This window comes from Jaculus jaculus, chromosome 12, assembly GCF_020740685.1.
Source record: "Jaculus jaculus isolate mJacJac1 chromosome 12, mJacJac1.mat.Y.cur, whole genome shotgun sequence".
Lineage (NCBI taxonomy): Eukaryota > Metazoa > Chordata > Mammalia > Rodentia > Dipodidae > Jaculus > Jaculus jaculus.
The window spans coordinates 93,461,211-93,749,568 of NC_059113.1; the positions used below are offsets into that span (position 1 = coordinate 93,461,211).

At 45.5% G+C, this 288,358-nt stretch overlaps 2 protein-coding genes across 8 annotated transcripts; one reads left to right on the plus strand and one right to left on the minus strand.

Annotated features, from left to right (window-relative positions):
• Positions 1-5,549: 5,549 nt before the first annotated feature.
• On the plus strand, positions 5,550-239,212 carry Znf827 (zinc finger protein 827). Of its 7 annotated transcripts, none has more exons than XM_045130860.1 (15): positions 5,552-6,227; positions 49,643-50,836; positions 65,594-65,766; positions 74,859-75,342; positions 97,582-97,815; positions 130,277-130,516; positions 134,363-134,420; positions 159,552-159,655; positions 215,056-215,193; positions 220,097-220,268; positions 221,744-221,910; positions 234,901-235,092; positions 235,433-235,610; positions 237,441-237,468; positions 238,966-239,100. In XM_045130860.1, exons 1-14 carry the CDS (start codon positions 6,185-6,187, stop codon positions 237,466-237,468), a joined length of 3,405 nt encoding a protein of 1,134 aa, XP_044986795.1. In that variant the 5' UTR covers positions 5,552-6,184; the 3' UTR covers positions 238,966-239,100. The 7 variants fall into 7 exon arrangements, with proteins under 7 accessions (XP_044986801.1, XP_044986795.1, XP_044986799.1 ...); XM_045130864.1 differs by having other exon boundaries at positions 235,433-235,623; positions 237,436-237,468; positions 238,966-239,074; XM_045130863.1 differs by having other exon boundaries at positions 235,433-235,619; positions 237,436-237,468; positions 238,966-239,058.
• Positions 239,213-266,294: 27,082 nt separating this feature from the next.
• C12H4orf51 (chromosome 12 C4orf51 homolog) lies at positions 266,295-271,593 on the minus strand. Its single transcript, XM_045130851.1, has 4 exons — positions 271,539-271,593; positions 268,308-268,368; positions 267,797-267,870; positions 266,295-266,418 (listed from the first exon to the last, which is right to left on the minus strand). The coding sequence occupies exons 1-4, from the start codon at positions 271,557-271,559 to the stop codon at positions 266,317-266,319; spliced, it is 258 nt and encodes an 85-aa protein (XP_044986786.1). The 5' UTR covers positions 271,560-271,593; the 3' UTR covers positions 266,295-266,316.
• Between the last annotated feature and the right edge of the window lie 16,765 nt (positions 271,594-288,358).

Below are 288,358 nucleotides of genomic sequence, written 5' to 3' on the forward strand. Positions count from 1 at the left end.
CTGTTGATAGTTACTGTCTTGCTCATTAAAACTATACCATTTTAATAAAATATTTAACTCATTTGTAAGTAATAAAATTAAGATATTATATTTTTATTTAAAATAGCAATAGTTTGCAAAACAAAACACTGTGGCAAGAGGGACAATGCTTTACATTTCAGTAAATCTCTGTGTTATCTGCCTTAATAGAACACAGCTGGAGTCACATATCTGCTTCTGCATTCCATCTGTTATAATGTGTTGTTTTGGTTAAGGGTGTACATGGAGAAAGGCTAAGGGTGTTAGCTAGTGGTAGAGTATTTGTATAGTTGCTGAAGGGCCTAGGTTTTACCTCCAGTACTGTTAAAAAAAAGAGAGAGAAGGTGGGGGCTGGAGAGATGGCTTAGCACTTAAGAGCTTGCCTGTGAAGCCTAAGGACCCCGGTTCAAAGCTCGATTACCCAATATCCATGTAAGCCAGATGTACAAGGCAGCTCATGCATCTGGAGTTCGTTTGCAGTGGCTGGAGGCCCTGATGTGCCCATTCTCTCTCTCTCTCTCTCTCTGCCTTTTTCTTTCTCTGTCTGTTGCTCTCAAATAAATAAATAAAAATAAACAACAACAACAACAAAAAAACCTTAAAGAAAGGAGAGAAGGAAGGAAGGAGGGAAAGAAAGGAAGAAAGAATGAGCACATGAAGAAAATGCAGCCTCACCTCACACAGATATTCAGTGAGAAGAGAGATGGGTTTACTAGTAACCTTTGCTGCTATTTCTGAATATCCTTCTTTAATACTATGCTAAAACTTGAGGAGTAGCAGATCGTCTAAGAGTTACTTACATAGGCTGGGGAAATGGCTCAGTTGGTAAAGAGTTTGTTGCCCAATTATGAGGACCTGGATTTAGATTACCAGCATCCACATTAAAGGCAAGTGTGGGAGTGTAATGGCATGCCTAGAAGCCTAGTGCTGGGGAGGTGAAGGCAGGAGAATCTCTAAGGTCTGCTGACCAGTGATCTAGTCAAATTCATGAGCACCAGCTTCAGGGAGAGACCGTGTTGCAAAAAATAATAAAGAAAGAAAAGATGGAAGCTGGGCGTGGTGGCACACGCTTTTAATCCCAGTACTCAGGAGGCAGAGGTAAAAGGATCGCTGTGAGTTCAAAACCAGCCTGAGACTATATAGTGAATTCCAGGTCAGCCTGGGCTAGAGTGAGACCCTACCTCAAAACAGAAAAAAAAAAAAAAAACAAGCATAAAAAGATGGAATAGGAATATGAGGGTAGCTCTCAACATGAACCTCTGGCTTCCATGCACATGGGCAGCCTTACATATATGCACACCACATACACATAAGTGCATCAATAGTAAAGTCACTTACAGTGTGGAATCTGAAACCATGCCAATGAATTTTCCCCATTTTGCACCAATACCCATTGGTTTTGCCCTTTGAGTGAGTGAGTCTTCTATGACAGGACAACATGACTCAATAACGCCACGCAGTGAGCTTTTGGAACATGCTGGCTAAACAAACTTTTGCAAATCTTTTGAAATGTTGACCCTATGTCAAAAACTCACATTTACTGATGTCACCATGGAGCTCATAAAACAAGCCATGTAAGTGTTGGGACACTGCTAAATTCATGGCAATGAATATGAGCCATGTAAAAAAACTTAATTTTCACTTCTAAGTGCAAATTTTGCCATTGCCAAAAATGCCTTGCATTGTATTCCTTGAAATTAAAGGCTTGCTTGGTCGATTATTCATTTATTTATAGAAATAGTCAAGTCTGAGTTTGTCTGCCAGCCATTCTTTCAAGTAAAGATAATGTCCTGTGAAAAAGCAACTTTCTTTCTTTCCTTCTTCTTCTTCTTTTTCTTTTTTTCTCTAGCCCAGTCAAATGTGGAATTCACTATGTCGTCTCAGAGTGGCTTTGAACTATAGCGATCTTCCTACTTCTTCCTCAAGTTCTGGGATTAAAGTTGTGCACCACCATGTCCAGCAAATACAACTATGTCAAACACCTTCACAAAGGGATATTCCCCCTACTCCAGACAACTGATGTACTTCAAGAAGCAAAAGTGCTTTATGCACCTATCACTTTGTCACAGAGAATACTTAAAAAGTCATGCACTCAAGGATTTAGATTTAATAAAATTAATAATTTTTACTGCTCTGTCAAGGACAACCTTAAAAGAGCCTTCCTTTTCCCCCCTCTCTGAGTACAAGTGGTGATGAAGAGAATAAATGACTAATCACAAATATGGAGCCCCTGTCTTGACTGGAGCTAAGGTGACCAGCATTTTACCCACCACTGCCCTAGCATCATTAATCCAAATGTCAACCCGGAGAGAAGAGCAGATCTTAATATTATTATGAATATAGTTTTGACCTATAGATAGACCCTTTGCAGGCCATGCACTATTCTAAGGGAATGTGCTTCCTCTGTCTATACACCTTTTGCAATATTTGCTCTTAAATGAGTTTATTTCTGTGAGCCAGGAGTTAGAATGCACAATTTGGACAGGAACTTAAAAAAAGACCAATCTATTGAAATGAAGCAGTATGATTATTAAGAAAAACTATGGTCTTAGAACACCTGGTCAGTCAGATCCAAGATTTCAAACTGATTCTATGGTCCATACTGATCCCAGCTAAATAGGTGTGCCCAAACTCGTTTAGTAAATTTTGGTTTTGTGGGCTGGGGGGGGGATGGCTCAGTGGTTAAGGGATTTGGCTGTAAAATTTACTAACTTAGGTTCGATTCCTCAGGACCTACATAAAACCAGATGCTCACAGAGGAACATGCATCTGGAGTTCATTTGCAGTGGCTGGAGGCCCTGGTTCACTCATTCTTTCTCTGTCTTTCTTCTCTCTCTCTCTGCTTGCAAATAAGTGAATAATTTTTTTTTCAATTTCAGTTTTGAAATCCATTGTAGTAATCTCCAGTATTTATCTTCTTAAGAGCTTAAGTTAGTCTAACAGTACATTACTCCACGCTCCTTGAGCGTACAGCACGAAGGGTGTGATATAAGTGACCTTGAAGAGTGTTGTGTGGCGCTGAGATAGCAACCTGAGATTTCAACAGAACGTGGTCTGTGTTCAATTCCATTTCCTATTGTCATACGCTACTTCAAATAATTTTGGGGGGAGGAAAGAGGTGGAGCTATGAATACATTCAATTCACAACTGCTTTTGGCTGTTGACAAAACACCTATATAATTAAAAGTTGACAGCTCTTGCCTGGTGCCTTTAAAAGGTCGAAGGAAATGGACGCTGCTTTGAGCAAAGGCCTAAAGTGTGTTTTCAATTATAGTGTACCAAACATTGTGACGTCATTGCGATTCAGGAAAAGGTGGTGCTGTGCAGTGTAATTAACAACCTAGTCGAAGGTTCTGAGGGGACAGTGGTCAGGTACCCTAATGCATCCGTTCACCCCATGCTAGGTGTAAATAATCTACGGACTCAGGGCAGAGAGCTCTGATTTCTCATTCATGGATGAATCTTGAGCCTACTGCCTAGCCCAAGTCACAACAAGCTGAATTTGATCTGAAATGAAAGATAGTCTATTTCAAATTATAATGCAGAGACACTTAACTACCAGCTTCTATTTATTTATTTATTTTTAAGCCAGCATCTTGAGAAATGGTTGGTGCTCCATGTTAACTTGACTATTGTAGATTGAATTCAAGCAGGTGTTTCAACCTTTACTGAACACAGGGATATTGGCAGGGAAGGGTTCAATCTTGAGATTCCATGATCTTTGAAAGCCATCTTTTGGGAGACACAGGACTCTAAATGCTTCCTTAATAGTGGTGGATAAAGCATTATGATTTTGATTACTTTTTGAGGCAAGCCCAGTGGCCTCTCCTTATGCAAGGCACTGACAGTGAGAGAGAGAGAGAGAGAGAGAGAGAGAGAGAGAGAGAGAGAGAGAGAGAGAGAGAAAATTGGCATGCAGGGCCCCGAGCCACTGTAATTGAACTCCAAATGCCTGTGCCACCTGGGCGCATGTGCAACCTTGCAGGCTTTGTAACCTTGTGCGTCTGGCTTACGTGGGACCTGGAGAGTTGAACACCGGTCCCTAGGCTTCACAGGCAAGCGCTTTAACCACTAAGCCCTATCTCCAGCCCCATTATGATTATTTTTAAAGTGGCGGGATATCTGAACTTAACCCTTGTGGCTCTCTTCACTACCACTGGAGACTTGTAAGTCACAACCTCTGAGATGCATGCGTTATTCATGTCAACTTACACCATGTTATTTTGATACTCTATATCTTCCCTGTGCCTCCACCTTCTGCGATGAACAAGTCTATTTAAAAATTAGTAGGAAAATATTTAACATAAGATGATGAGTCAGACTTTTAAAAAGCTCAAAAGGGAAGATGTAGTTAAATAATGCACCTTTTTATTTTTTAGCTACATCTGACTCATGACATATAATGTATTCCACTAAGTTCAAAGTTTCCTCTTACAAAGAGTTTTATGAAACAACCCTTCTTCAGACCATTTTTTTAAAAAAAGCTTCAATTATAGTAGCAGATTTTGGAGTTTAAATCATTAGCAAGCTCTGAGTGAACTTCTATCCAAATGACTTGCCTTCACAAAGAGAGCAGCTCTCTTTTACCAAGTACCTTTTGTGCTGAGACCCGTCCTTTTCTGTATTTTTTTTCTCTTCTCTGTGTCTCTTTGAAGTAAGATGTGCGATTTGTAAAGTGATGAAAGTCTATCAGTTAATGAAAACGGGTATAGTGAGCTCAAACTGCACACTAGAATTACTGCAGGGTAAATTTCATTTACCTGCATTCTAAGAGGGGGAAAAAGTAAATTTCAAAGTCGATTGCTGTATGCACAGTCGGAGTATCATGTAGCAGTTGAGTCGACCATCAGGGGTGACCTAATCTTATTTTCCCCACTTTCTCAAGGACCTATAATTTTCATTTAGGCAGCATTTTTCAAGTCTTAACGCCACCGGACCCTCCAAGACTGGGCATTGCATTCCACCCACCTAGTGATTTCACCATATGTTATCTTTTAATTTTTTTTTTAAAAGATTTATTTCCATTGGGATTTTTTTTTTTTTCTTTAGAGGGGAGGAGTGTGTAGGCGTCTGTAACCTCCAGCCTTAAGTTGATGGGGGTGAGAGAGAGAGAGTCATTCGGTGACAAAAAGCCTGAAGAATTTTATAACAGATCCCAGTGTAGTTTAATAAACAAAAGAAAGCGAAGGGGAGAACAACCTATTTCCTTTTTTTTTTTTTTTTTTTTTGAATCTGTAAAATAATGGAAGGAATCGTTGTTTCAAGAGTGGGCAAAACTTTTTATTTTTTTCCCTCTCCACGTTCCAACCCCCCCCCCCGCCCTCCCTCCACCCTCTTTACATTGGGCGACTTAAGCGGGGATCAATTCGAAGAACTCCATCCCACCCCCCCCACCCCCCAGCACGCGCGCCCCCCCCATTCTTTCCAGACGAGAGCGGTGGTGGCCAACGCGAGGCTGAGTCCGCCCTGCGAGCCTTGGGGCACCTTCCTCTTTGCTGTGCGTGTGTGTGTGTGTGTGTGTGTGTGTGCAGCTCTCGCGCTTCCCCTCGGTCTGTGCCTCTGTGTGTGTGTGTGTGAGTGAGTGTGTGTGTGTGTGACAGGGAGAGACAGAGAGAGAGAGAGAGAGAGCGCGAGAGGAGAGCGAGCGAGCGAGAGAGCGAGCTGTGCGGCCGCCGCCCGCCACTGCCCTTTGATCCCGACATTAGTGTTAGGGGCTCGCAGACACACAGCGCGGCCATAGACACCGCCGCACCGGCTCTCATTTATTTATACCTCCCAACACACACACACACGCGCGCGAGAGCACAGGACACACACACACACACACTCACACTCACACCTATTAGATCCGTTTCCATTGAAGAATATTACGCTCGGGGGACAAGCCAGGTGCACGACCAAAAAAAAAAAAAAATTTTTTTTTTTTAAAAAAGGGGGGGGGTGGAAGAAAGGAAAGAAAAGAAGAAAACCCCCCTGTTCTGGCTCCAGGAAACAAGCTTCAACCCATTGCACACACCGGAGAGAAGGGGTTCCCCCCCCTCTCTGCTCGCCCCCCCCCCCTCCTCAACTACCTCCCGGGCTCCTGCCAGTGTCTGCCTCTCTGCCCCCACGGGGGTTTATTTGATCTCACATTAACCAAGGAGGAGAATGTGAGAAAAAGAGGAAAATGCCCAGGAGGAAGCAGGAGCAGCCCAAGCGCCTTCCCTCACGTAAGTCATCCCCTTCTCCACCTCCTCTCGTGCCATTTTCTCGCCCTCCCTCTCCTCTTTCCCCTCCGCAGCCTCCGCCGTTGTTTTCTGCATTAGTTTAGGGTTACAGAGGTGAAACTGACAAAGACACAGCCCGGGTTACTCCTCGCTTAGGTCTATGCCGAGGCAGCCATGTTGGTGATGATCAGCCCCGTGCCCTTTCTATTCTCTCTCTCTCTTTTTCTTTTCTTTCTTTCTCTCGGCACCCCCTTTCTCTCTCTCTCTCTCTCTTTTTCTTTGAGATCGGGCTTCCCCCCTTTCCCTCCCCCTCCTCACTCCGGGTTGCAGGGGGAGGGGGCGCTACAAGGGAGGAGGGGAGTAGTGTGGATGCCGGCTATTTTTTTTTTTTTTTTGTCGCGGGTGTGTGTGTGTGTGTGTGTGTTTGGGTGTGTGTGGGGGGGGTGGTGGAGAGAGGTTGGAATCTTAGGAAAAAAAAAAAATTCCTTGTGGATCCCCGGTGCCCGAGGGTACGGGGTCGGGGCGCGCGGAGGGCCGGGGCCGTGACATGGCGTTTGGAGGGAGGGGTGGTGGTGGTGGTGATGTCGGGGGCTCCGGGGATCCGGAGAGAGGTCCGTCTCCGGCTAAAGGTTGCGCCGGGGTTGGTCGGCCCGGGGCTGGCTAGGAGGAGGAGGAGGAGGAGGAGGAGGAGGAGGAGGCGGAGGTGGAGGTGGAGGCGACGGCGGCGGAGCCGGAGGGAGTCGGGGGCGGCGAGGCGGGAGCGGCTCTCGGGGTGTGGGGGGCACCGCACACAAACACACTGGCACACACACACACACACACACACACACACACATACACGCGCGCGCCGCCGGGCGGCTGCTGCTGCTGCCCACGGCGCCGGGCCGAGGGGGGCGCGCCGATCCGGGCCGGAGATGGGGCGAGAGAGAGAGAGGAGAGAGACAGAGAGAGAGAGAGAAAGAGAGAGAGAGAGAGAGAGGGGCAGGCCGGGCAGCCGCGGGCGGATGTGGGGTGCGGGAGCTGCGCCGAGGCGGAGGCAGGAGGCAGGGCGGCTCGCGGCGCGCGAGGTCCCTGCAGAGCCGAGGGGAGGGCGGAGCAGGGCTCCTGGCCGCAATCAAATGCGGGGTCAGTGGGAGCAGACGGGAGCCCGGGCGAGACTGGGGCTCCCAGACCCTCCCCCCTTCTTCTTCCTCCCCGAGACACACACACACACACACACACACACACTACACACTCTCCCAGGCGAGCCTGAGCAGAGTCCAGGACTAAAGTGCATCCCAGTCGTCCCCCGGCCCGCGGCAGCCACACACACACCCGCCGGGTCCCTCGCCCCTCCTCCACCCGCGCCCCGGGTCCCTCTCCACCCGCCCTCCGGCTTGGCTTTGCAAGACTCTTAACTTTTCCCCCCACTCCCTCTCCAGCTCCCCTCGCATCTCCCGCCACCACCCCTCCCCACCACCACCACCACCACCACCACCCGCCTGGTCTCCCCACCTCCGACCGCCCCCCCCCAACACACCCAACTCCACCACCACAAGCTCTCTCCGTTCGCTCGGAGTGTTTCCGAGATGCTGTTAAGCTAAAAGTGAATGAGGGAAAAAAAGAAGCAACTAAAAATATCCCCCCGGGGCCGCCCGGGCTCCTTGAATGCAGGGGAGGGGGGGGGGAGCAGGGGCGAAGGCGTGGGGCGGGGTGACGGGGAGGAGGGGACGCTGGAGGCGCCCGAGGGAGGCAGGGAGGGGTCGGGGTGAAGTGTGTGTGTTTGGGGGGGGGACACGGAGGGTCAATTTCTCTTCCCTCCCTCTCTCCCCTCCACCTCGCCCCGCGCGGCTTGCTTGCTCCAACCCGTCTCCTGGAGGGTTGGCGCTGCTCGGAGCCCGATCTTGCAAAAGAAAAAAGAAAGAAAGAAAGAAAAAAAAGAAGGGAAAAAAAAAAAAAAACCCAAACGGGTCTGGAGGGGGGGTGTTGGTGGTGGTGTGCGGGCGGGAGCGGAGCCGGAGTGCGCGCGCCCGCCCGCCCCCGGTGTCAGGCCGCCGACGTGGTCGGTCACCTGAAGTTCACGGAGGGTGGGGGAAGGGTTAAGGTTATGGTGTCTCGGCCCCGGTTCGTGTGCGTTTCCGCTGCAGACAGACAGCAGCGCGATCGATGGTCTCTCGCCGCCCCCCTACCCCGCTCCCCGCGGCCCCATCTCGGCGGGGCCCTCCCCTCCGCACCCCCACCCCCGTCCACCCCTGAAGTGGAGGTGGAGGTGCAGGGACGTGGGCTGCGGTGACCTCGGCGCGTCCCACCCCCTCTTCCTCCTCCTCCTCCTCCTCCTCCTACTTCCCCAGCCGCTCCGGGTCACCCGAAGTGGCGGAGCAAGGGCACTAGCCAGCAAGTCCGCTCCGCAAACATTCCTTTTTTTTTCCCCCCCCCCCTTTTCCCCTTCCCGGTAGACGCACAGGGTTTGGGATGTGTGTTGGGGGGTGGGGTGGGGGATTGTGCTTTTTTTTTTTTTTTTTCCCCCATTCCTTAAAAAAAAATCATGCCCGGGTGAAGTCCTTTCTTCGCCTGCCCGCTAGAGGTTCCGAGGATAATATCACATATGTAATATATATGCAACATAAAAAATCACTCGCAGGCGGCTGCGTGTGTAAGGAAATTTTGTGCCAGGAGGAGGAGGAGGAGGAGGAGGCGGCGAAGTTGGGAGGCTCCGGCGCTGCGATTCGCAGCACAACTCGCCGCGCTTTGGTTGGAAGTGTGTGTGTGTGTGTGTGTGTGTGTGTGTGTGCACATGGCCGGGCCGGCCGCGGTGCCCAGCTCTGCCCGGTGGCATGGGATGGGTGTGTGTGTTTGGCGGTGGGGGAAGGCGGGGAGTTCAGGAAGGCTGGCATCCCCGGGGCGGTGGGCCAGCGCGGGAGACTTGCCCTGCTCGGACAAAATGGGCTTCAGTGTTCTCCGCGAACTTGCCCTTAGATGGCAACTTTGCGAGCTGATGAGCTTGTGTGCGCAAAAAAAAAAAAAAGAAAAGAAAAGAAAAGAAAAAGGGCGGTGAGGTTATTTGTTCGTTTTCCTTTCTTCTCCCTCCACCTCCTTCTTTTCAAAATAAATAAATAAAAAATTTTTAAAAAAAAAACATTGCTGGCGGGGTTAGAGGGAGGGTGGTAGAGGAGAAGGGATTTATCTAGAGGTTGGGGCGGCGAAGGAGCAGGAGCCACCCCTCCCCGTGGTGCCGCTGCAGCGCAGCCGGGCAGCTGCAGCCTGCCCTGCCGGTGACCTTGACCCTGACCTCGTGCGACCAACCTCTCTGTCTAAGAGGAAATTCAGGCTCCATTTTAGCTCGTGTGCCTGGTGGGCCTCTTCGGGTTGGTGGTGCCTGTTCCCCAAGTTATATTTTGAGAGTGGGCACTCCCCCTCCCTCCCCCTCCCCCCCCCACCCCTGTTCTCTAATTGAATACTGTTATCTACTCACTTAAAAAAAAAAATCGCCTCCCTCTTGCATTCACATTAAGCCACTTTTATACCAAAGGAAGAAGCAATTTACCTTTGGAAGCGTAAAGGGTTCCTGCCGTCTTTTAAAGGCAAGCCTTAATTTGCGAAGCTTTTCCACTTCTCTTTGCGTTGAATGGATTTTTGTGGATGTGTGCTGCCTGTTCTAAGCGGGGTTTACTCATGTTTTATAAGCAATTTGCATTTGGGCTAAGAGCAATTTCTGGGCAAATGGTGTATTTTGCAATTCAGTCACAGTAACCCAGGGCTTGCTAAGTGCCGAGCGAGGATCACAGAAACTAGTAAGTGGTATCTAGATGCGATAAATACTGACTTGGGTAAAAATTATTCTAATTTCTGTTTAATACAGAAATACAATTTTTAGATTTAGGGCTAGTTTAAATGTCCGACTGTTTATATGTAAGGAAAGAGTGTTTCCTCCCTTGGAGAACTGTGAGGTATGAATGTTAAGATAAAGTTGTCTGGGGATCAAAGCTGTGTGATAGAGGTCATCCCAGAGTTTTAAGAAGTTATATAGGGGCAGTTTACTGTAAAAAAAAAATTTTTTTTTTAAAAAGTGTGTCATGTGGATGAGGAAAGGGGGCCTTCAGGGGAGTGAACTGAGGTTGAACTGCTGTTAAACAGCGATTAAGGCCACTGCTGATATTTTGATATAATTGGTACAACCTGTAAACACATTTAAAGAACAGCAAACTTTATGAAGAGAAGTTTGTGCTGTCTGAAGTTGGGGATGCATCTCCCAACAATATGACTGGAGGTTTCTGAAGCATAAACCACCGCGACTTACATACTATGTGTCGAGTTTATTTCTCTTGTAATTACCGCGAGTGAGACACAGTTGTCTCTGCAAAGACCACCGGCCTCCCGCTGGCCAGCAGCAAGTCCAGGGAACCTGGAAGTGCCACCCTCGAGTGGATTAGTCCTGGAAATCCAGACGAGCACTTGGTATTATCTGATACCAAGTCTGGGGTGAGCCTCAGTCCCTGGCACTAACTCCCAGCAATTCCCCAGGCTGGGCTCTGGCCTGCTAAGGTTTCCTAGCTCTTTCTGTTCAGCTAGACACCCCTGGGACTGTTCAGAACCGAATTAGCTTTGGAGATGGGTGAGCCTTTAACCTGACACTACTAACCTAAGCCTTGGGTCTCTGATTTAAAATTCTACACAGTCATTTCCTTCTGGGCCACTGAAGAGTGTGTATGTGTTTGTTTTTGTTACACGGGCCTCATACATATGCAGAAGGAAAAAAAAAAACCAACATTATGTCCTATAGAGATGAATAGGGAAGTCTACCATCTACAGATCCTAGGGATATTCTATAGTAACTTGGGGGTGCTGCCCAGCAAGGGATGTTCAGCCTACTTTAAGGGATGGGTTTACAAATTATTATTCAAAATAAAGGCTGTTTTGTAACTTACAGCAGTAACTAACATCTTGGGATTTAAAGTATGACTCCGCTGTTGTTGATGCCTTTCACAAAAGTTCCTTAATTAATAAAGTCCAATGCCACGTTCAAAAGAACAGCTTAGAGTTCCTTTGAGCTATACTGGGTGCTTATCTTCCAGCAGAATCCTGAGTAGTGTAACTTAAGAATATCTTGTCAGCCCAAGAAAGGAAGAGAGAGAATCTGATGCAAGACTGTTTGCCAGGCATGGGGTTCAGCACTTGATGGGCATAGGTACACTTGGTACCACAAGCTGAAGCTGGGAGGGGGCTAGGATGAGCTCCTGCATTGATTCCATCTGCAAGCCTTTTTACCCATGGGTGATCAGCACTTTGAAGATTTTCCCCATTAGCATCATCAATTTCCAAATAAGCACGTGTTAAGTTTAGACCCTATTATTATATTCATCATTGGAAATTTGCCCGATACCTATTCCCTAGGGGGAGCAGGAAGGAAAAGTTAATAAAACATTTGTTTTATTATCCCAGTATTTTCACTGTTTATTCAGTTGCAGGTCAAGACCGGACCCAGTTACTGTGCTTTTCATTGACGAGACTTTAACAGATTCGCTCTGGCTCTCTAGTAAAATTGGGAAGTGAAACGACTGGAAGGCAACAGGATTCCTCATTTCTGTACTTTTATGAGTCTTTTCATGTCTGGTGAAAGAGAAAGAACTTAGCTCTTTCCCACAATTTACTCGTATTCTTCCGTTTCACAGTGACTGGGCAGGACTAACCGTGGCTGGAGCCATGTTGGGAAAATTTCAGTCTGAAATCGTGGAATATTTCACAGCCCCTTTCAGCCAGGCCTCATGATCCCAAGGTACCAAGAAGCAGTCTAGGGGGATGTTTGGGAATGATGCTGTCTGCTCTCCAAAAAGAGCATCTGTGTATTCCTAATACAGAAAGAAAGGTATCACTGAAGGTTCCTGTTAAAATAAGGAAGATAGCTCAAAAATCACATTCCTTCTAATGCTTCAGAATAGATTCTAATAAAAGAATTGATTTTTAATTTTATCTTCGTGCTGCCATTGCGCTCTGGAGATGACACAGCCAGTGTGAGTTGAAAAGTCTCTCGTGCAAAGTGTTAATAAATTGTGCTGGAGGAGTATAAATTGGAAAGCCTTCGGCTGGCTAGCTTGGTGCTTGCTGTGCGTTTGGTACTTAAGCCTTTGAATGGTTTCTGCCTGGAGTCTTGCAGTGGGGGTGCAGAAAACCTCTGCTGTGACAGGCTTTAAAATCCGATGGACACAGGTTGTGGACACAACTCAAGGGAGAGTGTTTTGGAATAACCAAGTAGGTTTCTCCTAGGGTCAAAAGTTGGTTTAGAACAGAAGGAGTCTTATTAATTACTATCAACATGTGCTTGTAAGATAAAACCAGATTTAAAACAAAACATGGTGCTGGGTTGAATTGGAATATTAGTTGAGTTCCGATTGTGTCCGCGTACATTGAGTTTCACAAAAAGAAAACAGAAGACTTTTCATCTCATATCCCTCACATTGCATGCACATTGGTACTTTTAGATTCAAAGATGGGCAGGAATTCTAGTTCACTGGGGCGGCTGTGACAAAATACTTTTGTTCAGGTACGTTATACAATATAGACGTTGCTTACAGGGAATTTCAAGATCAAGGAGACCACAGATTCTGTGTTATTTGGAGTTGACACCCATCGCTTCTGCTACAGCGCTGTGTCCTCACATGGTGAAAGAAGGGATGGTTAAGTTTCCTGGGACAGTTCTGTCCTTATGACCTAATCACACCCCTGCCCCCGAGAGGATCCCCTCTGATGTGATCACACTGGAGATTGTTTCAACAGAGGAGCTGGGTAGTGGTAGTGGGTGCGGGCATGAACACCCACAAAACAGCCCAAGGCCTGAGGAGGGAGGATCACCTTGCTACTGTGTAGTTGTCTGGGTGTCTCTGTTATTCTTCAACACCATCAGCAAAAGCCAAAAGGCATCCTATTCCCATGATCAGCTTTATATGTCCTTTAGCTCTCATTCGAAGTTGCCTTGTCCTCCTCCGTTTTCCATTCTTCAAACATCTGCCGAAGCATTAGAATGTGAGAGGAGAAAACAAACAGCCGGCTGGCGCTTGTCCTCCATTCTGAATGATGTATTAGTAATTTTCTATAATTTAATCAGACCGGTCGCAGAACAAGATAATGAGAGTATGACCTACAAAATGGGACTTTTGGGTACGTTAAAGGATTTCTAGCATGAGGGTTTACAAGGCTGTGGGCTTTGTGGTGAAGGAATAGATTTTGGGATTTCACTTACTGTAAAGGCCTAGTTATGGTAAGAAGTGTGGGTTGTTTTTTTTTTTTTTTTTTGAAAAAAAATATTTTATTTATTTATTTGAGAGAGAGAGGGAATGGGCATGCCAGGGCCTCCAGCCATTGCAAACAAACTCCAGACACATGCACTACCTTTTTTTGCATCTGGCTTACACGGGTACTGGGGAATCAAACCTGGGTCCATAGACTTCACAGGCAAGCACTTTCACCGCTGTACTATCTCTCTGGCCCTAAGAAGTATGAGTTTTTGTTCATCTGGTTTCCTTACTGTTTTGGCCTAGTTCATGTACTCTTAGGGTCTCATCTTGGGGTACAGATTGTGAGTGATGCTCCTGTCCTCTTTTTATGCGCTATTTTCTGTCCCCTCCTCTTATAGGTGCAGCTCAGTAACTCATACCATCTAGGGCTAAGTGTACAAAACATTTTATGGCTCATGGTAGCAGAGATGTCTTCTGTCATATTTTATAAGATAATAATGTGCAAAGCACAGACCTTCAAAATAGCCGAGGGTACATAACGGGCTGCAGCTCTTAGCTGCTTCCTCCCTGCTGTTTGGGAACAAGTTTTGTATTTCTATCTCCTGTCTGTAAATTATATTTTTTTATGATATTGGAGAATAGTGTATGACTAGGTGCTGAAGTGGGGGACCTGTCAGATGGCTTTTATCACTCCCTAGGGGCACACCTTGAGTAGAATTGACGGCGACACAAGGTAGTTTCATAAATTAACTTCAGACTTTGGTTCATTACTCATCTTGGGCCTCGTGGTTGCATATTGCTGTTTATTTTCTAAAAAAACTCTCACACACACACTCAAATGCTGTACTGTGACTAATTTTATGAAATGCACTGATACACACCCACAGTCTTAGGTCAGAATGTGACCTTTAGTCGTTCGGCTAGGAGTTTCAGTGTGCCTAAGAGGCTATATTGTTTCCAACTGCCCAGACCTTTAGATTTTTTTTTTTTTAAATAAAAGTAGCTTTCTACCACCAAAGTTCTGTCTCTATTATTCTTAAATGGCCAGGTACTTTTTGATTCTACTTTTTTAGAAAATCCAGGGCCTGGAGATATGGCTTAGAGGTAGAGAGAGCACATTCCTAGTGTGCGGAAGGCTCTGAGTTCGAGCCTCAATGCAGGAGAAGGAAATCTCAACTCTGTCAAGTTTTATGGATCAGTGAGGAATACATGCATAGACCTTCTCAGTGTCTGGAAAAGCAAACCCTAAAATAAACTCTCTCTTTCTCTGCTAATTTCTACATGGGTCAGAAAAGTGGTTAGACCCCATTAGAAGCAAGGTGTGAAGGACTAAAGTGAAGGGCACAGGAGAGATGTGGATCTCAGGGTGAATTGTTTTGAGTGTTCTGAAGAAGTTGGCCTTCAAAGGGGACTGAGGAAGGCCAGGCGAAAATGATCTTTTCCACGATTGATCCATAGCACTCGACTTTCCCATTGCCTTTGAAATGAGCTGCTGTACTTGTGGAGGGTGATAGATTTTTCTCAAGTTATATAGTCTGGTGGTGTATTTTAAAAAGCTCCCATTGTTTTGTAATGAGAGGGAGAAAAGATCCTCTTTCCACTTTGCTGTATACAGTATAAGGAAAGCAAAAACAAAGAGCTCATGTGCTTTTGAAGTTCGTGGGGTCATGGTCAAGTGCACAAACTCCTGTGCTGAGCTGGTCAGATCCCAGCTCTGCCTCTGGCTAGCCGTGTGACCTTGGGCAAATGATGTGACGTCTCTGTTATCCAGTCACCTCATCTTTAAATAGTGATAATCGTTCCTGTATCATAGCATTACAAGAACTGCTTGACTACATATAAATATAAATGCATATAAATGTTGTACATATACGCAGAATCCTGCCTATAACATATTATTAGGTATATGAAGTCTGTTTGCTTAGCTTGTGATTAGAGTAGCATTTCATATAGCACTTGATGGGTGTTGCTGGGTTTTTTCATTAATATTTTCTTTTCCATAGATCTCATTAGTGGGTGAGCAAGAACAATAAAATATGGTAAAATCCACTTATGAGGCTATTATTATTATAGGGCTTGACTAACACTTGTTCCATAGGCCAGGTCTAATAGACTCTTGCAAGAGGAATGAGTTCCTCTTTGTATATGATTTGGCCGTAATTATATCTAGCTTGCGTAATAACTATATGAGTGATGATGAGGTTCATGCTAAAGTAAGGTCGTAAGTCCTCCGACAGTGACTGATAGTGAGGCTGAAATGAGAAGATAGGTGTGCAATAAAGGCTTGTTTAGTTATTTATTCAACAGGCAGGCCACTGATTAAAATGACCGAGAGGAAATTGACATTGGGTTTTCCATATGTTGCATAGGTCATAGTTCAAAGAGGGCACAAAGGAGAGACAAGAGTCTGTTATTTCTAATCACAGGGAACCAGTCCAAGAAAGCATTTCTAGTGTGTGTTCAATGAAGGTTGGAGGGGTGTGTGTGTGTGTGTGTGTGTGTGTGTTATATTATATCAGAGGTCATAAACTGATGTGTTTTGTTCTGACAGTATGTTTAAAAACTCAAGACAACATTTTGGAAATTGGACATTTCACACAAGCACACAAAAAAATTGTAAAAAAAAAAGAAATCTATATTTCCAGTTTCTTTTGAACACTTGGAAAAGCCAGCAGCACTGGGTCCACCTCCCCACATGGCTGCAATCTGCTATAGTTGGTGGCGGCTGTCTCCCGTCCCTGGGCATGTGCTTGCCAGTCTGCCACAGTTCCTGCTACCCGGCTACTGCGTTCACATATGCATATACACCTGCCCACTTCCCCCAGGTCTGCTGCGTAGTGGTCCCTGAAGGCACTTGGATTAGAAACCGTTCTACTTTCTGTAGCATTTTTTTCTGATCTTTTAATTCATCACCATGTCGAAGATATTGTGAACCATATTGCGGGGTGGTGTCGAAGAACATTGTACGGTAAGGATGCGTTTCCTGGCTCCACATTTGAGCTGCAACATACAGTAGCGAGAGACTGTCACTCTCTCTGCCTTGTTTTTCTCATTTGTAAGATACAGAAATGTAGTTTCTGCAGGAACTGTGTGAGTTCCTCCATGTGGATTTTCAGATGCATGTCTGGGCATATGGTATGCATCCAATAAAGGCTGCCCACACTAATCTATCTGGGGTGTGGATTCATTTCCACTGAAAGGAACCGAGGATTCCTGTTGCCCTTCAGTCTCTGGTCACTGTTAAGCAATCCAACAGTTGTCATCTCTAGCTGTGTGTTAAACTCATCTGGGAGACTTGAAAAGTACAGACACCCCCAGATTGAATTCAATTATCCCAGGGACTAGCCATTTTTTATAGAGCTCCCCGGTAATCTGAATGAGCAGCCAGAGTTGAGAATCCCTTCAACTTGCTAGGACTTCCACTCTGGGATGATGTCATGTTATGTCAGCCAGGAATAAAGGCATGGGTAGTTGGGCCAGGACAGGTTACTGACCATACGTTGTTAGATCTTAAAGCCGAAAATTGGATCATGGACTTGAGTAATTGGCTCTAACTTGCCCAGGCTGGAAATGAGAGGTTCAGGGAAGAAGCCGTGCTAGACAGAAGGCATGGACTCCAGCCTAGCCTTCAGGTCCCCTGCCACGGGGAGAGCCGTCTTTTCATGTTCTCCCTTCACCAAGAGTTCTCAGGGTCTCTCTGACCCCGGAAAAGTCACTTCACTCCTCTTGTGTTTAGGTAATGTCATCTTATAAAGCATTTTTTTTTTAAACGTCTTACTTTGTGGTTCCAGAAAAACTTTTACTCATATCTACTTAGGAGGCAGGTGGAGGAGGCCAGCTTCCTTCACTTAGGGATGGAGAAACCCAATTACCTGCCTGCATGGGACCATTGGATGGGCCCTGGGGCCCAGAGCAGCTTCGGGATGTGAGATCTCCCTGGGTCTAACTACCTGAAGGTGTTGCCTTGGCCAGGTCAGTCCAGCTCAGACACCATGTCTCACCATGTCCTCAGGTGCTGGTGGTGAAACACATGGATTCTTCAATTCATAAAAATCACTACCAGTCATGTTTAGTTTATTTGGCTTTATTTTTTACAAACAGAGTTTTGTTGCAGTTACCTTCTCCTTGCTGGGACAAAGTGCTCGATCACAAGCAGCTGATGGGAGAAACGTCTTATTTCTGGCTTACAGTCACAGGGGAGCTTCGTGGAGCCCGGGGAAAGCATGGCATGAGCAGAGGCTGTCACCTCTGCCGCAGCAGGTGGACGACAGCAGCAGGAGCGTGAGCAAGGGGAAGCTGGCTCTAACACCCCTAACTCCGCGTGCAACAACACACTTCCTCTAGCAAGGCTCCCACTCCCAAACTGTCATCAGCTGGGAACCAAACACTCAGAACACACGAGTTTATGGGGAACATTTGATTCAAACCGCCATACCTTTGTTTTCTCAAAGATTCAAGATCTAGGCTTTTGACCTTACATGAAACAGGATCAGAGAGCAGAATCACTCTGTGTACCAAATACTGCCGCTGGATGGCCCAGAATTAGGTCTCTCCTCTGGCCTTGTTTGGCTTTCCTTGTCAGCCCCGTCGGCTTCTTCAGAACAGGAAACACAGCTGTATTTGGGAGGAAACAGTGCAGAAGATTCTATGGTTCAGGGCTGTCCAGTACATGCCTGCCCTCTGATTTTCCCATCTAGGGGAGAGCAGACCTCAAATAAGAATTTACTGAGTCTTAGTCTGAACTTAAGGAAGGAAGAAATAAAAATTATAGTGGCTGCATTCTCACATTTGTGGGAAAAGAAGTTACACACACGCGTGCGCGCGCGCGCACACACACACACACACACACACACACACACACACCCTACAGGTTTTTGCTTATGTAGTCCAAGCTGGCCTTGAGCTCATTGTGTGGTCCACATTGATCTTGAACTCATGATCTTTCTGCCTCAGCTCCCCAAGGGCTGGGAATTTAAGAGTGCCCCATCACACACAGTTTACAAGAAGTTTAAATAGAAATTAGATGGGCTTCATAAGACAGAATTATAGAGAGTTTTGGTGAGGACTTGTTGAGTAAAAGAAAACCAATCAGCGAACCAAATAAAGCCTAATCCAATTATGTAACTGAGAAATCTTGGGTGTAAGAGGGGCTGTTTCAGCCATCTCTCAAAAGCGATTTTCTGAGGACTTCCAGGCATTTGGAGTAGGATGGGGAGAAGTGTTTCTTTACTTATTATTTATTTATTTTGGGTTTTTGAGGTAGGGTCTCACCAGCTCCAGCTGACCTGGAATTCACTATGTGGTCTCAGGGTCGCCTCGAAACTCATAGCGATCCTAATCCTCCCACCTCTGCCTCTCCAGTGCTGGGATTAAAGGTGGGCGTCACCATGCCAGGCTCTATTCTTGCTGCTGTAAATGAACTCCAGGTGCATGCGTTACATTTTGCTTCTGGCTTTACATAGGTACTAGTGAATTGAATTTGGGCTGGCAGGCTTTTAAAGCAGGTATCTTTAACTTCTGAGCCATCTCTCCAGCACCCTAACTTATCTTAAATAATCTATATTGGCCTTTTGTGTGTGTGTGTGTGTGTGTGTGTGTGTGTGTGTGTGTGTGTGTATGGTGCTGTGGAGTGGAGCCCAGGACCTTGTTCATGCTACGTACACACTGAGTTCCATCCCTTCTCAGCTCTTATCTTGACTTTTAAGGACAAAAGTAGTACATGCTTAGTTTAAAGAATTAAAGTTACATAAAATTTTTAAAAAAGGGCTGGAGAGATGGCGTAGCGGTTAAGCGCTTGCCTGTGAAGCCTAAGGACCCCGATTTGAGGCTCGGTTCCCCAGGTCCCACGTTAGCCAGATGCACAAGGGGGCGCACGCGTCTGGAGTTTGTTTGCAGAGGCTGGAAGCCCTGGCGTGCCCATTCTCTCTTTCTCCCTCTATCTTTCTCTCTGTGTCTGTTGCTCTCAAATAAATAAACAAAAAAATTTAAAAAAATTTTTTTTGTTTATTTTTATTTATTTATTTGAGAGCGACAAACAGAGAGAAATAGAGAGAGAGAGAAAATGGGCACACCAGGGCCTCCAGCCACTACAAACTCCAGATGCATGTGCCACCTTGTACATCTGGCTTAAGTGGGTCCTGGGGAATCGAGCCTCAAACCAGGGTCCTTAGGCTTTACAAGCAAGTGCTTAACTGTTAAGCCATCTCTCCAGCCCCGCGTAAATGTTTAAACCATGAAAGTCCCTTTATCCTAACTTCCACCCCCAGAAATAACCACTGAAATCAACAAGTAATATTAGAATTCAGCCTGTCTTTGAAGTGTGGATGCTCTCGCCCTGTTGGTTCACGTGATTTGAGCACTGCGTTCAGAACAGTGGTAGCAACATCACTCTTGTAAAGGGATGAGATTACATCTGTGATGCTGAGTCCACATTGGATGCTCTTATTTGAAGGGGGACAAGATAAACTACTCACCAGAAGGGAGGCAGCTCAATTTGTGGGTTCTGGGAATCATCAGGAGCTAATCACTGAGGTTATTGGGACTGCTGCATCCAGAGTGGGGCTGGGTAAAGATTGTGCATGATCTCCATCCAAATGTCTGAAGTTCTGTCAAGTACCGAGGGAGTAACTTACTCAGAGTTCTCATCCGTGTTAAACTGACTGCTTAGACCATCACTGATACTGCATTACATTCAGTCAGGGAGTGTGGGTATCAGGAATTCAAAGTTTGTAGAACTAAGCAGAGTATGAGCCATAGTCTTGGAGCTAAGTAGACATAGCATGAGACAGAAACAAATCATTTAAATTCAACCTAAAAAAAATTTGGGGGCTGGAGAGATGGCTTAGCGGTTAAGTCGGTTGCCTGTGAAGCCTAAGGACCCAGGTTTGACTCCCTAGAACCCCCATAAACCAGATGCACAAGGTGGTGCACATGTCTGGAGTTCGTTTGCACTAACTAAGGCCCTGGTGTGCCAATGCTCTCTTTCTCAACAAAAATAAAAATAAACTAAAACTTTTGAAAATTGTTTTGATGAACAATGGAGATACTGTGCAGAAAATAGACTAGAATCAATAGGGTAGAATTACAAGGGAAGATGATTTTTATTTGATTAGCCAAATAATTAAAACCAAACTAAACAATAAGACTCCTGTCGTATTAGATATGGCGGAACAAGCCCATAATCCCAGCACTTGAGAAGCTGAGGCAGGAGAATCACAAGTTCGAGGCCAGCCTGATCTACGTAGAGAGACCTTGTCTTTGAAATGAATAAACAAATAAATAATAAAAGCAAACAACATCTCTCCAATTAAAAAATACAACAACCATCAAACAGCAAAATAAATCTTGTGTGTATGGAGAAGCTGGCTTAGCCTGCCTGTCAGGGGTGGTTTTCCACAGACTTCTAGCAACTTGGAGTACAGTGGAGGGAAGTGTTGAAGTCTAGAATAATTTAATTTTATGAGAAAAGGATGTTACAGTAGAAATGCTGCTTTGCTTAATTTCTATTATAAAATCAGAAACCCGTTCCTACCTCAGGGGAAACAACTTTTTCCATATATGGAACAGTCAGCCTTTTGGGAGTTGGGGTCTGTGGTAAGTGACACAGGGCGCCACAGTGGAGCTGTGACCTGGGGTCAAGTGGGTGCTGTAGCTCCCTTGTGCAGAGTTTGGGGCACAGCGGTTCTAAGAAATGAAGGCTGCCCACAGTTCCTTCATGTGTTAACACAATACAATCTCAGTCGATAGGTACCAACGGATATGGAAGTAGTGTGGGACAGTATGCCATGAATTTGTTGTGTAAACATCTGTGGGCATGCAGACTAAGTGTGATGGGCAAAAGATTCCTGCTGAGGGTCTGGAAAGATGGCTCAGTGGTTAAGGCATTTTTGCCTACAAGGCCTAAGGACCCTAGATTCAATTCCCCAGTACCCACATAAAGCCAGATGCACAATTTAAATAAATAAATAAAATAAGATTTAAGCCGGGTGTGTGGATGCATGACTTTATTCCCAGCACTCAGGAGGCAGAGGTAGGAGGATCACCATGAGTTCAAACCCACCCTGAGATTACATAGTGAATTCCAGGTTAGCCTGGACTAGAGTGAAACCCTACCTCAAAAAAATCGAAAAACCAAAACAAATTTTTTAATTTAAATAATAAAATATTTTTAAAATTAAAAAAAATAAATGAAACATTTTTTTTTAATTTTTTTTTAAATTTTTATTTATTTATTTGAGAGCGACAGACACAGAGAGAAAGACAGAGGGAGAGAGAGAGAGAGAATGGGCGCGCCAGGGCTTCCAGCCTCTGCAAACGAACTCCAGACGCGTGCGCCCCCTTGTGCATCTGGCTAACCTGGGACCTGGGGAACCGAGCCTCGAACCGGGGTCCTTAGGCTTCACAGGCAAGCGCTTAACCGCTACGCCATCTCTCCAGCCCAAATAAATGAAACATTTTTTAAAAAAGATTCCTGTTCAGTTGCTGAGGAATGACATCCCTAGCATTCTCAAGGGAGAGGTCATCTGAGATGCTAGAAAAGAGCATTTCAAGAAGAAAGGATGCTAGCCAAGAGACATTGAAGTAAACTCAAACTAGGAAGAAGCCATTAAGAAAGGGGGCTTGCTTAATTTGCCGAACTGTCCTTGTGGTATAAGGGCTAAGGGGCAGGACAAAGGTGGCAGGTGCTGGCTAGAAAAGACTGAACATGGTAGGTATGGAGGTGTTTCGTGCAGCTCAGAAACCAGCCATCCAGGGGGCTAATTCTTTGCCTGTGATAGAGGGAGAGAGGATCCTGTCCTGGTGAAAGAGGTAGCCTTTCTTTCTTTCTTTCTTTCTTTCTTTCTTTCTTTCTTTCTTTCTTTCTTTCTTTTTTTCTTTCTTTCTTTCTTTCTTTCTTTTTTTTGATAAAATAAGTTTTTATTTATATTCTTTTTTTAAAAAATTATTTATTTATTTATTTGAGAGCGACAGACACAGAGAGAAAGACAGATAGAGAGAGAGAGAGAATGGGCACGCCAGGGCTTCCAGCCTCTGCAAACAAACTCCAGATGCGTGCGCCCCCTTGTGCATCTGGCTAACGTGGGTCCTGGGGAATCGAGCCTTGAACTAGGGTCCTTTGGCTTCACAGGCAAGCGCTTAACCGCTAAGCCATCTCTCCAGCCCTTATTTATATTCTTACAGTAAGGGGGAAGCCTTAACTTGCAAGACTAACTCTTCGGCAGTATGTACAATATACTTTTACCTCCATGGAATGGAATCAAACACAGACCGAGACTACAGAGTATACACTAGAAACCAGCAAATGCAAGGAACAGAGTAGGAAAAAAGACAAAAAATGAGGCCTAAAAACACAAAACCCTTCGCTAGGATCTGTTGATCGCAGCCAGAACCAGGCCTGGATCACGCGGCAGACAGGTCCGGGACAGGAGGAATGTGGTGGGTGGGAAAAGACTGCACCAGGGTTTAGTACCAGGTAAATGCTCTTGGTATTTACATACAAAATCAGTCGGCTCTATTTCTTAGAAATACACACAGAAAGAAAGGAAGATTTAATCATTACTTTATGTATCTGTCGCTTTACAATATCGACGTCATCAGAAATAGGGGCAATTCACACAGATTCAAATTTCAGGAGCAGGAAATAAATATCAAAACATCATCACTGGCCCTCAATACAAAACCTCTATCCCCCCAAGGCTCCCTCCCTGCCCCACCCCCCGAACAACCACCTCTATCACTCCACGTGGCTGTGGCTGTCTCACTGCTGCCGTCTCCTATACATACCACTGGTGATACATGGCCTCCGGGGGTAGCCTTTCAATTCAAGTGAAGTGGTGTCTGTTGGGGGTCTGGAGAGATGGTTCAGTGGTCAAAGGCACTTGTATGCAAAGCTTGATGGCCTGGGTTTGAGTTCCCAGTGCCATGCATATGGTCTCCCAATAGCTTCAGGAGACTTGTTGTTGTTGTTGTTTTGAGGTAGGGTTTCACATAGTCCGGGCTGACCCGGATTTCACTATGTAGTCTCAGGGTGGCCTCCCATCTACCTCTGCCTCCCCAGTACTGGGATTAAAGGTTTAAAAGCTAGATTCAGGAGTTTTATTCAAGCTTGCAACTTGGTGTCACTTTGGTGGGTCCTAGGGTTCCAGCCCTAAAGTGTGAGGGCGGACCTGGAATTCCAGACTAAAGATATGCAGAGTGCTTGAACTCTGCCCCGGGTTTCTGGAGTGTTCTTGCTTATGCTGCTGGTGGTATTTCTCTCCCGGTGGACCTGTGAGAGGGGGCCAACTTCTTGTGCCATTATGGAACTTCCCCTGAATCTACAAGCTTCAATAACTCTCGTTCCTCCCATAAACTGTGTCTGGATTGGAGGTTCATCCCAGCAATGTGAAGCTGACCATGACACCATATAAAGCCAGATGCAAAAAGTGTCACATATGTCTGGAATGCATTTGAAGTGGCAGGAGGCCCTGGTGTGCCCATATTCACTCTCTGACTGCCTCCCTTGTGCTAAATCTCTTTCTCAAATAAATAAATAAATATTTTTAAGAAGAGGCTTCTGGGTTGGAGAGATGGCTTAGTGGTTAAGGCGTTTGCCTGCAAAGCCAGAGAACCTTGGTTCAATTCCCCAGGACCCATGTAAGCCAGATGCACAAGGTGGCTCATGCATCTGGAGTTTGTTTGCAGTGGTTGGAGGCCCTGACATACCCATTCTCTGTGTGTGTGTCTGGCTCTTTCCCTCTCTTGCTCTCTCAAATAAATAAATATTAAAAAACAAAAACAAGAAGAGGCTTCTATTGAAAAAGCAACTAGGTTAGCTGGCAGTGTATATGCCTGCTGATGGGACCTAGGAGAGACCCGTCCCAGGATGGTTTTCTGGGGATCTTTGTTAACAGAGGTTCTGCCAGGGTTCACCTCCTTTCTGGTCCATCTGTACTTCTCTGCCCTCTGCACAATCAATAGGCTCCCACAATGGACTCCTGCATAATCAATGGGCTCTCACATATTCAATGAGCTCCCACATAATCAAGAGATGGGCTCTCGCATAATCAATGAGTAGGAAAGCTCTATTAGGGCAGTATCTCCTTGGAAAGGTCGTAAAATATGTACTCTTCAGAAAAAAAAAAAAAAAGAAAAAAATCTAACTCGCACATTCATAAAGAGAAGCATGATAGTCCAGCTCAAAACCTACCACCCACTAATAATTATCGATACTGTTGAACTTGTCTGGGTGTATCCTTGCCTGCTCTCTGCCCCCCAACGGTTCCTATTATCACAAATCCTGTTTATTGTTTCCTTTGCCCTTTCTGGGTGTCTTTGAAATTTGTCAGTGTGGCTGCACCCAGCCAGTCTTCTGTACCTTGATGTTTCTCACTCACCGCTGCCTTGAGAACATTCCGCGCGTTTGGAGGCCGCTGGGCTGGGCTCATTCTCTCTGCCCTCTAACGCTACACCATAGAAACATGCGGCCAGGGAGACTTGCTTTGTCTCCAATTCTTTTTTGTTGCCATCAATGGTGCTTCTATAAACACGCATGCACATATCATTGAGGCTCCAGTGTTAATGTCTCTGAGACACCGGTTCTCGAACATTTTGCCCTCAGGATCTCTTTTCCAAGAGCCTTCCAGAAGTTATCGAGGGCTCAAAACAGTTTGGCTTATTTACATCATTATGGTAGAGAATTAAAACTGAGGGATTAAATTTTTTTTTTTGGGGGGGGAGTTTTGAAGTAGGGTTTCACTGTGGCCCAGGGTGACCTGAAATTCACTATGTAGTCACAGAGTGGCCTCAAACTCATGGCGACCCTCCTACCTCTGCCTCCTGAGTGCTGGAATTAAAGGTGTGTGCCACCATGCCCCGCTTTAAATCCTTTTAAAATTTTTATATTTATTTATTTGAGAGCAGTGGACAGAGAGAGAAAGAGGCAGATAAAGAGTGAGAATGGGCACTCCAGGGCCTCTAGCCACTGCAAACGAACTCCAGATGCGTGCGCCCACTTGTGCATCTGGCTAACGTGGGTCCGGGGGAATCAAGCCTTGAACTGGGGTCCTTTGGCTTCACAGGCAAGTGCTTAACTGCTAAGCCATCTCTCCAGCCCGAAATCTTTTTATTACTAAAAAGGCTGAGTCAAACCCAGCACATGTTTAGCTAAAAAACAACATAATTTTAATAAAAAAGAAATGTTTCTTTTTCCCCTAAATAATTTAGTGAAATGAGTGGCATCTTGGTATGTTGCTCACAATCTCTAGTATGTGATTTGAGAGGAAACAACTGGGTTCTTTCATATCTCCTGCTGCCTTCAATCTGTTGCAACAGGTTAGTGAAGAAAATCTGGCTCCACGAAGACAGGGCATCACCTTTTCAGATAATTGTGGATATTTGAACTGCACCAAGTTTCTTAAAGGTTAGCTGCATTGCTGACCTAAAATATTACAACGAGCTTTTCTTGTCTGCTACCTTCCTATCTACTGGGAGGTTTTGTGTTGTGAGTGGATCTTCGTACATGAATACCAGACCTGGGCATTTGGAAAATATTGGCTCCCTGAGTTATGTAGATCTACGAGATGTTGGTATGTCTCATTGTACAGTAGAAAAATTATTTTTATCAACAGGAATGTTATCTGGAAAACCACTGACTATGGTATTGGGCATCTGTCAAGTTCCCAGGGACACATACAAGTTTTCCAAACTTTTCATGGGTGCTTGAAAGCATGAATCTTATCATTGGCTGAAAATACTGTCAGCGTTTCCTTGAAAGATCAGCTTTAGTTCATTTATTTCTAAGAAACAGTCTGTCAAAGATCCACATTTGACTGACCATAGTTTGTCAGTTATTCTTTCCATTAAAAGTAATGCACCATGAAAAGGTGGCTTGTTCGGCTCCTAACCAATCATACGTGTCCTTTTCCTTCCCATCGCCACGTGTTGTAGTAATGGCAGAAGGACTCGATGCATATATCTTATTACATACTGCATCAAAGAGATGTTTACCCAAAGAAAATACTCAGTAAAATGAATAATGTTACATGGCTTTGTCAGGATTCTTAAGTGAAACCAGCAAGTTTTTTCTGTTCATTTACGTTTCCTCTATCTTTTGTTTTTTCTTCCCTCTCCCCCTTCCTCCCTCCCTTCCTCCCTCCCTCCCTTCCTCCCTCCCTCCCTTCCTCCCTCCCTTCCTTCCTCCCTTCTTTCCTTCCTTCCCCCATCTCTCTTTCTTTTCTTCCTTCCTCTCTCCCTCTCTCCCTCTCTCCCTCTCTCCCTCTTTTCTTTCCTTTCCTTTCCTTTTCTTCTCTTCTCTCCTCTCCTCTCCTCTTCTCTCCTCTCCTCTCCTCTCCTCTCCTCCCCTCCCTTCCCCCCCTCCCCTCCCCTCCCCCCTCCCCTCCCCTCCTCTCCCCTTCCCTCCCCTCCCTTCCTCCCTTCCTCCCTTCCTTCCTTCCTTTCTTCTTTCCTTCCTTCCTTCCTCCCTCCCTTCTTTCCTTTCTTCTTTCCTCCCTCCCTCCCTCCCTTCCTCCCTTCCTTCCTTCCTTCCTTCTTTCATTCCTTCCTTCCTTCCTTCGTGTGTTCTATGTATGTACATGTATGTAGAGTCTCTTGGTACTGCAAATGAAAGCCTGTCTGGCTTTGTGTGGTAGATTTGAACTCTGAGCTGGAAAGCTTTGCAAGTAAACACTTTTAACCACTGAGCCTTCTCCCCCAAATAATACTGCAATTAAACTTATCAGTTAAATCATCTTTCTTCTATGAATATGGAGGCAAACACTACTGGCCTGGGAAGGCACATGTCTATCCAATGACTTCCAGGTTTCCCTGTTGGAGAACTCCATTGGTTGCCTCTGGTGCAGCTTGGAGATTCTCAGTGCTGCACAGGCAATGGCCAAGGTGCTTCAGCCTGGAATCTGGAAGCGTGGCTGGCCTTTCTTTGTTTCCTCCTTTCCTCAGTTCTCTCTTGGTCAGGAGCCTGGGTGTGTCACATATGGACTTTCCCACCCTTTGGAACTAATTATAGTCTTGTTAATTCCACCTCCGTGGTACCTTTAGAAGCTAATGTATTTCCCATTCCCTACCACCGTTATAGTTTATATTACTTTTTTCTCCCCTAGAGAATTGAAATAGGCATCAACCTCCATTTCACTTTCTCCTTTCTCCACCTCAGCCTCTACAATTCCATGTTCACACTGCTACCATATCAGCCTTTCTAAAAAAAAGAAAAGAAAAAGCCGGGCGTGGTGGCACACGCCTTTAATCCCAGCACTCGGGAGGTAGAGGTAGGAGGATCGCCATGACTTCGAGGCCACCCTGACACTCCATAGTGAATTCCACATCAGCCTGGGCTAGAGTGAGACCCTACCTCGAAAAAAAAAAAAATACAAAAAAAACAAAAACCAAAAAACCTCATACAATCAAAATAGACTTTCTTTGAGCTCTCTTCAGAATTTCCTAAACTGGATAAAGTTCGGACTGCTAGACTTTGAAGATGTATCATCGTGTGAGCCTTTGTAGCACCTCCTGGGCACCCCTTGTTTCATGCATGTTGAATGATTGTTCTGCAAACAAGTCTTATATTTATTCAAGGGGGCCAGATAGAGAGAAAATGGGTGTGCCAAGGCTTCTAGCCATTGCAAACGAACTCTAGGCACACGCGTCACCTTGTGCATCGGCTTACATGTGTACTGGGGAACCAAACCTGGGTTCTTAGGCTTCATAGACAAGTGCCTTAACCTTTAAGCCATCTCTCCAGCCCCTGACTGAGATTTTTAAGGACATAGATTACTTACTTAGTTTTATACATTTGGATATGTAATAGTACCAGATAGGTGGTCAATAAATATTGATTAATCAATAGGCGAAGGGAGGAATTAAGAACCAGCCATAGATTCAAAGAGATGGAAGAAATTTTGCCGGGGAGATGGCTTAATGGTTAAAGGGCTTGCTTGCAAGTCGGCTGGCCTGATTTCAATCCCCCAGTACCCACACCAGCCAGATGCACAAAGTGGATCATGTATCTGGAGTTTGTGCGCAATAGCATGCCCATACGTTCTCTCTCAATCTCTCCTTTTCTTCCTCCTCACAAATATATTAATAAAAATATGTCATAAAACTATTCCATGTTATTTTATAAAATTGGTGGATGAATTAATGAGTTAAGATCGTGACACAGGGGGCCAGAGGGATTGCTCAGTGGTTAAGGCATTTGCCTATAAAGCCTAAGGACCTGGGTTCCATTCCCCAGTACCCCCGTAAAGCCAGATGCACAAAGTGTCTGAAGTGTCTGAGGTTTGTTCTCAGTGGCTGGAGGCTCTGATTTGCCCATTCTCTTTCTCTCTATCTGCCTCTCTATGTCTTAAATAAATAAATAAATAAAATATGAAATACTAAATCAAATATTTTTTTTTTTAAATGCATCATGAAATGAAAGTTAGGAGATGTCCCATAAAGGTTGCCCAGGGAGTTGTTGCATTAAGAAGTTAAACTGGTCAGAAAAACCAAAGGGGTTTGGTAAAATGGGCTATAGAGACCATCTGCTGCTGTCTTCCTCTTCCGGAAAGGAGAGAAGGAATTGCCTCCATTGTACATCTGGGCTGGGTAGGAGGTGGCGCACAGTGTCATGTACATCCCTGTGACTGTGGCCTTGAGATGCCTGAAGATGTCTGCTTCAGGAGGGAACCGGGCCAGGGGAGCAGGGACCTACCACAGTCTCAGTGCACTAGGGCCCTTGTGGTTGTTCTGGTACATTCCAGTCTGTGGAGTCTCCCTCCACTATTGGTTGTTGCTCCCTTTCTGTCCTCACACCATGCCAGGACTGTAAGATTTTCCTGATGACTGGGCACATTCTACATCTGGAACCCATGGTCATTAACAACCAACAGTTTCCTGTCCGCTTGGGCTGAGGTGGCTGTGATACAGGGCCGGGAGTCAGGTCAGTGCCCTGAGGTAAGCCTTACTTGTCAACGTCATCTACCCTCAGACAAGATTTCAGGGTGCCTGGGAGGAAAAGGAAAGGGAAACTACTATTCGTAAGTGCCAAGGCCCTTACTTAACCCTGGTCTTCCTTGACAACAACCTCTACAATTACAGGTATTTGTAAACTGGCCTCTGAATGGGAAGGGTTCGTCTGGATCAGGCAAGCCTGGGACATAGCAAGGTTGGATTCAACAGTCTCTCTGGGCCTAAAACCTATGCCTTTTCTGGTCTCCATTCTTTTTCATGTTCTATGACTTTTTTTTTTTTTTGCCTTGTTTAACCAATTTGGTAATTTAAAAAAAAAAAAAAAATTTCTGGGCTGGAGAGATGGCTTAGTGGTTAAGCACTTGCCTGTAAAGCCTATGTACCCTGGTTCGGGGCTCGATTCCCCAGGACCCACGTCAGCCAGATGCACAAGGGGGCGCACGTGTCTGGAGTTCAGTTTGTAGTGGCAGGAGGCCCTGGCGTGCCCTTCACTCTCTGTCTCTATCTGCCTCTTTCTCTCTCTGTTGCTCTCAAATAAATAAATTTTTAAAAATTTTAAAAAATAATATTTCTTTTTAGACTTTATTCTATTTATTTGCTAGTAGAGAGAGAGAGATAGAGAGGGAGGAGACAGACAGAGAATGTGCATGCCAGGGCCTCCAGCCACTGCAAATGAACTCCAGATGCATGCGCCCCTTGTGCATCTGGCTTACACTGGTACTGAGGAATCGAACCTGAGTCCTTTGGCTTCTCAGACAAGTGCCTTAACTGCTAAGCCATCTCTCCAGTACGAATTTGGTAAATTTTTAATTGTTATATATCTACGTGTGTATATATACATACATACACACACACACACACATATATATGTATATATATTTTTTAAAGGAGTAAAACAAGTCAGGTATGGTGGCATACACATTTAATCCCAACCCTTGGTAGGCAGAGGTAGGAGGGCAACCTGAAACTACATAGTGAATTCCATGTCAGCCTGGGCTAGAGCGAGACCCTACATTAAACTCCAAGATTAATTAAATTAATAAATAATGAAATGGAGTAAAATTATAGCTGTCTAGCTGAGTGTGGTCTCTGCTTTGCAGTTTACTTGATCTATGACTTCAGGACCACGATGGATGGGGAAGAAACGAGTGCTTTTATCCTTCAGTATGAATGAAGGGTCCAAGTATTGGAGACATAGTGTTTCACATCTATCAGGATCACGATTGTGTTTCGAACACTCTGTTTATTGGATGAGTATGTAGTAGATGCTCCAATTTTTTTGTTGAATAAACACCATGAGGTATATAACTGGTAAGTTCCAAATTCAGAGTGCAGCCTGGTCTCTGAGCTGCAGCCTGGTGCTCTTTCCACAGCTGAAATGTTTAGCCTCCTTCTCCCAGATTCCTAGTCAGAGAGATGTGGGGATGAGACCTTTTGTTACCAGCCTGTGTGGGGCCAGGACCCTCTCTTCTGGCTGCCTGGCCAGTTTCCATAAATCCAAACACATTCCTGTCATTTCTTAGTTTAAGATTTTGCTCATTTCGCCTTTTTAACTTTTTATTTATTTATTTATTTTTCTCAATTTTATTAAACATTTTCCATGATTATAAAAATTATTCCATGGTAATACCCACCCCCTTTCCCCTTTGAAATTCCCTTCTCCATCACATCCACTCCCCATCTCAATAAATCTCTCCTCTATTTGGATGCCATGATCCTTCCCTCCTCTTATGATGGTCTTATGTAGGTAGTGTCAGGCATTATGAGGTCATGGATATCGAGGCCAATTTTTTTGTCTGGAGGGAGCACGTTATAAGGAATCCAACCCTTCCTTTGGCTCTTACATTCTTTCCACCATCTCTTCCGCATTAGACCCTGAGCTTTGGAAGGTGTGATTGAGATGTTACTCGGTACTCTAGTCACTTCTTTCCAGCACCATGATACCTTCTGAGTTGTCCCAAGGTCACTGCCATCTGAAAAGAGAAGATTCTCTATCCAAAGTGAGAGTAGCATTAATAAAAGGGTATGAATATTAAGAGAAGTGCTTACTGGGTAATTTGATAAGCATAGTATATACACTAATCCAGACACCAGCAGATGTTACAACCCTAGGGCTCATGACTACCCCTGTTTTAAGTTTTCAGTATCAGGGATGTATTCCCTACCTTGGAGTGGGAGCCTTTTGTTTTGTTTTGGTTTGTTTTGTTTTGCAAGGTAGGGTGTGTGATCCCAGGGCCTCTTGCCACTGCCAGTGAATGCCAGGCACATATGCCACTTTGGGCATCTGGCTTTATGTGGGTGCTGGGGAATTGAACCCAGGCCACCAATCAAGCTTCCCAAGCAAATGTCTTTAACCATTGAGCCATCTCTCTAGCCCCAGCTTTTATTCTGGGACATAAAATCATTTCCTATCAAGCCAAGTATTGTGGCACACACCTTGAATCCCAGCACTCCAGAGGCAGAGGTAGGAAGATCACTGTGAGTTTGAGACCACCCTAAGATTATATGATTACATAGTGAATTCCAGGTCAGCCTGCGCTAGAATGAGACCGTACCTGGAAAAACTAAAAACAAAATAAAACAAAAAAAAACCCAAAACATTTCCTATATACAACCAGAAGGCTGGTGATTACATAACCAATAGAGGCGTCAGACCAGGAGAATCCCTGGGCTCATCTGATAGCATTTTACAAAATCAAACAAAAAGATCAAAGCAATGCTATACTGGTTAGATGTGTGGCAGGGTGAAAAGTGGGGTGAAACCCAGGGAGCCCTGCCCTGTTCTGTAGGCCTGGGGTTCCCCGAGTTACAGTCTGTAAACCACTGATTTATTCTAACCCTTTATCTTACATGTGAAAAGCTGAGGCACAGTCATGTTGAATGTCTCTCACAAGAGGATGGATTAATAGACAATGCTGGCATTTACAGGGTCTGGATTTTTTTTTTTCACTCTAGCCTAGGCTCACCTGGAACTCACTTTGTAGTTACTGGCTGGTCTCAAACTCACAGCAATCCTCCTGCCTCTGCATCCCGAGTGCTGGGATTAAAGACATGCACCACTATGCCGGGCGTCAGAATCTGGATTTTCAACAGTGTTTTAGAGCCCCTTACTGCATAGATTATGAAGAAAAATCACCTGATCTCTAGCGCAGAGGCTGGCAAACAGTGGTGTGTTTTCATGCAGTCCCTTGAGCTAAACATGATGTTCACTTTTTTTTTTAAAGAGTGTTTTTTAAAAAAAAAGCAGCAACAACAATACAAAACAGAGTATGACAGACTTTTGTGTGGACTTCCAGCTCTATAGTCAGACTTAATTACCACAGATCTTAATATGTAAACATGAAAAGAAAAATATAACCACACACATTAAATAGGATTCCCTTAAGAAACTCCAGAATGTAGACTTAAACACATCCTGATCACTTGTGCATATTTCTATCAAAAAGCCTTCCTAAGTAGTATTCCTAAAGCAACCCATTGTCCAATGCATTTCTAATCTTCCTTGTCAAATGTCAGTTATCTGTGGAGGATAAGCTGGTTAGCCAATTTCTTAAATACCTGGCAGGTGTAGCTAGAGAAACGCAGACGGTTCTAAGGGTTCTATAAGATGAAAAGTCACAGCATGCCTATTCATGCACAAAATTGAGTCCTTCGTGGACTCCCAAAAAGTGACAGACAGAAGGAAGTGATGTGTACAGATACCAGAAGAGTGTTTGGTTTTGTTTCTGGAACATCGACCTTGGGGTTGAGGCTCCTCTTTTCTTATTAATTTTCATTTATTTATTTGAGAGACAGAGAGAGAGAAGGGATGCTCCAGGGCCATTAGCCACTGCAAATGAACCCTAGATGGATGCTCCACCCTGTGCATCTGGCTTTATGTGGGTACTGGAGAGTTGAACCCAAGTCTTTAGGGCCTTAACTGCTGAGCCATCTCTCCAGCCCAGGTTGATGCTTTTCTTAAGCAGCAGTGGAAGGTAGGCCATGACCCCCACCTTGCTACTTGGTGCATTTCCAGGAGCTTTGAGGAAATGGAATGACTGTTCCCTCCAGAGCATCACTGCTAGTGACAGTGAGCTTGAGAACAGTACCAGGTTGCCTTCAGGTAGAAGATCTAGCCAAGCTGTCTCAGTGAAAAATCCCAAGCTGCAATCCTGAAAAAATTCCAGGGAGACAGGGAATCAACCACTTCCAGGATTCTTCAAACAGAACCAAGTGGGTACACCATCTGACTTGGAGTTGTTAAGGGAATGTGTGTGTATAGTTGCAGAATATCCTGGCCCTTAGCTTGTGGTCTGCTTATAATTTCAGCTGATTTTATGTGTGTGTGTGCGTGTGTGTGTGATTCTGGCCTTCTGTCTTTGACTTATCATGTGCGTCTTTGACTTCTCGTGTGCATACCAGAGGGGTGGGTGGGGAAAATAAAGGGAGAGAATGAGTAAGAATACATTTGATCGCTTGATAGATGTGCTGGCTCGGAGCCTGGCTGGAGTAAAGGTTAAAACTGTTGGCCTAAATCAGAGCTTAAGTTTGCATTAGGCTTCTCCTTGTGATCTGTTGCCCGTTGTCGAGGATTTTTGTGAACTAGTGAAAGTCAATGACACTATGTGAGTGTGTGGGCTTGGGTGGGGAGAAAGTTACCTTCTCCAGATTTTGCCTTATATGTATGTAAGCAGTAAACTCAAAGCCATTTGGTCCCTCTTGCTAAATTGCTTATTTCTCATGGTCCTTTCCTTTCTGGGCATATGCTTATTTGCAGTAAACAAGGAAGTACTTTGTGATTTTTTTTTTTTTTTTTTTTTTTTTTTGACAGACTGGAGGATTGTGAGCGTGTGTTTTCTCACAAGGCACACCAGGCTGGTGCTCTTGGTATATGTCTCACAGAGCGCTTGATTATTTTATATGTAAGCTAAGATTCCAGAACACAGCCATCTATCTATCTGTAGAGTGCTGTTCCTTAGACTTATCAAGTACATTATTATGTTATTAGGGCTTTTTTTTTTTTTCCTGGTTAAGTTCTTTTTTGATCTATTAAGGATTTCCTGGCAATTTCAGTAGTTTTATAATTTATTGCTCATCTTAGAACAGGTATCGGTAATGTTAGGATGAAAACATTTATACAAGAGGAAATAAAAGTCAAGGAAGCAGATAATCGACCGATTTATCAGCCTTAGCAGACAATTTTTCTGATAACGACATGGTAGCCATGGTAAATTTACTTCTGATTGCTTGAGGGGGCCGATTCTGTAGGCTTCTTGTAGCATGGAGGGCCATGAAAGGGGGAAGGAGCAAGTAATCAATCCGTGAACTAACCAGCACCGTTGTAGTCTAAAATCCTTTTGGCAAGTGGATTCAAGCAATGTTTGAAGTGTTCCTCCAGTATTCACTTGCTACAACATACGTAAGGATGTGTGTGTGTGTATATACATATTTATATCTATCTATACTCATCTTTGCATGTTTATATGTGTATATCTATCTATCTATATAAATTTGTTTGGATATTACTAGCTATATATATATATATTTATATATATGCACTCATCCTCATATATGCTTACACTTATGTTGTATATGCATATTTATAGTATGTAGTTGCTATATTTTTTAAGCAAGCAATATATATATTTATATATATATATATTTGCTTGGAGATTACTAGTTAATAAAAGGCTTCTCTTGGAAATGCCTTTTTGTAAATCCTTTCTTTGAAAGAACTTTGGCTGAAATTTAAAGATAGGCAAAAAATTACCTGTTGTGAGCTTACTCACACTCAAGATTTAACACTGACCAGCCGCGGGTCAGTTCCTTGAATTTCAAAGCTTATTCAAAGCCAACACTACTCTCTGAGTTTAAGTGTAGAATCCACAGATGAGCAAATCCACAGGAACACCTTAAGTGTATTAAGTTTCCTGGGACTGCCATAACAAGGCATCACAAACTAGTGGCTTAAACCACAGTGATATATTGTCTTTCAGTACTGGAAGCTGGACTTCATGATCAAGGTTTCAGCTGGGCTGTGCTCACAGAAGAGAAGGGCCAGCTTCATGCTTCTGCCCTAGCTTCTGGAAACATCTTAGCCTGTAACAGCATATCTCTAGTCTTCCTCTGTTGTCCTGGGTACATGTCTATGTCACTGTTTAAATTTCCTGTATTTATAAGGACACCAGTCATGTTGGATTTGGGGGCCACCCAAATGACTTCATCTTAACTTGATAATTTGGAAAGCCATATTTCCATATAAGGACACATTAATTTCTGCTGGGGATTAGAACTTCAGCATCTTTTGGACAGATGAAATTTAACCTATGACAGTCAGGGCTCTGGCGATTGTTACCTCAGTTTATCAAAGGCAATAACTACAAGTTTGGGGGGAGGTGACAAAGAGCATGTGGGGTGATTAGGAAGATGGTTCAGCCAGTAAAGTACTTGCCATGTGAACATGAGGACCTGAGTTTGGATCCCTAGAATGTGCACAAAATGTGTGGACAGATGGTATGTGCCTATGCGCACCCACTTCCAGCTCCAGGGAGGTGGAGACCGGGGACCCCGGGCACGGTGGGTGGCTAGTGTAGCCAAATTCGTCAGCTCCAGCTTCAACATACTTCAACTTCAATGAGCGATCCCGTCCCCCCCAAAATGAGGTGATGGGGCTGGAGAGATTACTTAGTTGTTAAAGGCACCTGCTTGCAAAGCCTGGGGGGGGTCCCAGTTTCAATTCTCCAGTACCACGTTAAGCCACAGTGGCACATGTGTCTGGAGTTCATTTGCAGCAGCAGAAGGGCCTGGCATGACCCTCCCCCCCAGCCACACATGCTGTCTCTCTCTCTCTGACAAACAGATAATTTTTATTTATTTTTATTTTTTTCTGAGATAGGGTCTTGCTCTAGCCCAGGCTGACCTAGAATTCATTATGGAGTCTCAGGGTGGCCTCAAACGCATGGTGATCCTCCTACCTCCCAAGTGCTGTGATTAAAGGCAAGCACCACCACACCCAGCTTAGATAATATATATTTTATTTATTTATTAATTTTTAAATGGGCACACCAGGGCCTTTAGTCACTGCAAACAAACTCCAGACGCATGCACCACCTTGTGAATCTGGTTTACCTGGGTTCTGGGCAATCAAACTTGGGTCCGTAAGCTTTGCAGGCAAGCGCCTTAACCACTAAGCCATCTCTCCAGCCCTAAATTAAATATGTTTTAAAAAATAATGTGCAAGGGCTAGAGAGATGGCCTACTGCTTAAGGCACTTGTCTGCAAAGCCTACGGACCCAGGTTTGATTCCCCAGGATGCACATAAGCCAGATGCACAAGGTGGTGCATGTATCTGGACTTTGTTCACAGTAGCTGAAGGCCCTGGAACAACCATTCCCCACTCCCCTCTGCCTGTTTCTCTCTCTGTCAAATAAATAAAATACAATAAAATTTAAAAAAAATAATGTGAAAGAACCATTGAGGAAGACCCTTCCTGGGACACGCCTGTGTATTACAAACACAGCCATAATGTCAGCCCACGTTTATGTGCATATATATCCTAAAATATCATCAAAGTGAAATGTAAAATATATATTACTTGATGATCCCCTGGTGGTTTTTGGAAACTTGAAAAACAATGATCATTTTTTGTCAAGCTGCTCAATCGGTTAAATGTTCTGAAGATTTTTCGGCCCAGTTTCGCCAATCCCTAAGTGTGCATACTGTGTGCGCAGTAGCTTTCAGAAACTTGATTGCCCATAAAATTTGCTGAGAAACATAAAAATGTCTAGTGCTGGGCTGAGGCGATGGCTCAGATGCACTTTCTCTTAAAGCCTGCTGACCTAGGTTCGATTCCCCAGTACCCACATAAAACCAGATGCCCAAAGTGGCACATGCTTCTAGAGTTTCGTTTGAAGTAGCAAGAGGCCCTGGTGTGCCCTGTCTACCCCTCCCTATTCCCCTTCCCTCCCTGCTTCTTGGCTTGCAAATAAATAAAAAATATTTTTGGGTTGGAGAGATGGCTTAGTGGTTAAGTGCTTGTCTGTGAAGCTGAAGGACCCATTTGAGGCTTGATTCCCCAGTACTCACAAAAGCCAGATGCACAAGGTGGCACATGCATTTGGAGTTCGTTTGCAGTGGCTGGAAGCCCTGCTGCACCCATTCTCTTGCTTTCTCTCTCTCTCTCTCCCTCTTTCTGTCTGTCTCTCAAATAAATAAAAATAAAAATAAATGAAAAAACATTAAAATATATTTTAAAAATGTTACCATTCTAGTAGGTATATTTTTCATGCAATACTTAGGGATATTCATTCTTTTAACAGAGGTTCAGTGAGAGCCTGCGTTATGCCAGGACTTGTAGAATTCACTCCTTCACTTCAAGGTGATTGAAAGGCACGGTGTTGTAGTGATGCAAGCCCGGACCTTCGGGTTGGGACATTAGAGATCTGGTCTTGCTGTCACTTGTCAGTCAGGCATAGGATCTTGGACACATCAACATTCTGTAGGTCTCTACCACTTAGACTAGTTCTTCAAGACATTGTATGCAACAAAATGGTTTCTGATACTCTGCAGATCCACTGAACAAATTTCTTTCCTCCCCCATGCGTTAGCATTTTTTGGCTCTGAAAAGTAGAGGTCATACTCTCTGCTTTCCGATTGGTGATTATGTTGGCAGTGAGGCCACCATCACGGAGCTCAGGGCACTGTGCTGGGTATCTTACGCGCCCTGTGTGTGTCTCTCTGGTGCCACATATGCTTACCTATGGTGGCCAGAGTGGAATGTCCCAGCCTGATCCAGTATTCTTCTGCCTGGACTTGTTTTGAGCCGGAATCTCTTTTGTTTTTGCTAATTCCAGAGCGTGCGATGGGGTGGGTGGTGGTTCCAATGATTCTCAGATCTGTACTTCCCTGCCACACTGGGATTGCAAATGCATGTGGCCACTACCAGCTGTTTACATGCGATCTGGAGATTTGAACTTGGGCAGACTCAGGCCCCTCAGGTACTCATGCTTGCTCATCTCTTAACTGATGAGCTGTCTCTCCAGACCTGTTGTGCAGTGCACAAGTGTGTATGTGTGTTTTTTTAGGGGGGAGAGGGCAGGATTATTTTTCACAGTTACCTTCTCATTGCTGGACATACAATGACCAGAAGCAGCAGATGGGAGGAAAGAGTTTATACCAGGCTTATAGATTCCAAGGGAAGCTTCATTATAGTGGAGGAAGCTGGCTTACTTCATCACACATCCATCACAGAGACACAGCAGCCAGTACCAGTGAACATGAGCTGACTCAACATATCTTAGGGCTGGGCTCAAGATCCGCCCCCAAGGACACGCCTCCTCCAGCAGGGCTCCGCCCAATGCAGGCTTAAGTAGGAAGTTTAATTATAATCAAAAATCCCTCAGGCTGCGGGGGATATTTTCATTCAAACCACTATAGCACTTTATTGCCTGGAGGTCAAAGGACAACCTTGGGTTTTCATCCATGACTTCCAGCTTGTTTGAGACTGGGTCTCTCTTGTTTTGCCAGTGTGGGAATGCTGGCCGTAGAGCTTTGGGGTGCTGCTGACTCTGATACCCACATTTTAGGTGCATTCAAATTATGGATGTGTAACGCTCCTTTTGTCTGGCTTTCTTTATGTGGTTCTGGGGATCCAGTCACCATGCTTGCATAGCAAGCACTTTTAAGCACTGCAGCCCTTTTTATTTTGTTGAGACAAGGTTTCATGTAGCCCAGGCTGTCCCTCAACTCCTGATCCTCCTACCTCCACCTCCCAAGATTGCGATTACTGCTGTGCACCACCACGCTCAGCCTTTTCCTGTGTACTTGCTTCTCCAAGCAAGTGGGTGTCCACAGACTCACATGGCGTCATTCTAGAAAATTGTGCTGTCCTTCCTGGCGTGTGGGAAGCACCCCAGTGTTATTAAGACAAGATAGGTACAGCTGTGTACAGAGGAGTGCACAGAGTGTGTGGAAATGTTAAGCTAAAACTCAAAGAAATTTGGAGTTTCCTGGATGAGCTTCAACTCCAGTTCCAACATCTTTCAGGGTATATTGTTTTTCCTTCTTGACCATTAAGGAAACTGTGGTAGAAAAGTTTGCAAAAGTCGATTCTTTTCTCTGCTCCGTGTCTGACTTACTTGAGAAAAACATTATTATAGAGGATAATCATTATTTATTATTTGAGAGAGAGGAAGAGAGAGAGAATTAGAGCTCCGGCGTCTCAAGCAAATGGACTCCAAATGCATGTGCCACCTTGTGCATCGGCTTTGCGTGGGTCCTGGGGAATCGAACCTGGGTCCATTAACCGTTAAGCCATCTCCCCAGCCCTACAGGTGATACTTTTTAGAATAGGTTTCATTTGGATTACTCAACAGTACACCTTTTCCAATCATAAAGGTTGTTCTTCCTTTTCTCTCATGCATGTGACAAATAATAATTCAGTGGTCGCTTAATCCTTGGAACCATTGTAAGTGATAAGGATGCAGCAGCTAGCAAGCAAACAGCTCCTGAACAGCGATGTTTGAGGGCCACCGGGGAAGCACAGGAGTCAGCTGCAGGCTATTTGCGGGGAAGAAGATTTCAGGCAAAGGGGCAAGTTATTGCAAAGGCCCCGGGGCAGGAGATTATTTCTGTGGTAGTGGTAGGAGGCGATTTGACAGGCATGCGGATTATATTGGGTCTTGAGGTCCTGGAAAACAGTTTTGCATTTTGTTCTGACAAACAAGAGAAGACACCGTGGAGGCTTGCAGGATGCTGGGGTTGGGGTTCATGTTTCAGAAAGTTTTACTCCGACTGTTGCTTGAGCATAAAAGGGCAAGAGAGGAAGATAAGGACAACAGTTGGAAGAGCTGACTGCTATGGCCCAGGTGTACACCAAAGGCAGTAGTGGCAGAAATTGGAGAAGAGGGGCAAGCTTTGGGATGTATGCAGGAGCCACAATGAACAGAATCTGCAAACGAATTAAGATGTGGGGTATGAGTGAAAGAAAGGAATGGGGGGGGGCTGTGGTATTTGGAATTGGAGTCACGGGAGAATTGGAAGAGTTGCCATTTATGTTGTGATGGGCAGCTTGATCGACGAACTGGCTGGGTCCTTGGCCATGAGAAGATCTGTCCAGACACTTTAAGAATATTGAACCTGGGCTACAGAGATGGCTCAGCGGTCGAGGGACTTTCCTCCAAAGCCCAATGAGCTGGGTTCCATTCCCCAGTACCCACATAAAACCAGATGTACAAAGTGTGGCACGTACCTGTAGTTTGCAGCCACCAGAAGCCCTGATGTGCCCATTCTCTCTCTCCTTCCTTGGAAGGAAAGAAAGAAAGAAAGGAAGGAAGGAAGGAAGGGAGGGAGGGAGGGAGGGAGGGAGGGAGGGAGGAAGGAAGGAAGGAAGGAAGGAAGGAAGGAAGGAAGGAAGGAAGGGAGGAGACAGAAAGAAAGAAAGAAAGAAAGAAAGAAAGAAAGAAAGAAAGAAAGAAAGAAAGAAAGAAAGAAAGAAAGAAAGAGGGAGGGAGGGAGGGAAGGAAGGAAGGAAGAAGGAAGGAAAGGTTCACTAGTTAAGGTGCTTGCCTGCAAAGCCCAAAGCCCTGGGTTCAATTCCCCAGCACCCATGTAAAGCGAGATGCACAAGGTGGTGCCCGTGTCTCAAATTCGTTTGCAGTGGCTGGAGGCCCTGGTGGCCCATTCTCTCTCTCTCTCTCTCTCTCTCTCTCTCTCCCTCCCTCCCTCCCTCCCTCCCTCCCTTCCTCTCTCTCTCTCTCTCTTTCTCTCTCTGTCCCCAGCTGGACAGGTGGACAAGAATCTAGTTTGCACCCACTGTGACAGTTTTAAGGAACTTCACAGTTTTTAAATTCCTCTCTCGTCCACATTGACAACAGTTAGATACCACGGGCACCTGTAATCTTAGCTTTTGTCTGGGGAGCTGCCTGCTGTCCCAACATTTACCTGGGACGGTGGCCTCCAGGAAAACACCCAGACCCGGAAGACCTTCCCACGCCCTGTGGCCTCCCATTTACACCGCGGCCCGCCCGGTATGGGGGATGTGCAAAGGCCATAATGGGGCAGTTTAAGCATTGGCAGGTAAAGCCAGTCCAAATGCGGGTGTGTTTTATGCTCACAACATAATAGTGCTGCAGAACAGCCCTGAATGCAGCCGAAGAAACTTTTTATTAACCACAATGGAGGGGGCTGGCTTTTGTCTTCCCGAGGCCTCTTCTCTTTCCTTTCTTCTGTGACCCACATTGAGCCAATGGTAGATCCCTCCCTCTGGCTTCAATGATAGGCCCGGGGAAGGTAACATGACCTCAGGCAGGCCAATCGGAAGGGGAAAGACCTTTCTCCAGTAGCCAGCCCTGGGGAGTGAAAACTTTAGAACTGGATGCAGCCAGGTTTTTGGCCTCCTGGGACAAATGGCCCGGGGAGGAAGCAGCTAGAAGTAAATGAGAGATGCCCTGATGGTGCTTGTACCAGACTATCTGATCGTAGCCCCATTGTGCCCGTTGCATTGTTCAGTACAATATGGTAACTGAGAAAATTTCCCTTCTCGCTTCGTGTTGTCCTGCTGGTTGGCTGTCATTGAACACCACAGAAGTCCAGGCATGCCTACTATGAGCAGAGACCTGAAAAATGACTCACAGTGGCTTGCCTTCAAAATAATTGGCAAGCATCTATCTTTTTAATGGATCGATAGGTAATGTAGTTTTAGTATGGGAAGAATTCAGAAGCTAAAAATTTTCTGTTGAGTTAAGTTATCCAGTATATTCCAGCTGAATATTAGCTTTCTCCACAACCAGGCTCTTTCATTCTTTGATAGTCTGTAGAGGAATAAGCCCGCGTATGAATGGTTTTCTAACATCTGTTAAAATGTCCAAAGCTGCTTGCACCATTGAAATTAACCATCCCCTCTTTATATGCCCATGCCTACACCTATGCTCTGTTCCTTTGTGGTGGCACTGGCCATTGTGACTTGAATGCTTTGTGCCATCCTCGCTCAATGGTGTGCAGTAAACCATTAGGCTCAACGTCTGGGTGCTTGAGAGCTGAGATCTTCCCTCGGCTCCATCAGTGCTCAGTGCATGTGTTAAATTAGAATCAGTGGCGCTGGGGCTCAGCTGGTAGAGGTCTTGCCTAGTACAAAGCCCCGGGTTCCATCCCCAGCACACTATAACCCGAGCATATATGTAATCCCAGCATTTAGGGGGAGATGGAGATGGGGAGAATCTGAAGTTCAAGGTCATCATTGGCTCTCTAAAGAGTTTGAGGTCAGTCTGAAATACATGAGGGGTGAAAATAATTAAGCATTAGCGTTATTTTTTTGCTGATAATTTCTGTACATTGTATACATTGCAGCAAGCATTAATGGTCTGGTTGATAGTAATGATAGAGATATGTGACCTTGAAAGACGGGTCTAGATATTTACCTTTTGATGTGAGTTAGGTGGAAAGGGGAAACTTAGAAGATATGTACGTGAAAATGAAAATGGAAGGTTAGTTGGTGGGATGCAGGCACACAGAGGAGTGGGTGTTATAGATATTGGCAGTTATCTCTGAGGCCCAGAAGAATTCCAAGAGATTGAGCCCTGTTTTCTTTGGCTCACATTGCCTAGACTCATGTGGACCACTCGTGCAAATAGTGTGTGGGTAGATTGTGAAACGGGACTCGTGGGTTGCCACCTACATTTGCTTCAACCTAAGCCAAAAGGCATGGAATTAATAGGCACCATAGCATACGTGAGGCCTCTGCCTCTTCTTCCTGAATGAAGATGCTTTGAGTTGAATGCCGGCCCCATTAGATGCATCTGATGAAAACTGTCCGACCGAGAGGGAAGGGAGGTGAAGTAGAGGCATTCTCTTCTGAGAACACAGCAAGAGTTGTGGCTATCAGCTTACCCAGTTGTCACTTGAGAACTGAATTATAAATAAATGTGTTAGGTAGTGGAATTTTGTTTTTCTTTACCCAAAGGAGAACTATTTGCATCATGGAGACAAAAGTTGAGTCAGCATATTTTCATTCTGTACTTGGACCATTTTTATTCTTAATTTTTTGACTCTCTGATTTTCAGAGAGGAAACACACACACACACACACACACACACACACACACACACACCTTGTGAAAAACTGACCAGAAGCAGGGGGAATCTGATACAGACAGAGGTTGTTAGAAGACGCGCAATAGAGATAGCTTCTTTTCGTGTATTTACTAGAAGTTATTTGCATTGGCCATTTAGACACATCCCCGGAATGCCTTAGTTAAGAAAGCTGTGAAATCCACAGGAAATATGGCCAGGACCTTGAGCTGCTCTGTGATTTCCTCGGACGAACTCCATGCTGGTTAACAGACTGGAAAACTTCTGTGTCTTGCTGTTGGGAACTGGATTCGGAGAGGCAGAAGTCAGGGCTCGTGTGTCCTGAAGTTTGTTGTGTCCGGCAGATCTGTCGTGTGGATTGCATTACTGGGGTGTGACATACTCTTGCTCAGTGGGGGAATCTTTGCCTCATAACATGTTGCAAAGGGTGCTGGCTCCCCTCACAGCTGCTGTAGGGGAGGGAGCCATCAAGATCCTCTCCTTCATGACACTGGATGTGAAAATAGAGGGGATGGCGACAGACAAAATAAATAACAACAATAATAATAAATTGATATTTGTGGGGGGAAAAAAACCCTTGTAGCTTTGTATACTAAAAGCCTGTTTGCTCGAGTCTTTTCTGATTTTTCCCTCACCTCTGCACATCCTCACTTATCTTGCATTCATTTCTCTGAAAGCTTCCCACACCTTTCATTTGACCTCAGGACGATGCCAGAATCATTCTAAATATGTTTCCAATTTCTTCTTGTTCTCTTTTGAGGCCATGTATTGAAATTCTTTGGTGGTTTGTATGAATAGCTTCATTTTCAGAAGCCGCATCACTCAGAAAAGTGATTAATAGCGCATTATGAATTTTACAATTTCTGATCATCCAGAGGAACCTGGACCTCAGTGACTCTGTCTGCAAAGAATGCAGGAATAGACGGTTGAGAAATACACAAGGCAACACAGGTGACATATGCCAGCCTGTTTATGAAATCCTTGGTTCACTCCTAACAGTTTTCAGGGGTTCATGTGTTAGTAAGATTGGGAAAATGGCCTTACATGTAGGTAGGTATTAGCAAATTGCTTCATTGAAGAATGTTTGCTGACCCATCAGTACTTGATAAGCTAGTGTCTGACTGGGCAGCTTGCTTAGCTTTTGGCATGGTCATCTCCTTCTGTATGCTGAGGGGAGGGGGAGGAGAGAGGGGTGTGGTATTCTTGCTCCCCTGAGGGTGTGAAGATTAGGAAATGAAGCTTTACTTTGGACACTTTGACAGGGGATGTGCTAAATTCTTTAGGCAGTTAAGTCCGATTTTGACCACTGCAGCCTCTAAAAGGCATAAAGGGATTGGAGAGAGTCTAGTATAGAAATAATGGGTCCTCACCTCCTGATGATTTATCTCTAGATAAAGAGTGAATCCTGTCTTTATCTGGGAGAATCCTTTGCTGATTTCTACCCAAGGAGGATGGAAGGATGGTGGAGGCCGCCTCTCTACCCAGACTTGAATAGTTTGCACAGAAGCCCTGGCCCAGGTGGTCAGAGATGTGGGGTTCTTGGTTTGGGTATATAGGTGGTGGCATGTGTTTCATGAAACCCCATAATGTTTAGCAGATTTCATTGTTTCAGTAAAGAGACAGGAGTGCACATGCTCTGTAACTTTGTAGGAACTCCAAACCCTGATTTATCATATACGTTGCTATTTTCCCTTCCTGCATTGGCTCAGGACCAGGCTTGACCAATCCGGAGCTCCTTTAGTACCCAAATCAAATCCAAAAGTATTTAATTTTGAGTCCTGTGTTTTTCTGTTCATTCATGTGAGGTGTGTTAAGAAAGAGTGAGCAAGAGATAGGCAACTAATTCTTAGTGCAGTGGCTCTTACAATCTTTACTTCCTATCCATAGTAGAGGGACCATATGTTTTCCTGGAAAGATGAGATACTTAATATGAAATCAAGAAAGGTAGTTTGTGAAGGGGACTTAAAATGAGCCCCATGGGGGACACCAATGTTGACTGCTTGTGGTTTGATAAAAAGCATTCCTCCCAGAAACCACTGGGGGAGGTGAGGGGTTCAGGGTCACCAGCCATTTCAGGACAGATGAAAAAAATGTTGAAATCAACTGGGAAAAGGGAAATGTGACAAAATCACGAGAGGAACTAGACTGGTTTTAACAAAGAAAATTCGATTTTATCTGCTTTTTTTTTTGTTGTTGTTTTCAAAAAAGTGAATTCCATTTGATGCTTTACGTTTTCTAGATAACTTAGCAATGAATCTCAGGGAGGAGTTGTACAAAGTTAGGTTACTGTAGAGGACTGGTTGTTTGTGACATTTCCTTTCTAAATAGCCTGGGAGGACCAATGTATTCTGAAGAGATACAGCTTTTTATATGAGAGAACTTAGCATAGTGTGGGACATGGTTCAGTCCCTGAGTTCTGCTGAAACTCTGCTGGGAACCAGGCATTGTGCTAGGCTCAAGGTAGATTATAAAGATAAATAAGCATAATCCTACCCACAATTATATTAGAAGAGAAGCCAGTACCAGGTGACTTAGGATGATATAAAATCAATATCAGCAAAACACAGAATACTGGCTCTGTGTTCAAAATATGCTTACGAGGGCTGGAGAGATGGCTTAGTGGTTAAGTGTTTGCCTGTGAAGCCTAAGGACCCCAGTTCGAGGTTTGATTCCCCAGGACCCATGTTAGCCAGATGCACAAGGGGGCACACGCGTCTGGAGTTCGTTTGCAGTGGCTGGAGGCCCTGGCGCGCCCATTCTCTCTCTATATCTGCTTCTTTCTCTCTCTCTCTGTCACTCTCAAATTAATAAAAAAAAAATAGAACAAAAAATTAAAAAACTATATGCTGACGAGCTGGTTACCTCCTGCCACATGCTGTCACCTGAGCAAAGCCACCTGCATCCCTCACCTGGATTTACAGAGTCCTGCATCATCTTTATACCTGCAGCCTGTTTCCCACAGAGCGGCCAGAGCACTACTTCAGCAACATGTCACGTGACATTACAGTACCCACTGCCCTCCAGCGGTCCCCAGTTTGGCCCGATACAGCCAGATGCAAAAGACCTGTCAGCAGTTGACAGTGTACTGCTGATCTGCCCAGCAACTTCCTCACACACATATTACCTCTTTGACCTCCTGTCCGTGAGCTGGCCCTCCCTCCTTGCACTGCGCCTCGCTGGCCGTTTGGAAGCGTCCCTGGGACGCCTTAGTTAAGAAAGCTGTGCTCCGTGGACACAGCGGGCTTCTTGCCACACCAGGATCATCACAGTGGCTCTTCCTCTGGACTCCTCACTGCTATCTCTGTCTTTACTCAAATGTCACCACCTCATCGAGGCCCACCCTGTCCACCCTACCTAATGTTACAGCTTGCCTCCAACCCTCCTTGCCTTGTCCTACATTTTCCCCCACAGCACTTAACACCCTCGGGCCCACTGTGCGATTTATTAATGTACTGATTTTTAAAAGTATTTTATTTATTTATTTATTGGGGGGGGTGTGGAGAGAAAGGCAGATAGAGAAAGAGATTGGGCATACTAGGGCCTCTAACCACTGCAAACAAACTCCAGACACATAGGCCACTTTGTGCATCTGACTTACGTGGGTACTGGGGAATCAAACCTGGGTCCTTAGGCTTTGCAAACAAGCACCTTAACCACTAAGCCATCCCTTGATCCCTAATGTACTGATTTTATTTCACACCAGTCTCCATTTGCTGCAGTGAACTTTCTAAGAAGGCAGGATCTTTCTTGGGTGTTCCAGTGTTCTTGGATGGCTGGGTTCCACCTGACTGGGGGTGAGGGGACAAGGTAGTGATAGATCAATAAATGAATAGGTATTTACTCAAGAGGTCTGGAGAGCTGGCTTAGCATTTACACCAAGTTATTCCCCAGGACCCTTGTAAGCCAGATGCACAAGGTGGTACATGTGTCTGGAGTTCATTTGTAGCCGCTGGAGGCGCTCTCTCTCTCTCTCTCTCTCGCAAATAAAATTTTAAAAAAATTTTAAAAAGAAATGAACTCAAGAGGACTTTTTGAGATTTGTTTGAGAGCGACAGAGAGAAAGAGGCAGATAAAGAGAATGGGCGCGTCAGGGCCTCCAGTCACTGCAAATGAACTCCAGATGTGTGCGCCCCCTTGTGTATCTGGCTAATGTGGGTCCTGGGGAATCAAACCTCAAACTTTTAGGCTTCACAGGCAAGCCTTAACCGCTAAGCCATCTCTCCAGCCTTTTCTTTTCGTTTTTTTGAGGTAGGGTCTCACTCTAGCCCAGGCTGACCTGGAATTCACTATGTAGTCTCAGGGTGGCCTCAAACTCATGGCAATTCTACCTCTGCTTCCCAAGTGCTGGGATTAAAGGCATGTGCCACCACACCCGGCTTTCAAGAGGACTTTTAATGGAGTGGAAGAACAGATTACTGGCCACTGCCTGTGAGTACCTGGCAAGCTTGTTGGTGATTGAAATCAAAGACACACACACACAGGCAGCGTGCATAACACGGGACATACCATCTCATGTGAAATCAGTGATGCCGATGGTGTTTGCTAATAAGAGCTGATGTTTTAAAATTTTTTAAATATATTTTATTGGAGAGGGGGGGTAGGGAGGGAGGGAGAATATGGGCATGTGCCAGGCTACTCACTTGAAGCAAACTCCAGATGCATGCACCCCCTTGTGCATCTGGCTTACATGGGTCTTGGAGAATTGAACTGGGATCCCTTGGCTTTGCAGGCAAATGCCTTAACCGCTAAGCCATCCCTCTAGCCCGAGAGCTGATTTTTATGGAGTACTTGATTGTTTTCAAAAACATGCTCACGTGCTTATTGGGTTTTAAGCAACACAGTAACTGGTGAAGTGAGTAGGTACATATTCAAAGAAATCCTTTAAAAACCCGAGTTATATTTGAGGAAATGGAGCCTCAAACCAGCTAAGTGACCTGCCTGAGGTCATGGGCTTAGGAAATAGGAACACAGCTTCTGTCTTGGTGTCTCTTGGTCAGTGCTTCCCCACTCTGCCAGGATCCTCTCTGATTTTAACACTATGCTAACAATAATTGTGCTTGGTTTTGTTAAGGTTCAAGCTTCATTCTGGTGTCCCATTCATGGGAAATAGCAGCTCTTTTCACCCTACCACTCCTTGGTCTGCTGTTTCCCCCTTCTCTTTCTCTAGTTCCACATATCCCAAAGCACCACTGGAAACATTGCACTCTGTAGCATGTATGGTTCTGACTTTGTTTTTTTTTCAAACTTTCTTTTTATTGACAACTTCCAAAATTGCAGACTATGTCATGATAATTCCCTCCCTCCCTCCCCTGCTCCACTCTCCAACTCTCCATCATATCCCCTCCACCTCTCCACTAGTTTTTGTTTTTTTTTTCTAGGTAGGGTCTCACTGTCGCTCAGGCTGACCTGGAATTCACTATGTAGTCTCAGGCTGGCCTCAAACTCACGGCGATCCTCCTACCTCTGCCTCCCAAGTGCTGAGATTAAAGGCGTGCGCCACCATGCCCGGCTTCCACTAGTGTTTTATTGCTTTTTAAAAATATTTTATTTTTATTTACTTAACACACACATACACACACACACACACACACAGGGAGACAGAGGAAGGGAGGGAGGGGAGAGGGAGAGAAAGAGAGAGAATGAATGGCCATACCAGGTCCTCCAGCCACTGCAAACGAAGGACAGATGAGCGAGCCTCCTTGTGCATCTGGCTTACTTGCGTGCAGGGGAGTCGAGCCTAGGTCCTTTGGCTCTGCAGGCAAGTGCCTTAACCGCTAAGCCATCTCTCCAGGCTTCTCTTGCTTGTTTTGATGCCATCATTTTTCCCCCCTCCTATTAACGAGGGTTGGTTTTCACTTTTATTTATTTATTTATTTTGTTTTTCGAGGTAGGGTCTCACTCTAGCCCAGGCTGACCTGGAATTCACTATGGAGTCTCAGGGTGGCCTCGAACTCACGGCAATCAGCCTACCTCTGCCTCCCGAGTGCTGGGATTAAAGGCGTGCGCCACCACGCCCGGCTTGGTTTTCACTTTTAATCCACACCTGGCACTCTCTTCAGGCTGGCGCTGTCCTTCCTGTGGCTCTTGGGTGGAAGGGACGAGAACACAAGACACCCCAGGTCCTCCCCACCCCCCAAACCCTTGGTGTGTTTTCTGTTGACTTCGCCAGTGTGACCTGTTCTTTCTTTGACCCTCCTCCCCGTAGATGTTAGCAGGCAGGACGAGGCGGAGGCCGAGCTCAGCGAGGGAGAGCACTGGTATGGGAACTCGTCGGAGACCCCTTCGGAAGCATCTTATGGAGAGGTGCCGGAGAACTGCAAGCTGTCCCTGGAGGAGCGCATCCGGGAACCGTCCACGTCCCCGGACACGTCGCTGGGCAGCGCCACGCCCAGCAGCCACACGCTGGAGCTGGTGGCGCTCGACGGCGACGTCCTGCTGCGCGCAGACTCCCTGCCGGGCCCCGAGCACCTGTCCCCGGGCGTGTCGTCGCTGGGGGACGAGGAGCCGCCGGGCTCCGCCAAGCCGCTGAGCAGCAACCTGCGGCGCCTGCTGGAGGCCGGCTCCCTGCAGCTGGACGCGGCGGCGGCGGCCAACGGCAGGGTGGAGTCGCCGGCCGCGGCGGGCCTGGCCTTCGCTCCGCCCGCCGCGCACCACGCGCAGCAGCTCAGCGTGCTGGCCCGCAAGCTGGCCGAGAAGAAGGAGCCGCACGGCGGCGGCGGCGACCCGCAGTACCCCGCGGCGGCGGGCGGCCGGTTCCTGTGGCATCAAGGTAAGTGGCTGCCGGCCTCGGCCTCGGCGGCCGCCTGCGGCCTGTCGCCGGACTCGGCCATCCTGAAGCTGAAGGCCGCGGCCAACGCCGTGCTGCACGACCAGTCGCTGGCCAGGACCGAGGACGCCCTGCGCTTCGACGCGCCCTTCTCGCCGGCGGCGGCGGCGGCGTCCGCGTCGGCCTCGCCGTTCAGCTCGCAGTCGGCCAGCTCCACGCTGGCCGCGCTGTCCAAGAAGGTGAGCGAGAGGAGCCTGGCCGCCGCCCCCGAGCACCCTCACCCGCCGCCCGCGCCGGCCGCCGCCTTCCTCTCGCTGGCCTCCATGACCTCGTCGGCCGCGCTCCTCAAAGAGGTGGCCGCCAGGGCCGCGGGCAGCCTGCTGGCCGAGAAGTCGTCGTCGTCGTCCTCGTCGTCGTCGTCGTCCTCGTCGTCCTCGTCGTCGTCGTCCTCGTCGTCCTCGTCGTCGTCCTCGTCGTCGCTGCTGCCCGAGGACACGCTGCCCACGACGCCTTCCGAGAAGAAGCCCGAGAAAGTGACGCCGCCGCCGCCTCCACCGCCACCGCCGCCGCCGTCCTTGGAATTACTGCTACTTCCGGTCCCCAAGGGAAGAGTCTCCAAACCCGCCAGCGCAGGTATGGAAGCTTCTCGAACATCCTCTCACCCACCCCCCGCCCCCCGACCCCCGCCCCCGCCCCCCATCGCCGAGCGTCTCCGGAATGCATTGCGTTGTAAGGCACGCAGGTCACACACAAGGGCTTCGCCAGCTACGATGGAAAAAGTCATGAATAGGCTTACAGACCCAGGCAGCACTAACTCCTTTTCCCTTCTTTTTATTTTATTTATTTATTTATTAATTTGAGAGCGACAGACGCAGAGAGAAAGACAGATAGAGGGAGAGAGAGAGAATGGGCGCGCTAGGGCTTCCAGCCTCTGCAAACGAACTCCAGATGCGTGCGTCCCCTTGTGCATCTGGCTAACGTGGGACCTGGGGAACCGAGCCTCGAACCGGGGTCCTTAGGCTTCACAGGCAAGCGCTCTTAACCGCTAAGCCATCTCTCCAGCCCCTCCTTTTCTTTTTTGGAAATATTTTGTTATTTATTTGTCTGCCAGAGAAAGGGGGAAGAGACAGAGGGAGAATGGGCGTGCCAGGGTCTCCAGCCACTGCAGGTGAACTCCAGATGTGTGCGCCCCCTTGCGCATCTGGCTAACCTGGGTCCCGGGGAACCGAACCTGCGTCCTTTGGCTTTGCAGGCAAAGGACTTAACTGCTAAGCCATCCCTCCAGCCCACTTCCACCTTTTCATACAGATGGCATGTGTGTGTGTGTGTGTGTGTGTGTGTGTGTGTGTGTGTGTGTTTCCCTTAGCAAGTCCAGGCTAGGTCCATTCCAGATCTATTTAATGGGGGAAGATCAAACCGTCGCGGTCATAGAGTGCAAAGGTGTCACCGAACATAGAGGAAAATAAAACGCGGCCTTTGAAATAGTGGACAAGGGGGAGTCCTGCCGCCTCTCTCACCAATGGGCTTTTGTACAATCAGTAACTACTGTCCTAATTTATCGTTTTAAGGCCCCCCCCCCCTTTTTTTTTACTTATCCTGTTCGTCTGTCATTTCTGGTCAAAAAAGAACTAAAAAAAAAAAAAAGTCAAACGTAATGCAAGTATGTCTGTCAAATGCTTCATTTTGTTCAAATTCAGTCTTATCTTGAAGGACTTGGCATATGAAAACGTGAACTGTGAGGTTTTATAGTGGACATGGTCTTCCCGAAGAAGTCACTGTGCCACAGTTAAGTCATCTGGGAGAATGTGTCACGTGCATTCTCGCAATGAGAATGCTATTTCCTGTCCTGGTTTGCTTTAAGGCTGTACTTGGGGTAAATACCTGTTCCTGGGATGGAGGTACAGGGTCTCAGATGTCTCTCAAGGATTTCCTGCCAGACCGGAACAGGAAGTAGACCATGTCCCTTCGTCAGTATAAACACTGCCATTGTGTGTGTCTTGCCAAACTGTTAGTTATTTGCCGCCACACTGGTGAAAACTGCTTGGGATGGCAGATATTTAACGATCACAGTTAACATCAATTTGATACATGTGGAAAATTTCTAATTAAAGTGCTGAATGGTCTATCTTCTGCAAGTATGATTACTGTGAAACTTGTGTCCATAAACTGAGTATGGTAGGTACATCCCTGTAATCCCAGCACTCCAGAGGCTAAGGCAGAAGGATTTCGAATTTGAGGACAGCCTGGCCTATAAAGGGAGACCCTGTGCTTATAAATAAATAAATAAAGTGTAATCAGCAGAACAAAATAAGGAAAATAGATATTTGGGATTTGGACTACTCAGAGTGATGGAAGCTATTCAATCTCAAGTTTTGGAAGCGTTCTTTAAAATCCAGAAATGTGGATCAGTTCTGAGTTTCATTTCTCCTAACTTCTCACCCACCATATGGGGAAAGGATAGAAACTAGGAAACAAAAAGATCCAAAGGATGGCTTTGCAACAAAATAAATCACTCCTTATAGACATTTCAGTTAGGAGTAGCTGCAAAGAAAAGTAGTACTGTCTATAACATGTAATTTTATAAATAGAAACAAATTTATGAATGATATTTACTTTACACAGTAACCTGACGTTAATTACTTGGGAAAATTTATACAAATTTAAGAATTGAACTAGGTGGGGTGGTACTCGCCTGTAATCCCAGCACTTGAGAGGCAGAGGCAGGAGGATCGCTGTGAGTTTGAGGCCAGCTTGAGACACATAGTGAATTTCAGGTCAGCCTGGGCTAGAGTGAGACCCTACCTTGAAAAATCAACAATAATAATAATAAAAAGAATAAGCTATAGCTGACCGAATGTTTGAAAGAAATGATTGGTAATACCTTACCTCCTGAAGGCACATTACACACCCTTTGTCATTTTAAAATTGGTCTTGGCTCTACCAGGCAAGAGGCGTGAAATATAATTGTTTTCACCCAAGTGATTAGATGCATTTAGAGATGAAGGGTTTTTGCCTTTCCAGGGATGGGGCAATTTTTTTTTTTTTTTCTGTAGAATATGCACCCAGGGGAAAAAGATGTCTTCTCTTTTTGGCTTAAAGGCATTTAATGCATAATCAACATGTCTATGGTCATCTTAGAATTTAATGTGGGAGATCTATAAGAAGTTCTCGTTTCATTTTTATTGTTTCACTGAAACACTTAATATTGTAGTCGATGAATGTTCAAATGGCAAGTAGGGAGAAGAGAACGTCTCAGATTTGTGCACCTAACTCCCAGTGCTGAACTGTCTTCCCTGTTTTCCACAGTTCTCTTCACAGTCCAGGGTTTGTTCACGAAGTAATTATATTTAAAAATCATTATTTGATTAATTAATTTATTTGTTTTCAAGCATAGATAGAGGAGAGACAGAGGAGAGAATGGGTGCTCTAGGGTCTCCAGCCACTGCAAACCCAACTCCAGATGCATATGCCACCATGCAGCTAGCTTTACATGGGTTCTGGGGAATCAAACTCTGGTTGTTAGGTTTTGCAGGCAAAAGCTTTAGCCACTGAGCCATCTCTTCAGCCTCATTATTTTATTTGTGCAAATGAACACCAGCTTTATGTGGTGGCTGGGGAATTGAACGTGGATGAGCATCTGACTTTATGTGGGTACTGGGAATCAAACCTAGGCCGTCAGGCTTTGCAAGCAAGCACCTGTAACCTCTGACCATTGCCCCAGCCTTGCAAGCAAGCACTTTAACTGCTGAGCCATCTCCAACCCCACATGAGAGAAGAGGTCTCAAAACATGAGGCCTTTGGGACTGTTACAAAAACTCCGTAGGCATACCTATTCAAGCTGCTTATTTTTTTAAAAAGATTTATTTTATTTATTTATTAGAGACAGAGGGGGAGAGAGAGAGAGAGAGAGAGAGAGAGAGAGAGAGAGAGAGAGAATGAGAGAATGGGCTCGCCAGGCCTCTAGCCACTACAAATGAACTCCAGACACATGCACCACCTTGTGCACTGGCTTACATGGGTCCTGGAGCATCGAACCTGGGTCCTTAGGCTTCATAGGCATGCGCCTTTACCACTAAGCCATCTCTCCAGCTCAAGCTGTTTATTTATTGCATAGAGTATAAATAAGGGACAGATGGTTTCACTCATTTCAGTTAAAGTGGATGTTATCATTTCCTTAATTAGATTATGGATTAAGGAGTCCATAGACTATCCGATGTTATTTTCTTTCATGGAGAGACAATTTCTTGTTACTCAGGATGACTAACTTTGCTACAGAAAGAGTGGAAGAAAGGTTGACTTTCTCCTTTTCCCCTCCTTTCCCACTCACACTTGGTATGTATATCAAGTCTCAATTCAGGTATGATATGAGTTTTCCCTGAAAATCTTTATGGGAATGTCATGAGAGCCTGCACTCGTATTTCTAAACATTTCTCCTTATTATTACTTTTTGCCCTTTTGAACCTTAAAAAGAAATCTTTTAAAATAGGTGGACCAGCTTCTCACAGCAGGCAAAGAATTTTTGTTCCCTAATGACTTAAATCAACAAATCATATGTTCTTCATGCACCCACCCCCACCCACAAAAATAAGCCACATAGCATCCTGGTTTCAAGCAGGTTGACTTTTTTTTTTTTTTTAAAGCCTTTTCTCCAAATGTTGTGAAAAGGACATATAAAGTTGATTCTAGAGCCCCAAGGAGGAGCTGTGTGCTGGGGAAACCAATCCTGTCTTGAGTAATTTAGATACAACATTGCTTTGACCTTCTTTAGGTCATGGGTCTAGATGAGAAAATAGTGTCTTTTAGGTCTGGCTTTCTTCTTTTTCTTCTTTTCTGAGCAGGATTCTGTTGTTGCCAGGTCGTGATGTATTTAGTTCCATCAGAGTCCAGCTCTCAGTAGCCTTTCCGCCCTGCCAGAGAGATGTGACCCTGGAAGGGAGGTTTCATTCATGTGACCTGCGTCCCCCAGCACATGCTACACTGCTCTTCTGAAAGGGGACACGACAGAGGGAAGATGATGTCCACTTGCTATAAAGATAAATGTCACACATTGACTCAATTCTCTTTGAAGCTACTATTCTATGGTGGCTAAGAATAAAATAAATGGTTTTGCTTTTTCAAGACAGTTTCTTGTTGAAGGCCAGTAAAAGTCCCAGGATGCCAGACTCCTCGTTGAGGGAGAGCGTCAGAGAGAGCAACTCCAAAACATCACCTTGCTCTGCGTGCCCTTAGAAGCAACCTGGTGTTCGGCAGCCAAGAGCTGAGACGATGCAAGAGGGTTTTCTGGTTGCTGTTTCCTTTCATATTTATGGGATGTTATTAAAATTATTGCTCCAGAGAAGGAGCTGGAGGAGGCCCTGCTATTCCTGTTAGATCCACAGTTGTTACAGTCTTAATTAGAACCATCACAAACACAAACTTGTTGGGGAAATTCACCTTTTTTTTTTTTTGCTGTGCGTGGTGCTACATGCTTTTCTGAGAGAGAGGAGAGAGAACTGGCACACCAAGGCTTCCAGCCACTGCAGCCAAACTCCAGACATGTGTGCCGTCTTGCGCACATGTATGACCTTCTGAGCTTGTGTCACCTTGTGTGTCTGGCTTACATGGGACTTGGTACGTTGAACGTGGGTCCTTAGGCCTCGCAAGCAAGCACCTTAACGGCTAAGCCATCTCTCTAGCCCGGGAAATTCACTTTTTACCAAGAATCAGACCTACCCATTGCTCAAGTCTTTTCTTAGGGACTAAAGCTTGGATTGGCTGTACATACCAGACTTTTCTCTTACTGTATTGAAAACTTGTTAAACTACGTCTGCATCAATGACAGATAAAAACCTGTCAACATCCACCGCTAACAGTTTTATTTTTATTTTCTTGCCCTGCAATGACATTTTAGAATGATGCCCAAAAAATTCCATGAAAAGACTTTAAATGGACATATATATATTTTTAGAAGGGAAGATGGGCCATCCTACACAGTGAGGGTAGCAGGGCTGAGGTGGAAGTGGTAATGGTGCATGCGTTATGAACATCGGGGCACCTGGCCTTTGAACCCCTTCTATGCATGTGATAAAATCTACATACACATGCACTCACAAGTTATCTTGACTTTCTGTACATTGCCATTAAAGAATCTTAACAAGAAACATGACTCCAAAGCCTGTAAAAAATGCACTTGCTTTAAAAACACCAGCATGATTAAAAACCTTCATCATCTGGGGACTGGAGAGATGGCCTCGTGGTTAAGGAGCTTACTAGCAAAGCCAAAGGACCCAGGTTCAACTCACCAGTACCCCTATAAAGCCAGATGCACAATGCAGTGCACGCATCTGGAGTTTGTTTGCAGTGGCTAGAGGACCTGGTGTGCCCATTCTCTTTCTCAGAAATAACTAAATAAAATTAAAAAAAAAATTTAAAGCCACCATCATATAATTTTTCTTTTTTTTGCAGCCTGATAAAGTTTTGTTTTTGTTGTTTTGTCGATTTGTGTGTTGACAGTTGAAAAGAACACCAAATTGAAAATAAAGAGATGAGGGGCTGAGGAGATGGCTCAGCAGTTAAAGGCACTTGCTTACAAAATTTGCTGGCCCAGGTTCAGTTCCCTAGCCACCCATGTAAAGCCACATGGGCAAGAAGTAACAAGAGACCTTAATGTGTATGTATACGCACATACAAATATAGATTTTTTTTAAGTTTAAAGCATACCACAAGATGTAGTCATCTTCAGTTCAGTTTCATCCTCCTCTGTGAACTGAACTGGTGTAGAAGTTTCTTTATGATTCTTTTCTTTTGTAGCATCCCCTTGTGTTTATTTATTGTTTGTTTTCCAACTGTCCATTCACTTCAAACAAATATAGTTTGTCTTTTTTTTCTATTTCTCAGTTAAGTACACAGCTTCTTTGTTTGTTGTTTATTTTTATTTATTTATTTGAGAGTGACAGACAGAGAGAGAGAAAGGCAGATAGAGAGAAGATGCACCAGGGCTTCCAGCCACTGTAAACAATCTCCAGATGGTGCGTCCTCTTGTGCATCTGGCTAACGTGGGTTCTGGGGAATCGAGCCTTGAACTGGGGTCTTTAGGCTTCACAGGCAAGCGCTTAACTGCTAAGCCATCTCTCCAGCCCTACAGCTTCTTTTTTCCTTCCTTCCTTCCTTTCTTTTTGAGGTAGGGTCTTACGTAGCCCCGGCTGACTGGAATTCACTGCAGAGTCTCAGGCTGGCCTCGATCTCAGCGATCCTCCTACCTCTGTCTCCCAAGTGCTGGGATTAATGGCATGCACCACCACACCCAGCTAATACACAGCTTCTTAATCTCCCACAAGATTTTTATTTGTATTTATTTGTTCAGGGTTCCTTTGCACAAGATTTTCTCTGCTTTCTGCACGTGTCATTTGAAGTTGTTCAACATATAGCATTATATTGGCGATGCATATTTCATGTAACCTGCTCTGAGTTCATTCTTGGGGAGAGCTGAGGTGTCATTGCATGATCCTCTGTCTGTTTACCCATCATTCATTCAGGGCATGTCTTGACATACAGTGTGAGGCGTTTGCTCATGGGCTGACATCGACTCCATTGGGTACTATTGTCTCTTTCCTTCCGTTTCTGGCATTCATTCCTTTTCCTTTTCTCTACTCTGTCGGCCCTGCCCTTTTCAGTCAGTCTCTCTACTGACCAGCACACAGTTGCTGAATTGTGTGCTGAAACTGGTGTGCCAGAGACCCACACAGGTACAGGCGCTGCAGAGCTTGCCCTAGGTGCACCCTCTCCTCTGCCCTTTGGTCTTTGTTTCTTCAGAGCCGGACTGGTCATCCGAAGTCTAGGCTGAGCACCAGAGTGGCTCCTGGTACTTTATCTCCTCAGAGCTCCAGTGACAAATCCCCGTCATGGCCAGACCTTAGCTGTTGTCATTTACTTTGACAACGGTTGTATTCCAATAATATTATTGTCTGTAAAGAGAATGTGTTTCCCCCTCCCCCAACAGTTTATATTAGCAGCTCTCTGTCCCACTGGGTCCATTAGCATCTGGTGGAGTTTCGTTTTGTTTGCAGTGATATATTTGGGCGGAAGTTGCTTACCCAACAGTTGTAAACTGGGTAGAATTATGAACATTTCTGTCCTGCTGCCTCAGGAACGTGTGGTTCACTCCGAGGAAGTGGGTCCTGTTTCCCTCAGCGGGTTTTATATCCAAGTAAAATTTATAGCTGTCAGGTCTCTGGAAATAGTATGGCCTGTGAAGTGGAGGCATTCTTCCTCCCCAGTTCACATCGTTAACATCATGTACACTTGGAATGTGCCTTACAAACAAGTGAAATTTCTTCCATGAATAAATAAAAATGCAAATGTTACCAGGGGAGATTGCTGGCTCAGTATGGAAACCAGTCAGTACATTCTGGTGACTTTTATCATTTGGCTTCTATCTTTTCTTGTTACGATTGGTTTAAAATCCCCAGTAGTTAGAAGAGTGTAACTATTTCACTATATTTCTTTTTAAAAATTCATTTACTTACTTATTTATTTATTATAAGAGAAAGAGGGAACTAAAGAGAGGAGGGGAGAGAGAGAGAGAGAGAGAATGGGTGTGCCTGGGCCTGTAGCTGCTGCCAATTAACTCCAGATGCATGCACCACCATTTGCATCTGGCTTACTTGGTTTCTAGGAAATAGAACCCGGGTCCTTACGTTTTGCAAGCTCCTTAAGCACTCAACCCTCTCTCCAGCTCACCATATTTCTTACGTGATAGTTTCTTCTCAATGAGCACTCTATGTTTTCCCCAGTCTATCCAAGGACCCTCTAATTTGTACACGATTCATATGTAGTTTGGTATTAATTAAAACTAAGGAAGCATAGCTCCAAGCTGACATGAGTGAGTTTCTATGGAGTTCTAATATGCTAGTTTATTGAATTGATGCATTATTTATTTATTGAGTCAGCTGAATTTCCACATGCCAGGGACCGGTTAATGGAAGAAGCCAGGAAGGTTCTGGTATAAAGTAATACCTACAATACACTCGAAATACTGAATCATCAATAGAGTGGGGACCTAGGGGAGGTGTCAGAGGGGAGGAAATGTGTTGTTCACACTGGGCAAGCCTAGGTGCTGGGGAAGTCTGCAGTCTAGACAAGTCCATTGTTCTACTTAATGCCTTCTTACTGCGTTCCTCTGCTATGGCATGGAGTCACCGACCCACGGAGGACATTTCGTTTCTCTTGCTTCTCCCATAGTTCTGGAGATTAGGCTGTTTCCAGTATCAGTCGTGGGAAGCACTTTCCTAAGGCAAGGAAGGTTCCATGACAGCCTGTTTCTGTATGTTTTTATTACTTTGATGTTCTTGCAAACCCAAACAGCTATCATTACCATTTTCTCTCTCTGTGTGTCTCTCCCTCTAGTCTATGATAGTAATCTCATCTAGAGACCTGGTTCAGGCCTTTATCTCTAGACTGTTACAGGTTTGGAGACTAAAATACCAGGGTGAAAGAAATGATGAAGGGAGAAGCCAAATTGAGGGTAGGATCACATCAGCAGAGGCAGTCAACAAAAATAGGGTAGTGAAACCTGGGTGTTAATCTAAGTGAAAGATAGGCGCCTCTCCAGGGTCTTTTTCTTCTTTCTTTCTTTTCTTTTTTTTTTTTTTCCTGGAGTGGAAGGAAGCCCTTATTCCCCACCTTTGCCAATTAGCACAGGCTTTCAGAGTTCAAGGACATTATTTTCATTTAGATGATGCCTTTTCAAGTCCCTTGGTTGAGACAGCCTATATTCCTCATACCTGAAGTAAAACTGCATTTTTGGAATCCCCTCAACCTGATTTTGGAGACTTTCTGCTTCTATTCCTTTTAAGTGGCCCTTGGCCTATAGAAACTGAGTTGACCCAATAAATAAATAATGAGATTATTTTAAAGTATGCACTTGGGAATATTTCCTTTAAAATCATAGAGTTAGAGCTGGAGAGATGGCTTAGCAGTTAAGCGCTTGCCTGTGAAGCCTGAGGACCCAGGTTTGAGGCTCGATTCCCCAGGACCCACGTTAGCCAGATACACAAGGGGGCGCACGCATCTGGAGTTTGTTCGCAGTGGCCGGGGGCCCTGGCGTACCCATTCTCTCTCTCTATGTGCCTCTTTCTCTCTCTCTGTCTGTCGCTTTCAAATAAATAAATGAAAATAAACAAAAAAATTTTAAATCATAGAGTTAATATGTATCCTTAAAAGTCTGAACAGTACCAAAGGATGGGAAAGCAGACACAGCCTGACGGTTTCCTTTTTGTTTATAAGTAGTTGCTGCCTAGTGATTTTTTGGGGACTGCTTCTAGAAAAATTTTGTTATAATCACCAGGTGTGGTGGCATACGCCTTTAATCTCAGCACTTCAGGAGGCCAAGGTCTGTGAGTTTGAGGCCAGCCTGAGACTGTAGTGAATTCCAGGTCAGCCTGGGCTAGAGAGAAGCCCTATGTAGGAAAAAAAAAAAATTGCTTGTTTGCTTTAATATTCTTACCTTTCTTCCTACTTCTTCCTTCCTTTTGTTTCAAAGCAAATCCCAGACTTCATATCTGCTTGCTTGTAAAGCCTTCCATATTTGTATATCTTCAGCACAGAAAGACTTTGAAAAAAAGATAGCCATGATTCCAATATGCTATCTCTCACGATCAATCATTGTTAGATGATATTGTGGAATAGCTAACTAAAGTTGCTTTTTTTTTTCTTCTGTAATTTCAGAAGAGTATTTTATCATTGTTTGGCTTAAACAGTTAAGCTTCACACCTGTATTTGTTTTGTTGATCTCTTAAGTCTTTTTTTTATTTAAACCATAACTTCTTCCTTTTTAAAAATGCCATTTCTATGTTGAAGACACTGGGTCATTTGTCCCGAGGAATTCTCCCCACTCTGGTTTGGGTTGATTGCTTCCTCTCGTGTGTTTAGCATATTTTATTTCACTACCTGCATTTCTGATACAGTGCTAGTTAGTGGAGGCTTGATTAAATTTTTACAGCAGTAACTCACAGGCCCCACATCTGAAGGCACACAGCGTTCCATTTTAGGGATGCTGAAATTCATCAGTGGCTTAGGGGCTGGTCAGCTTCCTCTAGGGATTGTAACATTCCCCCTCGGTCTTTCGCCTAATGGTTTTAGCAACAATTGATTTTCTTTTTTAAAAAGAAAATCGGGGGCTGGAGAGATGGCTCAGCGGTTAAGGCGCTTGCCTGCAAAGCCAAAGGACCCAGTTTCGATCTCCCAGTACCCACATAAAACTAGATGCACAAGGTGGTACTTGTGTCTGGAGTTAGTCCCATTCTTTCTCTCTCAAATCAATAAAAAAATATTTAAAAGATCAACATAGGCGCTCTGCCCCCACCCCAGGCATGTGGTTTTATATTTTGCTTTTTCCCCAAACTCTAATATCATTGACATATGTCCATATCAGTATGTATATAATTAGCTTGGTTTTTTTTTGTTGTTGTTGTTTTGTTTTTGTTTTGCTGAGGTAGGATCTCATTCTAGCCCAGGCTGATCTGGAATTCACTATGTAGTCTCAGGCTGGCCTTGAACTCACGGCGATCCTCCTACCTCTGCCTCCCGAGCGCTGGGATTAAAGGCGTGCGCCACCACGCCCAGATACCTAGCTTGTTTTCAGTAGCTTCACAGGGCTGGCTCAGTGGATGAGGTGTTTGCCACATAAGTATGAATACCTGAATTTGGATCCCCAGAACCTATGGGAAGCTGGAAGCAGTAGCCTATGGTGAGAAGGCAGGTGGAGACTGGGGAATCCTCCCAGGAGTGCAACGGGCCAGCTAGCCTGCTGAGTGCAGTGACCAGTGAGACCCTGCCTCAAACGTGGTGAAAGGTGAGGACCGCCACTGCAGCTTGGTCTCTGACCGGCCCCCACACATGTACACACACACACACACCCTAAAAAGAAGCAAAAATGAAGAGCGCCATTGAAGATAACACATGAAGCCAACCTCCATATGCTTGTGCTCACGTGCAAACACACGTGCAACACACCGCACGCACAGCATGCTCGTGCATATTTTATTTACTTTTTGCATTTAAAAATTTTTATCTGCTTTTTAAAATTACTTATTTGAGAGAGAGATACAGAAATAGGCAGGAAGAGAGAGAGAGAGAGAGAGAGAGAAAGAGAGAGAGAGGAAAAGAATGGGCACCCCAGGGCCTTCAGCCACTGCAAGCGAACTCTAGATGCATGCGCCCCCTTATGCATCTGGCTGACATGGGTCCTTGGGAGTTGAACCTCGGCCCTTTGGCTTTGTAGGCAAATGCCTGAACCGCTGAGCCATCTCTCCAGCCCTTATCTATTTTTTTATATTCACATACATGTGTGAGTGTGTTTGGGGGTACAGGTATGTGTGTGAGCATGCATGTGGAGGCCATGTGTGGACAACCTCAGGTAACAGGAATGTCATTCATGTTTTTTTGGAAGTAGGGTCTCACTCTATCCCAGGCTGACCTGGAATTTACTGTGTAGTCCCAGGCTGGCCTCGAACTCACTGTGATCCTCCTACCACTGCTTCCTGAGTGCTGAAATTAAAGGTGTGTACCACCACACTTAGCCAAATTTATTTTTAATTTTTAAAACATTTTACTTATATTTATTTACTTGAGAGAGAAAGAGGGAGAGACAGAGAGAGAGAACAAAGAATGGGCATGCCAGGGCCTCCCAGCCATTGCAAACGAACTCCAGATGCGTGCTCCACCTTGAGTATCTGGCTTGCATGGGTTCTGGGGAATCGAACCTGGGTCCTTTGGCTTTGCAGGCAAGTGCCTTAACCACTGAACCATTTCTGCAGCTCCATTTTTTTTTTTTTTTTTTTAAAGAGAGTGTCTCTCATTGAGCTGAAGCTTCCCTTTAGGCTAGACTGGCTGGCCATCCAGCCCCAGGGATCTGTCTCCACCTCCCCAGTGCTGGGGTCACAAGCACAGGCCACCTTACCTGACGTTTTTACATGTGTTTTGGGATCATACTCAGGTCCTCATGCTTGTGAGTCAAGTACTTAACCAACTGATCCACCTCCTCAGCCTTGTTTTATTTTGTTTACCGGGTGCTGAAATATTTGATTCCTCGCTATTAAGAATGGACCTTGTCTCAATCAGCTCCATGTGTCTGGGGGACACAACCAGCCAGACACAACTTATGGGAGGAAAGGGATTTATTTCAGGCTCACAGAGTCCAGGGGACACCATGCATGGTCGGAGAAGCTGGTTCCCTTTCGTAGAGCTAAGCAGAGAGAAACAATTGCAGCAAGTAAACACCAACACCTGCAAGTGTGAACAGCCGAAACTCCAAGTGCTTTGAACACACCTAGTGGATCTGGACTTGGACCCACCCCCAAACACACTTTAGGGCTGATCTCTAAGATCCCCCCCAAACACACCTAAGGGCTGGTCTCTAAGATCTTTCCCCGCCCCAGTGACACATCTTTCCAAGCTGGGCTCCACCCACTGGGAGACTCAAAATTCAAGCCCGAGTGTATGGAGCCATATGTCCAGATTCCCACAGACCTGCTAGTTAGTGGCTCAGGTCTCTAATCCCAGCTACCTTAGGTGGGGGAGGGGGCGCTGAATCAGGAAGGTCAAAAGCCAAGGGCCTGGGCTGCAGAGATTGCTCAGTGGTTAGAGCCACTTGCTCACAAAACCTGCTGGCTTGGGCTTGATACTCCAGTACCCACGTACATCTACACAAAGTGGTTCCTGCATGTGGAGTTTATCTGCAGTGGCAAGAGACCTTGGCACACCCATTCTCTTTCTTTCTCTGTGCTTGAAAATAAATAGAAATATTTTCTTTAAAAGTTCAGGGCCTGGATGGGTGTGGTTGTGCATGCTTTTAATCCCAGCACTCAGGAAGCAGAGGCAGGAGGATTGCTATGAGTTCGAGGCCACCCTGAGACTCCATAGTGAATTCCAGGTCAGCCTGGGCTAGAGTGAGACCCTCCCTCGAAAAACCAAAAAAAAAAAAAAAAAAAAAAAAAAAGTTCAGGGCCCGGTTGAAGAGATGGCTTAGCAGTTAAGGCATTTGCCTGCAAAGTCAGAGGACTCAGGTTGGACTCCCTGGGACCCACGTAAGCCAGATGCATTAAGTGGCACACGTGTCTGGACTTCATTTGCAGTGGCTGGAGGCCTTGGCGTGCCCATTCTCTCCTACTTCCCACTCTCTCCTTGCCTTTTTCTCTCACTAATAAATACATAAATAAATTAATATATACTTCAGGGCTTACCTGGGCTACAGAGTGAACTCAAGGCCAGCTTAGACAACTTAGTAAGATCTTGCTTCAAAAATGAAAAAGCAAATCCTGGTTTGGTGGCCCACACCTTTAATCTCAGCACTTGGGAGGCAGAGGTAGGAGAATGACCATGAGTTCTAGGCCACTCTGAGACTACATAGTGGATTCCAGGCCCGTCTGGGCTAGAGGGAGACCCTGTCTCCAAAAACCAATAAACAAAATAAAATAAAATAAAATAAAATAAAATAAAAAAGCAGGAAGAATTGCTAGAAGAGGCCCTAGATCCAATCGTGAGGACCACATAAAAACAACTGAGCCTTTAACTGCACTTGTTTTTATTCATTCCTCCCCAAATTAGGCCTTGGATGATAGACCAGAAATTCTGCAGTGTACTGTCTCTCATCGGAGGTCCCTTTGTGGACACTGTAGGAGACAGTGACCTGAGCGTTACTTGCTGAGGAACTGATTTCTGTATAATGACACTATGGTTGTGTCTCTTCCCACAGTAGGCAGTGAGGTCCGGTCCCGATCAGAGCAACATTGTTAGAGGGAAGCTGAGGCACACACAATAAGAGGATAGAAACCCCCTGGCCTTAAAGACCCTCCGATGGCCTAGTTGGCAGCAGCCTTTGTCTGCAAGAGCCACGGTGAACAAGCCAACAGTAGGGATCCCGAATTTGTCTCCACTGGAGTCTAGTGTGCGAGCTTGCTGATAGCTCTTTGGATTTTCTGCAAGAAACGGTGTGTTATTTATTCTCTGTCCCATTGGATTGTTTTTCGTTCTCTATCCTTTCCAAGTGGGGATTCAGATACAAACTTAAGCCTAGCTCCCACGTTTAGACTTCTCTAGCTATGGGCACCTTTGGAGGCCAGGCTCAGCAGTACAATGGCCTTTGGAAGTAAGACCGTCACAGATAGGAGGATCAGAGGTGGCCAGATGGAAGGAACCCCAATGGAAGTGACCCAAGGAATGTGGGTTCCCACCTAAACAGAAGCAGTCAGACAACTTCCCCACGGTTACAATCTTGGACTCGCCAAAGGAAAAAAAAAAAACAACCCTCAAATCATGAGTAGTGCTTCTTATGCAGCAATGCATGACCTGACTGCCAGATGCGATGTGCCTTTTTGTTTTTCTTAATCTTCCCTTTTGTCTCCTTCTTCCAAGCCTCAGAAGAAGAAAGTGGAAAGCCTTTCCAATGCCCAATATGTGGTTTGGTTATAAAAAGGAAGAGTTACTGGAAGCGGCACATGGTGATCCACACAGGTTTAAAAAGTCATCAGTGTCCGCTCTGTCCATTCCGCTGTGCTCGCAAGGACAATCTCAAATCTCACATGAAGGTAAGCCACCTGCCCATGGACCCCAGGGAGAGGCAGGTTTGGCCAGAGCCCGCTGTGCATAGTCCAGTGCAGTCGGCTTCTCAGCCGAGAGGGGGCGCTGTGGTGGAGGCCGCCTTTCAGGGGCAGTGTTGTAAGTTGACTGCAATACTCCCTTGTTCAGGAGGACCTTCTGTAGGGGGCGCTGTGGTGGAGCCTGCCTTTCAGGGGCAGTGTTGTAAGTTTACTGCAAGAGCCCTTGTTCAGGAGGACCCTCTGTTTTTGGATTGGGCCTCCTTGAAACCTTCAGTGCCTGAGCCAGCCTTTCCTGGGTTTACACTTATAAAACTTCCAAGAACATCATTTTGAACGTCCTGTTCAGAACACTTGGAATGCTCATGCCTGTAAGAGGCATGTAGAGAATTGATTAGAACCCGTCCATCGCTCTTTGATGAACTGAAGGATAAATTAGTAATATTGAAATGTTCTCAGCAGACCTCATTCATACTAAGGGTTTGTCCCAGCTTCAAAGAGGAAACTCATGAGGTCACAAGAGCATGAACTTTTGAATTTGACAGAGCTAAATGCAAATTTTATTACACAACTTGCTAGCCAAACAGCCTTAAGCAAGTTGACCTCCAGTGAACTCTCAACTTTCTCATCTGCTGAATGGAGGCAGCAGTGTTTGTCTGGAAGAGCTATCATTAGTGTTAAAAGCAGATAATAGTAACAAAATGTCCAACATGTTCAGTGGTGGTTGTTTAATTTTAATAACTGTCATTGAACATCTTAGTAGTGACGATATTTCACTGATAACTTTCAGTATTGGTTGGCAGTTGACATTATTTGTAAAACATCTCTTCTCCTGACATAAGTAGAGTGTATATTTACTTATGTAGAAATCTCTCATTCTAATCTTTGTGAATAGAGTAGTAATCACTGTTAAGAACTGTCTGTAAAAAGCGTGATCACATGAAATTTCTATTGACTTTAGGAAATAGCTTAGAAGATTAAAAAAAAAGTAGTAAACCTGTGGTGTAAGTTGTTTTCTGTCATTTGCCTTTTTCTCCTGAAGCAGAAGGCCATCATCTTCAGAAATCTTTCAACCAGGAGTTCTGGTTGGCTGAATTTTATGGAGTCTGTCTGATTTACTGCCAGGACCCTCCTCATCCTCCACCACCTTGTCCCTAAGTAAAACCTCACATTTTATTTTATTTATTTATTTGCAAGCAGAGAGAGAGGGAGAAATAAAGATGAGAGAGACAAAAGATGGGCACTCCAGGACCTCCAGTTGCTGCTGATGAACTCCAGATGCATGCACCACTTTGTGCATCTGGCTTTACCTGGGTACTGAGGCACTTAATCAGAGTTGTTAGACTTTGCAGGGAAGTGTCTTAACCATTGAGCCATCTCTCTAGCCCCAATCTCTTATTTTTAAGCCTTGGATTTTATTAGCAGGATAAGACTTCAAAAGAAATGCCTTTAAAACCAGAACTTGTTTCTGCAAGTGGGTCTTCTGCTGTGTTTAGAAACCAGGTCTGATGCATTTAAAGCTTCAGCAAGCAGAAAACTTGCATCTCTCCTGACACCTTGTAAGCTTGGTTTCAGCTCAGGGTCACTTAAAACAACCTATTTATAAACCCATAGGAAAAAAAAAAAAGGCTGGGTTTTCAATAGCGAGAACTGGTGACCCTGACACTCTGGGGAGGTGACTTGGTGCCTTGATGTCACCGGCAGATGGCCACGACAGTGTTGCAGATGAGAGCTGCCAGGGCTCAGAGGGTCGTGGGGTCCTAGAATGCTTTCAGAACAAATCAATAACTACTACAATAAGGCAGTTGTGTGGAATCACTACTGTATTCAAAGTCATGGTGTCCTAACCTGTTGAGCTATGACTTGAGTTTTTGATGAAACAGGTGTGAACGGGGCCATGCAAGTTTAATTTTATCAAAGGTGTGTCTTTTTTTCTGCACGTCTCCCTGTTGGGCCTTTAAAAAATATTAGATATAATTTAATTTTGCAAGACTTGGTAAATATAGTCTACACAGAAATGCAATGGCTGTGGTTTGCTCTGTTATATTCACCAGAGACTATGAATGTGGATGGATTTTGTCGAAGTGGAGGCAGGTTAGCCAGACGTTAAGATCTAACCCTATGGGCTGAGGAGATGGCTCGGGGGATGAAACACTCGCTATACTAGTATGAATAGCCAAGTTTGGATCCCCAGACCCCCACTTAAAAAGTCGGAAGCAGTGGCAAGCTTCTGTGATCTCTTCTCTGAAGCTCGGACAGTGTCCTGGGAGCTCACCAGCCAGCTGACCTGCTGAATGGAGAGGCGAACAATGCAAGACCCTGCCCCACACACGGAGGAAGGCAAGGACGGAAGTGGTCCTCTGTCCCTCACATGCACGCCTCTGCATGGGCATGTTCTGACACGTGCATGACTGTGCGTGCACACACACACACACACACACACACACACACACACTTACTTTCCCTTAAAAAAAATGCAAGCTTTTAATCCCAGCACTCGAGAGGCAGAGTTAGGAGGATCACCATGAGTTCGAGGCTACCCTGAGACTACATAGTGAATTCCAGGTCAGCATGAGCTACAGTGAGACAATACCTCGAAAAAAAAAAAAAAAAAAAAAGCAAGATCTCAACTTGTATGAGAATCTCAGCTCCAAGACTTAGGACCTGTGTGAGCTTTGAGACCTCTGAGCTCTCTCTCAACCTCTGTCACCACTGATGGACATAATAACCCTGCAGTCTTTCTCAAGGGGTTGTAACTAGAGTTCAATGAGACCTACACATAGAAGCTTAATACAGTTGCTAGTATGGAGAAAGAGCCTTTGGAAAATGCAGCTAATGCAGTAATCATCATCCAAAATGGCATAAGAAAAAACATTCATGGGCTGGGAAAATGGTTTAACCGTTAAGGCGTTTGCCTGCAAAGCCTAAGGACCCTGGTTTGATTCCCCAGGACCCACGTAAGCCAGATGCACAAGGGGGCGCATGCATCTGGAGTTCGTTTGCAGTGGCTGGAGGCCCTCGCATGCCCATTCTCTCTCTCTCTCTGTCTCCCTCTCTCTCTCAAATAAATAAATAAAATATTAAAAAAATAAAATACATTCATGCTTTCATTAGAAAAGGTGAATGAAATTCTATAAGAAATTACTCTAAAATAACTTTGGTTACTTTTCTCTTTGCGATATATTTTTTGGTGTTGAAAAATTTTTTTAAATGTTTTTTGGTTCATTTTTATTTATTTCTTTATCTGAGAGTGACAGAGAGAGAGAAAGAGGCAGATAGATAGAGAGAGAATGGGCACGCCAGGGCTTCCAGCCTCTGCAAACGAACTCCAGACGCGTGCGCCCCCTTGTGCATCTGGCTAACGTGGGTCCTGGGGAACCGAGCCTCGAACCGGGGTCCTTAGGCTTCACAGGCAAGCGCTTAAGTGCTAAGCAATCTCTCCAGCCCCTGGTGTTGAAAATTTAGAAAAACTGATAAGAAGCACATGAAATGGTCCATTATTTATCCCCCCCATAGAAATTGCCATGAATCTTCTGATATATAATCTTTATTGATTTATGTAAGAAAAATGAAATTCCACTGAGTTTGTACAACAGTTACAGAACCTAGCATGCCCCTGTGCAGTGCTAGGTAGGCAACGTACGTTCTCCGGAAGCCGGACTTTTCTCCATGAAATATTGTGCGAATGTTTTTATGACCAGCTTGCAGGAGCTTGTAAATGCCTCCAGCTTCCTCAGGGTTATCTTAGATTTCCATTAAGTCTTTTACAACTTTCCTGGATGAGTGAGCATACAGGAATTATGTGTGAGATTCATGAGCTAAAACCGAACAGAAAAAGATGAGGAAGGCCACAAAGATAAAGAAAGAATGCCAGTGAAGTTGTGGAAAGAAACGAGGCAAGGGGTCCTGAGCTGACTCTGCCCCCACTAGGTCTGCCCTTAGAGCAGAGACACTCTCACTGGCCTGACCTGGTCCCCTAAGGGGGTTCAGTACATAGTTCCTATAGTGACTCTTGAAATACCTCAACCCAAGCAACCCATGGCTCACCCAGCAATGAGATTCAGCGAGACTGGGAAACATGCCACACTTTTCTTCCCATTAGCAGGGCAAGAGGGACTTTCAGAAACAAATGTTGGGTTAGTGGGAATAAAAATTACAGCATCTGGGCTGGAGAGATGGCTTAGCGGCTAAGCGCATGCCTGTAAAGCCTAAGGACCCTGGTTTGAGGCTTGACTCCCCAGGACCCACGTTAGCCAGATGCACAAGGGGGCGCACGCATCTGGAGCTCGTTTGCAGTGGTTGGAGGCCCTGGCGCACCCATTCTGTCTGTCTGTCTCTCTCTCTGCCTCTTTCTCTCTATGTCTGTCGCTTTCAAATAAATAAGTTAAATAAACAAAAAAAATTACAACATCTGAGCTGGGCGTGGTGGCTCACGCCTTTAATCCCAGCACTCGGCAGACAGAGGTAGGAGGATCACTGTGAGTTCGAGGCCACCCTGAGACTACATAGTGAATTCCAGGTCAGCATGAGCTAAAGTGAGACTCTACCTTGAAAAAACAAACAAGCAAACAAAAAATTACAGTATCTGGGCTGGAGAGATGGCTTAGCGGTTAAGGCACCTGCCTGAAAGTCTAAGGACTCATGTTCAACTCTCCAGGTCCCATGTAAGCCAGATGCACAGTGATGCAAGTGTGCATGGTCGCACAATCACACAAGGGGACACATGTGTCTGGAGTTCAGTTGCAGTGGCTAGAGGCCCTGGTGTACCATTTCTGTCTCTCTCGCTCTTAAATTAAAAAAAAAAAAAAAGCAGTCTGGTGCTGGAGAGATGGCTTAGTGGTTAAGGCATTTGTCTGGAGAGCCAAAGGATCTTGGTTCGATTCCCCAGAACCCACATAAACTAGATGCACAAGGGGGTGCATGTGTCTGGAGTTTGTTTGCAGTGGCTGGGGGCCCTAGCATACCTATTCCCTCCCTCTCTCGCTCTCTCAACTAAATAAATAAAATAATAATAATAATAAATAGCAGTCTGTTGGGCTTGCCTTAAAAAAAAAATCACAGCAAAAGAGCCTGGTATGGTGGCACATGCCTTTAATCCCAGCACTTGGGAGGGAGAGGTAGGAGGTTCACCATGAGTTTGAGGCCACCTTGAGACGACATAGTGAATTCCAGGTTAGCCTGGGCTAAAGTTAGACCATACCTCAAAAAAAAAAAAATAGCAGATGAGTACCCCTTTGCTAGGACAAAAGGGGAAAAAGCTGCTACCAGAGTATAGGGCTACATGTGAGGTTACAGCCCCAGTGGGAAAGTGGAGGTAAATAACAAAAGTCAATTCAATGATGGTTTTCTATCTATCTGTCTATCATCTTTTTAAATGAAATTTATTTATTTATTTATTTGACAGAGAAAGAGGGGGAGATAGAGGGAGAGAGAGAGAGAGAGAGGGAGGGAGAGAATGTGCACGCCAGGGCATCCAGCACCTGCAAATGAACTCCAGATGCATGAGCCCCCTTGTGCATCTGGCTAATGTGGGTCCTGGGGAATCATACCTAGGTCCTTTGGCTTTGCAGGCAAACGCCTTAACTGCTAAGCCATCCCTTCAACCCTCTATCTATCATCTTTATCCATCCATCTATCTAATTATCTATCTATATATCATCTATTCATCTATCATTTATCAAGAAAGAGAGACAGAGTATGGGCGTACCAGTGCCTCCTGCCTCTGCGAATGAACTCCAAACGCATGTACTACTTTGTGCATCTGGCTTTCCATGGGTATTGGGGAATCAAACCCCAGCTGGTAGGCTTGCAAGCAAACGCCTTTAACCACTGAACTATTTTCCAAACCTAGTGTCCCCCCCCCCCCCCCCCCCCCCCGCTTCACCCTGTCTGAGGTTCGCCAGCAAGGCTGGGATCTGGAGGGAAAGAGACCCGTCCTTGTCCTTCCAAAGTTACCACGGGACTTTCTGTTCTTGGATTAGCTTTTCTGGGGATGCTTCTGAAATGGAATCTACCCATGCTCAGGGGCCCAGAAGCTTCCTGCCCTGTGACTTTTACCACCTGGTTCCGGGCATGGCTTTTGGCAGCATCTGTCAGGAGCCGGCAAGGCTTGTGACCTTAGGCTCCAAGGTGTCTCCTCCTCTGCCAATTAGGGCTCCTGCCTTTGGTGAGAAAGCAAATGATAGGACGGTGTCTAGAGAAATCCCACTGTGGGAAGAGCAGAAAGGGGCCTCGTGGATGGCCAGATACTGCTTGGTCCCACCCCCTCCTGGCCTTCTGCTGGGGCACAGGGGAAATCTTTTAATATGCAAGGCTCTGTTAAAACTGAGTTTAACTTTTTTTTTTTTTTCTGTAGAGAAACTCAGGCTTTGTGTGTGTGTGGTGGGGGGAGCTCAGAATCTCTTCTGTTGTTTTTTTCAGGAAGCCACAGTGGGGTGCTGTGGCAACAGGATCTCACGATTAACTTTTAATTTCTTTGCTTTTGTTGGTCACTTAACATTATTTAAAAGTATGTTTTGGCTGGTGAGGAATGCTTTTGGATCACATTCAGGAGGCATAAACAGCTGTCGTAAAACTTGCTCTCTTGGAAAGGAGACCCAAGCAGAGGGCCAGGTGGTACCAAGGATGCACAGACGAGGCTTTAACCTTGATGAGACCACAGTTCAAATCCCATTCAGGTCATTCCCTGACCAATGAAGGGTCAGTTTTATTTTGAATGCCAATCACTTCCATTCTTGTTTGTCCAGATCATATGATTCCCCCAAATCATTTGGCGCAAATCTACAAAATTGGCAGTTTCTCCTCCAGGGAGGGCCAGGCCTGAAATAGCAGGGTGTAGCAGGTCAGTCCTGGAGCACGTTGGCAGAGATGAATGGGAAAGTTTCGAGTTTGTGCACACCTGCCAGCTTGAAGCCGGGCTCTCGCCAGAGCCACGATATCCTCACTTTTTTCAAGCACTAAATTTGGTGGTGACAGGAAAGAAAAAAAAAAAGTTTCTCACCATTTTTACAGCTATTGGATGTGGGCAGGACTGGAATGGGATTTAAAAGTCTGAATTCTTAGGCTGGAGAAATGGCTTAGCCGTTAAGGTGCTTGCCTACAGAGCCTAAGGAGCCAGGTTCGATTCTCCAGTAGCCACATAAGCTAGATGCACAAGAGGTGTGACATGCATCGGAAGTTCCTTTGCAGTGGCTGGAGGCCCTCTCTCTCAAATATAAGAAATAGTCTACATTCTTCACTGCAGATGTCAATAAATAGAAGTTGTCAACACATATGTATATACACACACATAAACGGGTGAGAAAACTTGGTCTCTTGCTCTTGCTCGGAATGCTTGGTGAGAATCCGACATTGGTTTTCCTTCTTTTTTCCCCCTGCTTTTCTTTTTTCATATGGTACTGGGTTTACTCCACTTTGCCCTGAGCCTCAGTTTCCCTGTCTATGAAACAGGGATACGCTGGAGACAGTATTTTCTACGCTCTTAATTACCAAAGAGCAGCATTTTGTGAAGGTGAAACTATGTTGACAAGATAGCTCCTTCTGTGGGTGATTATCAGTGGGTATATGCAAAGGAGTCTTGTTAGGGGAACGAGTTGCAAGGTTTGTCTTTTGCTCCCTAACCAGTAATTACAGACTAGGTTCACACTGTGTTGAGTTTACAGTATTTTCTCTGGTGTTAACAAGTGAGGTCAGATGACTACAATAATAGCACGTGTCAGTCCAAGACAGTGTCGATCAGCAGACAACATCCTCCATTGTGGGCCTGTCTGTCATGATGGATTCTTTCTTTCTTTCTTTATTTGACAGAGAAAGAGGAGGTTAAGAGAGAAAGAGAGAGAGAGAGAGAAAGAGAGAGAGAGAGGGAGGGAGGGAGGAAGAGAATGGGCATGCCAGGGCCTCTAGCCACTGCCAATGAACTCTAGACATGTGAGCCCCCTTGTGCATCTGGCTGACATGGGTCCCGCAGAATCGAATCAGGGTCCTTTAGTTTGTCAGGCAAACACCTTGACTGCTAAGCTAAGCCATCCCTCCAGCCCATGATGGATTCTTTTTATTTATTTATTTATTTATTTGTTTATTTATTTATTTGTTTGTTTTATTGGTTTTTCATAGTGGGGTCTCACTCAAGCTCAGGCTGACCTGGAATTCACTATGGAGTCTCAGGGTGGCCTCGAACGCATGGTGATCCTCCTACCTCTGCCTCCCGACTGCTGGGGTTAAAGGTGTGCGCCACTACGCCCAGCTGGATTCTTTTATGTCTTTCTGTCTGTCTGTCTGTCTGTCTGTCTGTCTGTCTATCTATCTATCTATCTATCTATCTATCTATCTATCTGTAGATAGATAGATAGATAGATAGATAGATACACATATATAGAGACAGATAACTTCTATACTTATAGACAACAAATCATGGTATTTCCTCCCCTTCCCCACTTTCTTGTTCATAACTTTGCTCTCCATCATATTTCCTCCCTGTCTTCGTTAGCCTCTCTTTTAATTTGATGTCATCATCTTTTTTTCCTATTATGAAGGTCTTGTGTGGGTATTGCTAGGCACTGCAAGGTCTTGGATATCGAGGCCAAATTCTGTCCGGATGGTTGTATGTAAGGAGTGGTACCTTTCCTTTGGCTCTTACATTCTTTCCACCACCTCTTCCGCAGTGTACCCTGAGCCTTGGAAGGTGTGAGATGTTTCAGTGCTGGACACTCCTCCATCCCTTCTTCTCAGCACTATGTTGCCTTTTGGGTCATCCAGGTGGTCATCACCATCAGAAAAGAGAAGCTTCTCTAACCAGAAGTGAAAGTAGCATTAACATATGAGTATGAACATTAAGTGTAGTGCTTTCAGGGCAAATTTGATGAGAGTCACTTACGCATTCACCATGATGGATGCTTAACCTACATCGACCCACTGTGTGTTTAGGGGTTAACCTGAGTATGCTAATGAAGGGCTCTTCTGGTGGTTTTTCTTCCCAGGCCGTATGTATGTGTGTACAAGGGAGAAACATTGATGAGTAGCGGGGCGTGCAAGACACTTTCCATACGTGCACGGTGGCTAGCTCACTCTTCCTGCTTCTCCATCAGGTTCATCAGCATCAGGACCGGGGAGAGACCTTTCAGTGCCAGCTGTGCCCTTTCACGTCCTCACGCCACTTCAGCCTGAAACTGCACATGCGTTGCCATCAGCACTTCCTGAGGACAGAGGCCAAGGTGAAGGAGGAGATCCTAGACCCAGATGTCAAGGGATCTCCCCACCTCAGTGACAGTGGCTGCCTGGGGCAACAAAGGGAAGGAGGAGGAGGGACGGAGCTAGTGGGGACCGTGATGACGTCTAACACTCCAGAAAGGACTAGCCTGGGTGGGGCTGGCGTCGCACCTTTGCTGGTGAAGGAGGAACCCAAGGAAGATAACGGCTTGCCTACCTCCTTTACCCTGAATGCTGTCGACAGGCCCGCCAACCACACAAAGCTGAAAGAGCCCTCCGAGTACGTGCCCAACAGTGCGGCCGTGTTGTTCAGCCAGGACATCTCGGTTAAGATGGCATCCGATTTTCTCATGAAGCTGTCAGGTATTTGCATTAGGGTTGTGTTTCTCTCGCCTCTTCTCTCCTTCCTTCCTCCTCTCTTTCTCTTTCGCCCTCCCTCCTTCCTTCTCTCCCTCCCTTCGTCCCTTGCTCTCACTTCCCCTTTCTTTCTCTCTTTCATCTGTACAGTAAGCTTTTAGGGCTAGTCTCAAGGTCTTCTCAATTCTAGTATTTTGCACTTTGATGAACTTTCTCCTTGACTTTCTTTGAGTTATTTTTTGTTGTTGTTTCTTTGGGGATGCCTTTGGAAACAGGCATCGCTTCTGCTTGGGTCCCAAAACAATCTGCATTGTTTTGCCCCCCCCCCCATTTTTGGGTTCTTGTGGTGAGGGAAAGGTCAGATGGTAAAGATAAGCTTATGCCTTTTGTTTCCTGTGACGCTGGGCCTTAGTTAACTTGTCTCTTACATTGGTTTCTCTGAAGTACTTACACATATGGAATTCCTCACTTTCATTACTTAAGGTCTTTACTGTTTTAGTTTCAATGCATTTTGAAGGACATACACAAAACCTGCAATGAAGAATTACTTGTAATTTGAGTAAATGTTAAAGACTATCATTATGAATTTTGGGGGTGATTTATGAGTAGGATTAAAACATACCTAACACATATAATTCTAACCCTTTCACTGGCCTTATATACTTATATTGCTATGTAACTGTCACTACCATCCATCCATCTCTAGAATTTTCCATGTTCCAAGTGTGTCCCCATTAAACAATTAGATTTCCACTCCCTTTCCTCTCAGCCCTGCTAACCAGTACCTTTACTCTCTGTTTCTACGAATTTGATTATTCTAGGCATCTCTTCTAAAGTAGAATTTTTTTAAAAAAGTTTTTATATGTTTCATTTCCAACTGCCTAATACACTTTGCAGAGATGATACATAAATTATGAAACTGTGTTCTTACTAATTCACTTTGGTTTCTGCCATATTAGAGTATACACGATTTGTTTTCGTGTGTGTGTGTGTGTGTGTGTGTGTGTGTGTGTGTGAAAGAGAGAGAGAGATTTCTTTTCGATGTCTTTGGTGAGGTACTGATGATTGAGTGGGGTGGAAAGATAGTAAGATTGTTTTTTTTTTGACTCTTGGAGCAAGAAGACATGTTGTGGGACTGGGCTGTTATTCATTACATTTACAAAAAAATTTGTTTTATGTTTATTTACTCATTTGAAAATGACAGACAGAGAAAGAGGTAGAGAGAGAGAGAGGGAGGGAGGGAGGGAATGGGCATGCCAGGGCCTCCAGCCACTGCAAATGAACTCCAGACTCATATGCCCCCTTGTGCATCTGGCTAACATGGATCCTGGGGAATCAAGCCTCAAACCAAGGTCCTTAGGCTTCACAGGCAAGCGCTTAACCGCTAAGCCATCTCTCCAGCCCATCGTTACATTTTTTTTTAAATCCAGTTTTAAAATTTAAAGGCATCGTAGAAAGTGGGGAAAGGTCGGTGGAGAATCAGTTCTGTCTGCTGGTGAAGGTGGCGGTCCCCCGATGCTTCCCAAATGCCACTTCAGCTCTCTGGAGATTGACAATACCCTTTAAATGGAGAATAATTGGCCACCGCCTTCCTTCAAATGGACTGTGGGTCGCATTTCACTAAATGTCATTGCCAGGTGACTGAGAGGCCCAGCTCCTCTCTGAAGCCCCTTTGCTTGCTGACACCCCAGTCGGGTCTTTCCTTCGCAGAGTCCTCCCTCGCCCCCCCATCTTTGCCCCTCAGCAGTGGGAAAAATAACTGGAAGCACAGAGGAAGGCAGACTCAGGGGTATAGCGACAGGGAGGCCCGGCAGCCTACCAGGCAGTGAGCAAACCTCCCCACATCGCGTCTGCGGGGGCACCCAGGGGCTGCATGGTCCCTGCTGCGCGTCCTCTTGTCCTCTCCTCCTTCTCCCCAGCCCCAGAGCCATGGACAGACTGAGCATTTTTCTTTAAATATGTTTGAAATGATAGGGGAAATACTTGTAGCCGCTGGCCACCTTTAAGAGGTCCTCTAAGATGGAGAGTGGGTCTTTTCCCACCGTCTCCACCTACCTAGGATATAATAGCCGAAGGGACTCCTTTTCTGGCTCTTCAAGGTACAGTCCCAAAGGCAGGATGTGAATGGATGTGTTCATTTAGCGGAGGTTAGCCTAGTGGATGTTTCCATGCTTAACAGAATTGGGCAAACTGAGTGGACTTAAGGTGTTATTCCCCTCTTTCTATGACTCCAGGGATTTCTGTTTTCAGGCCTGAAGCATAGGGGGTGGCGGGGGGGGAGGGCGGCTGGCAGGCTCGATCTTTAGATAAAAACCTTGGCACCTGACACTGGGTTCCTGCTGGGCGGAGCTCTGAGCGCCCCTCCCCCAACATGCTTCAGGCTGTGATTAACTGTAACCCTTGTCAGAGAGCTTAAGAAGAGAAGGGAGAATTGCTTAGAGCCAGTGCTGTGAATAGCAGACGTGGAGGGAGAAGAAGCGCTTCATAGGTTGGGGCAAAGCACCTTACAACAAAGCCTTACATGTTGTGATCTGTTCTTTTGAGTCAGGTATTGATGAGGAGTTGTTTACGGCTTGGCAATGGGAGTATTTACTGACTGATCAATGGCATAAGAAAACAGATCGCAAAGGCACACTATTTATGCAAAAGGCCCATGCAGCTATTTTCTGGTGGCTTACTACAGGTCCTGAAACCTGACTTGTATGCACTGTTACCTAGCAACCTGTTATAAAGTCACCAGGGAGTGAGATGCATCGGTAATTTTTTTTTTGTGTGTGTGCATATTTGGATATAAATGTAAACTTGGTGACTGTGGCCATGCAAGCCCATGGGAGGAGACGATATACTAAAACAAAAAGAACATATTTTTTGCAAGGATTTGTTTGTTTGTTTGTTCCCTCACTAACCGCAGTTGGTTCGGGCCCTACCACAGATAACCGAGGTCGCTGTGTGCTCTACCTGGCTCGGTCTGCGAATATTATTCTGAGGCAGAAAGGCCAAATTCCAGGGAACTTTGAGTTTCTAGCTCCTCCTGTCTTCAAATGGAGCGTACTAGTAAGTTAGCTGCAGACGCTGCCCCTTGGAGTCATAACAGAGACATTGTTCTTGCATGGAATTCTTTCTCAGGGCTCTGTCCATGCACCTGCTGGTACGATAGGGTGCAGCTGTTTGTGGGCACCGAGTCTGGGAGTCTCCGTGCCAACTACATCACTGTCTACAAAAACTGCAGCACAGTGACAAATTCAAGCGTGTAGACACCTACTTGTTTCCAAGACAGGGAGAGAGAGGGGGGCCAAATAAATAAATAAATAAAAATAACAGTTGATGCTTTCTTGCCTGGTTATTAAGGGGAGTCATTCTTGCTCTGTTGATTAAAACTCAGCACAACCATGACTGAATGGAGCCCACTGACGTTCGAAATCACTGGGTGGGGTGCTGTTTTCAATGCTCTCAGAATCTTCCTCCCTTTCTCCCCACCGTTCAGAGGTTTCCCTGTTACGTGCCCGTGAAATACAACTCTATATCTGAGCCATTGAAACCACACTTAACATTTCTTTACCCTGTGAGTTGAGTATTGCTCCTCAGAACCAGGTTTTCCAGGCTGGTTCAGGGAAGTGTTTGGTGCAGCCCCACCTGTGGGCATTCTGGATTGACATTGTGGGGGTGTGGGTGGGGGAAAGAATTGTGTAGACTGTTTGGAGCTAGGAGGCAGGCCTGCCAGGACAAATCCTGCTGTTTACACAGTTCTTTCCTGGAAGACTTATGCAAATCGGTCGCCTGACAGGGTGACCCATCCAAGGTCACATGACTGGGGGTGTTCAGGGAGACAAGCTCACCCAGCCAAGGGAAGCTTCTATTCCAGCTGATTCTTCTGGGTTTGTCTTACATAGCCAGCAGTCCTTGTTAATTTCCACTGCACGTTGGACTTACCTGGGGACGTTTCGTAAAATGCCAGGGCCCAGAAATTATCATTTAATTAATTGATGTGGGATAGGCCCCAGACTTTGGTATTTTCTTTGCAATCCTCAAGTGATTCTACCAGGCAGTCAGGACTGAGGATGGCTGATGTGGAACATAAACTCAGTACCTGGAGACTGGATGCAGTGCAGTTGGTCAGTGCGTGAGGCTGGATCCCCGGCGAATGCACAAGCTGGTCTGGTAATGCCTGACTGTTGTCATCCCAGCAATGGGAAGGTGGAGGCCGGAACAGTAGAAGGTCAAGGTCACCCTTGGCTACACAGCAAGGTAAAGACCAACCTGGGATACATGAACTTCTGTCTCAAACAGACAAACAACAAAAACTTAGGATTTGAGGGCTGGAGAAATGGCTTGGCAGTTAAGGTGCTTACCTGCAAAGCCAAACTACTGGGGTTCGATTCCCCAGTACCCACATAGAGTCAGCTGCACAAAGTGGTGCATACACCTGGAGTTCATTTTAAGTGGCTAGAGGCACTAGAGCGTACCCATTCTCTCTTGCTCCTTATAAAGAAATAATGTTTTTCAAGAAACTTAGTATCTGGTACAGTGTTTGGGGGTACAGTTTCAGTTCAGCTATTGAGGTTTTGAGTACGTCTCTCTCCTCCCTTAGGTTCCACCCCTAGTCCATGAAAAAGGCGTAGTGCTGCGAGTTGGATCTGAGACATGGTCATTGTAGGTCAGGGCTGATGTGGAGGGGAGGCTGGGGTGAGTCATGGTCATTGACCGCATGCTTTGCCTTGTGAGGCCTCATGACAGGATACATCCCGTTCAGAAATCCCGAGACTCGAGTGCAAACATCCCAGAGCCGGGAGCCCCAGCACACGCCCGATGCACGTCGCTTGCGCTGGTTTCCCATCACTCACCTCTTTGTACAGACGACGCTTTTCACGTTACAAAATGTAATTCTAGCTCTCCAGATGATAACCGGGCAGTTGACGGAAACTTGGCATTTCACTTTCTTGGCAGGCAGATATCTTTTTGTCTCTGGGTTTTCCAAAATAAAAGATATAAGTCATTTCAACTATTTTTAATTGGAAAACCAGCAAAAAAAAATTTTTGTGCGGTCTCCCACCTCATATTAATTTCAGAAAATTGATACTAAAATGATTTTAACTAGGGGAAGATGGACTTTTTAAAGGAGCTACTCACTCTCACTGTCACAGAGATAGTTTGTGGACAAGCAGGTACGTGCTCAATGGCTTCTGGTTTATCAGCGGCACTGCCATGAACTCACGCAGGTCTTTGTGCATAAGGGAAGGGCTTGGGCTCAAGTGCCGTGTCATACCCTTGCTCTGCGGTCTCTCCATGGTGTGCGCGATCTAACGCATCCGGGGCTACAGGCGGGCGGATGTGTACTCTGCAGATCCCCTGCTGGAGGAGGGTGGCTGGGAGATGCCCAGTGAAGCCAGTCAGTCATCCCCTCTGCCTGGTGGCTCTGAAAGGCCTTCTCATGTGCATCTGAACAACTGGGCCTTCTTCTGCGTAAATGCCAGCCTCGTACCAGTCACAGCCCAATGATGGTAGCCAGGGGCCCGCTCACCCGCCCCTCTGCGGGGGCTGCATCGGCTCTGTGCTGGCCTGCTGGATAGCTTCCTTGGCATCTGGAGTTTGGCTGTTCTGTGAGCTGTGCGCTCGTTGTCTCGAGATGGGAACACTCCCAGCCATGTGACTCCGTTTCACATGTGAGGAACCACACGAGGGGTTCTTGTCTGTGTAGAGAGGCCGAATGCCTTTTCTAGTTTTTAAACTATTTCCAAGCAGAGAGAGGTGAGGGGCGGGGGGCGTGACAGGGCCTCTAGCCACTGCCAACAAAATCCAGATGCATGTGCCACTTTGTGCATTGGGCTTCATGTGAGAACTGGGGAATTGAACCTGTGTCCTTAGGCTTTTCAGGCAAGCGCCTAAACTGCCGAGTCATCTCTCCAGCCCTGAGCGCCCTTTTTGAAACTCCAGATTTTACTGTACTTGGTGAGACACGTGCGAGAGCCTGGATGGTTAGTTCTCGTTTTTCCTGACTTGCTGCTCTGTGAGACTGGCCTTAACTGCAGGCGGTCTTTCTTCTAGAAGTAAGTGGGGCCAGGAGTTATATACACAGATGTTGAAACTTGAATAGATGACGATGTAGTGATATTTCCTCATTGCTCTTACCTGGACTTTCCATCGTGTGTATCATAACACAGGCTACTCTATCCGCTGAGTTACTATAGCCATTTCTGTTTTATAGATAAGAAACAGGACAGGTTCAAGATCAAGCCCATGTTCACACAGCTAATAAGTGGCCCCTTAGCATTCTAATCTGGGCGGTGTGTGCCTCCAGCCTTGCCTGTCCCAGGCTGTCTGCACCCCGAATGACAGGGTAAAGGGTCAGCTAAGCAAAGAGAAGGGGTCTGTCCTCTACCCTTCTCATGTGTTGTACAGTTAGTCAGCATGGAGCCTTCCTCTCACCACTGTATGTGGCGGGTGTGGTATTGGAGTGGATGTCCCCCAATAGATTCCGTTTTAATTACAGCTTCTTGCATTTCCAGCTGTCTGGATGGAGGAGGTGTCACTGTGGGCGGAAGTTAGGGTCCAGCCCTAATGGTGTGTGTGTGGGTGGGGTGAGGGGGGTTCAGATCTGGAATTCCAAGAGCCTAAAGGTATGCAAAGTGTCTGAGCCCTGGCTAGGGTTACCGAAGTGTGCTTGCTTGTGTTGGCGGAGGTTGCTATTTCTCTCTCTGCGTGGACCTGTGTAAAGGGGGCCAGCTTATTCGGCCATTATGGAACTTCCCCTGGATCTGTAAACTCCAAATAAATGCTGCTCCTCCCATAAACCATGCCTAGTCTGGAAGTTCATCTCAGCAACATGAGGCTGACTGCAATAGTAGGTCGAAAGTTGCACTTTTTTTTTTGTTTTGTTTTTGAGGTAGGGTCTTGGTCTAGCCCAGGCTGACCTGGATATCACTCTGTAGTCTCAGGGTGGCCTTGAACTCTTGGCGCTCCTCCTACCTCTGCCTCCTGAGTACTAGGATTAAAGGCGTGTGCCACCACGCCTGGCATGCACTTTTTTTTTTATGGTATCAAGGGAGGATAGAGCTGAGGGCTAGCACATACTTAGCAAGCTCCTGAGCCCCAAGCCACATACTCAGCCCTAGCAACTGTATTACTATTTCAGGTTTCTGCAAACAGAATGGCAACATATGGGCAACTTGCATTTTGTAGGCTTCACAGTGTTCTAAGGATTTCCAAATACATTACGTCATAACAGCAGGCAGATGAGGAATCTAAGACTTGTGACAAAAAAATACTGGAATATAGATCTTTCTTTTTTTAAAAAAATTAATTTATTTGCAAGCAGAGAGAAAGGCAGACAGAGAGAGAGAGAGACAACGGATGTGCCAGGGTCTCCAGGAGCTGCAAACAAACCGTGCATCTGGCTTTACATGGGCACTGGGGAATCAAACCCAGGTGGTTAGGCTTTGCAGGCAAGTGCCTTAACCGCTGAGCCATCTCTCCAGCTCAGAATATAGATCTTTCCTACCTCACTGTGCTGCACCTGTGTAGAGTAATTTCCCTTTTTCTTTTTACATGTCATTGTATGTGTGTGTGTGCATGTATGTATGTGTGCAAATGCATGTGGAAGCCAGAGGTCGGTGTCAGGTGTCTTCCTGGATTGCTCTCCACTTTCTTCTTGAGATAGAGTGCCATGCTGAACGTAGAGCTCACTCATTCAGCTAAAGAAGCTGGCCAGGGAGTTATCTTTCTCTGCCTCCCAGACACGTGCCTTACCGACACGTGCTACCACACCCGGCACTTTTACAGGGGTTGTGGGAATTTCAATTCAGGTCCTTTTGTTTGGTTTTGTTTTTCTGATGTAGGGTCACTCTAGCTCAGGCTGACCTGGAATTCACTATGTCTTCTCAGGTTGGCCCGAAACTCATGGAAATCCCCCTGCCCCTGCCTCCCAAGTGCTGGGATTAAAGGCATGGACCACTATGGCCAGCTTAATCAGGTCTTTTTTTTTTTTTTTTTTTTTGGTTTATTGAGGTAGGGTCCTACTGTAGCCCAGGCTGTCCTGGAATTCACTACGTAGTCTCAGGCTGGCCTTGAATTCACAGTGGGCCTCCTACCACTGCCTCCCAAGTGCTGGGATGAAAGGTGTGTGCCACTACGCCCGGCCTGAATTCAGGCCCTCATGCTTGCCTGGCAAAGCACTTTACCCACTGAGGCATCTCTACAGCTTCTCATTATTTTTTTAATTATCTTCATAGACTCTGGGGCATTTTTTATCAAAGTCCAGCGTGTCTGTAAAACTGAAGCTTAAACCCTCCTCCTCCTCGTAGAAGTGCGCTTTCTTTGTTTACCCTGTTGTTATTGTCACCTTCTACCATGGTGATAAGAGTGATCACTCATCAGAGTGTTTGTAGAGCGGGCAACTGTGCCAACGGCATTGTGCCATCTCTCCTTAAACCTTCACCGCAGCAGGAGAGGGTCAGCGATGTTAAGCCTATTCTATAGATGAGGAAGCTGAGACTTGGGGTCTTCAGCTGCAAGAAACGGACCAAAGATTCAGCACTGTCTAATTGCAAAGGCTTGGCTCGTGACCACTTAATTAGCTATTACCTAATTTCTATTTCTCAGTTGAGCGAACTGTCTTTTGACCTCCGTCTGCTCCACTGTTTATTTTCCTTGGCTCCAAATCAGGGCATCGTTTCTAATGCATGTGCTTTTGTCACTGATCTGGTTACAGAGTGCATGCATGTGTGTGTGTGTGTGTGTGTGTGTGTGTGCGTGCGCGCGCGCTGTGTGTGTGTGTGTGTGTGTGTGTGTGTGTGCATGCGCTGTGTTTTCAAAATGTATCTACAGAGCTGGGGAGATGGCTCAGTGGATAAAGTGCTGGCTGCTCAAGCTGGAGTCCCTGAGCTCGATCCCCAGACACCATTTAAAATGCCTGAAGTCGGGCTGGAGGGATGGCTTAGCAGTTAAGGCGTTTGCCTGTAAAGCCAAAGGACCCAAGTTTGATTCCCCAGAACCCATGTTAGCCAGATGCACAAGGGGGTGCACGCGTCTGGAGTTCGTTTGCAGTGGCAAGAGGCCCTGGCGCGCCCATTCTCTCTCTCTCTGTCTCTTTCTCTCCCTCTTTCTCTATTAAATAAAATCAATCGATCAATAAATAAAATGCTGGGCATGGTGACGCATGCCTTTAATCCAGCACTCAGGAGGCAGAAGTAAGAGGATCGCCATGAGTTTGAGGCCACCCGGAGATTACATAGTGAATTCCAGGTCCGCCTGAACTAGACTGATATCCTACCTCGAAAAACCAAAAAAAAAGATGCCAGAAGTCTTGGTGGGCTTCTGCAGACCCCGCATCCTGACAGTGACAGCAAGATGAGAGGCGGAGACGCAGACATGCAATGCACACGCAAAGGCGTGTACACACCTATGAACAGTAAAAATACCAATTAAAAAGCAATTAAGAATGTGTCTACAGACCCTCCTTTTTCTTTCTTTTTTTGGTTTTTGAGGTAGGGTCTCCTTCCAGCCCAGGCTGACCTGGAATTCACTATGCTGTCTCAAGCTGGCCTCGAACTCATGGCGATCCTCCTACCTCTGCCTTCCTAGTGCTGGGATTAAAGGTGTGAGCCTCCACACCTGGCTTCCTCTTCTTTTTTATTTATTTAGAAAGAAGGAGAGAGAGAGAGAGAGAATGGGTTTGCCAGGGCCTCTAGCCACTGCAGACAACTCCAGACGCATGCGCAACCTCGTGTATTTTGTAATCCAGCCAGAGTCCTTAGGCTTTGCAGGCAAGCGCCCTAACCACTGAACTGTCCCTGCACCCTCTTCACACCTAGATCGCTCTCCCCTCCAGCTCCTTTTGTGCAGGATTCCCCCCTCCCCCCAATTCCCAGTCCCTAAAGCAAGACTCATGATACTCTGTACCTCCTGCCTAGCTGGCTCCCTTCTCCTGAGAAGGCAGCTCCCCACTACTCTGGGGGATGTAAAAAGGTATCAACAGCATGAAGACATCCGCGCCACCCCCCCCCCCCCGCGTCCTCCCTTGCCTTCTGCCTCGAGGTTCCCAGCATCTGATCACTTGAACCATGGAGCTCTCTTCCCACTTCCTTCTTTTGGGAGGAGCTGAGCGTTTGGGGAGGGAGTCTGATCATAGCACCATCCACCCCAACCCCCAACCCTTCTCCTGATGAACCTCATGACCTAAACCATTTACCCACTGACCTAGGAAGTGTGCTCTCAGCATCTCGGTGTAAAATGGGCAAGTGAGGCAGGAAGCAGGAGATGTCTTTTGGAGTAGGCAGTCAGTGACTTCCCTGAGAAATGGTGGAAGGATATTGTCTTCTGTCTCCATGCGGATGAGTTCCGTGCGCTGCGGCCCAATTCTGTCATAGAATGTGCGAAGAGCATGGATTTAAAGTACAGCTTTCTTTCGCATTTACTCCAGGCCTGAGTGATTTTCCAGAATCTGTCTTTCCTGCTGTTGACAGGGGAGATATCCTGTCTGTTAAGTGGATTATTGCAGATGGCCATTTTTTTGGTTGGGTTTTTTTTTTTTTTTTTTTTTTTTTTTTTGTTGTTTTGTTTTTGTTTAAGACAGGATCTCTAAGGGTCAGGCTGGTCCCAAACTACTATGTAGCTGAGGATGACTTTGAACTCCTAACTAACCCTCCTGCCTCTGCTTTCTGACTGTTTATATGGCAGACATCTGTGATCATGCCTGACTTCATGTGTGGGTTTTAGTAGTTTGGTTTGTGAAGAAAAAGTTCATGAATTCATTTGAAAGTTCTTGTGGTGCCTCAGTTCCTCTCTCCACCCTATGTCTCTGCGTCCAGGATCATAGCTGTCACTAGGGACCTTTGAAGACAGGGTTTGGGCATGGAAGTTCAAGGGTGGTCAAGGATAGATCCAGGCAAGTATTCATGGGAAATATGAGACATTACAGTTCCACTAAACACTCATTATATGATATTATAAGAAGCCTGGAGAGATGGCTCAGTGGTTAAGGTGTTTACCCACAAAACCAAAGGACCCAGGTTCAATTCCCCAGGACCCATGTAAGCCAGATGCCCAAGGTGGTGCATGCATCTGGAGTTTGTTTGCAGCAGCTGGAGACCCTGGCATGCCCATTCTCTACCTGCCTCTCTCTCTCTCACTCACTCTGTCTCTCTCTTTCTCTCAAATAAATGAATAAATAAAAGCATCATAAGACAAATTAAAGAGTAAGCTTTAAAAATGTTTAGCTGATGTTTTGAGTCTTCCATTTGCATTCAGTTTGCTTAAGATTTAAAGGTAGTTAATATTCAACTGTTACTCATTATTACTTAATTTAATCATGATCTTTTTATGATTTATTTACTCACTTAAAGCTCATCAAATCATTGTGAAATCTCATATCCCCAGCTTGTTCATAGATACTTACGTAACATTCCAGTTCAACTAGGATAGAGATGGTGGTAATAGTCTTGTCTACAGAACTGAGCCATGATTCTGACTGTGTTATTAATCACTGGAGTGGTTTTTTTTTAAAGTACCATTTTCTAAGCCTGTGTTTTCTTATTGTAAAATAAGGGGGTGGAAACTATAATAGGTTTCATTTTGTTTTTTAAACACTGAATCTATTTTTTTTCCAACAAAGTCATAATTAGATGCAGTCTCAATATGTAAAATAGAAGTGGTAGATTTAAGTGTAACTATTTTTCAAGGTTTCATTTATTTATTCAAAAATCCTAACAGATAAAACATTACCCTTGTGTTGTGAGACATGTACTTTACAACAATGTTTGTTGTATTTCTAAATTTATTTTAATAATTACAGCTTCAAAAAATACTGCTTCTTGCTGTGTGTGACAGCTTATGTCTGTAATCCCTCCACTTGGGAGGCTGAGACAGGAGGATCTAGTTCAAAGCCAACTTGGGCTGAATAGCGAGGCCTCATATCAAAAACAAACAAACAAAAAAGAGTAAAAAGAAATACTGCTTCATGCAGGGAAGTTATAGAAAATTGGAACAGATGTTTTTTAAACAACTTTTCTTGTAACCACAGGATCCCTCTAATTAGATTTATTCCAATGCTTGAAAGACAAATAGAACAATATAAGGTGCCTGCTCCTAAGCCGACAACTTCTAGGAGCTTCCATCATTCCTTATGATCCGTGTCACACAAGTACTATCCAAAGGTGACTTGAGCTGAAGCCACCCATGATTCTGCACTCACTACTTGGTTATTGCATGATGTTGCTTGGAAAATATTTCAAATCCCTTTAGTTATTGGATTCTTCATTTGTGAAATGGGTTTAGCATTAGGATCCATCTCAAAGGGGCTGGTTAGGGGCTCAGCTAATCCAGGTAAACACTGAGGATAAAGTATTCTTGGCCGGGATTACATGTTCCATAGGTGTCACATCTGTACCTTGTGGTCTGTCTGTCTTATTTTATCTGTTAGCTGTAGTCAGAAGCTGCGCAGAACGCATATTCTCGAACCCACCCTGGCAGTTAATTGAAGGCAGGTATGCTTAGGGGACAGCTGGGAATGTCTGGAGAACTTTTTTGTTGCCACAGCTGGTAGAAGCTGCTGGCACCTCATGGGTGACGGCTGGGGGTGGTGGTTAATATCCTTGCAGTTTGCAAGGACCGCTCCTTCTCCTCTCATCCGTTCCAGTCGCAGGGGTGCTGAGATTCAAAAGCTGCGTTAAGGCGTGCATACAGACTTCAATAGTTCTGCAGTTGTACAGTCGTCCATGAACGTGCACACGCAAGCCTACACGTTGACAACGATGGTACAGTGAGCCACTTTCTCATTAATGACTAGTCCTTGGAAGCAGAACACTGCTGTGATAGCAGGGAAACTGTAATACAAGGGCTAGTGAATTAGCTCATCAACATAAGTTCACACGTTCATGGTCTCCAGTGACTTGACATTTTATGTACAATCCTGCTGAGGATGCACACTACAAAATGTTAGATTAATCAAAAATAATTTTAAATAAACTGAAAGCAGATCTTTGTTGGAACCCCTGTAACATATCCTAGGGTTCCTTGGAACCCTGAAAATCATTGATCGGAAATTCCCTTTCCAGGTCTGGCTGTTTTCTTTTTGTTGTTGTTGTTTTTCCCTGTGAGCTAGATATAATTCCCAGTGGCTTTTACTGTTTCACAGAGCGACTCAGCATTCACTAAATTGCCAGGCTGTCATCTGCATGGGCCACATCTTAGAGATGTCATTTGCCTTTAGCAGAGGAGACCCACATCCTAAGTCAAAAGCATCAGTGTTTGGTCACTTCCTTCTCTTTCATGTCCTCACAAGGCAAAGCTCCACGGGATGACAACCACCTTGTCCCCTGTCATTAGCTATCCTTAATTCACTCCATCCACCTAGATTCTCAGAGGCCCATGGGGCTGTGCTTAGGTTGGTGTCCTTAAAGGTATCCAGGTATCTTGGGGAGGAAGGTAAGGATGACATTTTCAGCCAGCTCTAGCACATCTGTGTTTTAGCTCTGTGATGTAGGAGAGGGGAGGGCAGCACATTAGTTTCCATACCTGTGAAATATTCATACACCCCCCCCCCCTTTCTGTGGTTGATGGAGGCTCAGTTCCCGTATAACTATTCACATGCTGGTTGTGAGCATCATTAAGCTAAAGGGTGGTCTCTAAGGAAGTTGTGTGGAACTTTTCACTTGGCAAGAGGGGGCTGAGGAGACATCTCCGCATGGACCAACTGTGATTTGCTGTATGGAGGCAGTTCTTCACAGAATCATTTTTTCTCTGTGGCTTTCCCGTTTCTTCCCAACATTTGTCTTTATCTTGACGTGGTGAGGCAGCTTCATAGAGGCCAATCCGATTCCTTTAAATGACAGCCCACTCCATCAATTACATGACCTTGCAAATGTACATGATTTATAATCACAACGGCTCAGCTCCCAAAATGTTTGGAACACATAGTAAGAGATGGGCCTCCTTGATTAGCAAGGAATCACCACGGCATTAAGAGTGGAGTGTGTGGCAGCTTTGCGATACGCACACAGAAGTCAAGGCAGGTGCAGTTGAAAGCCCTGTAAGAGCTGAGCTTAGTATGCACTCATATATTTCTGTGTGAGTAATAAGCATGTACAAGTAAAGACCTTGCAGTTAATCATAAATGTTCTCCTAGTGATTGTTCCCTCTCCCATAGGGAAACATCTTTAATTCTACTTTTCTCTGCAATGTAGGTTTTTTAAAAGTAGGGTCATTTAAAAGATGGGCAACCACTCAATTATGCTAATTATAAAATATGCACCTCCTGTTCTATTCTCAATGAAAATACCTCAATAATTGAAAGAAAGCAGGCTAGCCTTCATTCCTTGATGTTTGTATCTTGTAATTAGACTTGAATGTTTGGGAAATTCAAACTTGAGCATATGAGTGTTTCCTGTGAATTTTTTTCTACACTTACACTTCCTCGGCATGTTACAATGCTATGTCATTCTTGATACAGTCAGAACAAAAACCAAGGAAGGCAGTGGCTCACCCGTTTATAATGCAGTAACACACAGCTTCCCTATTGTTTTCTGAGGGAAGACCTCTAAGTCCAGGTGATGCTGGAAATGCTAAATGTCTCTTTTCTTCTTGAATCTTACATAGCCTGTGTCTGACTAATGCTTCTGAAAGGCACTCATATGTTCTTTGGGTATTCGCTTGATGTGGTTGCCCTGTCTGGACGTTTGGATTTGCCTCAATATTTTAGCTTCCCTAGGCTCATCTTTGAATGCTAAAAATGCTTCTGGAGGGAAGATATGCGTGGAGGCAATTTCCAGATGCGCAACCATTCCCTTTGAATTCCTGCTTCCCAAAGTATCAAGAGGCACACCCAGAATAAACACGTGCTGATTACTGTGTCGTGACTGAGTTGGATGCTCATGGGAAAGGCTTTTACAGAAGTTCTGGAAGGAAGACCTAGAGAGAAAGCAAGCTTGAGGAAGCTTCCAGTGAGCCCTTAGGAAGAGGAAAGTGTCAGGCTAAGAGAACAAAGTTGTTTTAGGAGCATTCTTCCCAGATATAGTAGAAAACATATTTAGGATTGTTCCAGAGACTGCCATAGTTCCCTTTCATTTTGACTTTAATAGCATTGTCCCCAAAGGGCTAGGATTTGTGTATTTTCCTTGCATTTTTCTGGACTACCCTTTAGTGATGCTAGAGGCATCCCAGCAAGCACTGTGGCCCAGGTCTGCAGCAGAGCATTGAACTTTACCTGAGAGGTCTGTCCTCATTGTCATGGTAAACCCAAAGAGAGCGTTTCTGACTGCTTCTAGTGGGGCAATTTGGAGATCTCGGTTTTCGTTAACCATGGGTACTATTGGAATGTCATCAGCTATGAACTTTGAAACCAGCATATTTTATCAGTCAATAATTTCATGCTGCACCCATGCCATGTATCCAACGCTGTACTGTGCACTTGACCCACATCAGCCTTAAAGCAAAGGTCAGAGCCTTCATGCAGTGAAATTGGAGTTGAGGGAACAGAACACAGAGACCTATCATAATAAACTGAAATGCTTTATATGGTAAGTGACAGTCACAGCAAAGTACAATACCCTGGGCACCTTCAGTAGCAGAGGTGTCTTTCTTATAGTTTTGGAGGCTGGACGCTTTCAGCAGGTTTGGTTTCTCTTCTCTTCGTGGATTGTAGATGACCTTCATATTGCAACCTCACGTGGCCTTTCCTCTGGGGCAGGAACCTCATGCCTGGTGTCCCCGTGAGAAGAAAAGGAAAATAAAATGCTTCTTACAAAAAGCCGTCACGGGGCTAGAGAGATGGCTTAGCAGTTGAGGCACTTGCCTGCAAAGCCAAAGGACCAGGTTCACTTCTCCAGCTTCCATGTAAGCCAGATGCACAAGGTAGTGCATGTGTCTGGAGTTCGTTTCCAGTGGCTGGAGGCCCTGGCAAACCTATTCTCTATCTCCTCTCTCTCTCTCTCCCCCCTTGCAAATAAATAAATAAAATAAAAAATTTAATAATTTTTTCTAAAAGCCATAGCATTGGATTGGGGCCTTACCCTGATACCTCAGTAAGCCTAAATTACCTCCTTTTTTTTTTTTTTATTAGTTTTCTATTCTGCAAGTACAGTCAGTTTGGTACCATTATTAGGCTCATCCATGACCTACCCCCTCCCCATCGGCCCCTCCTTGTTGAGGTCGTGCATTGTGGAGTTAGTCTACAGTTATGGGTAGGATAAATGTCTCTGCATATCATGACCCAACATGTGACTCTGACATTCTTTCCGCCCCCTCTTCTGCAAAATTTCCCTGAGCCATTTTGGGTTCATTTTTGGTCTGCTTCAGTGATGAGGTGTTGGGGGCCTCTGGGGCTCTGGCTCTCTGATTTGGTAGGAGTTGGTTTTTCTCTGTGTTGGTCTCCTTCCCCCTTATGCTGGCATCCGGTTCATCAGGAAAACAGCACCCTTGCTTGTTTCACCAATTTTCCTAGTTTCAGCTGGGGCCCTTTTGAGGTATGATGGGTGACTCTCTCCTTAGGATCTGCATCTATCTGAAAAAGAGAAGCAGATTCTCCAACGGAGAGTAAGTTAGCACCAGGACAAATGAGATAGCCCTTACTTTTTAAAAAAATTTTTTTTTGTTTATTTTTATTTATTTCTTTGAGAGCGACAGACAGAGAAAGAGGCAGATATAGAGAAAGAGAGAGAATGGGCGCGCCAGGGCTTCTAGCCACTGCAAACAAACTCCAGATGCGTGTGCCCCGTTGTGCATCTGGCTAACATGGGTCCTGGGGAATCGAGCCTCAAACCGGGGTCCTTAGGCTTCACAGGCAAGCACTTAACCACTAAGCCATCTCTCCAGCCCCCTTACTTTTTTTATAGAGAGTTTATTAGGTGTAGGCCCTCTTGTAGCCCATGATTGATGGTAGCTTGATATTGGAGAGTGGGCTTATGTTTGGATATGGTTCTGACTTGTTTCCCAGCTCCAGCTAAGGGTCTTGTACCACTGAGGGGATCAGTTAGCTGAATCACCAGCAGTTGGTTCCCCACCATGGCTGTGTGCCACTATTGCACTTGTGTGGGCATCACACCAGGTTATTTACTGTTACGTAGGTTGGACCATGAGTTGCTTGGACAGATCTTGGTTGTTTCCCCCAGTCGCCCATGTAGCACCTTCCAACACTAGACATGCTGACTGTCTGGGGACTAACTCTCTCCTGGCTTCCAGCCATGCCGTTCCATTTTACGCGTCAGCTGCATATGGTGTATTCAGCAATAGGGTCTTACCACTAACCTTTGGTGGGTCATCAATTACTGTGACAGAAATCTGTCATTCTTTTAGAAAATCTTGTAGGTTTCTCTGATCAAAAGCTCATTGTGGGTGATAGCCCCATGCTGGTACTGGGAGTTACAGGTCAGTGCCCCCTAAGAAAATGAGGAAAAAAGGTAACTAATATATAGGAGTTAGAAAGGAGAGAGAGAGAGAGGGAGAGGGAGAGGGAAGATGTAGAGGATTTAGGTTAGACTTGATCCTACCCTCTCCAGTGTCTGTGGTTCAGGTGTTTCCTGTAAGGGCCTGGTGAAGGTTCAGCCATTTGGTCTGCCTTTTAGGAAGTAGAATTTTACGGTACCATTGCCGTTTGGGTCTAGATTAGTGTTTCCCACCCCTTTGATGCCCTTCTCTCCCTCCCCATCCCTCCTAGTGTCTAGTCCATGAGATACTCGCTGGGTGTGTAAGATATCTTGGGTAGATTCAGGTTAGGTGCTGCAGATGTGTGAGACTATGTGGCGATTTTTTTTTTTTTTTCTGTGATTGGGTAAGTTCACTGAGAATGATCTATTCTAGGTTCACCCATTTTCCCTCAAATTTCTTTGTGTCATTTTTTCTTACTGCTGTATAGAATTCCATTGTGCAAATATACCACATCCTAGTTATCCATTCTTCTAGTGATGGACATCTGGGTTGATTCCAGCTCTTAGCTATGACAAATTGAGCCGCTACAAACATGGTTGAACAAATCTCTCTGGCCTGTGGTTTGAAGGTTTTAGGGTAGATGCCCAGTAAGGGAATAACTGGGTCTGTTGGTATCTCTATAGTCAGCTATTTCAGGAGTCTCCATATTGCTTTCCAAAGTGGTCATACCATCCTACATTCCCACCAACAGTGGATGAGTGTTCCTGCTTCTCCACATCCTCGCCAGCATTTATTTTCATTTGATTTTTTGATGTTTGCTATCCTTTTTTTGGGTAAGGTGGAATCTCATAGTTGTTTTAATTTGCATTTCTCTGATGATAGGGATGATGAACATTTTCTTAAGCATGTTTGCCATTTGTATTTCTTTCTCTGTGAACTGCCTGTTCATCTCTTTGCCCCATTTTGTGAGTGGGGTGTTTGACTTCTTACTGTTTAGATTTTTGAGTTCTTTGTAGATTTTAGAGATTAGGCCTCTATCAGTTGGATAACCCGCAAATATTTTCTCCCATTCTGTGGGTAATCTATTGGCTTTGCTTATTGTATGCTTGTCTGTAAAGAAACTCTTCAGCTTCATATGATCCCATTGGTTGAGTGACTGTTTAAGATCGTGAGCTACTGGGGTTTTGTTCAGGAAGTCTTTTTCCATTCCTATATCATGGAAAGTACTTCCTAAATTTTCTTCCAGTAGTATTCGAGTTTCTGGTCTTATATTGAGGTCTTTGATCCATTTGGATTTGAGTGTAGTGCATGGTGAAATGTGTGGATCAAGTTTCAGTTTCCTGCATGTGGTTATCCAGTTTGTCCAGCACCATTTGTTGAAGATGCTGTCTTTTTTTCCAGCCTATATTGTTTGGGCCTTTGTCGAATATCAAGTAGCTATAGTTGCTTGACCCAAAGTCCGGGTCCTCAAGTCTATTCCATTGGTCTATACTTCTGTTTTTATGCCAGCACCATGCTGTTTTTATTACTATGGCTTTGTAATATAGCTTTATATCAGGTATGGTGATGCCACCAGAGGTATTTCTTTTGCTGAGGATATGTTTGGATATGCAAGGCCTTCTGCCTTTCCATATGAAATTTGAGATCATTTTTACTATCTCTGTGAAGAACACTGTAGGGATTTTAATTGGAATTGCATTAAATCTATATATTGCCTTTGGTAGGACTGTCATCTTCACAATGTTAATTCTGCCTATCCAGGAGCATGAGAGGTCTTTCCACTTTCTCAAGTCCTCCTCAATTTCTTTTTTGAGTGTTTTTATGTTGTGTTGTATAGATCTTTCACTTCCTTGGTTAACGTTATTCCAAGATATTTTATTTTATTTTATTTTTGTTGCTATTGAAAATGGGACTATGTCTCTTATTTCTTTCTCTGTATCTTTGTTATTTGCATATAGAAATGCTACTGATTTTTGTGCATTGATTTTGTATCCTGCTACTTTGCTATAGGAGCTAATCACCTTCAGGACTTTTGGGATGGAGTCTCTCGGGTCTCTTACGTATACAATCATGTCATCAGCGAATAGAGCTAACTTAACTTCTTTCTTTCCAAATTGTATCCCTTTTATTTCCTTCTCCTGTCTTATTGCTTGAGCTAGGCCTTCCACTACTATATTGAAAAGCAGAGGTGAGAGAAGACAACCCTGTCTTGTTCTTGATCTTAATGGGAATTCCTCCAGTCTCTCTCCATTAAGTATTATTTGGGCCTTTGGAGCTTTGTATATTGCCTTTATTATGTTAAGATATGTACCAACTATGTCAATTCTTTCCAATGTTTTGACCATGAAGTGATATTGTATCTTGTCAAAGGCCTTTTCTGCATCTATTGAAATGATCATGTGGTTTTTATGTTTCACCTTGTTTATGTGGTATATTACATTGACAGATTTCTGTATGTTGAACCACCCTTGTGTTCCTGGGATGAATCCCACTTGGTCAAGATGGATAAATTACCTCCTTTTTATATTGGATTGATTTTTGGAGAAAGAGAGAGAGAGAATTATGGGTGTGTCAGGGCCTCCAGCCACTGTAAACGAACTCCAGATGCCTGCACCACCTTGTGCATCTGAGTTACATGGGTCCTGGGGAATTGAACCTGGGTTCTTAAGCTTTGCAGGCTGGAGGTTCAATATATGAATCTGGAGGAATACTACAATTGTGTTACCAGGTGACAAGTATTTCAGAGGATTAAAAAAATCAGAGTATGGTAAGGTGTATTGGGTGTCCAGTGGAGTGGGGAGCCACAGTTTTGAACAGCCTGGTTAGGGAAGATTTCACTGAGTGGGTGGTGAAGGCCAAATTTGTCATCATTGCTCTACTGGGATTTGCAGATACCCTAATCCTTGTGAGCCAGCAACTCTAGAATATGCATGCTTAGAGGAATATGAGAGAAAAATAGAGTTGCTGCTTGTATATTGGGCCGGGAAGAGAATGGTCACATCAGGGGCTCATGCTCCTCCTCTTGTCTGTTCAGATGGACTAGACGGGGCTCACTCGAAGAAAGGTACTAGGAATCCTACGTTGGTATAAGATCCCTTTTCTCAGGAGCAGACATCAGAGGATCACTGGGGTTCCCAGGTCAGCGAAGTCTAACTGAAAAATGGGGGACTCTAGGTTCAGTGACAGACTCTGTCTCACAGGGGGAAAAAGGTGTCAGAGCTGTAGGACGGGTCACCTAACATCTTCCTCTGGCCTTTACACACATGAGCGTGGACACAAATGTCCATATATCTACATACCACATACATGCATGTGGGTTGACACATGCACGTGTGTGTACACACACACACACACACACACACATTTTCTTTCTCAAAAGACAAACACACCCAGTCCAGCCACACCACAGTTCCTGCTACATAGCCTTTGAGGGGGAGCAGGGGGACGCCATGATGGTGGTGGTTGAGTGAGGGAGCTCCTCTTTGGTGTGGCTTCCCCCCTGAGGTGTGCACAGCGGGACGACCTGGCGCAGAATCCATCCCCCAACAGGCCCGTTAACTCTACCCTGACCACACTGTCTGCACCAACTGACTGTGCTAAAAATGGAAAAAAGACATTTGTGGGGAACCGATGAAATGTGAAGCCAGTATGGGATTGAGGTCATAGCCACGTGACTTGCTTACTGGTGGCAAATGTATGTGGTTAGGTAAGATACAAACCATGGGGCATGCTCGATGAATGCTGCGTGGAAACTCTTAGAACGATCTTTGCAACTTTTCTGTAAAGCCAAAATGGTTCCAGAATTTCCTTTCTTTCTTTCTTTCTTTTTTTTTTCTTTTTTCCTGACAATCAACCTTAAGAGGCTGGGAAGATGCCTCGCTGGGGAAGAGCACTTGCTGCACAAGCATGAAGGCCTGAGTTGGACCTCCAGCGTCCGTATAAAACGCCAGGTGTGGCTGCACACGCCTGTAACCAGCGCGGCGGGAGCGCGGACACAGGAGGACCTCCGGGCTTCATTGGATCTAGCTGAAAAACAGCTCTAGATTTAGGGAGAGACCCCTGTCAGGCAAAAAAGTATAAGAGTGACAGAGGAAGACATCTGATGTACCTCCTATGGCCTCTGCACATGCGCTGACGAGGCGTGTGCATCTGTACAAACATGTGCCCACACATGCATGCATGTACCACACACACACACACGTCACGTCACACATACTACACACACACAAATTAAAGAAAAAGTTCATAAAAGCCCATTTTGGAAGTGGAGACGACTTGGGCTGTAGGCATAGATTTATTCATGGTAGCCAGGAGCATAGTGTCCACTGCGTGACCCACTATGTGGCAGTCAGGAGTGTCCATCAGTAATTAGGGGAGATGGCGAATCTCTGGTCTGTGTTTCTCTCACTGGTAGCCCTTCCCACTTATCCCAGGGTTTGGCTCTGGATACTGCCTGTGATTCATGATTTTAATCAATATTTGATGGCGGACTCGTTGCCTGAAGCATTGTTTTCTAAGAGCATTAGTCTAGGAGAATGCTGATAGGGTCAGGTAGGTGACAGTGTACCCAGGGAGGACATTTAGGGAAACCAAAGGAAAAAAAAAACCACCCAATTTGTAGAGACAGCCCTTCTTAAAATACCCTAGGCTCAAAATATTCCAAAGCCCACACCCAACTGAGCCCAAGGCTCATGGAGGACAGTGTGTAAAAATAAAGCAGTGTGCTTAGGGCTCAGCCTATTTTGGTCCTACCATGGTCCCTTGGACTGTTGGCACAAGTTGATTGCATTTTCTATTCTTCGTTGAGTATGGGGCAGCTCTGAGGGGAGTAGCCTTTTATACATATATATAATCCCTTTCTCCTATGGTTTTTTTTTTTTTTTTTTTTGACAGCTGCAAACCAGAAGGAGCCCATGAATCTTAATTTTAAAGTGAAAGACGAGCCCAAGGAAGAAGGAACTCTGAGCACGCCCTTGCCTCGGCCCAGCTACGTGTTCAGCCCGGAGCCCGAAGTAGGGACCCCTGGCATCTCTGAGGACACTCTTAAACCTCAAGAAGGGAAAGGGAATGTGCTAAGGCGAGACATGTCAGTCAAAGCCGCCTCTGAACTTCTCATGAAACTCTCAGGTACCCGATTTATTCTAGAATATTCCCATTTCCAGTGGTTGCACTTGTAAGCCAACTGGACTGCTTCCTGCCTAGCTTATCATTAACCTAATGATAATGGTGGTAGTGCCTAATGCGGCGAATTCAAGGAATGGCAAGATTGCTCGGCTTCCGTGCCTGGGTTGGGTTTATGAGTTTGTTTTTATCTCTTGGGTCCCCTGTCTTAAATACTGCCATCTTTCCTTGAACATTGCTGTACAAATGGTTTAGAAATCACAGCCAGCATCTGAGACGATGTAGGTCATGATTTCAAATGGATTCTAGTAGCATTCACAGCACTTCTGCTAATTGACCAAAATATCTATTCGTTCCTAAGAGAGGACCTTCGCGTCTTTTGTGTATTTATACTATATTCTTTAAGGACCATTAAAATATTTCTTTTTAACTTTATAAGTGGTTGAGTTGGCACTTGAAGTAATTACTAACAGAGTAGCAATAAGCGATTTTAAAACCAGAGAATTTCCTAATGGAATATTATAATAATTAACCTGTTCTTAAAATGAATGGATTATTCTTTATTAGTGTGTGAACATAATCCTAGCCTGTTAGATATAGGGAAAAATGGTTTATAATTTGAAACTCATGAAGTTTGGATGTGTGTGTGTGTGTGTGTGTGTGTGTGTGTGTGTGTAAATTGTGTGTGAGTGCAGACACATGCATGTAATGGCTCTCTTGTAAAAGTCAGAGGACACTCTTTGATCGCCCTGGCCTCTCACCTTGTTGGAGAGACATGGTCTCTTGTTGTTCACAGCTGGGTTCATCTGGCTGACTAGCCCTTGAACTTCTGGGAGATTCTCTTGTCTCTGCCTCCCTTCCTGCTGTAGGCATGCTGGGTGGGGTTACAGATGCTTGGCTGTAGCATCTGGCTTTAGGAAGGCTGTGGGCATCTGAACTCAGGAGCTTAAGTTTGTTTGGCAAGCACTTTATCCAGTGAGCCACCCCCCAGTCCCATTTTGGATTTTTGATGGCAACATCTGTCTCATTGCCTCTGCAAAAGGTAAAAGATACAGAGTCTTTTCAATGGCAGGATATGACTTTCAGAACATGGGGGGACAGGCCGTATCAGCCAGAGTACTTGTCAAGTCTTATCCCCATCCTTACTTCACTGCCTCTTAAAGGTAATTTTTAGAAATGATATTTGAAATGCTAATATGAATCAAAAGCTGTTTTTAGTTTGGAACTTGCTGTGCTTGGAGGATGAAAGCAAGAAAGGCATTAGCGGGACTCCTGTGATCTATAATTTCATCAGCAGTTCTGACTGCATTTCTGGTTGACCAGTAGGTTGGAAAGTAAGAAATTAATAGTGATTTACTTAGAGTCGTCCTATCAGAACAGTTGAAATTCCTGTGTCTGCCAGTTGGTGGGGTTAAGAATTCTTGTCTTTGATGTTAATTCAAAGCGCACTGGTGAGCTGGGGAGATGGCTCAGCAGTTAAAAGCCCTTGCTTGCAAAGCATGCGTAATTGTTAAAAGTTTTATAATTTATTTATTTGTTTGAGAGAGAGGGAGAGAAGCAGATAGAAAATGAACACGCCAGGGCCTTCAGATGCTGCAAACTCCAGACACATGCGCCCCCTTGCGCATCTGGTTTACATGGGTCCTGGGGAATCAAACCTGTGTCCTTTGGTTTTGCTGGCAAGCGCCTTAACTGCTAAACCAGCTCTCTAGCCCATGTATTAGAATTTGCAGGAAGCAGAATGACCAGCAATAAAGTGTGGTAATGATTGCAGCTTGGTTGTCCCATTTTCCCATGCTTTCGAAAGATGATATATCACATCAGTGGAGGTCTAGCAACACCCTACTGATTGCCTAAAGCTGAACAGTTTGAAAAGCTGTGCTAAGCTGTCCTCCCCTTCCCCCCGGTTTAGTGTATCTGTGTCCCCCTCCTGCGTCAAAATACCCTAGTGACATAGAGCCACCTGTTTTATTCATCAGTCCGGAGAGGTCGCACAGTTCCTACTTCTCCCTTAGCACAGACTGCACCTCCTACCCAGTGACTCCTGGCCTCCTGCAGACGGTAGATTGTACCACGTGCCGTGTCCCCTTCAGAGTTTGCCATGCAGCTGGTGACTGGGGGGACAACTACAGATACTAGGCAAAACTGAAATTTCAAGACATGTTCTTTAAGGAAAAATGTTTTCATCTTAATCCTTTCGGATGTGATTTGATGTGGTTTGAGATACGGAGAAATTATTTCTGAGATAATAAAGAAATCCCTCAAGGAGAAATGTAGTTAAGGGTAGCCGTGGGCAGCAGCAGTGAGTCTTTGTAAATGCATGTGTAGACTTTTATTGAGTGCATGTGCTGTGGGGGTCAATAGTAACTGAATAGATGGCACAGTCCCATTTCCAAAGGGCTTCCACTCCTGCTCCGTGACGTGGAACCAGACATTTGTTTGAAGACTGACAACTATTTTTTTGGCCCTGAACAAATTTCCCTGCGTGCTGTGCACAGGAGACTTTGGTCAAGGAGATGTGTTCCACGGCCCCTGCCCTGCGTGTATTGTGGTCTCATCAGTAGTATATTTATACTATGTTCTTTGAAAGCTTCAAATATTTTTCCTAATTTCATAAGCAAACGAGATGGCACTTGACGTGATTACTAACAGAGTAGTAATAGAGATTTCTAAGGCTAGAGAATTTCCCAGTGGAGTATTACAGTAAGCAATCTACTCATAAAACAAGCAAATGGTTCTTTGCTGGTATCTGGATGCAATCCAGTCCTGTTACACGCAGGAAAAGTAGGCATTGGGGTCCATTCCGGTTATTTTCATGAATAACTCGTACAACCACACTCTAGCCCACTGTGGTCGGGTGAACGGTAAAGATTTTTCTAAGTCCTACATGAGGTGGAAACATTAAAAACAACGATCTTCATTGCAAAGCCATGAGGTAACAAGGACTCATGTTTTATTAGGATAATAGTAGATATTAAGCTGTGTGTGATGGCATTAATTTTAACACTAAGGAGACTGAGGCAAAAAGACCACGAGTTCAAGGCCAGCCTGGGCTACGGATGGATACCTTGTCACAAAACAAAAGAATTGGATGTTAAGGTTTCTAATCACTGATAGGTCAGTGCTCTTGTGAGGTTAAAACTCCCATGTGCTCTGTCTTCATTATAACTTTATGTTTCAAAGTTCATGTCTAGGGACTCTCTAGGGACATGATTTCTCAAAGCCTCCATGCACTAAGTCAAGGAGGTGGATCATGAGACAGAGAGCATGACAGAGAGAGAGTGTGTGTCAGGGCCTCCAACCACTGCAAACAAGCTCCAGATGCATGTGCCACAAATTGTATCTGCAAAGTGGGATCTAAAAAAATAGGTATATTTTTTCTTAATAATTTCCTCAAGATTAGAAGTTATGACCTATAATTTAAACTCTTTCAGTATTAACATTTAAAATTTTTATTTATTTATTTGAGGTGGGGGGGGAGAGGAAGAGAAAGAATGGGCACACCCGGGCCTCTAGCCATTGCAAACAAACTCCAGACACATGTGCCACCTTGTCCATCTGGCTTTACATGGATATATTTTGCAATGTCAAACCCGGGTCCCTTGGCTTTTCCAGCAAGCACCTTAAATCATTAAACAATCTCCCCAGCCCCAGTATTCACATTTAATTAATGAGGGGAAACTAGGGCTAGGGAGATGGCTCACTTGGTAAAGTACTTGCCTTGCAGCCATGAGGACCTGAGTTCAATTCCCCAGGACCCATATAAAATTGATAGGCCTGGTAACAATCATCTCCCTTCCCCCAACTACACACACATACACACATGCAGAAAAGAAAGAAAGAAAAAACTAGTCAACAATTTTGGCTGCTTCCTTTCCAGGTTTTAATTAATTCATGTTAATTCTATGAGGATGGATGCTTGACACGTGAACCAGCCATATTCTGTGAAACCTTCCAACGTGAAGAAAGTTCTGTGTGCATGCTCATATTCTCTGGGGAAAAGCACAGATGAGTTCAGAGACTAGTCTAAACTTTTCATTAACTGTGTTTGGGAAAATGTGACTTTCCTTCCTTCCTGTGGTTCAAGTTCTAGTTCCCATTGTTAACTGGGAAGCTGAGAGCCTGACAGGTGGGCCCAGTAAATTGATGGCTATAAAGAAAGCAAGCCTTTCTGAGGAAACCTCTGGAAGTCTGTGACTATGTGACACACAGCAGCCAAGATCATCAGACTTCTCTGCTAAGCGTGTGGTTGCCAAACGTAATTCCCAGAGGTCCTCATTCAAGGAAGCCAAAAATCTCAAAGTTCAGCACCGAGGGTCTGTAATGTTAGACAGTGTGAGCCATTCAAGGTCGCTTTAAGCTCTGATTTTGCAATGTCTGGTCACCTTGCAAGTATATGTCATAAATGTGTTATCACAGATGTGATGGAATGCCAAAAGTAATAGAACATTTTATCCACTTGTCTCTGTTGTGCTTTAAGAGAAATAGGTAGATGGAAACAGATTAAGAAACTCTCTCCACTCTCTTTGGGGAAATCACATGTTGACATGGGAATGTATGTGTGTAATATATCCTGAACAGTTGGGTAAGCCTGGAAAAATCAAATAAAATGCAATTTAACTATTATTTATTTGTGAGTCTGGGAGAGAAGGGAGAGAGAAAATAAGCACACCAGGCCCTGTTGCCACTGCAGATGAACTCCAGACACATATGCCACTTTGTGCATCTGGCTTTAGGTGAGTATTGGGGAAGCAAACCTGAGCTAGTGGCCTTTTCAAACAAGTGCTTTTAACCACTGAGCAATCTCCCCAGCCAAAGAATGCCACTTAAAGATAACAGCTGGGCTGGAGAGATGGCTTAGCAGTTAAGGCGCTTGCCTGCAACACCTAATGACTCGGGTTCCATTCCTCAGTTCCCACATAAAGCCAAATGCACAAAGTGGCGCATGCATCTGGAGTGTGTTTGCAGCAGCTCGAGGCCCTGGTGTGCCCATTCTGTCTCTTTCTCTTACTCTCACTCTTCTCTGTCTCTCTCTCTCTGCTTGCATATAAAGAAAGGAAGAAAGATAGACAAAACAATTCCAATCTCATAGAAATTGAGAGTAGAAGGTGGTCACCAGAGGTTAAGGAAAGTAAGAGAGGCAAGGAGATAGATCAATGAGTGACTTGCATAGGCACAAGAAGTTCTGCGGTGCTACTGAGCAAATGGCTACAACCCAAAGACTGACTTTATGAACAGTAGCGTTTGGTGTGTGTAGGCAACGTGTTGGAAGGTGTGTGCCTGTGTGTGTGGAGGCCAGAGTTCCACAGTGTAGAGAACACAGTACATTTCAAAAAGCTAGAGGAGCCAGGTGTGGTGGTGCACTCCGTTAACCCTAGCACTTGAGAAGCCAAGGTAGGAGGGTTGCCGTGAGTTCGAGGCCACCCTGAGACTACATAGTGAATTCCAGGTCTGCCTGGAATAAAAATAAAATAAAAACTAGAGGAAAGGATTTAGAATACTTTTACCATAAAGAAATGGTAGATGTTTGAAGAAATAAATATTTAACCTGACTTAAACATGATATGTTGTATGCATATATCAAAACATCATGTGAACCCCTTTAATATGTACAATTAAAATGAAAGTTAAATGAAAATTTTTAAAAAGAGTAAGAATTTTAGAAAAATGTGTGACTAGAAATCTGGGATTTTGCAGAAACATTTGTGAAAAATTAAGCTTGTAAATTTTTCTGACATGGAAAATAAAACTTTACATTAGACCACAATTTGAAATAAGTTCATTAGTTTCCTTGTTCTGTGCTTGCCAAGGGGATTCATATTTATTTCTGGTTTGTGTTCATTTCTCTCAGCCTGGTCCTGGCAAGGAGTGTAAATTATAACTGTCTCTTGTCTGGGAACCCACGAAGTTCCTGAACTTGAAATTCACAGTGATGTGGGGTTCAGGGTCTAACCTTTAGGAGATGGAGCTTCACACTGAGATGCTCAGAGCAAGTTCAAGTGTGTCCTCCAGAGACTCCCATGTTGGAGTGCGGTCCTCAATTTATTTGGGTCCTTGAAGAGGCAAGGCCTAGTGGGAATTATCCAAGTAACTGGGGAAGTTTCTGTGAAGGGAACTATGAAGTTCTTGTGGGACAGTTATTAACTGTCAGGGAGATTGTATAGGGCTGGAGAGATGGCTTAGTGTTTAAGGCGCTTGCCTGCAAAGCCTAAGGGCCTATGTTCAACTCTCCAGATCCCACATAAGCCAGACGCAGAAAGGTGAGGCGAGTGCAAGGTCTCACATGCCCACTAGGTGGCGCAAGCATCTGGAGTGCGATTGCAGTGGCTGAGGGCCTGGCACACCAATATCTCTGTCTCTCTAAAATAAATAAAAAATTTATTATAAAAGAAAAGAAAGGTGTTATGAAGGAGCATGCCTGGCCCCCGCATCCCTCTCGGGCTTCCTGTATCACCATGTGAGCTCGCCCGCACACTCATGCTGTGACGCCGGTCGCCTTGAGTCCCCACCAGAGCTGAGCCACTGCCAGCTCTGCTCTGGAGCATCCAGAACTGGGAACTGAAATAACCCCTTCCCCATTTTTGCTTTTTCAAGGTGACGTCTTGCGCTAGCCCAGGCTGACCTGGAATTCACTCTGTGGTCTCAGGGTGGCCTCAAACTCACAGTGATCCTCCCACCTCTGCCTCCCGAGTGCTGGGATTAAAGGCGTGCGCCACCACGCCTGCCACCCCCACCCCTTTAAAAATATATAAACTAGGCGCTCGCTTGCCTACAAAGCCAAAGGACCCAGGTTCAATTCCCCAGGATGCACATAAGCCAGATACACACAGTGGCACATGTGATTGGCGTTTGTTTCCAGTGGCCGAAGTGACCCTATATGTAAACTACTTGGCCAATATTTTTTTGAAACAATGAAAACTCGACAGATACCCAAGTTAACGTGAGACAGATGAAGTTTTAAAATGCATTTAACCTCTGAGACACTGAGGTGGGCTCAAGTGGAGTGGAAAGGGACCCAAAGATTGACTTTATGAGCAGTTGTACGTGTGTGTGTGTGTGTGTGTGTGTGTGTGTGTGTGTGTGTGTGTGTGTAGGCAACACGTTGGGAGGTGTGTGCATTTGTGTGTGGATGCCAGAGAACAACCCTGGGTATTGTCCTCAGGAACACGGTCTGCTTCTTCTTTTGAGACAAGGTCTCTCATTGGACTGCGGGTCACCAGTTATCCTGGACTGGCTGGCCATCAAGCCATGATTCATTTTCTCAATTCTTCTCTGTCTGGGCAAACAGGTGGACCTTGTTACCCAGTCTACTCAGTGGGAAGTAGACATCGTCCCCAGCTTCTGACATTATCTCTTTTCTTTTCTTCTTCTTTTTTTTTTTTTTTTTTTTTTTTTTTGGTTTTTCAGGGTAGGGTCTCACTCTGGTCCAGGCTGACCTGGAATTCACTATGTAGTCTCAGGGTGGCCTCGAACTCTCAGTGATCCTCCTACCTCTGCCTCCCTGGGTGCTGGGATTAAAGGTGTGCGCCACCACGCCTGGCTTCTAACATTATCTCTTGTTCAAAAGAGCAGCCGAACAGAACTGTCCTGGATCCCCACCCCCAAAGTCCAGCCTCAGCTCTGGGTGGGACCCCAAGGTGAGCACAGCTCCTGTGTTAGGGATGAAGACTTGTCAGCAGATACGGCTGCAGACCCATGGCCTCACAGGACTGCTGGGAGGGAAAAGGATGTCCAGAAGTGAGTTTGCAAGTAGACAGGACTGAGAGTGACAGGAAACAGAGAGATGTGACACATATACACCACGAGACTTCGAGGAACAGACTTGGCTAAATGCGGTTATGTCCATACCGAATGTCAAGATCCTTGGGCCTTTGGGAACAATTTTCTTTGCTGGGAGGGTCTCAGTAGAAACTTGTCCTGCGGGGTGGGGTCACCCCCTGCTACCTCAGTGCTGCTAAGATATTGCCATCTCGGTGTTTGTCCTTACACCAGAGGGATCAGGCCAGGAGTGGGGGGTCGAGGACAGCACTGGAGGTACGCATTTGCTGACCCCCCCACTCTGGGCTTAGCTAGGACTCTGAAGATCACGACCCCACAGCCTGTATTTTGACAAGCCTTCCAAGTGATTTGAGCAGCCCAAGCTTTCGAAGCACTGTGCTGAGGAAATCACTAGAGAAATAATGTTTCGTCCATCTGAAAAGAATGCTTTGGGTTGAAGCTGACAGAACAAAGCTCCTATTAAATGTCTCTCTGCCTTTAGAAAAAGACCCATCTCTCTTCTTAGCAAGTCCTTTTAATTTATTGTGGAATGATCGTATCTGGGAGCCTTTTTTTTTTTTTTTTTTTGAAGGAGGGCACATATACCTAATAAATCAAGATAGAGGAGCCTGTGAACCTCAAAGAATACTACTCTCTTCACGTTCCTGGCTGTTAAGTTTCTGCCTTATTTGTGGTCAATGCTGGCATTCTTCTATCAGAATGCCCCCTCGGCTTCATTAAAGCACTAACGCCTTGTAGCCTTTTTCTGTTATAAAGCATTTCTTGAGAGAAAAGCGAGACTTCGGTTAAATTATCTTTCAGGGCGAAAACTGTTCACTGTTCTCTTTGGTATTTCTCCCTTGGAAAATTGTAACACTTTTCTTTCTTTTTTTTTTCTTAAGCAGCATGTCTGTAGTCAGCTGCCCGTCACTGTAACAAATGCACAACATGTTCAGTTTGTAAAGGCAAGAAGTTTCCTCGGGCTGTTTTGGAGGGTCTAGTAGGTGACTGATTGGTCCCATGACTTTGGGGCCTGTGACAAGCCACTACTTCATGGCAGGGGAGCCTAACAGAGCAAAACCACTTACGACCTGGCTAGGAAGCAAATGAGAGGAAGAGGAAGGGCCAGGGGTCCCATAATCATCTACGAGGCATTCTCCCGCTAGACCCCACTGCCTAAAGATTCCACCTGCTCCCTACAATACCACTCTGAGGTACTTCAATCCTTTAACACTCCCTTTAATACTTTAACCATTAATGATCCCCCCTGTTTTGTTGGGGAGGGGTAGTTGAGATGCAAGCTATAGCATCCTGTGATTTCTGTAAGGATGAAAATTATGTTCGGTTTCGTTTTAGAGTCATTATAGAATTAGCCTTCATCAGAGTTACAAGTTGCCTAATTGAGTAGTGGAGAAGATGTACGCCCTCACTTTTAGCTAATTTTATGTAGTCCCTATGATTATATTTGCTTACAAAATGCTATAAGTAGAGCTTACTCCTAAAATGACCAAAGAGACCTGCTAGGGAATCTAAGGAAAAATGTTAAGGAGTAATTTAGAAATATCAGCAGAAAAGCATTTTATTTGTTCAATTAGTACCCTCTATTTATCACATTCTCACATGCAGGCTCCTGAGAATTTGATAGCATTAAAAATGACAGTGGCAGAGTCTAGTCCATCTGAGGTTGAAACATACTTTCTTATTTTGTAAAGCCTGCCAGGCAAGATTCAATTCCCCAGTGTCCACGTAAAGCCAGACACAAAAAGGGATGCATACGTCTGGCAACAAGAATCTCCCCCGACCCCCACACATGAGAAATAAATCTTTTTTTAATTTTTAAAAATATTCTTTATTTATTTGCAAGCAGCGATAGACACAGAGGCAGGGAGGAAGGGAAAGAGCATGAGAATGAGAATGGGCACACCAGGTCCTCCAGCCACTGCAAATGAACTCCAGATGTATGAGCCACATTGTATATCTGGCTTATGCGGGTCCTGGGGAATCAAACCTGGGTCCTTTGGCTTTGCCAGTTAAGTGCCTTAACTGCCAAGCCATCTCTCCAGCCTGAGTAAATCTTTTAAAAAATATTTTATTTATTTATATGAAAGAGAGAGGCAGAGAGAGAGAGAGAGAGAGAGAGAGAGAGAGAGAGAGAGAGAATGGGCACACCAGGGCCTCCAACCACGCAGATGAACTCCAGAAGCATGTGCCACCTTGTTCATCTGGCTTTACAAGGGTACTGGGGAATCTAACCTAGTTCCTTTGGGTTTTCTGGCAGATGTCTTAACTGCTAAACCATCTATCCACCACCCCTTTTAAAATTTGCTTTATTTAAAATAGCGCAATGATTTTGTATGTTTCTATTGCACAACCATTACCACATGAAACCCCAGAATACTTTGTTCCCCCAAAAGACTATAGACATTAGCAATCAATTTCTCTCTCTTTCTCTGTCTTCACCTACTCCTCATCTCAACCTAGGTAACCACTAATCTGTTTATGTCAGTAGATTTGCTTAGTCTGGGCATTTCCTATGAATAGAGTCATATGGTATGTGGTCTTTTATGTCTGACGTCTTTCAGCATGTGTCCAGGGTTTATCAGTGGTGTAGCACATATGAATTCTTTATTCCTTGTGGCTGGATATATTCCATCATACCATATTTTCTTTGCCCTTTGATGAAAACATGTGGTTTGTTTCTCTACCTTTACTGTGAACACCATTCTTGTACATAGTTTTTTGTGTGTGTGTGCATGTCTGTGGACTTAAGTTTTTAATTCTGTTGGATATATACCTAGGAATATAGTATGTCTAGGTCCAATGGTAACTGTGTGTTTAACATTTTGAAGAGTTGCTAAGTGATTTTCCAAGGCAGCTGTGCCATGTTATAGCCCCTCTAGTAATGAATGAAGGTTTCAGTTTGTTCAGGGTTACCCAAACTGCCTTCTTAAAAATTCTAACCAGCCCGGTGTGGTGGAGCACGCCTTTAATCCCAGCACTCGGGAGGCAGAGGTAGGACGATCGCCGTGAGTTTGAGGCCACCCTGAGAATGCAGAGTGAATTCCAGGTCAGCCTGAGCTAGAGTGAGATCCTACCTCAAAAAAATAAATAAACAAACAAAATTCTAGCCATCATAACTGTATGGCCTAATCATTCCACTGTGGTTCTCATTTGAATTTTCCTGATGATTAATGATATTTTAATGTATTTTCATGTGCTTACTGTTCATTTGCATATCTTCTTTGAAGAAGATTTAAATTCTTGTCCCACTTTTTTAGTTGGGTCACTTAAGCATTTTTGCTCTTGGGTTGTAAAAGTTTCTTACATTATGGACATAATTCTCTTACCAGATATATGACTTGCAAGTAATTTTGTCTCATTCTGTGTCTTTTCACTTTCTTTCTTTTTTATTTATTTATTTGAGAGAGAGAGAGAGAGGTAGGGAGAAAGAGAGCGAGTGCGAGAGAGAGAGCGTGTGAGAGAGAATGGGTGTACCAGGACCTCCAGACACATATGCCATTTTGTGCAGCTGGCTTACATGTGTCCTGGGGAATCGAACCTGGATAGATCGTTAGGCTTTGCAGGCAAGAACCTTAACCGCTAAGCCATCTTTCCAGCTCTTCTTTTCACTTCCTAGATGGCATCATTTATAAGATGTTTTTTGTTTGTTTTCTTGGAGGGGGTGGGGGTAGTTTCTAGGTAGGGTCTCATTCTGGCCCAGGGTGTCTTGGAATTCACTATGTAGTCTCATGCTGGACTCAAGCTCACAGCGATCCTCCTACCCCTGCCTCCTAAGTTCTGGGATTAAAGGTATACGCTGCCACGTCCAGCCACATGATAATTTTTTAAGTGATTTATAATGAATGTGACCAGCAGTAGACTTGTAGTTAATGCCTTAATCACTTTTTTTTTTCATTTCTACCTGTATTTCCTAAGCAGCTCTCCTTCTAGCTCTCTTTTTTTCCCTCTCTCTATTTCTGTATACATGTGTGTTCAAACACACACACACACACACACGTATACCCTTTAAAAAAGTAGGGAAAACAGGCTGAAGAGATGGCTTTGTGGTTAAGCGCTTGCCCATGAGGACTAAGGACCACGGTTCGAGGCTCAATTCCCCAGTATCCATGTAAGCCAGATGCACAAGGTGGTGCATGCATCTGGAGTTTGTTTGCAGTGGCTGGAGTTCCTGGCGCAGCTATTCTCTCTCTCTGCCTCTTTCTCTTCTGTCTGTCACTCTCAAATAAATAAATAGAAATAAACAAAAAAAAAATTTTAACTGGGAAAAATAAATCTAAATAAATTACACTTTTTAAAGTATGTATCAACTCAGATGTGGAGATTATTAAAATATCAAAATTATATTTTGCACTAATAAGGAGTAGGTCCCTTTAATAAGGCAATAAGGTAAAACTTGATTTGTTTGTGTATCAAAAAGAGATTTTTTTCTTGAAGGTCTAGATCTTAGTTAGTTTAAGGAGGCCAGAGTGCCAAGTAGCTATCTACACCACTGAAATAAGGGCTTTCCTCCAAGGACACCCTGCTTCGAACACCCCGCCACTCAGTCTCTGGTCAGAATGATCTTTTCATGATTTTGAAATCCCACACACCCCTTCTATATTCTTGGGCCCCCATACCTGAGTAGCTGTTGCAGCCTGCTCCCTTCCCTCCATAGGCGAGCTATTCAAGCTCACACCACCGTGGCCAGAGCCTTCAGAGCCTCCTTTTTCCCCTTTTAGCCTTTAGCCCTCAGGCCACCCTTTATGCTTTCTTAACCAGCTTCCTCCTGCCTCCCACACTAAGGCCTGAATTCAGAAAGTCCACACTCAAAAGGGCTCTTGTTTTATTATCATTTCCCCGTTGCATAGCTGCATATGTTAATAGAGCCACGGAAATTTGTATTGGCTGGTGTTCCCAGAAACTGGGCAAGAACTCTGCAAGGAATTTCGTAGGCTACGCCTTCATTCTACATGCCTTTTCTGTTTGGCTGCCTAGGGACTGGGGCAGGCTGGGGCCTGGATATTTCAGGGATGGGATAAAGCTGGAGGGTACAGGGTATGGAGCGATGTAGGGCACTTCTGTAAAACCTCAGCAAAAGAGCGAGGAGTAGTGTTTGCAGGTCTGGCTGATGGACTCTTTGCCCATGCTGTCTTGTTTCAGTTGACTACAGACATCTTATCATCAACAAACCATAGCACAGTTTATCAATAAGCCATTGGCAAATACTTCACAATAATGCTAACAGAGGGGGCTGGAGAGATGACTTAGTAGCTTAGGTGCTTGCCTGCAAAGCCTAAGAACTCATGTCCGAATCTCCAGGTCCCACATAAGCCAGGCGCACAGGGGCACAAGCGCACAATGTCGCACATGCGCACGAGGGGTGCGAGTGTCTGGGGCTCGTTTGTAGTGGCTGAAGGCCCTGGTATGCCCATTCTTTCTCTCTCTCTCTCCAATAAATAAAAAATAATCATAATGCTAACAGAGCTTAATTATCTGAGAGATTCAGTCACAGTATAGGAACACATATTGAAGTAACCAGACACTGTTCAGGTTTTCATTCAAAGGACACTTTTTTTTTTCTGGGCCAAGTGGAAGCCAGGGACTTTATGCTATTTTAACAGTTAGTTCCCAGACTCCTCACCCCACATCAAACCCTAGGCCTTTTTGGCTGCATCAGTGATGGTGGTGAGGAAGAGCAGAACCAGTATTTTCTTCAGTGAGCCTAGAACATTCTCACTCTCTAGCCTGTTTTTCTTCCCATTGCCTTATTAACCTTTGACCTTTAACGTATTCCTGTAGGGGGGGATTTGCATGCATAATTAAGCCCTGGGGATTCCATGCTGCTATCCCCGACCTGCCTCAGAAGGGAATCCTCATTGCTAAGTACCCAGCCCTCTGCCAAGGAACTGAGTCACACCCCCCAGGTTGGCAGGGTGTTTTGGGCACTGTTCTGGGCCTGCTCCATGGATATGTGCTTTGGAAGACACTCTCAGACTACTGGGCAGGGAAGAGTCCCTATTAGTCCAAGACTGGGAAAACCTTCACAAAGAGAATTGTTTCTGCCTTGCGGTTTCTGGTACTCTGCTCTGACGACACATGATTTAATAGTGTTTTCTCTTGGTCAAAGTGCGAGGACGATGGTGTGCTCTCTGAAGGGACCTTTGTCCCCTTTCCTAATAATTCTCTTATTAACTCCACTCATGTGGGTGCGTTCCCCACATTTAAATCATCCTGAGTTTGTGTTGTGGGTTGATTTACTTCCTTGTTTCCAAATATGGAATAGCAGCTGGATTCAAGCACTGTTTCCTGTGGCTCACAATCTGCTTGTTGGGCTGATCTGCACAGCTGGAGAGGTGGGTGGGGTAGGGGACGAGATATATACTTGGCCCATCGCGGTTCACCCCAGGTATGTAGTCAAATGGGGAGGGTCACTGTTTACAGCCTGAGTTACGAGCGGATTTCCTTAGTCGCTACCACTGCCGTCCGTATCCCTAGATACTTAACCCTGGCCGTGCACATATACACACACACTTCCCCTGGCTTGCCTTCCAGAAAGAAGGTCTTCCTGCTATTTTGGGGGTAGAGGGCATTCATAGGCCAGCTTTACAGGGGCTTCCTGTAGACCACATATAGGAGGCCAATGGTAACTAACCAACTGCCCTTTTGTCAAGAGGGAGACTGGCCCACAGCGCAGCTCGGGGACTAATGAGTGAGCAGTGCAAAATTGCACGTGTATGTGGGGCCCGTTTGGAGAATGAGAGTATCTGGTCTCCCTGGGCCATTCAGGCACTGGTCAGAGCCTGCACTTGGCCTTCAAAGTTGATTGAACCAACATATTGGACCACAGGAGACATTATTTTATTTATTTTTAAATATTTTCCTTAATTTATTCATTTGAGAGAGAAAGGGGCAGAGAATGAGAGAAACAGAGAAAGAGAGAGAAAGAGAGAGAGAGAATGTGCGTGCCAGGGCCTCCAGCCACTGCAAACAAACTCCAGATGCATGCGTCCCTTGTACATCGGGCTTACGTGAGTCTGGGGGAATCAAACCAGTGTCCTTTGGCTTTGCAGGCAAACACCTGAACTAGGGGAGCCATTTCATCAGGCAAATGGTGCTAACCACACTGCCCTCCTTTTGTTAAAATAGTTTATTTATTTGAGAGAGAGAAAGAGGTAGGGAGATATACAGAGAGAGAGAGAGAGAATGGGTGTGCCAGGGCCTCTAGCCACTGCAAAAGAACTCCAGATGCATGTGCCACCTTGTGCACCTGACTTTACACAGGTACTAGGGAATTGAACCCGGGTCCTTAGGCTTTCCAGGCAAGTGCCTTAACCACTGAGCTCTCTCTCCAGCCCCACACTGCTTTTTGCACTGTTTTGTTTCTACAGGAGTTATTTGCCCAGTGCTGGGGATGGAAGCCAGGGCCCCCCCCCACACTAGCCAGAGCTGGGCCCTGAGCTGTGCCCCAGCACCTGCAGCCACCCACCCCGTCTTCCCTGGGCTCAAGCTGGCTCCTCCCGCTCGCATTGCTCCTACTAGAAAGCTTTCCGCTCTCCTGGGGACTCCCAGAGCTGGAGCGTTGATCCTGGGTGTGACAGTGAGTGTTTGACTGTACGGGCTAGTTATGTGACCGGAGGGTCTGGTTAGCTGCTCCCTGCACTTCTGCACCTGCGCTAGAGAGGACATGTCATCGGAACCAGAGAGAAAGGAAATGAAAATGAGTCACTTACACTACTTGTAACGAGCCTTGATTTAAAAACCATTTGGAAAAGATCGCTGAAACAGAGCCAAAATTGTGAGGCTTTCCAGACACCCATGGGAAATCGAGATCCTGACGGGACATCCAGGACTCTCCCATGGGCACCACACCAGAGACCCTTATCATAAGCAAGGACTTACTTGCTTTTAGTCATATGCACAAGTATATTAATATTTAACACCACCTAAGGAAATAATTTTAAAAGGATTTCCACAACGTTAAAGTGGGTTTAGAAAATACTTAGAAGTTTTGTCACAAACGTTTTAAAAAAGAGTTCACTAAAGGGGCTGAGGATGTAGCTTAGTTGTAAAGTGCTTCCCTGACAAGCATAAGAACTTAAGTGGAATACTAGAACCCATGTGAAAATGTCGGGCATGGTGGGGCACACCCAGAACCCCAGTGCTGGGGAGGCAGAGACAGGAGGATCCCTGGGGCTCACTAACAAGCCAATCTAGATTGCTTGGCAAATTCCACGCCAATGAGAGATCCTGTCTTAAAAGATGGATAGCATCCCTAATGATGATGCCCAAACTGCACATGCGTGCACCCCCCCCCCCACATATACACCTGGGTTTAACAATGTCAGTGATTGGGCCGGGCATGGTGTTGCACATCTTTAGTCCCAGCACTAGGGAGGCAGAGGTAGGAGGATCCATATGAGTTCAAGGCCAGCCTGAAACTCCATAGTGAATTCCAGGTCAGCCTGGACTAGACTGAGACCCCACCTCGAAAAACAAAAATCAAAAAACAAAAACAAAAAAATGTCAGTGATTGATTGTAGGAGCCAAAAGTAGGACTCCTTACAACGCATTCCTCCAGACACAAAATGTCCTGGATATCCATGACCGCACAGAGAATGGAAAATATGATGACATCAAAATAAAAGAGAGACTGATTGAGAGGGGGAGGGGTTATGATGAAGAGAGGAGTTTCAAAGGGTTGGGGGTGGGGTAGGGAGGGAATTTCCATGGGATATTGTTTACAATTATGGAAGTTGTCAGTAAAAAAATAAAAGTTTGGTTTAAAAAATATCAGTGATGCGGTTATTGAAATAAAACTTTATTGGCTTCTCCCTCTCTTTGGGCATTAGGATTTCCTTCTGTCCTTCTTTTAATTCTTTGTGCATAAGCCAGTGACCAGCTCATCACAGAGGTGGCTCTTGCCTTTGATAAGCTTTTAGGGCAGCTGAAATTCTTCTGAATTTTCAGGAATTCTTTTTAAAACTTATATTCCCTGCTCACATGCACCACCTTCCCCCAGCATTGTAGATATAAAAAGGCTTATTAATCTCAGCAGAGGAGGTGGACAGAGATTAGATTTATTAAATGGGGCCTGGAGATTTGGCTTAATGGTTAAGACATTAACCTAAGGTGAAGCCTAAGGATCCAGGTTCAATTCCCTACTACCCATGTAAGCCAAATGCACAAGGTGGCACTTGCATCAGGAGTTTATTTCCAGTGGCTGGAGGTCCTGGTATACCTGTTCCTTCTTCCGTGCCTCTTTCTCTCTCTAAAATAAATAAATTGTGGGGCCGGGGAGGTGGCTTAGGGGTTAAGGTACTTGCCTGCGAAGCCTAAGGACCCAGGTTCGATTTCCCAGGTCCCACGTAAGCCAGATGCCCAAGGTGACGCACATGTCTGGAGTTCATTTGCGGTGCTTGCAGGCCCTGGTATGCCCATTCTTTTTCTCTCCTTCTCTCTCTGTCTTAAACTGAAAAGTCTCTGTGTGAATGTGGGCACATGAGGCCGGAGCACACGTGTGAAAGTCGGTGAACAGCCGTCAGATGTCAGAGCTTGCCTTTTCCCCCCACTTACTCTAGTCCCCGCTGCTCCGTGCTGATGGGCACCCCAGGCTTTCTGGTCCGTGAGCTGGCTTCCCGGAAAGTCTCCTGTCTCTGCCTGCCTCTTCTCCATCAGTGTGCTGGGATCTAAACTTGGGGTCCTTGGGCTTGAGCTGCAAGCCCCTTATGCACCGAGCCTTCTCCTCAGGAACCCCAAGGATTGTCGTTGATGACTTTTTATCGGGACAAAAGTGAAACCCAGGGCAGAACTGGATGGGTTTGACAGGCATATTCTGTTGCGTGCTTACCGAAATCAAGTGAAAATCTTGAGTTGTAGCTGTGGATGTGGTTTTACAGCAAGGCTAAAACCATAAGTGCCCAATTGCACCCTGTTGGGCACTGGTGGCTGTGGGGTAGACCACCTCAGAAATCGACATGAGAGTGAAGCCACAGTATGTTTCTTGGACCCCCTGACTCAGAATTTCCAGCGCTCACTAGCTCTTTATTACCTTTAAAGTTTGGACTCAACTTTCATAGGGTATGGCTATTTTTTTTTTTTTTTTTCAAATTAAGAAGTCTTAGCAAAATAGAATACCTGGGGTCCTTGGTGTAGTTCTAGAGGAGGGATTCCAAGTTTACGCACAGCTCTCCACTGCGTGTTTAGCTGTGGACGCTTATATGCATAGCTGACTCTTCCGACGCTTGCTAACTCTCCTTATGAAGTCGCCAGCAAGCAAACCAGTGTGTGGGGGCCACTTGATGATTTTGATGATTAAATTCAGAAGTCAGTTTGGTAAGATATCTGTGAAATGATTTTGGAAGTCCAAAATACAAGGGGAAGAGGGAAAGAAGAAGGAAAGGAGGGAAAGAGGAAGAAAAGAAAAGAGGAAAGGAGAGGAAGAAGATGGAACAGGAGGAGGAGGAATATGAGAAGTCTTAGTTCTGTCATTGTAAACAAAATTCTTATGCTTGATTACCTGTGAAGATTGTTGTCACAACCTGGAAAAGAATGATTTGATTAATGGATTATTTAGTTTGATACCAATCTTTTTTGTTTGTTTTGTTTTCAAAGTAGGGTCTCATTCTAGCTCAGGCTGACCTGGAATTCACTATGTAGTATCAGGGTGGCCTCGAACTCACAACAATCTTCCTACCTCGGCCTCCTGAGTGCTAGGATTGAAGTTATGCGCCACCATGCTAGGCAGATACCAGTATTTGTAAGGACACAGAGAGAAAGAGGGAGTGAATGGACATGCTAGGGCCTGCAGCCACTGCAGACAAACTGCTTGTCCCACTTTTTATATCTGGCTTTATGTGGGTACTGGGGAATCAAGCCCAGGTCATTAGGCCTTACAGGCAAGTGCCTTAACCACTCAACAATCTTTCCAGCCTGATACCAATTTTCGATCACGTTTCTTAAGAACATTGGCTTGGCCTCACGGTTTGTTTAAGTTATACCAGTGCTACTATGTGTGTGTGTGTGTGTGTGTGTGTGTGTGTGTGTGTACACACTACAGGTCAATGTGTGGTTCTCCTATTGGAAATGAATGTTCTTTTTTAAAAAAATTATTTATTTATTTTCAAGGAAAGAGGGAGAATAGAGGGTGGATGTGCCAGGGCTTTTTCCCACTGAACACAGACTCTTAAGTGCACGCTCCACTCTGTGCATGTGGCCTTCTGTGGGTACCGGGGAATTGAACCCAGACCATCAGGCTTTGCTGGCAAGCCCCTATAACCACGGAGCCCATCTCTTCAGCCCAGAAGTGACCGTCCCTTTATTTAGAGAAACTGGAGTGAAATCTGGCCATCACTACTTCGTTGTGCCTTCCCTTTTCCTTAGAGTCGAGGTGGCCAGCATGCCCAGCAAAAGAGAGAGGGCTCTGGTCAGAGCTGGATGGCCTCTGGGTGAGGGTGCTGGCAGCTGGCGGCAGCTAATGTCATTCTTCAGAGCACGCTGGAGAGCTTGTCCTCTCTGAGAGCCCCCCTGTAGCCTGGCCATTGTGGGAATGAACAACAACCAAAAAAAAAAAAAAAACCCAAGGAAAATGAAACAATGTATAACAATGTATAATTCCTGCCCAGGCCTTTAAAGAACATAAGGTTTGCCTCTCTGCAGCTCCTTGCGAGGGAGCGACTGGGTCAGCTGGAAAAGCGGAGGAGCTGACCATTGACCAGCCAGGCCTCAGCATCACTGGGAGAATCTTGCACACCCCAGGCCCGGGCTTGCAGCTTCAGGACTGCGGACCCCGGGCCCCACTTCACTTCTGCATTGCTTCCCTCTAGGCCAGAAAAGCCAGACACACTGTATCAGATGTCCGTGGAGTGACGGTTCCGCTTCTGCCTCCTGCCCTGGGCTCCGCTCCAGTAGATCTGGGCTTTAATTGTTCTCTGCACAGCCAAGAAAAGCCAGCCCGACTCCTCGTTCCATTTTGATTTTGGCAAGGACAGGAAGGCAAAGCCGGGGTGGGGGCGGGCGGCTGTCGTGAGCAGACAGTAGCGTGTGCTGTCCCCTCCGTGGGGACTTTGCCGTGTATATCATGTTCGGTCCCTCATCATGTGTCCCACTCACGTGGCGCTTTCGGCTGCCTGGGAGTGTACAAAGCATTAATTAATTAATAATCAACACAACACCTGCAGGAGTCATATTTCCTGTGTGGAACATACGCAACCAAGACCTTTGTATCTTTGAGACTGGCGAGTAAAGATTTTTTTAACTTTAATTTTTTTTATTAACAACTTCCATAATTATAAACAATATCCCATGGTAATTCCCTCCCTCCTCCCACTTTCCACTTTCTTTGAAACTCCACTCTCCATCATATCCCCTCATCTCAAAATCAGTCTTTTATTTTGATGTATGATCTTTTCCTCCTATTATGACGGTCTTGTGTAGGTAGTGTCAGGCACTGTGAGGTCATGGATATCCAGGCCATTTTGTGTCTGGAGGAGCACATCGTAAGGAGTCCTACCCTTCCTTTGGCTCATACAGTCTTTTTGCCACCTCTTCTGCATTAGACCCTGAGCCTTGGAAGGTGAGATAGAGATATTTCAGTACTGAGCACTCCTGTCACTTCTTCCCAGCACCATGATGCCTTCTGAGTCATCCCAAGGTCACTGCCATCTGAAAAGAGTAGGTTCTGTAACCAAAAGTGAGAGTAGCATTAATATATGGGCATGAACATTAAGAGAAATGCTTACTGGGCAGTTTGGTGAGCATAGTATATACATTTGGCCAGACAGCAGCAGACGTTATACCCCTAGGGCTCATGACTACCTCTGTTGTAAGATTTATTTATTTGCAAGCACAGAGAAACAGACACAAAGGAAGAGACAGAGAGATTGAGCACACCAGGGCCTCTAGCCACTGCAAATGAACTCCAGGCACATGCACCACTTTATGCATCTGCTTTTATGGGCTGGGGAATTGAACCTGGATCATTAGGCTTTGCAGGCAAGCACCTTAACTACTGAGCCATTTCTTCAGCCTGGTAGTAAAGATTTTAACTAATATGATTGGAAGTGTACCAGTTTAGAAAGCAAATAACTCCAGGGCTGGTGAGATGGCTTAGCACCTAAGGTGCTTGTCTGCGAAGCCTAAGGACCCATGTTCAACTCTCCAGATCCCATGTTAGCCAGATGATAGAAAGTAAGGCACACACAAGGTCGCACATGCCCACTAGGTGGCGCAAGCGTCTGGAGTTTAATTGCAGTGGATGAGGCCCAGGTGCGCCAATTCTCTATCTCCTCCCCCCCCCATCTCTTTTTGATCTCTCTAAAAAAAAAAAGAAAGAAAGAAAGTGAATGGCTTCAGCACAGCATAGCTATCACAACCTCCACTTCCTGGAATAATCATTGAGATTTGGGCAAAACAGGACTGGAAACCTTCCTCTCTAGTTTTCCCTAGCCGGGCGCACTGTCTCTGTTCTCCTTACTCCTGTTATTCTGCCATCTTTGAGCTTCTTGCTCTAGTACACTCATTCTGCGTCACGGTCGTGCGCAGTGTGGGAAGGGAATGGTCACGGAAGAGCATTCACTTCAGGGCCCTTGACAGTGGTCCGCGCTTTGAAGGTTTAAGTTGGCAGCAATGTATGAGCGTCTGCTCAACACTAGTGCCAGGGGAGAGAGCACACTAGTACATGTCTAATCTGTGTCTGGCCTCAGGAGATCATATGCAGCAAACGTACATCAAACATGTCAGTTGCGTGTGCATAGGTCATGCATGCCAGCTATGCAGGCTTACATCACATGTGTCAACCACTCAGGTCCTTATGCTGACTTAAGAGTCTGGATGGCAGGAGAGATGGCTCAGCAGTTAAGGCACTTACCTGCAAAGCCTAAGAACCCACGTTCCATTCCCCAGGACCCACGTAAAGCCAGATGCACAAGGTGGTGCATGTGTCTGGAGTTTGTTTGCAGTGGCTAAGGCCCTGGCACACCCATTCTCTCTCTTGTCTGCTTGTCTCTCTCAAAATAAGTAAATCAATAAAATATCTTTTTTTTTTTTAAAAAAAGAACTTTATTGGCCTGGAGAAATGCCTTAGCAGTTAAGGCACTGGCCTGTGAACCCTAAGGACCCAGATTCAATTCCTCAGTACCCACATAAGCCAGATGCACAAGGTGGTGCATGCATCTAGAGTTTGTTTGCAGTACCTAGAGGTCCTGGTGTTCTCTCTCTCTCTCTGTGTGTGTCTCTCAAATAAATAAATAAAATATATTTTAAAAGGATTGGATGGGGATGGAGGATGGCTTAGCAATTAAGGCACTTGCCTACAAAGCTAAAGGACTCAGGTTCAATTCCCTAGGACCCATGTAAGCCAGTTGCACAGGTGATGCATGTGTCTTGAGTTCATTTGCAGTGGCTGGAAGCCCTGGCATGCCCATTCTCTATGTCTCTGTCTCTGTCTTTCTCTCTCCCAAATAAATAAGTTAAAATAAAATATATATACATATATATTTTATTTATTTATTTATTTATTTGAGAGTGACAGACACAGAGAGAAAGACAGATAGAGGGAGAGAGAGAGAATGGGCGCGCCAGGGCTTCCAGCCTCTGCAAACGAACTCCAGATGTGTGCGCCCCCTTGTGCATCTGGCTAACATGGGACCTGTGGAACCGAGCCTCGAACCAGGGTCCTTAGGCTTCAGAGGCAAGCGCTTAACCGCTACGCCATCTCTCCAGCCCAAAATATATATTTTTTAAAAAAGGCTGGGTGGTGCAGAAAAAAACTATGCTCAGTCCAGAGGGAAAACAATCCCATGAAAGTCAATTCACAATGCAAAGTATCTGCACAGTGTAGAGTAAGAGAGGAGAGACTGCTTCTTAAGGAAGATATGGCCAGTGCTCAGAGCAGGGGCATCCAAACAGAGGTTTGCAATCAGGTAGGGGTTTTGGGGTACTTAAGTAAGGAAGAACACAGCAAAGGGACAGGCAGGAGTGGCATGGCCTGTTCAGGCACCAGAATATCTCTATGTTGCTGGGGCTAGACCAGCCATTGTTATTTACCAGAGAGAGAGATTGGGCTCTCCAGGACCTTCAGCCACTGTAAGTGAACACCAGACATATGTGCCACTTTGTGCGTCTGGCTTACGTGGGTCCTAGGGAATGGAACCTGGGTCCTTTGGCTTTGCAGGCAAACACCTTAACCATTAAGCCCTCCCTCCAGCCCAACTGTGACTCTTCATGGCACATAAATGGAATGGCTGTCAGGGTGCATGAGCTGAGGGCAAGAATGCAGTAGCCACACCCCCCCCTTGTCAGGTCTGGAAGCAGGGAGCAGTTGCCCAGCTCCCACAGTACCTTGCGTCTCTTTGGGCTACTTCACCGCAGTGGACGGGCCATTCCCTGTCTTCTTGCTTCTTTTCTGACTCCTCCTCTGTCAGAGTAGGTAGTAACACGCCCACCCACCCTCTGCCCTTTTTTTTCTCTTCCTTGATGATCTCACCCAGTCCTGTGGACCCAGATGACTTCCGATCTCTGTGTTACAAATGTTAATACTCTCTTCCTGCCTGTAAGCTATCAGAAACTCCACTTCCTGCAAGAATCATTGAGATTCCGGCCAAACAGGACTGGAGACCTTCCTCTGTAGTTTTCCCTAGCCCGGCCCATTGTCTATGTTCTCCTTACTCCCATTTACACTGCCATACAAAACTTCAAGGCTTAAGCATTCTGCTTAAGATCACCTGCCCCTATCCAAGATTCATTCTTACTTCCTCAAACATTCATCTCTTCATTCTAATTCAAACTCTAGTTCATCAGGGAGCCGCCACCAGTTCTTTTCTATTTGAAAATACCACTGGGAAGTACTCACGAATCTCTTTATTCATTCGCTTGGTTGATTGCTGATGGGGCATGGGTCTCAATGTGTAGCCAAGGCTGGCTTGCAACTCGGCTCCTCCTGTCTCGGGTTCCTGAGTGCTGGGATTACACAGGTACAACCCCATGCCTGGCTCTGTCTCTGGCCTTGGCGCTCATCATTTCCTGCTTAGATCTTTGCAATGAACTCCAGGGGCTGCCACCACTTCCATTCCCTCCAGACCTCTGTCAGGTGGCCTCAGTTATTCCACAGCCTGCACAAAACGCCCCATTCTGTACAGCTTCCCAAGCCAAAACGGTCTCACCAGCTTTATTCTTCTGGAACCTAACCAGACACTCGGTTTAAACTGTATGTTAGATGGAAGATTTGACTTCAAACACCAAGGGTTCTGGGGTGGTGTGAATACAGAATAAATACCCCCATAGACTGGTGTGTTTGCATACTCCATCCTCAGTTGGTGGTGCTATTTAGAAAGGTTGTGGAACCTTTGGCAGGTAGAGCCTTGCTAGAGGGCGCGAGTCACTGTGTGTGGGCCCAGGAGCTCTCTACCTCCCTGTGCAGAAGGGATGATAAGACTTTGGCCTCCAGCTTCTGCCACGCCTCACCATCCGTGGTAGATTTCTCCTCAAAAGTGTGAGCTGAAAACGAACTCTCCATCCTTAAGCTGCTTCTGTCCAGGTATTTTTGTCCCAGTGAGAAATAATGATACAGGTATAGCTGGAAGAATCATTATTATTATTATTATTATTTTTGTTCATTATTTATTTATTTATTTGAGAGCGACAGACAGAGAGAGAAAGAGGCAGATAGAGAGAAGGAGAGAGAATGGACATACCAGGGCCTCCAGACACTGCAAACGAACTCCAGATGCTTGCAGCCCCTTGTGCATCTGGCTAACGTGGGTCCTGGGGGATTGAGCCTCGAACCAGGGTCCTTAGGCTTCACAGACAAGCGCTTAACCACTAGGCCATCTCTCCAGCCCTGGAAGAACCTTTTTTTAAAAATCTGATTATTAAAGTCTTGGCATAGAGACAAATGATGAAATGGAGTAAGTAGTAAGGTGCTGGGGAACAGGGCTAGGGATTTATGTCCAACGGGTGCAGTTTCCATGGGGGAAAAGTTTTGGAGATGGATGGTGGTGAGGCTGCCCAACTGTGTGATCAGACTCAATGTCACTACAGTACACAGTTGTATGTTATTAAAATGGTAAGGGGGCAGAATGGACACAGACGAGTTCTGTCCCCCCTCCCAAGATTAAAGAGCAGGGCTTGATGGGCGCCACCTGGGAAGCGTGTCACGCGTTTCCCGCAGCCGGGATGAACATCTTCCTGGTGTGTGACATCTTGCCAGGAAGGCTGGAGAGGGGAAATGGACGGCACGCTTTAAGGGCCTGTGCGAGTTCATCAGTGGTGCATTCAGCCTAGACGTGGCCCCTTTGATAAAATGAAGAAGTGGCTGTTTCCCCCCTGGGCCAGACCCAGACAAGAGAGCTGGGTGGGGTTTGTCCTAAATGCTGAGCCGTGGGGACCACCTGCAGAATGTGTGAGACCCCAACACAAAGGAGGGTGGCCGCTCACGAGGTAGGGAGAGGGACACCAGCTGGGGGACTTTCACCCTAGTGAAAGGACCCCTGGGGAAGAGAAACAGAGCCCTTTAAGTTAGAGGCTGTTTGTCAGAGGACGACTCCATGGGAAAGAAACGGCTGCTGGCCCAGAGAGCATCACGCCATTCTGCAGCAAGACAGCAAAGGACCTTTTCCATGGCCTCCCACGCCCCTTCTCTGCCCTTCTGTCGGGTCTGAGGGCGGCCAGGGTTAGAGGACTGTGAGTAAGGGAAGGGCTGTCCTCACTTTGCCTCGTTTTCTCCTCTGAAGTGGGGAGTTGCTGGCAGCCCATCAGGTTCCAAGGAAGGTCACTCTATGGCACGTCTCGTGGGGTCTGAGGCAAGTCTTAAGTAAATAAAATAAATATTTTAAGAAAGGGTTGTAAATCTTGTATTAGCTAAGAGTTATCAATGCATGGGCCCTGCCTGGGTTTTCATCCAATCAACAGGGAAGAGCAGTCCCTGGATCAGTTCAAAGGGACAATGGGAGAGGAAAATAGACTTGCTTTTGTTCCCCTCTAGGAGTGCCTTATTCAGGGTACCAGCTGTCACTCTTCACGTTACCCTCTAGGAAGCCGGACCATAGGAGACTCCCCAGACTCCAGGGAGAGGCCTGACCCACCTTGGACTTGGGGTCCTGGTTTTGTTCCTCCTTCCACGCTGTATTTGAGCTTTACTTTTTGGAGTAAAGGGACATTTCTGCTTGTCTCATCATTCGTCTAGGTTTAAACTGCTTGAGGGCAAGAACCTCAGTCCGATTTATCTCTGTGTGTCGCCCGTCACAGTAGGTAGTACAACTCGCAGATTAAGCAGATTGTAGAGTGGCCGGTGACGGATGGCAAGAAATGCACAGGTGGGTCACTACTGTGCATTGTTTTTGAGGGCAGAAAGGACAGTGGAACTGCTCTTTTCCTTCCTGTTGTCAAACCGAGTTTGAGGAGGGTTTTTTCAATTCACAAATTCACCCTTCCAGTGCTACTGGACATCAGAGGTCATATCGGTCTACAGTTCTCTGTCACAAAGTGAACATGCATATGGGTGGATATCTTTATTTTTTTAGTGTGTGTAGGAAGGGAAGGACCTAGGGAGGCGGCTCAGTGGTTAAAGGCACTTGCTCACAAAGCTGGCCTGAGTTTGATTCCCCAGTACCCATGTAAATCTAGAGGCACAAAGTGGTGTGTGTGTGTATATACAGTGTATGCATGTGTGTGCAGAAGTGTGTGCCCAATGCACTCATGTACAGAGGCCAGAGAAAGACAGTGAGTGTCTTCTACTAATCTTCCTCCATATTTCCCTGAGATAGAGTCTCTTACTGAACCTGGAGCTCCCTGGTTTTTTTGGGGGGTGGGGTTATTAGAGTAACTAACCAGGGAGCTTCAGTGATCATCTTGTTTCCGACCCCACCCCTGCGCCCCTGCCCAAGGTGCTAAGATTACAGGCATGTGTGGCCGTGCCCAGCTTCTTCTTCTTCTTCTTTTTTTTTTTGATTTACTTTTATTAACAAATTCAATGATTATAAAAAATACCCCATGGTAATACCCTCTCCCCGCCTTACCCCTTTGAAACTCCACTCCATCATACCCCCTCCCCATCTCAAGCAGTCTCTCTTTTACTTTTGATGTCTTGATCTTTTCCTCCTATTATGATGGTCTTGTGTAGGTAGTGTCAGGCACTGTGAGGTCATGAATATCCAGGCCATTTTGTGTCTGGAGGGATGATGTTGTGTGGAGTCCTGCCCTTCCTTTTGCTCTTACATTCTTTCCACCACCTCTTCCACATTAGACCCTGAGTCTTGGAAGGTGTGATACAGATATTGCAGTACTGAGCACTGCAGTCATTTTTTTCCATCACCATGATACCTTCTGAGTTGTCCCAAGGTCACTGCCATCTGAAAAGAGAAAATTCTCAACCAAAAGCGAGAGTAGCATTAATATAAGGGTGTGAACATTAACAGAAGTCCAGCTTCTTTTCTTAAAAAAAATTTTTTTATTTATTTATTTACAAGGAAAGAGATAAGAGTATAAAAGATGCAGATAGAAAATGGGACTGCCAGGGCTTCTAGCCACTGCAAATAAACTCCAGATGCATTTGCTACCTTCTGCATCTGCCTTTACGTGGGTACTGTGGAATCAAACCTGGGTCCTTAGGCTTTGCAGGCAAGCACCTTAACTGCTAAGCCTCATGCCCAGCTTTTTTATGTGTGTGCCAGGGTTCAAATTCATGTCCTCAGCAAGCGTTCTTAACCACTGAGCCATCTCCCTAGCCTCTTGTTTTTAATTTAAAAAAAAAGTAGGCAAAGGACATTGTTTCCATATTTATTCTAGGGAAATTATCAGATATATAAGATTTTGTCCCTCAACTGCTTTTGTGGGTTTATTTCTTTTTGAAATAGCTATATAGGTCACTAGTGAAGCCTTGTACCCAGGTGAGAGTTCAAGCTGAAATTGAATGAAAATTATTAATTCAACCCTTATTCTGTGAGAACACCCAGGCAAGCTGGAGAGAGCTGGGTTGATGAGACCTGGGTTTGGAGTAGACACCTCGTTCCCAGGTCAGCTTGACTTCTGATTCTAGCCCGGCCTGTCTAGGAACTTGGCTGAGATGGTAATTAATGTGGGGCGGGCCCAGACTGGGACATAAGAGGAACTTGTCCTTTCTTTTTGGCTTTGGAAGCAGCTGTAACTTTGGGGAGGGGGATGAAATTTGGAATGTGGCAGAAGCTTCGGAGCACAGTGGCTTTGAATCCGGGTAATTTTTGTCCCTTATCTAGAAGAGTGCACCATTTCTTCAGTCATCTGTGGAGTTAAAAGTCGAGTACAGGGTTGGAGAGATGGCTCAGCAATTAAATGTGCTTGTTTGCCAGGCCTAGTGGCCCAGGTTCAGTTTCCCAGGACCCACGTAAAGCCAGATGCACAAAGTGGTGCATGCATCTGGAGTTTGTTTGCAGCAGCGAGAGGCCCTGGAGTGCCCATTCTCTGTCTTTCAAACAAACAAATAGATTTTTTTTAAGTAGAGCACAGTTGGGCTCTAAGAGTAGAAGAGGTTGCTTAACATCCTAGAATGCACAGCTCAGCCCAGCACCACAAAGATCATCCTGCCCCCAGTGTCGAGAAATCCTACTTTAAACAGAAAAGACTGGCTGGGAGATGGTTGACTGGTTAAAAGCACTTGCTGCTCAGTCTTGACAACCACAGGTTGGATCCCCTCCACCCCGAACCCACATAAAGCTGAATGCAAGTAGTTCACGTATCTGTAATCCAGTGCCATTGGCAGTGGGAGCCAGAGTCCAGAGAATCCCAGATCACCAGGCCTACGAGTCTGGTGTCTGCAGCAGCAAGCATGAGAGACCCTGTCTCAAAGAAAGTGAAAGGATGCAACCGACACACGTGCTCCGTGTCACGTGCATGCCCCTTGCGTACACATGCCCACCCCCGTCACACCCACACCGATAACGCACAGCACACACACAGGCCAGAAAGCACTTGGCAATGTCATGCGGAAGAGACAGGACTGTAACAATATTAGTTGCAGACTGTCTCACTTGCACACTGACATGTCAATTTGGAAACCTGTCTAAGTGAGTCTGGAATCCATCAGGAGAGTAAGGACGCTAAAGTTGTTTTTTTGGTTTTTTTTTTTAATTTTAAATCAGCGATTGGTGTTTTGTGCATTTTCAAAAGGTCGAGAGTTGTCACCAAAAAATGACCAGAGCGCACTTCCATGCAAATTGTACTGGAAATGATTCCAAATAGGTGAGGCAGTGGTTGAAATAGCAGGTGTCTTCCCCCCGGGGTCAACCCCGGGGGCGGGGGGCGCAGGTTGTAGATTACTGTGGAGTTTCTCTCCAGCTTTGCCGGCCTGTTGTTGGCGTTTGTTTAAGTTCACCAGCTCCCTCTGTCTTTGTTCTAGCATTCCTCTTGTTTGTCCTCGGGCTTTGCCGTGACTTCGCAGTGCAAGGGTTAGGGGAGTCACGGTGGCCCTGTGCCATTGACCCCCTTACTGTTTGGTTTCCAAATATTAATGACTTTGGGGCAACATGGAGAGGAAAAGGTGAACTGTGACTGGTCCTGAGGGTGGGCCGGGGCTGCCGGTGACAAGGAGTCAGCGCTGAGAAAGACGTGCCGGCCTGTGTGTGTGGGCAGAGGAGCGATCTATAACCTAGCCAAGCCTTTTCTTCTGACCTGCCCTTCTTTTCCTCCTCCGCTTCCTCGAATCGCTTCTCTACTGCCTCCTCTTTCACCCTTCCTGTTTCCTGTGCTTCCTCCTCTTCCTCTTCTCATCTTCCTCTCCCCTTCACTTCCTCCATTGTCTCTTTAAAAAAATTGTTTTTTTGTTATTTTTATTTACTTGAGAGTGAAAGAGAGAGAGAGAGAATGGACGCGCCAGGGCCTCCAGCCTCTGCAAAGGAACTCCAGACGCGTGCATCCCCTTGTGCATCTGGCTAACGTGGGACCTTGAGAACCGAGCCTCGAACCGGGGTCCTTAGGCTTCACAGGCAAGCGCTTAACCGCTAAGCCATCTCTCCAGTCCCATTGTCTCTTCTTTCTGATCCTCCTCCTCTTGCTTTTGTTTGTTTGTTTTGTCTTGTTTTTTGAGGTACAGTCTCACTCTCGCCCAGGCTGACCTGGAATTCACTATGGAGTCTCAGGGCGGCCTCGAACTCACGGCGATCCTCCTACCTCTGCCTCCTGAGTGCTGGAATTAAAGGTGTGCGCCACCACGCCCACCCAGCTTTCTCTTTTTCTTTCTCCTTATTCTTTTCTTCCTCTTCTCCCTCCTCCTCTATCTCCTCCTCATCTTCTTCCTCACCCTCTTCCTCCTCTCCCCTGTCCTCTTCTTTCCCCTCCTCCTCTTCTGACTGACGAAATCAGTGAACTTGATTTTTATAAGCTACTTCATAGACAGAGAGAGAGGGAGAGAAACAGCTTGGCAGAAGTAGGGAAAGGAGCAGCAATCTTAATTAAATATCACAGTTGCCTGAAGTTCGGTTACTGACAAAAATACAAGCGGTTTTTCCTGAGAAGCATGTGTGATATGTCAGGAAGGAAACAGAACAAATTAGCACTCTTGTTACATAAGATCATATTGATAGCAGCATATTAATTTTAATCATTTAATTTGAAATGCTCTTGGACTTGTTTTTTTTTTTCTTTAATTACAAGTCAGTAAGCTATACATGTATTTGACTTTTCATCCATGTCATGCTTTGCAAGGAAAGGATTCTTTTTTTCTGACCAGACAGAATTTTGCCTTTATTGTTGCTTATTTGGACTATTTCTCTCCCTCTCCCTCCCTCTCCCTCTCTCTCTCTTTCTCTCTCTCTCTCTCTCCCTGTGTGTGTGTGTGTGTGTGTGTGTTCCTGTGTGTGTTTGTATGTAAACATACATGTAGAGGGCAGGCAAGCTTCACCATTGTTCCTCAGGTTCTGCCCACCTTTTGGAGGCAAGGTCTCTTATTGGCCTGGAACGTGACATTTAGGCAAGACTGGCTGGCCAGGGGACCCCCAGGATCCCCATGTCTTCCCCTCCCCTTCGTGCCACTGCGTCCTGCGTGTTTTCTGCGGGTGTGGGGAAACGTACTCAGTTCCTCATCTGACTGAGCTGTCTCCTTAGCAGTTTAGACTGTTTCCTATCATCCTGTGTCTGTCTGTCTGTCTGCTGCTCCTCTCCTTTATTAGTTTCCCAGCTTTGCTATATGAACTCTTCACAGACCCAATGACTAATTTATTTCGTGCCTCTGGGGGTTAAGTCTTGAGCCACAAAACTTTTAATGGAGAGTCCTTCGTCCCTCCTCCAGCTCTGCATGACTTTTTGAACTGTTGCAGAGTCACTCCCGTTGTCTGTCTTCACTCAGCCTTTTCCACAGACCTCTTCTGTCATTCAGTTTATTTAGGGTCTACCTGGATAATCCAGCATTTTCTCTTGAGATCCCTACCTTAGCAACATCTGCAAAATGCTTTTTTTTTTTTTTTCAGTTCGGCATAGTGATGCATGCCTCTAATCTGGGCAGAGGTAGGAGGATCACTGTAAGTTCGAAGACAGTCTAATACTACATAGTGAACTCCAGGGCAGCCTGGGCTAGAGTGAGACCCTACCTCCAAAATAAAAAATCTTTTTAAAAAGAGGTTTTTTCTTTCCCCAGGAAAGATCACATTCCCCAGATTCTTAGGGTTAGCTTCATGGATATATCTGGTTGAGGGGTACTTTTCAACATCATTCTCTGTGTCTGTCTTCTACCTCTTATCAAACTGCCCAAGGGCTCTTTGTTTTCCGAATAGTGTGTACACATTAGTCACTACCAAATATTGACCGTTTTGAATGTGTTGAGCTTATTTTTAAAATGATCTAAATTGATGTCTGGGCAATTTGTCCCACCTTGTTTGAACTGCATCCTGTCCTTAGCTCCAAGGAGAGCATGGGCAGAAAGACTTCAGCTTGCAAAGCCAATGCAAGTGTCAGCTTAAAGCCAGAACATCTTGTAACCCTAAAGGAAGAGCAGACATAGGTTAGGCTGTTATTATAACCCATAAGACCGCTGTTGGCTGAGGCGCTCATCCCTGGGCTGTAATTAACTTCCGAGGTGGTCTCGAGGATCACTAGCTTCCAGCAAGGTGGAAATGTCTCTGTTGAATTGACCCCATTTAGCCTTTGTTAATTTAGGTGCCTTTGAAGACAGGGGAAAAAAAAAATTGATCTGGGCTTTAAAAATAGAGGGTGGAAGAGAAATTATTAATACACTTGCACTTATTTGTTCACCGAAATTGAGCAAATTTTAAGCAATGATAGATATGGTCCACGATCTCTGTTTATTAGAAGCTGAATGGTAGAGAGAGGAAGAGACATATGACCAGGAAATCCTAACTAAGAAACTCCAGTTCTAGGTCTGGAGGTCAAGGTCTGACCCACCTGTCACCTGTGTGACCTTAGACAAGCCACTTAACTTCTCAGGCTGAAACATGTCTACTGCCTTTCCAGGAATCCCAGGTTGGCTGAGCCAATGCTTTCAATGTCCAGGTGGATCATGGTACCTGTGACTAACAACTCTTCCCAACCCAGGCCTCATAGTTTCCTTTGTAACTAACAGCTGGGTTTCCTGGGGCTGTAGTCAGTGGTAGAGAGCGGGCTTTACATGCCCCAGAGTCCGGGTTCGATTCCCAGTGCTACAGAAAGGGAGGTTAAAAAATGCAGAAAATGAATTTTTGTTCTGAATGCAGAATGGCCACGTGTTGGTTTTCTCTCGCCCACCTGTTCGCAGCGGAAAGCTACAAGGACATGCAGCTGGTGAAGGTCAAAGAGGAGCCCATGGAAGTGGACCTCCAGGACTCGCAGGTCTCCGTCTCCCCCAACCGGAACAGTGGCTACAGCACTTTAATGGGGAGAGAGAAAACCGAACCCTTGCAGAAGCTGCCGGAAGGACGGGTCCCCCCAGAGAGAAACCTCTTCAGTCAGGACATCTCTGTGAAGATGGCTTCTGAGCTGCTCTTTCAGCTTTCGGGTATGTGTAGACGCAGAAAAAATGTTGGTAAATGGGCATTATTGGTAACAAAGCCTTCTAACCAGGGACAAAGCCAACCCACATGATCTGGGTATGTTTTTGTTTTTTTTTTCAAGAGGAAGTCTGTTTTTAGCATGCACACTGCCATCCAAATTAATGGTTGATAAAGTGTTGACAAGTAGAATTCCTGCCATGCTTTCTTTAACATGTAGTTAGGAATCACTCCACACTAGAACTCTGTACCATTTGGCATGCCGACCCCTCTGGCCAGGCTAAACACTCACCTCTGAGTTTGGACTGTTGATCTTATTGAAAACCTTTCTTTTCTATTATGGGAAAGATAAATTTCAGCATACTACTGTAGCAACTGAATTATCGCAAACTCCAAGTTAGTGTCATGTGAATTAATGAGATCTTATCATATCTTGCCAAAACGAAACAATGAAGGGGAAAGCAAAAAGCAAGACCGAGGACCATTTCCAGCGATAGCCAAAGAGACTACATTCTGTACATCAGTGTTTTCTGTTTCAAATACAACTCAAATGTACAGTAGCTCAGCCAAGGGAAGTGTCTGGAGGAACTGGTCGAGGATGCTAGAACCTAAGTGGTACCTTTTATCAGCTCTTTCACACCCTGCTCCATTCATCCCTGGCAAGTTTAATATGGGGCCCTTCTTTAAACACTAACAAGATTGATCATTTGTATACCTAAAAGACGAATATTCTTAGAAACACACGTCTTTGTTCCTAGCCAAGCATTGGCCCAAAGTTCTGCCAAAATAGTTTGTTGGCTTCAAGGGATGGCTCAGCTGTTAAGGCACTTGCCTACAAAGCCTAGAGACCTGGGTTCAATTCCCCAGCACCCACGTAAGCCAGATGCACAGAGTGGCACATGCATATGGAGTTTGTTCACAGTGGCTGGAGGCCCTGGTGCGCCCATACACATTCTTTCTCTATATATCTCTGTGCTTGCCAATAATTTGATACTTGAAATAGTTTGTTACTCATGTTTGATAACTCTGTTTAGTTATGAATGGCCGAGCACCCCTTACGTGCCTTATTATTCAAGGGTTCATTTGTTTCCCACCTTTAAGAAGAATAGCAGGAAAGAAGAAGCTAAAATCTGTGTGCCACCCTGACAGTTTCACCTCATTGGCCTCCATCGTCATGTAGCTATTAGATGGTTCTGAGACTGATCCAGAGCTTCTCAGATGAGAGTATTATCCACACAGATCTGTACAGTAGTGGAAATCATTGATTCAGTAATAAAGGTTTTGTTTTGTTTTATTTTTGAGGTAGGGTCTCACTCTAGCCCAGACTGACCTGGAATTCACTCTGTAATCTCAGGGTGGCCTCGAACTCACAGCGATCCTCCTACCTCTGACTCCTGAGTGCTGGTATTAAAGGTGTGTGCCACCATGCCCAGCAAGCTAAAGGTTTTTTTTTTTTTTTCTTAATTATTTATTTATTTACAAGCAGAGAAAGAGAGAGAGAATGGGCGCACCAGGGCCTCTAGACACTGCAAACGACCTCCAGATGCATGAGCCAGTTTGTGCATCTGGCTTTTCCTGGGAACTGGGGAATTAAACCAGAGTCGTTAGGCTTTGCAGGCCAGTGCCTTAACCTCTGCAATATCTATCTAGCCTGGCCTAAGAGTTTTGATGTGTAGATTTTTGTCAGCTTTACAACCTCATGAGATGATTTTTTTTTTCCTCTAAAGGCAGGCATATCTACAAAGTAATACACTTCTATAATGATTTAAGAGTTAAAATTAGCCAAACTCTGGCATATGTGCTTCTTTTCAGAAAGTCTCTCTGTAACGACACATTATCACAGTCTCTTGTCAGCTAACAACTTTGTCTCTAGGCTAGAGAGATGGCTTAGTGGTTAAAGGCGCTGGCTTGTGAAGCCTGGTGGCTTTGGGTTCAAGTTCCCCAGGACCCATGTAAAGGCAGATGCACAGAGTGGAACATGTGCCCAGAGCTCATTTGCAGTGGCAAGAGGCCCTGGCAGGCCCTTTCTCGTTCTTTCTCTCCTCTCTCTCCCTTTGCTTGCAAATAAATAAGTAATAAAAAAGAAAACAGCTTTGTGTCTAAGAGTTCTCCCCTCGCACTGTCACTGCCTGGGTGACCTCCACAGGTCTGTTAGCTCACATTGTAAGCTGTCTGCATGGACACTGGGTGACAATGCAGACTCACCCTCAATGTCGCTGGTGAATGGACAGAAAGGCCAAGTAAACACCCAACCTATGGCTTCAGGCCACTATAACCCAGGTAGGTAGGGCCAATGTTATAAACCTTTTTTACAACTTTCTAAAAATCTGCAAGATGAGTTTTGTGTTTTGTTTTGTTTTTTAATTTGTCTTGCCAGTGAAATCTGAAACCTTTGTACAGTCGGCCAGGTTTTCTATAAGTGTCTCAAAGAAGCCATTGAGAGCTGTGATGGTCAAGATAGAATCCACACATTTGAACTGGATTGGCAAGGCGACAGTCCAATTCCATGTTCTTGAAAGCTAATTAAATAATCTCTGACAGCTGGTAGCTACAGACCTTGGGACACACGAGGGAAGGGCTTACCTCTTCTTGTTTAATGACACGATTCTGTCCCTGGTGACATTTATTAGAATAAGCAGTCGATGGCTGCAGCACCAAGAGATCCTCTGGCCATTCTTTTTTTTTTTTTTAATTTTTTATTTATTTGTTTGAGAACGACAGACACAGAGAGAAAGACAGATAGAGGGAGAGAGAGAGAATGGGCGCGCCAGGGCTTCCAGCCTCTGCAAACGAACTCCAAACGTGTGCACCCCCTTGTGCATCTGGCTAACGTGGGACCTGGGGAACCGAGCCTCGAACTGGGGTCCTTAGGCTTCACAGGCAAGCGCTTAACCGCTAAGCCATCTCTCCAACCCCCTCTGGGCATTCTTACAGCCCCTCTCAAAAGGGGTTTAACAATGCAGAGTCATAGAGGTTGTTGTCCAAGGCAGCGGTGGGACAGTTGACACAACTCCATTGTTGTGTAGATTTAGCGGACAGCAGACATTTTCAGGCAGGGAAAGACGGGGGAAACAGCTGTCTCTGGGCTTGCTGTCGTGTGTGTGTGTGTGTGTGTGTGTGTGTGTGTGTGTGTGTGTGTGTGTGTGAGAGAGAGAGAGAGAGAGAGAGAGAGTTTTTAACTGGCTACCTTTGATTAGTGTTCAGTAACTAATCTCGTAGAGATTACCTACAGGCTTTCTTAAAATTTTTTAAATTAATTTATTAATTAGAGAAGAAGAGAGAAACAGAGAGAGAGAAATTGTGCACACCAGGGCCTCCAGCCACGGCAAACGAACTCCAAACTCATGTGCCACTAGGTGCATCTGGCTAACATGGGACTTGGAGAATCGAACCTGGGTCCTTAGGCTTCACAGGCATGCACCTTAACTGCTAAGCCATCCCTTTAGCCCCCACCGGCTTTAAAAAAATGTTTTATTTATTTGAGAGAGAGAAATAGAGATTGAGACAGAGAGACAGAATGGGCACACCAGGGTCTGTAGCCACTGCAAATGAACTCCAGACACATGTGCAACCTTGTGCATCTGGCTTCTGTAGGTACTGGGGAATTGAACCTGGGTCCTTAGGCTTAGCAGGCAAGTGCCTTAACTGCTAAAGCATCTCTTCAGCCCTGCCTACAGGCTTTTTGACTCATCTTTTCCAATAAGTTAGGGAGGAGTTGGGCGTTTTAAAAAGAATCCAAAAGAATTTAACCGAAAGGAAAAGAAAAATGTTGCAGTGTTTCTGTTTAAGCCTGGACGATGGAAGGGCAGTGCGCTCAATCTCAGAGGTACGTGTTTCCTTCTGTCTCCTTACAGAAAAAGTGAGCAAGGAGCACAATCATACGAAAGAAAACGCCATCCGGACGACCACCAGGTAGGCCGCCTTGGACAGGGTCCCCTCCTTGGACGCCGTCACACCTGTGCCATGTATGCGTTGGATGTTGTTTCCGGAAATCGCTTCCCCCCCATCATTTCCAACTGGAACCCCTCATCCAGGCAAAACAACACGCAACCTGAGGATGATAATGGGGAAAATCATTGGTGTTTATTAACCATCTATTAGAAGTCTTATTTGCTAGGAGTTGTCCTTATGTAATTTTTTTTAAAGTTCTTATAATAATTTCGAGAAATAATTATCTTTGCAAAACCTTAGTTTTATTTCTATGTATTTTATTTTTACTCATTGGTACCCAGGGCCTGGTGCATGTTAAGCATGAATGACTACTGAGATGTGCTGCTAGTCCCCAGAAGTCTCTTTCTTTTCTTACTCTGTATGTGATGTGCGCATGGTATGCGTGTGTTTGTGTGTGGACATGTGTTTGTGTGTGTGTGTGTGTGTGTGTGTGTAGGCCAGAGGTCAAGGTAGAGTTGTCTTTTCTCCATGTGATAACACACCTGAGAGTTATTAACTGGCCACCTGAATGCAAAGTCCTCAAGGGCCTGTGGCTTCTTTTGAAGGAGTCCATGGAAAGGAAGGGGTAGGTTGCCTGGGTGTCACTTGGGTGGTCTTCTGGTTTGATTGAAGCACTTGGGCTATCCTTGACTGGGCATATTCCTTCCCATGATGCATCTGACTTGAATCATGTATGCTCAGTTTTGCAAAGGCATAAGATGGTCCACAGTGGTCTCTCCCTAACCGTTCACTTCAAGGGTCATTTTTTACTGGGCATGCGCCCCCAAAGCAGTCCAGGCTGAATGGTCCCCCTATTGTTCTGATCCTGTGTCTGTTTGAATAGGAACTGATAATAATGGTCCCTGAGGGGAGGAGAAACCTGGCTCATTGTTTGGAGTGGATTGCACAAGGCAGCTCCACAAAGGTGGGAGCCCCAGGAGTTCCTCACAGTAATACCTGAGTCCCCGAAAGTTGCCCGTGTATATGAGGACAAGGATGTGTGTGCACTGCCCAAGCCAAGCACTGTCCCCGGGACAGAGGCTCTTTCCCTCTGCTTGCCTGCCTCGGCTTGGGCAGCAAGGAGAGAGAGTGAGAGAGAGAGAGAGAGAAAGAGGGAGAGAGAGAGAGAGACAGTGAGGGAGGGGGGAGGGAGGAAGGGAGGGCAGAAAAATGGCGTGAATCATATTGTGGGCAAAGCAGCTTTCCACTTGGCAAAGGCAGTTTGAGGCAGTCAGCCAGGGTGAGTTACCCATCACTCTACGTTAGAAAAAAGAGGAGGAGGCAGGGGCGGGGCTCAGTGGCTGCCGGGTGGGCACGGCTGCCAGGCTGCAGGCCCAGCTTCCAGGAGGCACAGACAGGGGCTGGCTTGGACAAGCTGGCTGGCTAGACTAACCTAGTCAGTAAGTAAACTCTGGGTTCAAGTGAGAGGCCCCCACTCGGTACATGGAGTGAAGGGTGTAATTTGGTCTGGAACCTCACTCCAGCTCAACCCCTCGTTCTGGAGGAAGAACTCAAAAAAAAAAAAAAAAAAAAACAACTCAAGACTGACTTCAGAAGCCCCAAATCCTTCATTAGCTTCAGGTCCCCCCAGCAGAGTTGGTGTGTCCTCCCAGAGAAAGCTCTCAAGGGGATGGACCCTCGTAGTGCGCAGAGAAGGGGCCAGGCGGGCACCCAGCTGCATTCCCACTCTGTCTCCTAGAGATGACATGGTACTGTGCACTGGGGTTACCAGAAGGTGTGCTGTGAGACCAAGTACATCCTTTTCAGGTGTCCTGGAAAGAGGTAACAGGAAGTAAAGCTAGTCAACAACAACTAAAATGCACCTCCAGCCTAAATTGCCTTGGCTGGAACTGAAGCATAATTATAGGACAGAAGAAAAAAATTTAAAAAAAAAAAAAAGACATTCGGCAAGGGCTGAAGAGATGGCTTAGTGGTTAAGTGCTTGCTTGTGAAGCCTAAGGACCCTGGTTCGAGGCTCGATTCCCCAGGACCCATGTTAGCCAGATGCACAAGGGGACGCACACATCTGGAGTTATTTGCAGTGGCTGGAGGCCCTGGCGCGCTCATTCTCTCTCTATCTGCCTCCTTCCCTCTTTGTCTGTCACTCTGAAATAAATAAATAAAAATTAAAAGAAAAACATTCGGCAAAAATGAAGCCACCATCAGTTCTCTTGCTGCAAGATTATGAGTAAGAAAACATCCAGATCAGATCTTTGGCCTGAAATAAAGGCAGAATTGCTTTCTGGAAGCCTCTGGCAGGAGGCAGTGTTAGAGACCAGCGTTTCTTGGTTTGTAATTCGACAGAATCCTCATTGTGTTGGTATTTTTCCTTCTAGTAGGTACCTCACTCAAATCCACAAATAGATTTCTTTTACTTCTACTTCTCACCTCATTACTTCAGGTGGAATGTAGAATCAAGCTGAGCCAAGAAATTGTCTTTCCCTTAGCTGATCTAGGGACAGAATAAGATACCAGCTTAGTTTCTCCTTTGCCCATTCTTGCTTTCCAAGGAACTTATTGTTTTGTACCCACAGGTCAGTAGATGGGTTACCTGTGAGGACGTGACTTGTGGTACATGTCGAACAGATGTACGTCAGCCTTCTGCATTTTCTATCTCCAAGTTTTTTGTTCGTGTCTACGTCATGTGCTGTCTGTGTCTGTGTGCTGTATGCACATGTATGTGCCCTTGTGTTGGCCTGTGTGCTCGCCTGGGGCAGCGGACACTTGCCTCTGGTGGCTGGGCGCTGCATTTTTCTTCCACCCATTCTTTTAGCTGGAGTCACTAACTGAGCCTGGAGCGAGCTCTGATGATTCCCAGGTCTCTTGTCTCCCTACAGAACTGGGGTTACAGGCATATGTGGTGACACTCAGCTTTTTTATGTGGGTTCTGGAGATTCAAACTCAGGGGTGGGGCCTCAGGCCTCCTCAGGCCCTCCTGCTTGTGCAACAAACACACTTAATCAGCAGTCATCTTTATCTTAGGGTACTTAGTGGAATGATTGTGTGTGTGTGTGTGTGTGTGTGTGTGTGTGTGTGTGTGTGTGTGTAAATGCAAGCATGGTCCTATCACACCGTGAGTGCAGAGGTCAGAGGATAATTCAGGCCAAGCCTTTCATTAGTCAGTGTTGGATTCGCCAGGCTAGCCTGCCCCGGGAGCTTCCAGGCAATTCTCTCGTCTTTGCATCCCTTTCTCGCCATAGGTGGCCTGGCATTACAGGTACTATGGGTATAGTGCCCAGCTTTACACAGGTTCTGTAGATCCAAAGTCAGGTACCCACACTTGTGTGGCAAGCAATTTGTCCCCTGAGCCATCTCTCCAGCCCTGCTGTGGTTTGGGGGTGATGGTGATGGGAAACAAAGTCTCACATGTGGCCCAGACTAGCCTGGTTCTCCAAAGCCAAAGCCTCAGCTTCCCAAGTGCTGCTGGTCTTACAGGTGTGTCCCCCCGCCCCATGCCTGGCTTCATTATCTATCACATTTCTTACATTTGGTTTTCTAGAAGACCCTAACTGTTCAGATATTGGCTCTCAGCTGGATTCAAGTTCAGAATTTTCTGTGTTGGGGAGTTACTGGGTACCCTGAAGATGGTTTCATACAGCAGGAAGCCTCGAGCCGCTGGCCTGGCTGCACTGACGGAGAGCCTTGCCCTGCCTTTCTGCAGGTGGCTGATGGGCCTCCGCGCGGAGCACCTCCTTCCCTGTCCCCTCCGGGTCCTCACCTTTGTACATCCACAGCCTTCCCCCACTGTTGCTCATCGTCGTGGAGTTTGGCTTGTTTGCCCCAACCACACAAGGAAAAGTGTAGCAGCCCCAGGTGGAACTCACTATGACATTAGTCCTGTAGGTGCCAGCGGGGAGGACAGGGCCGCTGGGTTCCCACGGCCAGCACCACATACGCAGGGCTGCTGTGCGCTGCTCACTCTCCCATGAGCTCTGCCCCCTTCCCAAGCGGCTGCTATAAACTGGGAAGACATGGAGAGCGGAAAGTAACGGGAGTCACCGCTCCTTGTTAGCCATTGTGACAACTCTTTAGTGACACTAAAGGCTGAAAGCTAACAGCTAGCAGGTTTCTGGATCACTGCCTCCCTGCCTCACATGTTTAAGCTCTTAGAATGGAATTTTTTTTAACATATGCACAAGTCAGGAGCACACACTAGTCACCCAGTTTAGACCACTATCAGTTCAGGGCCAGTGTGATTTCATCCGCCTTCCTCCCTTTGTTAGTCTCCCCGTGGATTTTTAAAAATATTTTATTTTATTTATTTATTTGAGAGAGAAACAGGCAGATAGAGAGAGAGAGAATGGGCAAGCCAGGGCCTCCAGACATTGCAAATGAACTCCAGACACACGTGCCCCCTTGTACATCTGGCTTACACGGGCTCTGGGGACTCAAACCTGGGTCCTTAGGCTTTGGCTGCAAGTGCCTTAACTGCTAAGCCATCCCTTCAGCCCTCCCCCCCACAGATTATTTTGAAGCAAATTCTAGACATCACATTAAGAATTTGATATATTATTATTATTGTTGTTATTATTATTATTATTTTAGTTTGTTTTGTTGTGGGGCTGGGATTGGGAAGGAGCTCTATTACTCAGCCACATTCTCGCAAGTACTGCTTCAGGAATGCCAGGTTTTTGATGTTTGTTTGTTTGTTTCTTTGTTTGTGTCCTGCAAAGTACTTAGAATCAGCTGTGTAAATTAGAATCATCTTCCCACAAGTACAGGAGAAAAAAATAATCCACCAAAGAGCACCATGGAGCCAGGCAGAAAAATCAATTTACTTAGCAGTTAGAATGATTGGATCATGTGGTCCCGCCTTGACCTTGTCCCTCTGCCTTCCTCTGTGCGCCCTCCTAAGGGCACCTCCACTGAAGCTATTCTTCAGTAAGAACTTCACTGTAAAGGGCAGAAGAGCAGTGCTTTTGCCTGTTTAACCCTCCCATCTAGAAAATTCAAGTGTAAAGAAGGCTGTGGGTCTCCTTCGAGAGTGTGCGTGGAATGAGTGATCTCCAGGCCAGTCTAGATAACAAATGGGATGAGGCCAGAGGCCCCAGTGTACCCGTGAGAACAGAAAGAGAGACAGAGCGTTAACGCTTCCAACAAAATCCCGATGCTTCCATTTCCTTTCACCAACACCAGCCAAGAACGTGCAGGGACCGGATGGCCAGCCGTGTTGGTCACTTAGTAGATGCAAACACACAAAGCCTGGTTATCATAACCAGATCCCCATGTTTAATGGAAGATCACGAAGATCCCCGTCTCTCGCCGTGGGCTGTCACCTGGCCAGATGTTGGACAAGATGGAGCAGAACAGTGGAACCATAGGATAAGAATCAGATAGCTCCCAGCAAATGAGTTGCACATGCTCAGCGCTGCAGGGCACCGTGAGCTTCAAACAGTGGTTGCCAAGAACCCTCTCTCAGTCATTTGTTCCCTCTCCCCTCCCACCCCCACTAATAAATCAGTGTCTGGGGCTGGAAAGATGGCTTAGCAGTCATGTCACTTGCTTGCCTATTAAGCCTAAGGAACCAGGTTCAATTCCCCAGAACCCATGTAAGCCAGATGCATAGGGTGGTGCATGCATCTGGAGTTCCTTTGCACTGGCTGGGGCCCTTGGTGTGCCTATTCTCCCTCCCTCCCTCCCTCTCCTTCTCTCTCTCTCTCTCTCTCTCTCTCTCTCTCTCTCTCTCTCTCATACATACATAAATACATATTTTTTAAGTTAGTGTCTCAGCTGGTCATGGTGGTGCATGCCTTTAATCCCAGCACTCGGGAGGCAGAGGTAGGAGGATCACTGTGAGTTCGAGACCACCCTGAGACTACATAGTGAATTCCAGGTCAGCCTGGGTTAGAGTGAGACCCTACCTCAAAAAAAAAAAAAAAAAAAAAGTTAGTGTCTGTTGGGGTATCAGATTGCAGGCCTTGAAGACAAAGCCTCTTACATGGGGCTTGCTTTATTCCGAAAGCAAAGATGGGCTTGCCTGAAGTGTCTTTTTTTCCATTACTAGGCAAAACACAAAAGTGGAAGAATCAGAGGAAGGCAGACTCATATCATGCCATGCAGACCAACATCTAATTTGCCCCATTTTCAGAATCTGAAATGCGGGCTGTTTTTCTGTAATTTAGATAATGGCGCAAACAGTGTTTACTAAAAGATGTATTTACCTGGAAGTGTCCGATATAGGATTTTCCTGTGTGATGGCTTGGATGCCTGCCCTTAAATATTTATGATTCAGTAATAGAAATTGCACAAAATTATTTTAAAAAATGTAATGTGCTGCCTCAATTCTTGCGATTTCCCCTTTTCATTTCTTTGGAGAACCTGAGAGAATAATGCTCTATTACTTTAAAAAGTGAGAAATTACTCTGAGAACACCAAGTTAGACAATAGTGATTAGGAAAAGAAATAGGAAAAACAGCCAACAAAATGGGTGATTTTTTTTTTTTTGAGTCATTCTCCATATATCCTCTTTGCCATCCATATTTTGTGACGCTAAAATTAAATACACTGAGGACACTAACACATTTAATTTTAAGTTACTAATACATTAATGGAGTCCCATTCAGTTTAGAGACTTTAAAAAATTGTTTTTGTTTGTTTATTTGCTTGTTTGTTTGTTTTTCCTTTTTGGAAGGAAGTCAAGATTGTTTATGGGCCATACGCGATCCGTGTAAATTTTAGAAAGGCGCCTTTTCTCAACACACTGCCATCTACTGGAACACTGTCCCAAGAAATGCTTAAATCTTTGACGTCTGTGATGTCCCTCATCAACCCCTAAGTAAGGTGTCTTTGTGGGGCTGGAGAGATGGCTTAGTGATTAAGCACTTGCCTGTGAAGCCTAAGGACCCTGGATCGAGGCTCGGTTCCCCAGGACCTTCGGTTAGCCAGATGCATAAGGGGTCACACGCATCTGGAGTTCATTTTCAGTGGCTGGAGGCCCTGGCATGCCATTCTCTCTCGCTTTCTTTCTTTCTCTCTCTCTCTCTCTCTTTCTCTCAAATAAATAAGTAACAATAAAAATTTTTTTTAATGTCTTTGTGCAGTGGACAGCCCACAACACTGTCTGCTGCCAACCGGACCCAAATGCTGTCTTGAGAGTCTTTTCACTGGCAATCCTCTCGTTTCAAGTTATCTTTCAGTTTCACTTTTCAAATAAATGAAAAATCATTCTTAAAAATAGACTATTATGGGCTGAAGAGATGGCTTAGCGGTTAAGTGCTTGCCTGTGAAGCCTAAGGACCCCGGTTCGAGGCTCGGTTCCCCAGGTCCCACGTTAGCCAGATGCACAAGGGGGCGCACGCGTCTGGAGTTCGTTTGCAGAGGCTGGAAGCCCTGGTGCGCCCATTCTCTCTCTCTCCCTCTATCTGTCTTTCTCTCTGTGTCTGTCACTCTCAAATAAATAAATAAATATTAGATTTTTTAAAAAATAGATTATTATGCTTTTCCACATACACACAAACCACTTGAAGTTTGTGAAATGTTGCCCTTTGTTTTGGGTTTTGTTTTTGTCCGCCCTCCCCTCTCCCCCACCGCATGTTCATTTCACCAAGCCTTTCTGAGCATTTATTTATCATCTCCGGTCCTGCATCATCCTATGGGCGCCGTCCTCTGGTCCTGTTCTCTCCCCTCTGTGGCAAGGGTCCTGGGTCACTAGGTTGAAGTGATGCGCTCTCAGAACTGCTGGGGGCCATGTCACTCGGAGGGGACAGGCAGAGAGCTCCCTGTCAGGGTCTGCAGAGGTCGTGACTCTCTCTGCTGCATTTTCCGTGGACTACTGGCGTGCCCTTGTCATCTCGAGCATCTAGGATAAAGTGTAAATGTGTAAGTCTCTACAAGGTGACAGCCAGAGCCTGTGACAGACGCAGCTGGGGCAGAGCCGAAGGTTGGTGCAGCTCATGGGCTGGCCTCAGCCCCTGTCCTGATCTGGGATTTTCTCTCAAGTGTCTCCAGGGCTGTGACTGGAAATCCGACAGATGTCCAAGGGTTGACCTTTAGCAGGGGAGCACGCCTGTCACATGACAGAGCAGGGTGGGTCGGTGTCCCTGTGCATGGAACTAACGCAGGTATGCACAGGACCCCCTCAGACCATGACAGGGAGTGTGGAGGCTCCCTACACAGACAGCTCCTGATCTGGGTTTCTTTGTGAGGCCACATTCCCACAGGAGACCCAGGTCCCTCCTTAGTTGCCATTTCTATATCCAGATGTACTGGTTTCCCTCCTTGGTCTGCCAGTATCTCAGACTATCCCAGTCTGGCCTCTCCACCACAGCAGCCCTGACAGGGCCTGCATTGTGCTTGCTGTCCTTACAGAGAAGTTTCTGGTCCCCTAGTAGATGGAGGTTACAGCTCAGCAACCAGAACCAGATCTCTGAACTCTGTGTTAGGTTTTCCATACTGGTCCACCTTTAAGATATCCACACATAGAAGGCATAATATTATTCAAAAAACAGCAACAACAAAAAATCCTACCAAGGGGGCTGGAGAGATTGCTCAGTGGTTGAGGCACTTACCAGCAAATGCTAAGGACCTGGTTTTGAATCCCCAGAACCCATATAAAGCCAGATGTACAAGGTGGCACATGTGTCTGGCGTTTGTTTGCAGTGGCTAGAGGCCCTGGTGCACCCATTCTCTCTCTCTCTCTCCTCTCTGTGTATCTGCCTCTTTTTCTCTCTCAAATAAATAAGCTAAATAGGAAAAGTATTCTTTTATTTTCTTTTAATATTTTTGTTCATTTTTATTTATTTATTTGAGAGTGACAGAGAGAGAGAGAGAGTGAAAGAGGCACATAGAGAGAGAAATACAGAGAGAATGGGCGCGCCAGGGCCTCCAGCCACTGCAAACGAACTCCAGATGTGTGCACCCCCTTGTGCATCTGGTTAACGTGGGACCTGGGGAACCGAGCCTCGAACCGGGGTCCTTAGGCTTCACAGGCAAGCGCTTAACCGCTAAGCCATCTCTCCAGCCCAGGAGAAGTATTAATAAAAAAGTCTTACCAAGACATTACTGATATGTTTTTCTTTCTAACATGCTTTTCCCCCTGCCATGTTTCATACAGCCCCTTCCTTCCACAGCTCTGGACTTCCGGAGCCTGCTGATGTCCAGGGCCATCATTTACGTACATTTGTTCCTGATGGTTCTTTTACACCTGTGCCTCCAAGCTCACTCTCTGAATACCAAGTGTCTCCCAAAGGAAAGGATCCTGGGTTAGGGCAATAGCTCGGTCGTTACAGTGCCTCCCTCACAGGCATGAGGACCTGAGATTCCCAGAACCCCTATAAATGCCAGGCATGGAGGTGCCTAGTAGCCTAGTGCTAGGGCCATGGGGCCACTGGCTAGCTCGTCCAGCCTGATTGGTGAGCTCCAGGCTAGTAAGAAACCTGTCTCCAAGGAGGTGGGTGTCGCCTGGAGATAGCACCCAAGGTTGTCCACTGTTCTCCCCATGCTTGCATCTGCAGTTGCACACTCCTACACACAAAAAACCCCCCAAAAGTAAAGGGGGTCTGGAGAGATAGCTCAGCAGATAAAGTGTTTGCTTGCAAAGCCTGACCGCCCAGCTTTGATTCCTCAGTACTCACATAAAGCCAGATGCACAAAGTTGTGCATGTGTCTAGAGTTTGTTTGCAGTGACAGAAGGTCCTGGAGCACCCATATTCATTCTCACTATCAGTATCTGTCTGTCTCAAATAAGTAAGTATAAATATTTGTTTAAAATAGGGCTGGAGGGATGGCTTAGCGGTTAAGATGCTTGCCTGCAAAGCCAAAGGACCCGGGTTCGATTCTCCAGGACCCACATAAGCCAGATGCACAAGGGGACGCAAGCATCTGGAGTTTGTTTTCAAGGCTAGAAGCCCTGGTGTGCCCATTCTCTGTCTCTCCCTCTTTCTTTATCAAGTAAATAAATAAATAAAATATTAAAAATGGGGACTACAAAGATGGCTTGGTGGTTATGTTCTTGCCTATGAAGCCCAAGAACCCCAGTTCAAGGCTTGATTCCCCAGGACCCACATAAGCCAGATGCACAAGGTGGCACATGCATGTGGAGTTCGTCTGCAGTGGCTGGAGGCCCTGGCCCTCTCTCTATCTGTCTGTCACTCTCAAATAAGTTAAAAAAAAATAGAGCTGGAGAGATGGCTTCGAAATGAAGGTGCTTGCCTGCTAAGCCTAAGGACCCAGGTTGGATTTCCCAGTAATCACGTGAGGTGCCCAAGGTGGTACATGCATCTGGAATTTGTTTGCAGTGGCTGGTGGCCCTGGTGCACCCATTCTATCTGCCTCTTTCCCTGCCCTCTTTCAAATAAATAAATAATATAATTTAAAAGAGTAAGGGGAAGCTGGGCATGGTGGTGCACACTTTTAATCCCAGGTCCTGGGAGGCTTACAAGAAGGATCATCAGGAGTTCGATGCCAGCCAAGGTTACAAAGTGAGTTCCAGGTCATCCTGGGCTAAAGTGAGACTTTGCCTGGAAAGCACCAAAAAATAAATTTAAAAGATAAAGAGCAAGAGTACAAAGGGTGAGGGAAAAGGTAAGCAAAAATATTGCTTACAAACATCATAGTGAAACCTGATTCTTTGTATGCTAATGAAAAGGTTTAAACAGAAAAGAAAAAAGCAAGGACCCTAGAGAGTAAAACATCATAGTTCTTTCTTTTTCAAAATTAAAAAAAAATTATTCACTTATTTGAGATATATATATAGAGAGAATGAGAGGGAGAAAATGGGCAAACCAGGGCTTCCAGCCCCTGAAAACAAACTCCAGATGCATGTGCCACCTTGTACATCTGTCTTATGTGAGTCCTGGAGAATCGAACTAGGATCCTTTGGCTTTGCAGGCAAGGACCTTAACCTCTAAGCCATCCCTCCAGACTGTTTAAAAATTTTTTATTTTATTGTTTTATTTTTAATTTTTGGGTTTTTAAAAAAATTTATTTGAGACAGAGAGTGGGAGAGAAAAAGCAAACATGTATGCATGTGAAAGGGACAGAGAGAGAGAGAGAATTTGCTTGTCAGGGCCTCTAGCCTCTGCAAACAAACTTCAGACACAAGCTCCAGTTTGTGCATCTGGTTTACGTGGCTACTGGAGAATCAAACCCAGGTCCTTAGACTTTGCAGGCAAATGCCTTAAGTGTGCTAAGCCATCTCTCCAGCCCTAAATTTTTATTTTGAATTTCATAGTTTTTTTCTTTTTTAAAGTTTGAAGGTAACTGTGACTTCCAGAGAATGTAGGAAAATTTATACAAGTAAAAATTCAGGGGCTGGGTGTGGTGGCGCACGCCTTTAATCCCAGCACTTGGGAGGCAGAGGTAGGAGGATTGCTGTGAGTTCGAGGCCACTCTGAGACTACAGAGTGAATTCCAGGTCAGCCTGGGATACAGTGAGACCTTACCTCGGAAAACCAAAAAAAAAAAAAAAAAAAGTTCAGGGCTGGAGAGATAGTTTAGCAGTTAAGGCACTTGCCTGCAAAGCCTAATACCCCAGGTTCGACTCCCCATTACCCACATAAAGCCAGATGCACAAAGTGTTGCATATATCTGGAGTTCATTTTCAGTGGCTGGAGGCCCTGGCATTCTCTGTCTCTCCTATGTGTGTCTCTCTCCCTTCTTTGCTCTCTCTCTCTTTGCTTGCAAATAAGTAAATAAATAAAAATATTTTTTAAATCCTCATTTGTAATCCTGCTACCCTGAAAGAGCCACTGCCTGATTGGTGATAGGTATATTTGCTTAGTTTTCTCTCTTTATGTATGTATATTTTCTCATAGAAACTGGATCCTACAAATATACAATTTTACAAGCTTCTGCACTCACCCAGGCATCTAGTAAGCATCTTTCTGAGTCAGTCACATAATTCAATATTTTCCTTTTAACATTTGCCTAGTATTCAACATTTGTGTGCGGGTCATTACTTAATCAGTCCCCTGTGGTTGAATATCATCAGATTATCCCCCAACCCCAAACCTAGTTATTACCAGCAGAAACACTGCTGGGGTAAAAGGACTCCCAAAAGCATTCACATTTTTTCAGGTTTTTGTTGTGAATTGCCAAATTGGCATCCAAAAAAAAATTTTTTTTAAATGCAGTCTAAAATTCTCCCAGGAACTGATGAATGAGAGAGACAGTCCAAGATCATTCAAGGCCTCTGACAAACTCCTTACTTTATCATCTGAAAGAGTAGTTAGGGGTTGTGGGAGTGATGGCTCAGTGGATAACATTCTCGCTGTGCAAACACGAGGAGCTGAGTTCAGAGCCCCAGCAACCACGGAAAGACCAAGGAGGTGATGTGTGGCAGACCAGCCATGACCCCAGTGTTCTGGAGGCAGAGATGGGGTTCTCCAGGGCCGGTCAGCTAGCCGGATTAGCTGAATCAGTGAGCTCTGAATTTGAGGTAGAGACACCTGCCTCAGCAAATAAAAGTGGAGAGGAAGACACCCGGCCACAACTCTGACCTATACACACACACACACACGTGCATACACACCTGCACACGTCTCATACACACATGTAAACATTTTATCAATGATTGGATTTAATATATCGTAAAGATTTTATTGAAATCTGTTGATCTCAGTGGTTTATGTATGATGAGGTGTATCTATTTGTTCCTTCATGTGCTTCCTTTACTGCCATTTTTTTTATTCTGCTAGCTGTCTTATTTGGGTTGCATTTTTTAGTTGTTGCTACTGACTATGACAATAATAAGTTTCAAAACAAAATATAAAGCATAACATAATGTGTCACCATCTCCCCACCATGAGATAGTAGTTTTCAACATTTGGTCCCATTTGCCTCACAAGTCTGTTTTCTCCGTGTATATTAATTTTTGTTTGCAGCCCTGGGGAAACCCAGGTGTCACATATGCTGAGCGAGTGCTGTGTCACCAAGCCACATCTCAGCCCCCTCCTCTGTATTTTAAATATTTTGTTTAGTTAGTTAGTTGTTTATTAGAGAGAGAGAGAAAGGCAGATAGAGAGAAAATGGGAGCTTCAGGGCCTGTAGCCTCTGCAAACAAACTCCAGATGCATCTATCACCTACCTCATGCATCTGGCTCACATGGGTACTGGAGATCTGAACCTGGGTCCTTAGCCTTCACAAGCAAGCACCTTAACCACTAAGCTATCTCTCCAGCCCTCCCCTGTATTTTAAATCACATCCCAGATACATATGTTCACTCTCAGATGGCATGTGATATGTCTTTTTAGATCTCGGACTGGAGAGGTGGCTCAGCTGTTAAGGGTACTTGCTTGCAAAGCCTGACAGCCCGGGCTTAATTCCCCAGTGCCCACGAAAAGCCAGATGCACAAAATGGTGCACGCATTTGCAGTGGCTAGAGGACGTGGCATGTCTGTCCTCTCTATCTTATCTTTCTTTCTCTCTCTCTGTTTGCAAATAAAAGTATCAAAAAGGATATTTTCCACAATACTATTTTTCAGACTTCATAAAATAAACATCACCTTCACCACCTTATTTTTTTGAGACACTCTATGTAGCCCAGGCTGGCCTCAAACTCACTGTGTAGCTGAGGATGACCCTGACACCTGATCATTCCTTTCCCACTTCCCGTAGTGCCTGAATTGCAGGCATGACCTCCAAGCCTAGTTTATGCAGTGCTGGAACTCGAACACAGGGCATCTGAGATCTGAACCCAGGGCTTCCTGAACACATGGTGAGCCCTGTACCAACTGAGCTACGTCTCCACTCTCGTCCTGAGCTTTGAATTATTGAGAAGTTGCTGTTGGACTTGTCTCAGTCCGTGCCCAGCCATGTCTGTGGGATGCAGAAAAGAAATACACTGTAACTTCCTTGTCACCTCAAGAAATGAAAGCAGAAACTCTGGTGTGTGTCACCTCTGGGAATGGGGTGACTGTGACCTTGGCTCCCCTCTGCCTCAGCCCTGCTGAGTCACGGAAGCCACAGTACCAGCCTGGGCTTTTTGGGAAATGTCCCAGCTGGCCTCCTCTGCTGATGTATAGAGATTAATTTCTATTTTGTTCACTACAATCCTTTTTTTTTTTTTTTTTTGTCTTAATGTGTGAGCCTAACATGATGGATGACCTCAGACTCCCAGTTCCAACCCTGAGGTCAGAGGAGGTTTGTAATGTCTCTTTTAAGTGTGAACAAGGAATTTTCTGTCACAGATGGCCAGGGTGGAAATCACAGCCTTTAATCTTATGTGCTCTTCTCCCCAGCTTCTGCTTATTTTTAGTTGCTTGTTTTCTTTTATTTGTTTGTTTTTTCAAGGCAGAGTCTCACTCTAGCCCAGGGTGACCTGAAACGCACTCTTGTAGCCCTAGGCTGGCCTCGAACTCACAGCCATCCTCCTACCTTTCCTGAGTGCTGCTGGGATTAAAGTCATGCTCCATCACATCCTGTTCCAGTGTTCTTTTTTTTTTTTTTTTTAAGATTTGTTTATTTATTTATTTAAGACAGAGAGAGAGAGAGAGAGAAAGACTGGGCACGCCAGGGCCTCTAGCCACTGCAAACTCTAGACACATGCGCCACCATGTGTATCTGGCTTATGTGGGCCCTGGAGAATGGAACAGGGGTCCTTATACTTTGCAGGCATGTGCTTTAACTGCTAAGCCATCTCTCCAGCCCCAGTGTTCTTTTTATTACAGTCAGGACATACATGAAACCACACAGGAAGATGAGTCCTCGTGTCTGGCATTGAGAAGGACAGGGTTCTTGATTTCCACTGAAAGTGTTGACTTTTGTTTGTTTGGTTTTTGGTTTTTCGAGGTAGGGTCTCACTCTAGATCAGGCTAACCTGGAATTCACTGTGTAGTCTCAGGGTAGCCTCAAACTCACAGTGATCCTCCTACCTCTGCCTCCTGAGTGCTGGGATTAAAGGAATGTGCCACCACACCCAGCTTGAAACAGTATTGTCTTTTTTAAAAATATATTTTATTTATTTATTTATTTATTTGAGAGAGAGAAAGAATGGGCGTGCCAGGGCCTCTAGCCACTGCAAATGAACTCCAGATTCATGTGCCCCTTGTGCATCTGGCTTACGTGGGTCCTGGAGAGTCGAACCAGGATCCTTTGGCTTTGCAGGCAAATGCCTTAATCGCTAAGCCATCTCTCCAGCCTGAAACAGTGTTGTCTTTTATTATAGTTACCTTCTTAAAATTACATACCATCACTTAGAAATATGTTACCAAACATATAAATATAGAAAAATACGGAAATAAATATTAAGAGCCTGCTAAATTATCAGCAAATAAAAAGTAATGTCTAAAAGAACAACAAAATAAATGCTACCGCAGAGGTTATGAAAATTAATTTACAAATAAAATACAAGTTGAATATCAGTAATACAGAATTCTGAGATGTTCCAAACCTCAAAACTCTTTTGAGCCCTGACCATAGCACCTCATGTGAAAATTTCCACATCTGGCTTCATGTGATAGATCTCTATCAAAACGCAGGTACCCTAAAAATATGTTAGACAATTACCTTCCAGTACAGAATGTGTAGGAAACAAGTGAATTTCCTGTTTAGACTGGGATTCCATTCCCAAGATGCCTCTTTAATATACACAGATGTTCTAAACCAAGTTTAAACCTTTCAAATAAGAGATCCCAACCTGTAAGGTTATTTGACTGAAAATGTTATATCTAACAAATATGACAATGCTCTTGTTTTCGAAGTTCAAGCATATTTTCACAACACTAGTCTAACATCTTTAAAAGTTTCTTTCTCTCTTTTTTGTGGGAGGGGTACGGATTTTCGAGATAGGGTCTCACTCTAGCCCAGGCTGACCTGGAATTCAATATGTAGGTAGTTGCAGAGTGGTCTTGATCTCCCAGTGATCTGCCTATCTCTCAGCCTCCTGAGTGCTGGGATTAAAGGTGTGCACCACCACGCCCACTAATAGTTTCTGTTTTTATTCATATTTATTTATTTCCCAGGGAGAGGGGAGAGAGAAAGAGAATATGGGAGTGCCAGGGCTTCTAGCCTCTGCAATGGAAATCCAGACAGATGCACCACTTTGCATCTGGCTTGATGCGGGTGCTGGGGACTCGAACCCCAGTTGTTACGCTTTGCAGACAAGCACCTTAACTGCTGAGCCATTTCTCCAGCCAATTAAAAAGTTTCTTTTGCCCTCAACTGCCTCAAGGATGTATGGAGAGCAGAGTTATATCTAATCGAAGCATTTCCCCTACGCCCTATATTTGAATGATCCCATATTTGATATGTTGAAGACAAAACTGGAATCTGTGATGGTCAGCCAGCGGTACCTTTATTCGGAGAGCATTTCCAGCCTGTTCTTCCTTTAGTTGCGTTCCCCATATATGGAAATTCCATCTGGGAGGTACTTTCGTTAATCACACCCATTCATAGTCCACACGTCAGAAAGGCTTTGAACTAGTATAAAATACAGCCCTGGGATAACATTGGTCCATCCTCTGTCTCTTCTGGTGACTATTGGAAACCTGAAAGATTGTTTTCTCAACTACAGCTTCCTGTTCACTTTACAATGTCGGGGTAGCATGGGAGAGTAACTTCTGGGGTGTATGTCACGATCTAAGGGATCCCGAACTTGGAATTCAAAATTCTAATTCAATGAATTTAAGCTATTGTATGGTGTTTCGTTTTTTAAAATATTTTATTTTTACTTATTTATTTATTTGACTGAGAAAAAGGGAGAGAGAGAAAAAATGGGTGTGCCAGGGCCTCCAGCCACTGCAAATGAACTCCAGACGCATGTGCCCCCTTGTGCTTCTGGCTACCATGGGTCCTGGGGAAACAAACCTGGGTCCTTTGGCTTTGCAGGCAAACACCTTAACCACTAAACCATCCCTCTACACAGTGTTTCAGTTTTTGAAAAAATGACATGGCAGGGCCGGAGAGACGGTAGAGCAACAGTTATGGCACTTGCCTGCAAAGCCTAACAACCCAGGTTCAATTCCCCAGTGCCCGAGTAAGGCTGGTTGTACAAAGTGGCACATTTGTCTGGAGTTCATTTGCAGTGGCTAGAGGCCTTGGCATGCCCATTCCCCTCCCCCATCTCGCTGTCTCACTTCTTTCTGTTTGCAAATAAAAACATAAATAGGTAATAAAATTCAATAAAATAGCTGGCCTACAAGTATCGCTCAGTGGCAGCGTCTGCAAGGCCCCAGCTCTAGACCCCTGGCACTGAAAATAGAAAGGGGCTAAGGAGATGGCGCAGCGGTTAAACTGCTTGGTTGAGAGATTGAGCATGATATACGAATGCATGGGCTTAGTAGTGAGGAAGACCTTCACAGGAGGCACAGGAAAGCCATCTGGCAAGGTGGCCCAGGGGCTGAGGTCATCTGGGGAGACAGTCACTGGCTCACACAGAGCTTTTCCATCACCCCAGACTGAGCCTGCCAGCTCTCCTTCGCAATATATAGCTTCTCAGACATAGCCAAGTCAGGTCATTTGTTCTGAAAATCTCCTTAAAATAAAACAAAAAGAAAATTAACCCAAATCCTTTTGGCCATATTTTCACCCCAGACCTTGGAAAAAAATGTCTGGAAACCCTGTTATGCAATATGATGCATGGCTGAATAGATAATCAAGAAATTTCAATTGAAAATCCCCCTTTTTTAATTCACTAAAGACAGCTTATGTGCAGATAGGAATCAGAATATGATTATAGGTTAATTTACCTTTTATAGTGAGTAAGATTTCATCCCATCCTGCTCGATGAAGATACTTGGGAATTTTGAGTAAAAACTCATTACAGAGCACTCTTTCTTCCTTGCTCAATCCTGTTTTCTTTTCCCCTTGGTCATTCCCAAGTTCAGTGCTGCAAGTAACTATGACTATTACTTCTTAAGATATAAACGTTCTTTTACATTATTCCTTCAAAACTATTGCATGTCTTGAGGTGAAGTCGTTTGCTGAGCTTTCTGTACAATGCTGTGGCTGTGTGTGTGTGTGCATGTTACCGTCATCAGAATGGGAATTCCTGTAATGTTGGTTTGGGGACAGTGGTTATAAGTTGATGGGCTTTCTGCTCTGCATGAAGCCGAGCTCCCCTGCTGGCCCTCAGATGTTAAAGGTGGAAATATTTGTGCCACAACCCAGCACTTAGCAAAATGTATCACTATTTAGAGCCATAATCTTTTATGGACTGCTTTATTATTTATTGTAAATCGTTCTTTCTGCAGCCCTGTGCCATTGACCCCGTAACCTATACTATCTGAGGCCTGGAATTGTCCACTCTTGATGACAGTGTTGCCTCTTCCTATCTTAGTTTGTAGATTTGCTACAGGAAAGAGAAAAAAATGACCAGACACACTGGGCAACTGTTTCACTTTTATCAGGAACTGAATAAACGTGAGCTGTCTCTTCTAAGTAACAAAACGCAGGGGAAAAAGGATAACACCTGCGGGTTTGGACTGCTTGAAGTTCATACCACCAGCTCAACTCTTTGTGGACTACTTATATGAATTACCTGTGCTTTCCAAGTAGGCTGTCTGTGTCCGGGGCCAAAGGGAGCATATTGTGGGAGATGGTGGCGTTGCTTAATGAAAGTGAGTGGTCACACCTCCCCTTTACGTTTTAGTTTCAACCTCCAACCACGCAGCATCAGAACAATCTAGTACGTTCTTTGCTCGTTTGTTTATTCATTTGTTTTTTGTTGTTGCTGGTTTGGTTGTTGTTGCAGTGTTTCTCATGTGGATGCATGTGGTGTGGGTGCATGTGTATGTGCATGGTCATATGTATACAGACACACATGGGTGTGGGTTCTTGTGTGTGTGAGTGAGTGTGTGTGTATGTATGTGTGCATGCATGTGTTTGTGTATATGTAGAAGCTAGAGGTCAATGTCAGGTGCCTCCTTCAATCCTTCTTCAACTTATATTTTTTAATATTTTATTTTTATTTATTTCTTTGAGAGAGGGAGAGAGAGAGAGAAAGAGGCAGATAAAGAGAGAGAGAATGGGTACACCAGGGTTCCAGCTGCAAAGTCCTGGCGCATGTGCATCTGGCTTACGTGGGTCCTGGGGAATCGAACCTGAGTCCTGTGGCTTTGCAGGCAAGCGCCTTAACCACTAAGCCATCTCTTCAGCCCCACTTTATCTTTTGAGACCTGGTCTCTCACTGAACCTAGTGGTTTAACCATTCAACTGAACAAGTTACCCCAGGGACGTGCCTGTCTCTGCCTCCCCAGTGCTGGGATGACAGACAGATACCACCACACCCAGCTTTTACCTGGTTACTGGGGGACCTCAAAACAAGTACTTTACCAACTGAGCCATGTCATCAGCCCTGCTTTTAGATTTTTGAGGCAGGTTCTCTTTCTCTAGCACAGGCTGGCTTGGAATTCACTATGTGGCCCAAGCCATCCTCAAATTCAAGGTATTCCTCCGGCCTCAGCCTTCCAAGTGCTGAGAATATAACAAGAAACAACAGGCTTGGTTTGCCTTTCTGCCGTCAGTGGGGCCTGGCAGAGACCAGTTTGCCCCCAGAGCAGTGGATGGGGACAGTAGGCACCACTCAGAATTGCAAATTGACCAGGGCTGAGGATTGCAGACAGTTTGGAAAACTAGGGCATATTTTAGCTTTTAGAGAGAAGTAATGAGGGTAGATTGTTTCTCTTTTTTCCAACTGAAAAAGAATTGCGGCCTGATAGGGTGGCTCACGCCCTTAATGCCAGCACTTACAAGGCTGAGGCCAGAGAATCACAATGAGGCTGGGGCCAGCCAGGGCTGCAGAGTGAGTGCCAGGTCAGCCTGGGCTAGAGAGAGACCCTGCCTTAAAAAAATGAATAAATAAAATTAAAAATAGCAAAACAAAATGGACTGGCTCTTGTTTCTAGGCTGTCTAGGATTCCACAAACTGAGGGGGCAGCTCCTCTGACCTCCTACACCCCTCCTATTTCCTTTGCTACGTGCATTCCCAGAAGAATTCCGGGATGTGCATCATCAGGATCTCCTAAGTACTAAGAGACCACGTGAAAGGCAGCGGAATGTGGAAGGCTTGTGTGCACGGTGAAGTCGGCCTTCCTGAATTCAAACCCTGCCACCGCTCGGGCGCAGGGCAGCTCCTCAACTGTGCTGTGTCTGCGTCATCCTGTGCGGGATAGGGTTGATGATGCCAGCCATCCCCATAGGTTCCTCTGAGGATTATCTGAAGTTGCCACACAAAGTGCCATGGACTCAAAACTCTGACGTGAAATGTCCCATCGAAGCCTAAAGAACCTCCAGAAAGATGGCACTTTTGAACCTCTGTCCCCATTACGCAGCTGAGGCCAACTCGGTAGAGTCTCCTTAGCCAAGTGACGCCGACAGCCGGATCCATCCGCTTCCAGACCGTTGACCCACTGCGCTCTGCGCCTCCTGAAAGCCCTTGACTGCAGCCGGGGCCGGCCCAGGCCTGGGTGCTCAGCTCACCAAGAGTCTTCTCTTCATAGACGAGACCTGTACTGCCTTAACTTCTGGAAGCTTCTGCATTGACCTTCAGCCCCAATAAAATGCTGATGCTTCTTTCCACGTCATCATCATTATGATGATTATCATTTGGTATTCAGCAGGTCTCCCTGTGCGATGGACTAGTTTGGGGGTGAGGGTTGGAAGCCATTCCTCTCCTAAGCGAGGTAAAGCTTGCATGCAGGACAGAAAAGGACTTGGGAAGTGGCTTCTGTCATGGCTGTCTCCTTTCACCCCACTGAGCCTCCGGGTGGTCATGGGGTTACACTCCCACTGTGGTGGGGATTGGAACTGTGAAAGAGCATAGAAGAGGCGGCTCTTGGGCCCTGCATCTACTTAAAAAAATCTAGGAGGGTCTACCCCCGCCACATAGGACATGGCAAGATTGATTTAAATGGACCTGTGAGCTTCATCTTCCTTTAAAACTTCTTCCACCTGGGCTGGAGAGATGGCTTGGTGGTTGAGGCGCCTGCCTGCAAGGCCAAAGGACCCAGGTTAGATTCCCCAAGACCCACATAAAGCCAGATGCACAAGGTGGTGCATGTGTCTAGAGTTCCTTCACTGGTTAGAGGCCTTGGTGCACCCATTCTGTATCTGCTTCCTTCTTTCTTTTTTCTTTCTTTCTTCCTTCCTTCTTCCTTAATTCCTCCCTTTCTTCCTTCCTTCCTTCCTTCCTCCCTCCCTTCCTTCCTTCCTTCCTTCCTTCCTTCCTTCCTTCCTTCCTTCCTTCCTTCCTTCCTTCATTGGCATACCCATTTTCTACCTGCTTCTTTCTCTCTCTCTCTCTCTCTCAAATATATAAATAAAATTAAAAAAGAAAAACTTCTTCCCTCTGCAAGGACTCTAGTCTGCAGCAGTGGCCACAGCATCTTCCCGTTCCATGTGAAGCCTGCTGTGACTGCCTGCCTGGTCATCTCAGTGTCCCCAGGCCTCACTGTCCACAGCATCCAGTTTCTTGAAACCAAAATCCTATCCTGTCTTGCCCTTACTGAAGACTCTGCAGTGCTGCCATTTGGGGGCCAAAGCCCTGGTCCCCGCATTGGGGCCCAACCCATTTCCCATCACATGGGTCTGCTTGAAGCTCCACAGACTGTACTGGGGCCATGTTCCTCAGCTCCTTGGAACCCAATGACTTTACCCTCCATGCAGCTCAGTGGGGACTGCTCCGAGAAAGCCCTGGGTGAGCCTCCCTGGTCAGGCCAGTTCTTCTAGTCACATGGCACCCATCTCCCATACAGCCTCAGCCATCTCTCTCTCCTTGTTACTGCCTGGTGGTCAGTTAACGTGCATCAGGACTGCCAGTGACTGAAGATCCTTGACAGTGGAACGTGGTGTCAGCAGCATGTTTCTAGTGTCTGTTCATCATAGGCACTCACTGAATAATCTCTGTTGGGCTGGAGAGATGGTTAACTACTAAGGTGGTTAGCTTTCATGTGAAGCCTGAAGACCCAAGTTCGATTCCCCAGGATCCATGTTAGCCAGATGTATAAGGTGGCACATGCACCTGGAGTTCATTTGCAGTGGCTGGAGACCCTGATGCGCTCTCTCTCTCTCTCTCTCTCTCTCTCTCTCTCTCTCTCCCTCCCTCCCTCCCTCCCTCCCTCCCTCCCTCCCTTCTTCCCTTATAAATAAATAAAAATGAAACTTAAAATTAAAAATAAATTAAGACAGGGTCACATGGTTCTCCGTGACAAGGGTATTTCTAGACACTCTTTGAAGGGCTGCTCATGAAGTTTGGGGATCTGAAAACTTCAGTCCATACAGTATCACCAGGTCCCCTGAACCCTCACCTATTGAAGTACTTTCTAAAGCCTGAGTCATGGTCCCATGAGAGGCCATCCCTGACCTTCACCCCGTGGTCACCTGCAGTGTTTCCCATGTGAACTGTTCACTGGGACAGGAGAGGTCACTGTCACTTTGTGCATAGGCTGTGAACTAATGGTGTGAGATCAAGTTGCGTGTGTGTGTGTGTGTGTGTGTGTGTGTGTGTGTGTGCGCGCGCGCGCGCGCACTGCATGCCTGCTTGGCAAGTGCTGTACTACTGAGTGACACCCCTAGCTCTGAAAGCAAGCACGCTCAGTATGTGACCAGCCAACCTCCAGCCTCCTTAAGTCTTTGATCCTTAGCAGTTTTCTTTCTGCTAGAGTTAAACTTTAGCTTAATCCTAGTAGTTAACCAAGGCTTCAGCCTCAGAGTCACCTTCCCTTCATTCATGCCATAGTGGCTTTCACACAAATGAAAGTGGCACTTGGGGGCCTGATGAAATGGCTTAGCGGTTAAGGCGTTTGCCTGTGAAGCCTAAGGACCCTGGTTCGATTCCCCAGGACCCACATAAGCCAGATGCACAAGGGGGCGCATGCATCTGGAGTTCGTTTGCAGTGCCAATTCTCTCCTTGTGTTGCATTCATGACCTCACAGCTGTCATTACTTGCACAAGACCCACACAGTATTGGGCACGTCTACATTTGGCTTGGGTGGTTGAAGGGAGGGGGAGGAGGAGAAGGCGTCAAAATAGAAGAGGGAGTAGTTAGGGAAAAGGGAGGTTCAGCAAGGATGGAAAAGGAAGGGTAAATGAAGGTAATGGGAGGGGATTAGGATCCAAATAAATTGTGTACACGTGTGAAAGAGGTCAATAAAAAGTCTTAAGAAGAGAATGGAAGGTGCAAAAGATTGACAGATAAATGAAAAAAAATAATGAAACAAAAACTATATAAGGCAAGCTAGGCATGGTGGAGCCCACCTTTAATCCCAGCACTCAGGGAGGACAAGGCAGGAGGATCACTGTGAATTGGAGGCCGCCCTGAGAGTACATAGTGAATTCCAGGTCAGCCTGGGCTAGGGCGAGACTCTACCTCAAGAAACAAAACAGCAACAACCAAAAATATACATAAGGCAAAACTGCATTCAATGTAGCCCAAAAGCCAAGACAAAACGGTGTTATCCACTGATGGAGGTTTTACATTAGCAATGTCACCTTCCACTTTCATCTTAACACTCAGTTTCCCACATCTAGTCATAGTCAACATGTGCCATGTTTAGAAAGGCACCAAGGGCATGGATTCGCAGCTCCTGGGTGCTGTCTGGGCTTGGTCCACATGGGGGTTTGCAGGGGCTGACCTCTTCAGGACGCCTTATCCCGCCTCCTGGGAAGGGCCGGCCACTGCGAGGCCCGGGTGGGGGGAGGGTGGGACTTAGGAGAGTCTGAGTGAGTGCCCCTCCTCTGCCTTCTGCTGGCTGCTCCCCGAGGCTGGTTCCGCTGTGCAGCAGGTGGTCCCCACCCTGGAGCACCCTCCTCCTCTTCCCCTTGTCTCTCTCCAACCTCTCAGCATGGCAGTGGCTTCCTGCACAAGCTGTGTCAGGGCTGTTACCATGCATGACCTTGTCGCCTGGGTACCGGACTCTCTGGGTTGGACTTTCTCTGATGAACACAAAAGGGTCTTTGCGTTTTCCAGGCTGCAGCGTGCTGACTGGTACGCATTCTCTCACATGGGATTGGGATGCCTGTAGGGTTAGAGTCGTACATGGTGGGCACTGTGACTGCGTTAGAACCATCTAGTTAAAAGCCCCCAAGCCCTGGGTGGGGCTCATCATGATAGTGATGTACCCTGGCAAGAGAGCTGGTGTCCCTATTCTACTTCCAGTTAGGACACGAGGAGAGCTTAGCTTCTCTAATTCAGGACCACCATTTTCTGTCAGTTCGCAGCCTCGGGTCACTCCCAACTTTTCATCCTCCAGACCAAGCAAATTCCAGATTGAGTTGCAGTACCAAGGCAAGGATTATGGGCAGGGTAACTGCCCCAGGTACCACCCTGTGCGTTGTTGGTGCCTGGGGGCCAGGTGACAGACTGTGGGAGAGCCAGGGGTTTACCTTGTCCACTGTGGGAAAGAGCACAGAGATGTCCTTTCAGATGCCGACCCAGTGGTTGGTCTTCATTTGGGTCCAACATGCCCAGACTGCATGGGGCAGGGATAAAACCCCAGCCTGCATTGAGCAGGGTAGAACCCCAGAGTGCATTGAGCAGGGTAAAACCCCAGACTGCATTGAGCAGGGTAGAACCCCAGACTGCGTTGAGCAGGGTAGAACCCCAGCCTGCGTTGAGCAGGGTAGAACCCCAGCCTGCGTTGAGCAAGGTAGAACCCCAGACTGCATTGAGCAGGGTCGAACCCCAGACTGCGTTGAGCAAGGGTAAAAGTGACCACTGCACTTTCCCCTGGACGGATTTCTCCATGTTTCAAGGTGAAGTTTTATGTGGACACCCTGAAGACAAAACAATGGTGTTGAGATGAGATTTGTGTAACATAAATGTCCTCTTCTTCTGTTTAAAAGCAGGTTTTACAATTGCAACCACAGTTACTATTATTTATTTATTTGATGCAGGGTCTCATGCAGCCTACGCTGTTCTCAGACTCCCTAGATAGCCAGGAATAATCTTGAATTCCTGATCCACCTGCCTGCACTTCCCAAGTGCTAGGATTACAGGCAATACCATCATGCCCAATTTTGTTTGCTGGGAATAGAGCTCAGGGCATTGTTCATGGGCACAAGTGCTCTACCAACTAGGCTATATCCCCAGCCCTAAAAACATTTATATTTTTAAACACTGAAAACAACACTATCCTATTCAGTAGCATGAGTGTGTGTGTGTGTTTGGGAGCAGATGCTCTGGGTGTCTTAAATAACTTTAATTTACTAAACCTCGCTTCTCCTCCCCTACCCCCAGCCCTTTCTTTTCAGAAGACACATTTAGACAATCACCATTCACCTCCAATTCAAAAGATCTGCTGCCCAGCGAATCTTTGCTGCACGGAAGACTATCGGCTCCAGGTTTGGATGCATTGTTGTTCCGTTTGCTTCTGTGATTGGCTGGTTTGAGAATGGCGTTTCTGGAATTGTGACTTTTCTGATACTTCCAGCTCAGGCATTGTAGCTATTCCTGCAAGGGCAGGTTTTAGAGAGGAAGGAGATGTGTCATTGAAACCTCAAATGTTTATTAAAAAAATAAAATGCAGATGGTGAGAACCTCTTTCTTTTGTTTTTAAGGGCCAATTGTTCGTTCCTTGCTGATAGCTTGTTCAGAAAGTGAATTTGTTTTTCTTTAAAATAACAAGGTGCAGCCTGAGAGTCATTTGTCTTATATGTTGTCAGTACTTCAGGCCACCAGAGAGGAAGTTAGGGAAGGATGAGGGTGAGAACTAGTTCCGGGTCAGCAGGTCATGACCTTGGTGTGGTATGGGCCATCACTGTGGCTTCCACAGAAGCACCACAGCTCCTCAAGCAGATATTGCCTGCCTGACATCTCTCTTCTCAGTTGTAGAACCTACTATCCATCTGTCCCTCTATCTATCCATCTAGCCCTCCTTACCTTGATCTCAGACATCAATCTGTAATTTCCTGTTCATTCTTCCCTTTTTATTTCTCCTTTCCAGGGTGGGGGGAGAAACGTGCTTATGGTCTTGTTGTTGTTGTTGTTTGAGGTAGGGTCTCACTGTAGCCCAGCTGACCTGGAACTCATTCTGTCATCTCAGGGTGGCCTCGAACTCACGGCGATCCTCCTACCTCTGCCTCCCGAGTGCTGGAATTAAAGGCGTGCGCCACCACGCCCGGCAGTCTTTTTCTTTTTAAATGAATGGGAAGACAGTTCCTTGGAGCTTGTATGTGTTTTCATAGTTGTTATTGGAACCCAAGAGCTACTTTCTTGAGACAGCCTACCTACTCCTTCCCCCAGCGCACCACCAACCCTGTCTCTAATCATTACCCTGCTCTGTAGTGTCGACAACCTCAGAAGCACTCAGTGGCCCCCATTCTCATTCATTTGCCAGGGAGAACAGAGTGGGGGACAGACGGTGGGCATGCAGGAGAGGTTGTTGTCCCTGTGGCCCCTTCAAGGGTCAAATCCAAGTGTCCTCCACATCCCCCGGAGCCCCGTGTCAGAACCCTGGAGAACTGTCCCATTTGCAAAGCAAAAAAAAAAAAAAAGTGAAGTGACATTTGAAGTGTTGGTGTGGGTCACCAGGTCGCTGGAAGTGACAGGTGGCACATGGGGGGAGTCATCAATGCCATCATTTATTTAATCTCACAGGATCAGGTCCATCTTTTCCACACATGCAAACCAGAACCCAAGTTCATGAATGTTCTTTAACATGGCAAGCAAGACATTTCTATTCAACCTTGCTCACACAAGAACGCATGACATAATGGCTGGATCTAGGAGTGGAAGGAAATTCTGTCCCATCGTATGGCTTCATTCTCAAACAGAGCCTCTTGTAAGGCCCGTTGACTTCCCATGGTGTCATTTTGAGTAACTGTTTCTCTAGTCCCAAAATTAATGCCCTGCTGTTAACTTGATGGATTGTGACTTTCTAATGTCAAAATAACTGCCTAGGAACGGCCTGTCAGTGTGCCGTGACCCATGCGGCCAGCGCCCCGTGATGTATATATAAACCCCATATTGCTCGGGTCACGTTTGGCTTGGCTGTTGAAAGAAAGGTTTATTGGTAGAGTTTAGAAAGGCTGTATTAGTGTATGTTTAACTGTGTGTAGGGGACTTTCTGTGGCTTGCTTGACAGACTTATGTTACACATTGCAATCTTAAAAGTTAACTCTTATTTTGGGGGCTGAGTGGTCAGTGTAAGTGGGATTTTAAAAGCCAAGCCAAGCCCGAGAGATGGCTCAGCAGTTAAAGGCACTTGCATGCAAAACATGCTGGCCCCCGTTTGATCCCCCAGTACTCATGTAAAGCCAGATGCACAGTGTGGTGCATACAGCGGGAATTCATTGGCAGTGGCAGGAGGTCCTGGTGCACCCACACCATCCCGCTCCCCACCCCTGCTCTCAAATAAATGAGTAAAAATGTTTTTAAAACAATTTTTAAAAATGCAAGGCCACCCTACTAAAGAATAATCTATTATACTTCAACTGAGCCTTTTGGGAAACCAAAAATGATTCCTATATATTTTCCTAAAGGAAACCACTAAAAGAGGGATTTAATTTTTGATATGCAAGGTGAAGAGACTTTGGAGATAGAGCTTAAAATATTAGAGACAAGCTTGTGATCATGAAGTTCTCATCTGAAGACCCTTTTTCAAAAGAATTCGCCCAGGATCTGGACAAATGGGAGATCAACCACAGTGAACCAAAGTTTGCAACATAGAGACTCTGAAAAAAAAAATAATAACTTGTGGTTGGAGAGATGGCTTAGCAGTTAAGGCACTTGCTTGTGAAGCCTCAGGACCCAGGTTCGATGTCCCAATACCACATAAGCCAGATGCACTAGGTGGGGCATGCATCTGAAGTTTGTTTGCAATGGCTAGAGGCCCTGGCATGCCCATTTATTCTCTCTCTCTCTTTCTTTCTCAAATAAATAAATAAACTTAAGAAATAAAATATTTCAAAAGAAGAGAGAAACCTTGCGTACTTCAAGTCAAAACAGTGTAAATGGCCAGATCCCTTCAGCACAATTCTGAAAAGCAAAGACGTCTTACTATGTTACTTTTCTGACAAGAAGCAATGTAAGGCTGATCTGGGTTCTCGGGACAGGAGACTGTAGCGTGTTCTGGGAGGGAAAGTGCGGCGGGGCAGTGTGACCTGTGCTGTGCAGCAGGCTCCACGGGAGGGGCTGTCCGCGCTGGCTCAGCGCTCCGCCTCCGCCCGTACCACGGCTTACTAGATGGCGCCGTCTACGTTCAGGGCAGCTCTTACCCACTCACTTGATCCTCTCTGGAACCACCCTCATAGACACACCCAAAAGTGTGCCTTGCCAATACCCAGAGTGGTTTTTAATCCACTATAGCTGACAACTGAAATTAGCTATCATACCTACTGTGGTGGTTTGATTCAGGTGTCCCCCATAAACTTAGGTGTTCTGAACGCTGGGTCCGCACCCCATAGCAATTTGTAAATTAAAGCTTCCTGGAGGCAGTGTATTGTTGGGGGCGGGCTTAGGGGTGCTATAGCAAGCTTCCTCTTGCCAGTGTTTGGTACACTCTCCTGTTGCTATTGTCCATCTGATGCTGGCCAGGAGGTGATGTCCACCCTCTGCTCATGCCATCATTTCCCCCTGCCATCGTGGAGCTTCCCCTCGAGTCTGTAAGCCAAAATAAACCTTTTTTTTTCCCCACAAGCTGCTCTTGGTCGGGTGTTTTCTGCCAGCAATGCAAACAGGACTGCAACACCTACCAACCGAGATTTTTTGAGGAAACTGTTTTTAAATAGCCTTCCATTAGGTTTAGTGAGAGACTTTTTACATATTATAAAAGGGGGTGTTCACTCATTTGTTGCAGAAATATCATTGTGCTCCAGGATGAAGTGCTGCTCTGGTGTTTTTATTGATATTACATCAAGCAGTGTTATGTAGTGTTTTTCAGCCCGAAGTCAGAAAGGGTGCATCTCAAAGTGCACCTGGCCCGCGAGGGTCGGGTATGTTGTGGCCCCACACCTGTGCTAGCACTCGGCTCCATCTCATCCTGGGAACAGGAAGACTGAGGGCCACACGGAAGATCTCGAAATTCTACATTAAAAGAACCTTGGGGGTCTTGGAGAGATGGCTTAGTGGTTAAAGTGCTTGCCTTTGAAGCCTGAGGCCTAGGTTCGACTCCCCAGAATGCACATAAGCCAGATGCACAAGTGGCACACATGTCTGGAGTTCATTTTCAGTGGCTAAGGCCCTGATACACCAATTCTCTCTCTTGCCCTCTCTCTCATGAAAGAAAGGAAGGGAGGGAGGGAGGGAGGGAGGGAGGGAGGGAGGGGACAAAAACAAGAATCTTGGGTCCTTATGGAAGACCATTTGGGCAGCTGGTTGCTGAATCACTGGGACTTGGAGGTGGAGTGGATAAAAAAAAAAAAACAGGCTGTTGTGATTGTTTAAATATAAAATATAAAGAATGTAAGAGCCAAAGGAAGAGTAGGACTCCTTACAATGTGCTCCTCCAATCACAAAATGGCCTGGATATCCATGACCTCACAGTGCCTGACACTACCTACACAAGCTATCATAATCGGTGGAAAAGATGATGACATCACAATAAAAGAGAGATTGATTGAGAGGGGCAGGGGATATGATGGAGAGTGGAGTTTCAAAGGGAAAAGTGTGTGGAGGGAGGGAATTACCATGGGATATTGTTTACAATCATGAAAGTTGCTAATTATAATAAATAAATAAATTTTAAAGACAAGAAATACAAAAATAAATAAAAAATAAATAAAATATCCCCCATAGCCTCAAGTGTTAGTAAGTAAGCTTCCTACTTAGTATCTGGCTGGGAGAGCCTTTGGGAGGTGGAGCCATGCAAGAGAAAGTAAATCACTAGGGGCAGGCTTTCAAGTCTATTAGTCCAGCCCACTGGCTGTTCAGAGCCAGCTCACTCAGGCTGCCCTCACCTGGCTGCTGATTTAAGAAGGTATGGAGCTGCTACCTGCCCTGTTTTTGCTTTCCTGGGCATGATGAAACTTCCCTTTGAAACTGTAAGCCTGAAAAATAACCTTTCCTCTCATAAGCTACTTCTATTGGGGTGTTTTGTCCCACAACAAGAAGGTAACTGCCACACAGACATAGGTCTTTTGACCTTAGATGACATTTTCAGTGAAGGCTGGTTGAGACACAGACAGGTGGGAACCAGAAGTTTAACTGGTTCAGAAGATGGGTCAACTTTTCCACAAGCCAGGTGAATTAGGGTGTGAAAGTAACTGTGCAGAAATGGGGAAGCCAGGTGGGAGATAGATGCCTTTTTAGTGACTGGGTAGAAAATAGCTTGTTAGTACATGAATGAAAGCGTGAAAGTCCTTAGGAACCTTCTCCTAGATAGTTTAAATGCTACCATTAAAATATTATTTCTACTCTTTATTTGCTTAACAAACTTCTTCTTCCCACAGACAATGCAAGATAAATGTCAGCCCAGAGAATTACCTTGGGTTCCCATTTGGTGGTGACTATCATTAATGAGGTTCAGTGTGCCTAGTGACAGTCTAGGAAATCCCTCAACTTCTGCAAACAAGCAGATTTATTTCAACAATAATCTTCACAAATCCTTAGAAACTGACCTGAAATGTCCCGACAATGGACTGTGTGTGAAACGCTTGGTTTCCAGTGTGGTGGTATTGGGAGGTGGTGGAACCTTCAGGTGGCAAGACATAGTGAGAGGAGTTAGGTTATTGGAGGTGTGCCCTTCAATGCGAGCCTTTGGACTCTCTTCCCTTCCCTTTCTTTGCTTCCTAGTTGCCTTGAGATAAACAGTTTTGCCATACCCTATGCTCCTACCGTGATGTATGAAGCTGCTACAGGCCCAGAGCAGGATGGTCGAGGCACCATAGGCTGAAACATATGAAACTATGGGCTAGAAATAAACCTTGTCCTCTACTAAGTTGATTTTCTTAGGTATTTTGGGTAAAGCAAACACATGTGCGTTCTACTGATGGGATGAAATTCTCTTGCACGTGCTTTCCGAGGAAGGCCACGGACAAGGGAAATGCCAGGTGAGAGGGTTCTGGAAGGTGCAAGAGCTGTCGGGCAACGGGACCCATGATTGAGTCCATATGTGAAACTGTGTTTGGGGTCTGATGAGCAAGAGCAACACTGCAGACTGTGAGCACATCAAGAATAGCAGGTAAGGGCTAGAGAGACAACTTAGCAGTTAAGGTGCTTGCCTGTGAAGCCTAAGGACCCAGGTTCCACTCTCCAGATCCCGTGTAAGCCAGATGCATAAAGGTGAGGGAAGCACAAGGTCGCACATGCCCACTAGGTGGCGCAAGCATCTGGAGTTTCATTTTAGCGGCTGAGGCCCAGGCTCACCAATTCTCTCTCTCCCTAAAAATTAAAAAAATAAAATAAAAATGAATAGCAGTTAACTAGACATTTTCCTTCAGCAGATGATATCTAAATCTCACAGCTGCCACCACCACAGAGACAAAGTCAGCCCAGAGCCTGCCCATGTCCTGGCCTCAGAGGTTGCCAATATTTCTAGACTGGCTTTCCTGAGAACAGGAGATATTCAGGAGCCAAGACCTAACATTCTCACTCGCTGTGAATGTCCCAGGCAGAGGTAACATCAGGGACCCTTAATAGAATGAGGAGGCAGAACACACTGTCACTTTCTGCTCAGACTGGTTTGGAGACAGTAGCCTGAGAGCCATGAATGGCTTCCTGGATATCCACTGGGTGCTAATGCTATCTGGTGGTTACTTTACAAAAGGAATAAAAGCTCTTTCCTCTTACGTGTGAGATGGAAACCACAGCCTATGTATAACTCAGTGCACCGTGTTTAATTTATAGTAGCCTCACTTGTGCCGGATTTATATTAATAGACGAGAGATTCTGAAGAGAGGCATTTTTCAGAGCATGTGGGGAGACTCTGTAATAAGAGACCCAATATGGCCGTACCTGCCGCCGTGTGTGTTTTTCCATCTTCTTTGGTGAGCGAGGGCTGTTAAGGCAATGCCTTGCTACTGCTTCAAAGCAATGTGGGCCTTCAATTCTGTGTTATTATGATTTTGAAATCACAGCAGGTTTGCTCTGCATTAAGTCAAAAGACAAAAGCACAACCAGAGTGGGCGTGAAGGAAAATGCAGGTCTCTGTGGGACTCTTTCACAGTGTTTGGAGTTTCCATTGCTTCTGTTTGTTTGTTTGTTTTCCGATGGAGTCTGGAGTTAGATGTTGTCAAATCCATCAGCAATTATATATGTAAATTCTTACCCTATTCTTCTAAAAATTGCCTAAAATTGCCCTAAAAATGCTTTTAGGTCTTTTTCAATAAGGGGGGAAAATAGCATCTTCCTAAAAATATATATCTCTGGGTAAACAGTGGGAAAATTTAATTCCTCTCAAGACTTGGTATGACAGTCAGGACTATCTAATGAAATGATTGGTTTAGAAATTGTCTGTCTGTCCCCAGGCCACTTCTAGATCATGTTCCCCTCTGTTCTGCCCATCAACCTCATCCTGGTCTGGCCTTCAAATGTCCCCAAAGGGTCCTGTATTGAATGAAGAGTCAGTCCTCAGTTGATGGCCCTATTGAGAGACTGAATAGAAACTTTAAGGTAGATTTAAGAAGGAAGTTATGTCACTGTGGGCATGCCCTTGAAGGACGTATTGATACCCATCCTCCTCCTCTTCCTCCTCCTCCTCCTCTTCCTCCTCCTCCTCCTTCTTCTTCTCCCTCTCTCCTGGTTTCCATGAGCTGAGCAACTTTACTTGCACCAGGTACCCTCTCCCTCCCTCCATGTATTCTGCGTTGCACAGCACCAAAATGACAACACGATCCAGCCTTGGACTGAAACGCTAAACCATAAGATAAAATAGATCTTTCCTCCTTATAAAGCATTTATCGCAGATATTTTGCCACCGTCTTGGGAAACTGGCTGACACATGCACTTCCCTGGATTCTGGATAAATGCTCCCTCGTCTTAGAGCGCCGCCTGCAAGTTCCCCTCCGCCGGCCACGCCACTGGCTAGATTGGAATGGTCTCGTTGAGAAAGGGTACATGTGCCTGTTGTGACCCCACCTCATAACCAAAGAGACAGCTACAGACAGACAGAAATACAAATCTGTCCTAGGCCACAGCAAAGTGGGTTTTTTCACCCACAATCCTTTCTCAAACACAACAGATTGTTTCCTAATGTTTCTAAAAAGAATCTTAATTTTTGAGAGAAAGAGGATGGGTGTGCCAGGACTTCTAGCTGCTGCAAACGAACTCCAGGTACATATGCCACTTTTTGCGTCTGGTTTTACATGGGAACTAGGGAGTCAAACCTGGATCAACAGGCTTTATAAGCAAGCACCTTGAACTAATGAGCTTTTTCCGCCAGCCCCAACCCCAATTCTTTTTAAATGCAACTAAGTCATAGCCAGCAGAATATTGGGAGTTGGTATACATTCTTTTTTTAAATTTATTTTATTTATTTAAGAGAGAGGGGAGAGAAAGAGGCAGAGAGAGAGAGAGAGAATGGGTGCACTAGGGCCTCTAGCCACTGCACATGAACTCCAGACGCATGTACTACCTTGTGCAACTGGCTTATGTGGATCCCAGGGATTCGAACCAGGGTCCTTAGGCTTCACAGGCAAATGCCTTAACCACTAAGCCATCTCTCCAGCCCTTAAACTGCTTTTGGATGAAACAGGTTCATTTTTATAGAGAAGGAAATGAACAGATACCAGGGTTCTACTAACGGGAACGGGACATCTGCCATCTCACCTAATTGTAGAAACAGCTCATTGAGACATGGGAATTATCTAGTTTACAGAGGACTGGGTGGCAGAGGTTCAAGAGTGGCATCAAGGAATTCCCATCTGCCCATGTACATCCCAAACATTAACATTGTACTCATGAGTATACTTGATCATGAGTCAAAAGTACTCCTTCACCTATGATATTTGAGGAACTGACATCAGTAACCACTGTGTGCTAATCTAATTCGAGTTTTCTTTCACTCTTCCATCTTTCTCGTCTCTCTAGTGCCTGGGAATCATTTGAGGTGTGCTTGCACTTGACACTTCTTTCCCCCAATATCAGGGTTGACCCTGGAGCCTCTACGCAGCAGCTGTATTCCCATTCCAGCTTCAGCCAGTGTTCGTGCCCTTCCTGTTACACTTGTCTGATTAAATGAAACTCCTCCTGCTGACCTCTGGTGACCTGGCAGGCTGGGATTCGGGGACCTTTGGTTCCCCTGGGTCCCTTTCTGTTCTTAGCAGGGCCAAAACTGTGGACAGTACAGGATAAAATTTCAATTTAGTCTACAGTCCGTCCCCTAACCTTCTGCCACTTCCTTGACTCGTGGGGTGGAGGACAAGTCTCCATAGTAATCGTGGAAAGCAGTAGTGACGGGTGCTGGTGGTAACCGGGAATGGCACGTGGGGACCTCTGGGAGGTTGAATGTCCAGGTTTTTCTTGGCACTGCGGGTCCCATGTAGGTAATTCTGCAGGAATTCATCATGCTGAGTACTTAGGACATTATTTCTTCATTCATCAAGGCCCCTGGGCTTATCTCCACATAGAAGGGTCTAGGTACCAAGCACACACCTATAGTTGTCAATAGGAGTGCACGTTTGATTCAGACTCACAGGGACATTGAAGACAGGGGATCTGAACTTGACAGCTTAACAGCAGGAGCGTTTCTGTGTGCAGCAAGTCTGAAAACTTCCACACCATGAGGCATTTCTTTGATGTGCTTGGTGGACAAGCTACAGTTTGGGCAGCTGTTGGCTAGAGGCAGAAAGTTGCATAGCTATGGAATGCCCAATCCAGATAATGTTAAGGCTAAAAATTGTGTACTCCTGACTAACCCCATCTGTCCTTCACCAGCTGGCTTGGTTTTAGTGTGGGTGTTTTCCAGAGAGGAGCTGTCAACTCCATTAAATACTGTCCAAGAGAAAGGTCTTCCATTAGTCATTGTCCAATTTGTGTCTGAGTTAGCCTTCTCCCAAATGTAAGTCACTTAGTTAAATTGTTGGTCTCTGCAGAAAAAAAAAAATTATGGGTTCATGTACTGAAGGAGAGTTTTGGTTTGTTTTAAATGAGGTGGTAACCTTTCCAAAGAAGAGATTTATGTTCCCATTCGATGCCTCACCTGTGGCCTCTTTAATAGCCACAAAAGATAGAGGGGAAAAAAAGAGGGGCCAATCCCCATAACCTCCATGCACCTGACACGGAGGTTGAGTCATGTGGTGTCAGAGTTAGTCATCAGCAGTTTCACGTACATACCTAACATCCAGAAGTCCTGTGTGAGAATTTGACTTCTCGGATGTAGGCGGCCCTGGAGGGCCGAGTGGCCACTTTGGCCTTGGTCTGATACCATCCTCTGCTCCAGGCAAGGCAGACGTACATGTGCCCACATAAAGCAATCCCAGCACTACGTACAAGGCCTCCGTGATTATGTTTTCACTTCACAACGACTATTTAGATGCCTTGAGAATGACTCAGGTATAAACAGCCAAAGCCTGCAGTAGGCATGATGGGTAACGGAGAGGACTGGTCTGAAAATTGCAATGTAGTGACCCTGGCTTCTGTTTGGGATTGGCTAATTCAATCTACAAGGCCTTTGTGTGTGTGTGTGTGTGTGTGTGTGTGTGTGTGTGTGTGTGTGTATTGTTCTTCCATTCCTTTGCTATTAAAATACACACTCTAATTTCGTCCAAGTTTTCCTTTGTGTTTATTCCTTTTCAGGGCAGCAACTGCCCTCCAGTAACCAGGGTAGGAAAAAAAAAAAAAAAAAAAGAAAAGTCATTCTACTCGCAAACTAGACCATCTATTTTCATTTAAACAAATCCATTCTGTAGCCCCATAAGTAGGACAAATGCATGCCTCTCTGTCAGAGTAACTATGCACATCACACTATAGACCTTTTGGATATAGTTTTATTGGGATGATGTTAAAGGATTTCATACCCCCATCCAGTCTTCTCTCTCATTCACTGTTTCGTTTTTCAAGATAGTTAATGTTTCTGTTCTTTTATGATTGTTATTTTTTAAGCCAGATGTATTTTAAAAGGTCATGCTTACAATAAGGAAATTATGTAGTTGGACACATCAAAGTAAAGTTGACAAGTGAAAAGGCACATTGATAAGGGCAGAAAGCGTTCTTTCTGTGTTTGTGGTTTTTGCTTCTAACACGGTGCTGGTGATATGGGAATTTTGGGTTTCCTCACCAGTACACCAACCCAGTACACCAATGCACCAATAATGTGGGGCTGTCCCCAATTTCGTGTCTTATAAATTCAACAAATGAAATCTATAAACCAGAGGATAACGTTCAGGAAGATTTTATTATAGCCTTAAGAGAAGGGGGACTTAATAGAAAGAAGGAAGGAAGGAAGGAGAGGAAGGAAGGAAGGAGAGGAAGGGAGACATAGAGAAGTCCAGACCTTAAGAGAAGAGAGCGAGACAGAGCTCTTGCAAGGGAGGAGGGAGGAGGTTTGAGGAACTCACCTTGAGACTCAGGTTGGGATTTTTCTGAGCTCCATGGATGGGCGGCTGGTTTATCCAGTCTAGTCCTGATGTAAGGTGTTTGGGGCCAGGATTTCTGGAAAAGGGCAACCTTCCCAGAAATCTTAAATCTCTGGGAAAGGCCTTCTTAGAAGAAAATAGAAGGACTCCCTAAGGAGGTAGAGATAAGGAAAGGCCAGACCCTCTTGATGTGTCTGAAACTGTAGTAAATTGTAATGACCTAGGTTTTTTCTTATAGGCCCAAGGACAGTTTTCCCACATTTAGTCTAGAAGAAAGCTGTTCACTTTGGGGTCCTGCCAGCTCTAAAGTGCCTAGTCAGTTTCTCTCCTACAATGAGCCTGTGGTTCAGTTAGGAGGTGTGGCTAGTGAGAAGAGGTTAGGTCACTGGGGACATGATTTTCTGGATATTGTTTCTCTCTTGGCTTCTGGCCTTCCTCAGCCAGACACTCCTGTTGCAGTCAGGTTCGCATTGCTGGCAGAAATCACCCAAGTAGGAGCAGCTAGTGGGAAAAGAGGTTGATTTTGGCTTACAGACTTGAGGGGAAGCCCCATGATGGCAGAGGAAACGAGGGCATGAGCAGAGGGTGGACATCACTCCCGTGGCCAACATAAGGTCAACAACAGGAACAGGAGAGTGTGCCAAACACTGGCATGGGGACACTGGCTGTAACACCCATAGGCCCGCCCCCCACGGTACACTCCCTCCAGGCGGCGTTAATTCCCAAATCTCCATCAGCTGGGCACCAGCGTTCAGAACACCTAAGTTTATGGGGGACACTTGAATCAAACCACCACAGCTCCCCATTGTGATGACTCGTCTCCACACAAGTCCAAAGGCAAGAGGCCGGTGGACCACGACCTGAAACCTTTGAAGTCAAAATAACCCTTTCCTTGTCATTACTTATCTCGGGTGTTTTGTCACAGCTGATAGAAAGCCGTCCGGGAAACTGGGCAGCTCAGCAGGACGAAGTCCTTAGAGCTGGCATCTTTAGGTCAGCTGTGCAGCTTTCAGTGGCCTCCGAAAGGCCTTGGGAAACATCGCTGGGTGTGGCGAGTCAGGAAGTAAAGTATAAACAGAAGGTGACGTGGAGTAGGGCGTCAGGGTCCCAGAGCCTGTCCCCGTGTCTTTGATTGTCACCTCCTTCCCCCTCCACTTCTGCTCCCCTTTGATTGGCCCCTCAGGCCTCTCTCAGATGTGTTCTCCTGCAACCTGCCAACGCCTTCGTTCAAGTCGTCTTCTTCACGGACTCCCCATCCCCACCCTGTCCCCCGGCTGCTCTCCCTGCCTCCAGCGCCACCGCATCTGGTCCCCGCGCTCCGGCCTGCAGCCCGCCTTATCTTCCTGGAGGGCGGAGGTCACTCGTCTTGTCGCCCCCAGCCCCGAGACCTGCCCACCGCCCTCACAGGGAAGGGTGCCTGGTGACTGGGTGTCCTCCGCTCTGTTCCCATTTGGCATCTGTCTTTCTAGTGCGCTTGACTTTGTTTGAAAGTCCTGTCCTAGGATTCCAGGACTAGATTAAGTACCACTTCCTTTGATATTCTTAGGTAGTTGCAATTGCTTATTTTAGCCTCAACCTTCAGGCTTCATGAGAAATTCCTTGTGAGGCATGGACTTGCCTTATTGGTTGTTGTTTTACTAGATGCTAGCAGCCATGGTTAAAACAAAAAACGTGTTGTTGCCAGATACGGTAATTTCACTACTCAGAAAGCTGAGGCAGGAAGATGGCTCGAGTTCAAGGCCAACCTGAGCTAATATAACAGGACCCTGTCTCCAAAAACCAAGGACTAGGGATGTAGCTCGGGGGTGTCCCCAGCATTGTCATCCTCCCAAAAGAAAAGAAAAAAATAGTAAAGGAATAGTGAAACTGCTGTTTTTAGAACTATAGTAGTTTTAAATATTCTAGGCAAATCTTGGGGAGGGGGGTCGCTGGACAGATAGCTCATTGGCTAAGAATGGTAACCTGACAAGCATGAAGACCAGTTTGATCCCCAGAACCTGCATAAAAAGCCAGGCATGGGGCTGGAGAGATGGCTTAGTGGTTAAGTGCTTGCCTCTGAAGCCTAAGGACCCCGGTTCAAGGCTCGATTCTCCAGGACCCAAGTTAGCCAGATGCACAAGGGGCGCACGTGTCTGGAGTTTGTTTGTGGTGGCTGGAGGCCCTGGTGTGTTCATTCTCTCTCCCTCTCTCTCTCTCTCTCTCTCTCTCTGCCACTTTCAAATAAATAAATAAAAATTAAAAAAACAAAAACACCAGGCATGGAGGAGGGGGCTGGGCTCAGTTGTTAAGGAGGCTTGCTTGTGAAGCCTGCTGACCCTGGGTAAATTCATCTTTCAGAAGTGACCCATGCAAGGTGGTCACAAAGCATGGTGCAAACGTGTGGGGTTAGCTGGCCGTAGCGGGGTCCCTGGTGCATCCATACCCCCCCCCCACATCCACACACACAAAGGTGTAAATAGAACTTTTTAAAGTAATGCATGGTGCTGATGGAGACAGGAGGGGAGTGGGGTCTTCCTGGTCAGTCTAACTGAAAAATGGGGAGTTCTAGGTTCAGTGAGTCTCTGTTTCAGAGGAATAAGATATAAAAGCGAAAGAAGCAGACACCTGATGTCTTCCTTTGCCCTGCACGCTCATGCACACGGGGTCTGCACATCAACACGCCCATGTATGTGCCACACACACTACACACGTACACTGGAGAGTGGGCGTGGGGAAGACCTTCAAACGTGGATCACAGTGCACCTCTGCCTTACCACAGGCTAACATGGTCCCATTCTAGCTCTTAAGTGTGCAGGTAAAGCTCTTTATAAATAGAGCTAGTCTCTATCTAAGGGGAACACGCACACTATCATGGAAGAGTGCCTCCAGGAATTAAATGGCCCACCTGGCTGGAGGATTGCAGGGCTACCGTGTTCATTTCTCCGCCTTAGCTGATTGCAGACCATCAGGGAAGCTACAGGGTGTTGCTGAGACCCGGAGTGGGAGACTGAAGGCTCCCAAAAGCTCCCAGGGCTTGGTTTGAAAGTCCAATGCTTGGGTTAATGAAGCCAGGCATGGTGGCAAGCACCGGTAGTCCAGCTACTCCAGAGGTTGAGGCAGGAGGATTGCTTAAGCCCAGGAGTTCAAGGCCAGCCTGGGAAACAGTGAGAATTTGTCCCACAGAACAAACAAACAAACAAACAAAAAACCCACAATGAATGTCAACACTTCATACTAATTTTTGGCTGCTATAACAGTCATAAAATTTCATGTCATTAAGTCTCTATTAAGAAGCTTGGAGTTGGGCTGGAGAGATGGCTTAATGGTTAAGGTACTTGCCTGTGAAGCCTAACGACCCATGTTCGATTCCCCAGTACTCACGTAAGCCAGATGCACAAGGTGGCACATGTATCTGGAGTTTGTTTGCAGTGGCTAGAGGCCCTAGAGTGCCCATTCTCACTTTCTTTCTGTCTGCCACTCTCTCTCAAATAAATAAAATAAATATTTAAAGCAAAAGAAGTGTGAAGTTACTTCAAGTAGAATTTTTTTTCTTATCGTTGAGCTAATGGCTATTTTCAGGAACACTTTCACATGAGCTTCTTTTAATATAATTTTCTTAAAGGACGGCTTTAACACTTGGTCTATATAGGGTAGCAGTTCATCATATAGGAGTCTCTCAGAGATACTTACAAGAAAGTGTGAGACATTTGAATTCAGAGTGAAATCCTGTGGAATTTGAACAACTCATGAAATGGGAGTTTCTTTTTTTTTCTTTAAAGTTATTAAAAATTTGTGCATGACATTTTCCTCTTGCTTTGGAAATATGTCCCACTGCATGGTGACACTTTCCCAGTTGTCTCTCACATGTGAAGAGAGTTTCTTGCAGCTGCCAGGCTACATGCTTCCCCGGGCACAGCTTTCACCTCACCTAGACAGGAAGTGAGTCCACAGACAGGTCCTGCTGGAGGCAGACATGATCGCATGGACTTGGCCACTTCTACCCTTTCAAATGCTTTTGTATTCTGTCTTCTCCGGGTTTTTTTTTTTTTTTTCCTTTCATTTTCTTGTTCTTAACTATGGTGGGGCTTACATAATCAAAGACTTGGCATGAAAAATACACTAGTTTAAAAATGCAGGGCTGGAGAGATGGCTTAGTGGTTAAGGCACTTGACTGCAAAGCCAAAGGACCCAGGTTTGATTCCCCAATGCCCACTTAAAGCCAGAGGCACAATGTGGCGCGGGTGTCTGGAGTTTTCTTGCAGTGGCTAGAGGCCCTGGAGCACCCATATCCCCCCCCTTTCTCTCTCTCTTTCCCTCACAAATAATTTTTTTTAAATGCAGGTAATGGTCACCAGAAATCTGGTGTTCTGTGTAGTGTTGTGGAGTTGCACGCAGACACCCCACCCTAGGACTTCGGCCACACACGGGCTCAAAAGGCACGGCTGCGGTCCGGGTCTCACTGCTGGTAGAAGTCACCCAGCCAAGAGCAGCTTCTGGGAAAAAGAGATTTATTTTGGCTTACAGGCTCGAGGGGAAGCTCCACGATGGCAGGGGAAAACGATGGCATGAGCAGAGGGTGGATCACCCCCTGGCCAACATCAGGTGGACCACAGCAACAGGAGGGTGTGCCAAACACTGGCATGGGGAAACTGGCTATAAAGCCCATAAGACCACCCCCAACATTACACTCCCTCCAGGAGGCGTTAATTCCCAAATATCTATCAGCTGGGGAGCTGGCATTCACAACACCTAAGTTTATGGGGGACACCTGAATCAAACCACCACAGGCACTCTAAAGTATGGGGACAAGAAGACTGCCAAGCAACCTAAGTGTCCATCAGTGTTGCAGTCAGGTTCGCATTGCTGGCAGAAATCACCCGACCAAGAGCAGTTTGTAGGATAAAAAAAGAGGGAGGGTTATTTTGGCTTACAGCCTCAAAGGGGAAGCTCCATGGTGACAGTGGAAAACAATGGCAAGAGCAGAAGGTGGACATCACCTCCTGGCCAACATAAGGTGGGCAATAGCAACAGGAGAATGTGCCAAACACTGCCCAGGGGAAACTGGCTGTAACACCCATAAGCTCGCCCCCAACAATACACTGCCTTCAAGAGGTGTTGATTCCCAAATGTCCATCAGCTGGGAACCCAGCATTCGGAACACCTGAGTTTATGGGGGACCCCTAAATCAAACCACCACAGTTAGGAACTGGTGAACTGAAGCAGGAACATTTTATGGAAAACTCCACAGCTATTTTTTTTTTAATGAAGAACACATACAATTCTTATAATCAGAAAATGTTAGTAAGTCCTTTGAATTTTAAACAAAGGGGTAATTGCTTGATATGTTCTCATCCTAAATGGTTGACACCAGATTCATGGAAGTTTCTGCCATGGGATTGATGCCTGTAGTTTTAGACAAGATCTCCTTTGTCAGAACCACATCTACATATGACCCCAGAAAAGTGATCGAACTGGAAGTGTTGGAAAAGATGAAAATGGAGCACGAGGCCTGATTTCCTTGGGTTCAGTCCCAGGCACCCGATAACCAGTTGATCATGCACATCTGTAACCTCAGTCTTGTGGGGAGCAAAGACCAGAGAGAGGCTGAGGCGGCTTCCCTGGTCAGCCAGTCTGATGGAAAGCGGAGCTCCGGGTTTAGTAAAAGACTCCATCTTAAGAAAACAATCAGGGGCTGGAGAGATGGCTTAGCGGTTAAACGCTTGCCTGTGAAGCCTAAGGACCCCGGTTCGAGGCTCGATTCCCCAGGTCCCACGTTAGCCAGATGCACAAGGGGGCGCACGCGTCTGGAGTTCGTTTGCAGAGGCTGGAAGCCCTGGTGCACCCATTCTCTCTCTCTCCCTCTATCTGTCTTTCTCTCTGTGTCTGTCGCTCTCAAATAAATAAATAATAATAAAAATTAAAAAAAAAAGAAAACAATCAGGGGCTGGAGAGATGGCTCAGCAGTTAAAGACACCTGCTTGCAAAGCTTACCAGCCCAGGTTCGATTCTCCTGTACTCACGTAAAGCCAGATGCACAAAGTGACACATGCATCTGCAGTTCGTTTACAGTAGCAGGAGGCCCCAGTGCTACCATAGTCATTCTCTCTCTGTCTGCCTCTTTCCCCCCATCTCTCAAATAAATGTAATTATCAAAGAAAAAAAAATGATCGGAAGAGCCAGAGAACACCTGACATTCTTCACTTACCTCCACATACATGTGCACACATCTGTGTGGTACACACACACACACACACACACAGACAAACACACCCAAAACAAACAAACGGGACACAGAATCCGTCTTGAGATACCCAAGTACTTCCAACTAAGAAGTAACTGTTCTCAGGCCCAGTGTTTCCTGGTCCACCCTCTGCTGTTCATTCGCGCGCACCTTTTCCCATCCTTCCCATCCGGGACTCGGGGTTTTCCAGTCACAGTGACTCACCCTGCCAGAGTCTAGTTTCCCACCGTAAGTGTCCGGGAATGAGTCATTCTCTGTCAACCTCAGTGGAATTAGGTTCAGGGAGAAGTCATGGAGGGATTCCTGAATGGACGGGTCCAGGGAAAGAGGCTCAAGAGGTTATGGGGGGAGGGAGGAATCAACTGAATTATAGGAATGGGAAGGAAGCCAGGAAACAGGATTATTAGGGAATGGGATCAACCTTTGGAAAAACGGTTTACAAAAAAGATTAAATACAGCTCCTGGCTGCCCGTCTTGGACAGCGTATGGCGGCAGCAGTTCATCAGTGAGGTGGAGCTTAAGTGACCATTTTGCAGCAAGTTGACTTAAAAGGCAACATGACTCACAGCAGTTATTTTTTTTTCCACATTGATTTTGTATATACTATATGGGCAGTTGCCCAGAGAAAAGTAGAGGAAAAGTTTGTTCAGAAAAGAAGAGAACTGTGTACTCTTACAAATGCTTTTAACATGTAGGCGTATTTTCACTATTTGAAAGTTATTTTTGGTACTATTTTTGGTCAAATTGTTTTTCATTTTTCATAAAAATGTTAATTTCTAAAGCACTGCAGTCTATCTCCCAACTGTTACTTTTATCACTCGAAAATGTGGTATTTTAAAAATACCACATTTTTTAGTATGGTGTCATACTAAGATTGTCTTGGATTCCATGCCTTCCATAGTAATTAATGTTTGGACTTTTTTTTTTTCTTCTTTTTAAAGAAACAGCGTTTGGACATGAAAAGGGAAAATTAAAGTTCACCAAAATGTTCATTGCAGTTATCTTTGGGTGACAGTGTGTCTCTGGACGTTTTGTTATTGGTATCTTTTCCCCCAACTTGTCCTTTTCCTCTAGTGTTTTACAATGAGGATGAAACATTGTTATAAAGAAAAATTAAATTTATTGGCAGGAATAAGAGGTTAAGAAAGAAAGATAAGATTTGTGATGCCTCAAGTCATGCATCCTAAGTATAATAATGACTATGGTCATATGCAGGACACGTCTTTGCCAGAGGCTTTTAAATGCCTTAGGTACCAATGATCAGATTTTAGTAGTCACTTCAGAAATTTTAAGGCTTACCCATCCGATAATTTATTTTCAAAGATCTATGAAATACTTGTGAGATACCTGGGCTGGAGGGATGACTCAGCGGTAAAAGAGTACAAACATGAGCGATGGGTTTGGACTTCCCCGGGACCCATGCAGGGACCTCAGCGTACAAGTGGCTGTCATCCCAGCATGCCTTTGGAAAGACAGGAGGCAGAGACAGGAGACCTTCTGGAAATACACAGGTCAACAGGCTGGGCAAACAGAGTGGTGAAAACTGAGAAGACCCTGACCCAAACGAGGTGAAAGGCAGGACAAAACACTCAGGATTGCCCTTTGGCCTCCATACACACACTGGCACACACACACACGCAAACACACACACACACACACACACACAGACATAAATATTTCCAAAGTCACATATATCAATTTGAGTATTTACCAAACTCACCCAAGAGATGATTCAAGCTTATGGTCTTACAAGGGAGATGACTTAATTAAACTTATCCCCACGTGCCAGCTATTCTAAAAGAACTGCGGACCATCTTTACTAACATGATTGTCAAAGCTAAAGTGTTTAATGAAACTGCATGTCACCGCAGACTGGGAGGCCTTAGGTGTGACTATAAAATCATGCCAGTACTTAGGACCAAGAAGTATGACCGTTCAGATTCCTGTTGGATCTATTTAACTTCCTCACCAAAGAGGTCACTTATAAAAAGAAAAGCAAAAAGCATTTCAGTGGCTCATTGATTTTCTCTTACATTGTTTTCATTCCTCCTTCCATCATGGTCAGCAGATACTGAGATCTTATAAAACTGAGACTTAAAGGCTGGAGAGGTGGCCCAGCTGTTAAGGCACTTGCCTGCAAAGCCTAATGACCTGGGTTCGATTCTCTCACATAGCCAGACACACACAAAGCTCATGCATCTGGAGTTCATTTGCAGCAGCTGGAGGCCCTGGCACACCCATTCTCAATGTCTGTCTCTCTTCTATCTCCCTCTGCTTGCAAATAAATAAATAAATAAATATTTTTTAAATAAGTCCTAAATATAAAAATATAAAAAATACTTAAATATAAAAATATATTTTTAAGTATAAAAATATCTGAGAGCCATTGGATACTTAATAAGCACTGAGAGGAGCTTATAGGATATGTGTACCGTAAAGTGAAAAGAAAGTTCAGTCATTCATTTTACATATACTCATTCGTATATGCTTTTTAGAAGTTTAGTGAACCGAACAAAGCCCCTGTCTTCATAACATTTATACCTTAGAACGGCGGGGAGCAGACAAGAAATATATGAATAATACACATGTGATGTGCTGACATTATCATTCATTTTGTGTTGCTATAACAAAAAACGTGGGACTAGGTAACTCCTAAAGAATAAAATTTTATTTGACTCATAGTTCTGGAGTCTGAGAAGTTCAAGACCTTGGCAACATCGGCTGTATATGTGGTGAGGGTTTTTTCTCTCTATCATAGACGGAGACCATCTTACACTGAGATAGAGCGAGTATGCCAGTTTGGGGTCTCTCTGTTCTTCTAAAGCCACTAATGCTCTGATTGGGGCCCCACCTTCATGACTTCATTGAATCAGTTACCTCCCAGAAGCTCCACCTCCAAACCTTTTAATATAGGAATTTGGGGATCAAGTGTCCAGTCTGAACTTGTGGAGGACACATTCATACTGTAGCAAACATCACACAAAAGTAAGTGAAGTCAAGAGTGGGCTTGGGAAGGGGCCACCCGAGGTAGATGTGATTCCTCAAGAGGGTGTGTTTCAGGCAGCTGTCTGGGGTAACGAATGCTCTGTGTTCTGTCGGCTGTGTGAAAGAGTGTTGTGGTAGAGAGAGCTGTTAATACAAGACCAGAGGGAGTTTGGCCTGGTGAGATGAGGCATGAGGGGAGGACTGAAGAACAGAGCTTTCTCTGCAAGAGTGCAGAGCCCACTGGAATGTTCTAGTAACGGGAGAATTGCATAATCTCATTTCTGTTTTAAAACATTTTTGAGGCTCTTTTTTGTTTAATCTTTAAAGACCAAATAATGTTCCCTGAAAGACTAAAATGAAAGAGTGGGCTGTGTAGCAAGCGAAAGGCAAAAAAAGTTCACTGGCCAAACTGTTTCACTAAAGGATGGAGTCTATACAGACCTTGAATAGTTAATTATCAATGGTGAGTGCTTCCCCAACATTTATCTCATTTAATTTTCCTTAGTACTAACTCATAAAAGAGTCATTCTGTTGTATTAGGTTTAGTCAAATTTTGTTTTGCCCTTGAATCAGTTAAAAATCAGTAGTTATTAACTTGAATAGTTGTAGAAGAAAAAAGAATACAAAGCTTATTCCACTAACTTAAAAAAAGCTCAGAAAATTATAGGACTTAGAATCTTAAAATCGAAATAAAACAAAACAAATCAGGGCGCTGGAGAGATTGTTCCATGGTTGATGGTACTTGTCTACAAAGCCTAAAGGCCTGCGTTTGATTCCCTAGTACCCACATGAAACCACATGCACAAAGTGGCACACGCGTCTGGGGTTTGTTTGCAGTGGCAAAAGCCTCTGGTGTGTCCATTCCACCCTCTCCTTGCAAATAAAAATATATTTTAAAATGACTTGATTATTTAGACATTCCTCTAGAAAAACAGAATGGCGTTCTAAGAAAGGTGAGTTTAGCTTCACACAGAATTGCCCCATATTATATATACAAAGCTATGTCAGGGAACTATGAATTGGCCAATAAAACTGTAAATTACTCTTAGGATGCTTTCAGGCCCACCTGGAGGCTATCCTATATGTGTGTTTTGTCAGGGCTGCAACTGAAGGGGTGCTTTGCAATCCTAAAACCACTAATGATGGCATTTCCTAGATGTTACACCGAATTATATTATATAAGACAGCAACATCCAGTTATTTCCAACGGGATTCCGGAGTATGTGTGATGTTACTGGGAGGCCGTCCCTGTCTGCTAGTGCGAATATACATGCACCTTTTGGAGTGAAGGAGTCACTTTTGCATGACTCACGGAAAAGTACATAGTAGAAAAGCTACGAAGAACCGAACCATTAAAACCCTGGCTTGTAAGGAAGCTGACCACAGGCACTGACCCCTTTCTACCTCCCTCCATAATCTTCAGGTGTTGAAATTACCTCAAAAATAATTTGATTTAGGGAGGCTGGGAGATGGCTCAGTGGGAAAGAGAGTGCTTGCACTCATATATGGAGAGATATATACACATACAGGCATGGCTACACATACGATGGAAGGCAGGGTAGAGACAGGAGAATTACCTGGGCTCCCTGGTCAGCCAGTCTGTCTGAATGACAGAGTGAGCTTCAGGTTGAGTGAGAGACCCTCTCTCAAGGAAATAGAAGGGTAGTGGTGGAAGGCTCTGGACACCACACACATGCACGTGCATGCATGACTCTGCACATATGTATGCATGTACCACACCCACCCCAAACAGGAAGAGAAAAATGTTTGATTTGTTATCGTGAGAGCTGAGGAATTAGGAACTTCTCATAGACATTTTGAAGATGTGCCTTATGCAAGTCCGTTGTTGGATAAGTAGCTTCAATGTGTCTCAGCCACCAGAAAAAAGAAGTGATTAGCTTGTCTTGACTGGTCGCTGAGCCATTCTCCCAAAGAGTTTTCACAGGTAACTTGCTAAGCGAGACAGGAATGAGACAATAAGTTTCTATGGGAAAACGGGCAAGGCTGACTTCTCAGTGCCGTGCTGATGAGTGTCCTCTAGGAAGAAGCAAAATCCGGATTTTCCTGGGGAGAGATAGAGAGTGGAGAATGGAGAAACCTTCACAAGTGATTCATTTACATCCACTGTCACTGCAGTGTAATACGTGTGTGTATATATGTGTGTTCATTTTCATTTAGCACACTGGTCAAAATATCCAAGATGGTGTGTGACTATATATAATGGGGGGGGCCTGGAGAGATGGCTTAGTAGTTAAGGTGCTTGCCTGCAGAGCCTAAGGACCCAGGTTTGATTCTCCAGGTCCCACATAAGCCAGATGCACAAGGTGGTACATGCATCTGGAGTTCGTTTGCAGTGGCTGGAGGACCTGACCCATTCTCTCTCTCTTTCTATCTCAAATAAAAATAAGTAAATAAATAATTTTTTTTAATTAATAAATAGGAAAATTCCTGGCTGACTGAGATGAGCAGGTTGCTGGCCCCCCACTCCCCAGAGATAGTGGCCCCTCTTTCAGCATTCTCAAGCACATGCTAGAACAGTTTGGAACAAACAGAAATCAAGTTCAGGAAAATTGCATCCACTTTGACAAAGCTTTTTTGTTTTGTTTTGTTTTTGTTAGTTTTTCTCTGTGTAAATACCCCAATCAGGATGTTGGCATGTGCTCTGCACACTGTGAACACGTTTTTTAAGTTATTTCCCTTTGATTGCAGAATCAGGGTCAACTTGTCATCCGACCTTTGGGAAATCATTACTGGTTCAAACCAAATGGTATCACTGTCTCTGTTAAGTTATTAGAGTGTCGGGGAGTCAGACACACTGATTTGTAAGGAGTCGTTTGATCAGCTGGGATTTACTTCTGCCTGCTTAGAAGGAAGGCAGAGAAGGGGCCGGTCTGGTTGGATTGCGTGGCAGATGTTCCCAAGATGGCAATGCCAGCGCTGTGCCTCCCGTACTGAAGTCCCGGTTCTCCCAGATCCCTTTGTGGACAGCTCGGGACCTCGGTGACAGCCGGTTCTGGGTGACCGAGGAGTTCAGAGCAGCGCTGCTTCCCTGACGGCCAGCCAAGAAGAGCATTGTGTTTCCTTTCCATAGTGGAGACCAGTCTGGCCGCGTTTGTTCCCATGGCTGAGTTTGATGGGATTGGAATTAGAAAGATTTCTAAAAGAAGAAAATTTAGGGTTTGTTTTAGTAAAGTTGGTCTTTTTTTGCTTCAATTTTACTTATGCTTATGTTTATTTAGTGTGGGAGGGTATGAATGCGGGTGCACTAGACCAAGTGTGTAGAGGTCAGAGGACAATTTTGGGGGTCATTTCTTGCCTTCCACCTTGTTTGAAGCAGAGTCTCCCATTGTTTGCCTCACCACCACCCCCACCCCCCACCTTCCAAGAACTTCTGTCTCTACCTCCCTGCACTACAGGTGCAAAGAGTAGAGAGGCTAGAGGCCCTGGCACGCCCATCCTCATATTCTTTTTCTGTCTCTTTCTCTCTCTCTCTCTAATAAATAAATAAAATATTAAGTTGTCACAGCTTTTAGCTTTTACATGGAGCCTGAGGATCAAAAAGGGCTCAGAGGCGCATAACAAGCATTTTGTCCACTGAGCTCCTAGACTTAGACTTTAATATACTTTGTCCAAACAAAGATGGCTTTGTTTGGAGAGATGGCTTAGCAGTTAAGGCACTTGCCTGCAAAGCCAAAGGACCCAGGTTCGATTCCCCAGGACCCCCGAAAGCCAGAAAGCCAGATGCACAAGGTGATGCATGCATCTGGAGCTCCTTTGCAGGGGCTGGAGGCCCTGGTGTGCCCGTCTCTTCCTTCCTCCCTCTCTCTTTCTCTTTCTCTATCTGCCTCTTTCTCTTTTTCAAATAAAGAAACTTAATTTTCTTTAAAGTAGGTACTAAAATGTACTAAGTGGTTCATCTGAATTGTTTTTTTTATTTTACAAAAGCCACTTTTCTGTGTGCGCACACAAATACACATGTGTGTGTACACTAAATCATGATGTAAAATACAGAGATAGGTTATTAGTAAGTAGATTAGTCATTATGATAGAATAAAGAGAAGGAGGGAAGAGAGGAATGGAGGAAGAGGAAAAGAAGAAGGCAAGTAAAGACCAAGAGCGTAAATTGATAGCCATGGCTACAGAAACTGCCTTTACATAGGTACATCTGACAATGTATGTCCACTCTGTTTTCTTTCCCTTTCTTTCTTTCTTTTTCTTTCTTTCTTTCTCTCTTTCTCTTTCTTTCTTTCCTCCTTCCTTCCTTCCTTTTTCGTTCTTGAGGCTGGGTCTCTCTATATAACCCAGACTGGTCATTAACTTGTAATCCCCCTGCCCTGACCTCCTCTCAAGTTCATTTCACCTTTAAAAAATAACAACACTGGGCTGGAGAGATGGCTTAGCAGTTAAGCGCTTGCCTGTGAAGCCTAAGGACCCCGGTTCGAGGCTCGGTTCCCCAGGTCCCACGTTAGCCAGATGCACAAGGGGGCGCACGCGTCTGGAGTTCGTTTGCAGAGGCTGGAAGCCCTGGCGCGCCCATTCTCTCTCCCTCTATCTGTCTTTCCTTCTGTGTCTGTCGCTCTCAAATAAATAAATAATTAATTTAAAAAAAAATAACAACACTGGTTGAGACCCACCAAGTTCATTTCACAGTTGGCTAGGGTGTCACCCCCTGGATATTTGAAAGTCACTGAGATGACCAATAAGGGATTCCAGAGATCCCACCGTTGAGTCCCCATTCTGGAGTCTGAGAACTGCCTTTTGGATCCTAACACCGGCCTTGCGACAGTGGCTTTGGGTGCACATGAGCAGGATAGTTTGTGGCAAATGCCTGTGGTTCCTAACCCCCCCCCTGCTGAGATGGGTGCATCCCTTCACCCCGAACAGCCCTCCCCCACTGTGACTCTGCTAAACCCAGACAAACCAAAAGGAACCAAAGTGGATGAAGGAAGACCTGCTATTTTAAACATAAAATTACACCAACAGACTGCAGTCCCCTCCCTTAAGGGTTAATCCAACTGAGCCTGTCCATCACGTGGCCAGGAGACCACCCTTAGGAAAGCTGATTCTCCTGAAACCATGTTAAGTAGATGGGAGGAATAATTGCCACCTTAGTGAGATAACACCCTCAAACTACTGAAGCTCCTCCCGTTAGAGCAATTGCTTGCAGGTTCACATTGCATAGCCTGCCTGGTTTTCTGAATTCTAACTCAAAATGTGTAACCTTTCTATTTCCTCTTCCTATCACTTCTTTGGATACCAGCCAAAATCCTAAGCATATTTCTTTGCACACACTGGACTTTCTCACTGTTTCCTCAATAAACCTTTGCTTTCTCACACACACACACACACACACACACACACACACTCACTCACTCAAACCTTCCCCCAATATAGTCTCACAATATTCCGTTTCTCATCGTAGTAGAAAGTGAAAGAAATGGTGCTTACATTTTAGTGAATTTCACTGAAGAACACTGTCTGGGAATTACTTTTTAAACCCTTGAAGTAAAAGTAAAATGAACTTAAGTGAGAGAAAAAAGATAGAGGACATGTGTTAAAATTCCACTTTTAGACATTAATTGAACTTTCACATCCCTTGGTATCTGAAGCTAGTTTTTGGTTGAGTACCTTCTTGGGTATAGGTTATTTTATTTTATTTATTTTATTTTATTTGGGAGGTAGAGAAAGAGGCAGATAGAGAGAGAATGAATATGGGCGTGTCAGGCTCTCTAGCCACTGCAAATGACTTCTAGATGCATGTGCCACCTTGTGCATCTGGCTTTACGTGGGTACTGCGGAATCGAACCCAGGTCATTAGGCTTTGCAGGTAAGTACCTTAACTGCAGAGCCATCTCTCCAGCCCCCATTCTTATTTAGCATATTAGATAAGGGACAAATGACCCAGGACATTGCCCTTGATTTCCACTTTTCACTATCCTCTCTTCCTCTGAATAGCAGACCTGCTTCCCACCCCACTTGTTCTCCACCCCTGTGAGTGGTTAGTGCCCAGATGGCAGTCACACAGTTTGGGGGTGGCTGGAAATGATGGGTTGCAATAATTGACTATGCCGTAAACCACATATTATTAAAAGGGAAGAGAGGACTGGAGAGATAGCTTAGTTGTTAAGGTGCTTGCGTATGAAGGCTAAGGACCCAGGTACGATTCCCCAGTACCATGTAAGCCAGATGCACAAGGGGCCACATGCTTCCGGAGTTCCATTGCAGTGGCTTATGTCTGGTGCCTCTCTCTCTCTCTCTCTCTCTCCCTCTCTCTCTCTCTCTCTCTCTCTCTCTCTCCCTCTCTGCCTCCCTTTCTCACTTTCTCTCTCAAAATGGGTAAATACAATTAAAATCAAAGGGAGGAGAAACTAGGATTGGGATTCCACCCACTCCAGAAGTCAGCAAAGAGAGAATTCTCTCAATTAGAACATAATGTAATTTCCATCCCCCCTTGGGGCATTCCTTCTGCTGTGTTGATGAAAATGAACATCAGATTGATTGACTTCCCATGCCCCAGCAATCATTAATTATGCCAGAGGTGAAGGGATATGCATAGTGATTTGAAAGCAATGCAAGTTGACTGTGTATTTCTCATTTCGCTTTGGAGTCCCATCTCAGGACAGGTGATGGGTCCTTTCACAGTATACTTTTTCCCCTACACTCTGCAATAGGAAAGAGATTCGCCTTAAGTATGCTATGATTTGCCTTGAATATGCTGATCTTGTAGGGTGTGGACAGGCACCCATTCATTAAAACTGATTCAGTGCTAAATCTTATGGGAATGCCAACATAGAACTTGGCCAGTGGCTGACAGAGCTTATGTATTTGGGAATATCTGTAAATGGTTCTCATTTATGATACATCTACAACATGTAAACACGGGCTGGTCTGGTGCTAATGACATGTAAATACAAAAGTTCATTTTACAGAAGAGTGGTTTTAATTGTGAAAGGGTCAGATACTCCACAGTCATGACAGATTCTATGGGAGAATGGATTTTTTTGTTTCATTTCACATATACAATTATTTCCATCTTTACCTTGGATAGATAAAGTTGGACTAATGGATAAATGTTCTTGGAATTATGCCTATGACTTATTTTACGCTACCCTGTGAATTTCTTATTGAAAGATCAGTGAACTTCTTAATATAAAAAATAAGAATTAGCTCATGCTCCTTGCCCCTGGTCATCAGGGCACCACTGTCATGGAAGGTATATTAATATGGTTTTTACCTGTCATCCTCAGCATTAGGATTTAAATTGTCACAACCTCTGCTTTCTGAGTTCCTTCCAAGTGAAAGTGAGAGAGTTTGCCCGATGGGATATTTGGCTGTGCCCAAGGTCATCTTTAGTCATCTTGTTGATTATATTGAAGGTCATATGGAAGGTCAAAGCTAGGAGTGCTATCAAGTGTCTGATAGCCAGGTATGAAAATGTCTGTTATCTCAGAAAGCTAAAGCAGAAGGATCACAAGTTCAAGGTCAGCTTGGGCTACCATAGCAAGACCCGATCTCAAAACAAAATGTAAAAGGGCTAAGGATGTAGCTCAGTAGTAGAGGGCTTGCTAAGTATGTATGAGGTCCTGAGTTCAGTCCCTAGGACATAATTCTCTGGACAGCATCAGTAGGAATGAGGTTGAGAGAATTCAGTGTTGGCAAATGTGCATAAAGGGCACAAGTTGGACAGGACAACTCAATGAGCAGACAGACAGACAGACAGAACGGCAAGGCTTGAACTAGGCATCAACTTGTCCTTCTGGAAATTTCTCATTTCTAACTTAGGATTTGGTTACTTATTAGCTCTGTTCATACTTGTCCTTATTTTCCTTAAGACAGCTGGGAAGTTGTGATTCTGTTCAGTTTAATAGCGCCCTAAAAAGCAAGAGTCCCACATGGCAGAATCTTGCTCATAAATTAGCATTAAATCTCAGGAAAAAAAAAAAAAAGCATGCATAGGGCTGGATAGATGGCTCAGCAGTCAAGGAGCTTGCCTGCAAAGCCTGAGGACCCAGGTTCAACTCTCCAGATACCACATAAGCCAGATGCACAGTGACGCAAGCGTGCAAAGTCACACATGCGCACACAGGCAACATGTGTCTGGAGTTCAATTGCAGTGGAGGGAGGCCCTGGTGCACCAATGTGCTCTCTTTCTTTCTCTCTCTCTCTCTCCCTCCCTCCCTCCCTCTCTCTCTCTCTCTCTCTCTCTCTCTCTCTCTCTTTCTCTCACTTTCACACCAAAAAAGGAAAAAGAAAATTCATGCATATGATAGGGCACTGGGTCCTACTCCCTATAAACTGCCTAACCAGGCATATGCCAAATGATAAAATTGGAATATGTAGTGATTATGGTAAAGATTCAGTGGCTATTAAATAGCAAAGGCCAGAAGAGTAGTGGCTTAAATAAGAAATATATTTATTTCTTTTTAATTTAGTAGCCAAAGTATAAATGTTCCAGGCCAGGACTGGAGAGATTGCTCAGCGGTTAAGACACTTGCATGCAAAGCCTAATGACCTGGGTTCAGTTCCCCGTACCCACGTAAAGCCAGATGCACAAAGGGGCACATGCATCTGGAATTTGTTCACAGGGCTAGAGGCCCTGGCACACCCATTCTTGGTGTCACTCTCTCTTCTTTCTTTCTCTGTTTGCAAATAAATAAAAATAAGCTTTTTTAGAAGTTCCAGGCCAGCCAGGTATGGTGGCGCACGCCTTTAATCCCAGCACTCAGCAGGCAGAGGTAGGAGGATCACCTTGAGTTCGAGGCCAGCCTAAGACTACATAGTGAATTCCAGGTCAGCTTGAGCTAGAGTGAGACCCTACCTCGAAAAACCAATAATAATAATAATAAAATTAGCCAGGCGTGGTGGCACACGTCTTTAATCCCAGCACTCGGGAGGCAGAGGTAGGAGGATCGCCATGAGTTCAGGGCCACCCTGAGATGACAGAGTTAATTCCAGGTCAGCCTGGACAGAGTAAGACCTTACCTCGAAAAACCAAAAATAAATAAATAAATAATAATAATAAAATAAAAGTTCCAGGGCAATGTGGGAGTCCCAGGGGGCTCAGATACCTCTGATCTTATTGCTGTGCCATCCTAGGCACACCTCTTCCACTTACCTCATGGTGTGATGTGGCTGCTGTGCGTCCCACCATCGCATCCACATCCTAACCAGAAAGATGACCGGAGAGAAGCTGAGAGCATGAATCTCCCCATAAGGGCCTGACCTGGAGCCACTTATGACCCTTTTTACCTAAGAGATTTTGGTTTAGCCCCAAGGTATAAGAAATAAATCAAACATACTGATAATCATAATTTTATCTTAAAACAGTTATTTGGTATATATAATTTTATCATTGATTAAAGATGAAAGAAAATTAGCATAGTAATGAGATGGTTGTGCTTATGTAGCACAATTTAATACAAAGATGCTCTAATTTACATGCTCAAGAATGACTGCAGGAAAACATTGTCTTTGTTTTCTGTAATTAAGCCATTATGTGACTCGGAGGGAAAGTCAGTAGTAGAAATCAGGAAGCTAGAAAGGAGCTGCAAGGGAGGGAGAAAGGGGGGCTTAACAGGAGGGCATAGTAGATATGTCAGTGTAGGGGCAGGACACTGGCTGTGAAATGGTCTAAGTGGGGTCAGGGGAGGGGATGAATGGGAGGAGGGTTAGTCAAAATTGAAGATGTTATAAATAAGCCATGTGGAAACCCATTTCTTTACTAGTTAATTATATATATGTATGGGTATATATATATATGTATATACATATATATATATATATTTTTTAATAATATTTATTTTAAAGAGAGCTTGAGGGGCTGCAGAGATTGCTCAGTGGTTAAGGTACTTGCCTGTGAAGCCTGAGGACCCAGGTTCAACTCCCCAGATCCCACGTAAGTCAGATGCACATGGTGGCACATGTATCTGAAATTCATTTGCAGTGGGTAGAGGCCCTGGCACGCCTATTCTGTCCCTCTCCCTCCCTCTCCCCACTCTCTCTAATAAACAAGTGAGAGAGTCTGAGCAAAAGTATCCTGTGAAGGTAGATAATGTGGTGCCCCGAAGTCATAGATTGTTATTAGAAAATTTTCAGTACCAGGGCAAGATACCTTCCAGTGGGGTACCTTGACCAGGGAGGTCTCTGATGCCCCCAGAGCATATCAGGCTATTGTCGAGGCTCTTCACTGCCTACCAGATGGCAGGACCCTGTTGCTGAAGCCATTATGTTTCTATAAGAGCAGAAAGCTCTGTGTGGACAGAAAAATCCCTGCAATTCATAACTTGCAGGAATCTCAAGTCTGAGTAGAAGTGCTGTGAGCAGAGTTGGTTGGCACTGTGTGGCTTGAAGGAGTGTGCAGTGCCAAGTGTCTCTGTGGTGTGGTCAGAGCCGAGACTGCAATGAGTCGTGTCCGGCAACACAGGGTCACGCCACCTTGGGTTTGTTACTGACTCTGGGTTTGGATTCATTTTTAGTTGTCATGCATTCAGACATCCTTTTACTGTTTTCAATTTTTTTCCTGACCCCCCACATTTAGTTACCCAACCCCAGTGGTCACAACCCAGTCTAAAAAGCTTTGCCCCAGACATTATACATGTCACTTTCGATGTTTTTGTCTAGAACCTGGTCAGACCTGTAGCTCTTGGAAACACTGTCACTGGGAAGGAGTTCCTTTACTAAAGAAAGAAGAGCTAGAGATATGGCTTAGTGGTTAAGGCTCTTGCCTGTGAAACCTAAGGACCCAGGTTCGGTTCCCCAGAGCCCACATAAGCCAGATGCACACGGTGGCACATGTGTCTGAAGTTCCTTTGCAGTGGCATGCCCATTCTCTATTTGCTTCTCTTTCTGTCTCTCAAATATATGCATGGGTATTGGAGAGCCCCTAGCTGTCGCTACCTTATATTATCTTGTTTGGATATTAGTTCATTCAAGGTTAGGAACTCAAAGACTGATTAAGAATTCCACCTGGCCTTGGTCCTGGGTAAAGTGCACAGGCTGTGACAGCGGCTACACTCGCTTGTCATTTAACTGTTGGGTTAACCTGAGTGTTTGGCTCTGCCTGGACTTGCACGTGATGATAACACCCAGTTCGTGATGTTGTGAAGACTCGTGGGGTAACGGGAAGATTCGGCAGAGCCTGTCAGCATGAAGAATATTAAACACCGCCAGTGTTGTTATCAGGGGGATTAGTGTGCTTGTTACCTACTAAGTTTAGCCTTATGAAACAGAAACGTATCCGTTCATTTCACGTAGTTTTTAAGTCTCAGTAAACAGTCACTGTTGCTTTGACTTAGTTTTGTGCTGCAGGTACCACCTCTGCCCTGATCCCCAATAAAGTACCAAAATGTGACATTTGATTTGACATGAGGACCAACTTGGGCTAGCTGGGGACTGATGCCAACTCCCAGCTTCCCACCGCAGAGCCGCGAGGGTGGACACGCGAGGGAGCCGGTACAGACAATGACTGCAGCTTCTGTAACAACTTTAAATGACCCATCTCACAGTTGTCTGTTGCTTAACAAATGCCGGGTATTTCTGGTTTGATTCAACAGAATTTATTAGACTGATGGCCGTTCTGTCCCTGAGTCCTCCGTAAAGACATTTAAAACCTCCAGCTTGGAGTAAGTGGCAGTTTCAAAGATGTGTGCGTGGCAGCTCAGGCTTAACTCTCCTGGCATTTCAGGTTTCAGCATCACATCGCAGACGTCCATCCTTCCAGGAATCCTGCCTTCTCAGCTCTAAGAAACAACATGACTCGAAAGTAGGTTAGCAGGTCTTTAAAGCTACACACACACACAGAGAAAGCCTTGTGCTGTGAGGAGTTTGGCCCCTAAAACCCATGTTCATTGTCAAGTCATTTATCACTTTTCATGACTATTTTCTTTGCTGCATATAAAATGATAGGAATGCAAAACGCATATACTGCCTGATGGGAGCAGGATGTATTTTCTGTAGATATTAATATAGTGTGGCATGGACATGAAGTTTGTGAGGGACAGCCATACTCCAGTACCCAAAACTTGCATTGGTTTTCTTCTCAAACATTTCTCAAGGCAAATGTAAAATTAATGCAGTGTTCTCTAACTCTCTAAGAGTGATTGTCAAAAAAAAAAAAAAAAAAAACCTTCAGTGCCGGGCATGGTGGTGCATGCCCTTAATCCCAGCACTCGGGAGGCAGAGGTAGGAGGATTACCATGAGTTCGAGGCCACCCTGAGACTCCATAGTGCATTCCAGGTCAGCCTGAGCTAGAGTGAGACCCTACCTCGAAAAACAAAACAACAACAATAATAAAATAAAAACAACAGAATCATGATGAAGAGGAATTAAAATCCCACCATTTCCCCCAAATTTCCCAATGTCTCTTGGTCCTCACAAAATACAATGTAGTAGGGTGATTCTGCCTCCTTATAATAATCAGTGAGCGGGCTCCATGGCGACCTAGTATAACAGTCCCTGTTATTTCTCAACATAAAATAATGAAGAAATCTGTAGCTGACAACCATTTGGAAGTGAACATTATTTAGACCAACTTGGGTCAAAATCTTTACTAGGCTGGGGAAATTTTTGAGTGCTCAGTGGGAGGGTGGGTCTAACAATACAGTGCGAATTTCTAGAATAAATCACTTGCCCTTACACCATAAAAGGTTTGTCTGTTAAACTTCAACTACTTGTTACAGAAGGTTGCTTAAAAATCATCCTAGGGTTTGAAGAAATGAGCTTTAAAGTTGTGGTTCCTCCAAACAACAAAAGAAGAATTCCATTCTTGCCCTCTTTCTTTTGGAAAGAATGGTTGGTTAAGAAAAAAAAAAAAAAAAAAAAAGCAATGCGGGGCCTCTGAGTCTCTTAATGTTCACACGTTCACAGGCTGCGGAAGTGGTTCAGGAAGTGGAGAGTTTGCCATGCCCGCATGAGGACCTGAATTTGGACCTCGAGAGCCCATATTAAATGCTGGTGGGGCACAGCCTGAAAGGCCAGAGATGGAGAGGGAGGGCACTAGGAATCCCTGTGGCTCACTGGCTGGCGAGTCTAGCTCTGAGTTCAGCAAGAGGCCCTGACTCAAAGAAGTTGGAAGAAGACACTGGCCTCCACTCACATGCACACACGCACATGCACCCACACATATATGAGCATGCATACACACCCATCCACGTGCACCATACACACGCACACACACACAGAACCCATATCCCTTCCCTCTGCATGGGACTCCTGAGGGTGCTCTGGCTATTACTATAGAAGAACAGTGGAAGGAGAGTCTGAAACCATCAATGCGAAGCTTTCTAACGTAATTTCACCTAAAGGTGTAAGTTTACGTCTGGGAACGAGATCTTGTACTTTATTCTATAGGGTCTCTCTGCATGTCTCTCTTTTTCTTCAACACAGAAAAACTCAAGCAGACTTGAGCCTGATAGGATTGTTAATGAGAAATACTTGAGGACCTATCGTTTTTGCTTTGGGATATTAAATTACACTAGAACTCTATGGATTACTAATTACTGTAAATGTGGCCCCAGGATTAAGCAGCTCAGAGCCACCATCTCGAAGAAATCCATGTGTTCTTTATGAAACATGGCCCGGTGCTTCTGACCTCCCTTCTGACACAGCTGGAAGGACACTCCCAGGAGACCCACAGTGTGCGGGGCTCACGTCAGTACGGAGGCCGTAGTGTGTCTTTAGGAGGGGCATATGGTAGAACGCATGTCAGGTCCTCCATAGAAAGCCTGGTACTTAGGTACATAGGAAGCCTGGTACTTCATTAGCGCCCCATGAATTTCATTGTTGCTTCCATCAATATTTTATGCACACATATTAGGAGAGTCAGCTAGTACAATAAGAAATGCTCCAATTTGGTTAGAAACCCAACTTGCCAATGACCAAATCAGGTCTCCTGCCCATCCTGGTCCCACACCAAGAGTTCACCGCTCCTTGCTCCCCCTCCCTTGTCGCTCCCCATCTCCCTGCCCGTCCTCCCAGGTGCCACCTCAAAGCACACCCCACTGCATATATTCTCTGCACAGACACATTGGAGGCAGGTCCGTGTTCATCCTTGTTTATTTTGCAACGTTTATGTTTTTTTTTAATTTTTTAAATTTAACTTTTTTGCTTGAGAGAGCAAGAGAGGGAAAGAGGCAGACAGACAGAGAGATAAAGAATGAGCCTCCGGATACTGCAAATGAACTCCAGACGCATGCGCCCCCTTGTGCATCTATCTGGCTTAGGTGGGTCCTGGGGAATCGAACCGATGTCCTTTGGCTTTGCAGGCAAATGCCGTAACCCCTAAGCCATCCCTCCAGCCCTGAACCGTTTGTATTTTAAGTTGATCTCCCTTGAAGGAGTGAAGAGCTTGCTTTCAAGCCAACCATGGAAATGGGGAAGTGAGTTCAGTCTCTTCCCTACATGGTTCCAAGTAGCAAGTGACGTGTCTTGTGGGAGAAAGTGGTGGTCCTTCCTTATAGACTTCCAGAGTAGAGGGAACACACAGATGCCTTCCACAGGGAAGATACTGAGGGCCCCAGGAGCTGCTCTGTGGCTTTAATTTGGAGCTGAATGATGTGTCCGATAGGTGTATGTGAGTGCGCACACATGCATGTGTGTTCATGTATATAAGTGTGGTCACAAGCATGTCACAGCATGCATTTGGAGGTCAGAGGACAACTTTCCTCACTTTCCACTTCTTTTGAGGTAGAGTCTCTGGGATTTCTTTTTTTCGGCTGAGATCACCAGGTTAGCCCATCTTTGAGCTTCTGGGCCATTCTGCCTCACTCCTCACTGTAGGCATGCTGGGATGAGAGAAGTCCGTCACAGCTTCCAGCTTTCATGTGGCATCTAGGAATCTGAACTTGGGTACTCTCGCTTGCTTAGCAAGCACCTAATCCACTGAGCCATTATCACCCACTAGAAATAACTCCATATTTGGGGCTTGACAGGTCGAAAGATTTTCTGTCAGTCTTACAGGTGTTGGCATGTATGTGCTTTCCAAGTGAGAAATGTAGGCATGTTACCGCCAAGAGGTTTAATTAACATTTTCTCCTGTGAGATTGGGATGTGGTGGCATGATCAGCTCAGAGATCAACAGAGCCTAGAGGCAAATTCTTCCACTGAAAAATCAGCCCCTGCGCGGTCACGCCAAGAAGGGGGCAGCCTTCCAACTTGCGATGAATAACTATGTGTGAGTTCCCGTAGTAATAGTAGATGCAAAACTCTTCGTTCATGCACCGTTAAGGTTACAGCTACGCACATGCCAAAACTGGGAAATAGCAGAAAATAAAATTCTCCCAGTGGCATCTCTTCACTACTTTGTACACGTGCCGTAGTACAGTGAAGGGTTCGAACTCTTGGACGGAGTGTGATTAATCTGAAGCTCGGCATGTGGGGAGCAGGGGCTGATGGGAAGAGGAAACTGAACTGAAACTGACTCCCACCCAGCGTGGATTTCCCTGTGTAACTTAAGGTTTCAGACAGACAGACAGCTTATGCACCCCTTAAATTCTTCACAAGCCAGAGAAGAACACACCTATTTCCTAGTCCTCCCCTGTTTACAGAAGGTGAGGCAAAGACGAAGTCTCCACGCAATGTTGAACCTTCACCATTAAAGTGGAGACTTTCTGTTATGGGGGAGGGAATATGGCACCACCTACCACGTCCTAGGCTTGTCTGTGGGGAAATTAGTGACATCAATTTACATTTTTCTTACTTCAATGCATGGTTGCTCTGCTTGGCCTATAACTAGTGAAATTTTAATCAAGTCAGCAAATATTTCTTCTCTGTTATTTAAGATCCATGTAAAAGGAAAGATAGGACAAGGTATTTTCAATATAACCAAGTCAGAATATAAAGGAAAAATATATACACATAAAACCCACAGTAACACAGGACATATAAGTGGAATATATTACATTTCGACCATGGAGAGGAGAAATTTTGCTGCTTCTCCACATTTATTATTTACTCTTTCTGTAGTTTGATATGTAAACAACAGTTGCATTGGATTTGGTTTGTTGTTTGTTTGTGACATCGTCTCGCTAAGTAGCCCAGGCTTGTCTCGAACTCCTAATCTTGCCTCAGCCTCTCAGACGAATACAGGCATTTACTACCAGACTTGGCTACGTGAAAAATTTTATATTTAATTCATTTCCTTTTCTATTTGGAAAATTGAAAGGGAGACATCATCGCAAAAATATTTTTCCACTTTTTGCTCAGCTGCTTTGGAGATGGAGCATAGAATATTATCTGTTACTTAAAAATATCCCTAGGCTTCTGGAGATGTACATTTCTGGTACATGAGCCAAAAATGCATTTCTTACTCTTTCCCAAACCTGAGATGATTTCAAAGAAATGACTTGGAGTTTTCACTTCTTTGTGTTGATAAAAACGGCAATGCTTTAACTTTCAGATACAAGTTCAGTTCTTCAAAGTCCTTACTAAGAAGATATGAGCTTAAAGTAAGATTATATTCATATTAAGTCTCCCTCATTCTAACTCCGCCCCATTCTTCAACAAACACATGGCGTTCAAGGCTCCTGACAGGGTTCTATTTTGATCTGAGGCCATGAAATGCAGTGGCACCTGCCACCTAGGAAAGAGAAAAAATAAACATCTGACATTGGCCTTGTTAGCACCATGTCCGAATGAGGTTACCAGCCAAGAAAAATCTCTAGGCCAGAAACTGTCAGTCTTTTTATACCTTGACAGAAATTACAGGTCCTTTGTGAGAGGAGTGATACATACATGTACAATAGAAGCCGAAGACTGCATTGTTCCTAGTGGAGCATCCTGGATTAAGATCCAGTCTCTACTTCTTGATAACTGCATATAAAGGCTGATTGCTTAGTACGTCGAACTTGGATTTTTCTCAACTACAAAATTAGGATAGCCAGCCTAGTGTTGCACGCCTTTAATCCGAACACTTGGGAGGCTGATGTGGGAGGATCGCTGTAAGTTTGAGGCCAGCATGAGACCACATAGTGAATTCTAGGTCAGCCTCAGCCTGGACTAGAGCAAGACCACCATACCTTGAAAAAACAAAATAAATAAAATTAGGATAATAATGACACCGACTCTTGTGCTTTATGAGGATTAAATGAAATTACATAGGTAAAACCCTTTGCTTAACAGAGTGTGCAGAACCAAAATAAGTTCTAAATAAATCTTAACCTTTCATCTCTACAGTTTCTGCTTTGTTTTATCTATAGCCACAACTTTTCCTTCATCAAAGGAATCGTACAGAAGGCTAGGAAGATGGCTCACAGGTTAAAGGAGCTTGCTTGCCTGTTGGTCCCAAGTTCAATACCCAAGCCACCCACCTAAGCCAGACAATAAAAGTGACACAAGCATCTGGTGTTCCTTTGCAGCACCAAGAGGCCCTAACACACCCATACACACACGTGTGCACACAGATAAATAAAGACAATTTATTTATTTAATTTGAGAGAGAAAGAGGCAGAGATAGAATAGGCATGCCAGAGCCTTCAGCTGCTGCCAACGAACTCCAGACACGTGTACCGCCTTGTGCACATTGCAGCATCGCATGCTCTATGCCCCTGTGCATCTGGCTTACGTGGAAGCTGGAGATTTGAACATGAGTTCTTAGGCTTTGCAGGCAAGCATCTTAACCACTAAGCCATCTCTCTAGCCCTAAATATATACATTTTTTATAAAAAGGAATTATATGGGGGCTGGAAAGTAGCTCAATTGGTAGAGTGCTTGCCTAGCATGTGGGAAGCTCTGGGCATCCTTAGCACCTTATAGACCAGGTAAGTTGGCACACGCCTGTAATCCTATCACTCAGGAGGCAGAGGCAGGGGGATAAGAAGTTCAAGATCATCCTCAGCCTCATAGTAAATTTGAGGCCAGCCTGAGGGATAGTCAAATAACAGATGACTTATTTATATAAAAAGTAAAACATTGGGCCAGCCGTGGTGGCGCACGCGTTTAATCCCAGCACTCGGGAGGCAGAGGTAGGAGGATCGTCACAAGTTCGAGGCCACCCTGAGACTTCATAGGTCAGTCTGGGCCAGAGTGAGACCCTACCTCAAAAACAAACAAAAAAAAGGGGGGCTGGAGAGATGGCTTAGCAGTTAAGTGCTTGCCTGTGAAGCCTGAGGACCCCGGTTCAAGGCTCGGTCCCCCAGGACCCATGTTAGCCAGATGCACAAGGGGGCGCACACGTCTGGAGTTGGTTGCAGTGGCTGGAAGCCCTGGTGCGTCCATTCTCTCTCTCTCTTTCTATCTGCCTCTTTCTCTCTCTGTCTGTTGCTCTCAAATTAATAAATAAAAATACTTTTTAATGACCTAAGCAAGGCCAGATGTGGTGGCACATTCCATTAATCCCAGCATTTGGGAGGCAGAGGTAGGAAGATTGCCATGAGTTTGAGGCCACCCTGAGACTACATAGTAAATTCCAGGTCAGCCTGGGCTAAAGCGAGACCCCACCTCAGTGGGGGTGGGGGAGCCCTAAAGAAGATTCTTTTTATTTTTAATCTTTGTCTATTTCATTTATTTTATTTGAGAATGACAGACAGAGAGAGAGAAAGGCAGAAAGAGGGGGGGGGAGAATGGGCACATCAGGGCCTCCAGGCACTGCAAACGAACTCCAGATGCATGCGCCACCTTGTGCATGTGGCTTACATGGGTACTGGGGAAATTGAGCATCGAACCAGGGTCCTTAGTCTTCACAGGCAAGCACTTAACTGCTAAGCCATCCCTCCAGCCCTAAAGAAGATTCTTTGTGCATCAGCCACATACAATGCACATAAGGAAGTGTTTGTCTGTAAGAAGCAGTCCTCACCAGACACTGAACATGCCGTTGCCTTGACCTTGGACTTCCTGGCCGCCAGGGTTGGGAAGGGTAAATTTCTACTGCTCATAAGACACTGAAGCAAAGGGCCAACACATATGTCTGTGATTTCCCACCTGGGAAAAAATAACACAAATAAGCCAGCAAACAGAAATCCCCACCATCTAAAAACATGTCGTTCAGCTTAATCGCACAAATAGTGTTTCTGAGTCAAGGACAAAAACCTTTGTGGTCAATGTTGCTTTCAAATGTTAAACATTGCATCAGTTGACATAAATGTCAGAATGTGCTAGAACTCAAGGTCAGATGAAAGACAAAATGAAATCGTTCTACCCAGAAGCAGTGGGTTAGAAAACTTGAAAGGATACATAATCGCACAGTGGCATCTCATCATCTAGGGGCTGGCAAGGCTTTTTGGAAATTTCGAGATCTTTGAAGAGATGGTTGATATGATCAAGGTTTGTCAATGAGAAAAGATCAATATAGGATGCCATGGGAGAGAAGATGACACGGTGCTGGCAAATATGATCATCTCGGGAGATCCAGAACTTTCCTTGTGTGCATTATACCTTACTTAGCCTCTAGACCAGTGGGAATAGGGACAGGAAGTCGGAGAACATCCTCATATTCTGAAATAAATTTGCTTACCGTCCGTAGAGTTCTGATTTTCCAGGCCTGAGCGATTGTCTGCCCGTGCATGGGAGTGTACTTTGACACAGCCAGGATTCCGTCCTACATGGTCTATTCCTCATTCGTACACACCCACTTCTGTGTTTTCTCTCTCATATGATCTTAGAAGCACTGCTCATTGGCTTCTGCGTGTCTGCCTCTCTGGTTGGAATCTCATTTCCTTATTGTAGGAGTAGACTGTCCCTACCTAATGGCGTTTGGCTTGCAGTTTTGGGAATATAGTGTGTTGCTAAGGCCATGTACAGTAGTGGCAGTCCTATTTTATGTTTTGTATGTGAGGGAAAAAAATGAAAATTCCAATGCCTTCCAACCTCAGTGAGGAGAATTGAAGGTTTGTTTGGATCGCCTTTGGAAATGACTGTGATATGAATTATTTTTTCAGAAAAGAAATATTTCAAAATACTCCTTAAGTGTGATGGACAACACAATACATAATTTTTGGAGTAAGTAAGCATTTGAATCTTGGTATTGTACAAGATATTTTAGAAAGTAAGAATTTTCAGTTTTTTTATTAGTTTTTGCAAGGCTGGGGATGGAACCCAGGGCTTTCCTCGTGCTAGGCAAGTACCACAGCGCTGAGGTACATCCCCAGCACAGAAAAGACCATTGTTTTAGCCATACTGATCTGCTCTTTCCCTCCTTTAATCAGCAAACATGTATTTAACATCTAGTTTAACAGTAAATGAGGAGCAAAAAAATAGAAACAAAATATTCTACTTAAATAACAATAATGGTTTCTCTCAAGATGTTCCCATATGGTGCCAAACTTTATAGTAAATCATGGAAGAAAACTTGAATCTGAAGATTGTCTCTAGGCTGGAGGGATTGCTTAGTGGTTAAGGCACTTGCCTGGAAAGCCAAAGGATCCAGGTTCAATTTCCCAGGACCTACATAAGCCAGATGTACAAGGTGGCGCATGTGTCTGGAGTTTGTTTTCAGTGGCTGGAGGCTCTAGCATGTCTGTATTCTCCCTCCCTCCCTCTCTATCTCTCTCTCTATCTCTCACTCTCACAAATAAAAATAAAATGAAGGTTGTCTGTTACCTAATTCTTTCTTGGATAGGTGTGCATTATTTCAGTGTGTTTGTCATCCGCCTTGCCTGGAAGAGCTGAGAGAATTGTCAGTACTGTGTCTTACTCTGGGACAGGTGCAAGCTGACCTGAAAAGAAGTTTTATAGCTATAAGTTACATAATTGATGCTTAGAATTGGGAGGAGGAGTCACAGGATAAAGAGGCTGACGTAGGGTCTCAATCTGAAACTCATCATGGTCTGAGAATTTACAGCAGTCTTCCTGCCTCAGCCTTCTCCATGCTGAGCTTAGAGGAATGAGTCAGAATCCATAGATGTAGTGGATCAGTCACCTTTTTCTTTCTACAACAAATACTGAAAGAAAAAAATCACTGTATGGAGAAAAAGGGTTGTTTTGTCTTGCAGTTGTAGAACTCTAAGCCATGCTGAGGTAGACCTGTTGCCTTAAGCCTCTGGTGGGAGGAAGAATGAACTGTTAACTGTTCATAATACAAAAATACAAAGCCACTCACCTCAAGGCCAGAAAGCCAGAGAGAGGAAGGGAATGAGTCTGGGCCCCACAATTCCCTTTTAAGGGTACTGTTTCAATAACATGAAGACTTCTCAGTCTTCTACCTCTGGTAAGTTGTTTTTTTTAAAAAAAATATATATTTTATGTACATATATATTTAAGCAAAAGAGAAAATGGGTGTTCCAGGGCCTTTAGCCAGTGCAAACAAACTCCAGACACGTGTGCCACCTTGTGCATCTGGATTTTCCTAGGTAATAGGGAATTTAAATGGGGTCCTTTGACTTTGCCGACAAGCGCCTTAACTGCTAAGTCATCTCTCCAGTTTCTCTTGTAAGTTTTATCACCTCCCAACAGCGGCAAGCTGGGACCAGGCCTTTAAGAGACATTTAAGATTCAAACTACAGCCAGCAACGCATAGGGAATGGCCAGAGATGAGATGGACCACAGTAACAAAACAGAGACTCCACCATCCTTTCTCCAGGCAGGTCCTGGGGGACGCGTGAGTGTGTTCCTCAGTTGCTCTTTTGAGACTGAGCCAATTCCACTAGCTAACCATCAACCCTGGGAATCCTCCTGTTTCCACCTCCCCACAGTAGAGGTTCCAAGCATGCCCCCGCCGTTCCCTCCCGAAAGTTATGTGGGTGCTGAGAACCTGAACTCAGATCCTCATGTTTGCCAACTGAGCCACCTCCCCACCCTCAAGGCTTCTTTGTGGTTAGCACTTTTAGGAGGATTTCCAGCGGAACGGGCGGGCAGTCCAACAGCAGCTGTCCACAGACCGGAAAGTCGAATCCTGCAGCTGTTTAGAGGCAGGCAGATGTGGCAGTCCAGGAGCTGCTCAGAGCCATGGGACTGGACACAGGCTGGGACATCAGAGAACCAGGCAGTGGCTCAGCCCACGACGCTAGAAGCAGGCCAGAGAGTCGTAGGCCCCCACAGCAGTCCACCCAGCCCACAAGATCAAATGAAAAGCAGAAAGCACCCATGTGCAAGCAGCAAGGGGAACCACGCAAAAAGCACACAGCAAGGGCTGGAGAGATGGCTTAACGGTTAAGACACTTGCCTAGGAAGCCAAAAGCCCAGGTTCAATTCCCCATGACCCACGTAAGCCAGATGCACAAGGGGGTGCATGCATCTGGAGTTCATTTGCAGGGGCTGGAGGACCTGGCGTGCCTGTTATCTGTTCTCTCTCTCTCTCTCTCTCTCTCTCTCTTCCTCTCTTTCTCTTTCTCTCTCCCTCTCTTTCCCTCTCTCTCACTGAAAATAAATAATTTTTTTAAATAAAGTACACAGCAGCAGTGAGTAACGCAGAAAGGCCCTGGAACCCTCCGGGAGCTTCCTTATCTACCTTCCCCCAGCGAAAGCCCACTGGGGAGGAGGGACTTCCTGGTTCAGTGCCTGGAGACACCCTCGTGGACCTGCCCACGAGCTGTGTCTGTCACTCCATTCCTAATCTGGTCAGCTTGACAACTGAACTTAACCACCACAGACTATAAGGGCAGATTTTCCTATCATTTAAACTTGTTAGAAAAACTAGTAAAATTGTCTTCCTGTGTGGTCTTATAGTATAATGTAATGAATGGGCTTTTGAGGCAGGCTGGCTTGAGTTTGAGATAGGCTGTCACCACCAGCTTGGAGGACCATCACATCAGATACCCTGAGTCTGCTGACACACTTACAAAAAGAGGGGAGGGGGCTGGAGAGATGGCTTAGTGGTTAAGCGCTAGCCTGTCAAGCCTAAGGACCCCAGTTCGAGGCTCGATTCCCCAGGACCCACGTTAGCCAGATGCACAAAGGGGCGCACGCATCTGGAGTTCATTTGCAGAGGCTGGAGGCCCTGGCGCGCCCATTCTCTGTCTATCTATCTGCCTCCTGTTGCTCTCTGTCTGTCACTCTCAAATTAAAAAAAAAAAAAATTGAATGGAATTTCAAAGGAGAAAGTGGGGGGGAGGGAGGGAATTAACATGGGATTTTTTTTATAATCACAGGAAATGCTAATAAAAATTTTTTTTTAAACTAAAAAAAAAAAAAAAATTTAAAAAGAGGGGAGGGGCTGGAGAGTTGGCTCAGCGGTTAAGGCACTTGCCTACCAAGCCTAACGACCCAGGTTTGATTCCCCAGTACCTACATAATGCCACATGCACCAAGTGGCACATTCATCTGAAGTTCCTTTTCAGTGACTGGAGGCCCAGCCCACCCATTCCCTCTCTCTTTCTCTCTCTCTCTCTTTTTCTCTGTCTGTCTATCTGTCTGTCTCTCTCCTCTTCTTCTAAATACATAAAATATTTTTAAAATTTGAAAAAAAGTCAAGAGCACTAACAAATAATGTCTAAGGCAGAATGCTGCTATAAAGTTAAATGCAATGTGAAAAATGCAAAATATAGGGCCTAGAACACTTCTCCCTATACGTGAGCCATTGTTTTAATTCTGCTCTGTCTCCATGCACTTTCAACCCATTCTGATGTTTACACAGTGAAAATAAACTCCCAAGCGGGATCTTTGTCTGCTGGAATGGTGTTCAGCTTAACTCCGAAGACCTAACTGAATGAGGATCTGTTTTTCTCACATTCAGAATCAGGCAGGACAGGGAGGAGGCAGCTGCTGGAGGAAGGTGCCAAGGACTCAGCCTTGTAATTGTTCTTCCATCCTTTTCAATGGCCTTCTTCATGGCACAAAGACAGCTGCTCCAGCTGCAGACACCCAATGGGGAAGAACCCAGGGTCAAAGGCAAAAGCTTTTTACAGTAGACTAGTCTTTGGGGATGTGGCAGTGGGGGAGGGGGGCCGGCAGGCCAGAGGGAATCAAAGCAGAACTTTATAGGCCTCATTGTCCAGAAATGGGTGTCACACCAGGAAGGTGTGCTGCCACCCTTTTAAAAACATTAGCTCTGGGGGGCTAGAGAGATGGCTCAGTGGTTAAGACACTTGCCTGCAAAGCATAGGGACCCGAGTTCAATTCCTCAGTACCCGTGTAAAGCCAGATGCACAAAATGGCGCATACATCTGGAGTTTGTTTGCAGTGGCTATAGCCTATGGCATGCCCATTCTCTACCCCCCCCCTTTCTCTCCTATCTCTGCATACAAATAAATAAAATATTAAAAAATAGTTCTGCTCCATGAATTAGTGTCTGCCCAACCCCCCCCCCCATCCTACAAAGAAAAGAAGTCGTACAACTTTCACTACTGGTGATTTTTTCTACCAAAGATTATAAGGTCCTCAATATTGAAACATACCAAGTGCATTTGCTAAGACTTTAAATTCTTCCATTCTCCTTAGAAAGAGAGGTGGTCATGAGATAGGGAGATGGCTCAGTGGCTCAACTGTTTGCCATGGAAACATGAGAACATCAGTTTAGATCCCTAGCTCCCAGGTAAAAGCTGGGCTCAGCTGCTCATGCCTGCTATCCCGGTACTGAGGAGGTAGAGAGGGGTGGATCCCTGGGGTTTGCTGGCTAGCTAGTCTAGCTGAATTGGTGAGGTCTAGGACCAGTTAGAAACCCTGTCTCAAAAAACTAAGATGGAGGGAGATTGAGGAACATATCCAAAGTTGACCTCTGGCATCCACAGGTGCACACACACCTGCGTACACATATAAACAAATACGTACCTCACTACATACGTATTAAAACACGAGAGAGTAGGAGAGAGAGAGGGAGGGAAAGAGAGGTGGTCACTAGCCTATGTAATAATGCCCAAAGTCCTTTAGTTTGAGAATTGACCCAACATTTTAGTTCACTCCCTTGTCGCGGGGTAAAATTAGGTTGCTATTCAGTACACCAGACGTGACTGTGGTGATATGACGTGCTCTGGGTCATGCATTCATTAAGTAAGCATTTCCTGAGGGCTCTCTGGTCTTGGAGACATATGTAGAAGACAAAATGGAGAAACAATGTTCACCTTTTGACTCATAGATCTTTCCCCCAAAAGTTATATATACACAGAAGTGACAGCCAACACTGGGTGGATGCTGGCAGTCACTGAATGTTTGGAAGCTTGAAGACATTGCTCCTGGTGCTCAGGTCCCATGCTTTCATCCTGTTTGGAATTATGGGTATCTGGTCCCAGCTATTTTTCTGTTGTCAGAGGAATTCACTTTTCTTAGTGATTTTAAATGGCCTATATAAACAACCAGATAGAGAAGACACACAGTTCTTCCCAGATTAACAGATTACATGTCAATTGGTAAGCATTTACAAGCTAACCGTTGCCCAGTAATAAGCTAAAAAAATACAATAAAATTCCATTTAAGACATTTAAATTCCATTTAAGATATAGTGGTTCATGCCTATAGTCCCAGTAGTCAAGAAGCTGAGACAGGAAGGGCAGGAGCATCATCAAGAGTTCAAGACCAACCTGGGCTACAAATTAGACCCAGTTTCAAACAACAACAGAACATGCAATCCAGCATTTCTGGCTTGATCCTTCCTAGGAAGCTGTTCATTGAGAACTGCTTTCCCTGGCCAGCGGGGCTGGGTGGGGGTCCTGGGTGGTCCTATAGAAAGACTTCTTGGCTCTCTCCAGTATGCAGGGTGCCTAGAGTAGGTGAGGTCTTCGAATTCATGCTGTACTTTGTTCTTGTGCAAGTGGAGGAGTGGGATCTGACTGTCTCACTGAATCCTCCCCCTGATCCCATGATGTGTTGAGTTTGATGGAGCTAACACACCCCTTCTGCCAGATGGGTTAATCTCATGGAGAGTTTGGAAGATGTAGTGTGGAATTCCATATTTCCCACAGCGCTACATGTAAACTATCCAAAAGTACTTATGCAAACATATTTTGGGGCTGGAGAGATGGCTTAGTTAAGGCTCTTACCTGCGAGGCCTAAGGACCCAGGTTCGATTCCCCAGGACCCATGTAAGCCAGATGCACAAGGTGACACATGCATCTGGGTTTGTTTGCAGTAACTGAAGTCCCTGGCACACCCATTCTCTTTCTCTATCTATCTGCCTCCCCTCCCTCCCTCCCTCCCTCCCTCCCTCTCTCTCTCTCTCTCTCTCTCTGGCTTTCTCTCTCTCTCTCTGGCTTTCTCTCTCTCTCTCTCTCTCAAATAAATCAATAATAAAAAATTTACAAACGTACAAGTTTATTAAGGGTTAAGGTTTGAAAACAGTCCAAAGAAAATCGAAGCTATGAATGCTGATCTTAGAATACCCACTTGGTGTTTGCAGTTGGTTAGAGGTTGACATCAACTGTTGCTAAATTCTGCTATCCTAGAAGTTTGTTGAACTGATGTCTTAACCAGCCAAAAAAAATTAATTTTTCAATCCATACTTTGAAGAGATTTTAAAATACTGCTACAAGTCAGGCGTGGTGGCACACGTCTTTAATCCCAGCACTCGGGAGGCAGAGGTAGGAGAATCGCCAAGAGTTTGAGGCCACCCTGAGACTCCATAGTGAATTCCAGGTCAGCCTGAACCAGAGTGAGAGCCTACCTTGAAAAAAAAAAATAGTGGGCTGGAGAGATGGCTTAGCGGTTAAGCGCTTGCCTGTGAAGCCTAAGGACCCCGGTTCGAGGCTCAGTTCCCCAGGTCCCACGTTAGCCAGATGCACAAGGGGGCGCACGCGTCTGGAGTTCGTTTGCAGAGGCTGGAAGCCCTGGAGCGCCCATTCTCTCTCTCTCCCTCTATCTGTCTTTCTCTCTGTGTCTGTCGCTCTCAAATAAATAAATAAATAAATAAAATTTAAAAAAAATAGTGCTACAGAAGACACTTGTCACACGGAGACCTGCAGAGAGGTGGTCAAAGGGAACCTAATAGGTCTGTGAGGGGCTGTCATGAGGTACCCTTCTGGAATATTCTGCAGGGTCTCTAGCGATAATGATAGGACGGGACATCAATACTCGTCACATGCTTTGTGGCCACTGTCTTAGTGTAGCCCTGATGCCCCAAGATAGACCCTCGAAACTGAAGAGACAGATGTTGGTACACTGCCATAAGTTGAAATGCCCCTTAAAAAGTGTTTAGGGGCCGAGGAGATGGCTTAGCGGTAAAGGCCCTTGCCTATGATGCCTAAGGACCCAGGTTCGATTCCCCAGTACCTACATAAGCCAGATGCACAAGGTGGCACATGTATCTGGAGTTTGTTTGCAGTGACTAGAGGCTCTGGTATACCCATTCTCTCTTCTCTGTCTTTCTCTTTCTCTCAAATAAATTTTTTTAAAAAAGTTTTTAAAGTGGCATAAAAGAGCTGTGAGGACTTGCATGAAGATGAATGAGCCTCTGAAAGGTTTGCGCCTCCTTGAACTGGAAACTTCCCTGGCAGCCAGTGGGAACCTGGAATGGCCAGGGGGGATGGGCTTAACCGGAAAGTGATGTGAGCTGCTTGGAAAACAACCAATTTCTGTCTCTCCAGGAGAGAAGAGTTTAGCGTTTCACTGCTGAGCTGTGCCTCCAAACTTGTCAGCCTGGATGATGAAGGGGAGAACTGATCAGGGCTCGGGTGTCGTGGTGGGAAACCCGGGTGGCCCCAGAGCCTCCAGGACCCGGCCAGCGTGGCTCTCGTCGATCTGTCCACTTTGTTTATGTGTTGAGATCATATTTTTTCATTGTTGCCAAACTTTTCCTCCTAGCTTTAACCAAATAAAGCCTCCTCTTTCAGCCTTTCTCTTGCCAAAGTCAAGTTGAGTGATGGTTGTTGGGGAGGGTTGCTTCCTAAGGGAACACTCATCTCCTCCCACAGAGAAAGGTACGACAGAGCTGCTCTGTGCCTCAGGCAGAGAGCCAAGGATGGGGTGGGGGGGCAGATTTCTGTGTGGGTGCACCTGCATGCACACGTGTGTGGAGGCCAGAAGTCAGATGTCATTTCTTATGGAACCTCTCTTCCGCCTTACTGTTTAAGACAGAGTCTTTTACTGAACCTGAAGCTCACAAATTTGGCTAGATTAGCTGGCCAGAAAGCCCCGGGGGTCTTTATGTCTCTGCCTCTTCAGATCTGGGGTCGCCTCTCTTCTCGGTTTGTCTCACGGGTGCCGGGGATCCGAATTCACGTCCTTCTACTTGCGCAACAGCAAGCACTTTACCCGCTGAGCGGTCTCCGCGGCCCCAAGGGCAATAACTGTCAAAGGAGACAAACCAAAGTCCTGTCTTTCTTTTTTATTTTTAATTTTATTTATTCATTTGAGAGCGACAGACACAGAGAGAAAGACAGATAGAGGAAGAGAGAGAGAATGGGCGCGCCAGGGCTTCCAGCCTCTGCAAATGAACTCCAGACGCGTGCGCCCCCTTTTGCATCTGGCCAACGTGGGACCTGGGGAACCGAGCCCTGAACTGGGGTCCTTAGGCTTCACAGGCAAGCGCTTAACCGCTAAGCCATCTCTCCAGCCCCAAAGTCCTGTCTTTTGTCCACTTGCTTTTGAAATTTATGTTTGGAATATTTGTGTTGAGCTAGTACCGGAAATGCTCCCGAGATGTCACTGGTAGGATCCAAGGGTCCCTCTTCTGCACGATTAGTTGGCATCAAAGGGGCTTGACTTTGGGGACATGCCCATCTAGTCTTCTTCTTGACCCATTTTTGTGTGGCCTTGTGGTATGCTGGAGGGCTCAGCTTCCCTATGCCTGTAAAATCCTAGGCTGACCCTTGGAAGAAGAGAGAAATTTCAGCACTGGTGAATTGTTGCCAAATCTGCATAGGCCCACTTGTAACTGAGAATACTAAACTCAAACCAGGCATGGTGGCACACACCTTTAATCCCAGTACTCGGTAGGCAGAGGTAGGAGGATCACCATGAATTTGAGGCCCCCCTGAGACTACATAGTGAATTCCAGGTTAGCCTGAGCTAGAGTGAAACCCTACCTCGAAAAACCTAAAAAAAAAAAAAAAAAAAAAAATTATTAAACTCAGGGCCAAAGAACAGGATGATGGAAATCTCTGCTTGGTATTGATTGCCTGTGGTTAGGAGGAGGTTAACTAAGACCTTGGGAGAGTCAACACTCTCCCACCTACAGCCAGGTGACCTGGGGCCGCACTTAAGTTTCTCTTGGCCTTGATTTCCTCATATGTAAGATGAGCGCATTCAACGAGTTAGATGATTATCAAGTTCCTTTTGAACCAAGGCTAAGGGCTAGAGAGATGGCACACTGGTTAAGACACTTGCCTACACAGCCTAAGGTCCCAGGTTTGATTCCCCAGTACTCACGTAAGCCCTATGCACAAGGTGGCGCATGTGTCTGGAGTTCATCTGCAGTGGCTAGAGGCCCTGGTATGCTCATGCTCTCCCTTTCTCTCTCTCTGCCTCTTTCTCTTTCTGACTCTCTCTCAAATAAATAAATGAAATATTTTTTTAAATCCAATGCTTGAACCAAGGCTGAGGGCAGGTTGGAGACTTCACTACAATGGAAACATTCCTGAGCCCTATGCAACTTCCTGGGTGCACTGAGGTGGGAGAGGCCTTGATTTGTCCTCATGGAAATGAGGAGTTGAATTTTGAAGACTCTACTTGATCTGATGGTTCGTGGGGTTTGATAGAAATTCTCCCATCCTAGTAGATGAGTTAATCTTGTGGTTGGTATTAGAGACGTGCTTGGTGGGTTTCATCTTTCCATGACCTGGCATGAAATAAGTCTTACTTCCATCACCAGATCATAGAAAACCATTCATCATACTATATCTCGGCTAGTGAGGCTTTGTAAGGATGAATAATAATGGGCCTTACATCTCTACCTAGGAACTGCTGAGAGGCTTGCTGAGACTGTCCGTAAAGGTGAGGTGATCGTGCCAATGACAAGCCCGCATTTCTTAGCTGTTCGGTAATGTGCTTGCGCCTACACACTTGTTTGCTTCATGCAAAACAAAAACCTACCTGAAGCCAGGCGTGGTGGCGCTCACCTTTAATCCCAGCACTCAGGAAGCAGAGGTAACAGGATTCCCATGAGTTCGAGGCCAGCCTGAGAATACGTAGCGAATTCCAGGTCAGCTTGGGCTAGAATGAGACCCTACCTCGGAGGAAAACAAAAACAAAAACCCTAGTTGAGGGTGTGGTGGAGCACGGGCTTAGCATGTGAGAAACCCTGGTTTCCATCCCCAGCACCACACCACACAGAGCAAAACCTTCCTTGGGCTGGGGAGGTGGCTCAGAAATTAAAAGAGCTTGCAAAGCCTGCTGGCTTGGGCTTAATTCCTAAGTACCCATGTAAACCCAGACGCACAAAGTGGCACTCTCTCTTTCTCTCTCCCTCCCTCCCTTCCTCCCTCCCTCCCTCCCTCCCTCTCTCTCTCTCTCTCTCTATCTCTCAAATAAATATAATAAAAATACTTAAAAAAAAAAAACCTTGGGCTATAGAGATGGCTTAGTGTTTAAGGTACTTGCCTGCAAAGCCAAAGGACCCAGGTTCTATTCCCCAGGACCCATATAAGCCAGATGCATGAGGTGGCACATGTACCTGGAGTTCATTTGCAGTAGCTGGAAGCCATAGCATGTGTTCTCTCTCTCTCTCTCTCTCACTCTCTCTCTTTTTCTCTCTCTCTCTCTCTCATAAATAAAAATAGAATAAAAAATTTTAAACCTTCATTGGGCTGAAGAGATGCTCAGTGGTTAAGGCGCTTGCTTGCAAAGCCTAAGGACCCAGATTTGATTCCTCAGTACCTACATAAGCCAGATGTACAAGGTGGCATATGTGTCTGGAGTATATTTACAGTGGATAAAGACTCTGGTGTGCCTATTCTCTTTCCATGTATATCTGACTTTCTCTCTCTCATAAATAAAGTTTAAAATATTTTTAAAGCCTTGATTAAGGAAGAAGAAAAGCCCCAAATGATATTCAGGACAAACACTATAGATGGATAATTAGAGAGAAAAACATCTAACTGTACCATACCAAGTAACCATGGGGAAGCAAAAAGATACTCCAGATATTAGAGTAAAAATGTATAAAAAGCCGGGCGTGGTGGCGCACGCCTTTAATCCCAGCACTCGGGAGGCAGAGGTAGGAGGATCGCCGAGAGTTCAAGGCCACCCTGAGACTACATAGTGAATTCCAGGTCAGCCTGAGCCAGAGTGAGACCCTACCTCAAAAAACCAAAAAAAAAAAAAAAAATCTATAAAAAGAAATTAAACACCTTGCAGGAGACAAAATCCTATGGGATGAAGTAAAAAGGAGATTGTCTTAAGAGAAGTGTTTTGCTAAAATGTTAAGTGTACATTCACAGCTACTTAAATTTTAAATAATACCTATAGTTTGAACCATTTGTGGACTTTGGAACTTTTAAAAGCAGTTGCTGACACATCCACATTTCCATTTGATATATATGTTATGCTTCCATTAAAAATTTTTTGAGGCAAGCCCAACAGACTGGCCATTTTTTCTTAATGGGAGAGAGAGAGAGAATTGGCATGCCAGGGCCTCAGCCACTAAAATCGAACTGCAGATGTGTGCGCCACCTTGTACAACCTTGCACGCTTGTGTCACATTGTGCATCGGGCTTACGTGAGACTTGGAGAGTTGAACATGGATCCTTTGGTTTTGCTTGCAAATGCCTTAACCACTAAGCTATCTCTCCAACCCTCCATTAAATTTTTTAAAGTAAATTCCTTACTAATCTAAAAGAAGTCTGTTTTTTTTTTTTTGTTTTGTGTTTTCTGGTTTTTTATAAGATTGATTTTTATTTATTTATTAGAGACAGAGAGAAGGAGAGAGAGAGAAAATGAGAATGGGCACATCAGGGCCTCTAGCAAGGGGACTCCAGATGCATGCGCCACCATGTGCATCTGTCTTATGTGGGACCTGGAGAATCAAACCTGGGTCCTTAGGCTTTGCAGGCAAGCGCCTTAACTACTAAGCCATCTTTCTGTCCCTGTTTTTTTATTGACATAGGGTCTCGCTCTATCCCAAGCTGACCTGGAATTCACTATATTGTCTGCGGGTGTCCTTGAACTTATGGTGATTCTCCTACCTCTGGCTCCTGTGAGATTTAAGAAAGAACAGAAGATAATTTAAGATGAGAATGTGGTCAGCTAGCTCCACACTCTCTGCTACTGATAGCGGCTATAAAGAGCTCATGAGACTCCTAGGATGCAGAGTGAGCCTGTCAACAGCCTGGGCCCTACAACCAATGTCCCAAGACCAATAGTAACCAGAATGCCTTCTGTGGGCTGGAGAGATGGCTTAGTGGTTAAGGCACTTGCCTGCGAAGCCTAAGGACCCAGGTTCAACTCCCCAGTACCCACATAAGCCAGATACACGTGGTAACGCATGCGTCCAGAGTTAGTTTGCAGGGTCTATAAGTCCCAGAGTACCCATTCTCTCTCTCATAAATAATAAAATAAAAGGATGCCATCAGTAATTTTAACAGCAGATCTGGCAATGGCTAAAGAAGACAGTGACTGATAGTCCTCACAAAACAAGAAGTCCAAAGGCGGGTGGCTCCTGGCAGCATTCATTGAACCACTGAACAGCGGCATGAAGGACTCTGACTTGACTGTTGGTGCTCATCCCTATACCTGCTGTTTACAGAATAGATGCCCAAATCCCAGGCATTCCCTCTATGACCAAGGCCAGAGAAGTAGAGACAACCAACGCGCAGTTAGTTATATCTTACTTTTCATCAGGAAAGCAAAAGCCTTTTCATTAGCCAACGTACCAGCTGCCTCCACAGTGGAGAGGACTGTGTGGCCTGTGACTACTGGGCTAACCAGTGATCAGTAGTGTCACCAGACGTGTCTCAAACAGAACCAACTCGTGGCTTAATGTCATTGGGAATGTTGGAGAAGACATAACCAGCTTTGTGACTCAGAAAGACCTGTCTGGCATAGGAAGGGGTATGTTAAAAGGAAAAGATACTTGGTAGCCAGTGTGTCATTGTGGAGGGTCTTGCAAGGATTTGGGTGAGAGACAATGATTAAGGTCGACTAGATGGCAGTTCCAGAAAGTTCTGTGAGGTAAGATCGGTAGCTTTTGGTGCCGGCTTGGACATGTTGAAGGAAAGCAGGGAGAAGGTCATCGAAAATGACTGATGTGTGTCACAGGGCATTTGAGTGACATTGTTAACAATAAATGAAAAAGAATGTGGCATCTGAGGAGCTCCACTTCTGGTTTGTGAAGAAAGGATCGGGGCTTTCCCAGTCAGGTCTTGCGTCCTGAAAGCCACACTCCTCATGCCTGTGATGGTCTCCTTCCTCCGTGGGATCGCGCCGGCACAGTGTGCTTTCTGTGTGACTACAGCAGTCTGCAGAGTTGTGGTCACTTTCTAAGGTCCTGCAGGGAAGTGGACGTTATCTGACGCCTCGGCTCAAGTACATAACTAATACTTGAAAGAATTATTAAGAGGTCTCTTCACTTTTAATTTCACCTACTTGTTGGATCTGTGACCTAGTTAATTCATTGATTGTGAATATGTTAGAAGACCCTGCACCCTCTTGACCTATGCTTGTAATTATTGCTATCACGTCCTTGAAAGCCCCGCTTTGATTGCACACTTCACGGGAACTGTTTAAGGTGCCCCCTCGTTGTCATGGGCCCACAGTGCCCACACTAGGGCTCAAGGATCCAGGGGTGTTTGTTGCTTGTGTTCTGCTCTGTTCACAGTATCTCCCTCTGCACCTTTCCTCCCCACATTCTACCCCTTGCTTTGCAGAAGTTTTTTAGTCACACAGTCCTGCTTTAAACAGACGAGCTCTTCTCCCTATGGCATACAGAGCTAAGTTTTAACAAACACAGATCAATCAATAAATGTGTTTTATCAGTGTTGGGCTGGCTGGCGGGCCCTGCACAGCAAACATTATTGCAGTTTCAACAAGAGTCCCCTTCTTCCCCTTTCCAAACGCACTTTGGCATTTGTTTCTTCTTTCCTCAGATTACACTGTCTGGCAGATCTTCATTCAAACAAGCATTGATCCAGTTGGCTCGTCCAAATACAGGTGGAAGCCTATATTTGGAAAGCAATTTTAGCCAAACCGTGAGAAATCAAATACTTTCCCTCCGATGTCTTTAGCCAGCAGTCTAAGCATTTTCATCTGCTTGAATCTTACGAAAAGTTCCTAATATTATTTCATCAGCCCCATCTAGTACCTGGACCCGTTATACAGTACTATGCCTTAAGATTCACAAGAATTTTTTTTATGAGAGAGAGAAAATTGGTGTGTCAGAGCCTTGGCCACTGGAATCAAACTCGACGCATGCACCACCTTGTGCGCACATGTCACCGTGGACATCTGGCTTACGTGGGTTCTGGGAAGTCAAGTCTGGGTCTTTCGGCTTTGCCCACAAGCAGCTAGGCCATCGCTCCAGCCCAATTCACAATAATTTATTGAGGTGAAGGACAAGAAATTAACTCATTCTATTACTTGACTTTCCAAAATGAAGTCTAGACACGTGTTCCCTTGGAAATGCCCCCTTCTTTTGAGCACCCCCTCCCTGTCACCTGTCTCCTTTACTTGACTTTGAAGGGATATTTCTATAACTCATTATGGTTCAGTTTAATGAGAAGGATAAAGTGAAAGAAAGAAATACTGTAGATGATTATAAAAGTTCCAAGATGACAAGAGAACGCATCAATGCATATGTCAATGCATGCTTATTCATTCAAGGCTGCGAATTACGTGTCCCTAGCCTGTGGCGCTCAGAGCGCTCTCCCACACATTGAGACTTTGTCGGGGGACTGCTCGTTGGCACTCTTGTCCGAGGGAGTTTCATGTGGCGGTACAGCGTACAGCAGTCATTTCTAAGTCTGCTTCATACATGTTCCTTGTCTTAATTTTTTTTTAACTTATTGATTTGCAAGCACAGACAGAGAGAAGGGAGACAGGCAGACAGAATGGGCGCGCCAGGGCCTCCAGCCACTGCGTACCAACTCCAGATGCTTGCACTTTACCTGGGCACTGGGAGAGCTGGACCTGGGTTGTTAGTCTTTGAAGGCAAGTGCCTTAACCACTGAGCCATTCCTCCAGGCCTCCTCGTCTTAATTTTGTGTAACCTAAAACTGGAGTTTGAAGATGCTTGCTGGGCCTTAGCTGCACTGACTAGCCATTCACGGGGGAAGGCTCAACCGAAGGCCTCGGGATTGGGTAAAACGGAATGCACTGATGCCGCCCTGTTGATTCTCACAGTGCTTTCTCCTCTCTGCCCAGAAACAGAGAAGATAGTCCTCGAGGCAGGAAATGGTTTGCCATCCTGGAAGTTCAATGACCAGCTTTTTCCCTGCGATGTGTGCGGGAAAGTGTTTGGCCGACAGCAGACGTTGTCCCGACACCTCTCTCTGCACACAGGTGAGTTGGTGCCACACTTGCCCAGCCTTCCAGAACTCTCTCGGGAACCTCTCTGCCAGCAGGAAGTTGAGTTTCTCTAAGAGAATCGTTACAGGAAGTGGCGGAAATTTGTTCATCCTGACCTTTCCAGGCCTGTGGTGTGTAAGTTGATCCTGGGAAAGCTTTTGTGTTTGTCCTGAAAGGACTCATTGAGTACAAAGAGGGACAGAGACTCACATTTGAACACGTCCAGGTAAAATTTCTGAACTTTATTAAGAATGGATTGATCTTAAAGGTGCAGGAGACAGGACCTATCTTCGTGATTTCAGCTTTTGTCTTATGAAGCAAAATTGAAGTTTGTGAAGAAAAGGTATTAGTATAGAATTAAGTGTGAATATTAAGAGAGATTGTACAGGACAGATTTTTTTTAAAAAAAAAAAAAAAAAAAGGACACTAACACACCCAGCTGTGTGTGAGGGCTTACAAACGCCCTGATTTCATTTCATGGTAGTGGAGGCAAGGGGAGACTACATTTGTGGAGAAATAGTTTCTGCCTTTATTTACATGCAGCAATAGATAAACAATGGTCAGTTCTAAGGGTCAGGAGAAAGAAGGTGCAAGTTAACAAGGAAAGAATAAACCATAACTTAATCAGCCAAACACAAGCAAAGGCAAAAAGAACAGGGTAAACCCCACAGTGAGCAGAGAGCAAGACGCAGATGACAGAGCCTTCACGTGGCCTGGATGTTAGTCCCCGCTCCAAATCTAATCCAATAGTGCAGCCAGCTGTTTCCGTGTTGGCACTGAAAATTCAGGCTTTAACAATCCAGATATATCTACTTTAAATCATACGTATTTATTTATTTGGGAGACAGAGAAAGAGGCAGAGGGAGAGGAGGGGATGGGCGCACCACGGCCTCTGGCCACTGCAAACGAACTCCAGACGCGTGCGCCCCCTTGTGCATCTGGCTAATGTGGGTCCTGGGGAATCCAACCTGAGTCCCACGGCTTTGCCAGCAAGCGCCTTAGCTACTAAGCCATCTCTCCAGCCCGAGATATGTCTACTTTAAAGGAAACATAAGAACCTGACAGAAGCTAGTTGTGGTGATGCATACCTACGACCCCAATACTTGCGAGGCTGAGGCCCAAGGATCATGTGTTTGAGGCCAGCCTAGACGACGTTATAAGACTCTATTTTTAAAATAAAGGTGACTTGAAACATAAGATTTTGGTACAAGGACTGGGGAGATAACTCAGTCATTAAAGGACCTGCCTTGAAAGCATGAAGACCTGGTTTAGATCTCTAGACCCCACAGGTATGGTAACACAGGCTCATAATCCCAGTGCTGGGGACATGGGACCAGGATTCATGGGGCTCCCTGGCCAGCCAGTCTAACCTACTCAGCGTTCCAAGTCAGTGAAAGACCTTGTGTCCAAGCAATGACGGGGGAGATCCTCAGGGATGACATCGTAGGCTGTCTTCTGGTCGACACACAGACACACACATCCACACACATGCACACACACACCCTCCACACAGATTGTTGTCCATCTCTCCAGAATAAAAGCAGAAAGATAGTATTAAATGACGAGATTAATTTTGTTCCTTTCTTATATTTTTAATTTCTGCTAAAAACAAAATTTAGTTATATACTTGGACACAAAAACCTAACATGTTTTTAAGAGTAGAGGTTTTGTAGGCCACATCTTTCGAATACAGTTAAATGAAATTTAATGTACCAGGCAATGTATAAAATGGCTCTATTTGTTACGTTACTCATTGCTGTGACCAAATACCGCATGGGAGGAGCTTAAACAGGATGGGTTTGTTTTGGCGCACAGTCCCAGGGGAGAGTCAGTCATGGAGGGGGGCGCAAGAGGAGGGAACAGAATGTGAAGTTGGGCTGGAGAGATGGCTTAGCTGTTAAAGTGGTCGCCTACAAAGCCAAAGGACCCAGGTTCAGTTTCCCAGTACCCACATAAGCCAGATACACAAGGTGGTGCGTGCATCCAAGTTCATTTATAGTGACTACAGGCCCTGGCGTGCCCGTTCTCTCATTCTCTATCTGCTTCTCTCTCCCTCAAACAAATAAATAAAAATACATATTTTTTAGAAAAGACAAAAATAAAAAACTTAACACTCACTTGAGAAATTAGTAAAAGAAAACAAACTCTAGACAACCTGTCTTATATCTGAATAAGAAAGGAAAAGGAAGGAGTGGAGAGATTGCTCAGTGGTTAAGGTGCTTGATTGCAAAGCCTGTTGGCCTGGGTTCAGTTCCCCAGTACCCATGTAAAGCCAGATGCACAAAGTGATGCATGCATCTGGAGTTTGTTTGCAGAGGCAGAAGGCCCTGGAATGACCATATTCATATTCTCTCCCTCTCCCTCTCTCTCTCTCTCTCTCCCCCCCCACCCTCCCTCTCTTTCTGTCTAATAAATAAATATTTTTAAAAAAAGAAGCAAATAATTCCAATATAGGAAAGGGGAAAACTAATGGCAGATGACATTAAGAAATTATTGGGCAATAAGGACACCTCATGTTTTGGCGGGGGGGGGGTGTTGTTTGTTTGTTTGGTTTGGTTTTCAAGATAAGGTCTCACTCTAGCTCAAGCTGACCTGGAATTCACTTGGTAATCTCAGGGTAGCCTCGAACTCATGGCAATCCTCCCACCTCTGCCTCGCAAATGCTGGGATTAAAGGCATGCTCCACCACACCCGGCATGATTTTTTGTTTTGTTTTGTTTTATTTATTTATTTATTTTTTTGAGGTAGGGTCTCACTCTGGCCCAGGCTGACCTGGAATTCACTATATAGTCTCAGGGTGGCCTCAAACTCACGGTGATCCTCCTACCTCTGCCTCCCGAGTGCTGGGATTAAAGGCATGCACCACCACGCCAGTGATTTTTTGTTTGTTTGTTTATTTATTTATTTATTTGAGAGCAACAGACAGAGAGCAAAAGATGCAGATAGAGAGAGAATGGGCACACCAGGGCCTCCAGCCACGGCAAACGAACTCCAGACGGGTGCGCCCCCTTGTGCATCTGGCTAACGTGGGACCTAGGGAATCGAGCCTCCAACCGGGGTCCTTAGGCTTCACAGGCAAGCGCTTAACAGCTAAGCCATCTCTCCAGCCCTTTTTGTTTTTTTTAAGTAAAGTCATTAGATGACAGATAATTCAATCAAAATCAACCTAAGGGACAGGGTGAACAAGAAAATCTAAAATACTCTGACTGAAAGAATTTGGTCCAAAAAATTCTCCCAGATAAGTTATTTCTCACCTGTTAGAGGGGAAAAAAAAAATCCCCATATTATTAAACCTTTACAGATAATAGGAGAAAAAAATAACCAGAAAGCCACCAGATCGCTTTATGGAGAAAGCATATCCTTGATGCAAACCCAAGACCCTCCTTTCTTACTGCAAGTGCAGAGACTACGGGAAGGACTGCCTGGTGTCTGCAGCGTAGGACTCGCCCCTGCGGCCCACCGCCCTTTGCATGGTGGGGACCCACTATAACGATGGGGCTTTGTATCTGTGCTGAAACGTTTCTTTCCCCATGCCTTCCTGGTGAAATGAAAAAGACAAGTGCTTCCTTCAAGTCAAGTCCAGAAATACCAAGTCACTTCGGGGCTAGAATGTGGGGTTGTTCTCTGCTGGGCCTGCCGCCGCCTTCTGTGTGGTGACAGCCAAGCCCGCTCCTCTCCCTGTACTTTAATTTGCTCGATTAAGCAAATGGATTCAGAGTGCCGCTTTGCAAAATGCTCATGACATGCTAGTCGTCAGCCTCATGAGCAAATTTCCATGAAAAAATTAATTGGTATTTTTTTATGTTATTTAGGTAAAATGAAAATACCCAATTAAATTATTTTATACAAGTCATTTTCCCTTTAATTTCATTAGTTTTTATTTCATGTCTGACCCAGGTCTGAAGCTTGGGGAACATGATGGAGCCTTTGCAATGCCGCAGTCCTACAAATGCTTGTTTGAAAGTGCACCATCCCTGGCCCAGCACCCTCCCCAAAGTGACACGTGGGGGGCACGTGGGGGACACACGGGGGACACACGCACACACAGTCATGCAGACGCACACAGCACCCTTTAGAACTCACGTTGTCTCGGAGAGAGGCAGCAGGTAAGGTGTCCAGGAGAAAGCAGACCATATGAGAGAGGAGAGAGAGAAAAGAAACCTGAGAAACTCAAGATGGCCTAGCAAGCACTATGTGCCCCCCTTTGGTGGGTGATATCGACAGCTCCATGATGCTAGGACGAATATCCAACCAGACACTGTTTATGGGAGCAGTGTGTTTATTTGAAGCTTACAGATCCAGGGATATTCCATCAATGGCAGAAGAAGCTGGCTCCCTTTCACAGATCCAAGCATACAGAAGCCACCAACAGCCAACAAACACCAAAAAGCAGCAAGCAGGCATCTTGCCAGAGCTTAAAGCTCTTTCTCACCATTGGGCTGGGATCAGTTCTGGGCCCCCAAACACACCTTTGGGCTACATCCAAGGATCCGCCCCCAGTGACACCTCTTCCAGCAGGTGGCTGGAGATCAGAGATCCAAGTTACAAGTTTAATAAAACGCTATATTATTTGCAAGCAGAGAGAGATAGACCACAGACAGAAAGAATGGTGTCCAGCCACTGCAAACCGATTCCAGATGCATGTGCATAAGGCTTTATGTGGGTACTGGGAAATCGAACCTGGGTCACTAGGCTTTGCAGGCAAGCTCCTTAACTGCTGAGCCACCTCTCTGGCTCCATCTTTGCAATTCTTAATACAGAGACGAATTACTAGTATGATACCAAGGGGTGACTTTTGCCCCCATGTTAAGGATTTGAACCTTCCTTTCTTTGGTATTTTTTAAGTGAGTTTTTGTTTGAAGGTGGTTTTGATTTCTTCCTGCTCCTTGTCCCCCAGAGGAGAGAAAATACAAATGCCACTTGTGCCCCTACGCTGCTAAGTGCCGCGCAAACCTAAACCAGCACCTGACCGTGCATTCTGTGAAGCTGGTGAGCACAGACACCGAGGACATTGTCAGCGCTGTCACCTCTGAAGGCAGTGACGGGAAGAAGCACCCGTATTACTACAGGTGAGCAGAGCACGGGCTTCCAGCCCACACGTGCCTCGGGCCCCTTCCTTCCACACCCCTCCGTACCAGCCTCGGGCACTGGTCACAAGACGTCTTTCCTCAGCCATACCCCGATCTTCATTTTAAGATGCTCTTTGCTTGATTGAACCCTGTGTTTGCACAGCCCCAGGTGGCCCTAGTAAAAAAAAATAACCAAAACGGGGCTGGAGAGATGGCTTAGCAGTTAAGGCGCTTGCCTGAAAAGCTAAAGGACCCAGGTTCAACTCCCCATGACTCACATGAGCCAGATACACAAGGTGGCACATGTGTCTAGAATTGGTTTGCAGCAGCTGGAGAGCCTGGTGCATCCATTCTCTCTCTCTCTCTCCCTCTTTCTCTCAAATAAATACATAATAAAATAAAATAATAGAGAAATGGTCTGCGAGGTGGCTCTGTGACATGGAGCGTCAGAGATGGATATAAGGCTCTGATTGGCTGTTAGTTTTGGAATGCCCCCCCCCACTTAAATTGAGCACCTTACTACTACTGCCTAAAAACTGTAGGGAGAGGGGGAAGCCTAGAAAACATAAGCCTTTGAAGTCCATGGAAATTGCTCAGAACCCATTGAGTACTGTCCCTTGGTGATGTTACCCTTTTATTGCTCAGAACCCATTGAGTACTGTCCCTTGGTGATGTTACCCTTTTATTTTTTAATATTTTTTCACATTTTTTATGAGAGAGAGAAAAAATTAGCATGCCAGGGCCTCCAGCCACCACAAACTCCAGAGGCATGTGCCACCTTGTCCTTAGGCTTTGCAGGCAAGTGCCTTAACCACTAAGCCATCCCTCCAGCCCCATGATGTTACCCTTTAATGCAGTGCTACGTTTTGCTCCATAGTGAACTTTGGGTCAGTATTTGGTTTAGCCACTATAAAACTCTCAGTCTACTAAATTTTGCCCTCAGAGATATTGGTGGAAATTTGCTTTTGCAAGGCACCTAGGTGGATGGGACGCTTCCATCAGGAATTGTCACAGACAGGGATGCCTCTTGGTCAGAGTGCCACAGGGTGATCTGTGTGTGCCTTCCACGCTATCCCAGCAGGTTTCTGGAGCCAGAGGGAAACTCCGGGGTGTTCAGCATGCTCCGAGTTTATCAGTGGGCCAACCACTAAATACCTTGGCAACGCCGCCCCACATCTCATTGCCCAAAGGAATCAGCCAGGCGATGTGCAGCATCTGGAATCTGTAGTTTTTAATTAACTTTATGATTATTTAGCACCATTATAGCATGTATGGGATTGTTACATTACACTGGCACCTAATCTGCTTGGCACAGTGACCACCCCAGAGGCATCCCAAAAAGCAAAAGAATTTTCTAATGTGCTGCCTTCCGGTTTAGAGAAACTGTAGTGTTCTGGGCACACGGAATCTAAACGAACAGATCTTTTGAAGCGTGTCTCACTCCTTCCTTCCTTGTCTTGCCTCCTGTCTTCCAGCTGCCACGTGTGCGGATTTGAGACGGAGCTCAACGTCCAGTTTGTCAGCCACATGTCTCTCCACGTGGACAAGGAGCAGTGGATGTTCTCCATCTGCTGCACTGCCTGTGACTTTGTCACCATGGAAGAAGCAGAGATTAAGAATCACATCGGCACCAAGCACACAGGTGACCATTCCTCTCTCCATCCCTGCACCCCAGGGGCACTGGGCCACAGCACCCTCACTGCTGTGAGACCACAGAAGGAAGGGCCTTCCCACAGCCACAATCCTCTGTAATCACAGTGTGGTGGCTTGGTACCCACCTGGCACTCACTAATTGAGAGACATAAATATGGTGCTGTTGAGAGCTTGTGGGCTTGGTCCTCACCTGACCCTCTCCCGCATCTCCATGTACGACAATCACTACTTGGCACCTGGCCTGCTGGGTCTCACCTATTGCCATAGCAACCCTCTGAGGCAAATACTGTTATCAAAACATGGAGAGAGGGCTGGAGAGATGGCTTGGTGAAGCCTAAGAATCTATGTTCCACTCTCCAGGTCCCACGTTAGCCAGATGCGCATCATGACGCATGCGTCTGGAATTCGTTTGCAGTGGCTAGAAGCTCTGGTGTGCCCATTCTCCCTCTCTCTCTCTCTCTCTCTCTCTCTCTCTCTCTCTCTCCCCCCCCGTCTTTAATAAATATTTTTTTTTTAAAAAGTAAAAATAACATGGAGAGAAGCAGCTTTCACCAAAGTGTGACATTCTGTATGAAACCAGCAACCAGGCTGTGACTTCAGAGCCCCAGCCCCTGACAGGTGCCCTCCCCCACGCGCTGCTGTCTCCCCGCTGTTGTGACCGCCCACCCATGGGACCCTTGGTGGAGGCTCGGCCTCCCTCTGTTCTGCCTCCCCAGGGCACTGCACGGCTAATTCCCCAGGCCCTGACACTCACCGTAAGGACACTCGGGGCTTCCATCAGACAACCAGCTTCTCTTAAAACCGCCCTAACAGGGCTTGGCCAGCGCTCGCCTTCCATTGCCACTCTGGTTAACTGCTCACTTTTAACGATGTTAACATTGTGACTTCGCCATGTAGCTGGACCCTCAGAGGCGACGGTTACATTTTGACCCCAGTACGGACTCATTAAGTGAGATTGAGGAAGAGGAAGACCCTCCTGTGTCTCCCCGCTGCCCCCTATTTGTGACGCTTACAAATTAAGAGCTGATGTTGCTAACTGCCAGCCCTGGGCTTGGGGTCAGCCCCTCACATCACCATCTCTCAAAGGATGCAGGAAAGGGAATTTCCCTGACAGTTGTGCTGACGATGTGAACAGCCAACAAGGACCTCACTGTGTGTGTGTGTGTGTGTGTGTGTGTGTGTGCACGTGTGTGTGTGTGTGTCTGGCTGCTTTGGCTCGGTGGTGCCAACAGCAATAAAAGCTTGTTTTTGTCAGTAAATTGAGTGGCTGTGACTTGGAGGTCTGCAGAGAGACATTATGCTGAGTGAGAAGGTGCCAGTTTTACAGTCGGTTGTCTGGCCGTAACCACATTAGCACCGTGGGCAGTAGGTGAGCTGTGAGACCCACATGGAAGACAGATTAAATTCAGCATTGCTGGAGTGGCTAATGGAGGGAAAGGCCGGCCTCTCCCATTTTCACTGGCTTTGCACATACTTTTTTTTTTTTTTTTTGTATTTTCTGTTAAACCCTCCGTCAGTCCTCTGCACCCTTTTATGTCCATGAATCTCCCTCCCACCTCTCTCCGTAGCCCACCTCCGCCACAATCCCACCCCAGGGTAACCGCACTGGCCAGGAAGAAGTTGGACTGAGGATCGCTTGTCACAGATGGAAACTTCATGCTCATAATTAACCAGCTCAAATGTACTCTCCTAACTACTACAGGTCACACAGGGAGGACCTTGTTCCCTCTGAGGTGACGGAGCTCTGGGCTTGCAGGGAAGAATATTCTCATTTGTTAGTACAGAAAACCAAGGATGAAATGCATAAAAAAAAGAGTTGTCCAGCTGGAGAGATGGCTTAGTGGTTAAGGCACTTGCCTGCTAAGCCTAAGGACCCAGATTCCATTCCACGTAAAACCAGGTGCACAAGGTGGCGCGTGCATCTGCAGTTCATTTGCAGCAGCTGGAGGTCCTGCCATGGCCCCCTGCTCTATCACAAATAAATAAAATTAATTTAAAAAAAAAAAAAAACACTTTCTTTGGGAGGTTGGGGAGATGGCTCAGCATGTAAGAGGAATTGCTGGGCCAGAATGAAGCCCAAATTCAGTCCCAACCACCCATGTAAGAAGCTTGGCATGGTCACACACACCTATCACTCCAGTACTGCAGGGAAGGAGAGCTGGTCAGCCAATGGCACCAAGATACACAGCAGCTCCAGGTGCAGTGAGACACTCTGTCTTAAGGAAATGAAGCAGAAAACAAAAGAGGAGACCGGATGACATGAGCTCAGGGCATGCACATCTGCATCCACACTACACTCACACCAAAAACCCAAAGAAAAAGAAAAGTTTGTTTCGTAACTTAGTAGTTTTTATACGGCTGCTCTAAAATGAAGCCCTGTTGATAATTCCAAGCCCCGCAAAACCTATTTTCATCTGGCTCCATGATAAATGTTTCAGACTCTCAGGTCGTGTGGGGTACATCATTATGACTCAGCTCTGCTGTTGGAACTTGAAAGTGCTAGTAGACAGTACACAGATGAATGGTCCTCTTCCAATAAAACTTAGTTTAGAAGACAAAGAAGCTCGTGTGGGCCCAAAGGCTATTGTTTGTCAGCCCTTTTAAAAGCTAACTGTTCAAATTGAGGGTATACTACTAAATGGAATCAAGTACTGTTTTGAAGTGTTTGTTTGAATTTGATCCAAAATTTGCTTCATCTAGATCTACATCAAAAGCTATGTTATTGTAGCCCAGTGTGGTTGCACACGCCTTTAGTCCCAGCACTTGGGAGGCAGAGGTAGGAGGATTGCTTTGAGTTTGAGGCCATCCTAAGACTACAGAGTGAATTCCAGGCCAGCCTGAACTACAGCAAGATGCTTCCTTGAAAAAGAGGGGGTGCTGGTGAGATGGCTTAGTGGTTAAGATGGTTGCCTGCAAAGCCAAAGGACCCAAGTTTGATTCCCCAGGAACCACTTAAGCCAGGTGCACAAGGTGGCCCATGCATCTGGAGTTCATTTGCAGTGGCTAGAGGCCCTGGCATGCCATTCTCTCTCTCTACATATCTATCTATCTATCTATCTATCTATCTATCTATCTATCTATATATATATATATATACATATATATACATATATATGTACCTCTTTCTTGCAAATAAATAAAAATCAAAAATATTTATTTAAAAAGCTATGTTATTGTAATGTTATTACATAAAGCAATGTTTATGCTATATAATGTGTGTTGAAGTATAGTCTTAGAGTGTGGAATTTGTCTAAGTCACTGCTATATACAGTAGCTGGGACAAAGCCCACCAAGTGTGAGGAGGAAATGTTCATTTAGAGTGTGTGTGTGTGTGTGTGTGTGTGTGTGTGTGTGTATACAAACTCATCTGCCTGTATCTGTGTGTTGTGATAAGCAGGAAGATGGCTCCGATGTGGCTCTCTCTTGACCCTCAGAGCTCCCTTAGCTTATTTATGTTATTTACATGGAAGAAGTTGCTCACTGTGGAGGAAAGCATGTGGGATTCCAGATCTGGGCATAGCATCCTGGTATAGTGACAAGGTATATGATATACTGCTAGCACTTAACAACCAATTCAAATATTTTCATGAATTTTTGAGAGCCAACCATGGGGCTGGTGGGTATGTAAAATAGCATGGGAAATGGCTTGTTGATATTATAGTTTATGAATAGACTAAAATTTTATAACAAGCCTAGGGAAATGAACCAAATTTTGGATCTTTTCAATGCCAAGGTAAATGACCACTCAGACCACAGTTGGCCATGGGTCTAGATGGCAGGCAAGAGCACCCCACGTGAACCCCACAGACATTGCTAAAGATGTCTGAAAGCAGAGGGAGCCAGAGGCCACCTGGACTAGCAATTACAAATCCAGCAAGCTGGGCTGAATCCCTGTGCCGTGTCACAGCTTCGGGTATGGCCACTGGAACCTTTTAAATTTATCAATGTAGGTAGTTCTGCCCAATGCTTCAAGCCTCATGGCACATGAATATCTTTTTAAAACCGGTCCTTTTAGTTCCAAAAATGCATTTTAAAGAATTACCTGAAAGAGACTATCTATAAGTCAGGGCTAAGACTATGTATAAGTCAGGGTCAGAGAAGTCATATCAGTGGTTTGGGGAACCCACCAGAAATACTCCATCTACAAGAATGTGTCTGGGCTCGATAAGGGCTGGCAGTAATAATACTCACCATCATATCGCTTCCCTGCACCAACAGAGGACTCATTTTCTGAGAGTATCTACTAGACTTCCTTCCCAATGGTCTGTGACTGGGGCCATTCACTGCCTATCCAAAAGCCACATTCAGTTCCAGAAGGAACAAGGACTGGAGAGATAGCTTAGTGGTTAAGGTGCTTGCCTGGAAGGAATGAGATTTTATAGGGTGGACGCCCTGGATCCTAAATGCAGTTCTCAGTTCTCACAAGACTAGAAATGAAAAAGCCAAGCATGGTGGCACACACATTAATCCCAGCACTTGGGAGGCAGAGGTAGGAGGATCGCTGTGAGTTTGAGGCCACCCTGAGACTACATAGTGAGTTCTAGGTCAGCCTGGGCTAGACTGAGACCCTACCTTGAAAAACCAGAAAAAAAAAAAAAACAAAAAAAAAAAAACTGGAATTGTAAGTGGATATATTCTCTGTGTGTGTGTCTGTCTATGTCATCTCTCTCAGGATTGACCACAAGGCCTCCTGCATGCTAGGTATATTCTCTTCAAAACTCAATAGGAACTGGGCGTGGTGGTGCACACCTTTAATCCCAGCACTCGGGAGGCAGAGGTAGGAGGATCGCTGTGAGTTCGAGGCCACCCTGAGACTACATAATGAATTCCATGTCAGCCTGAGCTAGAGTGAGACCCTACCTCGAAAAACAAAACAACAACAACAAAAATTCAATAGGGGTGGGAGAGGCAGCTCAGTGAGTAAGAAGGATTTCCATATAAGCCCGAGGGCCTAAGAGGAGCTGAGAACACCTAGGGCTCATTTCCCAGCACGCACGTAAGCAGCTACAAATGACCGGGCACCTCTTAACCCCAGTCATGTGGGGAGCAGAGACAGGAGAACTGCGGGGGCTCATGAAAACAGCAAGCTGTGGAATCAGTACCAGTGAGAGATTCCATCTCAAGGAAGTATATGACTAAGCAGTGTGGGGGGGCTGTCCCCAACATTCTCTACTACCACACACATGCCCATGGGGCACCTGCATCTGTGCACACACACGTATCACACATGCTACACACAGGCATGCACAAAATCACTCAGACCAAAATAAAACCGTGTGTGTGTGTGTGTGTGTGTGTCTCACACACACACACACACACACAACCTGGATATCCATGACTTCACAGTGCCTGGCACTACCTATGCAAGGTCTTCCTAACAACAGGAAAAGAGGATGACATCAAAATGAAAGAGACACTAGTTGAGAAGGGGAGGGGATATGATTGATGGCGGGTTTGTGGGGGGAAAGTGAGGGTAGGGAGGGAATTATGGTTTATTGTCTATAATCTTGGAAGCTGTCAATAAAAAGCTTTTTTAAAAAAAAGAAAAGAAAAAAGGGCTGGAGAGATGGCTTAGCAATTAAGCACTTGCCTGTGAAGCCTAGGACCCCGGTCCGAGGCTCGATTCCCCAGGACCCACATTAGCCAGATGCACAAGGGGGCGCACGCGTCTGGAGTTTGTTTGCAGTGGCTGGAGGCCCTGGCCTCTCTGTCTCTCTCAAATATATAAATAAAAATAAAATTTAAAAAAAAAGAAAAGAAAAATATCCTTTAGTTGGACAAGTCACATATGACCACTCAAGAAAATGTTGAAGACATAAAGGAAAAAATAATTAACATGTTGATAACTTCATGCTGTAGTCATAGCCCATTACAAAGCTTTTTTACCTCCTAGACTTCTGTGCCTATACATAAATAATATGATTTACCTTGATTTATTTTATTTTATTTATTTATTTATTTTGGTTTTTTGAGGTAGGGTCTAGCTCAGGCTGACCTGGAATTCTCTCTGTAGTCTCAGGGTGGCCTCAAACTCATGGCAATCCTCCTACCTCTGCCTCCTGAGTGCTGGAATCAAAGGTGTGCACCCCACACCCAGCTACCTTTAATTTTTTTATGAGAGAGAAAGAGAACTAGAAAGAGAGAGGAGAGAATTGGCACACCAGGCCCTCCAGCCACAGTAATTGAACTCCAGATGAGTACACCATCTTGTGCACATGTTCAACGTTGTGTTTGCATCACCTTCTACATCTGGCTTACGTGGGATCTAGAGAGTCAAAACATGGGTCCTTAGGCTTCACAGGCAAGCTCCTTAACCACTAAGCCATCTCCCTACCCCTGATTTATCTTTAATTTAATAAAGGAAGTTGCCTCCTAGAATTCATTGCTTAGTAGGCTCATTTGGAGGGAGCTAAACCACAGTCTTCCTACATTTTCTGTCCTGATCTATATTGTGGGCTTACACTGGATCTGCAAGTCAGTGTGGAAAGCATTGTCAGCTTCACAGTACGGACCTGCCTGCACCCAGAGCAAGACCTCATTCTCCATCTGTGTGCATGGTGTCTCTTTGCATGGATGGGTGGATGGACAGATGGATGGGTGCATGCATGTGGAGATCAGAAGACAACCTCCAGGTTGTCCTTGCCTTCCACATTGTTTAAAACACATTCTCTTTTGTTGTTTTACCACTGTGAATGCCAGACTCTCTGGCCTGCAAGATTCAGGATTCTCTTGATTCCTTCTCCTTTTGCCATATGCACATTTGGGCTGACAAACATGGGTGCTGCTGAAATTCAGCTTTAGTTGGGCTCTTGGGATCCGAACTCCAGTCATCAGGATTGCAAGCAAGTGCCTTTAACCTCTGAGCCATCTCTCCAGGACATGAGTTGTCAGGATCAGAAAGTTATCACTTAACCACTCACTGGGCCATCACCCCAGTCCTGTAGATACCTTTTAAATGCACTGCAGTACAATCTGAAGTGATTTTCTTACTGTTCTTTTTAAGAGAGAACAGGAGTGAGAGAGAGAGAGAGAACTGGTGCTCCAGAGCCACAGCCACTGCAATCGAACTCCAGATATTTGCACCACCTAGTGGGGATGTGCAACCTTGCTATTGCCTCACCATTATGCATCTGGCTTACATGGGATCTGGAGAGAGATTGAACATAGGTTCTTAGGCTTCACAGGCAAGCACCTTAATCACTAAACCATCTCTCCAGCCCTATCCTACTTTTTAAAAAACATTTTATTTATTTATCCGAGAGAGAGGGAGGGAGAAGGGAAGAATGGGCACACTAGGGCTTCCAGCCACTGCAAACAAACTCCAGATGTATGCACCACCCTCTGCATCTGGCCTACGTGGGTCCTGGAGAATCAAACCAGGATCCTTTGGCTTTGCAGGCAAACGCCTTAACCGTTAAGCCATCTCTCCAGCCCCTGATCATACTTTTTGATAGCAGAACCTCACAATATTAAACTTAAATTTCTGCTCTCCCAGCTTTTATGGTATTTTCAGATTTCTACTTAAAGATGTACTCTAAACCTTACTACACACAGTGTTACTTTTGTCTAAGCCATAGTACTTACTATCTTTAAAGATACTTAAATTGTAAGAAGAACACATACATTTACCCATGCATTTACCATTTCCAGCCCTTGTCATCCTGTTGTACTGATGCATTTCTACATTTCGTGTTGTTTTCCTTCTATCTCAAGGACTTCTCTTAACAGCTTTTATAATTTGAGTCAGCTAGTGGATAGGTATTTTACCTTTTTTAATGTCAGCATTTTGTATTGTTTTCCCAGTGGTTATGAAATTAGGTCGACAGTCTTTCAGTTCTTTAGAGGTGTCATATCAGTGTCTTTTCAGGTGAGTTGTTTCCCGTGAGAAATCTGCTGTCATCCTTACTTTTCATTCCTTTACACACAACCTGCCTTTTTTCTTCTAGCTGCTCTTGGGATTTTATTTTCTTTCTTTTTTGTTCATTGTTATTTTTGTAGACAAGCCACAGTGTGTAGCCCCAGTGGGTCTTAATCACGTTAGCCTGCTGCCTCAGGCTTCTCATGTGCTAGATTGTAAGTAATCAGACACCATATCTGGGCCTAGGATATTTTTCTTTAAATCTGACTTTGAGCAACTTAATGATGATGTCCCTTGTGTTCCTTGATATGGTTGTCTTTCTTCTTCTTCTTCTCTTGACACCAGGTCTATGTAGCCCAAGCAGACATTTAACTAACAGTCCTCCTCTCTCCTCCTGGGTGGTGGAATTACAGACATGCACCACCAAAACTAGCTTACACTTTTTATGTACTGACCACCAATCAGGATCTCTAGATAAACAATCAATAAACTTCCCAAAGTGCCCCACAGTTCAATGACTCTTTTCATTTGGCAGGAATTCTGTTTTCTATTTCATTTCAGATGTTTTCTACAGCTGTTATCTTCACATTAACTGGTATTTTCTTCTGTTATGTCTTATTTGCTAGCGATCCCATCAGTATCTTTCTATCTCTGACATCGTAGTTTTCACATATAGAAAGGTTACATGGGCCTTTTCATATCTTCTGTGTCTCTCTGCTCAACTCTTTGGACGTGTGAAATATAATCATAGGGCTGGAGAGATGGCTCAGCAGTTAAGAGTCTTGCCTGTAAAGCCTAACAATCTGAGTTCCATTTCCCTCAGTACCCATATAATGCCAGATACACAAAATGGCACATGCCTCTGGAGTTCATTTGCAGCAGCTAGAGGCCCTGCTGTGCCCATTACTATTTTCCACCACCACCACCACCACCACCACCCCCGCCAAGATGGTGGCACACGTCTGTAATCCCAGCACTCGGGAGGCAGAGGTGGGAGGATGGCTATGAGTTTGAGGCCAGCCTGAAACCACATAGTGAATTCCAGGTTAGCCTGGGCTAAAACAAGACCCTACCTGGAAAAATCAAAAAAAATTTTTTAAAAAGAAACAAAATATGTCTTTCCCTAAACATTCTAACAGCTGTGCCAGATCTAGGTTAGTTGGTTCTCTTCCCCATGTTGAACTGGATTTCTCATCTCTGTGTGTATGTGATAATCTTTGTTTAGAGTCCATATTGTGATTTTTATTATGTTAGGTGTTCAGTGTCATACTGCTGTGAATGTTGTTGGCCATTGTCTAGGACATAGTCATTTACTTGGAAACTTTGATCACTTGTAGTCCCATTTCTATGATTTTTAGGCACTGATCCGTTTCCACAATTAAAAGACCTTTCTCAGTATTCCACCTCATCCTCTGTGAATTACGTATTTTTTTTTTTTTTTTTTTTGCTTTGGCTGTTGGAAACAGACAACAGGTCCAGCTCTATGTGAGTACCAGGAGCTGTCCTCGCTGTTTTCAAGTAGCTTGGGTAGCTGTTCACTTCTGCTGACCCCTACAGGTCTCTGGGTCCTTTCTCTGTGGTGCTGGCTCCTCTCTGCTTTATGTTTTGTAATATCTGTTCATGTTGACCTGCTAGACCCTCAGCTCTGTCTCCTCTACTGGGGAGTCTGTAAGGTTCCTTCTGGGTCCCCCCTCATGACCTGCAGTAGGGGACAAAACTCAGAAAAAAAAATAGAAAGCCAAGCAGCCAGGGCTTGCCTCCTTTATCTTGTCTCTCATGGACTAATCCTGTTACTTCCTCATGTCCAATATTGTAAAAACTGTTGTTTGATGCATTTTATCTGTTTGTTTTTTAAGTTGTTTTAGTAGTAATGTTAGATCCAGCTGGTGCTGCCAGTTGAATAGAAGGCTTAGGTCTCTGTTGCAGTCAGGTTCACACTGCTGGTAGAAATCACCTGACCTAGAGCAGCTTGTGGGAAAAAGAGGTTTATTTTGGCTCACAGGCTCAAGGGGGAAACTCCATGATGGCAGGGAAAAACAATGGCATGAGCAAAGGATGGACATCACATTCTGGCCAACATGAGCAACAGGAGAGTGTGCCAAACACTAGCTAGGGGAAACTGGCTATAACACCCATAAGCCCATCCCCAGAAATACACTGCCTTCAGAAAGTGTTAATTCTCAAAGCTCCATCAGCTGGGAACCTAGCATTCAGAATACCTAAGTTTATGGGGGACCCCTGAATCAAACCACCACATTCTACTCCTGGCCCCCATAAACTGTTAACTATACATGATATAAAATGTGGTGCATTTATCCAACTTTAAAAGTTCCCATGGTTTTTATCAATTCCAATGATATTCATACATCCCCATAGTCCAAGATCTTTTAACTGAGCCATAATACCAAAAAATAACCTCAAAAAACCCATAATGGCACAGAATAAACATCCACACTGAAAAAGATGGCATCAAACATAGCAAAGAATATTAAGTTAATATAAGATTTAAAAACAACCAAACATCAAATTCTATAGCTTCCAGTCCAACAACTCTAGTCAGTGGCAAATCTCCAAGTCTGATAATTCTAACCAGCAACAAGTCTCAGGCATTCCAATTCCACCCCTCCAGCTAGGCTATTCACAGTCCTGGAAAACTTCATATGGGCCAGCAGCTTTCCTTAGCAGCAATCTTGTGGTCCTGGCATCTCCACTGCAATCCATGGTTAATCCTCATGGCTCCATGGGGTCTCCATGCAGGCATCCAGCAAACCTGCTTCACACTGCCCATGGCCATTTCCAAAACATAAGACCGTGTTGCAAACCCAGCGATCCTCTCCTTCTTGCATCTCTTATATTCCACAGTCCCAGGTAGGTGCCAGTTTGTTAATCCATGGGGGGAATCAAGCCGATTTTGAAGAACAGGACATTCCTTGAGCACTCAAGCCCCTTCAAAACAGTCTACATTCTTCCTGTTGCCCAAGTGCAGATCAGCTGTCCCAGTGTCAAAGGTTGTAATCTCCCAAACAATTTGTAGGTGAATGGGCAGTAGTTTAGGCCCAAAGATTTCATTTTTTCTGTGCCATATCCCTCTGATTACACCAGTTTATTTCTATGCAAAGCAACCCTGCACAACTTCTCAGGACATGGGCATAACAGCAAGCCTCACACAAACTGCTATCCCAGTCCAAGTAAAGTTCTTCCTCACCCTCATAAGCCAAACCTCAAAGTCCAAAGTTACTGCATTCAGGTCTTTCAACTCTGACCAGAATAGTCCATCAATCTTTACTTACAGCACTACAAGACATCTCTTAGGCCAAGGTTTCAAATCTCTCTACATTCCTCTTGAAAAATCAGCTCCAAAAGGCCAAAGCCGCACAGTCAGGTGTCTAGCAGCAACCCCACTCCTGGTACCACTTTACTGTTGCAGTCAGGTTCACACTGCTGGCAGAAATCACCTGACCAAGAGCAGCTTGTGGGAAAAAGAGGTTTATTTTGGCTTACAGGCTCGAGGGGAAGCTCCTCAATGGCAGGGGAAAACAATGGCATGAACAGAGGGTGGATATCACCGTCTGGCCAACATAAGGTAGACAATAGCAACATGAGAGTGTGCCAAACACTGGCAAGAGGAAACTGGCTATAACACCTGTAAGCCCGCCCCCAACAATATGCTGCCTACAGAAGGCGTTAATTCCCAAATCTCCATCGGCTGGTAACCTAGCATTCAGAACACCTAAATTTATGGAGGGCACCTGAATCAAACCACCACAGTTTCATAACAGTAGATTGTAATGTATTGTTGAATTCTTTGTGCCAGGCTTTGAAGGACAGTCCAATGTGCTAACAAGTGTGGATTCTGGAGCCAGACCAACTCAAACCTCTCCTTATGGTGATCTGATAGCTATGTGACCTACGTCAGGTTGCTCCCTCTGGGTCTCCATTCCCTCATCTGTGGAGTAGGAGTGACAATAGTGCCTGATAAGATCTTCTGTGCTTGTCTAGGCATTGAACCCAGGGCCTCCTGCAGTCTAAGCATACTCCTTTCCCACTGAGCTATAGCCCTAGACCTAGAATTTGCTTTTGATGTGTGTGTGCATGTGTATATCTGTGTTCTTGTGTGTACACTTATGTGCATGTGTGTGGAAACCAGAGGACACTGTCCACCATTATTTGAAATAGGGCCTTTCATTGGCCTGGATCTAGCCAATTAAGCTGGACTGGCTGACCAGTGGGCCACAGGGACCCTTCAGTGTCCACCTTCCTAGTGTTGAGAGTGTAAGGACATGCCACTACATCCAACATTTTCATTTGTTTGGTTTGGTTTTTCAATGTAGTGTCTCACTTTAGTCCAGACTGAACCGGAATTCACTACGCAGTCTCAGGGTGGCCTTGAACTTACAGTGATCCTCCTTCCTCTGCCTCCTGGGTGCTGGGATTAAAGGCGTGCGCCACCACGCCCAGGTACATACAACATTTTTATGTGAGTTCTGGGATCAATCTCAGTTCCTCATGCTTATGAGGCAGGACCTTTGCTGGCTGACTTATCTTCCCAGTCCCCCTACACCTGGGAGCTTTTGCAAGGATAAAATAAGACAATTAATTTAAAATGTAACACAGCTCCCAAGACTTTGGTAACATGTTTGCTACCTTAGCTGATATTTTCCTTCTGTTTTAATTATTGTAAGACCTCAATAAAGACTTGCAAACAGGGCTGGAGAGATAGCTCAGTGGTTATGACGATTGCCTGTGAAGCCTAAAGACCTGAGTTTCATGTTCCCCAGTACCCACATAAAGCCAGATGCACAAGGAAACGCATGTACCTGGAATTCGTTTGCAGTGGTTAGAGGTCCTGACGCACCCATTCTCTTTATATATCTGCCTCTTCCCCAACCTCTCTCATAAATAAGTATTTTTTTTAAAGACTTGCAAATGGATGAGTGTCACCTGCTCTTAGTCCCAAGGGCCACACTAGGGTCAGGAGCCCATAGGGTGGTGTGGGGGAGCTGGAAACTGTGGGCCCCCAGATAATGATCCACCCCCAAGAACTGACCTTCCACCTACAAATGCCACCACCCAGCAAGGTTTCATCCACCATGACAGACCCGGCTTGTTCTCATTTTTCAGGGGAAGACAGGAAGACCCCCAGTGAATCCAACAGCCCCTCTTCATCCTCCCTCTCAGCTCTGAGTGATTCAGCCAACAGCAAAGATGACTCCGATGGCTCCCAGAAAAACAAAGGTGGGAACAACCTGCTGGTCATCTCTGTCGTGCCCGGGAGCCAGGCCTCACTGAACAGTGAGGAAAAGCCAGAAAAAGGTAAGGGGGGAAGTGGACACGTGGCCTGCCCACCCCTGCCCATGCTAGGATGACCGAGTCTTGAGAATCAACCCTGGAAAGGAACAACGCTAGAAAATAGATGTTAAGCCCAAGACGCCGTGTAATGTTCATGACTGAAATGTTGTGCTGTCTTTTGGCTCCCTTTGCATTGAGCTATGGGATGGAAGAACAGGGAGGGTGATGGCATTGACCCCGAAGCTGAGCACTGAACTCCTTTTCATGCCTAGAAAGTTCTGTCTGTGGAGAGATGTGGGGGTTGGAAGGAGGCAGGAGCTCGACCCCACGCCTGCTTTCCTGCCCCGCCCCTTGGCCCTTTCAGGCTTAGAATGCGTGTTTTGCAACTTTGTCTGCAAGACGAAGAACATGTTTGAGCGCCACCTGCAGATTCACCTCATCACCCGGATGTTTGAGTGTGACGTGTGCCACAAGTTCATGAAGACCCCTGAACAGCTGCTGGAGCATAAGAAATGCCACACTGTCCCCACCGGTGGGCTCAAGTAAGGAAAGCAAGTACAGAACCTTTTATTGCGTTGTTATTAAACACCCTTTTCCCTGCCCCTTCCCATCCCTCCCCTGAAGGTTTTGGGAAATCGTGGACAGGGGGAGCTTGGTATGAGGGCAGTTAGTCAGGTAGCTGTGCTGCATTTAGCTGGATGGAGTGAGAACTGTCCCAAAGGAGCCAACACACATGAGCATTTAAAAAAAAAATCCACTTTCCAAGTACGCCAGGGCTCAGGGCAGAAACAGCCCTGCTTGAGTTTTGGTCAGACTTGATGTTAATGGACTTGGGGGTTAGGGTCCCCAGGTGTCACTCATTACCCAGTGTGAGCACAATTCACTATTTCCTTTTTTTTGTTAAGACAGTCTGCCATATATTTACTTTTAAGGAAGCACTACAAGCACCCCAACCTCCTCAAAACTGGGACGTTGGCAGTTCGCTCAGACAGGAGGCGGTGGTGTTCATGCAAACACCACGTCTTCCTGCAGACATACCGACGCCTCCCCGAAAGATCCAGACAAGGAGCAACCCTAAACCAATGTTTGCAAGGAGCCCTCTGGCCTTGAGTGAGACCAGTCAGTTGTTATCAAACGTACCGTGTGTCTAGCTTGATAATGGACGCTAAAGGGCACATGAGGAATAAAATATAATTTCCACCCTCGGGAAATTCATGTCCCATCACTACAAGAATTTAATCTTCCTAGTGATCCTGAAATCAGAGGCCCCGCGCACAGGCACTGGGTGTAGAAGAAATGAGAAAGAATATTACGTAGTTGGCCCACAGAAGGACACAGTTGTCAAAGCACGTGTAGTCATTTTTAGCTGAAATTACCATGTAGTTAAAAGAATAGTTTTTACTTAAAAAAAAAAAAGTATTGTTGGGGGAGGGGCTTCTTTTAGTCTCAAAACCAGTTCCTTTTAGTCTCAAAACCTGTTCATCATTAAAACTTACAATGCCCCCCCCCCCAGACATTTAATGGGCTGGCCTTCTGTGAATGAGTAAGGAAGGGGGAAGGCCCAAAGGGGCCTGAGGGAGGAGTGTTGGGGCAGTTTGGTGCTGGCTGATGGGGGCCCCCTCCTCAAAGCCAGAAGGGTCAGGGAACAACACCTAATGTTGATTCCATTTTATTCACTTTTGGGGGTGCATAGGTGGGAATGGATAGGGTTATAAAGGAAAGATGTGCGCATTTATAAGTCATTCAACCAGATGGGAAAACGCCTAGGAAGAGTTTATGTGGGAATTTGACTAGGTTTGATCCCACTGTCCCTTTATAAATAATTGTGTTTTTATTTAAAAAGAAAAAAAAACCCTGCTTTCTATGAGTGGACTAATATGTCAGTGCCTTCCCCATAGCCCCGTCACAGCCCTCCCTGCCATTTGTAGCGTTGCCAGTCACCTTCCAAGGCCCTAAGCAGTCCCAAGCCCCTGAACCACGGGGTCCCACATGTCCTGCAGGGTGTCAGCCATCCCCTGTGTGATAGTCTAGGTTCTAGGATGACCAAATCAAAGAATACTTTGAAAAAAAAAATGATAATGCCTTCTGGCTATGCAGTGAGTCTTTGTTTTATCTTGTTTCCTTTGCCATATCATAGAATTCATTTGCCTGAGAAAGTGTCTTTAAGTAATGGGAGCACGGAAAACCCCTTAGCACTTGGCCTGAGCAGTGAAAGAAAGACTGAGCCGCGGGTCACAGAAACGTCCTTAACATGAAACAGACCGCCGATGTCTAAGTTGCTTTTCTGTGATGGAACTGCTTGTACTCTATATCCTGTTCATAATGCAGATCAAATAAGATTATGCTATTATTTTTCTTTTGCCGTAGCTCAGGACAGTGATGAGTTTCACACTCCTCTAGGTAAGGCCCAGCTTGGCGTAGGGGTTGTGTGTGCACCTGACCTGGGAATGGGCTTTTATTTCTGTGCACCCTTCTGTTGAGCTGAGGTTCAAGGGCTAACAGCGAGCTTGGTGCTGAGGAGCCAGTGCACGGTGGCACCTGGTTGTGTTGGGCTCTGCTGAACACTTCTCCGACCCTCTAAGGACAGTCCCCTCCCAGGCCCTTCCCTGCAGGAGCCAAGCCCAAGCTGGGGCGGCCGCTCAGGCGTCTGCATTCTCTCTGGAAAGAAAGCACACATGCTCCTGGCATCCTAGCGTCACGAAAGCCCTTGACTCAAGCCTGGCAGCTTCCAAAACAGAAGCCCCACAGCTTTTGTACACACACCCGATCCGCTCCTCAAAGCCCCTCTGACAGCAGCAGAGTTGGTGGTAACTTAAAGAACAGAAGATCTGAGCCACAGAGGAAACCCAGGCATTGTCCTAGGAGATCAACCTAGGGCCTGATCAAGTGCTAGAGCTGGGACTCGAATCCCCCCTTCCCCAGTCTACCTAAATTATCTGTAGAGACTGCCCAGAGCATGACTCAGTATGTCCAGAGTGCTTACCATGTGCTAAGTACTCACTTAAGCAACCTTGAGAATGCACCCAAAAAAAAAAAAAAAATTGAAATGTCAGAAATGCTGAGAATTCACTGTCCAGTTGGATCACTGGTATTTCTGCGGCACAATAATGTCCTGAGAATGTCTTCCAGCTCTCGAGGCCGGTGGTCCTTCTCTTCACTACTCCTTAATGGAAGGACTGTTGCGTGGGCTTCCTTGTCCCCGGCCCCTCGCAGTCTTCCCTTCCCTTTCCTGAAGGAGAACCCGCGTTTTAGGGGAGCACGGTCCGAGAGTCCATGTCTGGACACACCCATGCGTGCACACACACTCCATCCACCCGCGTACACGGAGGGACACACAGGCCTTCTCATCCTAACCCTCGTTTAATAAGCACGACTCTGACCCCTGTAGCTTTCTGTTTGCTGGAGATAGCTCTCCCCTATAAGCTGTTCTTTAAAACCTCTCATGGCCTTTCTTGCGTGTGCTTGGTGTGGTGCATGAAAAGTCGATTCTCTGTGTTGCTCCCATCTAGCGGGGAGGTCAAGACGGCCAGACCTCTGCCATGTCCCATGGGGATGGGAGCGGGGAGGGCCCCAGGGGCCGGGTGGGGGCTGGAAGGGAGCACCAGCTTACTTGCTCCTCCTCGCTCTCTGCCTGGGCTGTTGCGGCCTGGAGCCCCAGAACCAGCCGAGCAGACCCCAGCGGAACCCCCCCCCCCCATTCAGTGGGGACTGTGCTGTCTGTCAGCAGCGAAGGCAGGACAGGTGCCATCCGAGAGGTGGCGGGGCTGGGCTGGGCAGGCCGTGGGGACCAGCGGGTGGTGGGTCCAGGGCAGGCTGGTTTGAGAGGAGGCGGGGGAGACTTGGCACGGTCCCAGAACCCTCCTGGCTGAGCCACCCCTGCCTTGCTTCTGCTCACAGGTGCCCATTCTGCATTTATTCCACCAACCGTCCCGCTGCCATGGAGTGCCACCTCAAGACCCACTACAAGATGGAGTACAAGTGCCGGATCTGCCAGGCAGTGAAAGCCAACCAACTGGAGCTGGAGACGCACACGCGCGAGCACCGGCTGGGCAACCACTACAAGTGCGACCAGTGCGGCTACCTGTCCAAGACGGCCAACAAGCTCATCGAGCACGTGCGCGTGCACACGGGCGAGCGGCCCTTCCACTGTGACCAGTGCAGCTACAGCTGCAAGCGCAAGGACAATCTCAACCTGCACCGCAAGCTGAAGCACGCGCCGCGCCAGACCTTCAGCTGCGCCGACTGCCTGTTCAAGACCACGCACCCTTTCGTCTTCAGCCGCCACGTGAAGAAGCACCAGAGCGGCGAGGGGCCCGAGGAGGACAAGAAAGGGCCGAGCCCGGCGCCCAGGGAGCCCGGCGGCCCCGGGGCCCCGCTCCTGGTCGTGGGCAGCGCCCGGAGCCTCCTGTCCCCGCTGTCGGTCATGTCGGCCTCGCAGGCGCTGCAGACGGTGGCGCTGTCGGCGGCGCACGGCAGCAGTTCGGAGCCCAACCTGGCGCTCAAGGCCCTGGCCTTCAACGGCTCCCCGCTGCGCTTCGACAAGTACCGGAACTCGGATTTTGCCCATCTCATTCCCTTGACCATGTTGTACCCCAAGAACCACTTGGATCTCACATTCCACCCTCCTAGGCCTCAGACTGCACCTCCCAGCATCCCCTCGCCCAAACACTCCTTCCTTGCCTATCTCGGACTAAGAGAAAGAGCAGAGACTGTCTAAGGGCAGCCACGTTCTGTACCAAAAACAAAGACAGAGACAGGAAACACACACACACACACACACACACACACACACATACAAAAAAAACCCCACAAAACTTAAACACAACCCCAGCAGGTATACGTTGCTGCAAAACCTACAGACCCCAGGGGTCTGAACCATGAGTACTGTACATCTTTAGTGAGGAGCAGAGGACTGGCTCTGTGTGTATACCTATCGCATTGACCAAGAAGCCGCTTTACCTGTCTTCAGAGAGGTTATCTGCTGCATTCTACCTTCAGAGGCATGCCTTCCCCAGCCACCCGCCCCCCTCCCCCCTTCTCCCAGTGCTCTCTGAAAGGAGTTCTGTCTTGTTAAACCCCGAGAGAGAGAGAGTGTCCTTAATAGCAGTCAGCAGTCCCAACCTTCTCTGCTGGTGCATTTGGTTTTCTGTCGGGTGAATGGCGCGTGTGGGCGATTGTGGGTTGCAAAAGAGAAAGCCGGGTGTGTCTCGTGCCACGACATTTCTATTGCACATTCTTTGTACTGGCTCCTTTAGCAGCGATGAACATTCATTTCTCTCCTCCCCGGGTTGTTCATCCGCAACCATCTCCCTCAAGTTCCTTCACCCACTTTCCCCTCTCTGTTTCCACGGCTGCAGAGTGGTAAGGCGCGATGCTTTGTGGATGGAGGATGGTCAGCTTGTGCAGTGCGGTGGGACATTTCCCACAGAGTGCTGGAGGCTAGGAGCTCACATCTCCTCCGCTTAGGAAGAAGTCAAGCGACAGATCTGTAAGAAATGTCGCCCAGCACTGCAGTGGAGTCACAGAACTGTTTAGTGTGTGTGCCCGTACGGAGCAAGATGTATGGTGCACACACATTTGGTACATCATTTTTTAAGGGCAGATTTTATATATATATATATATATATATATATATATATGATGTATTAATTCAGTGGTTACCATTGTTTGCAGAAAAAAAAATGTATGAGTGGAAAATGTTATGGTTGATAAATAAATCCAGCCAAGGAGATTAAAGGGGGTTTGGATCAATTCTGGGTATAAATGCTCAGACTAAAAAAAAAAAAAAAGAAAGAAAAAGAAAAAAAAAAGAAATGGCAGTTTTGCACAGTGCTTTGGTCTTGCACTAGTTTTGTTTTTCATCGGGAAAAAAAATAAAAATAAAGGAACAAAATGTACCTTTTTTATGGAATGAGTAGACTGTATGTTTGAAAATTCAGCCACAACCTCTCTGACGGATAAGGATGCAAACGAAAGGTGCTGTGTAGTCTTCTGCTTCGGTTGACCCCCCCCAGAAGTCTCCATTGTCCGCAGCTGCAGAGCCTCCTGCTGGAGCTGTGGTCCTCACCCCGAATTCCATTCTGTTAACGCCTGGTGGATGTAACCTGCTAGGAAGCTGACTTTCGACTTATTTAAAGCTCTTATTTTGTGGTCATTAAAATGGCAGTTTCTGTGCAGCACTTTATTACAGCAGGAAGCAGGTGTGGATCAGTCACTTAAGCCCTTTGCTTATCTAAAAAAAAAAAAAGTAATGGATGGTCAAAAAAGGAAGGAAAAAAAAAGCCTTTGGCTATGTTCACTGCCTGTATTTTTAAGACAGCAGAATTTCCAGTTTGAAAGAGCATGAAGGAATGTGCTCTGTGTCAGAAGGAGAAATTTGGAATGTAGAAGTTTATATATTATTTATCGATCCAAGAGCGGGTGTCGAGGAGGAAGGCTTTCTGACTGTTGCTGTTTTCCCACGGTGTATTATCCTAGAGTTAGCATGGTCCTTTCCATCGGTTTCACCGGGGAAAATGGAACATCTTTAATTTTGTTCCTCTGGTCAGATTGCATCACCGAAAGCTCACTGGGAATTAGTGCAGTTCTTCAGGAAGCCACATTGTCTGTCTGTCCACACCATGTGCTCCCCCTGCCCTCTCTACCTACCCCCCTTCCCCCACACCTAGCAGGTGTCTACACTTCCCACCACCCACCCATCATCCAGCCATGGATGGAGAGGCTGCTCAGTGCCCTGGCAAACAAGTTTACACTACACAGGGAAACCAACCAGCTAGGGCAGAAAGCTCCCCGAAGCGTCCATCGTTCGCCAGGAAAGGCCTTTGCTCTTGGTCTTCTTTGAAACATTGTTCAACTATCCACGTCAATGTCCCAGTAAAAGACACTATGGAAAGTTATAGACAATAGACTCCCAAGACCACTGGCCTTATGGTTGGGTTGGTTTTGTTCTTCTTTTGTTTTTGAAAGTTATGTCTTTATCCCCATTGAATGGAGAATGTGTCACTTGGCTAATAATGCGATTTGAGAACTCACAAGTTCAGTGATGACAGGAAAAAGGGGAGAGGGTGTGGTGATCCCACAGAGACTGGCAGGAAAGGTGACTCACACTAAGACCCCAGCAGGTTAAAAACCTGAAAGGGTGACCCTGACAAAGAGAACTTCGCGTTTTACAGCATGCCACTTGTGCAATAAAGAGGTCCTTGGGTGGAAACTTCAAGAGGAGCCAGGAGGTGGACAGAGGTGTTTACTGCTCAAATGCCATGCATTTCACTTCATTGCCACTGAACTTGTATTTGAATGACTTAGTAATGCTTAATATAATTGGGCAACTTTTTTAGCACTTTGGAAAGAGTCATCAAATCTTTCTGGTAAATTATAAAAAGTTTTTTCTGAGTGGGAAAAGGTGTGTTTGGAGTTTGTTTGACTTTTTATATTATTATTGTTATTAATAAAGAGGAAAATCTACCGCATTTTTTTCAGACTCCACCTAGATACTACGTACCCCTGAACTTGGTTTGCAGTTTGATACTCAGGGAAGGATGCGTTCCTTTCCACAAACAACACTAACATCTCTGAGGCATTCACCTAGTAAACTCACTTTAACCCAGTCTTCACTATGCATCCTCCCATGAAAGCTGGCTTATTTTTCCATAGACTAATGCAGTTAGAATTCCAGCACTTTCTTTCTTCTCTCTTTTCTCTCCTTTTTTTTTTTTTTAAACTCCTCATATTATGTTCGGATGATCGTACTGTCAAGTTTTGTGTACATTACTGAAAATTTGTATTGTATAAAGCTTTTTGCATTACAAGGCTGTACAGGGTCATTTTGACAGTAACTGGTATATTCCTTTGCATCTTATGTTGCATTGCCAATTTCTAGTGTATCCAGTTTGAAAGTATAATATACTCTAATTAAAAAGAAAAGGTTGGCTATACTCTTGTTTCTTTTTCTTTCTTGGTTACCACCCTGGACTACTTGTTAAGTCGCAGGGTTCTGTTGGCCTTCCGCGGTTCTGGGCTGTGATTTGATTTGGTTTTCACTTTTCATTGTGTTCAAGGTATGGAGACATCCGCTCCTAGTCAAAACTGTTGCCACAGGCAAGCTTTCGAATAACCAGGGTTTTAATGTTAACGACTTCTGTGTTCCGTCACTGATGTCCATGAAGTTTGAGACCACATACGTCATGCAGGACAGTGGCAGATGGCTCCTTCCTAAGATCAGTTAGTGACATTTGAAAGTGTTTAGCAGCTGTATCCTCTCCTGCCTAACATCGTTTTGTTGACCCCATAGCCAAAGGGAGGGGAAAAAAACAGATGAATAACTCTGTTTATCTTAATGAAGTTTAACTAAGAGATTTTAATGAGGGGGGGAAAGAATAGGCTCTGAAAGGTCAATAGTCTATCCAAATGGAAGTAGTCATAGTTGTTATTTAAGTCATAAGTTGTTATTTATTCAAGAGAAAGAAACTGAGACAAAAGGAAGAGAAAGATGGGGGGTAGGAGAGATGGCTCAGTGGTTAAGACGCTTGGCCGCAAAGCCTGATAACCCAGGTTTGGTTCCCCAATTCCCACATAAAGCCAGATGCACAAAGTGGTGCATGCATCTGGAGTTTGCTTGCAGCAGCTGGGAGGCCCTGGTGCACCCATTCTCTCTGTGTCTCTCCTCTTTCTCCCTCTCTCTCTCTCTCTCTCTCTCTGCTTACAAATAAATTAATTAGTAAAATTTACAAAAACAAGAGAGATGAAAAGCACATTGCTAAGTGAAGACAATTTTTTAGGCCATTTTAACATTCTATCTATTTGAGACCTCAGGAATCTGTGATGATTGGTAAAAATATAGAGAGCAGCAGATGAGGATTTTGGCCTGGCTCACAACTTGCAGACTTATAAATATAATGTCCTTTCCTTCTTTCAAGAAGTGGTGAGCCACTTCAGTTTAACATTTAAAGTGATCAAATATATTTTGAAGTGAAATAATGCACACAAAGCCGCCAGTCCCTAGTTACTTTTTTCTCCTCCATTTTTTTTTTATTTAATAACTGTTTATATGGTGAACACATGTTTTATCATTTGATTCAAATGTGAATTTGACTTGAGGGGTATCTGTACTTATTGAAAATATTAAAATAAGTCAGATTTCTTTGCTTTTTTTGCTAGCAGTTCCAGCACAAGTGGCTTCCTGCTTTGTGCACATGTTTTTCTCCCGGACTCCAGATCTACCAGAAATATACAGGAAATAATCATCCGCTTGGAAATCACTGCCCCTGACATAGATTTCCAGTGATTTTTGAGGGATGTTCTGACAGCATGCACTTTTGCTAAGTGACCATCTCTCTCCAAGCCATTCCTCTGGCCTTTGAATTCTGACCCAAAATCCTAGCTACTTTTTCTACTGTCATGCTACATAAATATGATTTAACCAAGTCTCAAAACCATGCATTCTCTAGTGTGCCTTGGCCCTGACCATTTCATCATTGGACAGAAAAGCTTAAGCCACAAGCATCCCTAGAACTCTGCCCCTGGCCATGGGGGGTGTGAACAATTTAAAGTCCCTAGCTGCTGAGACATAATATAGACCCTCAGTGTTCTCAGCTCACGGGTTGGAAGGAGGGCTGAGAGGAGCTTGGGAGGAAGACAGGAAGAAAATGGCCACTGAAGGTTTTCATCCGGGCTCTAGAAAACAGAAGACATAAGACTAGTTAGTTCCTCCCAACAGCAGCCCAGAGCCAAAGCCCAAGGTAAGAGTGTCCCCAGAGGGTCAGGCTCCAACCAACTGCATCCCCTCAGAGGAACAGAGCCACACAGAATTGGATCTATTGTATGAATAAGTACAATTAACCAAATGGGCCTATGTCCAGAGTTGAGGGTCCTGAAAACTGCAGGACCCCCATCTCCCCCTTGGCCAAGGTCGAAGAGGTCTCACGACCTTCTCTGTGAGGGAGTAGATCTCCCACTAGTAATATTCTTTTTTTTTTAAATTTTTTATTTATTTATTTGAGAGTGACAGACAGAGAGAGAAAGACAGATAGAGGGAGAGAGAGAGAATGGGCGCGCCAGGGCTTCCAGCCTCTGCAAACGAACTCCAGACGCGTGCGCCCCCTTGTGCATCTGGCTAACGTGGGACCTGGGGAACCGAGCCTTGAACTGGGGTCCTTAGGCTTCACAGGCAAGCGCTTAACCGCTAAGCCATCTCTCCAGCCCCCCACTAGTAATATTCTTAAGAGTTAGATCTGCAAAAGAGAACACTGCAAACCCAGTTTGTGTTGCTAGGAGGTCCAAAAGAAGAAGGAATCCCAATGGTGTGTCCTCTTGTAATTCTTGTTTTGAAGAACTTAAGATAAGGATTAATTCTTGGTTTTCAAATGACTTAAAGCAGAGGACATACTTCATCTCACTTCAGAATTAACTCCTCCTATTCCAGCTCTTCCCACCCCATTTAGTGAGAATAATCTACATATCTATGTTTTCTAACTAACAGGGTCATTGCCTTGGAATTGAAGCCTAGCTTAGTCACCAAGAGGTGTGGTTATGATTCATTGTTACACCTCTCCTAAGAAGAGAAGTTAGGGGGCTGGAGAGATGGCTCAGCAGTTAAAAGCGCTTGCTTGCAAAGCCTGAGAGCCTGGGTTCAAATTCCCCCATGCCCACATAAAGCCAGATATGCAAAGTGATGTATATGTCTGGAGTTCACTTGCAGTGGCAGGACACCCAGGGGTGCTCATTCTCTCTCTCTCTCTCTCTCTGTCTCCCACTGTCTCTCAGAAAGAAAGAGATAAAGAAGAAAGAACTGGACTGGAAACATAGCTTAGCGGTTAAGGCACTTGCCTGCAAAGCCTAAGAATTCATGTTCCAATCTCCAGGTAAGCATGAAATGTCACATATGTGTTATAAGGGGGCACATGCATCTGGAGTTTGTTCACAGTGGCTGAAAGGCCCTGACACACACACTCACTCACTCTCTCTCTCTCTCTTTCTCTCTCTCTCATAAAATAATACAAAGGAAAAAATAAAGAACTGAATGATGTCTGAGATTCCCTCACCATCCTGATAGATATAAAGGGTGATTTTGTGACTGTCTAAACGTGAAAAAGTCATCACAAAGCAGTTACAACAAACATGGCTCCTCAATAGTTTCAAGCTACAGTGGGCTCAAGGGTGGTAAAAATGACTAACAATATTTTCCTGCCCACTTCAGAATCTGAGAGGTCTAAAATTGTTCTTTTCTGATTCCAGCTAAATCGCTTCTGCCCGAGTCATCTTGAGGTTGATTCAAACATGCTCTACAAACCTGGGAGGCATTGACTGGCTGGATGAGTTAGGAGTGAGGCCACCTTCCTCCCTCTAACTCTGCCCCCTCCCCTTGATAACTAATGTGGCGTGACCACTGAGCTCTCTACCAGCCTTGGTTCAAATGTTTGCTGTAGAAGAATAAATGGCTTAGCAGGGGTCCTGAAAGTTAGTTTTAGCATAATGAAGGAATATGATAAATAATATCTCTGGCTACTTGCTTAAAACACTCACCTCAAGAACTGAGCACATTCAGAAAGTTAGCTCCTAGGCACTTCCTGTGACTTGACAGAGAAGTAACTGATCTGGCCTTGTCACCAAGAGGATACACACCCACGGATAAACCCAGGGACCCGCAAGGTCACTGAGTCATAGCCCCCAGGTCCTATGCAGTGTCTTCCTGACACTCTATGCCTCTGTGGCTCTTAGCACGCAAGCCGGACATGTGGTGTGGGATTTGCCCCCTCAACCCCAAACCCATACAAGCAAGAAGTTCCCATTGTTCTGTTTTAAAAATATTTTATTTGAGAGAGAGGGGGCGGGGAGAGAATAGGCAGATAGACAGAATGAGAGAGAGCAGATTGGCATGCCAGGGCCTCCAGCCACTGCAAATGAACTCCAGATGCACGAGCCACCTTGTGCAACTGGCTTACGTGGGTCCTGGGGAATCAAACCAGGGTCCTTAAGTTTTGCAGGCAAGTACCTTAACCGGTAAGCAATCTCTCCAGTCCCATTTAAAACTTTCTCTTGACAGCTTCCATAAGTATAGACAATAAAACCATAATTCCCTCCCATTTCCCCCTCCCAAATCCACTCTTTGTCAAATCCCCTTCCCTTCCCAGTTGTCTTTTATTTTGATGCCATGATCTTTTCCTCCTATTATGAAGGTCTCATTAAGTAGTTTCAGACACCGTGAGGTCATGGACATCCAGGCCATTTTGTGTCTGGAAGAGTGCATTGTAAGCAGCCCTACCCTTCCTTTGCTCGTACATTCTTTCCACCACCTCTTCCACAATGGACCCTGAGCTTTGGAAGGTGTGATAAGTCTCTCTGTCTCTCTGACCTCAGTAAAACCACCGTGTTCTTCCATGACATGCTAACTCTACTTGATCTCCGGCTTTGGGACCCTACCATGTTGCCTATAACATGATGCTGTAACTCTCTTAATAAAGCTGTGCTTTGCAGGGCAATTCTAGAACCACAAAAAAGAAAAAAAAAAAAAAGGCAGGGCAGGAGTGGTGGTTCAGTGGTTAAAAGCATTTACTTGCAAAACCTGACAGCCTGGGATTGATCCCCAAGAACCCACATAAAGCCAGGCTCACTAGGTGGCATATGAATCTGGAGTTCACTTGCAATGGCAAGAGGCCCTGGCATGCCCGTATCTACTCTTTAAATTAATTAATTCATTAAAATTTTAAAAAATAAAGGGTTATCCATCTCAATGCATCTCTCTCTTGGATCAGGCTGCCCTCCCTAAAATATCGATCATCTACCTACTTCAATATGGACCTCTTTTCTACCTGCCTATCTATATTTATCAATTATTTTCTGTGTTCCCGTAAAAAGCAAATCCCCAAGAAAAAGATTTCTGTGCCATCATTTACTGGGAAACATAGTATTAGACAACCAAGAAAGGAAGCCCAGTCCCCAGGTGAACTGACAAGCTGGTCACTGCTTACAACCAGGAGACCACTCTCTGGTGACCTCTCCAATGGAGCTCAGAATTAGCCTCCATGTTAGACGAAGCAAAGGGTTGGTGTAACCCCAGGGGATGTTCACTCCCTCGCACACCTCATGTCCCCATGACCTGGGACGGCTGAGGGGTGACTGCGGGGCAGCCACAGAGGTGGAAAAGCAATCCAGGGCTGATGGCAAGAGACACTTGCTAAAGCTGAGGTGAGGGGCTGGAGAGATGGCTTAGTGGTTAAGCGCTTGCCTATGAAGCCTAAGGTCCCCAGTTCAAGGCTCGATTCCCCAGGATCCACGTTAGCCAGATGCACAAGGAGTTTGTTTGCAGTGGCTGGAGACCCTGGCACACGCTTTCTCTCTCACTCTCTCTCTCTCTCCCTCCCTCCCTCTGCCTCTTTCTCTCTCTGTCTGTCGCTCTCAAATAAATAAATAAAATGAAATAAAGCCTTTAAAACAACTATAAGAAAACAACAAAAAAATGTATTTATTAAAGCTGAGGTGAGGTATTTTCAATCCACCTTACTGCAGCAGGACACTTCAGGAAAGGTGAGGAACCAGAGATGTCCATCCGAGATAGTGTTCATGTCATGTCACTTTTTTATTTTTGAAAATATTTTATTTATTTATTTATTTATTTGAGAGAGAGAAGGGGCGTAGAAAGAGAGAGGGAGGGAGGGAGAATGAGAAGACATGCCACAGTCTCTAGCTACTGCAAAATGAATTCCAGATGCATGCGCCACCTTGTGCATCTGACTTTATACAGGTACTAGGGAATCAAACCCGGGTCCTTTGGCAATGCTGGCAAGCATCTTAACCACTAAGCCATCTCTCCAGACATCTCCTGTCACTTTAGCTTAGCCCCTCCCACTTGCACAAAGAACAGGTGGAGTGGGCAAAGCCGAGGACAGTGGACGGTCATGATGTGAAGGAATGGAGGAGGAACGCTTAAGAAGCAGCTGGAAGCCCTCACTTCCACATGGTGGGTCCTTTCACGGCCTCCTCTTACCTGGGATTTTGGTTTGGTTGGTTGGATGGGTGTTTGTCTTTCATTGCTCGTTTGTCTTACAGTGTCGGGTATAGAACCCAGGGCCTCCCACACGCTAGGCAAGAGCTCTGCCACTAAGCTAGGATCCCACCTCTGGGTTTCATTTTGTGATTTCTTCAATGGATAAAGATCTTATAGGAACCTGTAGAGAAACCACTTCACAAGGATATGAGTTGCTTCCTGCCTTGAACCCTGAATAATCAAACAGAGTCCAGGGAAAGAAACTATCACCCAGGCCAAGGTCAAGCCCAGGCACTGAGGTGCTTCTCACAGGCCTTGACTTATTATGAATGGGGCTCAAGCATGAGGCATGGACGCAGTTCCCCAGTTAGGAATATAATGATTACATTTGCCGGGTATTTTCTTTGTGTGTATAATTTCCTCAGATATTCTGGGTTGCATAGAGAGTATCAATCTCTCACGGTTAAGTCAAAACTTTAGGTCTGGAGAGATGGATTAGCGGCTAAGGCACTTGCCTGCAAAGCAGAAGGACCCAGGTTCAGTTCCCCAGCACCCACGTAATGGCAGATGCACGAAGTGGTGCATCATCTGGAGTTCATTTGCTGCAGGGCTGGAGGCCCTGGTGTGCACATTCTCTGCCCCGCCCCCTGCACATAAATACATAAACAATTTTCTTAAAAGTTGAAAATTTAAATATTCTGGATATAGGTCTTCTCTGTTTTCACTGGCAAATATACAACTAGTATTTCTTTTACCGAGGGAAGACTGTAACAAACATGGACTAACGGATGGTCACATACATACGTGGAACACATATAAGGAATGCATGGAGGACATGCATAACACACACACAAACACACATGCATGTTGTGAACCTCCAGAAGGAAGACCATCTGTTTTGCTATTCCAAGCTTCCTATTAAAATATAATCGCTTTCGTCTTTCTTCTGTGCTGCTGAAAATAAAAACAGACCGATGAAAGAGGCTAACATATGAAAAGAATAAATTAAGGGTCAAAGAAATATCATTAATCAAAAGACCCCCCCCCTTGCCCATCTTCCCTAGGATGAAACAAATGGGCGGAGCAGTGGGTCGGGAGGGTGCTGTCAGTCAGGACCTGGCTCTTCACGACATCAGGCAGCTAACAGCAGCAGAAACAGTGCAACATGCAGGCGTCCGAGTGACCCCGAGAGGGCCTTCGTCACTTTAAATAAGCAGAATAATAATTTCCTGCAGCTGAAGGTCTTGACAGCAGGGATTGTCTGCGTGGGGTAAGAGGCTCACTAGGCACAAGCATGATTCTGTGTCCCAGGGAACCATGTGTAGGGCTGAGCCCCGATATTCCCCATAATCCATCACCGCCCCCACGTTATCCTCCATCTCTGTTCTTTCACAAGCTGAAGTTGATATCCCATCGATCCTTTTCTAAAGCCTGTCCAAGCTCACCCAGTGAACTTCTCCTCTCCCAGCGTAACCAATGACTAATGTCCCCTCACCTTTTCATTTGTTTTTTTTTAATAATTTATTTTTTAAATGGCTTTTATTTATTTACAAGAAGAGGTGAAAAAGAGAATAGGTGTTCCAGGGCCTCTAGCTGCTGCAAACAAACTCCAGGTGCATGCACCACTTTGTGCATCTGGCTTTATATGGGTACTGTGAATCAAACCCGAGTCATTAGACTTTGCAAGCAAGCACCTTCGTTGCTGAGCCTTCTTTCCAGCCCTCTAATTTATCTGAGTGAGAGAAAGAGACAGAGAGAGTGAGAGAGACAATGGGCGCAACTGGGCTTCCAGACACTGCAAACAAACTCCAGATGCATAAGCCACCTTGTGCATCTGGTTTCACATGGGTACTGGGGCATCAAACTGAGTCTGTTGGCTTTGCCAACAAGTGCCTTAATCACTAAACCATCTCTCCAGCTTGTTATTTTATGAACAAAAAATATATGGAGGGCTGGAGAGAAGGCTTAGCGGTTAAGCGCTTGCCTGTGAAGCCTAAGGACCCCGGTTCGAGGCTCGGTTCCCCAGGTCCCACGTTAGCCAGATGCACAAGGGGGCGCACGCATCTGGAGTTCGTTTGCAGAGGCTGGAAGCCCTGGCGCGCCCATTCTCTCTCTCTCCCTCTATCTGCCTTTCTCTCTGTGTCTGTCGCTCTCAAATAAATAAATAAATAAATTTTTAAAATATATATATTATATATATGGAAAGGTGAGTACCAGCCACTGGTAAGAAATATAGACAAGATACTTTTCCTGGTTTAAGGAACTATCAACCAATAGAAGAAATACATGTTTGAGGGCCAGAGAGATGGTTCGGAGGTTAAGCACTTGTCATACAAGCATGAGTTTTGATCCACAGACCCCCCCATACAAGAGCTGGGAGCCATGGCAGGCTTCTGTAATCCCAGCACACCTCTGGTGTGATGGGAGATGAAGACAGAATTTTCTGGAAGCTTGAAATCCACTTAAGAGGACACAGAGATGAATGAGAACAGAAGACCCCCACTTCACATAAAGTGGAAGGCAGGGACCAACACCCCAAAGTTTTCTCTGGCCTTCACATATATGCTTTAGCACACTGATGTCCACACTCACACACAGTTACACAGAGAGAGAAAGGGAGAGAGAGAGAAATATTTTTTTTAATATTTTTATTTATTTACTTGAGAGTGACAGAGAGAAAAAGAGGCAGATAGAGAGCGAGAGGGAGAATGGGCACCCCAGGGCCTCCAGCCACTGCAAACGAACTCCAGACGTGTGCACCCCCTTGTGCATCTGGCTAACGTGGATCCTGGGGAATCAAGCCTCGAACTGGGGTCCTTAGGCCTCACAGGCAAGTGCTTAATCGCTACACCGTCTCTTCAGCTCGAGAGCAATCTTTTTAAAAAGAAATATGTATTCAAGAAAATGCATTCTAATACCAGGAAAAAGACACTTAAAAATGCTGCGAAAATATCAGAGGTGGCTACTAAGTCTTCCCAGGGTAGGACGCCTTGTGGGGGACGGGGGGGGGGGGGGGAGATGATGTAAGCAAAACAAAATCTACAGAAGGAGTAGGTCTTTCCTAAGCAGGAAAAGTGAAACCATTCCAGAGTGAAAGAACAGCCTGGGGGCTGGAAAGATGGCTTAGTGGTTAAGACACTTGCCTGCAAAGCCTAAGGGCCCATGGTCAACTCTCCAGGTATCACATAAGCCAGATGCACAAAGTGACCCAAGCGTGCAAGGTCGCACATGCGCACAGGGGGTGTGCACGCCTGCAGTTCAATTGCAGTGGCTGGAGGCCCTGGAGACCTCCCTCCCTCCCTCCCTCCCTCCCTCCCTCCCTCCCTCTCTCGCTCTCTTGCTCGCTCTCTTTCTCTCTCTCTCTCTCTGTCTGGAATTTAAAAGAAACTTTTTAACTAAGAGAGAACAGCTTGAGCAAAGGCAAGGTGAGCGATAGCCTTGTGGATTGTGCTGGTAAAACTATCATGATACCAAATGAAGCTAGCTTGTGGAAGGCTTTGAACTCTTGTCTAGGAGACTGAACTTTACAGTTTCTTCTAAGCAACTCTAGTGGGAGAGTGCTAACAAAAAATGATGATGAGGACGGCACCATAATACTTGAGTTTTAGGAAAATCATGCCAGCAAAACTAAGAACAGATGACGGAAAAGACAGGAATGGCAGAGAGATCAGAAGTGTTCATGATGACTTAAACTGACAAAACCACTAACTGGGACCCTTGGGGTCAGTGTCCCGGGTCCCAGCTTGCTGAGTGGCGTCCACCCATGAGGTTTTCCTCAACCCTGCTATTTACCCAGATTTCTGTAGCTTGGAGAAGAGTCCATCATTGTTCAAAACACCTGTGGTGGTTTGATTCAGGTGTCCCCCATAAACTTACATGGTTCGGAATGCTAAGTTCTCAGCTGATGGAGATTTGGGAATTAATGCCACCTGGAGGCAGTGTATTGTTGGGGGCGGGCTTATGGGTTTTATAGCCAGTGTCCCCTTGCTAGTGTTTGGCACACTCTCCTGTTGCTATTGTCTACTTTATGTTGGCCAAGGGGTGATGTCCACCCTCTGCTCATGCCGTTGTTTTCCCCTGCCATCGTGGAGCTTCCCCTTGAGCCTGGAAGTCAAAATAAACCTCTTTTTTTTCCCACAAGCTTCTCTTGGTTGGGTGATTTCTACCAGCAATGTGAACCTGGCTGCAACAATACCCAAAGTACAAAACTTAGGCTCTGCTTGGCCCCTCTTGTGACCCTTCTCTGTGTGTGTGTGTGTGTGTGTGTGTGTGTGTGTGTGTGTGTTTTCCTCCCTCTCTTTGGACAGTGAATTGATCACAGAGTCTGTAAGGAAAAAGATTTTCCAGGCGGGTTAGAAAGGAAGGAGCAGGCAGACATCTCTGGCAGGGTCTTGTTCTGGGGTAGCAGAGGGCCACACCCCATTTTAACACTCCTAAGATGGGAAACCTGTCACTCCCATGTCTCACAAGGGCAGGATCATGCTGGTGGGGGCGGGAGGTGAGGAGGATTATCATGAAGACAGGAGCAAACTTCTTTCTCCCTTTCTTCCAAGATAGACAGCCAGGGATCTGGCTCGCCCAGGGTCATGAGTCAACAGACAGCTTCCGGCTGGTTAGCGGTGGGGTGGGGAGGGCGCAGTTTTGTGATCTCTGGACAGACTTCTTGTCCATCAAGTCATACACTGAATGTCTGAGGGTCTCAATAAAGAGGTTTACTGAGTCCTTCGGTGTCCATTTATCTGACTTGCCAAGCATTGAACCAGTCTCTTCTCTTCACACCCGAGAGAAGGTCTTCAGGAACCACACCGGTGTATCACCAGCTTTCCCTCTGAATAGGGCGTTCTTGAAAAGAAGCCATTCCACAGCTGAGAAAGAAGCTCAGGATCGGGCCTATACATGCAAAAAATGATGTTGAGGGGCTGGAGAGATGGCTTAGCAGTTAAGGCGCTTGCCTGCAAAGCCAAAGGATCCCAGTTCGGCTCTCCAGGACCCACATAAGCCAGATGCACAAGGGGGCGCACGCATCTGGAGTTTGCTTGCAGTGGCTGGAGGCCCTGGCGCACCCACTCTCTCCCCCACCAATAAGTAAATAAATGCCGGGTGTGGTGGCGCACACCTTTAATCGCAGCCCTCGGGACGCAGAGGTAGGAGGATTGCAGTGAGTTCGAGGCCACCCTGAGACTCCATCCATAGTGAATTCCAGGTCAGCCTGGGCTAGAGTGAGACCCTACCTCAAAAAAATAAATAAATAACAAAATTAAAATGATGCTGAGGACCCCAGAGAAGATGATGGTAACACGTGAGCAACTATTGCTAGAATGACAATGACAAAGGGCCCGAAGGTAGACACTTGGGAGATGCTAATTTTGACAGCAGGGGACACTGGTAGCAACTGTGACAATGAGAAGAAGCCATCAGGGAAGCTGCACATAGGCTCAGGGACAAGGACACAGAGACTTCTGCAAAATGACAAGGGAAAGCACAGCAGGTGAGCCCAGACACGGGCCTCGCCTGTGTGACAAGCCTCAGTGACCTTCAAGGATGTCATGTCAGTGACAGATCAGGAACTGAAAGCAAATTCTCTCAGGTTCAAAGAAGGAGTTGGAGGGGGCTGGAGAGATGGCTCAGCATTTAAGGTGCTTGTCTTACAAAGCCCAACGACCCAGGTTCAATTCCCCAGTACCCACATAAAGCCAGAACACAAAGTGACACAGGTATCTGGAGTTTGTTTGCAGTGGCTGGATGCCCTGGAGGGACCCATTCTCTATCTTTGTCTCTTCTCTCTCTCTCTCTCTCTCTGTCTGCAAACACACACACACACACACACACACACACACACACACACACACACATATTTCTTTTTTTTTTTTTTTTGGTTTTTTGAGGTAGGATCTCACACTGGTCCAGGCTGACCTGGAATTCACTATATAGTCTCAGAGTGGCCTCAAACTCATGGCAATCCTCCTACCTCTGCCTCCCAAGTGCTGGGACAAAATATATATTTTTTAAAGGAGTTGGAGTGCTGGAGAGATAGCTTAGCTGTTAAGCACTTGCCTATGAAGCCTAAGGACCCCAGTTCGAAGCTCAATTCCCCAGGACCCATGTTGGCCAGATGCACAAGGGGGCGCACGCGTCTGGAGTTTATTTGCAGTTCCAGAGGCCCTGGTGTACCCATTCTCTCTCTCTCTCTCCCTCTCTCCCTCTGTCTCTCTCTCTCCCCCCACCCCCCATCTGTCTCTCTCAAATAAATAAATAAAAATAAACAAAATTAAAAAAAAAGATTAGGGCTGGAGAGATGGCTTAGCAGTTAAGCGCTTGCCTATGAAGCCTAAGGACCCCCTTTCGAGGCTCCATTCCCCAGGACCCACATTAGCCAGATGCACAAGGGGGCGCACGCGCCTGGAGTTTGTTTGTACTGGCTGGAGGCCCTGGAGCACCCATTCTCTCTCTTTCTCTCTATCTGACCCTTTCTCTCTGTGTCACTCTCAACTAAATAAATAAAAATTTTTTTAAAAATTAAAAAGATAAAAATTAAAAATAAAAAAAGTTTATTCATATAGGTGCCCTGGTCTCATGTGGGCATTTCTGAGGCATTTCAAATCCAACTTTAGTGGAGAAGAATGGCTTTCAAATCCTGCTTGGCTGCATGCCACACCAGCTGAGGAGAGAGCTCACTTCTCCAGCCCACTCTGGCTGCCGCCTCACCAACAGGACAACCCTCCCCCCACCAAAAAATAATAATAATAATAATAATAATAAAACCTTCCTAGGACCGAATGAGCAGAAAGGTACTGGATTTTATGAGACAGATATGAAATAATCTGTTTTTTATTAAATATCATGAGAAAAGTATTAATTCATGCCAGAAACACAAATATAAACATTATCATATTGAAAGCATTTATTCTGAAGAGGACCATCTGGCAGAGCTTGCAGACCACACTTTGAGAAGCAGAGTGTGTATGTCTCCTCGGTGCGCTCTTCCATTAGAGCAGCAAACCCAGAGGAAGTGGAAATTTCCGGGGTTTCAGGGGAATATCTGCAGTAATCACATCTGCTAGACATTTGTCACGTTTTCTAGAGGTGGGTTTGCTTTTCCAAATGCTGTTTTCTGAAAACTTAAATTTCAAAACAAAGGGTGGCTATTATTTCAAACCTCATTCTCTCTCTCTCCCTCTCTCTCTTTAAATGGACTCTTCCATTCTTTCTGGCCCCTCTTCCAGAATGGATGGAAGAGCCACAGGGTAGGAAGGAATATGTTGGGGTACTGAATTCCAAACATGAACCAACCAGTGCAGTTAGGACCTCACAGTGGTTGCTGCCACACTCCCACAAAACCCACACAACCTCAGTGAAACCATCAGCATTTTCGCATGGAGGATGGCGGAGGACAAAAAGGGGAAGGACATCAAAACAGAGAAAAGGCTACTTGGAAAGAGGAGGGTCCTCAGTTCAAGGAGAAGGGGAAAGAAGAGAATGATGGAACAGAAAAGTGAGCCAATTACAGTATGTTCATGTATCAAAGTTCTCAATAAACAAGTAAATAAATAGAACCCCAAAGCAAGCAAATGACAAGTGAATTCTTTGGGCTGGAGAGATGGCTTAGCAGTTAATGCTCTTGCCTGTGAAGCCTAAGGACCCAGGTCCCATTCTCCAGTGACCATGTAAGCCAGATGCACGTAGAGGCGCATGAGTTTGGAGTTCATTTGCAGCAGCTAGAGGCTCTGGCACGCTCACTCTCTTTTCTACCTGCCTCTTTCTTCCTCTCCCTCTCAAATAAAATAAAACAATTTTTTTAATGGATTCTTTTCTTGGATAGGTAATTCCAGAAGGGCATTCATATATATAATATCCATGATTTGGCATAAAGGATGGAGTGGGCTAGGGCCATAGCTCAGTTAATTCAGTGATTGTCTAATCTGCATGTAGCCCTGGGTTTGATTCCCAGCACCTCATCAACAGGATGTTATGGTCACACATGCTGGTTATCCCAGAACTGGCAAGCAGAGGCAGAGTTCAACATCTTCTTCAGCTACAAAGTGAGTTCAAGGCCAGCCCGGGATACATAATTCTCTACCCCAAAACAACAACAAAGAGTGAAGAGATGAGTAAACGGCTATAATTTAATAAAGGCTAACCAAGAATGAAAAACTAGCACTAAAATTATCAAGGAAATGTATGGCTCTCGTTTTATAAAATGTAGTTTTAAAAACCTCAATGCTGTTTTTTTTCTTGCAGGAAAGAATAATTTGGAACACATTTCCTCCTCTCTGGAGATAAGTAGAACCCTGGTAATGTACGAGGGGAGACAGGGAAGAAATGCTGCTGGTGTCTTCAAGTGGTGGCCTGATGTTCCCGAGGATCCAAGAGGCCAGTGTCTGTCTGGCTGCCCCTCAGGGTCAGTGGTCCCCTGAGCTTCATTTTGTTGGAAGTGTCCCCTTTCAGTCCCTCAGAGATGCTCTTATTGGCTGAATACCAGTTCCAAGCCATTCCTTCCCCACAGCTCCTTCCTTCATGTTGCATGACCCTCCAATGGGCAGAGGTACAGTATCTACTAACCGTCTAGAGTAGGCATCGGGAGAGGTCGGCAAAGCTTCACCGTGATCGACAGCCTTTGCAGTCCTTTGGATTTTATCCCCATCTTGGCCCCAGCAAGACCATCAGACACTTACCCACCCACCAAAGCTCCATCACTGTGTATGGGGTCTTCCAGAAAGATCCGCACTAAGCAGCAAATGGAAGCCGGGCGTGGTGGTGCACGCCTTTAATCCCAGCACTTGGGAGGCAGAGGTAGGAGAATTGCTGTGAGTTCGAAGCCAACCTGAGACTACATAATGCATTCCAGGTCAGCCTGGGCTAGAGTGAGACCCTGCCTTGAAAAACAAGCAAACAAACAAACAAACAAAAAAACAGTAAATGGGATTAATAAACCACTCTGTGTCCCTACTTAACCAGGCAGAGGATAAGCAGTTCTCAAATCCTAATGCAAATGGCAGCAATGGACAAATGGGAAGTTAATATTGGTGGAGGGAGGGGCTGGACTACTCCATCCCTAAGTATCTGCTAGGCAGAAGAGTGAGCCATTCTCTCTCCCTTTCTCCTTGCGAATTACACAGACTGCCTATTCCTGACTACACATAACACAGGTGGAAGAAACAGCCGCCATGCAACCCTACTCTCTTAGGAGAATTTGGACTTTCCACACTCATCCCTACAGCCATTTTCCTTTTAAAAGTTCGGCGAGAGGCTGGGGAGATGGCTTAGCAGTTAAGGCATTTGCCTGCAAAGCCAAAGGACCCAGGTTCGATTCCCCAGGACCCACGTTAGCCAGATGCACAAGGGGGCACATGTGTCTGCAGTTCGTTTGCAGTGACTAGAGTCCCTGGAGCACCCATTCTCTCCCCCCCCCCCCGTCTCTCTCTCTCTTCCTCCCTCTTTTTCTCTCTCAAATAAATAAATAAATAAAACATATTTTAAAAAATATTTTTTTTAAAAGTTTGACAAAACTCAAAATATATGAAAAGGCCATATGGAAACCTGCTACTTAAATCATTGAAATAATTTGATGGCTCGTTTGAATATTTTTTTTTCAAGTTAGCCAAGCACAAAAAAATATCCTAAAGCCATGGTTACATTTCAGGCAATGTGGAAGAAGCCTGACTGGAGAGGGCCTGCCTCTTCTGCTGCGGGGGCCGGACATGAGGTTGCCTTGTATGTTGAGCCTTTCCCAAGCTTCGTTCCTCTGGGCCACACCTGCCCGCCATCAGCGGGCCAACCTAGAGAGTCTAGGAGTGCCTTCTTCCATCTGGAGTAAGGGCTTTCTGAGGAAGGAAGCAGGGCTCCACATGCCAGATCTTAAGCACAGTCCTGGCCTGCCCTGAGCTTGGCCATTACGCTGTTGCTTCTGTCCAAATCCATCATGTATTCATGACAAATCATCTGGTGACAAACTAGATTACTGAATGAGTGAAGAAACCATTTGTCTATGTTTCCCATAAGCTGCTAATGATAAAAGAATATGTTAGGGATTGGCAAATGCGTGAAGTACAGAGGAGTGCTTGGAGAAATAGTAGGACCTGAGACCTTCAACTTCCATTTGTTTGCTTTATATTTTAATAAAAGGTAATCACAGCTGGAGAGGTGGCTCAATGGGTACAGAGGAATTGAACCTGGGTCCTTAGGCTTTACAGGCAAATGCCTTAACTGCTAAGCCATCTCTCTAACCATCTGCCTCCATTTCTAATCCTAATCCATGTAAAACCAGAGGCATAAAGTGTCACACCAGTTCTCTCTGACTCACACACACTCTGTCTCTACTTGCCAATAAATAATATAAATATGAAAAAATAAAAATTTTAAAAAGAGCTAATCATGATGGCCTGCACTTATAATCCTAGCTCTCTGAAGGACCAAGGCTGAGGCAGGTGGACCAAGAGTTCAAGGCCAGCCTGGGTATATACTGAACCCTATATCCAATATAAAAAGTAAAAAGAAAATAAAATAATAAAATAAAAGGTATCCTATATTTAGGGGTGGGAGTAAGAAAGAGAAACACAGAATGAGAGAAAGACATTACATTAATAATTATTTATATTATATAACTCATTAACTCAAGGCAGTCTTGGAGTTCAGTCTCAACATAAAATCATGAAAACAAGAGTCATATATATATATATATATATATATATATATATATATATACACACACACACACACACACACACACACACACATATATATATATTCATATTATATACTATATATATACATATATATATATTCATATTATATACTATATATACATATATATTCATATTATATACACATATTCAAAGTTGTTAAAAATCTTGTTATAATGCTTATTTTTATCTGTTATGAGAGTGCAAGAGCGAATGAGACAGACAGAGAATTGGCATGCCAGGGCCTCTGGCCACTGTAATCAAACTCCAGACACATGTGCCATTTGGTGTGAATGCATCACCTTGTGTCTGCCTTATATGGGTTCTGGAGAGTTGAAATTGGGTTCTCAGGCTTCGCAGACAAGCGCCTTAACCACTAAGCAATCTCTCCAGCCCTAAAAATCTTTTTTTGGACACTGTTTTCTTGCCAAACTAACAGGGGTCCTTCCAAGACTTACTACTCTCCCCCCCTTTGTCTCCCTAAAATCCTTCCCAACACGCAGGTCCACAGTTCCTCTCTCTCTCCCTCAGCACTTTATTATATAGGTCAATGGAACCTTTCTAGTTTCTGGTTTCTAGTTTATTATATAGGTCAATGGAACCTTTCTTGTTTCTTCCTCCTCATCCTTCCTCCAAACTCAGACTGAAAGGGCTCATCAGCCCCAAGTGGGGGAGAACTTTTAAAATCAACTCCCACATAGTGAAATCACAATGAAACTCCAGAACCAGGATTCAGGTACAAGCTCCAATAGGACTCAGAAAGAGACTTACAAAGCAACCAGGAGCAGGTCAGCAGGGGACTGCCCAACACCACAGAAACTTCCAGAAAAAAAAAAAAGTGGAACAACAATTGAGAAAACGTTCAGGAAAAGTAAATTCAAACATAGAACTCTATAACAAGCCAAATGAACAGATACAGAGAGAGAAACAGAAAGATGTCCCGTCCCGCGGGACCTAGTTTTTCATGGGGGCGAGGAGGACCCTAACCTGAAATAAGATGGGTGAGAGAGAGAGAGAAAGAGACTCAAGCAAATGTACACTTGTCAAGAGTCCCATTTTATTGAGCCAGAGGGGCCTTTTAAAGGGTTAGGGTTAGGGTTAGGGTTTTGGGTGAGGGAGGGGCTGGAGGAGGTAGGTGGTGGAAAGTTACAGAATCTTCTTGGCCTTTGGCCTAGGACAGTTTGCGGTTATTCCGAGAATTCAGGGTACAGTTCTCACCTCTCTGCAGTTGCCAGGCAGGGTGTTAATCAGTTAGGTGTGGCGGGGTGGGGGGATGGAATCAGTTAGGTGTGGCGGGGTGGGGGGATGAGGAGAGGTCAGAAGTTGCTCAGGGCTTGTCTAACAGAAAGATAGCAAAACAAATTCTCACACAGCCCTCCCTGTGGAAATTCATTGCCCACTCTCTGATGGAGAACAAATGAAAACCTACCAAAGGGTGTTTTCCAGCAAGAAAAACAAAATGAACGCAAAAGGTATTCATGACTATAAAAGTGGTAAAGGGGGCTGGAAAGATGGTCTAGCGGTTAAGATACTTGCCTGCAAAGCCGAAGGACCCCAGGACCCATGTAAGCCATCATGTGCAAGGTGGTGCATACATCTGGGGTTTCTTTGCCCTGGTAGGCCCATTCTTGCTCTCTCTCTCTCTCTCTCTCTCTCTTAAATAAATAAATAAAAGTAATAAAAGAGCATGTATATATTTTATTTTTATAATTAGAAAACAACCTTTTCCCAAAGGTTGGGGAGAAAAGAAAGTAGATAGAAAGAACACAATTTTCTACCTTTAATTATTTCATTTTTACCTCTGTGTAGTATGTCATTACAGTTTACAAAATGTTTTCATATACATGTGAATAGCCAGAACAGAACAGACAAAATAAAACAAAACTTTTTTTAGTATGGAGCCAGATTGGGGATAATACTGTTTCCACTAAGGCTTGGAAATGCAATTCCTGATTCTGGTCATGGAAACTGGATATAATCTAACAATTATCATCTAAGAATTATCATCGGGCATGGAGGAAATTGATGACATGAAGTTAAGAAGATTTTTTTTTTTTTTTTTGTCTCCTATCAAGTGGGACTAGATTCTGGGTTGGTTGTCAATAAGAGGAATGGTCAAGAAAGTAATATTTCAGGGCTGGAGTGATGGCTTAGCGGTTAAGCGCTTGCCTGTGAAGCCTAAGGACCCCGGTTCAAGGCTCGGTTCCCCAGGTCCCACGTTAGCCAGATGCACAAGGGGGCGCACGCGTCTGGAGTTCGTTTGCAGAGGCTGGAAGCCCTGGCGCGCCCATTCTCTCTCTCTCTCCCTCTATCTGTCTGTCTTTCTGTGTCTGTCGCTCTCAAATAAATAAATAAATAAATAATTTAAAAAAAAGAAAGTAATATTTCAGACCAGCCACTTATGCACTCAAACCGGACTTCAGGCTATAAGGTCTGTGGCCTTGAAAACAAAAAACAAAAACTGTTGCTACCAGGGTGTCTCATCTGGATCAGGCTTTGCCCAGAGCGCTGCAAATGCAAGCCCTCAGGCCCCACAAAGGGTTTTGTTGAGAAACTCGTGGTTCCGATGTCATATGCCCTGAATTTAAGGCTTGGAATCTCTCACTTGAACTTTTTTTTTACACCATCCCTTGTGCGTGCCAGAAATGAGCAGCTGCCAACAAAACAGACATTTTCCTGTCTCTAAAAATAAAAGGCTGGCAATGCTTCGTGCCCCCTGGTGCCAAGACCTGGCCCTTCCTAGGATAAACAATAGCTCACCAAGCCGATGAGAGGCAACTGCTGGGTTCTGAAGTAGGCCTGTGTCTAGCAAGAAATGTGTAGGTCAGAATATTCCTAGCTATAGGCCAGGAGGCCCTCTCCAACACAGCTGCCCCAGCCTGTGGCCAAGATGGGAGCTCTCAGGTCACACTAATGACCTGGACCGAGCTCATGGTGTGCCCCCCCCCCCACATCATGGCCCCAGAGGCATGGGTGCAGGTCTGGTCAGTGCTGGACAGAGAAACGGAGGTCTGGAAGGGTTTTATGAGCATTTGTCACTCATCATCTGTCAACACCCTTGTTGCCCAGCTGAGAGCCCTCACCTGTGACAGGAGAGACAGATGGAGGTCCAACAAACCACCTTAGTGTAAGAACGCGACACCCATTGTCATTCCTCTTCTAATTGCCCGTCCCAGTCCTTCCAATGCTTCTCCGGGGTGTTTAAGTCCGCGTGCCTTGTCATTTGGGATCAAATCTGCCCTGTGCCAAAAGCTTGACTTTTTGCTAGTTTAGGGACTTATGCGGGCTAAGTGGGGGGTTAGGAGAGGAGAGGGCCTAAAAATAACAAATATTCACAGGCATAATCGCTCCATAAACATGCTTTAGAGAAACTGAGTGTTGGGCCCACTCAGATGACGGATGTCACTCACCCGAGTGGCACATCATAAATAAATCTGAACGAGCCCATTCTGCGGTGGAGTGACGCCTGCTCGCGCTGTAAATATTTATGAAGTCACCATCCTTAAAGAACTGTATTTTTCCCGGTTAGTACACTTTAATGAAAAAGTGTAGCAGAGTTGTTTTTTTTTTTTTCCCTGCAAGCACAGCTTTTTGATAGGTCTACCATGGACTTGAAAAGAAATTTAGAAAAAAAAAAGGAAAATCAAGCCCTCAGATGCCACTCAAAATTCATTCAAAAAGTGGCAGCCAGTCCCCAGCAGGGCGACTTCTCACTCACATCGGTTCCACCCGGGCCAGGGTAATGAAGGGAGCCCAGGCAGCCTTATCACCCAATTTCAGACCCCTCCTGCCACCCCGTTGAAAGAGACGTTAGCCCGAGTGTGCTTTCAGCGTGTTAGTAACAGGAAAAATAAAAAAAATAAAAATAAGTTACACCTCACCCCATTACTATGCTCATTTGAAAAGAATTCTCAGAATGCACAGATGTGTGTCTGAGCTCCTCTGGGTGTTAATGGAAAGTCCACGGCTGGCTCTTAGTCACGTCACTCGGCCTGGTTGCATTTAGGGATAGCACCCCAGAAGCCCATCCTAGACCAGCTCTTCCTGAGCTGTCTTCACTGCCCACCCTTCTGCTCTGAAAACATCCTGCACCCCGCCCCTCCCCCACCCGAGGTTCTGCAGCAATCCTGTGACCTGGATGTCCCCAGCCATTGTTTCTACTCCATTACATGCTAATTTTCATGTCAGTTTGCAGCCTCCAGGCTCATTTCCTAAAGGCACCACGTGCCTTTGCCTAAGTCCGCGGTGGCGCGGAGTTGAACACCATTCTCTTGAGCTGTCTTCTCCTCCAAAGGTCAGGGTGCCTCCTTAACCCATCCTAAGGGTCTGGCCCATCAGGGAAAACTTAAATCATCTTTAGGCTCCGGCCTCAGGGAAGTCTTGTTCCACCGAGTGCAAGAGTCTCCTCCGCTTTGGGGAAGTGAGTCACAGGCTGCCTTGACCACCCTTTCTACCATGTATGGTCTGCAGATCAGTGCCACCCACCTCTCTGTGCCAGCCCGGGTTGGAGGCCAGGGCAGCCTGAGTCATAAAACTCAGCGCATTCCTGAGGCGTTGGATCGTCTCTCCTTGTTATTACTTTGTCTTTGTTTGAAGCAGCACCTGGTTTCATTTTAAAAACCCAAATAAAATCACATGGTCGGGGCCGGAGAGGAGGAGGCTAGGAAGGAAAGCAAGGGGGGAGGGGAGATAGAACTGAAACGCCCCAAATGGGGCACTGCCCAGAGGAGGGGCAGAGGTTCCATGGGAGAAGGCACACCACAAGTTGATTCAGTCGAGCACTTAGAATCCCTTTTGCGGTGGGGAAGGTCTTGGAGAGGGAGTTCCTTCCCATCAAGTGCTTGCATTGGGCCCCAAGACTCAGTCTTTTGCTCTTAGCCACGTGGCCTCCGTACGCACTACACTTTCCAGTCTGTTCAGAAAGCTGACCGACTAATGCTTTATAAATGCAAAGGAACTTTCCAGATAAATCACTCTTTCATGATGCCTTGATCCTGCCTGTCTCCTTTTCCTTGGACTACAAACCCTCGTCCACGTGTGAGGGAGTATTCCCCCCCCCCCCCCAGGCTAACTTTTGTTTTATTCCTACAGAGGAAAGAGGGACAAACACCGGACAGACACCGTTCCAACTGTAACTCTTGCTGCTGGTTACAGTGAATTTCTGAAGATACATCTGTAATGTTGCCATTGATTTATTTTTTTATTTTCTTGGTTTTTAGAATTAAACCTGAATTCTAACAGGCTATGCTTTGCACTCAGGGAACACCAAACATGAACATCACTGAATGTCAACCATTTGCCATGAGTGGTGAAGCTGATGGAAATTCCTGCAAAGGACTCCTGGGCGCTGCCCTTCATTTCCTTCTACGTCCCATTCTCCGACCAGGCTGGCCAGGGCAGGCAGAAGTCTGGAAGGTTCCCTGAGCAGTCCTGGGGGGGGGGGGGGCTGCATTTTCAATGTACTGTTTAGGGGACCTTAATGGAAACCGTATGAAGGAGTCCCGGGGAAGGAAGGACCAGATGGCTCCCAGGGACTGTCTTTAGCCCAGTGTGGGGCTATAAAGGACAAAAATAATAGCAAGGGGTGGGGTGGGGGGGACTGGGGGTGAGGGCGCGATTCTTAATTATCATTCCTGTTCAGCAGAAGCCTGGCATGGCCCGGGGGTGGTCTTGGTCCAGGGCGTCGGTGGGGCCCGCGGAGGATGGGGAGGGGGCGGCGCGGAGCATCCCGCGCGGGGCCCGCCTCTGCAGCGCCCTCTGTCGGCCGGGGTGGCGCAGGCCGCCTGGGCACCAGGGCGGGTCGCAGGGCGGAGCCTGGCCGCGGGCGGGCATGGCCGGGCCCGGGGATGCTCAGCCTCGGGGGGTGAGGGGGAGAGGTGGGCACCGGGTGGGCAAGGCCGAGCCCCCAAGATCGGAGTCAGTTTGCTCAGCCTCGGGGGCTGAGGGGGAGGTGGGCACCGGGTGGGCAAGGCCGAGCCCCAAATCGGGAGTCAGTTTGCCTCCTGGCGCCGCCTTAGGAGGAGGAAAACCTCTGGGAGATGGCTTGGACTGCAAAATCGCAAAAAAAAAAAAAAAAAAAAAAAAAAAAAGCTCCCCCCCACCCAGCCTTGAGTCTTGCTGGAACTTCCCAGAGACAGGGGACACTCGTCTTGGTGACAGGCAAGCCCACCACGGTGGAGGCCACATCACCCTAGGAAAGGTTCTTGCAGGATTTTTGTGTTTTTTCGAGGTAGGGTCTCCCTCAAGCCCAGGCTGAGCTAAGAATTCACTATGCAGCCTCTAGGGGTAGCCTCGAACTTGAACTCACCGAGATCCTCCTACCTCTGCTTCGGAGCGCTGGGACGAAAAGGCGTGCGCCACCACGCCCGGCCTTGCATTTCTTTAAAGAGATGTTTAATAATGATGATGATGGTGGTGGTGGTGATAACTTTTGCCCTCCCCCTCTTCCAGTAGACACACGTACACAGAAGAAAAAGGGGAGATGAATTTCAGGGAAGGTTCCGGGACGGTCCTGCCAAGGGGGCACACTTTGCCAGGTCCTCCTGCTTGTCAACTTTTGGGGCCCAGCTCTGGCTTCATTTTCCCAAGTCAGCTAAATAATGACACCGATCCGTAGTAATCGGGGTATCGATCCACCTCAGAGTCTTCCCATGAGCCCAACTTACTTTCAGATTCCCTGTGTCGCTGAAGCTGGAGAGAGAGAAAAAAAAATGTCCTGATTGTCAACACTCGTTCATCCGGCAAAGCTCACTTTTCCCACAGAATTGGGAATTAAATTGCCTCTTTCAAACCAGGCATCATTATTTATGAACAGAACTTGGCATTGTTTCTGTATTTTCCCCAAACTTTTTTTTTTTTTTTTTTTTTACCCTTTCTGCTTTGTACTTTGGGCTTCAGTGTGGGAGGTCAGATCAATACGCATGCGGGTGGGAAAAAAAGGCAAGAGCTCTTGGAATGAGAACGACTGGCTCCTCTCTCTACAGCCCCTTAAATGACCCCTCACTGCCATCCTCCTTCCCTTGTTTCTCTACCATTTCTTTTTTTTTTTTTTACGAATTTATTCTTTTATTTTATCTTTACATTTATTTTTAAGCAGAGACAGTTGGAGAGAAGAGAGACAGAGAGAATGTGTGCACCAGGGCCCCCAGCTGTTACAAACTCCAGATGCGTGCGCCATCCTGCGCATCTGGCTTTGCCTGGGTTCTGAGGACTTGAACTCTGGTCGTTAGGCTTTGCAGGCAAGTGCCTTAATCACTGAGCCATCTCTTCAGCTCCTCTACCATTTCTTACCCAGACATCCCTGGGTGTGAATCCTCTGCTTCCAGTTAGGAGTCCAAGAATTAGCTGGGCATGGTGGTGCACGCCTTTAATCCCAGCACTCGGGAGGCAGAGGTAGGAGGATTGCCGTGAGTTCGAGGCCACCCTGAGACTCCATAGTGAATTCCAGGTCAGCCTGGGCTAGAGTGAGACCCTACCTTGAAAAAAAAAAAAACAAAAAAACCAAGAGTCCAAGAATATAAAACTTTAGCAAAGGCACTAGTTACCTGAAAGGTATTTTTTAAAGTAAGAAAACTGGCTGTCTAGAATCCAAGGTGAGTCATCCAACCCTGACCAGATAGCTAACTTTATCAGATTGCCTCCAGTGCCCACCAGCCTTTTGAAAGCAACCTGAGGATATAATTAGTGATTCTTGGTGACAATGTCAGATGGCACTTGAAGAACATTCTTTGTTTTAATGGTCAGGCTATTCCTGCCTAATACATACTTAACTAGGACAGCAAACCCATGACATCATAAGTATAATTATTTAGAGTGAAGGTGAGTTTCCTGGTGGGAATTCCATCCTTAGAAGCGTCTTTGAAGCTTGTTTCCTAAGCAATTGGATGGACCTATGCCCGGAGTTGTTCCGGAGGCTTAAGGAAGCTGCCTCTCTCATCAGAACACCTTGACTCTTTGGCCTGATAATCACTGGGAATGCCTTTACACCAAATCAGAGTGTTGGCCATTCCCACTGCCTTGAAGACACACCCAGAGACCCCCCTGCTGCGTGGCAGGTGACAAATCTTACTTGCTTTAGGAAGTTTGTCCTGCTAGATTTGTAGTTCATGAGGATGTCAAAATCCGGCTGTTTAGGTCTCATATCTAGAGTGAAGAGACACAAATGTGTGATGAGAAGACTTGGCTATGTATGAAGAATTGAAATTTATTGACTCCCTCTCTCCTGGAATTGAACCCAGGGCTTTGTATGTGCTAGGTAAACGACCTATCATTAGGCTGCACCCCCCCCCCGGTATTCTTTTTACTTTATTTTATTTAAGAGCAAGAAAAAGGATAGAGAGGCAGATAGAAAGAGAGAATGGCTGTGCCAGGCTCTCTAGCCAAAGCACCCAGGTTCAGTTCCCCAGGACCCACATAAGCCAGATGCATAAGGTGGCACATGGGTCTGGAGTTTGTTTGCAGTGGCTGGAGGCCCTGGTAATCCCATTCTCTCCCTCTCTTTCTCTCTGTCTCTAATAAATAAAATAAAATTTAAAATAAGGACGGAAAGCAGAGATAAAACAATAGTTTATACAACTTACACAACTTTCCATAGATTGGAGATACTGAAGGAAGATTACTAAAGCCCCAAATCTGATGTGCCTGTTAAAAAGAGACAGAGAGGGAGAGATGCTAACAGATCTGCTAGTGGAAAGGAAACCGTATCTGGAACTGGGAAACAAGTCAAAATCGTATCCAGATAATGATTCTGCTTTCCATTGTCAAGCTCCCTCTAATCTTGGGCTATAAGAGGGTACACACCTTTTAAATTCTCTCTAAATTAATGATGGCTATCCCATTTAACCGGTGCTGACTTCACTCTCTGTTGGAGAATCTGCTTTTCTTTTGCAGATGGGAGCTGGACCTGAGGAGATAAACAACCCAGCGCACTCCACCCTGGCCCCAGCTGAGCCCACAGAGGAATCAGGGAAATGAACAAGAGTGCTGCTTTCTTATAGAATCTGACATCAGCACAAGGGTGAAGGAGATAGACACTGAGGACACTCAACACCTACCAACCCAGAGATCCAAAGGCTCCTAAGTGCCCATCACTGAAGTAGACTTAAAATGCACCCAACGTGGCTCAGGGAATTTTGTGGAAGAGGGGGTGGAAAGATTGTTAGAGCCACAATTTGGGACATTTTGCACAGAGACATTGCCTCTCCCCTAAAACTACTACCCCCACAATACATGACCCACAATTCCCGTGGGGTTGACCTGCGTCCCCAACGAGGGAGGCCTCCACAGAAAAGGGGCAGGGAGGAGGGCAAGGATGGTACCAACATGTGTTGTTTACATACTAAATATGCCCATGTCTAATAAAAATAAATTTAAAAATATGAATAAAAAATAAAACACAGTAAAAAGAGAAAAAAAAATCAACCAAAGCAGGCACAGGGGTACATGTCTCAAATTCCAGCAGTGGGGAGGCTGAGGCAGAAGTTTGAGGCCAACTGGGATATTCAGCAAGACCTGGCCTCAAAAAAAAAAAAAAAGAGCATTAAAAAAAAGCAAGCAAGAGCTGGACAGATGGCTTAGCGGTTAAACACTTGCCTGTGAAGCCTAAGGACCCTGGTTCGAGGCTCGATTCCCCAGGTCCCACGTTAGCCAGATGCACAAGGGGGCGCATGTGTCTGGAGTTCGTTTGCAGTGGCTGGAGGTGCTGGCATGCCCATTCATTCTCTCTCTCTCTCTCTCTCTCTCTCTCTCTCTTTCTGTCGCTCTCAAATAAATAAATAAAAGTAAGCAAAAAATATTATAATTTTTTTTTAAAAAATCAAGCAAGCAAGCCCACAAACAAAAGACATGTTCATAATGATCAAAAAAATCTTTTAAAAATTCCTTTATCAATGTTCCAGGAACTTCCTCATTGCTGGGGCAAAACAGCCAACAGAAGCAGTTTAGGGAAGGAAGAATTTATTTCAGCTTACAGTTTCAGAAGGTAGAGTCCATCAGGGTGAGAAAAAAGACCTTGGCAGGGGCAGAAAGCTTGCAGCACATCATCACATTAGCAGGCAAGAAGGAACAAGAATCCAGCTAGCAGGCTGGATTATAAAAGCTCAAGCTCTACCCGCCCCCCACCATGACAGCTACCTCCAGCAAGGCTTCACTTCCTAAAGGCTCCACAACCTTCCCAGACGGTACCCCAACAGGGGATTAAGTATTAAAACACATGAACCTAGGTGGTCATTTTACATTCAAAACACCAGAATCAGTGTCCCTCCATTCAAAAGATATTCTGATTCTACTGTCAAAAGCCACTATGGTAACAGGGAACAACAGTAAAATGGAATGACAAACAGGCAAATGTTTATAAAATAAGATAGGATAGGGACTGGAGAGATGGCTCAGCCATTAAGGCGCTTGCTTACAAAGCCTAATGACCTGGGTTCAATTCCCCAGTATCCATGTAAAGGCAGATGCACAAAGTGTCTCACGTGTCTGGAGTTCGTTGGTAGCACCTGGAAGCCTTGGCATGCCCATTCTCTCCCCCTTCTCTCCTCTCTCTCTCTCTTTATCTCTCTTCTTGTAAATAAGTAACTCAATAATAAAAATAGTTTTTTTAATAGGATAAGCAAAAGAGTACAATTCTAATATGTAAAGTTTATATAAATCATGAGACAGCTATGTATCCTAAAAGAAAAATGGCCGAAGGAAATATATAGTTAAGCCTTCATTATTTATGGATGCTACGCTTGTGAATTCACCTACTTGCTGAAATGTATGCATAATCTGAGGTTAATACGGCACTTTTGAGGTCATTGGTAGACATGCATAGAGTGGCAAAAAAATTAAATCACCTGACACGTGTGTCCCCAGCTGAGGTCACACAAGGTGAACAGCTCTTTTTTTTGTGCTCTCATAAAGTAATTAGGTGTCTACTCAGACCCATATTTTCTGCATTTTTAGGTTTTGGTTGGTGATTTTGCTGTTTAAAATGGGTCTGGCTATCTTGCTGAAGTGCTGTCCAGGGTTCCTCAAGACAGGGAGTCTACGATGCGTCACCTCACTAATGGAGTTCCAACAGTGTGCTGTGGCCACGCGTTCAATGTTAATAAATTAACATCATGCATTGATTTGTCTTCAGACAGAAACATAATTTTTGTAAAATTTGGTTTATTTTTTATTTACTTATTTGAGAGCGACAGACAGAGAGAAAGAGGCAGATAGAGAGAGAGAGAGAGAGAGAGAGAGAGAGAGAGAGAGAGAGAGAGAATGGGCGCGCCAGGGCCTCCAGCCACTGCAAATGAACTCCAGACGTGTGCGCCCCCTTGTGCATCTGGCTAACGTGGGACCTGGGGAACCGAGCCTCAAACCGGGGTCCTTAGGCTTCACAGGCAAGCGTTTAACCTCTAAGCCATCTCTCCAGCCTGAGAAACATAATTTTTAACAGCTATATATTGATCAGCTGACAAAAAAAAAAATGTTGTGACTAGAGGCTTATAGGAACCCAATCTTATATTTCACCTAGGAACCCAATGGCTCAATACCAGGACAAGCTGGTTTTGTTTTAACAACCACTGTATTACATAGAATTACCACCATGAATGGGCAAGAGAAAAAGTGGAAATTGTGCTACAAGCAGAACCTGGTCAGTTAGTCACATTTGGTAGTCTTGGTTACCTTTGTGTCCCCATCCCCTAGTAAGAAGCTACACAAGGTAAGTACATGGAAACATTTGATGAATGAGTGTTGTTGCTATTTTTATGAATGGCGTGCATGTGCCTTCACGTCGGGGCCGTGCATGTAAAGGGTCACAGTGTTGGACGTACCACTTTGTGCTTGACATCCATTGACCTTTTCAAAGGTCTGGTTATATCCGGGAGCAATCCTGCACACAAAATGAAGAGGGAGGGAACATCAGAATGAAATTTCTGATAGTCACAAGTGAGGATCTTGCCCACATATTATACATAATCTTTGTTTAGAAGTAAGAGTCACAGGGCCGGAGAAATTGCCCAGTGGTTAAGGCATTTGTCTGCAAAGCCTAACGACCCAGGCTCGATTCCCCAGTACCCACATAAAGCCAGATGCACAAAGTGACACGTGCATCTGGAGTTCATTTGCAGTGGCTAGAGGCCCTGGCATGTCCATACTCTCTCTGTGTTTTTCTCCCTCTCTCTGCTTGCAAAATAAATAAATAAATATCTTTAAAAAAATAGTGGGGGCTGGAGAGATTGCTTAGCAGTTAAGGCACTAACCTGAGAAGCCTAAGGACCCAGGTTCAATTACCCAGTACCCACAGAAGCCAGATGCACAAGGTGGCGCATGTATCTGGAGTCATATGCAGTGGCTAGAGGCCCTGGCATGCCCATTCTCTCTCTATCTGCCTCCATCTCTCCCTCTCTCTCTCTCTTAAATAAGTAAATAAATAAATAAACATAGTCAGGCAAGAAAAAACTGTGACTAGCAGTTAAATCTATAGTAAGGCTGTATGGCACACATTACCATGTCTAGAACATTTTATAATTCACAGCTTGTACTCTTAGAATCAGAGGGAACTAAGACTATGTTGAAATTCCAAGATGGTAAATTTCTTTTTAAGATCCCAAGAAGCTCAGGTGTATTTTTTAAACAAACTTACTGAAGTATAACTTATACACCTCAAATGGACCTTCTTTTAACAAACTTACCAAGTCATGCAACCGTTGCTACAATCCAATTGTAGAGCATTTTCGTTTCCACAATGAGCTAGCTGCCTTGGGACCATTTTCATTTAATGCCCCCCACTTCAACTGCCAGCCCCAGAAAACTGCTAGTTTAATTTCTTTATGTGTTTGCCCTAATAGACATTTCATGTAAAAGGGATAACCACCCTAGGTGGTCTTTAGTATGTCTTCTTTCGGTTAGCACAATATGATGCAGCTACTTTTGGTAGTTTGTTCTTTTTTAAAATTATTTTTGTTCATTTTTATTTATTTATTTGAGAGTGACAGACAGAGAGAGGAGGAGGCAGAGAGAGAGAGAGAGAGAGGGAGAGAGGGAAAAAATGGGTGTGCAAGGGCCTCCAGCCACTGCAAACGAACTCCAGATGCATGCACCCTCTTGTGCATCTAGCCAAAATGGGTCCTGGGGAATCAAGCCTCGAACCAGGGTCCTTAGGCTTCACAGGCAAGCGCTTAACTGCTAAGCCATCTCTCCAGACCTTTCTCTGCATTTTTGACATTTGTTATTACGCCTTTGTTTTGCCTGTGTATGTGTGTGTGGTATGCATGTTTGCACACGTGTGGGCACATGTGAGGGGCTGCATAGGTACATGTGTACCTATAGAGTCCAGAGGTTGACCTTGGGTGTCTTTCTCAACTCATCTCCACTTTATTTATTGAAGGACTCTCCTGAACACAGAGTTCACCAATGAAGTTAGTTTAGTTAACCAGCCTGCCCTGAGGATTCCCTGTGTCCACCTTCCAAGTGTTGGGGTATCAGACAGATAGCCACACATGCCTGACATTCACGCGGCTGCTGGAGATCTGAACTCTGCTCTTCATGCTTCAGCAGCAAGCTCTTTATCCACAGAGCCATCTCCCCAGCCCTCAGGATTAGAGCTATTCTGATGGGTATAAAAGTAGTATGTAGTTGTTTTGGGTTTGCAGTTCCCTAATTGCTAATCATGTTTTCTTCTCTGGTGTATTTTTATTAAAAATACGGGGAGGGCTGAAGAAATGGCTTAGCGGTTAAGGCACTTGTCTGCGAAGCCTAAGGACCCAGGTTTGATTCTCCAGGTCCCACGTAAGCCTGATGCCCAAGGTGGCGCACACGTCTGGAGTTCATTTGCAGTGGCTGGAGGCCCTGGCACGCCCATTCTCTCTCTCCCCCTCTCTTTGTCTCTAATAAATAAATAAATAAAAATTAATCTTAGAAAATTGTTTTAAAAAGAGTGAATAAGGGGGAAAGCTGGGCATGGTGGCACACACCTTTAATCCCAGCACTCGAGAGGTAGAGGTAGGAGGATTGCTATGAGTTTGAGGCCACCCTGAGACTCCATACTGAATTCCAGGTCAGCCTGGGCTAGAGTGAGACTCTACCTTGAAAAACCAATATTAATGATAATAAATAATAATAATAATAAGGAAAGGGCTGGAGAGATGGCTTAGAGGTTAAGGCTCTTGCCTTCAAAACCTAAGGACCCAAGTTCAACTCCCCAGGACCCACGTAGGTGCATATGGTGGTGCAAGCATCTGGAGTTCGTTTGCAGTGGCTGGAAGCCCTGGCGTGCCCATTCTCTCCTTCTCTGTCTCTCTAAACGTAATCATTGTTAATTATATATATATGCTGACTAACTTTTTAGTATGTATGTATGTGGCACGCATGCATGTATGCAAGTTTGCACGTGCGCGTGTGTGTGTGTGTGTGTGTGTGTGTGTGTAGGTTTGGAGGCCAGAGATCGATGTCACGTGTGTTATATTTTTAAAACAAGGTGTCCCACTGAACCCAGAGCTCATGCATGCAGCTTGATTAGCCAGCCAGCCAGTCCTGGGGATGCCCCGTCTCTGCCTTCCCAGTGCTGGGGTTATAAGTGGGTGCCGGCAACCCTGACTCTCACGTGGGCACCGTGGAGCTCTCACTCAGGTCCTTAGGCTAGTATAGGAAGTGCTCCCAACTGGGCCGTCTCCCCAGCCCCCAAGGAAACTCTTTTTAAAACAAGGTATCTTAAGCCAAAGTGAGTTTGACATTTAATTAAACTCCAGAAAAGCCCACATTTCCATAACTACCATAGAAGCAGATGGGTAAGAAGTTCAGACTGCACAATCGACTCTGATTACTCCATTCTCGGTGAATTCTTAGCCTCTCAGAGAGCTGGAAGACTTTTACATTCCTCTTCAACCTAGCAGAAGCTTGACAAGCTTTGCACCACCCTTCCTTCTAAGAATTAGACAACACGATCATTAATTAGTAAGTGATATGATTCGGTAAAAACAAAGATTCATAAAATGTAAATTTGATACATTATGGAGAAAAGTTCAGACATTGAGGTTCATGTTAGACCATTGCATAAGGTAATTATTTACACACTTGTGATCATCATTTAGCCAGCATTTGCCTAACTCACGGAGCAATGTGTCTCATTTCCTTCAGCTTATGTAGAGGAAGACCTGTAAGCGATCACATACTGGAATATGGTTGGCTATGCATTTTTTTTTTTACAAGTTCACTTCCTGGTCCCCTGATATACAGGCTTCTGTATATCTCCCTGCTTTCACAGCCTAGAACTAGAAGCAAGTGGGATTTTTATTTTATTTTATTTATTTATTTATTTTTTTTTTTTTGGTGAGACTATCTTAGCTACTGTCACCAAATTCTACCGTTGGAAACTAGGGTCTTTAAATATTGTGCCAGCCCTGATGGAGTGTTATGTGTATTTGGTGTTCAAAAGTAAACTTCTGGGCTAGAGAGATTGCTTAGTGGTTAAGGTGATTGCTGGCAAAGCCAAAGAACCCAGGTTCAACTCTTCAGGACCCACGTGCAAAGCCAGAGGCACAAGGTGGTGCATGTGTCTAGAGTTTGTTTACAGTGGCTAGAGGCCCTGGTCCTCCTATCCTCTCCCTCTCCCTCTCTCTCTCTCCCTCTCTCTCTGTCTCTCTCCCCTTCTCACACTCTCTCTCAAATAAATAAATCAATAAAATGTTTTAAAAGAAAATAGAAGTGACATAAAAATCTAAACTGTCAAAAAGGCAGGTATCAACGTGTGGGTTTCAGCTCCTAGCAGAAACAGAGTCCAAATTTGGAAGGATGCTTCCAAGTTTTCTAGTGTAATCATTTAGTCCACCTACTAGGTACCTGTCATTTTTCAATTGTCAGCCGGGTGTGTGAATTCAAACTGTTATTCAGTAGATTGGTGATTGATGGCTTACCAACCTGTCTAAGTTCTTTGAAATTTTAAGTTCTTAGAAATAGAGGTTTATATGAACACAAAACAAGGCGGGAAGACAAGCTGTTCTCTGTCATTTGTGACGACTGTGGTCTCAAATTGTATGTACACAAAGGAAGAGAATTTATTTTGTTAAAAAAATATTTGCAAGCAGAGACGGACTGAAAGAAGAGACGGAGAGAGAGAGAGAGAGAGAGAGAGAGAGAGAGAGAGAGAGAGGGAGAGTAGGTACACCAGGGCCTCCAGCCACTGCAAATGAATTGCAGATGCATACTGTCACTATGCATCTGGCTTTACATGGGTACTAGGGAATCAAACCTGGGTTGTTAGGCTTTGCAGGCAAGCACCTTAACTACTACAACCATCTCTCCAGCCTCAAGGAAGAGAACTTTAAGCACCAGCATTAGATTAGCACTGAACCTGAACTCTGTGGACACTCTGGAAGGTTCCAAGATGTCTGCATTGTTGGCTGGGATAGGTGTCTTTTGAGAGATTTTTTTTTTCTGAAAATAGAACCCAGAGCTTTCCTCATATTTTTCAAAGGGTCTCAAAAATACAAGATGTGGGGCCTGGGGAAATATCTTAGCAATTAAGGCATTTGCCTGCAAAGGCTAAGGACCCAGGTTCAATTCTCCAGGTCCCACATAAGCCAGATGCACATGGTGGCACATGCATCTGGAGTTTGTTTGCAGTGGCTGGAGGCCCTGGCACACCCATTCTCACCCTGTCTGTCTCTCTGTCTCAAATAAATAAAAAAATGTTTTTTAAAAATAATACAAGATATTACTGTCTTACCAAGACATTTGTTTAAGCATCAGGATAGATTACAGAGCAAGTCTCCTGGCAGATTTGTAAGAATAAGGTATTCCATGTAGTTCAATGGGAGAAAGAGATACCACCAGTGAAGATACTCAACAGTGGAAACTGAAAGCCTTATAATTGGCCAGCCAGGCCAAATGAGCCAATGGGTGCAATAGTGGCACGTCTGTCATGGTGGAAACCAACTGCCCTCCAGTTGGACTAGAGGCCCACTCCATGGAAGGGAATACATCCCTGATACTGAAAACTTAAAACAGGGGTAGACATGAGCCCTAGGGGTGTAACATCGGCTGATGTCTGGAAAAATGTATATTCTATGCTTATCAAACTGCCCGTTAAGCACTGCTCTTAATATTCATACCCTTATATTAATGCTACTCTCACTTTGGGTAGAGAATCTTCTCTTTTCAGATAGCAGTGACCTTGGGATGACTCAGAAGGTATCATAGTGCTGGAAAGAAGTGACTGGAGTACTGAGTAACATCTCAATCACACCTTCCACGGCCCAGGGTCTAATGCAGAAGAGGTGGCGGAAAGAATGTAAGAGCCAAAGGAAGGGTAGGACTCCTTACAGCGAGCTCCTCCAGACACAAAATGGCCTGGATATCCATGACCTCACAGTGCCTGACACTACCTACACAAGACCATCATAAGAGGAGGAAAAGATCATGACATCAAAATAAAAGAGAGACTGACTGAGATGGGGAGGGAATATGATGGAGAATGGAATTTCAAAGGGGAAAGTGGGGGGGGGAAGGTCTTACCATGGGATATTTTTTATAATCATGGAAAGTTAATAAAAATTGAGAAAAAATTTTATAAAAAGAATAAGGCATTCAGTAGTTTGTGTATCAGATAAGCATTATTTATCAATAGTGAATTTCTTAAGTGTGATATTAATATAATGGTTGTGTGAGCCAGCAATTTGTACTCATAGATGACACATGCTAAACCATTTTAAAATATATTGTTGTCTTTCATTTACACCCACTATGGCAAAGAAACATGTACGTGTATGGAAATTCAGATAGAGCAAAATATTAACAAATGTGGCAAAAAGTTAACAGTGGAATCCAGGAACAAAAGAAATGGCCGGTCTTAACTGCAATATTCTTTCAACCCTTAAGTTCTGAATAAAAGAGTAAGGTGCTTATCTATCTGCCTTAAATTTATAATTCTAAGAAAGCTGGTATCATATTTTGTAGATGGCTGAACTCAGACGTACCAAGAAGGCGAGCCAAACATGGGCATCCCAAATCCCATCTGAACCGCAATTAAAGACAGACCAACGGAGAAAGCTGTCCCTTTTCCCAGCTTCTCCCACGTAACTCTGGCCCGTGCTCTGCTCTCACAGACCACCCAAGTGACCGCCATGCCCACTAGAGTACAGGCTTTAAGCTCTCAGGGCAAATCAATTGCAGCCACCCCCGGTCCATGCCATGCTTGAACAGGAAAGTGCACGCTCTAGCAGATGGCATCGTGTGACCTTCTTAATAACAGGCTTGGCTGCCAATGTTCCCTGGTGTCCAGGCTCTGCAGGGAATTTGGAAACCGTTGCCTTACACTTGCATATTTTCCAGCCAACACATTTAACCACTTATTAGTCAGTTTCCAAATTTAAAACGGAGAGAGCAAACCCAAGCCAAACAGAATCCCCAACATCTGGAGGGGGGACACTGGCAGTTCCCGAGTTCGGAGACGCAGCCTGGGATGCTCTGGCGCCTACAGACAAGGGTCCGCAATAGCTGTCATTTTCAGCTTGCTGGGACCCCGGGGCCCTCATTTCCAGGCCAAATATTTATCACTCTGTTTGGATCTATTGGTACCCAAATGTGATGGTCACTGTCTGATTCTCTCTCTGTCTCTCAAAGCATGTAACTGAGCTGGCAAACAAATGACATCTTGATATTAGAAAGTCCTTCTGTCCTGAGAGCTGTCACCTCAAACAAACGCGAGAGTCCAGAGGCAAGTGAGGAAGGACCTAAGCTTTCCTGCTGCACACGCCCTGGCCAGCCACGATTATCAAGTTTCACAGTGAAACGGGCCAGGAGGGTGAGGGCATGGACCCGGGAGGAAACACCCTACCCCCCCAACACACACACCTGCTCTCCAGGACCCCCCAGAGGTGAAGGAAGGCAGACCATGGAGGCCCTAGGGAGACACAGTGCAGGTGTTGCTGCCAAAGCCTTTGGAGTCTTCTCGCCTAGCAGAACAGACTTGGGAGGGCTTGGGCCAGAAGGAAGCAGTGAACTCTGTTCCTCAGGCAATGGTGTCTGGAAGAGAGTTGAAGGAAGGGCAGGCCAATGTGCAGTGGGAGTGAAAATGTGGCCCCTGGTGGAGGACATCTCAGTGAATGGGTGGGATGTCGTGTGGTCACAGAGAAGTAAGAACTAAGTTTCTCTTTGAAGTTAATTATTCATTTGTTTTCACGGAGAAAGGGAGAATATATGGATGTGCCAGGACCTTTAAGCCACTGCAAACAAACTCCAGATGCATGCACCACTTTGTACATGTGGCTTTGCGTGGGTACTGGGGAATCCAACCCACGTCATTAGGCTTTGTGGATAAGTGCCTTAACTGCTGAGCCATCTCTCCATCCCAAGAACTGGGTTTCCTTTGGGAGGTTGCTGGGCGGTTTCTTCCTTTGCTACTTCTTTGTAGAGCTGAGAGAAGTGAGATCCTTCCTCCTGAGCAGAGGGGACATTACCCAGATGCCTCTGTGGTGGAACAGTTGGCCTGAGTGTGAGGGATCCCCCATTGGAGAGCTGTACGCTGGGTTTAGGGCTTTTACTGCTAACTGTACCATCCCACCCCGGAGCCAACTTGGTCCCTGGTCTAAGGCTGACTAGAAAATGTGTGTTAAAAGCTTCCTCTGGGCTGGAGATGGCTTAGTGGTTAAGCGCTTGCCTGTGAAGCCTGAGGACCGCGGTTCGAGGCTGGATTCCAATTCCCCAGGACCCACGTTAGCCAGATGCACAAGGGGTCACACGCCTCCTGAGTTCGTTTGCAGTGGCTGGAGGCCCTGGTGTGCCCATTCTTTCTTCCCCCCCCCCTCCTTCTTTCTCTCTGTCTGTTGCTCTTAAATAAATAAAAATTTGAAAAAAAAAAAGCTTCCTCTATCCATGGTGCCCTGAGGCACCCTCCCGCTGGGGCCCCAACCTTCAGGACCAAAAGCTTTGGAAATGGTCCAAAAACGGGACAAGAGGAGACATCCTAAGAGACATGATCAAAACAAAACAAAGCTTGGAGGCCACAGCGTACCCACCCTACTTAGAGATGGAAGGTCTTTCCCCTGCTTCTGGTCCCATCTTCTCCCAAAGGCCCAGACATTCATCTGCCATCTTTCCCTCTCAGCCCAAATCCCATCCAGTCCTTGTTAGATCACCCGACGCGACGCGTGTGCATGCACCCATACGTTTCATATTCGGGTCTTGGGTACGTTATCCCCTTGCCCGTTAGGGTGCCAGGCACTACCTTGTCACTTCAATTTTTAACGTGTTGCCATTTTAGGGGCAACTCCCTAGGATTCTACAGGCTACATTCTGAAACGCACGATTGTTAAAGGTTGCTTCTATAAACGCCGTTCTAATTAAAAAGAAAAAACTAATTTTAAACAGTTGCCTTTTGGAAGGAAAATTATAAATAAGGAACTGCTCGTGACAGGAAGTTTCCTGTGGCGGGGGAAGCTAACAATGGCAGGCCCATGAAGACCATTGGGTGACAGTTATGGGGTGTGTTTGACAGTTTCCCTTGCTGTGACTAAATACCTGAGGGGGGGGAAAGTCAGCTTAAGGGCAGAAAGATTTATTTTGGCTCACATTTCAGAGTTTCAGACTGTAGTCAGCTCGGGTTATGGCTGTGGGAGGGCCACGGTGAGGTTAAAAGAGCTTGGGGGGGTGGTGCTGGAGAGATGGCTTAGCGGTTAAGCGCTTGCCTGTGAAGCCTAAGGACCCGGGTTCGAGGCTCGGTTCCCCAGGACCCACGTTAGCCAGATGCACAAGGGGCGCACGCGTCTGGAGTTTGTTTGCAGTGGCTGGAGGCCCTGGTGTGCCCACTCTCTCTCTCGCTCTCTGCCTCTTTCTCCTCTGTCTGTCGCTCTCAAACAAATAAAAATAAACAAACAAAAAAAAATTAAAAAAACAAAGAGCATGGGGGAACCTAACAGTTGCTCACCTCTGGGTGGTCAGGGAATAGAAAGAAGCCAGCACCAGAATGCTCCTCTCACTTCCCCTTTTACTCCACCCAAGCTTCCAGCCTATTGGATAGCACTGTCTACACGGTGGGTCTTTCCCAGGTAATCCTATCTATCAGGAACACCCCCGCAGACAAACACAGAAGTGTTTCTTTTGAAATATTTATTTTCTTTTTACTTATTTATTGAGATCAAGCAGGAGAGAGAGAGCATGGGCATTGCAGGGCCTCTAGCCACTGCAAACAAACTCCAAATGCATGCACCACCCTATGCATCCAGCTTACTTGGGTTCTGGGGAATCAAACCTGGGTCCTTAGGCTTTGCAGGCAAGCACCTGAACTGCTAAGCCATCTTTCCAGCCCTAGAAGTGTCTTTTCGTAATCTGCTAGGTATCTGTCAACCTTACCATGTTGACAGACAAGGTTCCCCAGCATGTGAACCCAGGTAACTGTTTCAGAGGGTTGGAACTTGGGTTCTACGGTGAGAATGTGTCCCTAGCAAACCTGGTACATGCAGTCACACTTGATTTCCAGGAATCCTGAGATAGCAAGAATGAAGGAGACTAGTATATCCTTTCGCAAAGCTAACTTGGGGCCCTCCTTGAGCTGCTTGGGGTAGGACAGCTCAATGTGTTTTGATGTCCTTGTTGTTTTTCTTCCCTGCAAGGAAAGAAAAAGACTTTCTTGGTTTGTTTTTAAATTTCTAAATTTTATTTATTTGCAGGCTGAAAGAGGAGAGGGAGTGAGAGAGAGAGAGACAATGGGTGTGCCAGGGCCTCCCTGCCCTTCATCCCCCACTTGCAGGTGGGTACAAAGCTCCTCTGCACCCAAGAGGAAGGAACTCTGTGTCCCTAAAACTCCTCATGGAAGGTTGGCTCACAAAGCAGCCACCTTGGCCTCTATATAAAGAAATTCCCTTGTTGCGTGAAACAATTGGACTTTGGGCTTTGTTTTTTTTGTTGTTGTTGTTTTTTGGTTTCTTGAGGTAGGGTCTCACTCTAGTCCAGGCTGACCTGGAATTCACTCTGTAGTCTCAAGGTGGCCTCGAACTCACAGCGATCCTCCTACCTCTGCCTCCCGAGTGCTGGGATTAAAGGCGTGCGCCACCACACCCAGCTGGCTTTTTTTTTTTTTAAAAAAATCCATTATCATATATCTATTAACCCAACTTGACTAAAAGAGGGTAGAGGATTGGCAAACATTGTTGACCAATGTGGTGGTTTGAATGTGAATGTATGTCGCCTATATAGCCTTGGGGAATTTTGATTAAGGTTACGCTTCCTACTTAAGTGCCCAGCAGCCTGCCGGAGGGAGTGTCTGGGGGATGGGATTGGAAATCCAGCCCGGATATGCTCAGAGCTAGTTTTGAACTCTGACTGTTTATGTCTGCTGGCTGTTTGGTGGTCTCTCTGCTGTGAATCTATGGAAATGAACCAACCTCTTCCACTACTGATGGTGATTCCCCGTATTCTGTCAGCCTGAAGTAAACCTTTTCCTCCTGTAAGCTGCTTCTGGTCAGATGTTTGTCCAGCTACACAAAGATAGCAGCAACAACCAACTGCTGATCCCAAGTCCTAGTGTCTCATTTTTAAAAATATTTTATTTTATTATTAGACAAAGAGAGAAAGAGATTGGGCACACCAGGTCCTTTAGCCACTGCCAAACAACCTTAGACTTGTATATCAGGCATAAGTGAGTACTAGGGAATCAAACCTGGGTCCTTAGAGTTCATGGTCAAGTGCCTTGACCACTAAGCCATCTCTCCAGACCCTGGTTTCTCATCTCAGTCCTTGGAAAGCTCAGCACAGCTCAGACATCTTTATCAACAGAGCTCCAAGTTCTGGTGGACAGTACATTCTGAGACGAATGTGGATAGGGGAGGAGATTGCTTTGGAATAACTACCAAGTTGGGGGCATGTGTATGTGTACTTGTATATGTAAATGCACATTCATATGTGGGCGGGCACACATGTGGGGTCTATACATGCGTTTGCACAGAGGCCAGAGGTTGATGTCAGATGTTTTCTTCAGTCTCTCTCCACCTTAGTTAATGAGACAGGGTGTCTCATTGAACCCAGAGCTCACGGATTTGGAAAGTCTAGTCAGTCAGCTCGCCCTGGGTATCTGTCTACTTCTGCTTCCTGGTGCTGGGATTGCAAAGTCAGATCTTCACACTTGTGTCGCCAACACTTTACCAACTCAGCCATCTCCTCAGCCTGAATGGCTGCCATTTTTTCTAAATAATTTATTTTTATTTATTTATTTGATAGAGAAAGAGGGAGAGAGAGAAGAGAGAGAACGGGCATGCCAGAGCCTCTGGCCACTGCAGACGGACTCCAGATGCATGTGCCCCTCGCGCATCTGGCTAACGTGGGTCCTGGTGAATAGAACCTGGGTCCTTTGGCTTTGCAGGCAAATGCCTTAACCGCTAAGCCATTCCTCCAGCCCATGGCTGCCATTTTTTCGTTGTTTATTTATTCATTGTTTTATTTATTTGAGAGCGACAGACAGAGAGAGAAAGAGGCTGAGAGCAAGAGAGCAAATGGGCATGCCAGGGCCTCCAGCCACTGCAAACGAACTCCAAATGCATACACCCCCTTGTGCATCTGGCTAAATATGGGTCCTGGGGAATCAAGCCTTGAACTGGGATCCTTAGGCTTCACAGGCAAGCACTTAACTGCTAAGCCATCCCTCCAGCCCATGACTGCCATTTTTAAGACCATCACCTCCTGAGTGGAACATGGTTATTTTCTTGCTAGAGACATGTGGTGGTTTGGATCAGTTGTTCCCCCATAAACTTATGTATTTTGTATACTTGGTCCACTTGGATGGTGGTTTGGTGAGTGAGCCTTGCTGGGGGAGTGTTGCTGAGGCGGGGATGAGCCTTGACGTTTATTAGTCCCCAGCTTGCCAGTGTTAGTTTGGCTCACTTTCCTGTGGCTGTTATCCACCTGATGTTGGTAGCGAGATGATGTCTACCCTCTGCCCAGGCCTAATTTCCCCTGCCAACATGAAACTCCCTCCCCACCCCCGGAGATTATAAGCCAAAATAACTACTTTCCTCCCATCTGCTGTTTCTGGTTGGGTACTTTATTCCAGCAACGAGAAGATAACTGCAAGACATTTCACTTTTTCTGGCAAATGGAAGCCATCTATTACTGACTACAGTCGACAACGTCAAAGTAGAGGAGAGCGATATCAGGAAGATGTTGGAGTAGGCATCTCCTCAGACTATTTCCCTAGCAAAACTTAATATAAAAAGTTCCGATTTCACTCGCAAATGAGAGCATGTGTGTGGGAGTCCAAGCACCCAATGGGAGTGTCCTGGCCCACCTCTGAGGTAAAAGACCTGAGAGCAGGAGGTGAGAGAAGAGCCCTTCCACTTGGCCCGGGGCACCCTCTGTCAAGGCTGCACAAGCTCAGGGCCAAGAGCTCTCAGCCTGTGATTTCCCTGTGGGGACGTGAGAAGGCAGTGAATAAGCCGTGGGCTCCTCTGGCCACATGAGATGCCACCCAAGAGGCTCACTTCCTCCTGACCTCACTCAGAATTCTGGAGTGGCCAACAAGCTGGGTGGTGAGGGAAGCCAGGCCAAAGATCATAGAGGGAACTCACAGCAACCCGAGCCCAGAGATCAAAGGACCATGAAACGTACTTCCTACTTCAGGGGCCTCTCCCGGAAGCCCACCCAGGCTTGGGGGTACATCATCTGCAGACCACCCCAAATGGCCTCCAGGTACCTCCAGTGTCCCATTTTTCTCATCACTGCCGCAAGGTCAACACTGATGTGTGCCCTGGGGACAGAAAGCCTCTGCAGGTGGCACACAGAGACAGACAGAAACTCTAAAGGGACTGGGAGAAATCCACACGTTGGTGCATTTCAGGACACTGCCCTAGGGAAACAAACAGGATCTTGGCATCTGGCCGTGTTTTGAGGAGTTACGAGAAGGCATATAATCTTAATAATTCTCCCAAAAGGGCAGCTCTGATTTACATTACACACACACACACACGTGTACATGTGTGAGCATGTGTGTAGGTCAGGAAGCAAGAAAGGGAGGAAACCCTCTTAAGGAGGGGAGTAGGGGAAAGAGATAATGAGGAGGAAGTAGGCTAGCAAAAGGGAGAAGGGGAATGAAACAAAAACAAAGGTGATGGTTTGCATCAGATGTCCCCCATAAACTCATGTATTTTGAATGCTTGGTCCCCATCTGGTGGCAGTTTGGAAGGCGGAGCCTTGCTGGAGGAGGCGTGTTGCTGGGAGCCGGTTTAGGGGTGGGATAGCCAGCTCCCCCTTGCGGGAACACGTGGCTCGCTCTCCTGCTGCTGTTGTCCACCTGCCGTGGCAGAGGCGGCGTCCAGCCTCTGCTTCTGCCCTCCCTGCCATCACGGAGCTGCCCCTGGAGACCGGAGGCCAAAAAAAAAACCCTCTCTTCCCATCACCCGCATTTGGTCCGATGCTTTGTCTCAGCGATGAGACGGTAACTACAATGACAAATGAAAAAGTTGGGTGATGTGGCTCATGCCTGAGAGGTAGAGGCAGCAGGATCAACAGTTCAAGATCGTCCTCAGCTATATAGCGAGTTCAATGCCAGCCTGGACTATGTAAGACCCTGTCTCAACAATGAAATAAAATAAAAACAAGAACAGAACCAAACAAGAGATAAGAAGGATTGGGATAGGATGGTTGGGTGGGGGGGGGATTAGAATATCTGTATGAAAATGTCACAGTGAAACCCAATACTTTGCATGCTGACTTAAAACAATACTAAAAACACATACTCCATGACCTATTCTAGTCCACCAAAAATAAACAATGAAAAGAAGTCCTACCAAGATGGATGGAGTAAATATAATCATAGAGAAGATGTGAGAGCTGGAGAGATGGCTCAGCGGTTAAGGCGCTTGCTTGCAAAGCCTAAGGACCCGATTTCAATTCTCCAGGGCCCACATAAAGCCAGATGCACAAGGTGGTGCATGCATCAGGAATGTTTATAGTAGCTCAAGGCTTTGCCACACTCATTCTCTCTATCTGCCTCTTTATCTCTCCTTCAGAAATAAGATATTAAAAAATAAACAGAAGGGTTGGAGAGATGGCTCAGCAGTTAAGGCACTTGCCTGCAAAGCCTAAGGATCCAATTTCAATTCCTCAGAACCCACATAAAGCCAGATGCACAAGGTGGCACATGTGTCTGGGATTCATTTGCAAGTTGCTGGAGGCCCTGGCATGCCCACTCTATTTCTCCTTCTCTCTGTCTCTGTCTTTCTCAATCTTTCTCTCTCTCCCTTCCTCCCTCTCTCTGTCTGTAAAAAATAAATAAAAACAAAATAAAACATAAATAAGAGAAATTCTGTATGTGATCCAGAAATAGATACATTCTGGTGTATATCCAAAGTAGTCAAATCAGGGTCCAGAGAGATGGTTTAGCAGTTAAGGCATTTTCCTGCAAAGCCAAAGGACCTCGGTTCAATTCCTCAGGACCCATGGAAGCCAGATGCACAAGGTGACACATGCATCTGGAGTTCATCTGCAGTGGCTAGAGGCCCTGGTGCACCCATTCTCTCTTTCTGTCTGTCTGTCTGTCTCTCTTTCTCTCTCAAATAAATAAATAAATAATTTTTTTAAAGTAAGCAAATCACTCTCTTGAAGGGAATTTCTGCATTCCTATGCTCATAACAGCATTTTCACAGAGCCAAGATGTGAGAGCAAACTAAATATCTATTGGTGAATGAATTGATGGCAAAAATGGGGAATGGCCATGCAGTGGAACATTAGCCTTTACAAAGCAGAAAGTCCTGCCATTTGTAACAGCGTAAAAAAACCTTAGCAGACACTACATTAAGTGACAATGCCCAGGCACAGTGAGACAAGCATTGTATTATTTTGGTTATATGTTGAATTTCACAAAGTCAAACTTACAAAAATGCAGAGTAGAAATGGTGAGTACCAGGGCTGGAGAGAGGGCTTAGCGGTTAAGGTGCATGCCTGTGAAGCCTAAGGACCCGGGTTTGATTCTCTAGGTACCACTTAAGCCAGATACACAAGGGGGCACATGCATCTGGAGTTTGCTTGCAGTGGCTAGAGGCCCTGTCACACCCATTCCCACTCTCTCTCTCTCTCTCCTTCTGTCTCTAATAAATAAATAAAAATAAAATCTTAAAAAAAAATGGTGAGCATCAGACACAATGAAGTGAGAGAAATGGGGGAGAGAGGTCAAAGAGCACACATTTTTGTCCATAAGCTCTAAAGCCCTAACATATGGCATTGTGACTGTGGTTAATAAAAATGTATTCTAGGGCTGGACAGATCGCTTAGTGGTTAGGGCACTTGCTTGCAAAGCCTAAGGACACATGTTCTACTCTTCAGATCCCACATAAGCCAGATGCACAAGATGACACAGCACACAAGTTCGCACATGCGCCCAAGGTGGCACATGCCTCTGGAGTTCAATTACATTGGCTGGAGGCCCTGTCACACCAATTCTCTCCTTCACTCTTGCTCTCTCACATAAAAAAAAAAAGAAAAGGCCAGTCTGTTGGGCTTGCCTCAAAAGAAAAATGTATTCTAGGGCCAAGGAGATAGCTCAACAGTTAAAGGCACTTGCTTGTTTGTAAAGCCTGCCAGCCTTGGGTTCAATTCCCTTGTCCTCATGAAAAGCCAGATACACAAAGGGCTGCATGCATCGGGAATTTCTTTCCAGCAGCTGCAGTTCCTGGCACATCCAGACTCTTCTCTCTCACCTTCTTCTTTCTCTTCCCTCAAACAAATAAAAATATTTTTAAAATTTATTATAGCTTGAAATTTGCTAAGAACATAGCTCTTAAGTTTTTGCAACTCACACACATACGCACACACAGTAGCTATGTGAGATGTTTGCTATATTAGCTTTATTGCAGTACTCATTTCACAATCTGAACGTGTATCAAAATATCCTGCTGCACACCTACTAAATACATCCAGTGTGGATTTGTCCATCATACCTCAGTTAAGCTGAGACGTCGGCGGGGGTGCGGGGGGCAGAACCTCAAAGAGCCACCATGGCTGAGTGATAGATCTAGGCTGAGAAGAACTGGTCACGTTGCACTTACCTTTGACATCGGCAGCCTCTTGGGAACTGTCCTGGTCCGGTAAAGGATAGTAAGTCGAACTGTTTAGCAAGAGCATCCTGAAGAAAGCAAGCAGGAGAAAGCAATTACTTTCTTATGGGTTGGTAAGTCGCATGGAGCCTATGAACTTAAAGGGAGTTTCACCTGCCTCTTCACTTGGCTTTTTCTTTTCTTTTCTTCCTTCCTTCCTCCCTCCCTTCCTTCCTTTCCTTCTTTATTTATTTCTGAGAGAGACTAAAAATAGTGATATATATATAGGGAGAATAGATACACCAGAGCCTCTAGCCACTGCAGATGAACTCCAAGACATATGTATACCTTGTGCATCTGGCTTTACGTGGGTACTGGGGAATCAAACCTGGGTCCTTTGGCATTGCAGGCAAACGCCTTAACCACTGCGCCATCTCTCCAGCCTGGGTTTCTTCTTTTGTTGTAACTATCTTATTCACTATTTGTTTGTAAGCAGAGATGGAGGAGAGACAGAGTATGGGCGGGCCGGGGCCTCTTGCCACGGCAAACAAACTCCAGATGCATGTGTCACTTTGTGCATCTGGCTGTTCGTGGGTACAGAGGGATTTGAACCTGGGATGTTCGGCTTTGCAAGGGCG

Excerpts from the sequence above, each read along its gene's own strand:
- Znf827 (XM_045130860.1), top strand. The coding sequence starts at position 6,185 with ATGCCCAGGAGGAAGCAGGAGCAGCCCAAGCGCCTTCCCTCAC. Across the intron at positions 134,421-159,551 it reads GCCATCCGGACGACCACCAG|CCCTTTCTTTTCAGAAGACA; the intron begins GTAGGCCGCCTT and ends CCCTACCCCCAG. Across the intron at positions 220,269-221,743 it reads AAGCACCCGTATTACTACAG|CTGCCACGTGTGCGGATTTG; the intron begins GTGAGCAGAGCA and ends CCTGTCTTCCAG.
- C12H4orf51 (XM_045130851.1), bottom strand. The coding sequence starts at position 271,559 with ATGGATGTCAAGCACAAAGTG. Across the intron at positions 267,871-268,307 it reads TCCAATCTATGGAAAGTTGT|ATATGAGACCTAAACAGCCG; the intron begins GTAAGTTGTATA and ends TCTTCACTCTAG. Across the intron at positions 266,419-267,796 it reads GGACAAACTTCCTAAAGCAA|CTTCAGCGACACAGGGAATC; the intron begins GTAAGATTTGTC and ends CTCTCTCTCCAG.